This window comes from Glandiceps talaboti, chromosome 1 (assembly GCF_964340395.1).
Source record: "Glandiceps talaboti chromosome 1, keGlaTala1.1, whole genome shotgun sequence".
NCBI classification, from domain to species: domain Eukaryota; kingdom Metazoa; phylum Hemichordata; class Enteropneusta; family Spengelidae; genus Glandiceps; species Glandiceps talaboti.
Genome location: NC_135549.1, coordinates 3,282,965 through 3,559,925, shown reverse-complemented (window position 1 = coordinate 3,559,925; position 276,961 = coordinate 3,282,965). Strand labels below are relative to the sequence as shown.

Here is a 276,961-nt window from a genome sequence, read left to right as displayed (position 1 = left end):
AAGATTAATACACCCCTAAAACAAATTTGAACAACTGGAAAAGGAACAACATATACCTCCAGTGTCCAGTCACGGACGTTTCACGATTCTTTGAAAAACCTGTGAGCTTGACGAGATCCACAAATTAAAGCACATTTCCCAATAATGTAATCATGTCAACTGAACTTATTAATCAACTAAGTTGACTCTCTACTGTACAAATGGTAAAATTAAGGGAGATGCATAATCTTTTATGTCTGATCTGATCTGATCTGATCTGATCAGATCTTATCTGATCTGTAGTAAAGCTGATTTTGTTAAGCACTGTTAACATCATTAATCATTTTGACCTGAAAAACAAAAACAAAAACAAAAACAACAACAACAACAACAACAACAACAACAATTCACTCACTCACTCACTCACTCACTCACTCACTCACTCACTCACTCACTCACTCAAGCAACCGAACAAATAGGAAATATTCAAGATAAAATCGTTTAACTGACTAATGAAGTCATGCACTCTATACTTATTTATTTATTATTTTGTTTTTTGTATATTTGCGAACTGAGTTGTAACTCTTCTCTTTGAGGGGGAATAAAGAAACAACAACAACAACAACAACAACAACAACAACAACAACAACAACAACAACAACTCACTCGCTCGCTCGCTCACTCACTCACTCACTCACTCAACCAATCCAAAACACCATTCTGTGCAAATTAATATCACTTGATAGTTTATCTAATTCAAGTAGGTCTTCAACTACTCAACTATGCATATCTCTGACACGTCTGACTGAGTATGCTACTATATATGTGTATATGTGTGTTCACATTTGTACATGTATATACTCGGCAACAAACTGTCTCCGTCCAATTCCAAATATCTAATAGGAAATAAACTTAACTTTAAAATACCATTTACTAGCTCGTCTTATCTATGTAGACGAGGAGTAAATCATCCGTTACTGCTGTGTCTTTATTTACAGCTGTGCAGAAGTTACAGACTATTCTTTCCGACAAACGACGTTTTTTCCCTAACTCAATATAACACCATGGTAAACTTTGAATCAGAGACAAGCTTGAATAATGCGTATTGACAGAGAACAGAATATGAAAACTATAGACAATGATAGAACGCCAAGTTAATCTGACCCCAGCTGACTCTAACGGGTTGGTGGTATGTCACCACCAACGATTTATTGTCTACTGAACAATCGAGTAGGTGTGGACAGTTTCTGTAGGCCTTAAGTACCTTCTTCACACACCCTTGGCTGTTATTGTTTGATCTATTCAATTATTGCCATGTGACCTGCATACCAAATATGGCAACGTGACTTTGTTCTTATACCCACTGCTGGGATCTAATCCTAAAGAATTAAGGAATATCTTAATAATCTGCCAGTCTTTAGTTTGTAATCCATGCTGTCCTGGTCCTCTTTGTTATACTTGGGTATTGGTGATATACGGATTTTAACCTAGCTATTGAATGTTTATCCGAGGATAGGCTGACGTACATGTCTCAAACACAATTTGGTAGATGACTAACATCAATTTCATTGTCAATATGCGAGGACAAGATATCCGTAGTTTTTATACAGGTTTGACCCACAATCAGTATATGTATCTCGGATGATTCTACTGAAGTTCATTGTTTATGAATTGGACACTGATAACATTGCAGTGAGACGTGCGGTGGTTCAGACGATTTGATTGCGATACGTTTTATTGACAGCCTAGGAATTTGTGTTCTTTTAAAAATATTGTATGAGGAGATCATAGTGCACCTTCCTATTGAAGTTGTTAACAACGGAACGCTTCAGTTAGTATGATTATCATTATCAAGAAGCTCGATCGACGCTCCTATTGGACAATGTTTATTTTGATGTCGAGGGGTTTCGCTGATTCACAGCAACCTGAGGGTTCCCCTTAGCAACGACTAGACGATTCATATCTAGCGGCCACTCAGGGCACTTTTTAACAGACTTTCGTATCGTAGCCAGTGTCCACCCCTAAAGGTATTCTCTGTATATATTGTCTTGTAATCATTATGGCGCGAGCTCCTATGACCACACAGCAGCAGAATTTTATAGTTGAATCAATTGACAAGGAAACACACTATCGTATGCTATGGAAAACGAAATACAGCAAGGAGTACGCGAGACTGTTTTACCAAAGAGACGAGAGTGAAGAAACTCCGAGGACCCGACGAACTGTGCAACAAGCAGAGCCGAAGTCACAGGGAAAAAGTCACGGTCAATATCTAAATAGGTCAAAACTTGTTCGTAACCATGGTGACAGCGATGAAAAAGTAGAGCCAAAAGAAAAGAGAGCACCTCCACTGCGGGAAATGAGACCTGTATCAATGACAACGAAATCGTTGCTCTATAACGGTATGTATCTACTAGTTGCTATGCAATGAAAAGGACATCATGAAAACGCCACACTAACAGTTTGTAATTTAACACAGTCCAATGATTTTCAAAATACTTCATTTGATAATGTGACATGGGGTAAAATGATCTTAATAGAATGAACTCCAAAGGCAAGTTAATCAAGACTAATTAAATATATTTAGACATCATGACACAAAGCTGACCGACATAGTTCCAATTGACATTTGAATGCTGGGTGTCGATATAGCTATTTCTATGTCAAATGTTATAATTTTGGATCGAATGTCAGACAATGTGTAAACATGTGACACGCGAACCTTGGGTGTTCATGTCAAATTTGCTGTCATCGTGTTTAATATGTCAACTAAAACCGGATTATTAATGAACATTTCTGTTTCCAATAAACTGTTTTTATAGAGACTCAGGCTGTCAGTAGATTATTCAACCTGAATGTTATTACTATAGTGCGTTTCAAAACATGATTGTTGGCTGCTCATTTCCACCCCTGGGAAGAAATGTACTAACCACAATATAATGTTGAGTGGAATGGAATGCACAAGAATTGCAATGAAATAGACATGTATCTTGAACTATGCATCACTGAATAAACAGTTCAAATGTACTCCACTGAATAAAGAAACCTTTTGAAATATACAAAATACACAGCACATAATGTACTCATTAAGTAGTTACATGAAGTCGGATGTTTTAGAGTTCCAGTAGAACGTTTTGGAAAATTGGTAATTTACATCTAAAACGTATTCAAAAGCCGATGTTTTAATATGCCGCTGTCTTGATGTATACAAATGGATAATGCAGGAAGTAATTACAATTAAACACATGTCGACTTCAAAAGAAATCGTTACTACTGGAGCTAGTTTATCATTTTAATTCAATACCTTCTCTATATGGTTCTTGACTGTTTGCAAAAGAGCTTCATGAAAAATTAATATTTGCCTTATGGCAAATTCTTTTTGGCGACGTAAACAACTCGGCCTGTGAATTGAAACGAACTCAAGAAAATCATGTTGTGTGGACAAACAGTGGGTGGTAATGTTTATTTCAACGTTCGTTCTGTGATTGACTGTTTGTAGTCAATAGCATCGTAAGGTTGTGTTGACGACTCAGACGTGTCACTCACTGTATCGTCGGTTCAAAGGTCACGACTCTGTTACACCTTTTCGCGTTGTATAAGTTCGCTGTACAACTTAATAACTAGACAGTCTGAAGTCAATTAGTTGCCGTCTATTCTTTTGTTTACTTTGAGAAAACTACAATGTATTACACCTAAACTTAAATTATTGAAATGAATAAGATTAATGAAAACACAACATACACACTGTGTATGCACGAGCGAGTGTCCTATTTTTCTGACCATTCCAGGGATAGATCGATTGAAATGGACAAGATGGTGTTTAAAAATAACGCCAACTCATATGACTCTTAATAAGGAGTCTGAAATTCGCATTCGGGATTATCTATTTTGGCTTTGAGTAACGAACAAATACAGCGAAATCATAAGGTTAAATTGTGCCAACTGACACGAACCATTTGTTCATATACATGCATTATAGAATTCACAAAGGATAAACTTACGTGTACAACTTGACAAGTAAAAGATCTTTAATAAAATTTCAGTTGAGACGGAGCCGCAATTTTATAGGCATAGACAAGCTTACGGCGAATGAGAATGTTCCCTTCTGAACTCGTTAGTGTTGTTATTATAATACTCAAATGAAAACGACGGAGAAAACCCACTGACGAGAGAATAACACTGAACATTTATGAGGATTCATGTATACAAAAAAGTCCTTCTGTTTTATTTCATCTGATACCATAAAATGGAACTTAGCAACGGTGGGAAGTCAACAGGTACTTGAAAAACTGACATTTCGACCTTAAGTAGAAAGAAATATTTCTGTAGATTTCAGGTTGACCCATAGAATGCGTTGTCACATTGAAATGTACTTTACCCCCATTGTAAGTCGTATATTGCGGTCTGACCGAATGACTAACATAATATCAGTACATATTTTTTTAATGGCATTGTTTCGAAATCCCTTCCATTTATTAATACATTTTTACAGAAATAAAGAAAAAGATACTTCCATGCTGGGATATTATATTTGTTGCTATAGAAACATGTAGATATAATACCACAATGCTGTAGGTAGGAGGCTGATTACTTTGTATGCGACTGTGAAATGCTATTAAAATCGTTCTTTGTTTGCTCACAGAGAAGAGACCCACGAATGATCACCTTGTTATCATCAGGTGAAAAAATGCACGGCTTGTATCAGCCATTCCATTTCCAAAATGTAAAAATGAAGCCCACTTTGTAATATGCCAACGAACCAAACATTTATTATATTTTTCATTGAGGTATTATTATTTCGTTACATAACGGATAAGTAATTTACTCAGCTTAGCTGTGAATGTACAAAAGAAATATCGTCTTCGTCAGTATGACGTCACAATGAAAATGTAATATTGAAATATGTAGAAATGTAATATTAATATTGATATTTGACGTAATCTTCCAATTTCCATCAAAAATAATACAGCACAATAACATTATTGTAATTCATAAAAATGAAAGTTAATGAACATGTCCACCGGTTATGACAATATACTCTCGTAACTATTACTAACCAAGAAAAACACAGATATATTATGTAGTAAGACATGTCGCTATATAATTTCGTCGTCCATTCTAGAAAATGTCACAAATAATATATTATCTCAGCCATTTTATACTACTAGTAAATCAAAGTATATACCTATGTTCATCTTTCTTGTCGTCATGCCATCCTCGTATCTATTTGATGTCACGTTGTCTTGCAATGTGATTTAGGTTGTCTGAGCTCATTTCATGCACATTTGATACATTCAGTACTACCTGTACTGTCTTTAGTCAGATGCCGTTTCATCATTTTGATATGAAAACGAACCCATTCAAACCCATCTAATTGATATGACATTTATTAGAAGACGGTATAATGTATGGTCGATTTCTCTCAGACAATTCGATACGTATTAACTGCAGGTTTTGCTTGGAAAATATGAAATATAATAGTTGTATTTTCCAAATATAAAGTAAAGTCGCATAAAAGCAATTAGTGTCAGACAGTATATGTTAATAGCTGAAAATCAATTAAACGTGTAGATTTCAAAGTAATAAAATGCATCCTTTAACGTATTACTTGCATTTCATTATGTACGCCAAAATCGCGACGTCATCAGTTTCATCTTATGTAAAGGTCAGTGAACTCTTTGCTGGTAACGTAATCATGCTAGCTCTATGCCTAACGAAATAGTCGGATGTTTTCACTTAAAATATAACAAGAAATGAAAGTTAATAAAGAAATAATAACAAATGTGTCCGTCCAATTAACACGGTTCAATAACATTGTTCTAATTGACTTACAAAATGAAAGCTAAGGAACAAACATGTCGATCAATATAATATACTAATATACTGATAATACTATAGAGTCAATTGATATCGTGCAGTCATCGCTAAGCTTATATGTATATTCTATATATTTGCCTACAATGACCTGACCTGACCTGACCTATGCTGACCTGCGTGCAACACATTGCAGTAAAGATGCCATTACAATACGTAAACACAACCATTCTTCACATATGTTACTGTATTGGAATGACAATTTAATTCTGTTTAACTTGTTGAGTTTACATTTGACCAAATAAACAATGAAATATCGGGTAACGATGGATTGCTTGAAATGCATAAACAGTGTTAAGATTATATTTTTCATTTGTTTTGGGCCATAATGAAAATGAATGAGGTAACAGTTGTGATAACGACTCAGGAACTTTAACTCTTCAATTTTTTACTTTTTTTTGCAGGTTTTAGTAAAATAGGAGAGGGTAGATACTCATACTTGGAGGCTAGAAAAAAAAAGAAACCGTACGATAAATACGAATATCCAATGACCAACAGTTGGGAGTATGGGTGGAAAATTGATGATTATATGAAATACTACACACCCCCAAAACACGGCGTGACTCATGTTGTCCAGGACAGTTTCTATCGGAAAAATGGGGTACCACTGGATGAGAGTGAATATCATTAATGGACATGAAATTAACATCCGGGATACACGTCAAACAAAAACCTGGATAGTATTTTTTGGTACAACCAAACATGGACGTGAAGTTTATATCATCAAAGGATAGGCCCGGATATTCATTTCTGTATTAACAACACATGAATTGACACATGATTTCAAAACAAAGACCATGTCAGCGCATTCATTTTGGTACTTCTGAACTTGGACTTGATATTTACATTTGGTGTATTTTCCATTCCATGGACCCGGATACTCATTTTGGCATTACTAACGCACGGAATTTAACAAATTTACATCTTATACTCATTTCAAACTAAAAACCCGGGTATTCACTTTGTTACTGCTGAACATGGACATGAAATTTACATCAAGTATATTTTCAATGACATCAGTCTGTGATGCAATGGTACGGATGTTAATTTGGGCGTAAACCATGTAACTGACATCCGATGTAGTATTAAGCCTACACAAAACCACAATATTCTATTCGGAATCTCCTATGAAATGGACATGGAAGTTACATTTGGTGCACGTTTCAAAACCCCTCTATTCATTTCCTACTGTGGAAGGAGAAGACTTGTCAGTGGTGATGGGAATACGATAACGGATAAGGAACTTATTCTTCGGATTACGGTGTTCAATTTCTTCGTTTCTGAGAGACGAGTCAATGGGGTCACCTATGGTCACAGAGAAGTCAATGGGGTCATCTAGGGTCACAGAGAAGTCAATGGGGTCATCTAGGGTCACATCAGCGAAATCATGGAAGTTTCACCAAGACGTCTCAGTGGAGTTAACATGATATATCACCAGCATCCTCGTTTGTCGACATATTCGTATATCTATCAACAATTTATTTTCAGACATTTTAATTGAGAAGATACAACGTTTTTGAGTAATGACAGTGTTTTATAGCCCAGGACCCCACAACCTTTGATGTGTTCAAATAATCATATTCTTATATAAGATAGATATCAATATCACACTTTTAGACGTGTTCAAAATAATTGTAGAGATTTAATACATAAACATAATGTAAATAGATAAATGTTTCACAAATGCTTTACCGTCTTTACAATTTCCGGTTTGAGGTTTTAAGAGAAATTATTCACGTCGAGTTTCTGTATGGTTGTCATGAACAAATACATAGGCATAGATGACACCAGGTATACTGTACGATCTTGAAAGAGAATATTCTTCTGTAAATCGTCAGCCACACAGTACATTCTAATTAGCCAGTCGATGTCACTAATAGCTTCTCAGGCCTGTCGACATAACTAGAAGTCAAAGGTCAAGTCAATTTCACGCTGCGAAAATTTCCATACAGTCAATTAGACGACCTCGTCATCGTTGTAGATTACTTTCAGGTGTCTATGTTGAAGAGAATATACTTTTGAAAAAAAACGATACTTTTAGATACAAACCGGGTCATATAACTTGAAAATAAATACACAGTGTCACACAAAAACTGCAACTGAAAATTGCACACCGTCCTAATCATTTTCTCAAAGAACTCTCTCCGATGACAAACCTTGAGATATTTTGTTTAATGTCACGTTGATCAGTCAGTCATTCTATTCAGTTTACATATCCTTCGTGTCACAAGTTTGATGTTTTCTAGGTGTAAGCTCAGTACAAATGTATACTAAACGATATTTGTTTTATCGACGTTACTGCTCTATATTTTACCACGTATGATACATTTGAGTTTTTTGGGGAAATTAGGTATTCTTTTTTTTAAATGCTAATATGTAAAGTGCAATTTTTCTTCAAAAGTTATAATTGTTGTGAAAAAAACTTAATGCTCTGAATTAATTATGTTTGTTTGATTTCTGTTTAAAGAGTATACATGTCCTAAAGTATTAGTTACTAACCTATGTAGATCTTTGAAGATCTACATATCTAACCTAAGATCTAACCTATCTTTGAAGAAAATTATTACCTTTGCGTAAACCATGAGTGGTTTACTGCCCTTGCCTAAAATATACTACCATATTGTATGAAGAAATCTGCAGTCCAAACACGAGTACAAGATGGCAGGGCGCCCCCAGTGGCTAAGATTGAAATGTTGTACGTCAAAAAGTGTTGTGGGTCCTCCCCTCTGGTCGTTTTTACTGAAACGGGAATATGTGATAGCGGCGTATTTTTTCAGTTTTGAACTTTCGGGTACACTTGAGTGTTTTATACAACTCTGTCCATTTTAACATTTTATTGACTTTGTGTATTCTTCATTTAGTACCATCACATATTCGATTTATTCAATTAATGGTTAATTAGTTCAGTCGATAGTTCAATAAAAATCCATTTATATGATCAACCTGATGATTACATTTACAACAAATAAATGACCGCAATCACTATATCACCTTTGAATGGAATAAACCAAACCGTATCTACTACCAGTATATCACATTTGAATTGAATAAACCGTATCTACTATTAGTAGAATAACGTTATGATAGTTACATGTGTTCCATATTATCCGTCCATTATATTGAAACTCGCCTTAGTCAACGATTTGACCGATATACTATATCATATGTTATATCAAATAATATTTTGCAGTGTAAATAAAAGTTGATTTCTTGAATTTCCATCTTTTATAATTCTAGTTATTATACTTACATTCCTGATATAAATTCTCTTTATTTGTCTATTTCCAATTATTGTCTTTTATCACCGTCAAATCAATAAAAAAATATCACGATTTTTCTAACACACTACGTAGTTTTGTACCATTTGGTTATAGGATGTGTTGTAAAACGTTAACGCTCAGAAGGGTTTATGTTGATGTTGGAATCACACTTTAGCTCGAGCTAGAGGTCTACAGTTTCATAAATGTCACTTGTAAATTTATGTAGCCAATCATAATAACAGCAGAAAAAATGGAAATGAAAAATGAGACAGAAAGAAGGATGATAGAGTTGAAATGAGTGAATTCATGGAAGGCAAAGAGGAGGGAGGTGCAGGTGGTGGTTGGGGATCGCCGTTTTTATTTCTGTAGTGACTGCTAGCTTCTGCTGGTGGTGGTGGTGGTGATGATGATGATGATGATGATGATGATGATGTTGTTGTTGTTGTTGTTGTTGTTGATGATGTTGATGTTGTTGTTGTCGTTGTCGTCGTTGTTGTTGTTGTTGTTGTTGTGGTGGTGGTGGTGGTGGTGGTGGTGGTGGTGGTGGTGGTGATGATGATGATGATGATGATGATGATGATGATGATGATGATGATGATGAGGATGGTCCATCGAGTACGGTGATGCTGTATACTCCACAGTGACAATTAATGCTAACACAAGGTCGTATCTTTTCCGTGACAAATTCGTACAGTGCTAACAATCTTGAAACATAACCTGATACTTGAAATGTAACTGTCTCTTCTCTTTTTATGTTAACATTTGTTCATTTCAACTCGTGTAATTAACATTCTGGCAGGGTGCCACATCTTCGCTCCCAATACTTACTAATTAGTTTGTTAAGACCAGGAGTAAGCTCAATAATAAGACCTATCGACCTTTCTCAGTCGAAGTACAACTAGAAATATATGAACATCAAATTTATGCGGGGACTGTAGTGAGCCCCCTCTCGTTGAAACGTTGTATACACATGGCAATGAATTAAGTTTTGTATTGCCAGGCGACAGTCAACACTGCTATGACGAACAACTGGGATGCTATTGTGTCATACGTACCTTAGACTGTTGTCGTGCACTGCAAACCACATTTTTCAATCGTCAACTTCTTATTAAATGAAATTAAAAAGAATGTACTACATTTGTATTTTACATAACAGTCCCACAGTTCACCTTTAGTATTATGATTGAGGTGTTCTTATTCACCAGGTCATGCAGGTAGTAAAGTTTCTTTCAATTTACAATCATAACAATTACCTGACGTAATCTTTTTATTAAAAAGACTTAAGGTAATCTGGTCCGACCTTTCATCGTCTGAAATGACATCGGACCGTCTTAATGTACATACCGTAGGCCGTAGAAACGCCTCATTTGCCGGTCGTTGGGTTATTGTTTGGTCCTTGCCAAGCCACTCGATGTTAATCGACGCATAGCGGTTCAGAATTTACGTTGTTATCAAATCAAGGGCGAGGCAAGAGCTTTTGTAGTCAAACAATCCACTATCGGTGCATTGTTCCTCAACCGTTCTCCAAACAGTGATCGCTCTTTGTTCAAATACTGCATTATTGCTTACTGCCTGACACCGTAGCAACATATGACTGGTGATCACTCTTCGGTACCAACTATAACTTTGCCCCAGCTATCAACAGATTTGCCCTCTTTTTATTAATAAGCTGAGAACAGAAAATGGCGCGTGTTATGTTGGACAACGCGAGTATGAACGCCTGGTCTGAACGACTAAACAAGGAATTGAGGGACCGAATGAAATGGCAGATGAAATACAGTAAGGAATTTGCTCGGGGTTCCGTGTCCGATCCCAAAGCCGAAACTATGCGACGCTATGTGGTCAGGCAGAAGAACGCACCACCTCCAATACCAACACCACCCAAAACACGACGAAGCGATCAGGTAAAAGCTGAACTGAAAAAACAACAGGAATTAGAAACGGCCAGAAAGGAGAAGAAACTTGATATTGACGAGTTGTTAATGGATATGCGACCAGCTAGTGCTACAACACACGCAATGCTATATCAAGGTGAGTTTGGTTTACCATGTTGTGTTTACCTGTCAGCGTAGCTATCATAAGACACTGAATACTTGTGTTCTGTAAATGACTTTATTTTGTCACAATCTAAACACAACAACAAAAATTGAAAGACAGGCATGTAAAAAGAGTTTCATAAATATACAAGAGCCATGCGAAAACACTGTTTTTCAAAAGTAGTAATGCTGTCGTATATATGTATACATGCCGTATCTATGTCTTATATTGAAGCGATCGATTTTTCACACATTAATCGATCGATTTTTCACACATTAATCGATCACTTTACTCGATGGCTTTTGAGTGGTATTCTGCGATCAAAAACGAAAAACTCAAATGTCACCTTATAGTTGAGATATTAGTTGGTCTAATCTTGCAGTGTATGTTTGTATGTGTGCTCGACTAGATACTTCCATATCAACCAATCTCTAACTGTAAAGGCAAGGATACTCGACACTCTCATTAAACGGTTAACCGGTTCGTGTCCTTTTAAATGTACATCAATGTGTGTTTAAAAGGGGTGCTTTTATTGTATTGAAATGAATAACTATGAAACTAGAAAAGGTTGACCGGAGTTTAACATTTATACAGAGTGCCAACTCTTGTCAAGGCTATTGGTGATGATTTTGTCAAGAAAAAGTACGTTCTCTTACCCCCTATTACTCAGTCCAGCAACAGTTTTAATAACAATTATATGTCAAACTCACGTAAGTACGCTCGGGTCGTTGTCGTGGTAACGGGGACGCCACCTCCACAACCACCTGATTAATCGGTGGGCTTAACTGCATTTTACATTTTCTGAGTTGTCATCGTTGTTAAGAGGCAGTCATTCAATAAAAGGAAATCCGACAAACACTTTTAGGTTGCCAACTAATTATCATAGACTTCACTCTTCAGGAAACTGACATCCACTTCTGTATATTGACATTTCAAAAGAAGGTGAAACATTTAGCAAGGCCAGATGAATTTGTTTCAACCACAGCCCCTATATAGAGGAACGACTTTTGAACTAAATTTTTAAGCGGACGTAGCCACAACAGCATCCAAGATAGTCTTTCTTCTTCTAACGGTTATAAAATGATATGCGGTATGTGTGTGTTACCGGGAGCACGGAACCAAAAACATTACATTATGTTTGCTGACATCAAAATGTTGTCGACTTATTAAAATTACATACTCGTGTACACAATAGAATTGTCTACAGTATAATTTATATAAGAACTTGCTATAAAAATGAACAGTGGTTAGTTAGTTTGTTTGGAGTCAAGAAGTCAAGATAAATGACGCCGAACTGCTTCGGGGACGTTTCCATGTTGCCTTGTCTCTGCAAAGCCTTTTAAATAACCCCACTCACTAAAGAAGATTAGTCAATATAACGAATATCTCGGGGACCTGGCGTTTGGGCGAACAACATTGTCAACCCTGACAGCCAAGTACCTGGGCTGTATATTACTGGTAGAAGTCTCGGCTGCCAAAATGTCATCTTACAAAAACACTGTAGATCAATATTGTGACCTACCGTCGTTTGTTTGTTTGTTTGTTTGTTTGTTATCTAAGTCAAGTCGATGTCTTCTTATAAGATATCTTAATTCAAATAACACTAGAGGTATAATATGAGGGTATCTGTCTATCGAATTGGACTTGCCCCTAACAATATACACTGTACACGATTTTCTCTCTTTTCGTGGTAAATCTGTTAAATTTTCATTTTTATTTTTATTTTTATTTTTATTTTCACAATTCGATATCCACAACATACATCGTAAAAGGATGCCATAGTTGAGAATTGAATTATGAAATGACTTTAATTTTAATCCACAGGGTTTAGTAAAATTGGTGAAGGAAGACACAGGTATCTGGAGAAAAGACGTGACAAAGGTCCTGAGGATAAATATAAATTTCCACTGACTGGGAACTGGGAATATGGATGGAAAATAAACGATCAAGTGGATGAATACAAAGCCCCAACTTTTGGTAGATCTCATATTATACAGGAATCATTTTATCGCAGTAATGGATTGTCATTGTATTAAGAAATCAAATTGATGACGTCATTGAAACATAATATACAGAATGCATGAATACTACAGATTCTGCTAGGGTAGCGTGGCACGTGGATTCGCCTGGAAGTCTCATTTCAGATTTTCTGTTGAGTTCGCCACGATGCTCCAGGCAATCCGAAGTTTTACAGACTGCTGAATACACTTTATAAGAGACAGTGTGCATGATGTGATATTGTAGTTCTACTGTCGTATACATGCAGTATTTCCTGACATTACACTTATTTGAACTTCGGGATGGGTTGGGGACTTGGTTGGGGGGTGGGGTTTGGGGGTACTTCAAAGATCTGGATTTGCAAAATAAAAGATGTACCGTTTTGCTGCTTTAGGACAAAAGTTTACACGACCCGTGTGGATATCATATTCAAGTTGTCAATTACATAGGAATGGAGCAAGTAATTTATTGTAACATTTTGAAAACTGTACATTTTTTGTATTATTTTGAACAGTTTTGTTGTGCTATGATGTACCTTCGACCACTGTAGTAAACTTTTCTATGGTTGTCCTAGGATACACTAAGTTGTTGGGTAGAATCCCATACACTCTTTTATGCAAAATGTCGTGCCAAAAGTCAATATACTTTAAACATCTAAATTATGAAACCACTTAAAATTACTAATTACATATTGAAATTTACATTTGTGTCCAAAATTTGAACTGATTAGCTGAACGTACATAAGATTGGGAAGACGATTATACAGAACTGCAGTTTACATCATTTTATTCTTTTTTTTTTATAAAGAGAATTCATTTGAATTTCTCTGGAGAGTTTTAGATTCTTGTCTTTAAAAATATAACATTACATTGCTGAGATAAATAAATCGTATCTTGTAACTTTATACTGGTCACTTGACAATTGTAGGGTGTACTTGATACTAGCTTGTCATGACATCATCGAAGGTTTAGTATTTTCGCTGTTAGGTGACTTTGACTGAGTGATCACTGTGGATGAGACCACTCTGTGAAAATCGTCTAACAGCTAGGACATCTAACGTTAGGGACGATTTATACCGTGTGCCACGATTTGGCAAGGCTTAGAACACCAGATATTGTCTTGATGGAACTCAAGCATATTACAAAATGTAGCATTGGCACATTAACGTGGTTACGCTGTTTCAAATGAAGTTTAACAGGTTACTAGTAATAACGACTGATGAAGAGTCCCTACAGCCTGTTTCGAAAAAAGCCTTTATTAAAGAAGGATCAACAAATGATCGATCTGGAGACGTATCACCAATTGTAGTCAACCAGAATGGGGACTTTTTTTGAACAATAAATATACAGGCGGTTAATTTTTGTATAGTCCCTATCCTCCTGTAACTGTGACGTCAGAATCAGCATAGGTTGTTACTAACTTATCGGATGCACAGTTGAATAGTAAAAAGGATGGGTTCAGTGTCTATCGAGTACTCACATGTTACTAATATATTTTGATAAACCATTTCCTCTTATTAATTATTGACAGAAAGGTTAAGTATGTATTTAGATGTTGATATAAATTATTCTGAACGTGACTCTGTGTGTATTTTGCTCCTCAAAATGACAATGAGTAGATTTTCAAGCTCTGGGCTTGCAGAACAGAATTAGAATCGTGTTATATTTACACAAGGACTGATCCTTTAACGCTAATGAGTCTAAAGCTAACAGAACCCAATCCACGACAGACAAGGACACCACAATTTATGATTTTGGAAAATCCTTTTTACACATGAAGTTAAATCGCTAAACTTTGATGTGTTATCTGTAAAAATATAACTTACAACGTAGTACTAGTATTTTCGTGGAGTCGATGGTATCTAAGAATGCATGAGTATGTATATATCTGTTACAAAACCGTGTACGTTTGAGTAGGGTCGGTGACTTGATTGGAGGGGGGGGGGAGGGGTACAACATAGGGGCTAAATAAATCAACTAGTTTCACTGACATCAGATTAAATACTCAACAGGACGTGTCATCTTTACAATCAATGTTGAAATATTCCATATTTTCTCACAAGTCATATGTGTACGGGATTGTCTCTCTATATCTTATATATATATATACGGTTCGTGATACTTAGCCGTAGACAATGCTGTGAAGGGGGGTTGGTGTATCATTATGATAGTACAATTCTCTCCGTTCAAAAACAACTACACATGTTGATACACAAGTACAAATGCAACGTTTGTATAGTTGGCATATTTATTAACTATATGCATTGGGAACAATATGTCTTGCAGTCTCTTTGACTTTAAGATACTAGAGCTGTATTATAAGCTGTCTACATAATTTCCCTAGCCAATATTACCATCACCAGAGACGCACATCACCATTGGTGTTTTTCTATGCTATCTTATCATTCAGAGAAGAAACAGAAATAGTAAGCGACGTTGGCCCACGTACTGTCTATGGTCTGAAGATTATATCTACCTATCACTTCATTGATAAGGATGTTCGACCCGTGTCAGCTGTCACTGACACCAATGACTACATAGTTTGTTACACCTTACGGTTGCCATGGGCACAGAAATGACAAACACAGATCAGTTAGCATGAATGGTAAATGTAGGTCTGACAAGTAAACCGACCTTTTTTGTAAGGTGCCCGAGGCTTGTTTGATTAGTCCAACACCGGGTTGGTAGTACTGTTGTTTACACCAGTCGTCATAGCAACTTATACAAAGTCGAACACATATGGACGGGAAATTGACATGTAATATAAACCGTGACTTTTTTTTCGAACGTTCACTTTAATGAAATTATTGAAATCACAGTAAAAGTGTAAAAAGTTTGATTTAACAGTGTGGCATTTTATTTAAATACTGAACATATAGGTGCAAGAATGTGACCTGAGACAGGCCGTTATGTTAATAACACTTAGTTGTTTAGTAGTCGACACGAACTACTCCAAGCTGTGTCAATAACATAACCAAATACACAGGAGAAAAGAACTAGCACAACACAGATCTGTCAAGTCTACCGATTACACTGGGTTTATTTGAAAAGCCGTTTTATCTATATAAGTATAATTAGAACGTTTTAGCAGTAAACTTTGTACAGCTTTTTAGGGATAGGATGGAATGTATGTAAATATTGTCTGACCATGAAATGTACACAGAACACCGTGACAATACTGTACAGAACTGGTACACAGTTCACAACATTTACACAAATTGTTTTTGGTCAATTAAGTTTGAAAAAAAACGTCTTTCGATATTCTAGTAACGGAAGTACGCGTAAATCAAAATTAATTACATGGCACATCTCCTCCCCTTCCTTTTTGATATAAATTACATTTGACCTAAAAAAGTTCAGTAATCGTTTTTTATATTGTTGGAGAATGCATCGGAGTAGGTTTTACATGTAATTTCACATAACAACTAAATATAACTATGAAAGGTGCCTAGTACAGAATTCTCAAGTTATTGTGGTTCAATCACAGGGTGCTCAGGCTCATTTAGTTCTGTTTACAAATATAAACAAAACAAAATAAACATACACGTAAACAAACAAACAAACAAACAAACAAAAACAAACAAATAAATAAACAAGTAAACAAACAAACAAACAAACAAACAAAATAAACTGACAAATGAGTAGATACATACATGAGTAAACGACAACAAACCAACAAACAACCAATCATTTCGCTATCCTACTATAAATGATGATATTTGGATTTTTTGTTTTCTAGAAAATCAAAATCATTAATTTTCTTGAACAGAACTATCTTGTGTGCACATATGCAAAATGAGATGTAGAAATGTGATAAATTAATGTTTTAAAACAAAGGTTTGAGAAGTATCTTTGGATGACAGAGATTAGAATAATTTTTGAGGAGACAGCGGGGTATGCCATAAGATGTTAACAGTCCATTAAAATACATAGCTACAATTCTAATCTCAAGTTCTTTAAAATGTAATTTGCAGTTATTGTTTTCTTTCTATTAAACTCTTATTCAGTTTTTTTTTTAAATGTAGATATTATCTGTCCAGGCTTGAGAAACAATGTTGGTGGTGCATGGTGGTAGTCAAGGTATTTCGAGGTGGAAAACCCAGAGTTACCGCAGCTACAAATCATTACATACGAACACATTGAAGGCGCCCTACCCAGTAAACATTGAGTGGTTTTACCTATTATAAGTATATAGATATATAGGGGTATACCAAGTTAGAGAAAACAAGTGCATGGATAGATACTTGCCAGGAGTTGAGTCCAAGTTAGGTATTCATTAGTTTTTAACCTGTTTTTTTTTGACATTTTCCTAAGAGAGCTATTTCACAGGTGAATGGATTGCATTGTGGTCAATCCATCATGCATGAACCATTGCCAGCAGTCACAGCATAATAGTGAAATTCTATCCGTGAGTGAAAGTTGTATTACAACAAAGGATATGCCATCTACTGAGGGACAGCAAGGACACCTAGCATGTATTCACTGGTGTCTATACGACATTAAAAACATCAAGGTACAAGGTAATCTGTTGTCCAGTGTGTGCTGAAATGACTGTCTATGATTGAGTGACTCGACTGGAATAGTAAACGGTGCCATGAACATAGCCATGAGAGTACACTTGAGTTGTGCAAATGTGTACGTTTGTTTGTTTGTTTGTATGTATGTATTTGTGGTTGTCTAATACATGTAATAGTAATACAAAGTTAGTAAAACTAGACTTGCAGCCTTACAGTTGTGTTAAAAACCCCTACAAACCATCAACGCCACCATCACCACTATTTTCCTCTAGACCAACACACTAGGTCATTAACACTTACATATGACGTTGTGGGTCATTCTCTGTCTGTCTGTCTGTCTGTCTGTCTCAAGGGGTGGGGCATGAACATTCGGATTGTTTCAAAGAGTGGCCACAAAATATTTGCTCCTGTTTTGAACCAAATTAAATCTCAGGAGCAGTCGTTACTGAGAACATTTGAAAAAATCTTGCGTCTTTGCCATAATAAGTTCCAAAAACCTGTATTTCGTATTTGTGTGACTTAATCTCTCTCCCTCATAATCAATTGCAATCAGTCTGAATAATCATAATCTATTAAATAAACTTCTCTGGCAAAAATGTCTATATCTACATAACTATTTCCATTAATTCGAAATTCATTAGGGAGAATTATGATCTTAGCATTACATTTGTAATTTGAGGTTAGTTCCAACTTCCAGTCCATACACTGATAAATGCACAGATTGGCTGTTTTCTAGCACTGTTTAGAAGTCATATCACATACACTGTAGATTTGCTTTAACACAAAGTTTATTACAGAATAGTTTGACGAATTACAAAGCCATTTCAAGTAGAAACTAAAAAAATTCACCAGCAATTTGTTTGTTTGTAAATGAAAAATAAGAGAGACAATAAAACAATGGAATGGAAACTGTACAGTGTTTACGAATTTTTGTGTCAAATTCAGCCTAAGTACAGTAAATTCATACAGAAAACATTGAAAACACAAACCTGAAGATTGACTTCTTTGGTTTATTACATAGTTCTCCAATATCTTTGGTTAGTCCTACACCACAATACTGTGTATGTAGGCCGAGTTGGTGATAGCCATATCAAATAAAATTATAGTTTGCATATGAGATGGCCATATCAAATAATCTTATAGTTACACACAATATTTCAAGTAAGTTTTGTACAGATCAAAGAATATACATTGAGTATATAGCTATATAACTATATAGTGTACTATAAATAATTTGTAGATTTAGTTGAATTGTTTTTCATACAGGAATAGTTTTAACAATATTGTACTTTATACATTTCTTTTCCTTGTATTTTTTTTTTTTTTTTTTTTTTACAAAACTGTAAATCTTTATAATATTCATGATATTGGTCATACTAACTAATCATATTTAGTCTAGATTAACAATTTTAAAACCAGACAGTCATTAAAAGTATACTTACTAAAAAATGTTCATCTTGTAAGACCTACTGACAAACCAAATGGACTTTTTGAAGTCACCTTATCCTCAACAACACTACTGCACAGTATGTCTTCAACAATCAATGATGTGTCAACACACATTCACTGCATGCATTGAAATGCATTTGTATTCATTCCCTGGACTCATTCATGTCATACGTACCAAGTTCTCCATTCATGTCCTTGTCTCCGATGTCAATGACATGATTTTTGTCATATTATTGCTGTATTTATTTTATTTGAAATAAAGTTATGGTCTAACCCTGACAATAAGCATATCAATAAAGAATCAGAATTTTTTCCACCGTGAAAGTGAAATCCTAAGTAGATGCCTATCGATCCACTGGGTGACTTTTTGGATGGATGCATTTTCAGTAAACTCTGGTATCATATTTTAAATCATTTCCTTGTCATTATTACTATGATATAAATGATTGTTTTTTACCTAAACATTACGTACGTACCTGTGATTACTTACACTTTTTTTTTTACCTACACAGTGTGTATGTACCTGTGATTACTTCCATCATTTGTTTTTTACCTACACAGTGTGTATGTACCTGTGATTACTTACACTGTTGTATACACATACAATTGGTATTTGCCGCACTGCTGTGCAATACCCAAAACATTATTGCATATCTGTATGCAAATGATCATACAATCGATTCCTAGTACACAAAATCACACAATCATGTGGTAGTATTTTTTGCAAAATTTGCTGTGTTGATAAATGTATGCAATAATTACACAACTCCTTGACACACAAGTGCCAGTTTGGGTATGCAGGGTATTGGGGTCTGTCATATTAATTGTGAAATAAACATGGTATCTCAAATCTTTGTATGCAGAAAATCTGACTTATTTATCATAAAACTGATAACGAATTTTGATTGTACTGTATACTATATTACCCTGTGGTAAAATCTCATGGAAGGAAATGCTACATTCTATCAAAATGATCTTGATTGTATTGAATGGTTTGCTTGGTACCAACCAAAGAGTAGAGCGCCCTCTTTTGTCACACAGGTGTCAATTGTTAAATCAGATGTCAAAACATGTACAATCATAAACAATATTCTCTTCCATGACAAAGGTTTCACTAAAATTTCATCATTGATAAGTTTCTTTAAACAATTTGCTAGTCTTCTTTATCTCCCTGGTAAATGGAAAACTGTGTAAAAGTTACTATCTTTCCTTTCACTATTTGCTTTGAGAAAATGATAAACAAGAAATCACTTGCATAAAAGTACATGCAGGGGGGTAAAGACATTAATTGTAGTACTTATAAGATCTTCTATTATTTGTCTCCCCCCCCCCTGCCAATTACTTTACTCTCAGAAGATGGCAATCATCAATAGGATTTATGAACTAAATTAAGGTAAAACATTTCACTTGTAATATTGACAAAACACTATTTTTTAGCTCCTCTCTTTGATACTGCTTTGCTCTGTTCTTCCAATCGTTTAGACAGTGTCGCCATATCTGGGGCAGCTGCAAAACTACCCTTTCTTGTCAATTTCTTTCTCTTTGCATGTCGTTCTTTCAAAATCTTCTCTTTTTCTTTGCTTGACATATTTTTTGAAATTTTTGGTCCATCATCAAATTTGACTCTCCTCTGAGACTGTGCAGTCTCTTCATCTTCTTCTTCCACCACGTCTTCATCTAACATCTGTGAGGAAAAAGTCAACAAACAAACAAATCAAATATGGTTGTCAAATCTGACACCATTTTTGTTGCTATAGATACAACTTTTTGTGCACTCACAAGTGCATATAAGCCTTAATTCACCCATTAAACACATCAGTGTAGTTTTGTTTAGTTGTTTTTTTCTGTGCACTCACACCACCACTGTGCACAGTATATATGCATATGTCACAAACAACATGATAATACACACAAACAATACATGATATGTGTGAAATATGAGAGCACTTCTATAAAACTGGCTCCCATTACAATGTGTGCTGTTACTATTATTAGTAACATGTCCATCACCTTGTTGCCATGGTAATTAGGCTGCATTGGTTAAAGCAAGGCTTATCAAAGCTGATCCCAAACCAATTATTCAATGTGTATTAAATGCAGTACACTTCAAATGGGATAATTCAAGTCAATGCTACTAGGGGTAATGGCTGCAAATAACTTTTAGTGTATTGTTTTACTACATAATTCATCTTTATATAAAAAATCTATTTTCGATTTCTGCATTATTTTATTTTTGTATATAATCATATTTGAACATATTTTCTTAAAACCTATGTTGATAAAAACACTTTTTAATGAACACATAACCAAATTTGAGTTGAAATTTAGTATGTCACTCAATACATGATGGTGTTTCAATACTAAAGAACACCTACTATATACAGTAATGCTCAAAACAGATTCTATTGTCTACATTGATGACCACTAGAAAATAAAAGACATCTGAAAGAAACTATGTAACAGTGCATAAAGAATCCACAACACAAGACATTCACCAGTTACAAAAGAACTGACGTGCAGAGAGAAAACAAAGTAATTTATATTACTCTTAATAGAGGGCAGCATACATTTATTTATTTCAGTAGTGTATTATAAAAAGAAGGTAGGGACATTATTCCAGGATAAAGCAAATTGTACAGAATCGGCTCTTTGTTGTGTCTGTTAGTATACAGAGATTTTGAGCAAAATTGAAGAGTGGAACTGAGGCAACTACAGTAAACACACAAAGCTCAAAGTAGCATGTGTGATACTGTAAATAGTTTAGTATCTTTTAGATTTTGCATCACAGTCTAAAAAACACATGCCTTGCTCATGAGAATTACTATCAGATGTACTTTGCATTGGTTAGACCCTCAGACCCTCCATCAATGTTGGTGGAGGGTCTATGGACAAGCTGTGCAATATTTGGAATAATCCACTGCTAGCAAAAAAGCCAACTTGTACAAACTAGCAGCATGCAAAATTAATTGTGACAGAAGTTGTCCACCACACCACACTCTTTACACAACTGTGCATTATACATAAGAAAACCTTTAGGCCCCTTTTTATTGGAAAACATGAAATAAAATATTTATATTTTTATTCACAGTTAGTGAGATCCTGCTTAGGATTTTGTTTATCCATTGATTACATTTGAAACTGATGTCAACTTTGCTCATTTCTGTTATCAGCTATTGCTCTATGTTGTCATGGCAACATTCATTAATCATAAATTCTCATAATATATATTCTGACTTGTGATTACAAATATCTGTATTACTAGACTCTGGGGTTTGATAACAAAGTCTGTTGATAACATTTTGTAATTCTTGTGTCTCTGTACCTGTTTTATTTCCCGGTTGCATTGAGTGAAAGAAAAAAGTGACAACTTTATATTCCAGAGTGCAGTTCAAGGACAGTTGTAGACATTGAAACATGAGAAATACAGACAGAAATATACACACCATTCATGTTTATGTATCAATTTCTAATAGTGTAGTATTGATAGAGGAATTTTTAAATTCATAGGTGCATTTATTACACACGTGTTGATAAATTTCAACATTACCATGGTAACATATAAATCATATCATGCAGTGATTATTCTTCATACAAAATGTCATCAAGCTGTAGGACAAAAACAAAAATGCAAAGTAGATATTTAGATGAAGGCACTGATTGGTTACCACCTTTTACCACAGTAGTAGCCCATTTCTGATTGGTTACCACCTTTTACCACAGTAGTAGCCCATTTCTGATTGGTTATAGGGCGGTTTATAAGTTGTTCATGATTGGCTACCAGCTTTTGTTGACTACTTGCTATAAATTGTAAGACATTTGTTAATCTATTCCTGATTGGTTACTTGAGATTTGTTGACCTTCCTGATTGGTCAAAAGAGCTTTTGTTATTTATTACTGACTGACTGACTGACTGACTGCAGGTTTCCTGTCCATTCTGATTGGTTATGTGAATTTGTTGGTCATTCCTAATTGGCCGCTAAAAGTTTGTTAGTCATTCTGATTGGTTACAAGAGTTTTGTAAGGGCCAATGGTTGACTGGCTAAAAGAGTTCTGTATTCCTTAATTGGCTACAAGAGTTGTCCATTTCCAAAGCTTATGAACTATTTCAACTAAACTAGGGAGTTTGTTTGACTGATCATGATGTGTTATATTTGAGTGGCCTTTCCTATGTATTTATTCCAATTCAACCAATAAATATCGCTGGTAAGAGTTTTAACCTCACTCAGTATTAATTACTACATAGTCTGTGCTTGACTACTTTGATTTCCATTTTTACAGAAAAGTGTAAATATTATTCATGTACTTTTCACTCTTAACAATTTGATTAAAAGCAAATACAGTTTTCAAAGTTAGGTATACTGCATTACTTCTATTTCTAGTTCATGTAATTGATACATATGAGGATTTGGAACACTTTGTTTGACTTTGTTAAAGGTGAAACTTTTTATGTTTGTCCATGGGTTATTATTAAATTGTAAGGCTAGGCATATTATTATTTTGTTATTGCTACTGTTATAATTAGGTTGGAATGCTGATTTCAGAAGCTGGACGAACACAAAACGTAAAACACAAAATGTAAAACACAAAACTATCACTTCCATGCAAATTGGCAGGTTTGATTCTTAGACAGTCAGTAAAGCTGAGCATTTGCACAAAGCTAGGGGATAAATAAGTTACAAGTTAACATACATATACAACAGCTAGATTTTAAAATATAACAGTGACATAACTGTCAGCTATTTTTGAAGAGAGAGAGAGAGATGTCATACCACACTGGCAGGAACACAGAAAGTAGAAATACTAGAGTCATTTTTACTCAGCTACTGGAGGAAGAGTCACTTGTCTTTTCTGTAGAGAAATATAATGACATTCTACGTATAAAAAGTACACACAAAATAGAACCAGAGATAAGAATATTATAAATGACCTTACAGATTTCATTATCATTACAAGAAACCAAAATCTACAATTCTGAAAAGCAAAGGTTACATGCTTATTATCAAATGTAACTGGTCGTTGACCTTTGACCATGACACCTACAAAACCACATATTCCAAGACAAATGGTAACACCTCTATGGTGGCCCAGGGCTGCCATACATTATATGCGAATTGTTTTGATAGAAAATTAATAAAATTAAGAAAAAAGATTAAAATATTTTTAAAAAAATATAAAGATAGAATTAAAATAAAAGTAGAATGAAATAAAAATGAAAGTGAAATGAAAACAAAATCAAAATTAAAAGGAAAGTAAAAGTAAAGTGAAAGCAAAAGTAAAATAGAAAGAAAAGTAAAAATAAAAGTAAAATAAAGTAAAATTAAAACAAAAATAAAATAGAAATAAAAGTAAAAGTGAAATAAAAGTGAAATGAAAACAAAAGTAAAATAGAAATAAAATTAAAATCAAAATTAAAAAAAAAAAAAAAAAAAAAAAAATTAGAAAAATTAGTGGCAGTTCTGGTCCGCGATGGCCCACAGCTGCCATAGACCAGCATTCCTTGCGATCTAAACGGCACTACTGAAAGTGCTGTATACATATAGCGCCCCCAAGGGCGAGAGTCTGTGATTATAAGCCTGAATATGAGTATGAGACTGACCTTACGTCGCTCATCATGCATCACCGTTAGGCATTTTACTGTACATGGCGCTGTGTCGGTCAAGCTTATGGAAGGAGGATGAGTTTCTCAAAGGAGATTTGATGAAATATGTGAGACTAGGGCTCCAGCGAATGGAGATTCTTGATTTTGTGAGCAGGGACTACCCTCAGTATGCCTAGAGTGTGCGAACTTTGGATAGACGTATGCGATGGTAGAAAGAGGGGGAAGGGGACTCCGAACACCATCAATGTTAAATACGTGTATGACTGTGACATTGCGTTTACCATGTAACCAACTATGGGTTGTTAGATCAAGTTTGTTAATAAGTGGAAATATTTTTCCACGCTGGTTCAGACTTGATCATTTTTTTGGTATTAATAAATTGGTTTGAAGGTCAGTTAGCCAAATGACCAGTTTGTTAAGGTAATTGACCCTAGTATTAGCGTAAATTAGCAGGGAAGACATTGGCAATACGTCCCCGGGGTGATACCTAGTTGACCCTTCTTTTAAGACGTTTCGGACCGGCTGTTGGGGTCCTTCATCAGTCGTAGTTCTGTCTAACGAGACAGTGTTCAGTTCTCGCTTTTATTTGGCTTAAAATTCAATTTTAAAATGTCAATTCAAAGTTAGCCAGATTCAGCCTCATATTCAGTCTGATAATCACACTCTCGCCTTTGAGGGCGCTACATGTATACAGCACTTTCAGTGGCGCCGTTGAGATCGCAAGGAATGCTGGTCTATGGCAGCTCTGGGCCATTGCGGACCAGAGCTGCCACTAATTTTTTTTTTTTTTTTTTTTTTTTAATTTTTATTTTATTTTACTTTTGTTTTCATTCTACTTTTAATTTTATTTCTATTTTACTTTTGTTTTCATTTTACTTTTATTTCTATTGCACTGTTGTTTTAATTTTACTTTACTTTTATTTTTACTTTTATTTCTATTTTACTTTTGCTTTCACTTTACTTTTATTTTCCTTTTAATTTTAATGTTGTTTTCATTTCACTTTCATTTTTATTTCATTCTACTTTTGTTTTAATTCTATCTTTATTTTTTTATTTGTAAAAAAAAAATATTTTAATCTTTTTTCTTCATTTTATTAATGTTTTTATCTAAACAGTTCGCATATAATATATGGCAGCCCTGGGCCACCATACACCTCCTCCCCAACCCATTGATCATAGGTTACGAGTTTAAAGATTGGACCAATGAAGTAACATCCAAGTAGCCATTTGAGGAAATATACTAAGAGGTATACAGTGGGTACATAGACTTCTATCACGTTGTACACATAGGCCAAATTAACAGGGTACAAATTCAATGGAAACAAACATACTATCGTAACCCTTATGATCATACTACGTTTAACTTGTGTATGTTTCAGTATATTTGACCCATATGGAAAAAAACAATGAACAAAATATTGTATATCTTTTCTGGTTTTTGAGGTTCTTGTACTTTTTTCATTTTTTTTGTATCTGTATCTGTATCTGTATCTGTATCTGTATCTGTATCTGTATCTGTATCTGTATCTGTACCTGTGTCTGTACCTAGCTGTGTCTGTATCTGTATCTGTGTCTGTACCTGTGTCTGTATCTGTATCTGTACCTGTATCTGTACCTGTACCAGTGTCCGTGCCTATGCCTGTGTCAGTGTCTGTGTCTAATACTTAGCATCTCTTCCTGGTTTCTTGTGATTATCACAAAATAAATCTACCATTTTCCCGTCTGTAAACACATGTACCATTCTCATCCAAAAGACTTCTCCCATTAAAAGTTTACAACTAATAGGGCAAGTCTGGTGTTTACTATTTTAAGGAACCTTTCTACTGCAGTTAACCTCAGTTGCCTTTTTAAAATGTTTTTAATCAAATTCCAAATCTTTCTACTTACACTTTTTGTTCCTTTCTTGACTTCAAGTTCATCCTTTTTAAATTTCCGATTCATTTTTGCTGCCATCTTTGCCATTCCATCATCATCATCAGTACCACTAGCCTCCATCATTTCATTAAATGTCTTTGTGTTCTTTGCACCCTGTTCTTTCATAGTCATAGTCCGTTCATATCGTACCCTAGCAATACGTTCTTTTACCATTGTAATCTGTCTATCTCGTTCATTCTACAGGATGCAAATTGAAAAGTACATTATTTCATTTCTAATATTCCAAAACATTAAGACAAATATCTCAAATCTACATTGCTTTTATACAATTCCTGTATTAATCTTCACTTTTTGACAGGAATATTTTAAAATGTGCATGTGTGTTGTCATGACATATACACATGTTGTCGTGATGCAGCCAGAGTATATATTCCATATTTTTTGTTGAACCTGGCTAGTGCATGGTATAATATCTGATGTACTAACAGTTGTTTGTTTATTCATACCTTCTGACTTTCCACCAGCATTGTTTTCTGTCTCTCTCCCAGACCAACCAATGCTGCAGCTTCGTTATGACGACGGTTCTTTTTCTTTTCCAGTTTTTCTTGAAGCTGAGAAATAAACCATATAATTCCAGTATTAATAGTTATATATTGATGAGAAAGAACAACTAAATGACAAACCTCTGAACATTATCTTCCAAAAATTTATAATACTGAAAAATAATTAGGGCATCAATCTACACATATATAATAAATAATAGCCTTAAGAAGTACAATACCAATATTTCTAAGGAAAGTATCCAAATATAGCCAGCATACCTAGTACAAAATATTCACTGAAAACTTACCACTTGAGCTTGTTTTTGTTGTGACTGTGCAATTTTTTGCTGTGCACTGGTCTGTTCTCTCACTAAGTTAGTAAATATCTCCTTCTTCTTTTCGTCTGACACATTAATGTCTACCACAGTCTTTTCTCTTTTCAGTCTCATGCCAGGCTACAAAATAATAAAATGTAACACGTTAGTGCAATTCTGAAAAGCCTGATGAAATGTTTTCAACACTATTTTCCCAGCAGGAAAGTACGTAATATTTTATACTTTGACAGTGTTTTCTCTTTGATGTCCAGAGAAAATTCAGTTTCTTTCTTTTCCTATGTCTGTTCTTGGATCAAACTAAATGCGAGATGTTTGGTCATCAACAGTGCGCCCTCAAAGTTTGAAATGACTGATCATCAACAGTGCACCCTCAAAGTTTGAAATGACTGATCATCAACAGTGCGCCCTCAAAGTTTGAAATGACTGATCATCAACAGTGCACCCTCAAAGTTTGAAATGACTGATCATCAACAGTGCGCCCTCAAAGTTTGAAATGATATATTCATTCTTTTTACCAATTCTGGTAACCCATCTCTCCTCTTGCCCGAAGATTTGGGTGCATCCTCTGCATCTGCTGCAGCTTGTTTTGCTGCTGCTTCTTCAACCTGTTTTCTCTCTTCCTCCATCTCTTTTTTCCTCTTTTGTGACTCTTCTTCTTCTTTCTTTGCCTGTGCATCATCTCTTGCTTTCTGTGATTTCATTCTCTGTTCTCTTCTTTGAGCAAGTTTTTCTTTCATCTGTTGACAATGGAACCAAACATTTTTTTTTGAGTGTTCAACTGAACTGAACATAAGTATGATTTTAATTTATGTACTTTCAACTCAAATATATTATTAAAACATTTTTGTTTTACATTTTTATAAATAAAAGCTAACCAGGGAGGTTAAAAGTCATGAAATATCTTTATTTTTATCAAGAATTATGATTAAAACAGATTTGACAATTGGTAGATAGTTACTTGTTTGTCTTGAATCTTTTCAAACAATAAACATCCTGACTTACCAATCTATTTAATTGTAAGACCATTTGTTATTTTGGTACATATGAATAAAGTTTTACTACAGCATTAGTACTCACCACATCTCCCTGTCATTTTGGTACATATCAGTAAAGTTTTACTACAGCATTAGTACTCACCACATCTCCCTGTCATTTTGGTACATATCAGTAAAGTTTTACTACAGCATTAGTACTCACCACATCTCCCTGTTATTTTGGTACATATGAATAAAGTTTTACTACAGCATTAGTACTCACCACATCTCCCTGTCATTTTGGTACATATCAGTAAAGTTTTACTACAGCATTAGTACTCACCACATCTCCCTGTTATTTTGGTACATATGAATAAAGTTTTATTACAGCATTAGTACTCACCACATCTCCCTGTCATTTTGGTACATATGAATAAAGTTTTACTACAACATTAATACTCACCACATCTCCCTGTCATTTTGGTACATATGAATAAAGTTTTATTACAGCATTAGTACTCACCACATCTCCCTGTCATTTTGGTACATATCAATAAAGTTTTACTACAACATTAATACTCACCACATCTCCCTGTCATTTTGGTACATATGAATAAAGTTTTATTACAGCATTAGTACTCACCACATCTCCCTGTCATTTTGGTACATATCAATAAAGTTTTACTACAACATTAATACTCACCACATCTCCCTGTCATTTTGGTACATATGAATAAAGTTTTACTACAGCATTAGTACTCACCACATCTCCCTGTCATTTTGGTACATATGAATAAAGTTTTACTACAGCATTAGTACTCACCACATCTCCCTGTTATTTTGGTACATATGAATAAAGTTTTACTACAGCATTAGTACTCACCACATCTCCCTGTTATTTTGGTACATATGAATAAAGTTTTACTACAGCATTAGTACTCACCACATCTCCCTGTTATTTTGGTACATATCAATAAAGTATTACTTCAGCATTAGTACTCACCACATCTCCCTGTCTATCTCTTTCTGCATTTTGCATCTTTTCTTGTAACTGGTGAGTTCGTTCAGCAGTCTGTAGCAGTGCCATTGCCATCACTGTTTCATACTGTTTTTCATCTCGTTCTAATTTCTTCATTAATAACCTGGCTTTCATTTGTTCCTTCTGACTATCAAGTTGTTCTTTCATAGCCTGATGAAATATCAAAGAAATCAAGGCATTCATTCCTCTTCTTTTCGTCATTGTGTGGGTTTTTTTTTTTTTTTTTTTTTTTTTTTTACAGAAGATTGAGTTTATGAGAAATGAAAATGAATTATGAAAACATCCCCTGTCCATTTATGAATATACATGTTTCATATGGTGAGGGGGTGACACAGCCAGAAATAAGAAGTAATGCCAAATTGTGAAGCTTTGGGATGCCAAATTTTACAAAGTTCACTAAGTAATTACCTGTTTTTTGGCTGCATGTTGCTTTTCTAAATCAGCCAGCATGGCCTTGGCATCAATAGCATCTCCTTGCCTTCTTGCTTTTTCTAATTTAAGTGAATAAACAGTTGAAATAAAGAAGTCAGGGTAAAATTTTATCAACACCCTGTAGTAGTACAATCAGTTTTCTAGTTAGAATACTCTACAAAGCTAGAATGGGTTAGGACATTGATTTTGCAGACTAGATAACAAACCACATTAAACCATAGCAACCTCATACACTGTTCTTTGATTAGTACTCTATGCTATTTACTGCATTGTAAAAAAAAAGTTTCATAACTGAAAAATGTTAAGAAAAGCAAATGTAACAAACAAACAAACAAAAAATAACAGTTATTGTGAAATATAAGTGCATAAAACTAATTCAAAGCAACCTGTGAACAACAAACTTGTACACAAAATAACAGGCGTGACTGGAAAAACAAAAGCATTTTAGTAGCAAACATTGAGGGCAGTATCAAACTAAAAGTTTTTCTTTACAGTAACTTACGAGGCTCTGCTATCCAGGGTGCAGAAACATGCATATGTGCAGTCAAAATATACGATAGAAATAAGACAATGAGAGAGATACACAGAGAGAAAGGATTGAAATGGGTGGGGAAAAAATTGAAAAAACAAGAGGTGAGAAAACTGCATAATAATCAGTGTAATTAAAGGATTCTATCCATCAGAATAAAGTCATTACTTTTAATACAAGAAATACCTAAATCTATAAACAAGTATTATTTTGTTTAGTATAGTAGATGAAATAAGGCCTGTTTGTTTGTTACAATGTTTGACTTTTAATGGCTTTTTATTCATTAATAATACAGGTATAGAACATTTCTTATTCTGTGGGGATAAACAAAATTTCTGTCACAGGTTTTGAAGAAGGCCAAGATAATTTGAAAGAGTTCCTTGTGTTTTCAAAAGGTAAACAGTATTATTTTAAAACAACAATGACATGGAAATTTATGTGAGATTCCTATCATTTGCTGACTGCAGTCCTCAGCTGCAGACATACTAACTGAAGGAAATCATCAACACACACACACACACACACACACACACAGACACACACAGACACACACACACACACACACACACAGTCATGCACACACAAACACACAGTCATGCAGACACAAACACACAGTCATGCAGACACAAACACACATTCCCCCTCGACACATGTATCCAAACACACATCCCACAGGATACATTCATAATAGATACATTCAAAAACTTTGGGTTCAGGAGAGTTATTTCATGATTTTGCATCACAAAAAATTCCAAGAAACACCAATTGAAACTCAAGTTTATGATCCTAAGTGCTTATTACCTTTAGATAAACAGTTATGAATATGGTGTGCATCTCATAAATATGTCTGCTATGTGACATGAGGCAACAGTGGACCAATGTGAGAATAATAAAGGTGAAAGACAGTTTCATTGTGGTGTTTCTTGGCAATCCAGCGAATTTCATGTGATATGAAATCATGAAATAACCAGTACCAAGTTTCTGAAAATACATCTATTTCCTAGAGTGGCATTCTCCTTTAAAGTACATTGAAAGAATACTGACTATGCAATATATATGTACATGTTATTTGCCAAATACCGTTCCATATCTTGCTGCGAGAGGTAATTTTTCCGGTAATAACTGAGAGCCGGAGGCGAGCCGTTATACCGGAAAAATTACCTCGAGCAGCAAGATGTGGAACTGTATTTGGCAAATAACATACTTATACGTCACCTGCGACTACGAAATTCAATTTTTGAATGTCTAAAAATGCTGTTTCATTTTAAAACAAAATCACTTCCGCGTTATACTTTTGGGCGTAGTATCACGTACTTCTCTAATGACTGTAGTGCGGTTGTTTACGTCTCTGCCTTAACTTTATCATCCAATCAGAGTGCGCGTTTGCTTAGTAGTATGACGTAATGTTTACTATTTGCATATCACTCAAAGATATATTCAAACTTATAACCTTCAGCAGAAAAATGAGTGCGTCATTAAATGTACAGAAATGTTCGTGATATACTTTGTTGTTCTAGTTAAGGAAAAATTGCACCCTCTGTGGTGGTAATTTTGATATCGTTCATAAATTTAGGAATTCATGTTCACGATCGCGTGACGACCGTGCGTTCGCCGTATCTGGACTATCGCCGTTCTGCATGGAATTTTTGACATTTTCCCTCCGACACAAAACATACATTTCAAAGACTTGTTACAATGTATACAACGATGATATTTCATACAGTTGACAATAAATTTGGCATTTGGAAATGTTGGTTATAGCTGTATTTCTAGTTGTCTGCTTGGTTTGTTTACAAGGGGACGTCCAGTGATCACGTGATACAACAAGCAAAAATACGGCTGTTGGTGAAAAATACGCCTGTGTATCTGCAGGGCTCTCGACCAATCAGAATGCGAGATTGGTGACAGGTGACGTATAAGGTGCATTACACGTAAGGTATATATATGGTAAAGAGAAAGTGCTTTGAAGTGTGTTAACATTCAACGCCAACATTGACTGATTACTCAGTAAGTGTCAGCATGAACAGAGAAAAGTAGATAGACTTACTCTTTGCTGTATTTGTACAGTAATGGTATCCATGGAGATAGGATAAGATGGAAAAATGGAGATAATAAAGATGATAGGAATGAGAACCAAGACATCATTACATATGCAGACAATGAAGTAGAATTATAAAGTCAGATTAACAAATAGATGTATTGTAGAGTATGATCAATTATCACTACATGTAATACCCCAAGACTTGGGATAGATGCTTCATTGAATAAAAAAAGCAATAACTTAAGTACAACTCCTTTCCCCTCCCCACCCTCGCCCCACCCCAATGAGAAAATATTTACGTCTGTAAAGCTGTGAGAAAATTTAAAGTATTGTGTCACACTGAACCATACAAATGCTTTCAAAACATGCATTCAAAATTTCATACACAGACACAGACACAGACACAGTCACACACATACGTACACAATCACATGTGTTTATATACACACACACACACACACACACACACACACATATATATTTACATACACATGCAAACACAAATGCACATGGACACACACACATACCCATGGACGGACGGACACACACACACACACACACACACACACACACACACACACACACACACTTCTACAAACAAATACATCTGAGTACATACCCAACATGATGTACAAAGACAAACATCTTAGCTACATTAAAAGACTAGCTAGTACTAGTACATGTACATGAAAGAAATATAGCAAGAAGCAATAGATACTTGGTATTATACACATCAAAACAATATCATAAAGAGGAAGTGAAAAACAAACAGACAAACACAACAAAGCAAACATTGACTATTGAGTGAATATCAGAGTGTAAACATGGAAAAGTGGACAGACTTACTCTTTGCTGATTTGTGAAATTATGGTATCCATGGAGATAGGTAGAGATGGAAAATGGAGATAATAAAGATGATAGGAATGAGAGACACATGAAAATGTTAAAAAGAAATCATGTTAACATATAGATGTACAGTAGTTTAGGATAAATTGTTTTCAACTTTAGGTCCAAATATACAGAGTCACAGTCAGAAAGAATCACACAAAATATTTTTCATCATTTGCATAGACGATATCAGCATATTTTCATATCATAGAAATGCCTATCTGATCCTTCAGATTAATATGACAACTACATGCTTAATACATTTAAAGAGAGAAAAAATGTGAACAAGATTATTGTGATATTTTCTCTTGTTCGTCTATTCCTGCTTTGTCTTCTCAAAGTGAGGGATTCTACAGTTAGTTATATGAACCAAGGAAGTTATACCAGTTTGCTCAGATTAAGCCCCAAACCATTTTGAAGAGTGCATTCATTGGTAAGGTGTGCAATGCAATTGTCCATTCATGACAGGGCAGTGAAAAAATGCTGAACCCCAACAATGAACAACTATCATAACACAACACTTGATAACTACATGGTAACATAAAAGTGAACAGACAGGTGACATTACACATGCAAATGACATGCGCCAAACATACATCCAGTGTACACAGCATAACATTGACATGTACAGTACATGAACCATAAAAACGAAAGTAGTCTTTATCACAAACACAGAGGGCATACATCACAAAGTGCGTGAGTGTTTGAGTGCAACATGCACAGACTTACGCCGAGGCTTTTTTTCAGGCCCTAGAGAGAGAAAACAACATGTACATACATTCCAAGAGATGAGAATAGAAAGTAAGAAGTGAAATATCAAATGATGCAAAAGAATCACACTGTAGGAATACAATATGACATGTCTCAGCCAAGAGTGGTGTTGCTATAGTATGTATGGATAGGGAGCTGTATTTCATCACACACACACACACACACACACACAAAGTACATTGTCTTGAAATCTATCATTACCATCTCTTACATGATGGCGACTGAACAAGAAAGGCCAAATAAAATTCGCTAAAAGACAAATAGTGACCATTTGTGATTTCATGATATCATCTTTATGATGATTTACAATACGATAGCAGTGTCAAAGACCTCACACAAATTATCACTCTGTCTGGTATAAATGTAACAACTGGTTAACAAAATTAAAGACCAATCTATTCCTTTCTTTCTTTTTGTAGCGAAAGTTTCTCGTTTACAATCAGATTAATTCATATTCTCACTGTACAACAATTGAGGTATATTTGTATGAATATTATACATATTTCCTTTAACAGACACAATTATAAACTCTTTTTAAATATGTACATGTATGCCTAAAACAGGAGGAACAAAATAGTATAAATATACTCAGTAAAAGATTTTGTACCAACCTTTAATTACTTCCTTCTGTTTTTCAAGGTCAGTATCAAGGTTTTTGAGTTCATTTTCTAGAGTTCTGATATCTTCACTACGAATGCTTGCCATACTATCAGTACGCATAGTTCTCATTGTGTGGACATTGAACACCACGGCAGCAAGATTGTCCACCCATCCTTCGCGACGAGCTCTTCGCTGGTCTTCTTTCAAATTCTCAAACAGGGCCTCGTCCTGGAAAAGATTACAGAGTATTCAGTGAATAGGCATATCTAAATTTACCCAAGGGCCTATATATATGGTTGCCTCGCCGATATGGTTGCCCTACAAATATGGTTGTCTTATATATATGGTTGTCCTATAAATATGGTTGCCCTACAGATATTGTGGAATCTGCCACCATATACATGATAAAGGGGTTGTACAATATTCATAAACTATGCAGGGAAGAGTTACAGAGGATGGTGCTGGCATTATTTTAACCCATTTCCATACAACAGCTGTTAAAAGTTTAATAGCTCAGAGCAAAAAGTTCCATTATTAACATTGGTGAATGTAATGTTCATTATTTCTTTCTTTGATAATTATTTGTGAAAAATAATCAGAATTCAAATAATTCAATAATATTTCCAAAAAGGAACCTGTATGACCAAGAAATGATACATTTCAGTAAGGCTAATTTCATATTGAATTTATCAAAACAGATTTGAAAACTCTTTAAAATAAACTACTATATATCAGATATCTAGTGGGTGAATATAATTGGAATTTGTACAGAAAAAATGCAGGAAATATTTTGGACTGTACCTTGTCTGAGGACAGGATTGTACTCATTGCATTACTTTCCAGTTGTTGTTTTTGTTGTAAATCTGAGAGTAAAACTACCGTAACCTCTGTGACTGCCTCCTCATCTGAGAAACTACCCTGCTTGGCCAGCAAACGCCGCTTTTCTGATGGAAAAGACAGTAAGATCAATAATTAGTAACATGAATGTTGAAAAAATAGTTATTACATGAAATAAGTAGACATACTGGGAGGGAGGGAGGGAGGAAGGGAGGGAGAGAGAGATAGGGAGAAAGGGGGGCAAGGGAAGAAGTAAGTAATCAATCATTGCATTAAAGGATTGAAAATTACAGAGGGAGACAGATATTCTTCAAAATGCTCTGGGCCATATATAAGATAATGTTGCCATAAACTTAAGTTTATTAGTACATCTGAGCTAAACTGTTTGTTCTCTGTGTGGTGTCATGATGGAGGCGTGACTGGCTTGGAATCTACAGGTTGCAGGTTCGAGCCCTGTTGCTGCCTGCTGTTTGTTTCTGAGTGGCTATAAAAGTCCTTGGGCAAGATTTGAACCACGACTGTGCCTTAGTCAACCCAGCTGTATAATTGGGGACCTGGTAGGATGTAGTTTGCAATGTGAATGCTTTAATCCTATGTGCTGAAATGGTTTCAATGGATTGTAAGCTCCCCAGGGAGTTGAGGAAAACTCAAAAAAAGGGTCGTTGTTTCCTTCTGATCTGAGCCAAGGGTAATAATTGTAAAGCGCTTTGAACAAGGCATGGGAAAGCGCTATATAAAAACCCAACATTAATACCACATGAATTTACATGTACAGGTCTCCTTGAACTTCACATCCAATTTTACCAATGATACTAAAACTGATGCTAAGTTCCTCCAATGACATCTTACCTTCCAACTTAAGATGTATTGCTTCTTGAAGGATATCATACTGTAGTTCTTGATTGGCTGCTAGTTTCATTAAATGCTCACCAAGCAGAGCTGGGTCTAAATTATGGAAGTCTGCAATGTCTGCATCTTTTTGAGACTGTCTTCTCCATTTGCCTCTCACCTCTTCAAAACGTTTCAGTTGTTGTTGCAATACCTATGATGGATATAGTAAGAAGTACAAATAAACACAGATAATGTGAAGTGATTAGTACATTAGGTTCCCACTGATGACAGCACCCCATGAGGCACAGTGCAAGTGAGGCATACTCGGGGTATTTGCACAATTGTTTGCAGTGTTCTTTGCAGCCATACTTTCATGCGTAACGAGTGAAAATACAGAACACTGCAGCATTCATATAAATACCCTGAATACCCACAATAGAATGGCATGGGGTTCTGATATTATTACACATTTTTATCCAAAACAACAAATTTCTGAAAAAAGGATGCTGTGTGATTGTGTGATTTTGTGTACAACGAATGATGGCACCCTCGTTTGCATATCACTTGTAATGTTAATTCTCAGTATTGCACTGTAGTGCAAATACATCTAGTATGCACACACATACATCAGTGTAAGTAATCTCTGGTACATAATACTCATACTTTCATTATTATCATAATCTCTAACAATACAGCCAATAAAACAGCTGACTGTTTTCCCATTGTCAACCGATTATAGTGAACCTTCTTAATTGCCTTTATGTCATATCATTTTAAAAGGTTAGGTGGTTGGGATAGGAAGTGTCAAGGAGAGATAGAGGGGGCTAACAGCCAGCTACTTAAAGGCCTAAATGATATTCAAAGTCAGAAAAAATCTTTCTGATAATACAAAAGATTTCATCACCATTCATTTTTAAATAACAAACAAGGTATTTTTATCATTCACAGAATTCTCCCAGTGTAAACATATTAGATCTGAATGAATGAGGAATATGATACCACACCAGTAGTACACATATGTTAGCTATACTCAGTACTCCCTATTAAACAATATCCAACACCATACAGTATTCCATAATGTACTTTAACAGAACACCATGATGCACAATTGCCAGTCAGGTGCATTTGGGGTATAAAGTCGAGCGTTTGTGGTTTTCTCTGCACATAAAATGTGCAATATCCTGAGTATGCCATACTGGTACTGTGACATCACTGGTACATAATAAATTGTTAGTAATGATGTACAGTATCACTACAATGTTCAGTGCTGTTTGGCATATTCTGTAATCTAAAGACCACAATAGGGAACTTACAAACTCGCCATGTTGAATGTTGCATCATGGGAAATGTGATAATAAATACTAATGAATGAGTATTGTAAAGAATATTTTTACATCGTTTGTAACCACAAATAATCAATTCATAGTTACCCTGACAATTGTGGGAGGTTAATTTTATCAGTAGCGCCACATTAGGTATTACGATAACCACAGATAATCCCATAGTCCTTTGCATCTGAGCATGCTCAGTCTGGATTGCAAGTTCCCTATTGAAAGAAGTTGACTGCCAGTAAAAGTGAGAAAATAGTGACTTACCTCATCAGATACTTTGCTAACTTTCTGCTTGGCTTTCTTGTTATTTTGAGAAGCCTGTATAAGTTGTAACAGAAAGTCACTTTCTGTTTTATGTTTCCTTTCTAGTTCCCTCAACACAGCTTCTTGAACAGCTGCCACTCCTATACAAGTTACAAAAATATCAAATTCATACTTTTAATATCATGTGTTTTTGTAAAGATTTGGGATCACTGTCAACAGAGAGGGAAATCAGGTAAAATTTACACACTCTCTCTCTCTCCTGAACCTGAAGTGTGTTGAAATGGACATGATTCCAGGCTACCCATGGGAAAACCTGAAGTGTGTTGAAATGGACATGATTCCAGGCTACCCATGGGAAAACCTGAAGTGTGTTGAAATGGACATGATTCCAGGCTACCCATGGGAAAACCTGAAGTGTGTTGAAATGGACATGATTCCAGGCTACCCATGGGAAAACCTGAAGTGTGTTGAAATGGAAATGGTTCCAGGTTACCCATGGGAAAACCTGAAGTGTTATGAAAAGGACATGGTTCTAGACTACATCCATCAAATTATTCAAAATATTATTGACTGGGTACTTGTACTACAACCATTAATCATAGAGTTGTCAAATCAATATATATTATTCAGTTTCATGTTTCATTATTAAAATGTACTATCTAAAATTGAAAAGGACACATAAAAATTAATATTTCAACAATATGACATGTATGATAAAAGTATAATAGTTATATTGATAGGACACAGTCTTTTAGTCTGTATTCATCCAATCCAATATTACATGCAAGGCAACATCTCATTAAAAGTATTATCAGAAATAATGACAGACTAATAACAGTGTGCCCTTTAAGTAAACTTAGTACCTCTGGTGCACAACAAAATTTGGTGTTGCTCTATACACCATAAAGCGTGATGACTCACATAAAAACACATACTTTTTCTTTTTCCACCATTTTAACCCACAACAACATTTGAGGCCATACTGACCAAGAATATTGTAACATGCCATTTTTGGGGAGTGTTCAAAAGTGATAATTAGCATGGAAGTGTACCCCCACCCTGTATAGGTCAACTTGACATTCTTGCTATCTATCAGTATTGCCTCTTAAAGTGAATGCCATAATATCATAACAATCATAATTTTACATTTCACATTTTTTAATTTCTAATGAAAACTATACCCAAAAGTTTCTGTATCTAAAGAGAAGTAATATTAATTCATAAAATTAAACATATTGGAATTTGTTTACACTAAACATTAAACACGAGGTATTTTGCTTGATTCCTATATATTATTTAGTTTTTAATGTTTCTATCAATATCAGATGTAAACAAGATAGAACTGTTATATTTCTGAGTATGTCACACAAAATTGTAATCTTTTAAATTAAAAAAAATATCTTTTCAAGAAAATTTGACGTTCATTTTATCATGATACATATTTGTGTCCTTCAATGAAATTTGTATGAAAAGATAGCAGTGCATGTATACAGCCTGTGACCTTAGATGAACCTGTATAATGAACTATTTTGCCTCAACTGAGGGACCAAAATAGTTCAAGTAGTGAACTTAATATGTAAATATGCTATTGTAGGAAAGTAAACTATTGTACCCTGTATCTATCACTAATCACACTGGGACACTTATAAATGCTGGAATGTGGAATTCTGCATGATGTTTTATCACTTCAGGGTTGATAGAACATTATGTTGAAACCCTTAATTAATGCCAGTAGACAGGCTGTGGTACACTCTACCAAAGTATGAAATTTCGAAAATTTTAATTCTGAAACTCAACTCGGTAAAAATATGGTTTTATGAGTGTTGTAGCTGTATACACAAGATAGCATAAATCTATATCCTACATTCTTCAATGTTAATATATTATTATATACTTAATATCTGTATAACTTTTAGGTTTTTGCAGATGAAAACCTGCTTACATTCAATAATGCCTTTTACTACAAACACAGTATGGAAACCCAATATTTAGGCTTTGACCGAATTAAAACATTATAATGTCACTTATACAGATCTGAAATGATGCATGTCGATGTAATTATCTCACACATCGCATTAGTCACTGATGACAGAGGGCAATTCTAATAGAGCAGTGCACATCTCAGAATTAGCACCGTTTTGTCTGGCATTGGTATATCTGTGTATGCAACAACAAAATATTGATTTCCACATTTCTTGTAGGTTATGTAAACTAGAACCCTGGTGTGTTTAAACCCCCCCCCCAAAAAAAAAAAAAAAAAATAAAAAAAAAAAAAAAAAATAAAAAAAAAAAAAAATAAAATAAAATAAAAATATGATTTAATTATATATGATAAACTGGGAGATGTGTAAATTTTACAACATTTCCTATCTTTGTTACTACGGTTACCAAACCCTGACAAAACACCAAGGGAGAAGTCATTTCATGGAATGTTAATTCCTTGGGGATAAAGGTACTTGACCAAGATGTCATATGATGCAGTAGTGAAATACAAAACAAAGCTACTGGATTTTTTAATTTTCAGTAATTCAATTGGTATGAAACTGAGAGATGAACTTGCCATATTTTAACAATTCAACCCATGGTGTGAACCTGATAGATGAACTTGCCATAATTATAATATCATTATTGCCAGATATTAATCTAATCATTATTCACAGTAGTATCAAACTCATCAATTTGATTGATTTCTTTGTCTCATATTTCTTTACTTCATTCAAAGTCATATATTCTGTGAGGTGTCCTCTTTATACTTCATGTGCCTTTGCTTTGTGTTCATTCTTTTATTCTTAGCTACAGACTTTTAAAAAGGATTTGAATACTGGAAAAGACGGTATGAAACTAGTGGAAGAGTCAAACCATTTTCGTACTCATTGACTTACTTAGTGATATGATAAGGTACAGGCATTCTAATGAAGAACACCCCATTACTTTCTATTAGTCTCCTCATTGCAAGTATGACATTAGCCATCTAATAGTTACATGTCTAGAGCAACCCCTTCCCCCAAACACACACACACAACTTGTTTTGCCTACTAGTTACATGGCTAGAACAGTACCCCCTCCCCAACACACACATAACTTGTTTGCCTGGTAGTTACATGTCTAGATCAGTATCCCCTCCCCCAACACACACACACATAACTTGTTTTTCTCCTTATTGAACAACCCCTCACACACAACCTTCTGTTCATCTATTCATTGAACAACCCCCAACACACCTGTAAGTACCCCTCCTCAAACACACACAGATGCCAACACAGACACAGACACAGACACAGATACAGACACAGACACAGACACAGATACAGACACAGACAGACACAGATACTGACACAGACACAGACACAGACACAGACACAGACACAGACACAGACACAGACACAGACACAGACACAGACACAGACACAGACAAAGACACACCTTCTGTTCGTCTCCTCATTGCTAGCATGGCATCAGCCTTCTGGTTTTCCTCCTCCTCTCTTCTCAGTTTTTCTAACAGACCAGATTTTTCTAGTACATCTTTTGCGGCTCTCTTATTTCTGGCTGCTTCAAGTCTCTCTTTGGCTAACTGTTTCTGTCTCTCTTTATCTTGGCTTACACTACAAAAGAAAACAAGACGAAACTAATTAATTTTGTTATGAATAATTCTTGTATTATTATAGTTTTCATAAACAAGCAGGCTGAGAAATCAATATTAATCTATTGATATGTGCTGGCATAACAACTGAATAAATTGAATATGTTTTATTTCAACAATATTTTTACTTTAGTATAGGTTGCCATATTAAAATATGGCAAACTTTTATGGTTTATATAAATTGCATATGGTTAGTTTTATATGAAGGAAACGCCAACATTCATCTTCTTTTGTGTTTAATAGAATGATATAAACCAAAATGAGACAACAGCCTAAGAATACAAAGAAAACAAGTTTACTCATTTGCATAAAGGCCAATTTAGATTTGAAATTTTTTTTCCAGTTTGAGGAATGTAACAATATATTTGTATAACCTTTAAAGTCCAATAGCCTTTTCATGCCATAGTCTCCCTAGGCCAAGGACATTTCATGCCATAGACTCCCTAGGCCAAGGACTTTTCATACTATAGTCTCCCTAGGCCAAGGACTTTTCATGCTATAGTCTTCCTAGGCCAAGGACTTTTCCACTACAGAGCAGGATCTTATATCTACATTTGTACTCTACAATTAGTACCTTTAACTTGACAGAAATAATAAAAAGTACAATCAGTTCTATTTTTTCCTTATCTACCCCTAACATATATACATCGCCCAACAAATATTAATTTACCCAGATATGAGGTTAAGAGGTGAAAATTGGCCTTATGCAAATGAGTAAACTTGTCTGCATATATGCAGACATGGCATGGGAACAAGGAAGGGACTGTCTGTATATATGCAGACATGGCATGGGAACCCAGAAGGGACTGTTTGTATATATGCAGACATGGCATGGGAACCCAGAAGGGACTGTTTGTATATATGCAGACATGGAGTGTGAGCCTGGAAGGGACTAGTACTGTCTGCATATATACAGATGTGGCCTGGGAACCTGGAAGGGGTTGTCTGTATATATGGAGGCATTGTGTGGGAACCTGGAAGGGATTGTGCGCATATATTGTTGTAAGGTTAAATGGAGGTTTTAATGTCTAACCCTGTTATCCAAACAAAGGTAAATAATTTTTATATAGACTACTATCTAAATCCAGTACTGTTTCTATGGTTACTTGTTCATATAGGGGCAACATTGACGAACACTAGACCAAATATGTCTAAATATTAAAAAGGCCCATATCGGATTAGGATTGTCTGAAAGATCCAGTTGTTAGTCTGATTATGTATTAACTACTCACAGAAGTGGAAACAACGACTGGATCTTACAGGCTAGAGTCAGATTTTAAGTGCGGAAATCAGTTGTCTGGTATAGAGGTATAAAAAAGTTGGTCTTCAACAACAGAATAGTATACTATATATCTAACTATAATCCTTACGGCATACTTGAGGTATTTGCATGAATGCTTGCAGTATTCTACACTTTTACTTGCTACACTCATGAAACTACATTGTATGGGCACACAGAAGAGAACACTGAAAACATGAGTGCAAATAACCCCGAGTACCCAGGTAATCACTAGTACATATCTAATAATAGTGAGAATTACACAGCCACATTAATTACATGGTTATTCCTGGCTTTTTGATGTTGATTACATTGTTATTCCTGGCTTTATCAAATCTAAATTATTTTCAATTGAAGCATTGGTTCTGGATGTACCTGTACTTGGTCAAAACTTTGTCCAGTAATACTTTCTATCACACACAAGATTGAGAATGAAGTCTGGTTGATGCCACAAAATTAATAAGAAAAATGATGTCCCATAGTGTCTGAATGACCCTTTAGTAAAATTAGTTCAAATATGGAAATGTATTCTTGAAAATATTAAATGACATTTAATACATATAAATGGCTTTCAGTTTGTGTGTTGATCACATTGACTAACCACAGACATATTACTAAACTAAATATCAAAGTAATTTGAAAATTTAATATGCCATTAATTTTTGAAACATCATAAATCATACAATCTTTGTTAATACAAGAACAGAAAATAAGTGACTAAAATTGTTGTCATACAAGTATCATTTGACGTTATTCCCCAATATTTTCTTCGTTCACCCAAGGAAAATACAAGTGAAATAAGGAATAGGTCACGAGTATTAAAATATTACCGGAATAATATAATTATACCTTAAGCACTAATATATAAATAATTGGGGAAAGTAATGACAACTTTGTGTTTTTTTCGTACACAGCAGAAACAATGACGTAGATGAGCATTGTCTGGACATAGAAGATCGTTGTTGTGACATAGCATGACCAGAGTATATATTCCCTAATTTTTGTTGAACCTGGCTCGTTCATGGTATATCTTTCGTAGGCTAAAAGGTTCATAATGGCAAGTATACATACTTCAATTTTCAAAAAACTATCCGATGTTGACGACATGCCATCATTCGTTTGCTCTTACTTTGTTCAGTCTAGTTCCTGACAACTGTGTTCCCATTTTACACTTTGTTATCTTCACACCCTACACACTGTGTTCCCATTTTACACTATGTTATCTTCACACCCTACATACTGTGTTCCCATTTTACACTATGTTATCTTCACACCCTACATACTGTGTTCCCATTTTACACTATGTTATCTTCACACCCTACATACCGTGTTTCCATTTTACACTGTTATCTTCACACCCTACATACTGTGTTCCCATTTTACACTATGTTATCTTCACACCCTACATACTGTGTTCCCATTTTACACTATGTTATCTTCACACCCTACATACTGTGTTCCCATTTTACACTATGTTATCTTCACACCCTACATACTGTGTTTCCATTTTACACTATGTTATCTTCACAATTTATGTAGGGTGTGAAGATAACATAGTGTAAAATTAGAACACGGATGTCAGGAACTAGACTATTGTGAGACCTGAATTAACCAGAGAACATTAAGGTATTAAAAAAACTGGATGTTGAGTACATGTACAGGAATTACTGGTCAACTTTGACACTCAGTCTGCTATCGTTAGCATCGTTGTTGAGTATTGATTATTTATTGTATATTATAACAGCCAAACTTATCACAGTCTTTCTGCATTCTTGGCAGGACTGCGGAGTGGATCTGTCATTAGTAAGAAGAGGAAAACAAAAACAACCTTCCAACAGACAGGATTGCAAAAACTGAGAGACTTACATGAAGGAACATCATACAAATTCTAGCTCATACTAACAACATAGAGCTAAAACAGACACACAAAATACATCATGAAACTGCATTACCTTGTCACAAAACGCCAGCTTTCTCAGATGGTAAGGAGGCCATTCATAGACCACATATCAACATTAAAAGTACCTCAGCCATTGGTCCTACTTGAAAACATAGAATAACTATGTTTCTTTAACTTGCAGCCTATCAAATGTTCATAACGAAGGCATAGGCTGCATAGTGACAGGACCAGCTAAATGTATAGTGTGAAGTTTTATTGATTGTGTTCTTTCTTAAAAAGTAATGATTTTCTAACCAGCCTTATTGACTCAAGTCTTTTGTGTTTCTAATCATCATTATGTCATCATTCTAATTCTGACGTCACTGCATCTAAATTTGTACGCTAACTGGTCAGTAATTTCCGGTTCTTTTGTAATCCAGTTGAGCTCATCTCTCATACCCTTGGTTATTATGGCTAGTTTTGCTACTAAATTTAAACATTTCATTTATACTTTCCGTTGGAATTGTGAATTTTAGACAAATTTTGAATGCAGCTGACAGGTAAAGGAAAATATGACATTCCACCAATCTATGGTGACATCATCACAGAAGGTGGACAGTTAGATGTACATAACTGACAAGTACTTTCACACCTGAATTTACATATATTGAAGCTAACCTTTCCACACCTCTGGTTACTCAACACCTCCAGCAAATTTGGATCATTCTGTCAGATCATGGACCCCACCATAGGTGGAGAGTCTATTGTCAGATTCAGTTTGACACTGAAGAAGGACAAGTGGTTTGTTTGAAACATGTCTGTTTCTCAATCAAAAGTGGAGAAGAGAACTTGTGTATGGATATCACAGTTGGTAGTGCACCACTTGTCTATAGTGTTTGGGAAGTTCTGGATTCACTTACTCTTCTTTCTCAGTTTACTACAAATTGCATTTATATTATGTTTTAGGTTTAATATCTATGTCATAATTTATAGATATTAATATTTACATAATTTACATAATATTAAACGGTCAGTACACTTGATTACACTGACCTTTTTTTCTATAAATGTACATGCATCTCATCTCATCTCATCTCATCTCATCTCACCTCACCTCACCTCACCTCACCTCATCTCATCTCATCTCATCTCATCTCATCTCATCTCATCTCATCTCATCTATTCTATCCTTTGGGATAATGCTGTATATACATTGAAATGTGAACACAATTATAGCAGTTGGACATTTTCGTAATAACTAGTTATTGTAATAGTGGAAGTCCTGTATTAAAATGGCCCATTTAAATCAGTTTGGTGAATCCTATATATATATATGCTGAATGCTTCCATAAAACTAAGAAATTACTGTTGCCATGACCTATAGCTGTTGTCAAGCAATCCGATCTGCATGGCTACATTCGTCAAGTGTTGTAAGAGTGAATGTCCTGTGATAATGATCATATACATCAACTTGGTGACATCTAGAGAATATTATAAAACTAAACAATTATTGTTCTCATGATATTAAGCTGTACAAGTACAATATATATCTGATTTTATCAATATATGCAAAGACCCATTTCATACAATATAACCAAATGAATGGAAACTGATATCCATATAGATACAAACTGTACAGGTCTCTGGCAATCATAGGCAATTCCTAAACCATGACATCAATATCAATATTATGGTGTACAGTCATAGGAAATGTAGTAAATAAAATATACACTTTCATTATTCAAAATTGAAATGATGAACTGTTAATGGGTGCATAATGCAGTGTTTTTTTAAAGGCGGTAAGTAGGTAAAACTTACCTGAGTTCCCCAAACATTTAACAGGGGTTCCCCTCCAAAATTATATTATAATGTATGGGAACTATGCCAGTTTTACCAAATTTACCTGTCTGTTACCAGGGTTCCCCCACCTTAGCAAAAACACTGCATAATGTATGTATATACATTACAATACCTCACTTATCTTCAGAAAAACTCATACCAATGTCGTGGTATACATGTTCATATGAAATGTACATCATTTATGTAAAAATAAACTTACAAATTAATTAATTTGTTATCAATTATTAACTGTTAATTGACTGAACTGTGTGTAGACATGTATCTTATTCATTTTCAGAAATACCAGTAACATCATGTGTTAGTCTAAGAGTATCCCAAAAAATGAAATGTACAAATCGATACAAATTGATAACAGGTTTTAATATATTACAGATACCTATTGAAACTGGATCCCGCTCCAAAAAGGGCCATCCCTCAGGAGGTCAGCATTAATGCATGAGGAAATGACAGTTTTCATTTGAAAACCTGCAATGTTTGGTGTAGTCAAATGACTCTTCTAACTAACAAACTCAGACTGTGTTTTAACAGTGTGGCACTGTATTTTTTTAAAACCATACTATTACTAAGGCTAAAATCCTGATCACAGTGGTGAGAGGTGAGTGGTTTGTACCACTAGGTGAGTGTATAAACCACTAGGTCATTCACTTTGGGTTCCACATGGACATCAAAACAAGAGTATTCAACTATATGACACTGTACTATATAATTTTATACAATATATACAAACACAATGAAACCATGAACTGAAAGGGTTGAAATGTACTACATAATAGTACCTCACCTATTCAACAATATGAAATGTACATGAAATGTATCCAAGTATATTGAAATATAAAATAATATGAACTCAGTAATGGTTTGTAGTTAATATTGTAGCTTTACTTACCACCAGCAGTATTTACATCAAATTTAATTTAGTGATAATGTCATATAATCTACTAATAGATGAAAGAAGACTGATAATCCACAGTGAACAGTTGAAACAAACACTACAACTCAGGACGACATCCTGTCAACATGGCTGCCAAACACTTCCAATGTTAGGTTTATACATAATAATTACTCTAGCATAATTTCTCTGAAGCAATTATGGCGAGATGTATTATTCAAGCGGTTGTTTGTTCAGCATATACTTCATTTTATCTGTGTTGGACATGGGTCACTGGTTTTGTAAACTGACCTGTTGCTATGGCGATATTGATGAACAAAAGACACTTAATGTCTATTGATTGCAATTGTCTATATACAAAATGTAGATATTGGTATTAATTTGAGCATACTTTGTTTGAGTGCAATATTCTCATGTTGACAAATTTCACTATAAATGAAATTTGACAAAATTGTAACTATAGCCATTGAGTTTACATCTGTCACGGAGAAACTCATCCATTGAATTAACCGGAAATACACGTAGTTAACTTCTTTACACTTCTTGCACGCTTTGTATGATTGATGATTAATTGTTATTTGAAACAAAAGGTGCTATCACCTGTAAATGGGAAGGCATGATAAGATGCAACAATTCACATCTTTGTATGTCTTTTATACTTTTTGTGTTTAGAAACATGACACAACACAACTTTGTATTATGAATATCCAGGTATCATGGTCACTTCAGGTGACATTCAAGGTCAAAGTTTAATTTGTACAATTTGTCAAAGTCATTCAAATAAAGAAATACATCTAATCAGTAAATTGTAATTGGGGATTTTTGTGTGAATTTTATGAATTTCCTTCTAACAAAGGACGAGTACTCAAATAAATGAAAGAATATGTTTCTCTGAACACATAATGTTGTTGAAATTGTACTAGTCATGCTTGAAGACAATGTAAGTAATTGCAGGACTTCTAACTAGTCCTTTTGTTCACTGTACATTTGTATTGCAAAATGTATACCAATGTAGATAGCTATAAACCATGACATGGGGGAAAATTACCACTAATATCTATGGTGATCAAAATATTGTATCTCTTAGTTTTATTTAGTCATCTGACAGGTAGGATTTATCCTAGAAATAGTGTAAGGTGGTTTGTGGGGGGGGGGGTAGGCTAGGGAGCTATTGGTGTGTGGGGGTTAGGGTGGATAAGGGGTATTCATGGGTTGGTGGGCTAGCATGTATTTGTGGGTATCTGTATCTGCACGTTAGACTACTAAGTTTATTTTGTCTATCATGTTCAAAATCAAAAGAGAGACTCAGTCAATACATTAACACAGTATTGTAAACAGTCAGTGTGAATTTCATGGATTTTACTGTTCCTTTCATTACCTTTACTCTCCAGAGTCCAGACTAGGTACACATAACACAGATCTTAAGTAGGCAGCAATTTGCATGTCTACAAATATGTCTGCTTCATCAATAACTGATGTTATCATTCTGAGATGTATGTGCACAAAATGGAATAACTTATTCATGAAACCTTACAAGTAGTATAGAAAGGGGAAAATAATATTCAATTCTGAATTCAATTTCGAGAAAAAAATTACAATATTTCATTCACAAAGAAATACTTTCACTTCATTTCTCATGAGATGTTGATAAATTGTTTTTATAACATCTAAAATGCTGATTATGAATTTATTGTGGAGAGAATTTTCAGTGACATAAGGGGCATTAAATGACAGGTGACCCTTTAAGTGACACATAGTTCTACTTATGAGAGTTTTTTATTATTGAGTAGATTTGGTCACACCATTGTGAAATAATGTTGCCAAAAATAAGGCAAATAATATTGGGAAATAAGCAGAGTTTTTAAAAGTAGGAGAAAATGTAATAATTTGCAGGCATGTAAATGGCATATTTCAGATCTAACATATATATTCAAAGTCCTAAATACAGACACTCTAATGCATTAATATGATTCATGAATATTGTGTTTCAATGTCACAGTTTGCACAATTCTGATTTAATTGTTGCAATACTAAAACTTGGTGTAAATTATGGTATAATAACTAAAAAAAAAAAGAGAAAACAAAATGGTCACAACAAATGTCACATGTGTTGGTTTCTAAATTGTTACTAGCTTTCATCTTGGTCTCCACAAATGTTACTAGCTTTAATCTAGTTGATGGATCATTCAGGTCAGCATCATTATTATTGGAATAATAGGTAACATTAATTAACTTAATGGGCATGGGTTCACTCTATACAGCTACATGTTTACACATCACTTGCCATCATATATTATAAAATGCTATATCCGTATTGTCTTCAAAGTCATGGTTGAGGTTATTGGTTCTGAAGAATGTAAAAGTATTATATATAATTGCTTCCATGAATTACATGCTATGTCAAAGAACTTGACTCTATTGTTTTCAAGGCCATGGTAAAACCATTATTAAGGACATATGTACCAAAGGGTTTATATTAATTCTAAACACCTCCCCTTAGTAACTATAGAAATGGTATAACCTTTTTGTTTCTAACACTATGGTTGAACCATAGTTTATGAGATAGGTACCGAAGGGTATCTATTACAATTTGTTTACACCTCCCCCTTGGTAACTATAGAAATGGTATAACCCCCATAGTATTCAATGCCGGGTTTGAACCATAGTTTATGAGATAGGTACCAAGGGGTATATATTTGACAATTTGTCTACATGTTCCCCTACTATAATTATAGATTGGTGTAATCATATTATTTTGATTGCAATGGTGGTACTGTTGGTGGTATGAATTCTAGAGGTAATAGGCACCAAAGCCTTTATATCTGATTCTAGAATGCATAGGTAAAGAAGTATTTACATTGGATACCTGAAGTTTGGCATCATTCACTCTAGAGTGATATATTCCTATTGTGTTCAATGTCTGGAAAATGTGGTGAGAAAAGTGAACATTACAGATTCGATGACACCCCACCCTCCCCATCATACATTTTACAGTGGTGCATTTTGATTGTTTTCCATGCAATGGGTGAACCATTTTAGAGGATATAGGGGAGGAAGGATTCAAATATGATGACACCTCCTCCACTTATTGTAGAGTATGTATTCCTTTTGTTTTTATTCTGCAGTCGAATTATATAATAATACTATGTGTACCGTAGAATAGTAAATTCCTATTGTTTTCTGTGTAATGAACGAACTATTCCCTGAGACATAGGTAAGAACACATGATCAAAGGATGATTCACCCCATCACTTGTTACAGAGTAGTAAATTCCTATTGTTTTTTGAGCAAGGATCAAACTATTCTATGAGACATAGGTGAGTAAGGGTGATGACAGGATAATTCACCCATAACTTATTACAAAGTGGTATATTCTTATTGTTTTCAATGCAATGGTTGAACTATTCTATGAGACACAGGTAAGAAATATTGAATGTAATGTGATACACCTGTAACTTATTATAGTGTGGTATATTCTTATTGTTTTCAATGCAATGGTTGGACTATTCTCTGAGACACAGGTAAGAAATATTGAATGTAAGGTGATACACCTGTAACTTATTATAGCGTGGTATATTCTTATTGTTTTCAATGCAATGGTTGGACTATTCTCTGAGACACAGGTAAGAAATATTGAATGTAAGGTGATACACCTGTAAGTTATTATAGTGTGGTAAATTCTTATTGTTTTCAATGCAATGGTTGGACTATTCTCTGAGACACAGGTAAGAAATATTGAATGTAAGGTGATACACCTGTAACTTATTATAGCGTGGTATATTCTTATTGTTTTCAATGCAATGGTTGGACTATTCTCTGAGACACAGGTAAGAAATATTGAATGTAAGGTGATACACCTGTAAGTTATTATAGTGTGGTAAATTCTTATTGTTTTCAATGCAATGGTTGGACTATTCTCTGAGACACAGGTAAGAAATATTGAATGTAAGGTGATACACCTGTAACTTATTATAGCGTGGTATATTCTTATTGTTTTCATTGCACTGGTTGAACTATTCTATGGGACACAGGTAAGAAATATTGAATGTGAGGTGATACACCTGTAACTTATTATAGTGTGGTATATTCTTATTGTTTTCATTGCAATGGTTGAACTATTCTATGAGACATAGGTAAGACATATTGAATGTGAGGTGATACACCTGTAACTTTATAGTGTGGTATATTCTTATTGTTTTCATTGCAATGGTTGAACTATTCTATGGGACATAGGTAAGACATATTGAATGTAATGTGATACACCTGTAACTTATTATAGCGTGGTATATTCTTATTGTTTTCAATGCAATGGTTGAACTATTCTATGAGACATAGGTAAGAAATATTGAATGTAAGGTGATACACCTGTAACTTATTATAGTGTGGTATATTCTTATTGTTTTCATTGCAATTACTGGACTATTCTATGAGACATAGGTAAGAAAGGTAAGAACACAGAATAATTCACCACCACTTCCTACAAAGTAGAATATTCTATTGCCTTCCATGCTATGGTTGACCTATTCTAGATGAGAATGGTTAATGAATTAAATGGGATGACTTGTTTGTTATTATGACATTTGGTATTTGACTGAGATGAACACAATGATTAAAATATAAATAGCAACCATATCTATATCAATGACTATTTTGGAAAATGAATTGCATGAATTATTTAGACCATTTGAAGACATAGTCCAAAATAAGTATGATATATTGCTGTGGACTGTATCAAAGCCAATCTTTCAGAAAATTACAACTTACAAGTACAAATGTATATAATGTTTATTACATTCACAAAGTCAAGATCAAGGCCATTTTAAAACTGCATTCATAACAACATACCACTTGTCTGATAGGTAGTATGTTGGTGTTATATTAACTTCACTGATACTATAAAACATAACATATTCTGTCCCAAAATAAATTTCCAAAATCATACATAGAAGATGCAAATATGCATAGAATTTTCTAAAATATCAATATTCACAATATATCAGTATGGCACAGGCCGTTAGAATATGTATGTAATGAGCCCACAGGGTATGTGAAGCTTATATGAAACATCCAGACTATATGAGCATGGTGTCTGACACAGCTAAAAATAGGTATTAAATTTAACACTTGACCATGGAGGAGACATTATTAATTAAAGTGAAAGTTAATAGTTTTGTTTCAAGACAATGATACTTTGCTCTTGTATAATAGCAGTAGTAGTGTGTGCAGAGTTACAGACAGATGGAGCAAAGTTATGTCATCACTTTGTTCTTTTGCCACTTGAAGGATGAAGTGTACATATAGTCACTAGTCTGGGAAGTGAGACTTAATAGTATGATTCAGATCAAATTGCCAGAGGGCAATGCATCTGCAAGTGTACAGGACTAAATCACAGGAGGGCAATGTTTCAACATTTTTACAACTAACACTAGAGGGGACATACCACTGAATGGCAATCTTTCAAAGTGTTCAAAACTAACACTAGAGGGGACATACCACTAACAGCAATGTTTCACAGTGTTCAAAACTAACACTAGAGGGGACATACCACGGAATTGAGGGCAATGTTTCAAAGTGTTCGAAACTAACACTGGAGGGGACATACTAGGTACATACCACTGAACTGAGGGCAATGTTTCAAAGTTTTCAAAACTAACACTAGAGGGGACATACTTACCACTGAATTAAGGGCAATGTTTCAAAGTGTTCGAAACTAACACTGGAGGGGATATACTAGGTACATACCACTGAACTGAGGGCAATGTTTCAAAGTTTTCAAAACTAACACTATATAAATGATGTCTGCATGGATTTTCATTTGTGCACTAATAAACGAAGAAGATAAAAGTGAAGAGTACGGTACATACCTTGCCCGTCTAGTGGCTTCATTTTCCTGGGCAATACCAAAGATCATAGCAGCACTGTCAAATCTCTCCTCTTCTTTTAGTTGTCTCTGCTCTTTCCTAAGTTTAGCCAAGGCAAATTGTCTTTCCCTTTCTGTCATGTACCTCTCATCCTGCCCTCTCAATGCTGCTAGCAAAGCTTCCTTCTCGTCTTCAAAATGGTTGTTCAGATCTAGTAGAATGTTCTATATTTCCAACAATGTAAATCATTTTCAGTTATACACTTACAAATCAACCAACTATTAATAACTTTGTTTTGTCTTACAGCAATTTTACTCATTAACCTCCTTCATTTTTTGTACAGAAATTATTTCAATGAAAAAGGGGAGAAAGAAGAAATTATAAAAATATTCATCTGAGGCTCAACAATGCTTCTAGTACTTATTGTAAAGAAAATTAAATAATCATCAACCACCTTCACCTCACATAATTTGACACAAAACCTTTCCAAATCACTTACCCTTCTCTTTTTCTTTTCCTCTTCTTCTATCTGTTTGTCTTCTTCATCTTGTATTTCATCCAGAGTTTCATCATCAGTAGGTAATCCAGCTTCTCCTCTCTCTGCTTTCAGTTGTTTTCTTCTTTCCAATCTCTCTTGAAGTTTTTCTTTCTGCTTGGTTTTTGTGTCTCCCAGAAGACGAGCAAGCTCTGACAAAAGAAAGTATTGCAAGACATAAATGCAGATATGTAATGTGGCTATAAAAACAAAATGATCTTTTTAAAATACTTTCCTTCCTTTACTTTCCTTACTTAACCTGAATGATAGTACTGATTCTAGTCATTCATTGAAATCTTGTATTCATTCTAAAGCTTATAATTGTATCATGGCTTACTCTCAGATTTGCCATCTTTGTGTCAGGTTTAAAAGAAATGGTGTGAGTGTGCATCAAAGGCTGTACAAATGCAAGCATACACAGATGAATGAATGAATTCCACTCACATAGTTTAAACAAATTGTTCAACTGAAATGATATTTTAAAAACAAATTGATTTATTGGTCTAACAGAAAGAAACAATCTCAAAGACTTCACTAAATGCCAAATTACTTTGAATGTGTATCAACACTCACTCTTTGGTTTCTAGTTTATCATCCTGCTACAATACAAATATCATTTTTGGGCAAGTGTTGTCTAATTACAAACAGACTCTTTTCCTAAATTAGTAAACACAGCTAGTCTAAAATCTACATCTACACAAACTTTATGATCTTTTCTTTTCAGAAGGTGACAAATTTACTTCATAATCTTTGTGACAAATCAAGGCATTCTATAAGTATGATATGACAAATTACTAACCTGTGTCATGTTGTCAAATTTGTCATTTTTTATTTGAAGATGGCATTGATTTATTTAGAAATCTTCCCAACAAATTAAGACGGAGTACGTTCAAAGCTAATTTCAAGAGCCATCTTCGTAGCCAGTATTATTTGATGTATACCATTTTGTTCTTTCTTTTAAGATTTGTGAGTAATTGTTTCCGAATTTAGTTAAATACTTCTCCGGATTTGTGTGATATGTATGTTTTTGTTTTGTTTTGTTATGCTTTGTTGTTGTTTTTTTCTGAGGACAAAACTCGATTAGTTGTTTTGTCAACTATTTTTGCCCTCATTAAAATAAAGTATTAAAATACAAAATTAAATAAAAAGTATTAAAATACATTCCATGAGGATATTACAAATGACAAACCTGTTTCATTTTGTAAGCTTTCTCCAAGCAAAGCTGACACTTCATCAAATTTTCCTTCTCTTCTTAATCTTTTCTCTTCCAGTTTCATTTTCATCAACTTGGCTTGTCTTTCTTTCTCAGTCAGCTTAGCCCACTCTGATTCTCCCAATTGTTTCAATAGTGCCTGTTGATGAAGTACATTAATCAAACAGTGGACAGAATTCAAACAACAGTGCTCTGCATATTTCTGTTTAATAGATCAAAGTTTAACCATTAAGTGAGAAAAAAATATATGTCTGGCAAAGTTATAGAAAAATGTTGCATTCAACAAAACTTAAGAATGATCATGTCTACTCATAATGATAAATTGACACAAATGTGAGAATCTGAGAATGAATCATGTGGCCTTTAAAGCTATAAACATATGGGATGTTCTTTTAGGACAAAATCCCCTCTTCCTAAACGAATGTGTGACATCACACGTTTATATATGATGTAATCCATGATGCAAAATGTAGCGGTCACACTACTATGATTGATGCAATGTAAAAACATGATGGTAAACATGAATTTCCAACCTTATGAACCTGTTTACTGAGATGATGGTAAACACATTAAATACTACCGAGAAACCCAGCACTGTATGTCACATTAGAAGTAAATTTTATCAACTTATCAACATTTCGGAAGTAAATACAGATTGCTGAAGCTGTTATCATTGAAGGCATGAAAGATTTTGAAATTTGGTTAGGAGTGCGAAAATGAAGTTCATCAATCAAAATGACACCAGACCTCTTCCCCCCTAAATGAACAAAGTTCGCTTATTGAGCTTGTGTGACATTGTGCGATCGTCCCTAACATAATGTAATAAGAAGATTTCACTCTCTTCTGTTACAGAAGGGATATTAAAGATTAAATTACTTCTTTTACCTCAGCCAGCAACTTATCTCTGAGTGCATCATATTTCTCTTCCAAGGCTTTCACCATTTTATCCTCTGTGGTCATTTTCTGAGTTACATCAAAGAGCACTCCTGCCACATTATCATACCATTTCTGAGTTCTTGCCATGTTCTGTACTATTTTCAGCTGCTTCAAAGTTGCTGCAGTCTGAGTAGGAGAACAAATATATTTAAAGCTGGGAAATGTGTGGATGTTTGTGAGGAAATAAACACAAACTTGTATCTGACTAATAAAGTATTCTTGATAAACTAAATGCATTCAGCCTGCTGTTAACCAGATTAACACATGGAGTTATACTTTTGATGATGAGAGATCCAAGATCCATAAATAAAGTAGAGCTGGAGCCGTCATAAATGTATTAAAGATGTTTAACAGATTGTGTTTATTACGCGGATGATTCATCGACAAAAATTGACAATATACCCAAATATCTACCTCCTTTATACACTCACATAACTCAATTCTTTGTTTACAAACTGATGTTGCCACAGCATCTGCCCATTCTCTTGTCCTCTCATGCAATGTTTATATAAACATCTGATAAGCTTCGTTCAGGTACAAATTATTGTTTACAAGATGAGATATGGTTCGTTGGATCCCAGCAATCACAGTATGACTGGTATAGAACATTTTGCCAAAGAATTTGCAGTACCCACCTTAGTGTTTAGGTCTGCCATCAGATATTGACTTTCTTGGTCTTGTTGTTGTTGTAAATCAGCCAGCAATGCTACCTGGACATCATTTTCTGTTGGAGCGTCACCCTCTGACTTCTTAGATAGTTCAGCCAATCGGGCTACCACTGCCAATGCTGATGCTTCCTATTGGGTAAACAATATTATGATGTCATGAATATGCTAATTACCATGTGATTGACAGTTGTCAGATATTGAGGGTACCATGCGCTATACAGCTAATTTATCTTTTGCTGGGGTGGCACATTTAGAAAATACTAGGTATAGATGGTAAAGGTGTGAAGCACAGAATAGAGATTGTCCACTCGTAACAAGTCTTCATAGAAGACCCAAAACAAATGTACATGGAGGTATTATTGAGTTATTTTATAGTTTAAACTGAAAGAATACGATCAGTAACTACTTTAATTCACCAAGTACGTGATATATCCTTTGCTATATGCACAAAATAGATTGACTTGGCTTTGCCATTTGGAGGCTAACAAAATCAAGAGACAAAGTTGTTAAAATGTAATTGTTTTGATTTTAAAAGTAACAATACCTGAAAGATCTCCATCTGTTCCTGAGGATCTGAAGCCATTTCTCTCCACTGTTTTCTCCATTCCTTCAACTCATCTCGTCTGTCTTTAAGTTTATCTTCATCTAATTGTCTAGCTGCCTCCTTGCCTTCACTGGTCTCTTGGTCTTGTAGTAACTGAAGAGGAATAACAGGACACAAGATTGACAAACATGCCTCTATGATGATGGTCATTGTAATCAATGTATTTAAAGTTTTGTTCAAAATTGACATCAGGGATGAAAAACAGTGTGTGTCTTTGCTTCTAAGTTCTTTTAATACTTCAAAGACATGATTTTGTCAGTAGCTGTCAGAATGGGTTGTCTTCTTTCCCTGATATCATTATTGTGAAGGTTCAATCTCAGCATAGAAGCATACATGTAATACAGACAGCACATTTTACATGGAGGAGCGATTCTTTATTACGACTGCCAACAGCTGTCTAACAATCTGAACAAAAATTTATCAACTTTTCTCTTGTAATACATCTTAATAATTATAATTTGTTACACAGATTCAACAGACTACATATATGTTGTTAGGTTTGATTTCCAAACAGATGACAGTAGTAGCAATCTATGGCTCATTCAGCTGTCTATATCAGTACACATAAAGAAAACGCTTCATCTATAAGTTACCTGTACAAGTAGTTCTCTTTCAGCTTGGTGTTTCTTCTCCATTTCTTTCAAGACAGCATCTTGTAAAGCCACAACGTTATCCCCATCTTCTGGCATAGCAACGACTTCCTTCTCTACTGTCTCTCTATTCTCTTTAGCACCCTGTCTTCTTTTCTTTCTTTCCTCCAATCTCTGTTTTGCTAACTCCTCCTGTCTGGCTCTCTCTCGTGCCTCACTGTATCAGTACAAAGATACAAAACTGTAATTACTGTAGTGTTTTTGCTAAGAATTGGTGCCATACTTCATTCTGTTTCACGGTTATCATCTTAAGCTACATATCCATCTTCACACTTGATTAACATCATAGCTATTTATTGATGCCTGTTACCATCTTTTTCTCACACTAGGACAACAAAGTTGTACTTGTAGTAAGGATGTCTATTACTGATAGTGTTACATCATATCAATGCTGTACAGCACTATCATACCTCTAGCTCCAAGCAGGGCTTGTACACATAATATTATACCTGAAAAGATGAGCTAACTGATCTATGTCACCATCTGTAAACTCTCTCTTTCTGTCTCTGTCACCCCTTTCTCTCATTGTCTGTCTGTTTCTCTCTTTCCATCTCAATGGGTTTCTTTCTCGCTCACACCACAGACAAGTAGCTTACTTGTCTGTGCTCACACACACACACAAAAAATTGCTTACACATCATCATGATGTTCAGCTAGTCTAAGTAACATAGCTGCTGTGTCAAAGTTATCCTCCTGTCTGGCATTTCTCTGTTCTCTCTTTAATCTCATTAACTCAGCTTGTCTTAGTCTCTCATTCATCAGTCTTTCATCTTGACCTCTAAGACTTGCCAACAGAGCTTCTTTTTCCTGTTCAAAAACAGACATTAGACATCAAGATATAGTTATTAGTGATACTAATCTCATTCACTAAAGCAGAAGAGAGTAAATAACATGACTGATAAAGGTACAAACATGTGGAATAATTTGTGCTTTGGACTAGATAAACTGAGCTTCATGGCTAAAGCAAGGTAATAATATTATCCATTGAATCCAACACCACTTTCTGATTTTTGTGTACTGAGATCTGATAGTCTATAAAATCATCCTTTGAAGGTAGTCTAACCCTGCAGTGTTATATTTAATATCTTTAAGAAAATAAAGCTATTAAACAAAGTATTAACAATGTTTTTGCCAAATATCTAATAATTTGTGTTTTTGATAACATTTGGGAACCCCCGTAGCAGAGAAGGGTAAATCTTGTAAAACTTGTATATATCTTCCATGCCATGTAAAAGAGTTTTGGTGAAGAACCCAGGTAAAATACCTTGGGACAATGGGTAGAATGTACCTAGTTTACAAGGCCTTAACAAAAACAATGGACAGCTAACAAAATATGTGTGTACCTCATCATATCTTCTGTCCAGTTCTTCAAGAATGTTTTTGGGTTTGGGTTTATTCTTGAGTTCCTCTTCTTCTTCTAAAGCTTCTTTCTTTTCAAGTTCATCCACTTCTTCTTCAGACATTCCTGAAATTATTATGATTTATAAGTACAAATTCAATTTTAGTAAACATTAATTTCACTATATACTTTTACTTACCACACACTGACACTATTTTGTAACATGAATAGACGTTAATGTGTAGCTATAATGCAACTTCAACATATCAAATGATGATGGCCATCTTTAACATTAAAAGGGCCAATCAAAATCATTCTTGCAAATAAACAAACAATGTAACCCAGCATCTGATTGGTGGAGAATACCTTGAACTTTGACATGATGTTTCATACCTTCAGCCAATCTTTGCTTCCTTCTTTCCAATCTTTCTTTCAGTTTCTTCTCATAATCAGCTTTGTTCTCTCCCATCAAACTTTCCAATGCATTCTGGGTCTTGATGACATCACCAAGCAGCTTAGCTGCCTCGTCATACTTTCCTTCTTTTCTTAGTCGCCTTTCTTCCATTTTCAGTTTCATGATTTTAGCTTGCCTTTCTTTCTCTGAAAGTCTTTTCCATTCTGCTTCTCCCATCTGTACAAACGAATTAAAGAAATAATGGAAGTGATGACTGATCTTACATGAGACTATTCACTGTGACAAGGTTGAACTCATCTGAATATAGACAGTCTCAGAATAGAAAGATTCAAAAATTTATTACAAAGTATAATTCAATGTTATCATTTTTATCCACTTTGAGTTTGTTTAAGTTTATGTTAACTACTACACGGCGATGCTTTCTCTCAGAACATCATTCAGTTATATACTGAGGATATCTATTTGATTATTTTGAGTCCAATGCATAATGCCAATTTCTCTATTGACCATTAGACTTAATTTCAAGCTTTCTGTGGTCAGAAAAGTCTGCACTACAGTATGAATACCCAGATACTTATTTGACCACTTCATTTTGATGACAGGAAACATTCTGACATCATTTCAGTTACACTTAATGCTCAACTAGCTCTAACTTTTTGTACATTTTTGTTAAAACTTGCTAAATGAAAAATACACCAAAATTCACTGGAAATCCTTCAAGTTAGCCATATTGGTCATTGATCATGGACATATATACTGAATTGACATCCATGTATCAGCAGTAAAATGAAATGATATTTATAACCATGAAAATATCTGTCAACACATCGTAAATTTGTGAGATGCAGATGGGGTTTCATCACTATACAATCATATATAACAGCACAAATTATTTAAAACATTTCCCTTAACAACTAATGATAGTATGTATTTGGTTTTATGGATTTCCCTACTGAGGCAAAATATTTTGATGTGTCTCATTTCATAGCAGAGGGTTTCCCAGTAATAAATATTCCTACCTCATGCAGCAATGCCTCAGCTATAAGTTTATCTTTCAGAGCATCATATTTGCCTTCCAAAGCTTCAACCAGTTCATTCTCTCCTGTTTTCTTGCTTTCATCTCTCCTCAGAAGTACCACAGCAACATTCTCGTTCTTGTTTTGTTTTCTTTCTTTGATTTGTTCCTCCTGCCATTTTACCAGCTCTTTCAGCTCCTTTGTATAATTAAGAGAAAAGAGCAACTGATGGGGTTAGCAATATTCATTGTAAATATTAAAGTGACCAACATTTATAAATCAATTGGAATCCTGAGTTATACCTACAATAGCTTTTTATTTTCTCATTGTTCTAGTTTACTTTTCATTTCTGCCTTTACAATATTTGTCATCAAATATGCCTTGTTATGATAATGCCTGTACATCATAAGTATGTAGAAGTGTAAGTCTGTAGGATTTTATGCTGTACTTTTCAATTTTACATGCTTTAACAGTATAGCTCATTAACAAATCATAAGCATTATCACTGTGACTTTGTTCTATCTGTTCATGTCAAATTGAATACCTATATTTGGAATACTAGTACCTTATTTGGAATGTTTTGTATTGAATACTTTTCCTTATTTGGAATATCACAGTCTATTACCTTGTTGGTAAACTTTGTACTGAATACCTTCTTTGGAATATCTTGTATTGAGTACTTTTCCTTATTTGGAATATCTTATATATTACCTTATTTGGTATACTTTGTATACTGAATACCTGCTTATTTGGAATATCTTGTACTCAATACTTTTCCTTATTTGGAATGTTTCAATAGTGTACCTTACCTTATTTGGTAGTTGTTCAATCACTTCTTCACTTTCTTTGTCCTGTTGTTCTTGTAGGTCAGCCATGATGCTAATGACTACTTCATCTTTACTGACATCTCCACCTTTCTGTCTTTCTAACTTCTTCTGTCTGCTGCTCATCTTTATAATGGCAGCCTGTTGAAGGATCTCCATGCGACCTACCACATCATCTGTAAATAAATAGAAAGCTATTCAAGAAACATTCTTTCCAAATTATGTCAAAGCTGTCTAAAGTAAGCCTTTGATAAGTTGGACATTTTTTTTTTATTTCTAGCTGAAGTAACATATTTCAAACTTTTTTTATTTGATTTTTATAGATTGATTGTGTATAAAGATATACACATCTCAGTATATCTGCATTATAAATCATTTATTTGATAAAAAATAAAATGTGATAGCTCAAACATAAACAGAATTAGCAAATGATATTGTTTACTCCAAATGTACTGTGAAAGATTGGAATGCATCATCTTACTTGAATCAAGCTGCTGTTTCTGTATAGCCAATTCTTCCAATTTTTGTTGTCGTTGTTCCTCTGTCATTATTGTGCCATAATCATGTAGTTCTTGATGGCCATCATGTTGTAGTAGTTGTAGTAATGTTTCTCTCTCTTTTGCATGTTTGTTTTCTAGTGCCTTCAACACAGCATCCTGTAATGAAATCAAAATGTGAAAATCTAGACTTACACTGCTCTAATTCCAATCTGTAACATACATGGGTTGCCATTATACATTTTCACTGTAACACAAACAAATCTTGACTTTTGGACCAAAATAAACTTACAAATTTGAAGTAATTTGAGAAAATGTGAAACTTTTGATCAAAAAATTTATCTGGAAAATACTGTACTAGTACTTTAAGTGCTGACTTGGTTCAGATAAACATATCAATACAATGTAACAGGAACTAACATCATTGTAACCCTTGAAATCATACAAAAGTATACCGCATTGTAACCCTTGAAATCATACAAAAGTAAACATCATTGTAACCCTTGAAATCATACAAAAGTATACATCATTGTAACCCTTGAAATCATACAAAAGTACATGTATACCTCATTGATCAAAAAGCCTAATATATAAATCCTCACCTGCATGTCAGCCCTATTTCCATTGTTTACTATATCATCACTTGGCTCCTCTGACTTTTTTCCACTCTCACGATTCTTGCGCAATGCTTCAAGACGTTTCTTGGCAAGTTCTTCCTGTCTAGTTCTGTCATTCTTCAACCTAAAATTGTGACAGGTCAAACAACATATTAAATCTTTGGTATCACAATGATCATCTCTGTTAATGCTGGAAGTGATCTGATCAATCACTGCTGTAGGAGGTTAACATTTGCTTATTACTAATTGTATTATCAATATGAAATGAAGCAGGACCATTTTACAGAACTATGTGTAAACGTTTCCCTCATACTGTACTACATGCAAACAAAAGGTTGCACCTGATAATATGGGGTAGACACTTGAATGGTATCTCTATGTAATACAGTTTTTGAGCTATGCAGTAAATTGTGATTTTTATCTGCAAATATGGCCACTATTCTATAAAATTTGACAATATCGCCAAAATAAAGTTACACACATATGTCCCTTGTAATATGTCACCTTTTTTAAATCAGGTTTGAAAGAAATCAGCAGTTGCATGTCAAAGATTTGGATATGTGTATGGATAGGCAGATCATGGAAACCCACCACCTCCATCCCCACTCCTTCAGACACCACCCAAAGGGGCTTACAAAAGCATATGCACTAAAACTTAGAGATGTAGTAGATTCATTCTCACCTTTCTTCGGCTGCTGCTTGGTGGCGCTCTGCAAGCCCTAGGACTAGAGCTGCACTTTCAAAGTTGTCTTCCATCTGAGCTTTCCGCTTCTCTCTCTTCAGCCTTGCCAGCTCTGCTTGTCTTTGTTTCTCATTCAGCAGAGTTTCTTCAGAATCTCTCAGTTTTGCCATCAGAGCATCTCTTTCATCTTCAAATCTCTTATGCAAGTCTAACAGTGGGTTCTTAGATGGATCATCCTGCTCATCCTCATCTTCAGGGATGCCATCTTCATCTCCTTCTTCTCCTCCTGTGTTCAAAAGTAGCGAGATAAAAACAAGGCATACCAAATTTTAAATTGAGAAGATATAGCACATAATGCAAATTGTGGTGCAAATGTATTAATTTTTGGCTGCACTTTGATTTTTATGCACTCTTTTGCTAGATTCTAAATCTACCAAAATATATCCAGTTAAAAAAATATAATCCAACTGCTTTCATAATTGCTTTTGAAATTCAAAACCCTGGGAATATAACTGAAAGGCTACTTTCAAACTCTGTTATACCATTAAAATAACATTAGAAATGTTTAACTTTTACGGAAGCTGTTTAGCAAGGCCCATACATCACTTCCAACTATTAACGTTCAGATTGATGTCAGCTACAAACTGAATAGTGAAAGTGAATGAAACCAACACAGTTTATCTTATGACAAGTTTTCATTATAAAGCGTACTGAATTCACACGGTATCCTAGGCTTTCCATTTTACCTCTACTCTACCCTTCAGGGTTATGGGTATATAGACAGTGGAGTATGGTGAACTTATTAGAAACGATGGTAACAAAAGATGCTGAAAGTCAAATGCCAGATTAGCGTGTTTACTCATGTTTTAAGAACACACAGACTACTATGCCATTGAAACTGGATCAGCTCCCTTTAATAACAGGAATACATATGTCTTAAATTTATATAAATTATATTTTGATGCAAATCTATTTTTGAATTTAAACATATAAACTATACTAGAACCTACAACAGAACATGTCAGCACTAAACTAACCTCCTTGTCGTCTTCTGGCTAGTCTTTCCTTCAGTTTCTGTTCATACTTAGCTTTGTCTTCTCCCATCAGTTTACGGAGGTTGGCATCAATCTTGAAATTCTCACCCAGCAATCTCTCTAACTCATCATACTTTCCTGTAATGAATTGATGACAAAAGAAAACAGAATTGATGAATCCAAAAAAATTATTTCTGAATGTCTCGATGCATTTTCATTCCTTTTCTGTGTTGTTATGTTTAATGTGACATTAATATAAAGTCACTTCCTTTGATATATGTCAAATAACAAGATACATTTACACACTTGGTGAAAGTAGGTTTATATCAAAATTTTAAAAGATTTTAATTGAAAGAACATATGGCAATCCATTAGTCCAAAGCAAATCCAAGTATAACTTTGCATTGCAGTAAATTCTGTATTCTCTCGCTTGTTAAATTCACAAAGTGAAGTAATTATTTTGATGAGAAATTTGACTTTAAAACAGCATCATTGCTACATCCTGAATGTAATGGGTGATATAAATCTCAAAGTATTGACTATGTATCAAACTAACTCTATTAGAGTATCACTGAAATTTACATGCAAAAGACTATCTTACAACTATTTGTACTGTAAGTCAGAAAACAAAAGTTACAGTAGTATGATAGAAATAAATCTCATACATGTTATTGTCTTCTCATAAAATCTCACTGTACCTATAGTCTATCTAGTGATGTAAGTTTTGAATGACAAATGTAAGATTAATGATATATCAATACACCTACTCCATCTCATTACAATAAATTAAAACAAAACAAATTAAACTCTACCTTCTCTCCTGAGTCTTCTTTCTTCTAATTTCAACTTCATCAACCTTCTTTGTCTCTCCTCTTCACTCAGTCTCTGCCATTCTGCATCACTCATTTGTTTCTTCAAAGCTTCAAGTAGTAACTGATCTCTTAGAGCATCATATTTATCTTCAAGAGCCTACAATTATAGAAATGGTGACAACATTTGTTAAAATAAATCAATGACAGCATCAAACTTCTCTTCTAAATGTAATGTTGTTGTATCATATACAACTGTCAAATGTTATACAAACTCCTGAAATAACATTGTAAATCCCTACCTAGAAAAACCCATAAAAACTGTCAAACCATGATCACATACAGGACCTAAGAAGTTCTCTTTGGTGGTATCTCCATGTAAAGCAGTCATAGTCCCCCCCCCCCCCCCCCCTTCCCTGGTTGTATCTGCAAACTGCAACTACCATGATTAGAGACTGGCATTACCTTGAGGAGTTGATCTTCTTCTGCGGCACCTTCATATCTTGTGAAGACTTCAACAACATTGTCACTTGCCTCTGTCTTTCTACTTCGTATCTCTTCATGTCTCATACCTGATAACTCATCCTCATCCTGTGTGTAGGATTTGAAATTATCAATAGTGTCACAAATATACAAGTCAAGGTTCTTTTTGGAGATGTGTGTGCTCATGTGGTCGACACATAATACATATATCATAATTATGGTATACTTAGTTAATACTTGGAAAAGACTTTCTAATATGAGGGGTCAGATTTGACAACCACTATGCTATTTTTACGGCACCCATTACCCACCAATCAACCACTGTATACTGTCCATCTTGAATTGTAAAATTGATATCTCTTATAATGGGTAATAAACTCAACTAAAATATCAACCCTCTCAAATGACAACAAACATTAACCTAGTTAATCAATAATAACCAACTCATTGATTTATGACATAAAAAACATCACAATAATGATAAAAAGTACAAGTACAGGTAGTACAGAAATAGATAACAGAACAACATAGCAAAGTAAACTCAACAAGACAGCCATACTCCGGAGTTATATATGCTGAATTAATTTGACATCACAAGATACCTTTGTATTTGTTATTGAAATACTACTGTACATAAACTTGGTTTATTTCAGAATGAGAAGTAGTACTACAAGATTTCTTACTTTGTCTTCCAGACTTTCAAATATTGCTTCTCCTTCTCTATCTTGTTCATCCTGTAGTTCAGCCAATAAAGTCACTACCACCTCCTCATGACCGACTACTTTACCCTGTGCTTTCTCTTGAAGTACCAATAGACGTACAATACTTTTGATAGCACCACTCTCTTCCAAGATGTCCAAGTTTTGTTCCTTGTCATCTAGAAATAACAAGACAATAGTTAATACACCTTCTAATTCATACACTATTATCATTTACAACATATCATTTTCATACAGACTTCTATGATTGGCTTAGACCGTGCCACATGGAAAGTAGTGACCCATAGTGACCTCAATCATTGCATTCTATTTCCCCTAGGGCACTATATATAGTATGGGAGTGATATCAGTTATTTGTTTTGACAATGGAAAGAAAATGTGCCTGAGAATGTGATGTCTTTATATAAAAGTTTAAAACACTTATTGTCTAGCCTTATTTGGGCACTAGTAGACTTCATATTACGTACACGCCATGCTGTTATATAGCAACTTATTCCCTCAGCTTTCAGCCTTGGGGAAATAGTTACTGCATAACAGCCCTCAGGGTAATAGATGTCTACTAGTACACCCATAGCCTGGCAATGAGTGCATAACATTATTATTTTAGTAATGAAAATTTCTATTCAGAGTCAAAAACATTTCTTTGAAGTGATCCTTCTCTGTGAGCAGAAATGTTCATTACTAAGTATGAACCTGTACCCAGACTCCATGAACATTTATTTTTGCATATACATTATGTTAAAGTAGAAACCATTCTCTTTAAAGAATTTCTTATTACCTTTGTTATCAAAGTCAAGTCCCTGTCTTTTATGTTTGAGTTCTGTAAGTCGTTTCTGTCTGTCTTCAGAAGCCATCAATTTTGCAGCTTCTCTCATATCTTCACTGCCTTGGTCTGTCAGAATACTCATCATCAAATCTCGCTCAGTTTTATGTTTCTTATCAAGTTCCTTCATGACTGAATCTTTCCAAGCTTCTACATCACCTACAAGAAAGAACAAAGAATACAAAATATAGCAGAAAGAATTATGAATCTACTCACTCTGCAATAAATGTATACAAAAATGGCTATAGGTGTCCAACCAGGTTTCACATTAAAGTGTTTAATCAGGGACTTTAAAGACATCACAGTAATGACAAAACACTGTGACAATGACTAGCATGACAGTTCAAATGTGCCTGTTTGAAATACAGGTGTTTAACCTGTCTAATGTTAAACATGGATTTTTACTTTGGAGTCATGGCAGTCTAGTTAGCTGGGGTGCCTGGCTTGTGATCTGTACACTGCTTGTTCAATCTTCAATCTATTTCCAATGGTTATTGTCCACGGCTGAAAACATGCTTGCACACCTGTATTCAAATGAATGTACAAGCATGCAATGCACAGAAATTTATATGAACACACTGTGCTACTCAGAGAGTTATGAAATGTACTGTTTTGGATAAACATATGTACTAATAACAGATCCCCATGATGCATAGGTGTCTGTGTGGGTACTCATGGTATCTGCACCTATGCTTGTTGTGCTTTCAAGCATTGGAGTATGGCTACACAGGACATCATAAGCACTTGTGCAAATCCATTATGGGGTTCTGTAATAGTACTGGTGATATCAGTGGCATTTACCTTTCTGTGGAAGTACACGATCATCAAACTCGGCTTCATCATACAGACCCTGTTTTTTCCTGTGTTCACGATTATTGAATCTCTCCTTGGCTAGTCTTAGCTGTCGAGATTTGTCCTTTATGACCCTGGTATCAAAAATATAGACAGAAATTATTTACAAGAGCAAAGGAGGGTATGACTGTGTGGAAAACAGAAAACAAGGTATTCATCCTCTCTATGTTTTGATATACCAGTGACTACTTGACTCTCATCTAATAGAGCTAACTAAAGGTGCTAATAGTTCTCTTGTATTATTTTCATTGAACATCCCATCATTCCTATCATGTTATTCGCCAACATTTGTTCTTTGTTCAGCTGAGGATAACAGGAGTGGCATAATGGGGTCTTAATGCTATGAGTTAAAGACAAGTAGTGCAATGTTACTGACATTGTGTAATATTATTTTTTTCATATCATTCAAGGGATGGATGGGTCCAGGATAACGCAGTATGCATAGATCTGGAATCCTCAAGAAGCCACATCAAGGAATACTATGTTTTACTTTCACCTGTTTCTCTTACCTCATAGTCATATTAATGGACACTCTTTCAGCTAGACCAACCACAACAGCTGTATCAACAAACTTGTATTCCTTCTCAGCTCGTCTCTTCTCCCTCCACAGTCTTCTAACTAGCTGTAATCTCTGTTGTTCATTAAGGAACATTCCTCCCTCTCCTCTCAACATACACATTATTACATCCATGTCTTCATCAAATCTATGTTGAAGGTCAGCTAATAAATTGCCCATCTTCTTGACTGATGGAGGTTCTGAAAGATCTACGAAATGATTCACAAAGTTTTATCAGAATCTTATATCATAAAATTCCTTACTGGACCTGACATGTAGATTCTTAGCATATTAAAGTTGTGTGTTTACATTACAATAAGTATACATCATTTGTAAGGCCCTAAGTGATATTCAACTCAACACACACATACTATCATGTAGAGTGTTGCTATATCACCACCTAGGCCAGGTAATAAGCCCCCCCTCCCCTTACATTCGATGTAATCTGTGGAACCATCAATTCCAACTGAAGAAGGGATTTCCCAAACAATGTTTTTTCACTGATGTGCACATATCAAATATACAATATTACATCTACCTTTTACAAAAAGTGTCCAGAAAATATTAAATGGCATTTCTGAGAAGTAAATATCTACAGTTTGCTATGACGATGAACAGTCTTGCCAACTGCCCACTTCATTGTCATGACAATGTAAACCCTATAGTGTGGCCTTCTAAGAGTTAAAACATTTATGACATTTTGATATTATAACATATTGCTTTTCAATGGTTCTTTTGAAACACTTTGAAAACTTGTCTACTTACAGTGTACATTTTTTCACAATGTGTCTGTCAGACTTAAGTGATCAGATATGGCTGTAAATTCAGTTCCAATGCATGAAGTATAGAGACCTGACATCAAAGACAAACTAAAACTACTAAACAAAACCTACCAGTGTTTATGTCTTTGTTGTTTTGCTGTCTGGCTTGCATCTCTTGGTATTTTTTGTCATATTCCACTTTTATTCTTCCCATCAAATCTTCCACGTCAAATGAATTCTGTGTGTTGAAGGCACAGCAGAATTATAATCAATTGGGAGTTATTGAATATATAGTGAGGGAATGAGCAAGGGAAGGAGTAGGTAAATGAATGAGTAAGGGAGAACACAAAATGAAATGACACTATCTGGCCATATCTGGCATGAAGTTACACAATAGCAGCCGATACAATGTCATAAACAATGGAGTAATGGAGTTCAAACTACTATGGTGCCTTTTAAGTACCACAAACAAATAAAGTACAAACTACATGATGAACAGTACAGTTTAATTCATACACAGGCAGGGGAAAGGACATCCTGCTGAGGATGCAACATATATCCCTGGTAAACACTATTATTATAATAGTACCTTTATAAAGTCTCCAAGTAACTGTCCAAGATCATCCAGCTTTCCTTCTTGCCTCAGACGTCTCTCTTCTAATTTCTTCTTTCTCAGTATATTGTGTTTCTCATCAGCCATCATGTTATTCCATGCACCTTCACCATGATGTCTTCGCAATGTTTCTGTCAGTAATTGATCCCTGTCAGGAGGGGTATAGCAAACGTTATGTAAGATCAACTATCATGAGGCAGGAATGAAATAGAATGATGAAACTGTCCTAAGACTGTAAGTTAATTCAGCATTATGGTTTGATAAGTCTTAAGTATATACACAAGAATTTCAATGCAGAACTTCAAGTTATTTGAAAAGTTTTTGAATATCAAAGTTTAGTGTTGGTATGACTTTAAGAGACTACACTACATAAAATAGTATTGCAAAGACATCAAATCAAGGTGTTTCTAGCCTGGACAGGAAGCACATATTATAAGTTGCTGACATGACAACATAAATCGTATTATATGTATTTGTATTCTGCTGTTACGTTATAATGTGTATGGACTGTGATATGCTAGAAAATAGACAGCTTTTGACCTTGAGGATTAGGACAGAGTCTCTAAATCTGTTCTTTACTAATTTTCCCTTTTCCTATTTATCCCCCTCACAAAAACATTTTCCATTCAAAAGATTACATGAACAGTCATGAAAATACCTTTCTGTCTTTTACTATTGACAGAGGTTAAATGTTGTCACTTTGCATCAACTCTGAAACTTGATACCGTACTCACAAAGAACATCATTTCAATAAAGTCCAAATACTTGAATTCAGCTGTAGACTAGACGTACCTTATAATGTCATATTTACTTTCCAATGCCTGTATCAATTGTTGTTCTTCCTTTGTCAATTCAAATGTTCCTAATACAACAGCTGATATGCTATCAAACCATTCCTCTATGTAGCCCTGTTCTTCTGCTCTCTTAACGTCAATCAGCTCTTTGACACTCTAGTATAAAGATGGGGGGGGGGGGGGGAGTACATAGTATTACTAGATATTCAGACTTTACATACGACAAGTACAGTGGCTCTCACGGACATGACGTAGTCATTCCTTTTGATCCTAAGAGATCAAATGTGCTTCAGCAAGTTCACAAACATACACAAATCATAAATAAAAACAAAAGAAAAGTATTTCAAATTACAGCTATCTGGGCTTCAAATCTTTTGAAAATAACTGTTCAGTATAAAAAATAGTTTATGAACTTCAAAACATATTTGGTTGGTCTATTGAGTGGTTTTCCAGAATGAATAGCTGAGTATGTTGATTCCATCATGACACATACACAACTAGCAAGTTTCCATTTCTCACCTTATTCTGCAGACTTGAGATAAGTATATTCATTTCTCTGTCTTGTTTCTGTTGGACATCAGCTAATACATTAGCAGACACCATAATGTCAACAAGATTTTGTCCATATGGCACTTCTTCACGTCTGTTGATAACAAAATATCAAAGAACTATAACATGTATTTCAGTTAAATCACAGAGTTGTTTAGTTGTGGCCTACAGGACATCAACTATGACATACATGTAGTTTTTTATCTTTCTGATCGTAAAGTACAGATGTAAAAGAAAAAAGATATGTACATAATTTCTTGACAAACATTACTTTTTTAGTAATACAGAAAGTGTGTGAATTACTTTCTGCCTCGATATGTTGAGCTAATCCTGATTATGAGTTAGACTGTAGGTGAGTTCAGTAATGCTGAAAAAAAATTGAATGTGTGTCAAAAGTTGGGCACATACCATCAATTTCTTAATAGAAGTACATTTACACAGGTTGCAACTGATCAAGGTTGCACTACAAATAATAAAAGTTTGACAGGATTAATGTGAGTATTTGGAAATATGAATATGTCATTTTTTTATACAGTGCTTCCAGGATGATTTATCGGCATCATCTATAAATGACAAAGGCACACTATTTTTTTTTTTCACAAATCCCAGCATATACACTACCTATTTTCATGGTAAAGTCCAACACCCTCTTGTAAAATTCTCCTATGAAGACTACGTTTAGACATAAGATATTGTGAGGTTGACTGCCTCCAATTTGTTCTCTGTGCTCTTAATTCCTTCAACCTCTTATCTCGCTGTTCCCGGCTAAGACGCTTGCCAGTTGACTTTGCAGCTGCACTCTCCTTTCCTTGCAGCAGGTTGATTAAAATCTGGAGGAAGATAAATTGAACAGAAAGTAAAATATAAAGAGTTAGTGACATCACAAGTTTATAAAATATACTCTGTAATAATGTTCCAGCTAAAAATTTGAGTAGATCTAATTTTGGTATCATATATTTTAATTCCGAAAGATCAAAGAAAATGTGTTACTTTTCCACCTACACGATGGAAATCTTTATAATTTGCCTTTTGTAATGTATAGAGCCAACTGTGGTTCAAGAGACAACTAAATGCAAACTTTGATGAAATGTACACTGTAGTATGTGAGTCTATATAACATGCACACATTTTCATCTTCTCTCATACTGGGTCTAAAACTTTGCAAAGAGAGCCAGAGAGTGACATTTGGCTGAAAATGCCCAAAATCTAGTCGATCTGTGACAAAATAATGTTAGTAATGTGGGTTTTTGTATAGCTCTTTCCCACTCTGTGCTCAAAGCACTTGGCCCTTTATACTTCCTCAACTCCCTGGGGAGCATAAAATCCATTGCAGCATTTATAAGTGCATAGGATTAAAGCATTCGCATTGCAACCTCTATCCTACCAGGTCCCCAATTATACAGCTGGGTTGACTGATGCACATGGTTCAAATCTTGCCCAAGGACTTTAGCCATTCAAAAACAAACAGCAACGATGGGGCTCAAACCTGCAACTGTAGATTCCAAGCTGGCCACACTAACCATTTGACCATCATGACTCCATACATCTAGTCATTTGATACAGTATTGCAGTAAAATTTTCAAATAAAGTAACAAACCTCTCTTTCATGTGCATGTTTCTTGGCAGCTATTTTCACAATGTCTTCTTGTAAATCTACTACTCCTTTCTTCCTGTTGTCATGTAAACTCTCCTCCTGAAACTTCTGTTTTGTAGTTTGCAAATTTTGCAATCTACTAAGGGCAAGATTTTCTTGTCTCTGGCGATCAATGTCAAATCTGTAAAATAATAATTACAAACCCATTTAGCAAACAATAAACCTAAATGCTGGACTACAATCATTTATATTGGTTCAATGCGGATAAATTAAACTCCAATGTTTGAATCCCGTAGTCTTGGAGTACTGCTATTTTATCAGTGAAACCATAGGAATTAAAGAGGACCAAGTCTATCTCTAAGTCTGACAGAGAACTGTTTTTATGAACACCTAAATCTTAATCCTAACCTGACATTGGCCTTTATAACAGTGAGAAATTATTTATCAAAACAACTTGATTTCACCAAAGTAACCCTTGTTCTTTACATACATGTACAATGTCTGTCAATAGTCAATAATAGGATGCTAGCTACTATTAAAGGTGAATAGAAAATATTCGGGATGGTATAAAAGACAGTTAATTTTCTAAAAATTATGAGTCCAAGTCAAGCTATTTGTGGATGTTGTTGAACTCAACCAGGTCTCGTCATATATGCATGGGCAGGATGAAGAATTCTACCTGTTGACATATGTGTGGATCTTGTAGAATTCTACCTGCTGATGTATGTGTGGATCTTGTAGAATTCAACCTGTTGATGTAAATGTGGGGATCCTATAGAATTCTACCTGTTGATGTATGTGTGGACTGTGTAGAAATCTATCACACTAGAAGCACCATAGATTTGATACTTACTTGACACTCTTGTAAAGCTGTGGTCTTTCAGCTAGACCAGCTGCTGTGGCTGCAAATTCAAAGATATTTTCTCTTTGTGCATATCTCTGTTGCTGTATGATGTGTGCATATTCTGTAACCATATCAGCTTTTGTAAGAGTCTTTTTATTGTCTCCCCTCAACTTGGACAGAAGACTCTCCTTCTCCATTAGATGTCGACTATGCAGATCAATCAGCAGTTGATCACTTGTGGTGGTACCTGCAAACAAAAATTACCATTTTTTAAATGAGCTTTCAAAAATAGTACTGTACCCTTGACATAGAAATACACTTACATAAAGCTGCTATACATGTAGACGAATGCACCATGACAAATGAATGCACGGCAGTTAAAACCATATGAAAAAAATATTCACATTGGATATTCAACATGTGATCACTGCATCTATTGCATGTTGTCATTTTTGAATAGGCCATCTTCCTTTAATACAAGTTATCAATAGTTTGTGTTAACCCAAAATTTCATTTTCTAAACTTAAAATTTGGCAATTAAGAGACCTTTGAAGGAGTTTGATGATCTGCTACACTGACATATTGTTGTGCAGACTTTTCTATTAGCTGTATGCAAACCCTACCTCAACAAAACTCACCTTTAAGTAATTCCAGATAACCTTCTCTAAACATTTCATTAATTTCATCATCAGTTTTACCATCTGATAATAACTGACTCCTTTTATTTTCATCTTCAATTTGTCGGTTTTCATGTAAGTGAGCCAGATCTCCCATTGCAGCAACCAAACGCTGCTCATACACTTGTCCTGCTTCTGGTAACTCGTTGACTTTCTCAATTTTGTTGCTTTTGCGGTATCTCTTTTCTTTCATCTGTAGCTGTAACAGGATTTCTTGTTGCTCACTCTCTGACATGGTTGACCAAACAGTTTCACCTGAGAGTGAGAAAAACAGTGAAATTTAATATTGCCATCAATATCAAAATAGTGTAAGTTCCATCCATCAAAAAAGTTTTATACTTCCAAAGTTATCTGATCTAATTTCATTTGTCCTGAACGATACTACACATCGACACTACTACATCCTCATATATCATTGATCAAACATATTTCATCCATTGTAATGATGTTACCCTGATACTGTGATAGCCATCAACATAGTGTAAGGAATGCTACAACACTATCATCACCATGGACATTCATTTTCTATAAAGATCTCCATGCATATTTCTGCATAATTAAATCATTCAATTTCTGACTGAAGAAATCAATAACAAATAAGTAAATGATCATAAAATTGTATATATTCTTTCCATACTTACCAATACTCTTTCTGATTACTTCCCAAAACAGTTTTTCTCTCAGGATATCATATTTGATATCAAGGGCATACAAAAGGTCATTGACCCCTACCCTGTCACGTGCTTTGTTCAGTTCATCATAGTAATCTTTGCCATCATCATACAGCAGTGCTTCAACACCTCTTTGTTCCCACCTGAATTTAATATACACAACATTTATTTCTGTTTTAGGATGGATCAAAGCAGATTACATTGTTGAATAGTTTCATTTAGCTTCTCAAAGTTAGCACTGTAAAACAAAACATATCAAATGTGTGCTTTTTTGGGTCAATTTTGTTCAACTCCACTAGCTTACATCACAGTGAAAAATTACATATATTTCATATTTTGAAAAGGGCTATATTTGAATTTGAAACTATTAAATTCAACACTGTACATTTATGTGTAATTTAGATATTGTTCACAATGATCTTTTGATATCTTTCCTATTCAAAGCAGTGGCTTTTATCAAGATTTCTATTTTGAACTGTACTTTCTATAGAAATAACAATACCAATAAACTATATTTATGAAAGTTTTAGTTTGGATATCACTCTCTGGTTTGAACTATGTAAATTGTACATGTAAGCTTGTTTTGGCATAACTAAACATGAGTCTCTGTGTGAAATAGTATAGTAACAAACGAGTCTTCATTGTCTTGTTAACTTCCTAGAAAGGGGGGTACATAGAAAACCACAAGTTGGGAAAAACAGGATTAACAAACCTGTTAAGTTTCCTTTTGGCTCCTCTTTTAAATCTATCTTCATATTCTTCCAATTCTCTTTCCTCTTCAGCAGTTGTTCTGTCATCTCCCTGAATTATAGAATTGAAAATTTAAATACTGAAAGTTGGTGAAATATAAATGATGGAATTCTAATGATATACAACATGTAACAAACCTCAGGAAAATGTTTTTGTCCCATCTATGTTTTCTACAACTCCTGCTTTTTTCCCAAATTATCTAGAACTCCTGTTGTTTCCACTTTTCAAGAACTACAAATAATTATGAATGAAATTTATAGAAATCAGTTCTTGAATTCCAAAATGATGGTTTTAAATACATGTTAACATTTTGTGAAGATATCTACCTCTGAAATTATTTCGTGCATTTGTAGCTTTTTAAATTGAAACCTGCATTTCTTGTGTAATTCACTTTAATCTTTATCTAGATTAGTGTTAAATAATTTAAATTTTTTTGAAACTCCAGTACTCATTTCATAAAAACAGTCTCAGTAAAGTAACTGTACAAATTTACCTGCAAGGTTTTGAAATGTTTAAAATGCTTCAAGTCATGATTGATCTTCTCTGTCTCAAGTTTTTCACTTTCTTCTGTAAATTCAGTTTCATTGCTTGGCTGTTCCTCCGGAATAGCACACAGCCACATTCTCACTTCGTGAAATGATATTGCATCATTGGAAAAATTTCTTGACTCCATAAACTTCTGCCAAGCATGCATGGAAAATTTATCCTCATGGGTGGCTTTGAAGAGAAACAGAGCATCCTTCACAGAAATTGTATCAGTTCCAGTTTTATCCAATGCCTTGAAATCCCACCACAATTTTTGTTCTAAACTTTTGCGTCGGTCCATTTCAAGTAGAACAGGAAGGAAGTGTTCCCTGCTGCATCGGCCAGCAGAGTTGCTACCACACACCTGTTCCACTGCTGCATCGACTTGGTCATTGTTGATGGGTGAAAAGTGAATTGCTTGATGGAAATCTGAAAGTTGTTGGGTGGTGATGTAACCCTGGTATTTTGGATCAAGGATGCAATAAATGGCATCAAGTTCTTCTTCTCTCAAAGGGAAGCTACCATCTCCCTCTGTCAAAACCATGGCTGGACGGATTCAGGTGGCTGGACGGATTCAGCTACAAAGTTGTGCCTATATTTTAAACAAGAAAAAATTTTTTAGGAATCATGGTATTCTTAAAAATTTTTTTTAGAACATACAGGTACATAAGGTCCTTTTTTCCTTATCAGTGTCCTTGACCCGGATCAGACCCAAACTAAAAAGGCAATGTATCCTCACAAATAACATCAATTCTCCATATTACCCAAATTTACAATAATTATCAGAGGATTTTTTGACAATCAAGTTTCAAGACTGGCAACCACTTTTGCACTCTCAGGTTGATGTAGAGAAGGAACGCCTCTCTTACAACAAAGCTTTTGACAATGTAACTTCAGATAATATAGTAATGAAAATTTCTAATTATAAAGTCAAAACATTTCTTGGAAGTGAATTCCAAATATTCACTGATGTCAGCATCGTCAGGGGTGTACTACGGTAGCCTTTCTATTTTTTATTTAATAGCTATACTGAAAAAGTATTTTTGCTTCATGCCTTTAAAGTCAAAGATGAATAATAACCACTTGTAAATTTATTGAATAATGTTTGAGTACAAACACATTTTTACTTTGATTTACTTACAATAGGCACTATAAGGAATTTTTTATGCCAGTGAATGAAATGTACTGTATTTATACTAGGGACAATGACCCATATTGTGCCAAAGATAAACTATCATTTTAATATGGCCGATTATTTATAACAACTTTAGACTAGCCGGGTATCTGAGTCATTTATTAAAAATACAAAACATGTACCTGTTGATTCTTTCCCTCGAAGTGAGATTTTTTGTGAGAACAACCTATATGTATATTGATTTATCGCATTGCATTTTGATCTGTCGCCGTTTTACTTCACTCACTAACAACTATTGTCAGAAGAAGAGTTGACGTCACCAATCTTATTCAATCGTATTGCTGTATTTGTAAACATGAAGAATGCAGTTTCCAATCAGTGCCGTAATTAGAGTATAAAAGTTTTCGAGGCTAAAATCTTACTCTTCTTGGTCACACAAGGCAAGTTTATGTTGGTTTGTGACTGTGGGTTATAAAGATGCACGAAGCTTACCTAATATTGCTGTATTATTGTGGTACCATGCTGCTTACTCGCAAAGATTCGTATGAAAAGACAACGTACTTCACCTAGCTCCCGAGTAGCTTCCTTATGACGTCACGGGTAACTATGGACCTCCTTATTACCTTAAGAAAAACAGTACGGCACCTTTCTCAGACTATTACACGCTATTATTAAACGTTTGAAAACGTTTGATATCTTTTGGTGGAATTTCTGAGGATATCGGATATTCTATTAAGCAGATTATTTAAAGATATGTGAAACAAAAAATGACGTAGGGAAAGCAGAGGACAGATAGATTAATAATATTTTGGAGAATTCGAAATTATGTCTTATGCTAGGGAGAGTGTTTGAGGCATTATGGGTAAAATATGGCGGCGCCCGGCGAAATCAAAATCTCAGAATGGAAACAAAATATCCAGAAATATTTACCGAAGCCATGCCGAACGAAGGTTTTGGAAATACTGAGCAATGTGTTAGCAGTCCAGGAAGAAATCAAGCCCAGTTTTCTATTTGACTATGCCATGGTTGATGCGGAACGTATGCAGATGTTTTTGAGTTGTTCGAAGGCGACAGACACGCTGAGAAGCCTTTCTCTGCATGGCGATGTGTTTATTTACAATCCTAAAACTTTACGGAACCATCTGAATAATGTCGCCAAAAATAGTAGCTGTTTTCTAGTTGATGTATCGGGAAGTCTGTGCCAACCAAAGATTGCTTCCCAAGACTGTCACCAGGTAGTTTTACGACATGTAAACGAAGTGTTGACAGCCCTTGATGAACAGAGCGATATTCAAATTGCTTTGAGTAAAGAGGGCGCACATCAAAATGTAGCCTACACATTACAACCAACTGAAGGTTGGAACATTCCTTCAATATTTGGTATTTTACTTGGATACCCTGTTGTGTACTGGTATGGTGTTGACGATGACACACCATCAAATTGCCTAAGCATGGTTCCCTTGTCAGTTCACAAAATATTTATTAGACCGGACAACAATGAAGGCAAAGAAATCATTTCATTCAGTGTACCAGCTGATTTAGAGGAATCATTCCATGACTCTATCAATGTCTGGTATTCAGATATCAAATGTAAAGTGACATCAAGTGCAATATTCAACAATTTCGAGTGTGGCAAGTTGAATGTTTGTTTGCCTTCTGTAATACTTTGATATTTACAAGAAGTAGACCGTACAACATATTTGTTTAATTTTTGAACAACTCTATGATGAAAGACTGGTCAGTGTAATAATGAAAATAACACAAACAGAGGCATACATACACTGTTGTCATTATGCTCAAACATGTAGTCATGGCACATGATTCAGTGTGGTTTTTGAACACATTATGTTTTATCTGTGCCACATTGCTCATGGATGCAATTGTTTGGTGACACATAAAATAATACCAATAAAGATATTAATAAAAATATATTATTGTCAAAATTTCAGTGATGTCAAGCACAGGCATATATGGGAAGACATTCAAGTGTATTTTCATGATCTCATATAGTGCAACACTTGGATAATCATTATCTATGGTAATATTATTTTGAGTCAGGATCATAAAGCATATCAGTATTCAGAAGTAGGTGAAAATACTGTATAAAAAACAGCAGAATGACAAGTAGGTGTGATGTGATATTTGAATAAAGCATTACCCAAATTTGTAGAAAGGTAAGCACATACAATTTGACAATGGGGAAATGCCTTCTCAGCAAAAGATTGTTGCTTTTAATTCCAAGCTCGGACAGATTGTATTAACCTGTCAGGTTCTGTATGTGACATGTTATTGGCTGAATCACCAGCGAACATAAAGGAGAACAAAATCTTGAAGAGAAGTGGCATGGCCTGAATGGTGTAAAATGTGATCTAGCAGGTTTTGTAAGGGATACAAATTTAAGAATTTTTTCCCAGAAATTTTATGAAAGAACAGCTTGTAAAGGAATGTACATTGTCCAAATTTGAGTCAGAAGACTGGAACCTGAGCCAAAGATCCTCTGGCAGATTTTATTTATATTTATCTAGATACAGACCCTTTGACCTGATGTTCTCTGAAAATTAGTAACATTTAGGATTTCAGATGGGTTGCAGGTCCTATAGGAATCCTTTTCAGAAATGTAATACAGAATAAGATGTTGAATACCTCACATTCAGTTATCAAGACCCAGTCCTATTGTGGTCATGACACTCTTTGTGTTGTCAGACGTGAATAAAGATACATGGCACTGATTTCTAGGAGAGGATTTGTAGTGTAGTGTACATGTAAACATGATGCCGTGTGCCTGGACTTGATAATAATGAAGAACATCAACACAACATTTAAAATATTATTGTTTTATTTTTGATCAAGCTAACACCAACATTGGGGTGATGTGAAAGTTTCCACTTAATGGAAAGCATACTTTTTGAAGTATGAACAAATTCCAGTTGCTTGCATCCAGTAAAATTCACTAATACATGTATGTACCTACCAATGATTACTTGCATCGATGCATGCATATGCACTTGGTATTGCACTATACTGGATACATTGCACACATAATCACATGAATGCTCAGTTCTAGTATTATACACTTTGCTATTTTTAGATAACTACATGTACTGGCAACGGAACCCTATGACATGTGAGTGCTGGAGTGGGTATTTGCACTTGTGCTTGTGTTTTGTGCTGTACTTGTGAAAAGTACATTGTACAACAGAGAACAACATCAACACTTATGCATATACCCTGATAATCAGTGATTTATGTGTCACTCAAGTTTCACAGGGTTCTGTGATTTTGATTCACTTATCCAAGTGCATCTATTGAAACATATTGAAAATATATAAATATGTTTTAAATTTTTAAGGATTTGTGTAAAAATAATTGATATGAAATAACAAATCCAAAAACATAAACTGACTGGAATTTATTGTATTGTACATTCAGTGTAGCCTGCAAGATTACACCATGCTGTATAGCCCACATCAGTCGTCTCTTCATTTGAGAGGGGTAGGTTGACAGGTGAGGGCACCCCAACAAAGGTGCAAAGGTGTATGTGAATCAAGCGATTTACAAGTAATTTGATCAATGTGTTTTCATCATTTATTCTACAAAGAAAATAAATAATGTGTCAAACAAACAAAAATACAAAATACTGCTAGGTCCACTTTTTGTGCCGATTGGGAAGGTTCTACAAACTTTGCTCAGTATTTAACAGTCAGAAATCATCTTGTAAAAGAAGAACAAGACGTGAACATTTTTCCTAACAAGTACATAAATAGTAAAAAATTGTCACTGAAGTCAAAACTCAAGACTTCTGAATTCTGAATGGACTATGAAATAGAGAAACATAAGAAAGGAGCTATGTTGAATATAAAATAATGCACTTTTTGTACCAAATGTGTTGTTAGAAAAAGGAACAATGTACTGAAATGAATGATGGATACTAAAAGACTGACAGATTACATGTAGTTGCCTACACAATATTTCTCTAATCAATTCATTCTCCAATGATTTGTGGGGATTTGCACATTTGATATTTTTGGCAATTTAAAGTACCCACAGGACAATTTTCATATCTTTCATATCGGATTTTATATCTTACAATCATTACAATCATCACAACCAGTATTTATTCTTAAATTTTGATTTTTGTATCACACAAAATGAAATATTTGATCACAGTAAACATTATACATGTATACAAATGAAAATTTCTACTCACAAATAAAAAAAAATCATTCTTGCATCATACATGTAATTCTTTATGAAATATTAAAATCAAAATTTTGAGAAGGCAATAAGTAAGATAGTGGTAGTACAGTCATTATACTAGAAAAATGTTCAAAGTAAATCAAAATGTGTGAGAAACAAAAAGCAGTCCTATATGTATCCATATAGAACATAATAGTAAACTTTCTGGTTCAAATTTGGGTCCAGCTGTCAAGATGTAGAGTTGATAAAGCAAACTATTGAGTTGAAGCAAACCAGTTTATCTATGATCTACACACACTTGGGAAAAAATTCACCTAAGACAATGTAGCCGTTGGTAAAGGTGAGTTAGTATATGATCTTTAGAACAGTAGTGAAATGGGTGAATGGTTCAAATTCATGTTACTACATTAGGTAGTAGGGGAAAGGTCTAATTCTGACTCATATTCTATAGTAAATACTACATCATTGATGTAACGAAAATGCACCTAGACACCCCCCCCCCCCCCCAACACACACGATATTGATTTGGGCTTCATTTTGGAGTTATTGGCTTTACAAAAATAATTCCCATTCTCTGTTTACATTTGTAGACTCTGCACCATGTTGAATTACGGTTATGTTTAAATAAAAACCTTTTTTTTTAAATCAACAGGTTGAAACTTCACTACATAATGTCTTTTTAAAAGTAAAATGGAAAAGAAAAGAAAAGTGAAATCACTGTTCATCTTTATGAAAAAGTATCATGGCCCCAAACCTAACAGTTTGAGAATGTAATTGCCTACAGTTGAACAAATGTTAACATTTTAATGTGTAGTCATACACTAATTCAAAATAAAATAATTTGATATCAGATATAAGTAACTGTATGAACACCCGCTTGATTTTGGTTTCACTCCAAGTCATGCAAAACAACTGGCTTCAAATTATGACATTCTACAAGTGGTGATGTTTTTATTGAGAAACTATCAAGGTTCCTTGGGTCAAAGTGGATTTTGAGAACGACACAAAAAAACAGCACCTCTCAGAAGAGTAAAACCTTGAATCAACAGGTATCGAAATGTGAATCACCAACGTATAGATGTCTGGGAACAAACCACTTTATTGCAAATTTAGAAGATTCTCAAAGTTCATTGCGTTGATATTTTGGTTTGAGTTCTTCAATTCTCTTGATAAAATCTGTTTTTTCCAAACATCCTTTGCAATCTTCATCCCAGTCATTCAAGATCTTCTTTAGTTCTTTCACTCTCAACTTCTTCAGATCTACTGTGTTTAGATCGATTTGTTTTTCTGTGGAAAGCAAAGTGAGAAAATAGTTCTTGTAAAAATTAATGATACACTTGAGAAGACACTTAATAAAATAAGGCCAAAAAGAATTTCTGGTCAGGACAACACAGAATTTTTTTTTAATTCTCAACAAACCTGTCACTCAGTCTACTATTTATGACAGTTACTGTTCTTATTATTCAATACTTTAGAGTATGTGTGTATGTGGGGCAGATGTCATTTGCTTGTTCATGATTGGTTCTGCAATTGTCTTCACTGAAGTAGGGAGAATTATTTTTGTGTATCCCCACGGATCTGCAGACTGCAAGGGGTGGACAACAACAACAACAACAACAACAAAAAGACAGATGTGAGGGTATTTAAGTGATGTGCAAGCTGACCAGAAACAATTCTTTTTTTTTTGCCTAAACCATCATATTTTTGTTGGGCCTTTAAAGTATTTTGCTGGCAAGAATGTAGAACCATGTACAATAGCTATATACTGGTATCCAAGTTAGGGAGTTGTGGCTACATAGAAGTTGGTTATGGAGGTTCAAAATCAGACTCCCTAACCATAAACATATTTTTCTCTTCAACCACTAATGGCCACTGTTCTACACATGGCCCAATTTGTTTTTCTAAGTAGATGCCAATCAATGAACACACCACACAAAAAATCATGAGACCCAAAGAAAGCAAAATTATAAAGAAAATTACTAGTGAATTATAACACATTCACAAAATAGCTGTTTATATGGTCGCTAGACCTTTCTTCTTTCCCCGGAGCACAAGTCAGAATAGCATCAAGTCTGTGCAAAAAGGTGCATGTGTGATGTGCTCAATCACTATACAGTATCTGTGTTAGGTTAATACTGAATTGCTAAAATCTTCCATTTAATAAAAAATGACTTACCATATTTCAATTCACAAATTTGACTATCTTGCTTCTTGAGTTTTTCACAAATCTTTTCAGCAGGTAGATGGTTTTTCAAAGGTTTACTGATTTCACCTAGAATACTTGTTGCAGCATCACTTGTTCCTCCAACATAGTAACACTGTGGGTTGAAAATGTACACAACATGAATGTGTAAGTACTTTCAACTACACATTTATTTTATCGGATTCTCAGTTGCTTTTTAGAAGATGACAAAGATGAAGATACACTCATACAACTTATCATACAATGCACAAGCCAAATTATTGCCTTCGAACAAAAAATATGGATTATATATCCTGGTTATTCTATGTCATGACAACCTGTGTCTATGTCATGGTTCTGTGATGACCAAAATACGAGTCAAACATTCCAAATCACCTCTATTTTTCTTAATTCTAAGTCGAAAAATACACATGATCTATGGCTTTGACACTAATTGTCTGGCAACTCATAGTGGCAAGGCCCCTTAGGTCACTTATATTTCCTTGGGCTAAATGAATAAAAATATTGGGAAATAATATCTAACTTAAAATAACTACACTGACTTACATTGTTCTAAAGAGTGTCCCTGTTGGAACTTTTTACCCAACAAAATTTTTACCAAACAAAAAATAGCTGACTGTGATTAGGAAAGGCCCAAGCTAGGCCTGAACAATTTCTTTTTTCAAATAGGAAGAAATGGTATGGTTCAGACTTCTGGATATAAGTTTCAGCTGGCAAATGATTTTCAATTTGAACATATTTTGGCAAGACAGCAAGGGTGGGGGTGTCTATTTAATGATTAGCTTACACGGATTTACTACCAATACTACAAATAGTAGGGATAACTCATTCATTGGACATATGGTATAGAAATAATTTACTAGCACCATATGGCAATATTATTAAAATCTAAAAAATGCATGATTAGAACATCAAAAATAATTAACAACACCGGATTTCATCGGTGAAATCAATATACCCTATTAGTATCCAGAAAATAATCATAATCTACTTTTAAAACACCATGCCAACATGTGACTCAAAATGTTGAAAACAAGACACAGGCTAAGATTGTTGTATTATGGACTGTACATAGTTCCGACGAAGGTATTTCAAATTGATTTTAACATTTCAAGTAAACTATGTGTGATATGGTAATACATCAACCTTACTTAGATAACACTCATACATATATGTATTTACTTTTCTATCCATTTCTCCTCAATTTCCTCTTGTATCAGTCAGTCAACTAGTTAGAACCATTTCACACTTCATTATTCAGACATTTAAGCAAATTCCTTTGTACATTCTACATTATAATACTTTTGGATTTAAAAGGCCAAACATTACATAAATAATGTCAACATTTGACTCTTTCATTTCATTTCATTTCATTTCATTTCATTTCATTTCATTTCATTTCATTTCATTTCATTTCATTTCATTTCATTTCATTTCATTTCATTTCATGTCATTATACTAATTATCAATGAACAGTTAGGTTGCCTTGAAAGTTGAAAGAAACAACAAATACAAACTGACACACACAAACAAGTTACTCTGGTGGAAATGGCATTCTCACAAACCAGATAGAGCTTATGATACCCCTTTTTGACAGTGTGTCTTGAACAGTGCCATAAAGAGGCTTCGGTTTACGAGGATTGGAAAAGATTGATAAAAACAAACTCTGACACCCCCCCCCCCCCCCCCCCCAACAGAATCCTGGTTTAGATTCAACATGTCACTTATATATGACTAACCAAGTGGTACATAGCCTGGTCTGATATCAGGTCTACTTGATTTTAATATTCTTTTACCCTTTTTATTAATTTCATGGTCTTATTTATTGGTATCTACCAGAGTAAATATTAACTACTAGTGACTAGGATTATATTTCCAGTTAACGTAGTTATACATAGAAAGACAAACAAAGTACACAAAGCTGGTACTTACAAATCTATTTTCCTTGGTCTTCGCAGTTTTACAAAATTTTCTAAATTCAGCTTCAGTCTTGTCTTGACTTTTTCTAACATCATCTGTTATCTTTTTGTCAAATTCTTTGATCACTTTTATACAAACTGTGGAGGAAATAAAAACAAACATATTGACATCAACACACAAATATTAACTTAAAGCAAGAATATCAGTTAATGTAATTTTTGAAAGAAAACACCAGATGGGTACTATTATGTTAGTCAGTGTTTTTTCTAAGGGTAGGTGTATTTGTAAAATCTACCTGGGTTATAGACTGTAAGATATGTTGTGTCACTCCACCCTCACTAACCTGCTATGTCTATCTATGAAAGGGGTAAACCGATGTATGTGTGTGTGTGTGGGGGGGGGGGGAGCTCTATCACGACGTACCTTACAGACTATGTATCTGGGTTACCCAATCATTTACCGGGGTCCACTTACAAAATCATGATACACTCTACATGGGTAACTATGCCAATTTTACCTGACTTTCTGTTATTTGGGGTTTTATATTTCAATATGTTAAGGCATTGTTTAACTTTTGCTTTTTTATGATCTGACCAGGCTCTCGTTATAATTTGTAAATTCAAGTATCATTTGGTATCTATGCATATCATTTGAATACTGTGAACCCAGCTGTTGGTGTACATCATGCATTTATTTTGTAATTATGGCAAGATTCAATTCTTCTTTGACAGAACATATGGAAAATATTGCCATTCTCATTCACATTGTCATTTTGAAAGTTCACTGATGTAGGCTACTTCAATCAAATAGAAATTGAATAGTTTGATACCAACACTGAATGGCTATACACCTAGTTCCATCTGTTTGGGTGATAATTCTTCAGCCATTCAGCACAGTGAAGTGCTTGTGTATGGGTTGACAGATGTTGAAATTCTCTCTTAAATAGGTGAAGTGAGACAACTATATTGCAAACATTAATATTTTCACCACTTATTGTGACAATTAATATTCATGAAAAGTTAAAATTTGATAATTTGGTATGTGTTTTGTAATATAATACTTTCAATTGGTATTTCATGATTGCCAAATCTATAATGAATGTATAACTTGTTTTTATGAATAATAAAATTATGACAGATATGGTTATTCATTCTTTAATATCTTGTACTGTGTAAATATACACCATGGCAACAGAAGGAACATTAATACACAGGTGATCAGAATAATTTATAATGCAGTAAAATAATAAACTGCTGAAAATAAGGAATCTAAAAAAAACAAAAATAAAAAACCCTGAAAAATGAATAGTGCAGCAGTAAAAAAGGAATGGATAATTGATGGGTTCTGTCAACAGTACTGATGTCAGTTTTGTATTTCCAGGGCTAGACAGGAGCAATAATATGAGGCCAAAGTTGAAAACATTTAAACGTCAATACAAAAGACATAAATGACGTAAAAACATGATATACGTTGGTGCACTATTGACAGCCATACGTAACATTTCCTCGTGGAGCTAGCCGCTGTATTGTAGTATGACTCTGTAGTACTAGTAACACCAACAAACCGGAAGTCAGATACCGGTAAATGGTTTCATCGTGCGATCGACGTTCGTAAGCGAAACGACACTTTAAAGACTAAATTAATGTTAAACTTAGATGGTATAAAATGACAACGGTTTTTCTAAATATCGGTATATTTAGGAATATTCACATACCTTCACAGTCCCCTTCCTTCAATTTAGCTTCTGTCGGTAGAAATACAACACAAATGAGCAAGACTGCGATTGAACTAAGAAAAGTCCTTATATTCATTTTGAACAAATCTCTTTACGTCTTAAATGAAAAATGATTTGCTCGCAATGATCGAATAATATGAAACTGTCCAGGTCCGGCTTTTTTTGATGTTATGGTCCGCAGTGTGTTCTGGTGGTGAGAGTAATTTTATGTCAACGTGTACTTCGAATCAATGAAGTTTTGCTAGTGTCTGAATGTACAGCTGGCCAAAGATGATTGGATAAGCATCAATCACATGACACGAGTAGGTAGGCGAATGGTGGCGCTGTAGTTTACACGTTTCATGAAGGCATTTCGCAAGTGGAAGTCCCGGTGTAAGTTGTCATCTACAAAACGAACAATATACAAACAATTTTCTTTTACTAGCTAAGGTATGAAGATGAGTACATTTCAGTGACATAGGAGAAAATAACATATCTCTCTCTCCCACTCTCTCTTTCTTTCTTTCTCTCTCTCTCTCTCTCTCACTCACTCACTCACTCACTCACTCACTCACTCACTCACTCACTCACTCACTCACTCACTCACTCACTCACTCACTCACTCACTCACTCACTCACTCACTCACTCACTCACTCACTGTCTGTCTGTCTGTCTGTCTGTCTGTCTGTCTGTCTGTCTGTCTGTCTGTCTGTCTGTCTGTCTGTCTGTCTGTCTGTCTGTCTGTCTCAGTTAATAGTTATAGCCAGTTCATGTCATATACTAAGGGACCGGTCAGTTTCTCCAGCCTTGGGCGGGGGGGGGGAGGAGGTGGATTCTTAAATTGGGTCGACAAAAAGTCACTGATCCCCCCCCCCATCTGTAAAACCAAAAACAGGCTGACCCCCCCCCCCCATCACTTAATTCTTAAACATGATGACCCCCATATGTAATATTCACATGACAGGTATTTTTGATCGTGACTCAGTGTGGACTGCTGGACTGTCTTGCATCTACTTTATAAAATCCCGGGTTAGCACTATCATAATTATAATTATTGACTACACAGGGTAAATATATTCCAAAAGGAGTTTAATAGTATCTTGACAGTGAAAGGTGGGGGGAAAGCTTGAAAAGGGAATATGTACATCTCTTATAGGGGTCCTAGGGGTCTCCCCTAAGAAGCCCAGGGGGTTTTTAACTCTGAAAAGTCGATTTTGAGACTATTCAGACATTTTCAGAAAATAATTTCCAAAAAAGTGTGTCCTCCCCCTACCAATCCACCGCCCCCCCCCAAAGAAACTGACCGGTCCCTAACTTCGCAACTGTTGTGTACTTTCCACTGTTTTGTGGAACTAAAGCTTCATTCGAGCTTCTTTGACAGCGTTAAACGCCCAGGTATTTATTTCACTGTTATGGACTTGAGAGGTACATTTTCAAACTTCTCTTACATGTAAAAACAGTAATTGTACATGCCACTAAAAACGATCTTCTAAGTCAGTGCCGTTACTTTAGACTAGAATTCCTCGGACATGCACTCGGTAACTTTCCTTTTATAATAATGTACGCGAGAATAAATGAAAAACAATTCATAACATGACATGGCAACCCATTACAATACGATACACGAGAACACATGCATTCACAACATGACGTCACAACCAATACAATAAGATACATGAGAACACATGAATTCAAAACATGACGTCACAACCAATACAATAAGATACACGAGAACACATGAATTCACAACATGACGTCACAACCATTACAATAAGATACACGAGAACACATGAATTCAAAACATGACGTCACAACCAATACAATACGATACACGAGAACACATGCATTCACAACATGACGTCACAACCAATACAATAAGATACACGAGAACACATGAATTCACAACATGACGTCACAACCAATACAATAAGATACATGAGAACACATGAATTCAAAACATGACGTCACAACCAATACAATAAGATACACGAGAACACATGAATTCAAAACATGACGTCACAACTCATTACAAGTCGAAGACTCTGGATTTTGCAATTCTTTTAATTTGATTAAGGTAATAATTTAAAAAAAAAACTCAACGACTGTGTTCTTTTCGGTGTGAAATGATAATCTCAGGGCGAAACAGTTGGTGACCCATGACACGTACGTAGTATATGCAAATCTTCAAATTGGGAGATGACGTTATTTACTGGGAAAAATTTTAAAAAGTTGGACATTTTCCTTCAAAAACAAAAAGTGAATAACAAACTCAAAACATTTGAAGATTATGAGATTTATAACCATGAAATATTGAAATATATAACTGAAATATATGCGTCACAACGCGCATGCGCGTTTTCGAATCCATTATTGAGCCATTATTGAATATTGTTGTTTCTAAAGTTCCACAAACTATTCTGGTTGCGTAACAATCCCATCTGAATGTTCAGTACGATACCCGACAGCAGCAGTTGGAAGACGTCGACGTCAAATCAACATGATAAAATATAGATATACTGGCAGTGACTTTATAAAGTTGAGGTAAGACAACTTAAACTTGACGTATCGAATTTTCGATATCAAATAATTTAAAAAGTGAATTATTGAACATACCTCATCATATCGAGATAGCGAAGAGTAATATGGTCGATTTTTTAAACGTCATGAACTTGCAGCGTTGCGTCATATACAAATGTATATGATCAAACTACAGGTGAGTTCGTGTGCGTGTGTGGGGGTGGGGGTGGGGGTGATCATAAGATTTAAAAATCGTAAAATAAAGTTTTAAGTGTTTACATCAACAATGGTTTAATTTTGTTAATTTATCGTAAACTTCATATTTCTATTTTTCAAGTCTTTTTAATTTCTCTTTGCAATTCTACAGAAAAATGAAGGCAGATTGTTGTTCAGTTGGTATTCTAAAAGAAGTGTCAAAACAGAGAGGAGACCGAAGTAATAAATGTGGGAAAATGAAGGGTATCTTGAAGAAGTGTGGAAGATGTGGTGAAGCTATGGATACAAAGAAAATGACCATACACATATCATTCGGTCCAGATACAAAACCTTTCGACTCATTTCGGCAAGGGGAAACAGACGTGCCGGAATATCGTAAATGTTGTAATCGACAACACAACAAGGAACGCGCCACTGTTCGTCTTCGGGGGGAAAGTTGTAGACAAACGCCGGTTGTACAGTTTACCCCCAACGCAAGTAGTGTTCCAAAATGTCCATCAATTCCTGGACACGCTTTACCTTCTCGTCGCCCGCCTCTCATTGTTAAAAAATCGGTGTCATATGCAGATACAATGAGAAGAAGTAAACCTTTGTGCCAGATTCGAAGACTTCCGCCGCCATCGACGCCGACACCATCACCATCACCATCACTATCACCATCACCACCACCACCACCACCACCGCCACCGCCACCGCCACCGCCACCAAAACTTCCACAGCCACAGCCAAAGCTTTCATCTAAATCCAAAACCGTCCTTGAAACATCTTTTTTGGCTTTAAATCATCATCACCAGTTACCTGGTATCTCAAGAAGGATAGGACCATTACTAGAGCCAACCCTTACAACAACACAGCCACCACCACCACCACCACCACAACCACAACAACAACAACCACCACATTTTCTTAGTGGTTTACCTGAGGAATTCAGCCAGTTTGGCTCCTTAGTACGACCGCCTTGGCGTCTGCGAGAACGTCATCTCCAACAGCTTACACAAAGTGTAGGGTTTACGTCGAAGAAGGAACAGACACGACTGCCTCGTCCTCCGAGATTTAAGTACTATCATAAGGGTAAATGAGAGAACGACATACCACAGAAACTTGGTTAATATCTTGCGACACAAACGCTTGTAAACACGAGGCCGAGAACAACCAAAGTGATGATCAAGTATATAAAAAAATATGACAGAGATGTCAAGGAGAGAGAAAAGAAAACATAAGCTTAGGTTAACCAAGAGTGGTAGATGAAACCCCGCCATCGACATGCTGTTTAACGTCTGATCTAGACAGAACCGTGCGATAAATATGTCGTTCAGGAGAAAGAGGTAAATTTACAGCAGTTGAAATCATTCGGTTGCCGCTACCTCGAGCTCAGAGCACTAAAGAAAATGTCGTCTTCTCTACAATTCGGACTTACTCGCACACATCTTTCAAAGGCTGACGAAAATAATCAAAAAGATGAAAGAAGTACATCGGCTGTGATGGAAAACTGTAAAAAACCAGTAATTCACCATCCCATTACACAGATCACGCCTGGCCAGGTTCTATACTCAATACACGTATTTGACAAGTACAAATGTATTTGATCTTTCAGTATAGCATTTACCAAACACCCATCTTCGAGAATCCGAAAATATGCAATATCTTGAAATTAAGGTAAGTTGTGACGTAAGCATCAACGATATAAACGATATTCATTAAATTGGCAAGTGAAGAAGACCCGAACAAGAACAGAACATTTTTGATATTATTTGTGGTAACCAACTGTCACGCGATTGAGTGTTAACCCCCCCCCCCCCAAGATTCGAACGAGTTTCGTGTACCGGTACCAATACTGTATCTTCATTCCAAACACCGATTATGTTTCAGCAGCGGAAAAACCATACACCAACAAAAAGTGAACACAAATTTAGATCACAGTATATTAATTTCGACAAATCCGTAGACATACGATATTCTTGTTAAATATTCTGATACATTTTGTATCTGAAACAGCAAATGTAATGAACTCGTTACTGCGACTAATGTGATTACATTTGTTTACAGACTATCCTGGAGAACGATTATCGACCAGTGTTTTTCCTGAGATGGATATGGTGTTAAAGACTTCTACACGGAGAAAGTACTAGTCACTTGATACAACTCTACACTGGCAACAATGATATGTACTCACCAATCACAACGTAACCCATTCAGTCTTCGCTACCAGCTACATACTCTTCTGCTTGTCAGCATTCTAGTCAGGGTTGTATATGTTTTACACGGGGTTAGCTACCAAATCCGTGCGAGTTTGAAAACATATAATTTTTGTACGGCTTAAACATGTTTATTTTACTTTAATTAGATAAACATTTGAAATTTATTGTTGAGAACGTTTTTGGTTTACAATGTTACAGTGCTCAGTCTCTTGACTGTTGATATCAAGTAGTGGTACGAGGGCAGAGTCTTGAGACGTTGCGTTTTTATCATAGTATTAGTAGCTTTAGTATAAGATAAAACAGCAGATAAAGTATTTCAATTTTTGTTTCAACAAATGTGTTTGACGTTTATATTAATGTACTGACTGACTGAGTGACCGACCGAGGGAGGGAGGGAGGGGGAGGGGAGGGGGAGGGAGGGGAGGGAGAGGGGGAGGGGGGGACTGAGTGAGTGAGTGAGTGAGTGAGTGAGTGAGTGAGTGAGTGAGTGAGTGAGTGAGTGAGTGAGTGACTGACTGACTGACTGACTGAGCGAGCGAGCGAGCGAGCGAGCGAGCGACTGACTGACTGACTGACTGACTGACTGTGTGAGTGAGTGAGTGAGTGAGTGAGTGAGTGAGTGAGTGGGTGTCGTTTCTCTCCCGAGACTTTCATGTGAATACATATAATACTAATAGTGATGACTTGATTGATACTGAAGTAGTTCATTAGCGATGTGAGTTCGCCCTCAAGAGATTATATCCCAATCATTGTGCAGAGTCACGCCAGGTCAGTGACGTCACGCATATCCTCCTCACTTCAATAATTTAAAGGAGGTCATGACATTAGCCCTTCTATGTGTAGGTGCCTTGCTTGGATGATATTGTTTTTGTTCTTCCATCTGTTTCAATAACATCATTGTGAAACTCGTACCCACTCAAATTTGTCTTACTTATTTGCATGTCTGGTCCATGGACTTTGATTAGTATCAAGGGAACTGTTCCCATGGCTTTCAAAGTTTGTGTATATATTCTTCTTCTCTGGTGGAATAAATTTCAATTCGTCACAGTGGATTTCCTGTGATAAGGATGAAATTTAATTCCACTTGTTTTTGATGGTAATTATGCATTGAGAACTCTATTTGTTTTTTGACCCGACATAGATGCCATCGACCTGAAAGAAGGGACAAAGATGACTGAAAATAATAGTTTATCGTAAACAAAATAGCTGGATAGTGTCCGATAGCACTATTGAGGATTCCATGGTTTGGCTTATTAAATTTGTTTAGTCTGCTATAAAAATAAATCAAATGATACGATGAAGTACAGTCACAGGGTCCAGCGAGCATGTAATTGATTGATCGATCGATTGATTGATTGATTGATTAATTTATTATTAGGTTGAATGATTGATCGATTGAATGTTTAATTTTTGTGGTGAAATAAAACATATGTTGTGTGTGATATTGATCAATTGACTCATTGAGTGTTGTGGTGATATAAACTTTTTCTTTATTGACTAAATAAAGACATCTTGTCCATTCTTCTCCATTGATTAGTATTTGTCAAATGCAATTGCAGGGTTTGTGCAAAATGTGACCTCCCTCCCAATTCCATATTTAAAAAAGAGGTCCTCCCCAATCTCTTTCTCTAAAACATGATACTCTCCTACCAGACATGAAAAGGGACGTGTCACATGCACAGAATCTATTGGTAAAGGAATCTATCCCACCGCTGCCATCATATTGATTATATCAAAGGCATTGGCTGGTTTTCCCTACTACTACAACAGTGAATTTGTGCTAAGGCTCTACATTGAGTCCTGTATTTGCATCTAATAGGCCTTTCCAAAATTTGCCATGGTGGCGCTCTACTTTCTGTCTGTGTGTACCTTGGGGTATACATGGTATAGGTTACTCAGTTAACCATAGAGCAATGCTGCTTTCTTCAATATCTCACCAATACGAAACACATCCCTGATTTACACTTGTACAGAATACTAAGGGACAAAGCGGTAATGATACCCCCAATTTGAGCGAGGGCGCTGTATTCTCAATTTCCTGTTTGCAATCTGGAATGGCCCATTGGCAGAAATACAAAATTGTATTACCCGCACTTCCAATTAGACCATAGATGAAGACACTAACTTTGTCTGGATTGAGGTCAACATCCTTTCTCTACCACATTATCACCAATGTCTTACCACACTGTGCCCTTCACTCCTGTGAGACCCACTCCTCTCGAGCTCCTAACACCACAACTAACAAATTGATTCATTGCATGGTTGTCAACACCGATTTGACTGATAAGTTCTGATGTTGTGTTGCAACGGTGACGCCGGTGGGATTTGCAGCATGCAGTCAGTGACAGTGGTGGGGTGCCAAATCGCCGTATAATGCAAAGTTAGATAATACAATCAGTCAAAGTAAAATGTGACGCTCTCCTATTTTTGTTTTGTTTTGTTTTGTAAAATCTGACCCCCCCTCATTCCCTCACCTGTAATTAATTACTGAAGACGCCCTCCTTACCCACTTGCAACTCATTTAACTGTATCTTTTATCATGATTATCAATATAATTTTATGATAAAATGGATTGAATGCCACGTCTCTTTGGTCACGATATAAGCTTTAACAGTCGTTGCAGATAGATTCCAATGTTCGAAACATAACAATAACAATATAAAGAGTATACATAATGCTGTTAAATGAGAGATATGTCGTACTTGTATATGATCATGATGATGAAAGAACATAATTATACGTATCCAAAAGGATATGTAGAAACGTAAAATTCTAAACTTGGTGCCAAACCTGACAACACAAGTACTGGAACATTTGTTTGGTGGCCCAGGAATGTAATTTGTACCTGATGCAGGGTCGATACTGTAAGTATTCAGTCCTAGTTTAAAATTGTATAAATTTATACATATATCTAAATTACAGTAGATCTTTCTGTCATCTCTAATTTATCGTATTTAGCATCCGATTGCATCATTTTGGTGTGCAATCCACTGTCATTTGAATCATCATCCTTTGCCCAGTCTTGGACTTCTCCAGATCCGAATATGATAAAGAAGATAGCACCAAAGGTATAAATGCCAGCAGCGATGTAGAAAACGATTTGCCATTCCTCTTGGGTTTGCTACAAAGAATAACAAAAAGAAATATGTGTACCAGTTAAGGCGTTCATAAATATAGTAAATGTAGTACCAAATATTTTTGTTGGTGGAAACAGACAAAACGTCTGGCAAACTGTTTGCTTTTCGATGGGCATGTGTACTACAATTGTAACAATGGTTTAGAATTTATGATAAAAAAACAGATAATTGAATTTGTCGCTTTCCACTACGCAAAATTTAAAATAAAAAAATAAAAAAATAAATAAATAAAGCATTCCAGAAGTGCTTTATTTTTTCGTGTGATTTTCCTACAAGCTAAATGGTGCTTCCTTAACCGCTTCTAAGGATGGTCGGACACATTTCAAAAGTACATTATTCGATTCACAACTCTCACGCTAAACGAATATTTGAGGTGTCAATAAAATACTAGAAGTTTACAATTTAATGAATATTCGAATTTAATTATCATTTCTGGCTTATAATGTTTCCTTATATGGTAGTTCATAAATAGCCAATATTGTCCCAGACCTCACTAAGTTTATGACTTATTTCTCAAAGTCAAATTTAAAGCTCTCAAAAGATACAAAAAGACAAAATGTACCATAATTATACTTACGTTAGTCGTAATGCTACCAATGACATAGGGCGCAAGAATACCAGAAAGGGTAGCTGTCGTGTTTGTTATCCCCAACAGTACGCCGGCATACTTTGGCGCTATATCTACATGGTTGACAAGGAAACCACCGCCATATTGAAAACCAGAGAATGAAACACCAATGGTGAGTAGTGCTACAGCTGCTCCAGACTGGGTACAGTCCATGTGTCCAGTAGCAACGAGGAAAATACCTGGTATTATGGAACCTTCGAGTATAAAGTGAGAAAAGAGTTATGAATATAAGAACTGTCATGTATTTAGGATTATGTATTGGCTTGTTCCACATTTTATTTTCAAAATGTCAAAATAAGTAAAGTGATATAACAGTGGTTAATTAGATATCCAGCATTCACTATTTTATCTCGCGAGGTGTGTACTTAATCTGGGTTAACATACGAGTACTATTAATACATTGTAATTGTCACTGACAATATCAATCGCGAGATCTGCACCCCCAAAAATAAAGTATTGCAACCTTTTTACATATTATACAGGATAAACAAGTTATACCCATCGTATTCATCAGTTTCCTTGTGGCTGCTGTTCCCAGTATTTTCCTGGATCGCAGAAAATCGGCGAGGAACCCTCCAATATTGATGAACAACCAAAACCCGATGTACGGTAAGGCTGAATACAGACCATTCTGTCAAGATAAACGTAACAAAATTAAAGAGACATCACAGTGAGCTTATGCATGAACAAAACCTAAACGCTACATCCCCCCTCCCCCCCCCAAAAAAAGTAATCGGCTGCCGGTATATAAGACATGGTGCTATCAATAGTTTGCGTTGGTGTCAACTTTATTAAATTAATGTTTCTCTTTGTTCTTTCATAGAACCGACCACAAACTGAGCATCGATACTCTATACAGTGTGTATCACACGTGTATGGCATACCTTTTTTATGTCAAATCTGAGCACTTCTCGCATATAGGTTGGTAGGAATGTCAGCAAAGAGTACGTTCCCCAGTTGCAGCACATGTGAGTTATCAATATGGCCCAAAAAGGTAAAGACTTGAATATACTAAGCCATGGGACAATGTGACCCTATTGAATAGTAAGAAATCGTCATGTGTGTAATTTGATTTTCGAATATGATATCAACCATTATAACAATGTGGTAATATATATCACACATTACAAATAATATTTACCAATACAAACGAGTTTTACGTGGACAGAGGATGTCGAGTGAACGGCGAAAGTGACTTTGAGGTTAAGGGTCAAGATTACTAAATGGTGATGTGGAAAATTATGGTACAGCTATGATGGCGTTCTGCCAATAGTCTGGAGACTTAATAACATCATATGTATTTATGTGATTATAACCTTGCTTCATGTCTTTATTTGTAAATGCACCAAATTGTCATTAAGATTTGAATATAAATGTCATACACCTAGGACAAGAGTGAACAACTTCTGATCTACTAATATTTTGGGTTCTTGATATTTTGCTTCAAAAACCTTGGATAACAATTATTGATTTGCAGGATTTTCGGTTGTAAAGTGTAAGTTTTGAAAGCGATTATCAAAACTTGAAGATTATGATGTCAAATACATCACACTTGCTAAGAAAATAAAAACCAAAAATAGATCAGAAGGTGTTAAAATTTGTCACCTTTTCGTCTCTGTGAGATGCCCTTTCTTCAGCCAATGCATTTTGAATGTACTCTCTCTCTTCAGTGGATATTCGTTTATGTTTTGCTGGAGTGTCGGCGACCAGAAACATCCAGAGTATGAACCAGACAAATGTTGCTGCGCCTATAGCAAATACATAATGCAGAAGTGTTGTCTGACGTGTACGTGCGTTGGGTCGTTAAATGTGATAATACCAGTTATTTATGTGTAGGTTCGTTCTAAATATTTACACGAAAGGGAATTTCTTCACTTTATCCATTTACATGTATTCATTCATCCATCCATTCATCCATCCATCCATCCATCCATCCATCCATCCATCCATTCATTCATTCATTCATTCATTCATTCATTCATTCATTCATTCATTCATTCATTCATTCATTCATTCATTCACTCAGTACAGAGAGCATGCGCACTGTACTCTCAATGAAACATGTTGCATCCATCCATCCATCCATGCATACATACATACAGTGTCATGTACCTACTCTTACCAATGTTTTAGAGTTATATTGTGTATATGTTATTCATCAGATACACAACTTCGAAAATAGTTATAATTAGTAACTTTCAAAAATGCGTGAATTTTACTCTGAATGAATTATAGAACATACCTAGTACGTAGAATATTGATGGCCATCCCCCAGCAAAGCCGTACGCACAGAGAAGTCCTGACAATGGCAGGGTGATCACATTTCCGATTTGAGTTCCTATTCAAATTTACAAGTGACAAAAATAAATTCAGCTGAGAGTTGGGTTATTCTCAGTAATATGCATCGTCGCAAACCACGGCCTGTTTTACGGCAACGTTCTTAACAAGCCTCAAAATGCAGTGGTAGAAATTGAACTCTGGCTTGTGAGAATGAGTAATATGGTGGTATCTATTATCAGTTGGTGTAAAAATGTACTGTCTATTTGCTGTTATCCAAAAGTTGAGGTGCCGAACAGACATAGGAATAGAAAGAAACGACAGTGAGCTTATGCACAACCAATCTGATTAAAATCCGATGTAGATGTCGGCTAATCGTTCATTGCTATTTTACCTTCGTTATTTTGCCTGAATTGACCTTCTTGGTACATGTTTACATTTTTTTAGCCTGATCGCGTAGAGGAGGCGATCAGACTAACAATTTTTAATCAGATTGATGCACAACTAGCATGCTATATATACAGGCCTACTTACAAGCTGGTCGTAATCGTTATAGCATTACCTTTGAAGGAGTGCAATAACGTGAAAGAAGAAAAATCGTACGAGGTCAACATTTGAATGGCCATACCCTAAGAGCATCACTTAGTCCCCCGGAGTTTGATACATGGCTAAATTATTGAACCGAGCAATGGAACACGTGTTGAATTCCCAGTTACCTTAGCAGGGTACTTGTAAAGGTTATATCCTAGAATAGTTTGGGTTCAAGGCAATAAAATGGTTTACACTGACCTGCCCATGCAATAGCTGATAGTTTACTTCTTTCCAATGGGGGCAACCAGACAGCTACAATGGCATGCATTGCTGGGAAAATGGTACCCTGTACAAATGATAGCACAATAACATAGTCTAACATGATAAGGTGAGACTTAATTTTATGATAATGACGTTTAGATTAATACAGAAGCGAACAGAAATATCTTGTTTGTTTTCAAATTCCGAAATGTTTAATAAACATTATGTTGTTTGCTCTGAAAACACAGAATGTGTGAAACACAAATTTTACTGACTTTATGCACAGCATAGTTATTTGCACTTTATTGAGCGAGGTTACTGTATATTGGGGTTGCATGACATTGGGTATAGTGTCAAAAGATGCACTATCGTAGTTTTGTCGCGCTGGACATTAGTGTAGACACATGTTAAGTGCAGGTTACATTGTATCTAGTATCAAAAACAATTGAGTTGAAAATACCGTATGGTGGAGATAGATTGGCGCATCAAAGTATAGATGTTGAAAGTACATATATGAATGTTGTACAACACTTAATCCAATACAATTTTTAAAATTTGTATATTTTGATTTTTTCCGATTACCCTGTGATTACATAGTGTTTGTGTATCCACTTTAATTTCCCTTTCGCCATTTCTTCACGAACAAGCTAAGGTCCCACTCATTTCCATAGAGCTTCGCTTATGGTGATTAGGCTCATTAATTTGTAATTCTTATCATTACACCAAAGACAATTTACCACTGCTTGCTGATTTTTATAAATAAAAAAAGAGCCCTTTATGCTTGTTTCGTCGGGAGTTGATGTCACGAGAGTATACAAGATATATCGTGTAATGACGTCACCATGAGTTTTCACAGAATGTAACATGGAAAACGTGAATATATAAATGTGCTACCCTGTGCTCATAAAATCCTACAGATACTGCAGATTTCATTTTGTTTCCTGATACCTTACCTCTCCTAAACCTTCAACGAATCTCAACCCGAATAGCAATCCCCAATGAAGACCAGCAGCTAATGGGGTGAATAACGTACAAATTGTGGTGACGAACATGCTCCAACCAAAAACTCGTTTGCCTCCATGTCTTTCAGCAATCCATCCACCAGGGATTTGAGTTAAGATGTAGCCGTAGAAGAAAGATGAAAGCAGGAGTCCCTGGGTTGGTTTGCTCCACACAAAAGTACCTTCCTGTTTAGGGGAAAATATACATAATTAGAATTTGATATTATGGTAACCAATGACTCCTGAGGCACAATGATGAGAATGACTTTGATAGAATGACGTGATGACGATGACGATGTTGTTGTTGTTGTTGTTGTTGTTGTTGTTGTTGTCGTCGTCGTCGTTGTTGTTGATGTTATTGATGATGATGATGATAATGATGATGCTTCTGATGATGATGCTTCTGATGATGATGATGCTTCTGATAATGCTTCTGATGATGATGCTTCTGATGATGAAGATGATGATGATGCTTCTGATGAAGATGATGATGATGATGATGATGATGAGTATAGTGGTTTCGACAACAAGTAAAAGTATGATCGCTTATATAATTACAAACTTACCACGTCATAGTTGTCATTGGTAGAATTAAAATCGATATCTTCTAAGTCGCATATGTCATCAACAACGTTGGTGTCATTTCCAGTAACATTGTTCATGTCCTCAGATTCACTGAGCGCTTTGACCGCAGTGTTGTTAACCATGCATACCATGGCAACACTTAGGTTAATACGCAAGGCATACAGAGACAGAAATCCAAAGAAGCCCAAGATAGACAGTCCAAAACGGGCAGAGGTCCAAAAAGGAACTGTAAATAAAGAATAAAGACGGACGTCATCCACATTGATTATTCCTATTTTTTATTGCTCGTACATTTCCGCTATCACCCTCGAACAGACTGTCTGTCTGTCTGTCTGTCTGTCTGTCTGGCTGTCTGTCTGTCTGTCTGTCTGTCTGTCTGTCAGAGATTGTCTTTCCATGCGTCTGCTACAGAATATCGACAATTGATGACAAAATGATGTTTGACTATGTATCTAGTAGGTGAAAAGATGAAGCACTGATGCGGTATCACCTCAGTGAGTATATCTTCCCATCAATGCACCATGCCAGCCAGGGTTACTGATAGGATGTCCCGCCCTATGGTCAGACTGACTCTGTAAATGCTCTCAACTATTCTCCATCTGAAAACAGATTCTCAATGAGAAAGCCACCTCTTGACATGCATGCGCTACGTGCTCAAACTGACTGTATGTTTTACTTTGAATTGAGCAAACATCCGGTGCTAGACAACGGTTGCCGAGTTCAACAGATGACCCAGAAACAAACCGATAAACATACTAAAACATATTGCCTTAAAGATTTGATTGTTTGACATAATCACTGACTTTCAGATCAATTTGTAGAGCAAAACTCGGATGATCCACAGTATGCTATGTTTTATCCCAGTCCGTCAAAATACATGTCAGCCTTTAGTGAACAAAACAGTATCTATACCTTCGTTTACATGTCTACTTATACTGTACAGTATGTAAAGCAAATAGATTACTTATTCATATAATGAATCAGATGCAATAGAAGATTTTCAAAGAGCTGTATCTTCACCGCCAGACACACAAAACCACCCTGAAGGCAAACGAAAAATCATCTGAGCGTCAGACAACCCATTAAACTTTGAAAGAATTACACGAAAACACAAAGTTCTGATTCTACAGCCATTGTATGTACCCTGGATATGTCTAGAGATTTGGGCAACCCTAGCTGGAAGAAAGGAATAACTACTCATATAGGTTAAAGTAGCTCACCGGGTGTCAAAATTTAATGCGTTTCTCATGACCACACTAACCCAATTTGTTAAAACTCTGACATAAAAGAACTCCCCTTACCGTCCCTTCAAGGTTTCTCTCTGAAACAGTTATTTCTTGTATTTTAGACAAAACACTGAGGTTCCCCCCCCCCTCTCTCTCTCTCTCTCCCTCCCCCCCTCTCTCTCTCTCTCTCTCTCTCTCTCTCTCTCTCTCTCTCTCTCTCTCTCTCTCTCTCTCTCTCTCTCTCTCTCTCTCTCTCTCTCTCTCTCTCTCTCTCTCTCTCTCTCTCCCTGCGTGCCTGCGTACCGTACCGTACGTACGTACGTACGTACGTATGTGTGTGTGTACCGTGACTCGATGATTTGTAATTTAAAAATTAAAGAAAATTAAACGATCATATACACACCTTTTGTCTCCATGATGGTCTTTGTACTATATCAATTCTTTAACTGTGACCAAAGGGCAGCAAACAGTCATTCAGTACTTTTACCGGTCTGGCATGAAATGTATTCGCCACAGTAACAGCAAGAGTTAAGGGACCGGACAGAATTTACGGCAGAGGGGGGGCCTGGGGAGAAATTGGGGGGGCCATGAAAAAAATGGGAGGCTTGAAGGGGGGCCATGAAAATTCTCATGGTTTGAAAGGGGGGGGCCGCGAAATATTTTGTCATTGAAAAAAATTAATATGTTAGAAAATTTAGCATTGCATGAGATAGCACTTGATATCGCCTTTAATATTGAATGTCTACACTTTCATTTATGTATTAAAATGGAAGTGTGTACGTTTGTATTTAGTGAAGCATAAAAACACTACTCAAGATTAATTTGATACACCCTTAATTACTCTTATATACTCCAAGTTGTTCACACACACACACACACATATGTATACATGCATACATACATACATACATACATACATACATACATACATACATACATACATACATACATACATACATACATACATTTTAGCACTGTGGAAACAGGTTCAGTGTGTAATTACCATCAAGGATACATTACAGGTCCTAATATATATATATGGTAATATTCTAGCATAGGACCTGTAATTTATGTGTTTAAAAAGTGACCTTTTGGTGAAAAATGTAAATACAAAAACGTCTGGCCAGATTAATTTAGATAGGTGTTTTATTTCTTTCCTTGACACTATTCTTGAGTTTCACTCTCAGACTCACTAGAGTCTGAAGATATGAGGCAAGACTTGTCTTTCTTTCTTTCTATCTAAAACCAGTGAAATTAAACTATTTCCCTCCTCAGCATCATCAAATGCATCTATCTGTACTAAAGATTGTAAAGCATTTAGATGTCTGCGTGGTGTTAAGTGTTTTTTCATCAGTGACATGAAGTCACAAATGTCTTACATTTACAGTTGTATTGGTAATGCATTTTGTGTAGGAAAGTGAAAGCTGCATAAAATCCTTAGTTTGCTAGCACTTCATGACATCACAAATGTCTGACATTAGATAGTTATTGTGTTATGAGTATAAATAGATATTTGAATACACTATGTAGGTGATGTGATGTTCTTAGATACTCCCCACAAATGTCCCCACTACAGTTTTTCACAAATCACGCATGTGAATGTGTGTTTAACTCTGTGTCTGTGTTTCTGTGTATGTATCAGTGAATGACAGTTAAAACCACCACATCAAATGCCTTGGTATTTAGTGATGACTACTTATGGTGTCTAGTTGGGAAATACACAAGATTATACCACATGTGTATGATTACATGTATGGTCAAAATGTTTTATTTTGTTTTTGTTTTCTAAAAAACTTCCTCTACAACTACTAAGTTGTTTGGGCTGAAATAGTAACATAATAGTAGTACCAAAAGAAATATTACAGTTGTGCTACAGTAACAAAAAAAATTGTACTCTTTTTAGTTATTGTAGGGGGCAGGATATTGTGCACTTTTTTCTTTTCTTTTTTTTTTTTTTTTTGGGGGGGGGGCCATGAAATTTTTATACTTTTGAAAGGGGGGGCTGTGAAATTTTGGTCACAGTGGATGGGGGGGCCAGGAAAAAAAACAAGTCAGAGATAATTTCTCCCCAGGCCCCCCCCCCTGCCGTAAATTCTGTCCGGTCCCTAAGTAGCAATATTTGTATATTATTTTCATTGTTTTCTGTCTGAGGGCGCTGCTACGGATCAGGGGAGAGAGAGAGAGAGAGAGAGAGAGAGAGAGAGAGAGAGAGAGAGAGAGAGAGAGAGAGAGAGAGAGAGAGAGAGAGAGAGAGAGAGAGAGAGAGAGAGAGAGAGAGAGAGAGAGAGAGAGAGAGAATAGTATAAAGGGGACAGTGTGGTAAGATATTAAGGGGTGATATTGTGGATTAGAGATATTGACTTCAGTCCTGACAATGCTGGGAGTGTGCCCCTCTAGTCTTTATAAATTTGTAGTTGTGGCCTTCGACTCGGCCAAAGAAATCCCAACAATACCTTAATGAAGACACATCCACGTGTGATAGTATTGGAAACTTGCAACATGGTGGTAACGGTCGTTACCATTGATTAATTGTCCTTTTCCATGTATGACTGTATTGAAACTACGTTTTGCGAAATATTTCAATGGGGAGAATCATGGTTTACAGAAAGGGAATTGAGGGAGGGCCACTTTTTAGCACGACGGAATCGGGGAGGGCCACAGTGTACTGACACCCCTCAAAATTTGTATAAAACCTTTGCGACCTATCCCCTCTCTACCCATTCATGGAAAATAACGCCCCGTTGACCTCCACATCCGTTTTGTTTATCTATAATCTGTTCCTGATCAGTTCTTTTTCCATGTCAGTAAAAATTATAGTTGATATATAGTCAAAAAATTGGAACCAGGTGTAGATTGACTTTTACCAGTATCTTTACCTTTTAACAGTTTGCTTTCTTAGACAAATACATGAACTGTGATGTCGGCAATTTCTGGAGAAGCCAAGCTTTGTCGGTATGTGCATATCTTGATTTCAGAATTATTTCAAGCATTTTTTCGTGTAAGATGGTGGTGGTGGTGGTGGTGGTGCTTTAACTGGAATATCCGATCCACCAAGGGGCATGAGGCAACAGTACAATTCTGGTGAAATCCGAAAATGATATAGTAAAGGCTCAAGTCAGATGAATATACATGTCACACACGAGTCACATTTACATCATACTAGTACTTGCTTGTTTTTCATAATATATTTTATCATATATTTCATAAGCTTATTGCATGCTTACACATATTCGGGATTATGGATAACTGTATAAAACCAGAAATACAATGTGAAAAAAATATAAATAAACTGCATCATGATGTACATGTACACTTTCTGGTCATTAAAAACTTAAAAAGAAAGTAAAACTGTAGCTATTTTATATATAGCTTATTATGGTGATACGGACAGTATGCGTCAAGCCAAATCGAAGAATTATTCCAAAACGCATTTTACTAATGTTTCTATTCCTTTATTGGAATTATATATTTAGTGTTGTGTCAGAAAACACTCAACAGATTGTATTTCTCCATGCCGCATGCCGTTTGGTCTAACAGCCATGATATAGGAATCTATTTCTCCATGCCATTGATCTAACAGCCGTGATATAGGAATCTATTTCTCCATGCCATTGATCTAACAGCCGTGATATAGGAATCTCCTTATACCTGTGTACCTGGCCATTCTACAGATATTTATCATATTTCACGGTACCATGGCAGAACGTATGATATCTTTAGGAATTACTTGTATTGTCTTCATGTTGTTTTTTGTCTTTATTCCACTGTTGATACACACACGAATTGCTGCCTCGTGCCCTTGATCCACGGTATGGAATAATTTCTTAAAATCAATTCTGAACATATAATTTGTATGGCTTCATCGTGATTATATATATAGCATATATAGTTTCGCATTCTGATGGGCTACTCACGTGACTGCAGTGCCAGCTATATGTTTGTGCAGCACACAGTCCCCACTTTTGCGGCTCCAAGACGTAAATTGATGTACAACTTTTTTAAACGTATCGAAAACAGTCAAAATAGTTTAATTGCAGCAGTGCTAAACTCCGATACAATCCTCTATTCGGGGATTCATAAACTGTATAGAGATTTGTTGTATTTTTAAGTGCTTTTATTTGTTCATGTGTGTATTTGTCAGGTTGTCTTTTTAAAGTCTTACTTGTTTTAAATTGCCGGTTTTTATCTATGGGATGTTTATGAGCGTGTTTGCGTTCTTTTCTTTCCCGAAATAAAGTTTAATAATAATAATAATAATAATAATAATAATAATAATAATAATAATAATAATAATAATAATAATAATAATAATAATAATAATAATAATAATAATTAATGTTTGGATAACATGGATTCTATTTCCATCGGTACTAAAGTGCTGTATTTCGTAGTATTTGTTTACGCGAAATGAAGTCGGTCGTCTTGATTGGTTTCTAGCAATCTATATTAGGAAGTTTTATGGTTTGCCATAGCAACCACTGATTATTGCGCTACAAAAAACACAGTTCCTTGCGGCATTGAGGTAGAAAGATGTCGCCTGCTACCGTCATGTTTGCAGTCACATCTGACCGACCGCAGAGGTGTTAAAGTTCAAATCTCGCACGTTGGGTAATCAACTCTATGCCGGTAAATCGGGTCAGACTGTAGGAGGAGTCGCTCACTCTCAGAAGAACCAAATTGAAAACAAATGACAATATGAATGCGGTGTTGAGCAAATATCAATTTATTTTGGACTGTACACTTTTATAACCATGGATGTCTCCCCTAAAACACTTCATTTGTAAGATAAATGTATATCCTTTCTCGGACATTTGTAATGTGTTAAACGTTCTTGACAAAACGTCACGGTTTGAAAAATGTGACCTCCATAAGTTCACAAAATATCGACGGGTCCCGTTGGTAACCCAAACTCCTGTTACAGTATGAAAAATATTGACCTCACCATCAAAAACACTTGTCCGTCCCTACCTGTGATTTAATAATTCTAGTAATTTACTAATAATGAATACTTTTGTAACTCACAATTCTAATATGTAAACGCCTATGTGTTGAAATGTGTGCCTGTAACCATGGTAACGAGTTACTTGCTTACATATGTTACCCGTCTACTAGACAAGCCATGATAATCTGTAATTACACCATATCCATTATCTGTCATTTTATTACTTTAAAAAAAATCAGTTAATTTATATTCATTTATAAACTTTTTTGATTTACATATTTTTATCACTTTTTGCTACTAAATAGTTTCGGATGCCTCGTCTTATTTGAGCAATTAGGTTTTAAGCACATCTTGCCCATCAAAATATAGATTTTCTTTCAAAATTTCATTATTACGAACGCAATGACCACAAAAGTATTAGTGAACTATTAAAATATATATCCCATTTAATTTCACAGAAGTGTACGGACTACACTATGAATACTAGTACGAGTATAGTCAACCAGTAGATAGTTTGTCCTCGTACACAACACTTGCTTTGCAGCAAATCACAAGTATATTTTTGCCATAAAATTAGTGGCTGTGTAAGTTAATGAAAGTACTTGCCTCAGGTTTCCAGTAAAATAAAAAAATTATAGAGAATGTGTATTAAAATATGAAACAAAAAAACGTTAATATACTTTTGCTACTGTATATTTCTTTCGAAAGAGGTTCTTTCATCCGGGCATTTCACACGGTCATAAGATAAAATGGCGACCACTGTGGATACAAATGACGAGCATGTTACATTTGAGGCGAATAATGCAGTAGAACCTCAAATTCCTGCAGACGTGTTCCAACCAAGTGAAGTTTCCAATGATAATTTATCGTTGAGTCCGGATACGGGCAAAAGAAAGCGAATTCAACATGATTACAAGCGACTTTCCAGCTCAGGGTACCTTGACGAAGTGTATGCTGACAGGCGACGGAGGTTCTCCAGTACAGCTAGCGAATCCGAATTATCTCCGACACCTCCAAAATCTAAGGCAAGGCGAACGATTCTGAGGGACCCCGACAAGGCAGAACATGACGAAGGCAAGTTGAACTATGAGTTGAAAGTTACACACCCTTTGTTTTCTTGTACGCATGGTATCGAAATACACCGGGAAACTTACGGGTTACGAAGTCACGTTTTTACATCCGATAATATTAACTTTCCGAATAGCCTATTGTTAGTACCGTGAAGTGACGGGGAACATGTCAATGTGCACGTACACATGTGTCATAAAAAATGCCCACACCTCATGTTCTAAACTTCCCATGTTTTAGCAATTGATGCTGGAAATACCTCGTCTTTGTTTGTGTAAATATCTAATCACAATCCATACGACATTACATCAGTGTTCGTAAAAGGTTGTTTTGTGTCATTGTGCATGGTTTATGAACAAACATGATATTGAATGTAGGTCAACATTTTATGAGCATTTTAGTATCATATATGTTGAAGCAATAACTCTGCTTATGAATAACCAGATTGTGATATTTTTAAATGTCAAACGTTGAAAATTTGTATGAATTGAAGGAAACTTTTAATTAACAAGTACATGTACATTGTATCATGTAATTTCCATTTTAACTATTAATTTTGTAAGAACACTATTTACTATTAGTAATTACTATTTTGTCCCCTTCAAAGTAGTGAGGGGATGATGAGACTTGCAGTGTCGTACTTCAGTATTACATTTAATAATCATTTTGAAAGACAACAGAATTTACTGGAAAAAAGACAACAGATTTAATGTTTTTATTAGTGAATATAGACAAACAAAACAAGAATACCTGCTCAGGCAGAATATCTGTAAAATTTAGTAACTCAAGTTGTAATCATAGTTCCTTCTGTATATTTACTATGCATTTGTTACTTTTCAGGTGATGCATGCATGCATGAAAATGATGGCATGTTGAACAACAATGGTTTAGATTTGCACATACCCAAGTTGATCATTAAAAAATGCAAACTGCCAAAAGATAAAGTGAAAAAGCAAAGAGGAAGAAAGAAGAATTTTCACGCCCAAGACAAAGAAACACAGACTGTTAGTAGTGCTGCAATCACAATTGTTGAAACCAAGAGGCACAGTCAGGTTAACAGAAGCACTGACCTTGACCACTGTATGGAATCAGGGAACTTGAAATCAGAATCAAAATTTGGACATTTTATGCACATCGAGCAGGACCCAAATGGTGGTGCATGTGTATTGCATGCATATTCTGATGAAATAGCACATTTACAGGAAGAAGAGTTGGAAGAATTTGCTGATGACTTTATAAGGTTGTCATTTTCTGAACTGACACCTGGTGTTGCTAGGTTTGTGATGTGTATTGTACATGGATCAGCTGCATACCTGCCAGACCTTGTGGAGCATTTTGCCTACCACTATCCTCACAATAAAATCAAAACTGAAGTGATAGGCAGGAAATCAGACATTATCACTACAACAATGGAACACTTCCAAAAAGAGGTCCACAGGACTTACAGCAATGGCACTTTCCGATCAGGACCCATGTTGCAAATAAGTCTAGTAGGGACAGTCAGTGAAGAAGTTGGGGACTATTTTCCTGAGTTTTTGGACAGTTTAGAACAGAATCCATTCCTCAAGAGGACAGTACCATGGAGTTGTTTATCTGTTATGCAAATGCCGAGGAATAGGAGTAATGATGGCCCCATCATGTGGGTCAGACCAGGGGAACAAGTGATACCAACAGCAGATCTACCAAAGTCACCATACAAACAAAAACGAAGGTATAGTTACAGTACAGTGTAGTAGCTGCAAACCAAACATGCCTGATTGTGTACATCTAGCTATTCCTACTACCTGTTACATGTTACTTCTCAATTCTGGGGCTATTTTGGTTTTGTAGTATGGTAATCGTAGTATGATTTGTTTTAGCATGAGAATGTGTGTATAATATGGTATATCCATATGAAAGAATATATGTTGTACAAATGCACAATGCAAGTACATGCTGCAGATATACAATGTACTAAAATTGTTTTCTACTGTACTTTTGGTGAATTTGAAGCCTGTTTATGTCAATTTTATCAGTTGTGTGTACCCGAAAAATGTTCAGTACAACTTTTCATTAGGAATTAGAAAATGATAAAAAAAGGATGTCAAAACAGTAAAGTTGTGAAGGAATGTTATGTGATCAGAAAAGTGATTGGCTAGATTAGGGAAATGAGTGGTGGTACATGTATATACATTCCAATTCCTTAGATGCAAATCAGTCTATGTTCATTGACAAGCTATATTTTGTACATGTAATGTAATGTTTGTTTTTGTTACAATGTACATTTGTACATTAACTGTTGTTTCAAAGCAGCACAAAATACACTCTGTATTAGATGTACTTGGTGAGTGTATTTTAGAAATTTCTGCAAGAGACATTCATATCACCTGTTAGCGTGTTTATATCAAAATAAAAGTACATGTATGTAATGCCGGAGGTCTCCCCTGAAGATGTACATTTAAGACCACAAAAATATGAAATTTTGTTAATTTTCAATATGTCCTCTTTTTTTTGAAAGTAAATTTACGATAACATCTGAAACTATGGAAATCTGCAGGGTTTTTGTGGTTATCATGAGCATTGTGTAAAAATATATACCCAAAACAAATATGTAGGATTGTTGAAAAAATGAGTTTCCTGTAGAAATTTACATAAAACTGTAAAGTGTGAAAGGTGACTGGCAAGAGTCATCATTTAGTCAGGATTGTCTGTAGACTGGTATCTACATTTGTATTGAGCTAAGAGAATTCCAATTCCACAAAGTGATGACTTTGTAACTGTAATAACAAAACAACTGATATTTTATCACAACATTTTGTCAGTCAGTATACACTCTAAAGAAAGGCAAACATTTTTGTTGTGGTCAAAATGATACCAACCAGGTTTTCTGGTGAATCACCACTCGGTAACAGATAGGGAAAACATTCAATTTGATGGGTCGTAATCACAGTGTGGTATATTTCCGAATATGATGAGATACATGTGTGAATTTACATACAAATGTAATTCAGAGGATGGCTCATGTCTCATACTATAGTTTAGAATCGATGTTAAGTCAAATCTGAGAGTGTGGGGGTCTTGGTATCTTCATAAATGTCCTTCTTTGTATTGAAATTGACTGTCCCTACATGTACAAATGTATGTCCAGTTGCAAATATTTAAAGTTTGGTATAGAAATTGATTCATTGTCCAGTCAGTTGTATTTCATTTCTCATTGAAGGAGGAGTGATAAAAAGTTGTGAAATTAACAAAACAAATGAGTATTATGTGGAGACAATTTTACTGTCTCATAACTTTTTCAGATCAAAATTCAATTCACTGCTGTAAGAATGTTTTGTTTGGTTTAGGTCTTAGAGACACTACTTGTACAGTACAATGTGTTATCCCCAGTCTGACTTATGTAAAATGTGATGTAGAACTTGGAGAGGTTCAAATTTACAGTATTTGACATTGATAATTAAAGGACAGTTTCGATCTCCTACCTCACTAGTCAGTACGATGATATATACATTATATACAATAGACCCAGGAGCAAATAGATGTAACGTTTTTCTTTTTGAAGATGTCTTTTATACATACTTGTATATATACATGTACTTCTATGTACATGGGTGTATGCATGTTTGAGATCAATAAGGCCTCCACAGGGTATCAAGATCTTTTAAGAAAAAGTAGTTGTTAGAGGTGATAAGTAGTTATTTATACACAAGATTACCTTATCTGTTGTATGTTGTATGTTGTAAATGTTCATCACAATTGAAGATTTAACATTTGTGGTTGTTGTCATTTCAGAACTGGTGTGAATGAACTCAGAAACTTGCAATATTTACCCAGAGCATCTGAGCCAAGAGAAATTCTAGCAGAGGACAGAACAAGATGCCATGCTGATCATGTTGGGCAGGGTTTTGATCGACAGACAACAGCAGCTGTGGGTGTCCTCAAAGCAGTACATTCTGGTCAAGAGTAAGTATACCTTAATTATTAGTTATTGAATGAAAAAAAAAATTGTGAAATGTAAACAAATGAAATAAGGGTAAAATGCAGTCGTGGATGTATAGTTGCAGTGAATGTCTTCATTATTTTGCTGTCTTGTGGACTTTCAAAAAAAGAGTCACATTCTAAGGTCTGAATTTTACATTGCAGGTACAGCTGTGACAGAGTTGTCAAAGATGTGATATGCTTTGATGCTGCCAATTTTCATTACATAACGGAAGAACTGCAGCTTGATCTGCATGAGCCACCAGTGTCACAGGTAGGCACATACACTTCTCAATGTCTAAGTGTATGGATTTTTTTTTTTTTTACTGTCAAACAATATTTGTGGGTACCTGTGCATAGATATTTATATGTTTCTTCTTTGATACTGAGATCATCTTATTAGTCTTATCTTAATGAAGATTACAAAATGTACATGGGATAATTCATTTGTTTTGGACCAATGTTTTCTATAGCTCTGCCAAACAACAGGTATGGCACCCAAATCCATTAAATCCAATGTGGGCTTTGATGTTTAAAACCAATGATCACCATGTTAGCATACTTGTGAGTGTGTAATGAAGCTGTGTGGTATGACATGAAAGGAATAAACATGATTGCTTTGTGATAGTAATCATGACAAGCTGCTGTTAGAACTGAGAAAAGGTACAAAGTCTACCACTTGGCTTGCAAAATTTGCCAGGGAAAAGAGTTATTATGGTGTATCTCCTGCAACCAGTGATAAACTGATATGTTTAGGTTCAAATGTAGTTTTGACTTAGAATGCCTGTTTTAAAGACAGTACATGTATAGGATAAATGGATACTGATACCAGGATAGCAATACTAGTTTGAAGCTTCATGTTAAGTATTTTGTGACCATAGTTATCATAGTAATATATCATGTATTTCGTGGACATTTGTTTTGTTTCAGTGCGTGCAATGGTTGGAAACTGCCAAACTGAACCAACTCAGGAGAGAAGGTGCCCGCTATGCCAAGATCAAACTTCGAGACAATGACATCTATTTCATCCCAAGGAACATAGTCCACCAGTTCCAAACCACCTCAGCATGTACCAGCATTGCTTGGCACATTCGTCTCAAACAATACTACCCAGAACTTCAAGAAGATTCATCAGGGGATGTCCATGATGAGACATCGGAGGAAGATGCCATGACCACAGACAGTGAAACAGTTATAGTACAACCATCATCACTGAGGTCTGAAGAACAACAGGCAAGTGATGTTACAGAGGCCAAACCAGTGTCCATAGAACCGCCTGTGGATTACAGCACACCAGAGGAAAGAGTTCCCACAGAAAGTACAAATGGTGAGTTAACCATGCATGTGAAACAGGAAGCAGTCAGCGACGAAGTAAACCATGAAACAGAAGCACCACCCAAATCAGTAGATTTGTAAGAAAAGTTGATGAATACCATTTTAAAATTATCCTTCCTAGATAGATGATAATCATAACAATTCTAAACAAGATTAGGAGCAGATGATTTGACTTATTTATAATTATATTATCTAAATCCTTGATATTTATATGCACAGTGTGATTTTTGGAAGGAAATTTTCTAACATCTATTCACTGCTTGAGTACATTACAGGGAAGTGATGTTCCCAGAGGTACGTTTATACACCAGAAATCAATCAATGTTAAGATAATTCTTATTTTAACCAGAGTGTATTAAGTCCTATCTTTGAAATAGTGTTGTTGTACTCGTAGAAGTGGCACAGTTTGTAACTGAACACCTTATTAGTCTGATACACCATAACTGAACTAGTCTTATTGAGCCCATGTAACTGGCACAGTTGGTAAGTACAGACCATTTTGGCATAGATACTCTCAAAGAAATGCATATGTATGTGAAGTGTCAAAAACATTAGTGTCCATACATGTCTTGAAGGGGATGATATCTTTTTGACAGTACTTTAGACATGGCATACTTGTGTTGTGATGAGAACAGATCTTGGCAGTCCTATCTCCTTCATTTACATTGTCGCAGTCAACCACCACGTTAAGGTACCTGAGCAGATGTGAAGGTGTTATGGGACCAAAATATTCTAGTCTAAATTTGCCTTAATGCATACAAACATGCACATGTATGTTATTAAATGAAATTGATGTCTTGTGGGAATACCAAATTAGAAATCTAGAAAGGATTCAAACAATATTTAAGATAAATGAAAAAGTGTTTTGAACAGGGAGTGGGGCGGGATAGGCTTCTAAAATTCGACTGTCCATCAACTTACAGACTGTGCACTGTAATTATAATGCCAACTTTGCATTTCTTTGAATTTATACCACAACTACATATTTATGAACATGTGTATTGTAAATGTACATTGTTATGTGACTATTCCTGGTCTTTAAGCTTTTTACAAATTTATGTGATTAGCTTTATTTCAGAAACAACATGTTGGTTATACAATGTAAATGCTAGATGATGTCTGTCACGGTGTGAATGGGGCATAGTTCACTATACTTGTGTACTGAGTGAGATGTAATGTTTGAACACATATTATGTCAGATCAAATCTGTCGGTGTTTACCATAGTCAGGGCATGTTATTGTGTTGTCAGGGTATGGCTTAGTTTGTATGGAGTCTTTCAAGTCAGTCTAACATTTGAAGTAACTGTGAGGCATATTATTCTACAGCGAAAACAAGTTAACATGTTGAACTGTTAAAGGAGCGAAAGGCAAACGAGGCTTTATGATGAAAAGAAATGTTGGTATGAGGTATGCCGTGTAAAGATAGTGAATGTATAATATAATATATTTTATCATCTATACTACTATGGGTGAAAATATGTGTAGTGAAATGACTGTTGTGTATTATATTATATTATATTATATTCAAATTTATTAAATTGGTTTGTTAAACTAATTAATCCATGCCTTCTTTAGATTGTGTCAGAAATTTTTTATGTTTCTGACACTAAAATGGTTGTTGCATTCTTTTATTTAGTAAGAATATCATATTTCATATGTTTATAGTTTAAATGTGGTCACAAAATACTTCACTGCTGCAGTAATACAACGTTGTCATCCTGTCATGCATGAACATGTGTGTAGTATGACTCACTGTATAAAATAAAATAATAATGTAATTTGAAGTATTTGCTACTCAAACATCTAGAGGTTTCTTTCTATATTTCACATTCATGATGTTGAAAAAAAAAATTGATTTCAATTTAATTGATGCCAAGAGTATTTATTATACATGTACATTTATAATGAAACCAATTAAGGGAAATTGCTGTCAGACTTATAAGCTTACCTTTCCCATCGTGTAACTTTATGAAACTGAAATTGCTGTGAGATTTACCCTTTCCCATCGTGTGACTTTATGAAACCAAGTACATGTAAGGGAAATTGCTGTGTGACTTGCCCTTTCTCATCATGTAACTTTATGTAAATAGAAACCTACTGTTATTTATGTGTGTAATTACTTATTATTCAGTGCTTCTATGCAGTAAAATATAGCTTCTAGAAATAAACAGATTTCCTGGACCACCAAATAATAAGCGCTATTGCAATAACAATTGAACTATTAAAATCTCTTGTAATAATTCAAGTAAAATTACTTTGTTAGCTGTCTGGAACAACTGTAAGATACATGTACGTTGAATTGTTCTTCCCTCATAGTTCTGTTGTGTGAGTGCTGGCTGATACAACATGTTGATGGTGTCGTATCCTACAGACTACTCTGTGGAGAAATTGATTATTTTCTAGTCATGATTAAGTGGCTTTGTATTTTACCGTCTCTTGGCACATAGAATATAATTCTTACACTGACATTGCCTGACATGGTCCAATGGATAAATGAACAATTGTTTGTCACAGAGATGATGTTCATTATATCATGGACAGCAAAAAAGGGAGGCAGGACTATTGTTTTAAAATCTTCAGACTGTTCTTGAAATTTCAACTGAGTAATTTCTTTGTACAAATTACCGTTTTAGCAGCTGACAAGTACTGCCACAGGATAACATAAAGGGTAAAAGTGTTTGTTTGATTCAAGCCATTGCCATATTGATCTGATACAGGTACCCTACAGTAATGGACACCCTTCACATTCTCCCCCCTTCCAACATTTGAACAGATTCACACACAGATAACTAACACATTTGTTATCTGTGATTCACAAGATCTGTTGTGTGAATCTCAGCTATTGTGATTATTCAGTTTCTGGAATGACAAGAAGTGTTCTCCACAGCAGTGTAATGTTATGTTGAGAAAGGGGCTTGACAGCAAGCATCACTTACAGTCTTGTATATATGGTGGATGTACAATGTGTGTGGAGTCAGACCAAGATATTAATAATGGCATGATGACCTAAATCACTACCCCATTTTAAATTTGTAATATAGTAGAAAGTCTGTGTAGATCAAAGTAATAAAGTCTATGTAGATCAAAGTAATACATGGACATGAATAAGTTTTTGATAGAAGTCAAAATTTTATTAACTTAACTTCAAAATTCAATCATAACTTGTACATGTATAATTGTTACGTGTTCATCTAAGTTTACACACCTTCAAAAGTACTAGTACATGGGTTAAATACCAGACAGGTTCAGGGAGAGCCTGCCACTATATGAATTGATGAAAGTTATAAGAGCTGAAAATTAACTTAACAGAAGTCAGTCATAACCATCATGTTTGTATGTGTTTACCCAAATCTAAACATCAGTAAAAGTACATTTCTATATCAGAGACTGACACTTTACAAATTGATGAAAGCTTACGCTGACTGCCAGTCACTGGGTAATGTAACTATTGTGTGATACTACTATTCTCTTCCATGGTGCCTACCTTGGAGTAACACATCAGTGCAAAGTTTCCTTTTCCAAAAATTGTATAACTTGTTTAAATTCAGAAATGTTTTCAAAGTCATCTTATGTTTTTTATATCTGTATAGACTATCAAATATGTACTGGTGGAAAAAACTGATTTTAGTACAGAATGAAGGAAAATCCAGATAGAAAAAGAAGAAAGAACAGAATACATATTAGTAAAGTTGTTTAAATACATCCCCACATCAGTTATATTACTTGTACAAAATATACAACGAGTGAAAAAAACGCTTGTGGTAAGCAGGACTGAGACAAGTTTCATGCAAAGACAAAATTAATGTACTGTAATATTGGTATATTGTATCTTTGGGCCGATGGCCTCTGAATACGGAATAAATAGACCACTTATACACAATTAATGTCAGTAATTTATCAAAGCATAAACACCACAGGAGCCGGGATCCTATAACTCTGTTACTGATAAAAGGGTACATGTTAATAAAGTCGAGTACGATATTACATGATAACTTCCGCAGATATAAACAAACTGATAAATCATTGCCTGAACCTACATCAGAGGCACCCCCCTGTTGTTTTTGTATTGGTTGTATGTTGGTTTTATCTAATTGTTTTCATTGCATGAAGTTTTGCCTTAGCTCACTTCATTCAAGCAAGCACACTGGTGTTTTTTTTGGGTTGTATATGGTTGATAATCCTGAAACATCTGGATAATGTGGTTCATTTCTCATAATGCAGTATTCAATATTACTAGAAGGATACATTTATAACATTTCAACGTCATTAATCTATATGTGTGTGTGTGCATATATGCATACATTTAATACACGCATGCATGCAAATATGCACACACACACACACACACACACACACACACACACACACACACACACACAGAGTGTATGTAATGATATATATGTTATATTCAAAACCCTGATTTGAGATTCATATTAATCAAAAAACATTTCGTCATAACCAAGTCAGGAATGAGATGAAATACTGGTCTGTGACATTCACTTCCATCTGTAGTGAAAGAAAACTGCAATATTTTAATGAGACCATTTTTCTTGAATATACGTATGTAGAACACACACCATATATTCATAATCATATTGTATTGGTCTACAAATTCACTGTATTGTTTTCACATTGTCGTAAATGTATGTATGTTTGTCATCTTTTTATTGTCTTCCGCAACCAACCTTAGAAGGAAAAGAGGATTTACTACACTGTTTTTCATTTTTGTGACAAACAAGATGTCTAGATTTAAACACACATGGTCTTTAATTATGGTTAGTCAAGTACTTGTATGTACAGTCTGTGTTTTGTGCAAACTTTGATGTACATCAGCACACTGCTATCTTGAGCTGATTGAGCTCTGTACTTCATTTTAATACAACCACATGTGAGGATAAAAGAAGTAGATCTGTATTAGACCACCATTTTCCACATGAAGTGTACATGTTTAATACTGTCACGGTAAACTTTATAATTTTGTACATGCATGATTTTTGTCAGCTGTTGAACATTTTGATTGTTATTATAAGCTCACATATTTGAATTGTGTCACTGTGTACTAAAAGGTGTCGGTGAGGTGTAAATATACCTGGTCAGCATGTAAAGGAAAACTTGTGCATTTGGGATATAATAGATACCCACAGGGACTTCAAGTTCTCCATTCCTAATATATTGTTTGTTTTAAATAAAGTAAAAACTCATTACTTATTTGATTTCAGTGTTCTTACCATTGGAAATATATATAACAAAAAGATTCTACATGTATTGCTATATAATTATGCACCGTTGATCTTTTCATGATCAGACAGATGAATACATTACTTTGAACAACATTGAGATTTCATCAAAGAGAATCCTAGACGGTTGTAACTTGTATTGCGAGTTAGCCATGGATCCAGCCAGCAGATGTTGTTTTTTTTCTGTATGACACGTTTACCTTTGCATTTAAAATGAAAGTTATACGAAAATCTTGAAGCCCATAATTTAAGTACTGAAGTAGAAATAGTTGAATGTAAATTTCAAATGTTTGTGTTTGTGTGTTAAAGATGTAGATATATTTTTAGATTTTACTATATTTAGATCTATTTAAGTGTGGCTAATTCTTAGCAAGGATACTCGCATTAAGAGTTCCTAACATTTGTGGATCCCCATTTAAGAATTGCAGTTCTTTTCATCAATTTAAGCTTCATAGGAACAAACTAAACATTCCTTCACACTTTTGATTTGTGAATTATTTGAGGCAGGATTCGTAGATAGTATCTTGATGTACTGAAGACCAATCTTACCGCATTGCCAAATCTGATAGTTGAGAATGAAACATTTCACTTTAATTTCCAATACAGTGCTCTGAGCTTTTAGGGTAGTAGTAGCTACACCACCATAGTTCAGTGGTCAGAGTTTTTCATGAATTCTCTGTAAAGCCAAAATACTTGTTTGTAACAACATGGTTTTCATACAAAACTTCGAAAAGGAGAGTTTGATCATCCCAAATGTCAATCATCATTTCAGTGTGCTTATAAAAGTATTTGCCAGGAAATCCAATCTCTTTAATGCAAGTGATCGGATATGGCTGAAAGACTGGATTATGGCTAGATTTCAAATTTAATAAAGACTTTATCAGTCATGTTTTGAAAAAAGAAAAGCATATAACTGATGATTTTTGCAAGTGTCTAAAATATTCATACTTTCTGCCAAAGATTACGTTACTTTACTGTTTAAGTCTTCATTCCAGTATATGTATATATTACATGAGGTGATATACCAAAGTGCCCTGTTAGTCATATAAAAGCAAACTTACAATAAGCACTACCCTAAACTATGGTCTATATTTGATATGCATTTCAGTTTGATGCTGAAAATATTGTCTTCTTTAGATTGCGACTGTGGAGTCATAACTTATTTTTACTCTGAAGAAAATAAAATTCTCTGAGAATAATACTTTGAATATTTTGAATGTGTCGTTTGTTAACATGGTATGTATAGGCATTGTGAGGTGTGTGTATGCGCGTGTGCGTCACTCCTAGATAGGTACTCTACCAACATAGTTTGGACTGTGATTAACATCCCAGCCCTACCACATTATCCCCTTTCAATTTTGCCTGAGGTAATATAAGACTGTTTCTCAAAGTGTCCTGTTAAATCCACTGAATCCACACTCTAACTATTAACCATCACTCCTGTGAGACCCACTGACCGCTCCTCACACCATAACTAACTATTGATTCACTGCATGGTTGTCAATAGTGACTTGACTGATGTGTTCTGATACAATGGTGGCAGTGGTTGGATCTGGCATTGTGGTATATATGTCATCGGTGGCAGCAGTGGGATTTCAAAATGACAAAATAATACTAAGTTTTAATAATAGATGATCAAATGAGTCAAAGTATAATGTGACCCTTCTCTAATTCCGTTTTCTAAAATGTGGCCATCCAACGAAAACCGTTTGGTAAAATGTGGTACCCCTAATTCCCCCGGCCCCCACCACAGATCAGTCAACACCTGGAACAAACTTCCATTGATACTACATGACCCATCCACACATTTGAAAAAAGATTTGACACTCATTGGGCTATCAGGGGACATGCTAGAAATGGCCCCAACATTCGCTTTATTACTATTATTATCATTATTATTATTATTACTGAAGATTCCAATTATCCAATATGTATCTTAGTGCACACTCTGATATCCAAAGTCATACTCATAGATAACCAACATCTCCTCCCCAATCTTTGAAGATATGCGTCAAGTTTACCAAACCATTGCTAAATTTACTGCTATTGTGCATAATGACAGAAACATTGTTCATGATTGATAGACATATGATCATATCCGTTTCGTATTCCCTCTATCTCTGCCACTGGGTTGATATTGGCATTGGTATACTGGTAAACCCCCGGGTAAACCATTTTTACGAAAGTAACTTAGTTCCATTCTGACAGTTACGCCCTCCTGGGACCTTTGACGTCAGATCTGAATATCTGGATTGTACTGATGTCGTCTCTTCCCAATGAGTGTCAAAATCTTTTTTTTTTCAAATGTGTGGATGGTTCACGTGGTATCACTGCTCGGTGGAAGTTTGTTCCAGGTGTTGACTGATCTAATGATGAAGAAGTATTTTCTGATTTCCACTTTGGAATGTTCTTTGAAGGTTTTGTATTGATGTCCCCTCGTGTCATTGGCGTTGAAACCTATTAAGTCTGTGACCTGTGTGTCGTAATTTTCCGAAGACTATCTTGTAAATTTCTAGCACGTCCCTCCATAGGCTACGGCATGTCAGTGTTGTTTCTGTAGTCTCCCTGGATATGACGGTTCGTTAAAACCTGGTATAAAATGGGGTGACTCGACCTTGAACTCCCGTTATAGCTACTATGACGTCATTGTGATGGTGTGGTGACCAAACTTTTTGGTTTGCATATACTGTTATATTGGTGTATTCATAAGACATCATAACTTACTCCAACATTTATTACCTGTAATAATTGGAAGAACGAGATCAATAGTGATTAGTGATATATGACGGATTCATAACTTTCATTCTACTCAAACATTGTCAATGATTACTGCCCCCAACGACATTGATGGGGTCGTACTTTGTTTTTCATCGGCCGCCTCTCTCTCGTTTGGTGGTTATCCATGTTACTGATCATTTCGAAATGTGTGCATCAACTGGAATGGCGATTCCTTTATAAATACATGGCCACCAAGTTTGAGAAATACTTTCCACTGTCACTGGAAATGCACCACCTTAGGGTGTGAAGTTATCATACTAATGTAAGGACATATTGGCAATGTTCATAACAAAATATAAGTGAGCTCATGAAAGTAGGTCCTCAAGTAGCAAAAATAAGTAAACAAATGGGTAAATGATTTCAAGTAATTAACCTGTGAAATAAGAATTACTGTAAATCGTGTTTGTCCAAATCACCCATCCCCTCTGAAATCAAACGTTTTTACCCATAAATTAAAGCATTATATTGACCACAGGGACAAGCAATTAGACCCACGAGACTTGATTATAATCACAGTTCGACATCACACTATCGATATCCATGTTTACTATTAAAACTAAGCATGTCGTAAACGTTAAACCTTACATTTCAGAAGCATTTGATTTAGCCCTGAAGGATGAACATCAAAGTGCCAGAACTGACAATGTTGACCCATTTATTACTATAAGTGCACCTATCGTTGGAGTATTTCTAAGTGTGATCTGTTAAATTTGAAGAGAATCAATGATCGCTCGTCAAATTCTAGGTTTACAGATTGCTAACGAAATAACGGTGAATATTTAATTATACATCCAGCTTTATAGATACATACCTGGAATGAAAGATTTCTCAGGCTTATCAAAATGAAAACTTCCCCACTAGATAAAAGATCTGTATTTCAATGTTATGGCATTATTCTAGCTTACATTCCTCTAACGACCTTGGTGAGTTTTTGCATTCATTTTTAATTTCGTTCTTTTACTTTGTATCTTAGAGATTGCTTGTCGACTTGAAATGTATAGACTATGCCTACAACTTCTATGTATGCGTGTCATATACTGTCAGGCCCGGCAAACATAGCACCTGCGGGCTCCGTGTGGGTAATTGTCCCCGATTTTTCGAGTCATTACTCCAGGAGTCCCCCCCCCCATATGGTTACTTGCAGTCTTGCACTCGTGTGCTCACGACGTAACTAAAATGTTCAATCGCCACTTTTTTGTTATAATGTACTAATGTACTTTCACTTGAACCATTGCAAATCTTCTTAAACTTTGGAGAACCTATAAGATATAAGTTGAATAATTTAAAGAAGTATCGTTAACACATATGTCCTCTCGTCAATTACTCCCCCCCCCCCCCCGCCGAGAAGTTACATTGTAATTTTTGGGCATGTCCACCTTGGAATCCACAACAGTATTGAAGAATAGAGTAAAATGACTTTGATGGGAAATATAAAGAAAGACAGAACGGTAAATCATCCATGATGTCCTGCCTTCCATTTCACAGAATCATAGGAAATGAATGAAATTATTGATTAATTCTCCTTGGTTCCAACCAAGTACCATTCGTTCCCTTTACCACCTGAATTGACTTTGTAAATAGTTTGCAAATGGCTTTAGGTTTGTTTGGTATACTACTCGAAGACTGCCTTAAAACGATGTCTACGAAATGTATATCCAAAATTCTATTTATTGACGTTTTATGGTGTACATTTGATACAGTAGAAGTAGGCACGACTAATACTCAACGCTTCACGCTATCTTCTTCTTGACATCATACACATGCCGCAAATGTTGGAACGTCTCAAACGTATCATTAGCTCGTGTTTAGGGTTAACTTGTATTGCTATATAAATCTAACCTCTAGGAGAAAGTTATCAAAGCATACCAATGCGTCTCTTGTCAAACTGAAGGAGATCACAAGCCAGAACATATGCTGAAAGGTGATCATATGGAGGAACCTCATAGACATTACGTCATTGAGTAATAAATAGGTCAATTCAGAAATACACAAATGGATCATACTGCACTGACAGTGTGTACAGTGTCCGTTTTCACCAATGATTGACAGGAATGCTGTAGCACCCTTAAGTATGTTCATGCATGATGGAGAGAGAGAGAGAGAGAGAGAGAGAGAGAGAGAGAGAGAGAGAGAGAGAGAGAGAGAGAGAGAGAGAGAGAGAGAGAGAGAGAGAGACAGAGAGAGACAGAGAGAGACAGAGAGAGAGAGAGAAAGGGGGGGGGGAGGGAGAGAGAATTTACAGAGAGGATGAACGAGAGATTTAAGTAAACAGTAAAAGCATACTCCCAATGTACATGTACCTTCCAAGAGCATTGGTAGCTTGTCTAATTATTGGAAAACGAGTAGCATCACAGGTAAGCCTTACTTTGTTTTTCCAACAAATAAACAAGTCAACAGCAAAACATAACATCAACAAACAAACAAACAAACACACACACACACACACACACACCCTAAATAATACAGTATACCATATGTAAAACATACAGGTATCAACGTCTCCGTTTCTATGCAATGTTTATTCAAAGAAATTCTGCCTATCCCAAATTGAATGTATATACTGACATGCGTTAACATGATGTAATGTGATGCAATACCAAGAAACAGAGATACTTACATACCTGTAAGATTTTTCAATCGAAATCTGCGTTTTCTGTAGTACAACGACGGCCCCCCCACATATTTCAAAATATAGCAAAAATGACACAATGTACTGTTTCACCATGATGTCACCATCACTCACGGAGGAAGTGATAACATGCAATATACCACTAGTGACATGTAAAGTTATTCGAGATCACGATTGAAACACCTCTAGGTTTCCATTTCTACAGTTTGGGCAACATTCTCCACAAAGGGATTGTGTTCCACCCCCAGAAAAATGGATTTGGTTCTTGTATATATGATAGTGAATCTAAGCACCCTCCCGAAACAAAAACAACAGCAACAAAAAACAAACAAAACACAAACACAAACACAAACACAAACACAAACACAAACACAAACACAAACACAAACACAAAAACAATAAATATCAAAACATTGCACCCCTGGTGGTATTTGAGTCCTTGCGGCTTACTTCTTAACACGTACGTACAAACCCCCCATCTCTAATACACGTACCAGCACGTACTAAACATTAACAACAGCGCATGTCAGCATCCTTGCCCTTTTATTCGTATTAATCGAACTAAAGTGAATTGTTAATAACATATTTTGTGTGTGGATTTCATTTCCTGGTGATGTGTACATTAGGACAATTAGGGTCGTTAGTTGAATTGAGGTGGAAAGATTGGTGTTGAAATGACGACATTCAAATGAGATATTACTGTGAACTAGCAGGGGTGCAAACCTGGTGTAATCACCTGATATACCAAACTGAGAATGACATTTACGTTGACGGATCATCCCTAGTAATATTGTATTGTATTTTGGAATCATCATAAACCCTACTTTTGACATTTCAATGTATCCTTCTAAGAAGACGCCTTTACAGAGAAGACATCAGCAAAGATATGAAGAGGATTTGGTACATAGGTGATGTGTGGAGTCATGATGGACGAATGGTTAGAGTGACCGGCTTGGAATCTGCATGCAGGTTCAAGCCCCATCGCTGCCGCTTGTTTCTGAGTGGCTAAAGTCCTCGGGCATTAGATAATTTCATACTACCCCCCCCCCCTAAACACACCTACCCACCCACCCATCCACCATCTAACCTACCTACCTACCTACCTACCTACCTACCTACCTACCTACATGCATGCTTACCTACCTACCCACCCACCCAAATACCTACCTACCTACCTATCTACATACATACATACATACATACATACATACATACATGCATACATACATCACAGGAAATGAATGGAATTGTTGATTAATTCTCCTTGGTTCCAACCAAGGGTCATTCGTTCCCTTTACCACCTGAATTGTCTCCAAAGACTTTGTAAATAGTTTGCAAATGGCTTTAGATTTGCTTGGTGTACTACTCGAAGACTGCCTTAAAACGATGTCTACGAAATGTATATCCAAAATTCTATTTATTGACGTTTTATGGTGTACATTTGATACAGTACGTAGAAGTAGGCATGACTAATACTCAACGCTTCACGCTATCTTCTTCTTGACATCATACACATGCCGCAAATGTTGGAACGTCTCAAACGTATCATTAGCTCGTGTTTAGGGTTAACTTGTATTGCTATATAAATCTAACCTCTAGGAGAAAGTTATCAAAGCATACCAATGCGTCTCTTGTCAAACTGAAGGAGATCACAAGCCAGAACATATGCTGAAAGGTGATCATATGGAGGAACCTCATAGACATTACGTCATTGAGTAATAAATAGGTCAATTCAGAAATACACAAATGGATCATACTGCACTGACAGTGTGTACAGTGTCCGTTTTCACCAATGAATGACAGGAATGCTGTAGCACGCTTAAGTATGTTCATGATGGAGAGAGAGAGAGAGAGAGAGAGAGAGAGAGAGAGAGAGAGAGAGAGAGAGAGAGAGAGAGAGAGAGAGAGAGAGAGAGAGAGAGAGAGAGAGAGAGAGAGAGAATTAACAGAGAGGATGAACGAGAGATTTAAGTAAACAGTAAAAGCATACTCCCAATATACCTTCCAAGAGCAATGGTAGCTTGTCTAATTATTGGAAAACTCGTAGCATCACAGGTAAGCCTTACTTTGTTTTTCCAACAAATAAACAAGTCAACAGCAAAACATAACATCAACAAACAAACACACACACACACACACACACACCCTAAATAATACAGTATACCATATGTAAAACATACAGGTATCAACGTCTCCGTTTCTATGCAATGTTTATTCAAAGAAATTCTGCCTATCCCAAATTGAATGTATATACTGACATGCGTTAACATGATGTAATGTGATGCAATACCAAGAAACAGAGATACTTACATACCTGTAAGATTTTTCAATCGAAATCGGCGTTTTCTGTAGTACAACGACCCCCCCACATATTTCAAAATATAGCAAAAATGACAATGTACTGTTTCACCATGATGTCGCCATCACTCACGGAGGAAGTGATAACATGCAATATACCACTAGTGACATGTAAAGTTATTCGAGATCACGATTGAAACACCTCTAGGTTTCCATTTCTACAGTTTGGGCAACATTCTCCACAAAGGGATTGTGTTCCACCCCCAGAAAAATGGATTTGGTTCTTGTATATATGATAGTGAATCTAAGCACCCTCCCGAAACAAAAAACAACAGCAACAAAAAACAAACAAAACACAAACACAAACACAAACACAAACACAAACACAAACACAAACACAAACACAAAAACAAAAACAATAAATATCAAAACATTGCACCCCTGGTGGTATTTGAGTCCTTGCGGCTTACTTCTTAACACGTACAAACCCCCCATCTCTAATGCACGTACCAGCACGTACTAAACATTAACAACAGCGCATGACAGCATCCTTACCCTTTTATTCGTATTAATCGAACTAAAGTGAATTGTTAATAACATATTTTGTGTGTGGATTTCATTTCCTGGTGATGTGTACATTAGGACAAGGACAATTAGGGTCGTTAGTTGAATTGAGGTGGAAAGATTGGTATTGAAATGACGACATTCAAATGAGATATTACTGTGAACTAGCAGGGGTGCAAACCTGGTGTAATCACCTGATATACCAAACTGAGAATGACATTTATGTTGACGGATCATCCCTAGTAATATTGTATTGTATTTTGGAATCATCATAAACCCTACTTTTGACATTTCAATGTATCCTTCTAAGAAGACGCCTTTACAGAGAAGACATCAGCAAAGATATGAAGAGGATTTGGTACATAGGTGATGTGTGGAGTCATGATGGACGAATGGTTAGAGTGACCGGCTTGGAATCTGCAGGCAGGTTCAAGCCCCATCGCTGCCGCTTGTTTCTGAGTGGCTAAAGTCCTCGGGCATTATATAATTTCATACTATCCCTCCCTCCCTAAACACACCTACCCACCCATCCACCATCTAACCTACCTAGCTACCCACCTTCATACATACATACATACATGCATGCTTACCTACCTACCTACCTACCTACATACATACGTACGTACAAGACCCGACCTAATTCAGCCAAGAGTAATGAAAACCTATATGAATCCAAGTTAGGCCTTAATACCATCTAATCAGATTAATTCTGAAGGAGGGAGAGAAGGTTTATTAATAAAACGATTATCTTTGTAAGATCAATGATATTTCTTACGTGGGAAAGAGACGGATTACCGTAAATCAAATCAATCTGGTATCACTCTAAACCATAATTCAACGATATTTGTTACGTTGTGTGCACGCAGCATCTAGTGCATAGTAAATTACATTACTCGTATATTGTAGTCAACGTGACAACGGAATGAAATTTACCATGAAAGTCAATCGTCTAGGTGTCATCACGTGATGTTGGCAAAGTGTGTTCCGCAGATATCGCAAAGAGGCCAGGCAGTTTTTACAATGATGAATTGATGTAATTGTATAATTTGACAGTAATTACATTAGGACAAGATAAATATCTTAACTGAAAAATCGTTATCATTTTTACATAAAATCCCTTTTAGCACGTTGTAATTTATGCATTCACCTACAACAATGCTTGTTTCTTTTTTTCTTGCCGTTACTTAAGTGGAAAGCACGTGTTGAAAACCTCCATGTTGAATGTCCCCAACATTCTGGTACATGCGCTTACTCTATTATTACAGCACTCTCTGGGTGGTACAGATTGGTACATGTAACAGGGCGCGAAAACACTTTGGTTAATTATTTTGAAAGGTACTATAATATATACTTGCAAGGAACTTAATATAGTTAAGATACCGACACAGGTCTGTCCATGTGTATTAGGAATTAGGTTAATGAACTAATAATAGAAATTGAATGAATTCGTTTAAAACTGAACCAATCTGAATAGAGACGAGGTCTGAGCCAGAAGTATACATCAAAGTAGGCAAGACTGAAGAAAGTCATGTAGACGTTGTTTAATATAATAAATAAATTCTATGATTCTAGTGCTCGACCTTGTTAACACTAGAAATCTTAAATTCATCTTAACGATCTCAAGCATAGATGTTGTCCCTTCCAAGATCTATGTTTCAAGCAACTGCCTTCGAATACGTTTCGTCTTCGATCCATATATGGATCAAATGGAGGTCGATTATACAACATCCCCATTTTGCCCACCAGGGGTAATCACTGTCGTATACGACGAGTTTTCTTTAACTACATTCATTGATGACTTCTCTAGGCTAAATACGATTTAGAGATGAGCTGTCCTATTCTTTGGAGCCAATCTACTGAGCATGATCAGTGTCATTTGCCATTCACAATGCAGGTTTGCTGTTCCTAGTTAAATATATTATTACTAGCTTTGTGTAGTATATGTCTGTGATGTACACACGCCGTATATTGACATTCTGAAGAAAATGGTAAATCTATATTTACCCCCCTCCCCGCCAAAAGTACCCTTCCTAGTTACCATCATTACCATGTCTCTATGTGAAGGTGATGATGGAGGGGGTTATACGTATTTGGCAGTACCTTGCACTTTGTTATCTTTATCTGTTTGTAATACGTGTATCGAGATTGCGAGAGCCTTGGTGGACATTCCACCCACACGGAAAGAAAGGTCTTAATACTGCTTGAAATTGTACCTTCGTTGATAACTCGTGATTAGTGGATTGATGTCACTATAGTTTTCTACTGGACATTTGATTGGTTTACACTATGTCTATGCAGATATCACTATACTGTAGTCGTCAACAATTAACTGTTGTATATATTTATCCCACAGGTGAACTTAGCTCACTTGTAAACGATATATATATATATATATATATATATATATATATATATATATATATATATATATATATATATATATATATATATATATATATATAATTGTTTTGCTTTATTTCAAATGCTAAGGCCTCAGCCCATCGCACAAAGAATTTTACATTGCAGTAGAGAAGGAAAAGAACAGGGAAGTGAATATCATTCTAGTAATAATTAACTGAAAAACAAGGCAGGGGAGAACATATACAGTACATCTATGTTTGCTGAACAAAACTAAGTCCAAGTGTTAAAGCTTTATGAACAAAAACTGATAGTTTTTACTGAACTACTTCATTCTTACATGCCAGTAAGGAAATACATTAAACTTTCTTGGTGTGAACTCTAAATCTTTGAGGGAAAAAATCTAGTTAATGGTCGTTACATAAAGGGCAAAGCAGTATAAAATAACACTCGTCCTCAACAACTGTAAAACCTTGTCTAGTATTCAACAGGAATAGGTGGACTACAATGACGTCCGATTTCAATGGCTGAATTGTGACGAACAACGGAGCTTAGCACGACCAAATTTAAATTTTAAGTTTTTAAAACACGAAATTCACATTCAAGCATTGACTTAAAATTTACATAACTGCGCATGCACCGAGTCATGACGTGAGGCTGACCATTCTTGTGTGTAATAATCTTGTAGTCTTTCACAATAGAAATTTAAACAGGTTTTTGAGTTCTCCACCTGATGTTCAATCCAAACAATCCCGAAACTATATCTGAATAGTAATTCTCTTATATTTGTTGCCCATGTGATCCTACCAGCAGAGTCTAGATATTTTAACATTTCGTAACACGCCTTTGGGTATCGAGAATTGCTCATTTGTACAAATTTCAGCCAATATATATAAGGAGCGTTGTGACCGTATTGAACAGAAAGACAGTCAACAGACTAGTAGAAGGAAGCACGATAATTCAACAGGCAACAGCAACAAGAACCACACTCACACCTTGATATGTCTCCAGTATACTAATTACTGTGATGCATGCCAAAATGTTACGCAAAACGCTCTTAGTCAAGTAAAATCCAGTAACTATCGAACATTTACATCAGATCAGAACATTGATTGGGTCAAAGAAAGGGCAAATAAGGAGATAAGGTCAGCACAGGAAGATGATAATAACACCTTAAGGTGTTACAGAAGATGATACTGATGAAAGAAACATCTTTATGTATGCAGACCAAGTTGACTAGAAGTGTCAGTGGAAAGTGGTACTTTTGTTGGCTCTAACTGGATAGACTAAAATTGTTAATGGACTGTTGTGTCGTCAGTGGGAATCAGCAACTGGAGATCATCTATCCTGGCAACGGTATTTTTGGGCAAGATATCGACATGATATTGTACGATGGTGTAAATCACGTAGCCTATGTGCTAGGAGGTGGGGATGTAGAGCTGCTATGGAAACCAATAATGTCGGTGAACCCATGGAAAGAATGTACTTGGACATTTACCAGTGACTGATGATGGTAACAAGTACATCATGATTGGTACTGACTACTTTTCTAAGTTGACTGACGGTTATGCCATATTATATAGCTGACCAAGAGGCTGTCATAGTTGCTGCCAAGCTTGGTTGAGCGGGTGGAAGGCGTGTGATATAAAACTTCGTACAGCTATCTGAGACACTTTAAACATATGACCGCGAAAAAGGGTTTGTTTGATGATGGTAGTATACAGCTCGACGAAAACTCCCCAAACTATTGTACATTATTTGTGTACAGTGCTAACCGTCTTATATGTGACTTGTTGACAAAGTTTTAACATGACAAATCATGATGACCACTTGAAGAGTTTGTGTGATAGCTGCGTTGATATATAAGTGACATTTATTGTTACAATATGTGCATGTCGGATATAAATGATTTTATTTCGTGGATACAGTTGATGGAATGAGGTGATCGTATATCAGGTCAAAATACGTGGTGCAATATTCCACATATTACCTCAATGAATGCCAAATATGATGAGACATTACAGCTGTGAGGGCTTTGGTGTACACTGTTATCAATATAGTGTCTGTATATACTAGTATATGGAAACTCATTAACGAAAGTGTTCATGACATTTACGTTCTTTGCATGACTGCATATATCGGCTGAACTATTTACATTTTATCCAATACTTCATCACAACGTGACATGTAGAATACTTTTTTTTTCATTCTAAAACTTACAAAAAGAACGTCCATGTCGCGTGTGCTTTGGAAAATGACAGACTGATGGATATATTGGATTAGTAGTCAACAGTATACATTACACTCATTCACTTAAACCCTTCTCAACAAGTAGATCCATGTAAATCACTACGACAATTGCAATCTCAACGATTATGTTACATGTTATGAGTCTTTGTCATTACGATCTCTCGCTGTTAACGTGATAGTTTCACTTACCAAACAATCGGGAGCGCGCATCATACATAAACTAGGGACTCCTGCTAATGCGGAAGAGGTAATGACACTGTACAAAAGCTAATGCAGTACATATGCATTGAAATCCGAAACATTAAACAGCCATTATTACATATGGTATGAAAATATGTATTCTCTTGAGGATGTTGTCATTTCATGTCTATATGTCTATATCTAGAAGTCATTTCTTTTATCATTTCTCATTTCATTCATTCAGTTTTATTATATTTATATAAAGGAATACCGTTAGTTTCTCTCGAGAAAACAAAACTTTTACACTTACAAGTCTTAGTACAAACTACTTATCAATGCTGATGCGAGTTGTTCACAATTTACAAATTCTGCAGTTGTCAAAACACAATCCAAGTGACCAAGTCACTCACGCATTGGTTCAGTTGGATACTGCTGAGTTTAGGCATGCTAAGGCCAGTTCAAATGTCAGAACCGATTTGAACTTTGTAATCATAGGCTTACCACCTCAAGGCCAACACAAGATGTTAACAATTCCGGAGTGAGAAAGGGTGAGCATAGAATCAGGAATGTGGGTACAGTTTGACGATGGAGTTGTACAGTATATGGGCTTTAACATTGATTTGTTACGTATCAACGAATGTTCAAGCAATGCCTTCACAATGCAATGCCTGACTGTTGATGAACATTTCCCCTCCACTTGAGAGGACTGAGTTATTCTCCATCCGCTTATAACCAAAACTGCCTTCGGACTAAACTTGTATTTTTCTCCATTCAAACGATCCCAAAATATACCTTCCATCCGTAAAATTGCTGGTTCGGTCACATCACCTGTGCAATACATTGCTGTTGGAGTTATGTTCATGGTAGTGGCATGAAATTAAATACCCGAAGCATCAGGATAAGAATTATGACTTCTTTTCACTATCCCTTTTTTATTTGGACAATTCTATCGTTATCACCTGGTCCGTTGATGCATAAGGAAATGGTCCAAACACTTCTAGTTCATGCTTCCCTCCATACTCATCGATAACGAATATTTGAATGCAGGTGTACAACTGAATCCTAACGGTCGCGGTAGAACCATTCACCTTTCCATTAGCGATTTCCTTTTTTCAACACAGTCTAGTCATATTCACATATCTAAATTTAACGGCATAGCTCTTTGTGGATAACAATTTATTGTGTTGCCTAGACATGTAAAAGTCGCTAATATTGGAAAGTCTATTTCATTATTAAACTAAAGGTACTAAAACGTTTATCTCCTAAGTTATTTATCGTTGTAGAAATACCCACGACACCGGCTTATCTGAAAATGGTTAATCTTCTCATCAATTTCATTTATGGCATTCTCATTCTCACTGATTAAAATCTGATGACGACAGAAGAGACGGCCATAAAATCCTCTCGTCAAGTTAGCGGGTTAAACGAATTGCATTGCAAAATCGAAACTCAGTCTGATAGGACATTTTCTCGTTTGTAATTTACAGCAGAGAAACGTTCTACTAAGATTACGTGTAAGTAAGATTATTTCTTTCAATATAGGGACTCACAAACTCTACACACAAGATAGATGTTATTATTGCTTGAGTTGTAAGAATGGCAATAATATAATAAGTTCGAGATCTATCTAATACTTTCGTATAGGGAGAGAAATGGGCCCCATTATTTCGTAACCTTAATAGGCACATACACGGGTTTCATGATCGATCGTGATTCCATCATGATATACACTAGGAAGGACAGCAATCTCGGATACATAGTTTTTGAAAGTAATAGTCGAGTTCCAATATGCACAGAGTGATTGCGCACATGGATCAGTTATACTCGGTTGGCCAGATGGATGATCAATTGGTATTTATTTTGTATTTTTAATTTACAAGACAATCTTATTGTATCAACATGCACAAATCTGTGTTTGTATTTCAATAAATTGCAAAAACCTAACATTTCTGTAAAATGTTTGCTACTGTACGTATAATAACAAAACTTTAAACATTCATCCAAGTAGAAAAACAGTAGAGTTGTCTTATTGTACACATCAAAAGATGCGTCAGTTCCAGGCGACAAAACAAACACTCCAGTCGAAACCACACCAACTTGTGTCTGCATCAACTCTCATTGACGGAACCATTGGTGTCTTCTGTTTTAGAGTAAATTGTTGCAGAAAACAACCAAATGCTAAGCTCTTATGATCACAATTGAGGTGTTCGAAACATACTGAATCCTGGTCATAAGAGCTTAGCATTTGGGGATTTTCTGCAACAATTTACTCTAAAACAGCACACATCAAAGGGCCGTCAACACGGATTGACAGTTCGAGTAGTCTACACGACGGGTGTTTTCGTTGACCAACACCCCGTACAATTCTGACTCTCCGACGCCCCAGCGATGGCAGTCGCTCGATCATGGATGGGTGGGTACCCCGGCTTGTTAGCGAAATTTCATATGTACCCCTTTTCCAGTTAATATTTCAATGAAAAAGAACCCTCCTTTTTTGTATACTGAATCTGGAAGAAAATCACTTCAAAAACCCCTTTTTTCCGAAATCCGGGAGGTTTTACCTTCAACTAGCTCTGGATTTCTACACTACGGGGTTTTGACACGTCGTGTCGAAACCCCGTAGCGTATAAATCCAGAGCTATACCTTCAACGACACCTAATCCATACACTGCACACGGTCCTGGGGGGGGGAGAGAGAGAGAGAGAGAGAGAGAGAGAGAGAGAGAGAGAGAGAGAGAGAGAGAGAGAGAGAGAGAGAGAGAGAGAGAGAGAGAGAGAGAGAGAGAGAGAGAGAGAGAAGAAATGGGGCATCGTACCCATATTCTCCGGAGGGTGATCTGAAACAGTACGCCCTTTTTATGATTCCACGGACCTAGATGGCCGACGAGATGCGAAACATCCATTGGACCCCGACTAAGAAAACAGGTCGTAAATTGTGATATTGCGATTCTGAAGAGTCACTTTTACGGTAGGCATGCTCGCAGACGGTGTACGCGTTTCCGAAGGGACGACTTACTCCGTATGCAAGCAGGACTACTATCACGGCAGAGTACCATCTAATTTGGATGAAGAATCATTGAAGTTTGAGCGTATCATACACCACATCTTAAAATTTGATGTAGACACTGGACGTACGTACTATGGCGTAGAATGTCTGCCAATATTCGAAAATGCAATACTGTAATGACTATATGCAATACTGCAATGATTATTCAGGTTGGAGTGCAGGCACTGTATTGGATGTAGAAAACATACCGTACAAATATAGCACGGAAATTATCACTTAAAGTAATATATTATGCTTGTGTTATGTCTCTATGAATGAATGTCGTGACTATTCTGGACAGCAAATGTTATAAGGAGCGATGGCGTTTACGATTAGTGTCAACAAAGATATAGACTACATAGCTTGATTAATTTCTATTGTTAAATCGGACGAGTGGTCCCCCAGATGATTGATAGGCCCCTGCTTAAGAGCAGATTTTACGGATTGGCATGTAAAATGACCTAAAAAGCCAAGGATAAATAGGTTATCCTTGGCTTTAGGATACATCACACTAGTTAGCATTTTAGGTGACATTATTAGCCTCTACACTGTCGTAAGTATTAGGCCTGAGGCAACCCGAGTTCAAATAGGAACCCATAATGTCAACAGGCATACGTAAACAGATAAACTTTTCATCGGGTTGTGATAAGCATTGGGGTCAAAATGGTAAGATGACTCTATAATTGGTACATTATTTTCTGCGACAACATCAATCACACCAACAGTAGCATTATTGGCTATATGAAGAGAGTGGTCATGCATGCTAAAGTATGTAATGCAAACATAAGCAGTGGGTTGCAATGATGACAATCGTAGTTCCAAATTCTTAAAAGTCCCTGCTGCCAAAGTGCTGATGTTTTTTTCCTTAATATACATTGAAAAGTTATTACTTAAAGTGTGTTCTCTATTATCCGCTTGGCTATTTTTCCTAATTTTGGCCCCAATTTCATCATATTCATTGCTCAGTATTCCGACTGATTTAAAGAAAAAAAAGAAAATTGCTGTCGTGAGTGATCGCTGTGATATTAGCAATTGCTTCACTCAGCATTTATAGTGGCCAAAGGTATATTAAATACGGCTCCCTTCTAGCAATTCCTTCAGCGGGATGACTCAATGTAATGGAACCGGAAATGAGATAGCTTTTAAGCACAACTGAACTGATAAGGTTCAGTAGTGCTATAGGCATCGCAAAGTGTCTGTCTGTGTGTGTATGTGTGTGTGTGTAAACAACTTAAAGTCAAAAACTACTGGACTGATTGCCATGATATTTTACGGGTATATTACCTTGGGGTGTCTAGTTGGGAAATTGTTCAGATCAAAATCAAGATCAAAATGTGTGATTTGGGTCAAGAAATGTAAGTTTTAGTAAAAAAACTTAAACTAAAAACTACAGGGCAGATTGGTCTGAAATTTGACAGGAACGCTCTTATAGATGTGTTGACTGGGAATTGTTTATGACATGTCAGATGGTCCCATCAGGGATGTGCAAATTAGAAATAAAAGTGTGCCATTTTGGTCAAAAATATGTAATTCCAAAAGTACTTGGCTTATTTGGCTGACATTTCACAGGGATGTTTCTGGGGATGTACAGATCAAGTGATACAGATTACTGATGATCCCATTAGCGATATACAAATTAATGATTGTTTGGTGAAATGGCTGTTAGGAATATTTAGGCTGATAGGAGGGTACAGAAATTAAACGATTTAAGGTTTTATGGGGTACTCAACATCATGTAACAAGTGTATATGAATATATGTAAACACCGTTAGCAACAAGACCACGCCAATAGGAACAGGTAAACAATGACGTATAATGCCAAAATAACACTGATGGAGGGATGAATGAACATGGCAAAATTGTATGTAGATATGCCTAACAACAAGACCACACCCATAGCAACATCAATTGATGATGTATATTGCAGATATAACACCTTGGATGGGGAGGCATGTGAATAAATATTCAAAAAATGTATGTAAATATGTCTAGCAACAAGAGCAAGTTATTATTACGGAAAATTAAAGTGCATTGTCAACAGTTGTGCTACAACGCCATTGGCGCTTTTATTTACAACGGAAGTAATTTCTTTTACCATTGGAGTAGTTTTTATTTCATGTGAGTACTTATTTCACCATGGGAGTTTTATAGTTTTATCATGGGAGCATTTTTTTTCATCATGGGAGTAGTTTTTATTTCATGGGAGTATTTGTTTTTACCATGGGAGTAGTTTTTTACCATGGGAGTACTTTTTTTAAGTAAAACTAAAAACGAAAACCGACTTCCATTGTAAAAAATACTCCCATGAAATAAAAACAACTCCCATGGTAAAAACTAAAAAAACTACTCCCATGTTAAAAAAACTACTCTCATGAAATGAAAATTAATCCCATGGTAATAAAATGTATGTGTGCCACAGAATAATACAAAGTATCATCCACTTGCCTTGTAGTTAAACACTCTGTACACTGCTTTCAATAGTTGAGTTAAGTTATTCTGCAATGTATGTGTATACATGTAAACCATATCTTTATTTGGCAGCCGGATATAATGCCTTTACAGCCATCCAATTCTCAGGCTACTAGAGTATTTTAATGAAAATTCAGCACATATGTCTGTGCTTATAAGTTATACTGAACGACAACACGATCGTGAACGCCAATGATCTGGTTAATGTTGATAATAACTGGCATATTGTAGCAACTGCACATGAATGAGGGAGGGTGTGGGAGGGGATATCCCTAGGTAGGAGCTTTTTCATATTTCACTTCCGTAGGTGCTTATTTAGAGTTACTGTAACATAAATAGCAAATTTACTCAAAACATTTTTTCATGCTTTCTTCTTTTCCTCATATTTGTAGCGACCCGCCTTGTGTATGATGAATGTTCGACTGACTCTCCAGTTCCTCCAATGCCCCAGGCTGTTTAATACTGACGGCTCCCTTATCCCTTTTAATTACCGATAGATAGATAATGTCAAGGACATATGGCATATTAGTTGTTTACTGCCTGGGGAGGTTTGGAAGAATTCTTAACACGGATGCAAATACCTTGTATTCATTCACTTTATATCAACACATCTATTCCTCTTCCGGGCAATTTCAAAAATATTTCATACACGTGTTTTTAGAAATACATTCTGTATTTCATAATGCCCCCGGCTGAATTCCTTGATTTTGCCATCGGTCTTCGTAAAATGGTAGTGTCAATGTGACTTTATGGCGCCATCTAACATTTCATTCTATATATTAATTTTTGAACGGAAAATATTACTTGTATTACGACGACTGTGAAGTATCAGATAAGAGTCTTGTTTATATGTATATAATTTATGTTCCTGTCCTCAGTCTTGCTGCTTTTCTGACGCGGCTCTTCGTTGAAATCTTTGAAGTGGTTCGCGCGCTCGTAAAATGTCGTGACTTTCAATCATATCACTTTAGAACGAAGTAAATTCAGTTACATAATTGAAAACCCATATTTTGATAAAACATCTTCATTGACGCAAAAACCCATGCATTTAATTTCTGATCCGACAGTGAATACAAACTACTCGGCGACGAGGTCTACAGTGAAAAAAGAAATGTTAAGGGATCACTGTGTTAGCCCTCTGGGTGTAGGTAACAGAAAAATAGGAGAAACGGTGGACTAAGACGTTCTATCCATGTTTACTCAGCTCGTCTATTTGTGCCGTTGGTGTTCTATGTTCATTTTACTTCGATTGTGAAACATTAACAGTACATTTTCTGACGACTTCGATTTCCTGCTCAACAGAAACATGAAACAATATCTGCAATTATGTGTTAATGCCATATATGCATTTAATACGTATTAAGCAATGTCAATTGCGTGAAATATCATGGCACCAATGTCGTAGTTTAGCTCTGTGAAGTCCACGACTTTACATAGCGTTCATATCATGTACCATTGATATTTCATGCATCGTAACACGAACGTTTGAAGAAAATTCGTTACTATGTGTTCAGGATATTCCTCTACAAGTAAAATGTGTTCATGAAAGGTTTCCGATCCAGTGCACCTACACATGTGAAGGTTTCAAAAAAATTCTGACATTTAAAATAAATCAAAGAATCAAACACATATTCCCATAGTCTTCATATCATTGTGTTTGTGTTTGTGTTTGTGTTTGTGTTTGTGTTTGTGTTTGTGTCTGTGTCTGTGTTTGTGTTTGTGTTTGTGTTTGTGTTTGTGTTTGTGTTTGTGTTTGTGTTTGTGTTGTGTTTTGTGTGTGTGTGTGTGTGTTTGTGTTTGTGTTTGTGTTTGTGTTCCACTTTAGTGCATACACGTACATGATATGAATATGACGGACGACGATTGCTGCCCGGAGCCTACAATTTGACATTTGGAAGTTGCCTTCAGTCATGATTTGTTAAAGAAATACCCTAGCCACTTCCTCGCCTGACGTACATGAATCTAAAATTCTACTAATATGTATATGTTATAATTACTTTTTTATAGTTCACAATGAACAAGCAAAGTCCAAAAACAATCACTGAATCTTATTCATCGGCTTCGTTGATAAGTACTTCCAAAAACTCTTCTCAACGTCTAGTACACAGTGAATTTGAATGTTAGCAAGTACTTCTAAAATGTCTCTCTACTACTAGTACACAGTGAATGTGAATGTTAGCAAGTACCTTCTACTACTAGTACACAGTGAATGTTAGCAAGCACTTCCAAGACGACTCCCTACTACTAGTACACAGTGAATGTTAGCAAGCACTACTAGTATAAATTGAATTTGAATGTTATCTATCTATCTATCTATCTATCTATCTATCTATCTATCTATCTATCTATCTATCTATCTATCTATCTATCTATCTAAATTGACTTTGAATTTATCTATCTATCTATCTATCTATCTATCTATCGACCCACCTTGTGTCAAAATGGCTATCTCAGAGACATACTCACTCACAATACATGTTATCCTGTGTGTATCCTGTGCAAATGTCAACAGGGAAAACATATTGATATACAGTCAAATGTCAGGTATTGTTTTGCTTTGATAAGTTCATGCTTTCAAATAAATTGGACGGCCTCCTGAACGTAACACATCCGATATATTACAATCTAGATGACTGACATTGCTTCAGGCGACTTTGGTAATTACATTTAGATTGAATATGAAACCATATCCCTAGAAAAAGAAAGTAATTGTTACTGACTCTGTTGACATTTGATATTGATATACAAAGCTATTTAAGCAAAATATATACTTTGTAAATAACAGAATCTATACTGGAAACGGACTGGAAAGTATCGATGACTTGAAAGTCAGAATAAATGCCACATGTCAGTCTCAACATGATCATATCAAGACAAAAATCCAAAACAATCCATGTACTTTTATGTTGATATCGATTGCCAAAACATTTTACTAGCACGCAATGTCTTAAATACACAATGTAGAGGATTGATTACCGTCTTCAAAGCAACAATGTTGGAAAGGTATTGAACAATAAAATCGCCAATGGCGTTGTAGCACAACGTTGACAGTACACTTTAATTCATAACGTGCTCTTGTTGTTAGATATATTTGCATACATTTTTAAAATATTAATTCACATGCCTATCCAACCATGGTGTTATATCTGCAATATACACCGTCATTTAATGTTGCTATGAGTGTGGTCTTGTTGCTAATAACATTTACATATCTTAAAATAATGTTTATTCAATTGCCTAACCATCCCTGTTATAATTGTAAGAAACGTATCATTGACTGTTGCTAAGGGCGTGGTCATGGTTTCAAAGACTATCACTTTTAGTATCAAAACCAAATTTCAGTTCCAGTAGTTTGAGAGGTAAAGTTCAATATCAAAATCACTTGCATCAAGGACAGACACTCGGACAGACAGACAGACAGATAGACAGGCATTTTACCTAATGTTACAGTCACTAGAATGTAATACAATGCAGCAATAGCATTTACATGAATCACGTGCACTGCATTTACTGTATTACATAATATTAAACCCCTTCACTTGTAATAATAATAAAAACAATAATAATTAATATATATTAATAATTTTAAAAATAATAGTAGTAACAATAATGATAATATAACAAGTGTATGTTAATGGCACCAGAATTAATCTCTCCTTGAGGTGTCTTGGAAACGTAACGTTATTCGCCTCGCGCGCACAGTATAAGTTGCCATCTTTCTCGCCTCTGAGGAATTCTGGTTAATTTATTAATAATCCTTTACCAATGGATGATATCGTGACTGCAACTATATCCCCAACTATATTCAGTATCATTATCGTTTGAATTTGGCATGTGTCATGCACTGGGACCCGGAAGTACGTACATCGCGTTGTCATTGGAGAATTTGAAGCAGACGATAAAAATCAAAATTTTGTCGGATGATATGTATCCCAGTACAAACAATATACAGTATGGAGTCACCGATCATATCAACTTGTACTCAAATGTATGTGTACACTTACTTTGAAGATTTTGTGATAAAAAACTGAACCTAGTTGTGTAGATCGAATTCTCAAGGACTGCTGATATTTTAGGTATTTGCAATTTATTCAAGCAATTTTAGAGTTTTAGAATTGGTTAAGTTTGATACAGATAATTTCAAAAAACATGAAACTTTGTTACAACAGATATCACCAACTAGTACATGCCAACAGCAATGATGTTGTTTCCTAAATTTTAATTTTTAAAAGTGTTTTATGTCTAAATTTTCAAAAATCCACATAATGTGGATATTTTGGTTACCATGGCAACTGATGTTCATTAAATCACCACTTTTCTTTTAACTCAGCATGACAAATTACTCTTAGTAGTGTCGTCAATGTGCAAGTAAAACGATATCTATCAGATTTATAATGTTATTTGTGAGATGTATGTGTATATAACGAAAACATAATTTTCACTTCTACCATACATTTCCACGGAAACAGCTATCCAGTTTTATACAATTTATGTTACACCAGGTCGCACTTACTCATACACGCCAAAAAGGACATTTTTTCACTAAATTTGATTTTTTTTCAAGGTTTTATGTCAAATTTTAGAAAAATGATTAACATATTATGGTGATTTTTGGTTACCATGGCAACAGATGTTCATAAAAATGACCCCCTTTTTTGAACTCAGCATAACAAACTACCCCAGGTAGGGTGGTTAATTTTCAAATAAACTTTATTATTATTATTAAAATTATTATTATAATATTATATAATTATTATCATTACTTTAATATCCAAATGCAAAACGAACGCAAAACAATACAAAGGAAAAGAATACACTACAGAACACAAGAAGTACAAAAGGAGAGGGCAGTGAGGGTTAATAAACTTAATTAAATAAATTAATAGATTAATTAGGATTGAAAATAATTACAATTTAACAATAGTTTGCATAGAAAGATGCATGTGATGAAAAGACAAACCAAAAATCCAAATTAAATACTTTACTAAAACTATTTTTTTACTCAGATGAAATTCCAGTTGAATGATCTATAGTAATGTAAGAATTTCAAAGTTAATGATTGCCATTTTTGCTCTTGGGCTTCACTGCGAGCAAATTTATTTGCTTTATCTCTAACACTTTTGAGATAACTAATACATTATTCAAAATTAGCATCTGGGCGCCTATCAATTAAACGAGTTTTATACAAAAAGAAATTTCACAAAGTGAAGTTGATTAATGAAATTAAAGTTCTTGGCGCAAATCACCTCTGACACAGACGAATGGATATCAGGAACAAACTTAAGGGGTTAAATAAACTTGTCCCAAAAGGTTTTAGCTGCACGACACTCCCGGAGGGGGTGATATATGTCTTTATTTCCAGGGCATTTGATTCCCCATGTATTTAATTTCAGGTTTATGGCGAGAATGTTATATGCGAGATTTTAAACTGAAAATTCCTGATTTTTTCCAGCGTGGTTACCTTAAATGAAAGATTCCATATAGTTTTCCAGTCAAACTGTGAACAATCAAAGGAGGAATCCCATTTCCCCAATACAGTTGGGGCTTGAAAAACAGAGTGTAATAACAAATCATATTCTTCCTTTGTAGTAACCTTATCAAGCCGTTTTTCCCCAACATTCGGAACAAAGACACTTTGCGATACCTATAGCACTACTGAACCTTATCTGTTCCGTAGTGCTAAAACTGAGAATGTTTTATATATAACACATACGAAATATCATATGTATGATATTAGAAGGCTGAATTATTGAAAAAGATTGTCAATATTTTATAAGCTGCATGTAATATTTTGTAGCTCGAGGTCTTTGGCAGCTGAATAAATGTGAAAGAATATGACCCAAGTATCTATTTCTCAGCGAACGAATATTATACCCGTTTTGTTTATTAAAGGGGACCGCCATTCTCGTAAATAATGTAACGCAACACTGCATATTCATGAGTATGGAACACGTGCACATTGCATGGGTTACCTTGCATTGGGTTGCAGTACATTTGAATATTTTCTATTATTAACTTGATTCGGCATTTGTTCTATACTCATGAATATGCAGTGTCCAACCACTCCATATTTAAGAGGCTAGTCCCACGAGACAACGCGCGACCGCTAATACGGGTTGCCACTAAACAATGGCAGCCAATAAATTTCGTTTCATGTTTCTAGGCCATCGCGCGAAATGTAAATGATGTAAAACCATAAAATGACTCTCTAGAACGTAGAAAGTTTACAAAAAATGTCTTTATTTCCTGGAGTGGCATTCCCCTTTAACGACAGCCCGGTACATGCGGAGATTGTTGTACGCTTATATTGGCTATCTGGTTTCTGCATATGGGATTCTCTCACTTTTGCAATACTAGTATATAAACGAAAAACAAACATATGTCGATACGTCGCCAGTATAGTGTATATTGATCAAGTGCTGTTTTAATGTATGTCAAAAGAGATATCGAAATCCTCACATGTGCAACAAGCAAACTGCCCCATTCAAAAACTACTGTTACATATTTTACGGTAGGAAGAAGCAACGTTTGATTAGGATAGAGGAAATTTTGCTTTAAGTGGTGACAGTAATAGATTGAATAGGTATATGCTAAAAAAGGAAACAGTAATGACTTATGTTATTGAGTTCTCTTTCTCCACTAGATAGTGAACATTTAGAAAAATGGTTAACATTAATTAGAGCAAACGGGCTGACTGTCGCCTTCATCTCTGTCAACTCTCGTTACTTTTCAGTATACTTAACTGCGAAATTAGAATATTGTAACACTGACAGTAAAAAGATAGACTGTGTATATTTTGTTTAAATGCCCACTTCGGATAAGGATTGAAATTTACGATTAAAAAATCCATATAGTTGTCCAAGGAAAGCAATAGAAAAAGTTGGTCGGGAATAAAAGGCTATATTAAATCAGTATGTCTTTACTGAAAAGATAACACTATATGATGACCAGGTATTGAAACATAGAAAAAAGATTTTTATTTGGGTTTATTTATTTATTTATTTATTTATTTATTTATTTATTTATTTATTTATTCATTCATTCATTCATTCATTCAAATTACAAAAGGAACGAATCCGTACGAAAAGAAATAAATAGCACTTTTCCCCATTAACTGTGTAGTGCTTGAAAGTCGGTCAAACGTCTAGCATAATGCTTGTAAGCTAACGCTAGCGAGTTACATTGTTTTCTTTATTGATAATCGTTCAACCCATCTCTTATTCGATCTACTCCTTTCAACAGTTAGATGTGGTACGATAATATTTAAAACCTCTACTGTGGTACATAAACCCAAAGGCTATATAGTGTGATGGCATGTTTATATTCCAATAATTCTTGAGGTCATGAAACGATGCTGGACACTGCATAATGCATCGCACACACCAACAATTTTAAGGCGAACGCAAACTTATCACTTGATGTACAATGTAATAATGGAAAAGAAATGCTTTACTTTCACACATATTCTTATCTAGTACATAGCAAATAAAGTATACAATTTCTTTACCTGACATCGGGATTACAGCAAATCCTACATTACATGCAGTGCTCCTTATGCAATCACTTGGACTGATAATCAAATACACTGTTCAACGTATGTATTTTCCTTCAGTTTCGTGGAGAAGAAAAACAGCAAATTATATTTCATCTCTTCCAAAATCATTTAGAAAGATTGACATGGGAGTTTTACCTTTACCATATGCATTTAATACACAAAACACACAGGTCAATCACATATATCAACCCTGTCCCTTTATTTACTCACATTACCTTCAAAAGGCAGGATAAACCTCTTAGAGGATGAAATATGTTACAATGTAGCTATACCCTTACAGATGGCGTTCATTACAACATTGTTCAGTCACAATGCGTCCGCAATTACAGTAATTCCCATGAAGCCGATGATTAGGCTCCTCCGTTGTTAAATTCTCACATCATTTATTTATGTTCACGATCATTTAACTCAATTGAGTTCGCGTACTATATTCTAGAAACGATCTTGATTGCGATAGACTTAAAATCGGCAGTTGAAACACGTTTTTGTTCAGAACATTTGATTTTCATGTTATCAACCGCGATGTTAAGCTTCATAGTCCGAATATGTGTGTCTGCGGACAGAGGATGTGCAGTGTAAGTGCTTTATCTTGGGATGACATCTTGGCGTCGTTACGTTATCAGTTGGTGATGATATCGGTAACATGATGCCTATTTATATTGGTGGTCATACACCAATGAACCGCACGTTAGTACATGTGTCATGAGGAAAAACGGGCATCACTTTGTCATCATGAGATTATTGACATGGACCATAGAAAACACATCAATCCGTTTTGCTACAGAGCTACGAATATTAGGTCTTATTTTTACCCTAGAGTACATGTCTGATTTGGTTCATACTGTCCATTTGGATGACTTACTTAGTTCACAATGTCCACTGGAAGAATTCCGTGTGAATAAATATTACACAATGAAATCATTGTATGGAAATCGAGCATTCGTAAAAGTTACACAGATTACCAATAACTATTCCCACGCCATAGCTGTGTTTTGAGATGATTACTTTGGGTTGCCAGTATAAGACATGATCCGCTTAAGAACTTGTGCTCGACTCAGTTATGTACCTTCTGCCATCAGAATACTTAAACAGAGAATGTAAGAAGCGTGAGCCTGTTTTTATGTACCGTTCTGCTGAGTTTCAACGTCTTTGTATTTTTGTTTAATACTGTTTTTGTATTTTACTGTGAATGTGTATGTTTTTCTGTATTGATGCAAGATATCTCCGTAAGAGATAATCAAATAGTACTAATAATGAAGGTACGGCTAGATCTGACTAGATTTTGGGCCATGCACGTGACTGTGAATTAGCCTTAATATATTTTTGTCAAAGATTTGTGATGTTTTTCGATAAGCTGTCACTTAAATGAAGTGAAACTTCTTATTCCCCAGTGGCAGTGCTTAAGTTAATCGACATACGACAAATATGGATTAACATTTGTGCATACTATTATGTCAATTAACTTAGTTTTGATAATTGTCATGTGTATTTGCATGTTTCAAGAAGGATCTGCTTTAATGGTAGGAATCCTATTAACCAGGTTGAACAATATGTGGCGAAATGTTAGTGTAAGAACATGCATACTAAATAGATTTATTAGCAGAGATATCCCATTTTACGAGTTACTAGTATATGTGTTTAAGCTCAGCTGCTGTTTCACGCTGTTGCAACTGTTCCATGGTGTTGCAACAACAAGAAAAAGAGGATTTTGTTGCACATTTGAATTTGCTTGAAAATATACGTTTATGGTAATAATTTTGCTTACTTGGATAAATGTTTGGCGGAAAAATACATGTTCAATGTTAGGAAATGAGTATACATATGTTCCATTTTATAAAAAAAAATGTTTTTGAAAGTTTGTCTCAAGACATTTTACGCTTGTTTTACGTGGTGACATTTGCGAGAAGCATGCTATTTAAAAAAAGTAATATTTGTATTAAAGTTACCATGAAACGCCATGCATATGTTAGCCTAATTAACATATGTTAGTGTGTATCTCAGAAGGATTTGCCAATTAAAATTGCAATTTGACATCCCCATTGCATTATTCTTTGGTTAAACCTTGTGCATATAAATTAAGCTAATTAGCATTTTCGATAATGTTTACGTGTTTCTCAAGGGGATTCACTTTAATGGTAGAAAACTTGATTATAAGGATACGTAGAGGTAGCAAACAAGTGTTTAAATCATGGCACATATATGAATACATGGGTACTTACAAGAAATACATTTTTGAATTCATTTTAAGAAGTATTTTACGATACCTGGGACATTTTCAGTTTCAATCTTGTTTAAAAAGTAGCGATGTAACATTTGTGCTGCTGCCATGATTTACTTCAGTCAATATCTTATATCGAATCATTTCGCATATGCTATTTAACAAACAATGAAATTTTTATGATTTCATTAAATTTTCAAGAGGTTTTTAATCCTCTTTTTCAACTTATCACAATATATGTAATTGAATACTTCAGATTATTAAACGATTATTATTATTACATTTACTTGCTCATTCTTTGCCATATAAATGCAATACTTTATAATTTATAATAACGGACAATGTGAAGAACAAAATCAATGTTCATTTTTGCTTTGTACTGAACAGGAGGTAGTGTGTCCATTTATTTTCATAATGTACAAAAACAGGCCTCGGGAAACACAAAACTAAAGTTTGATTGTTGCTTCATATCCGGACGGGGTCGACTGTCTGTTTGCACCATCTATAATAATGCATCAAAACGGGCCATTTGAAGGACGTGTGTCCATTTATTTTCACAATGTACAAAAACAGGCCTCGGGAAACACAAAACTAAAGTTTGATTGTTGCTTCATATCCGGACCTGGTCGACTGTCTGTTTGCACCATCTATAATAATGCATCAAAACGAGCCATTGAGGGACGTGTGTCCATTTATTTTCATAATGTACAAAAACAGGCCTCGGGAAACACAAAATTAAAGTTTGATTGTTGCTTCATATCCGGACGGGGTCGACTGTCTGTTTGCACCATCTATAATAATGTATCAAAACAGGCCATTTGAAGGACACAATTACTGTTGATATATAGTTATAGTTGCTTCGCACTGAACCGCAGATCGGCTTGCGTTTGCATAATTTATGTGAATAAAGTATAACAGCCACTTGATGGATATAATTAAAATTGACTTTGTTTCCTCTTGTACATGGCATCGAAGACGATACGCTTGCACGATAATCTCCTAACACATATACGTAAGTGGAGATTTATTTGTGTAGAATGGCTGAGAAATTCAATCGATTAAAATATTTAGGCCTACAAAAAACGTATGTCATTGCACTCTTAGATTTTACGTGTACATGAATTGTTAATGAAGAAGTATACTTAAGTGGTGAAATGATCTTGTAGAAATCAGGTTTTATAGTTATAAAATCACCTCACGGCATTTTAACGTAATGCATTTTTCATTTCAAGAAAAGGATTTAACTGAATGTGATGCAAATTTAATGCCTACAAGTCAAAGAATGTGTTCTGTACCATCCATCCTTACTAAGACACATAATATATATAGATGCCTGCATTATTCTAGATCTAATCCTGACAATGGTGTTGTAGGTAACCGAAGACTGTATTACTATCATGATATTCATATCGGCTTGACATTCATCATATCTTATAAATGTCAGATGACATTATAGTTCTCCTTGTAGGAATTCTAGTTTGGCATTGTGTATTTTCCCCAGAAAGATCATTGCTCGCATTGTAATTTTACCCAACGCCCTCGGAATATTTAAGTTTCCGCCGAGTTTCTAACGGTACCGGTAGATCGCACAGCACAGTATCAATGGTACGAACTAGTACCACTACCAAAATATTGCCGCAGTGTAAGTTTTACCATTGTCTGTTTAAAAAAAGAAAACATTTAGATATCTTTTCATGTAGAATGTATGTGTTGTATTGCTTTCCTAAGCAGTACGATATCCCTTGCCAGTATTCATCTGACATGGTTTAATATTAAGAATGTGTTTTAAGTAGTACTGCCCCTTAACCAAAATTAAATGGGAGAGACTATAAAATAATTCTCTCATTAATACTTCAAACGGAAAGCGCCAAACATAACAAGGTTATGAAGTCATCTCAAAGGCAAACACATCGTCGATCTTCCATGCATGGCTTTACTGAACGTTTTCATCAAAACTGGTAATTCATTGCCTTTATCATGCCAATATAAAGCTGTATGAATGGTATGTGCTATATATAAAACGTAATGTACTCTTGAAATGATTGGAACAAAAAACCACCAAACACATTGATATCATCAATTTAAGAAAGTGATATCTTTCGGTTTCAGTACAGTATTACAACCATTGCAACAGTTGTCGAGAAATGTTGCTGATCGGAACGTTGCTTTATGAATTAATGTAGTAGACATACAAACTGGCTTTGTAGGTGCCGAAAAGTCTTTTCGTTATCAGGACCTTAAAAAATAATTGTTTGGTTCCGGTTACCCGACCTCACCCAGCTTTTCACTGTCGATCCTAAACTTTTTTTTTACTTATTCGAGAAAAACCCCCGCAAAAATTGTGAAGTCTCAAAGGAAATAGTGGATGCGGAAACTGACATCAAGTTAAAAAGACAAAATAAAACTGTTCTTCCAATCTGTAATGGCTGTACATCTAATACGAAGAAATGAACAACACAAAGACCATTTAGAAAACAATGGAAACATGGAATAGACACTCACACATAAAAACATAATAAAATAAAATAACAAATCTACGCACCCCACCTATTGTAAAATTGAGTGTAATCGGACCCACACGATTTTTTTTATTAGGCCTCACACTGACACACATTAACACAACATAACATCGGGTACCGCTTACGTAGGTTCGCGCCATTTTCTTATTTAAGTTTGTATATGTCTGTGAAAGTTCATCATACTATCATACACCTTATGTGTAACCCTCCCAGACATAAACAGTCTGATAAAAAGCATCGCGCCGATGTACATCTGAGTCACCAGTTACTATTTTTGCATCAATTTATGTCAGTTTTCATTGACCACCATCGGTAATGTGACGTTCTGATCAGCAGGACATTTGTTTCAGCGAGTTGACCAAAATTACCTTGCCCTAAGCTAGGTCAGGGAGAATTATCAACATCGTTTCTTTCATTTCACTATGTATATTATTGAAGCTAACCTTTTCAGACCTCCAGTTTACTCAACACCTCCAGCAAATTTGGATCATTCTGTCAGCTTCAGTTTAGACATTGCAGAAGGACAGTTGATTTGTTTAAAACATGTCTAGCTTTAGAGAACTTGTATATGAATTCTTAGACTATGTTCATCACAAGTACACTACATTCATTGAAAAATCGGTAATTTATACAAACATCTAAAAATTGTCATGATTGTATCTAGTTCTGAATACCTGAAGTGTAATATGTGTGAATTTAATCTGAAAATAATTCCATATTTGGCTTTATAATAATAATAATAATAATAATAATAATAATAATAATAATAATAATTATGATATGCATAACAAAATAATTAGACTGCTGTCAGCTACGTCACAAGTACAACTGTGCTCTCTCTCTCTCTCTCTCTCTCTCTCTCTCTCTCTCTCTCTCTCTCTCTCTCTCTCTCTCTCTCTATATATATATATATTACACATATTGATATTCACTTTTCACAAAACCAAATTAACACCAGAGAGTGTATAAATGATTCGATAGCGATATTCTCGTATAGAAAATTATATCAATTCACAAACGTAAACGTTGTCATAAACTAACAAGTGACAGCAATTATGTGAGTATCTCTCAGCGATCATGCCCAGCAAAGTAGAAAACTGAATAGCCAAGGACAAGGCAATAACAGAAGTTGGTATGACTGTTTCATTCTATAACAAACGTCAAATTTGTCAAAAATTAATGATGTTTTTTACCAATACAGCTGTTTCTTTAAAAAGTGTCTAGTATATTATTATTTAGGTTACTCTTTGAACTGAATTCTTCACTAAATTTTAAAAGAAAGCTTAATTACATGTGCACCAATTACATTGTATTGACGCAGTCTTTAAGGGGATGGGGTGATTATCTGTCGAAGCTGGAATGAAAGTGTACAATTCTTTTACAGTTGTCAAGATATTTAAGATACTTATTCTCACTAAAACGTTCAACCTCTATATTTCAACAGCAATTTGTGCTGTAATTTTCGTTGCCTTTGCATTATCTATCTATCATAGTCACTGACAGTGTTAAAGACACAGTCTCAGAATAGACTAGTGTCGCTCTTCATACCTATTTGCTACACTACCTGAATCCATTCATCATTCAGGATCACAAGTGATGTCGAACCATCCAAATGATAGAATTTCCATGCCAACCATGTCCATTAACACTTCGCCGCCGATGCTTAAATTTAGTGAAATTGATGTGAACATAAACTTTAGGCACAGTTGAATACATTATTCCAACAAACACAACTCAGTTATCTTCTAAAAATATCACGATTGAAAATTATAAACATAAAAGGACACACTATCCATAGAGCATTGACGTAAAACAAGAATCGTGACATTTTATTGAAATCCATGCACAATCCGAAAGGTTTGACACAACTTAAATATAATCTTAAAATATGTTGATTTCACCAAGTTCAGTCACCTTCGACTACTGACTTCATCATCGTGACTGCTATTTTAACCTGGCGGTTTTCATGCAAGAGTATACTGAAAAGTATTCATGGGTTGTACCTAACAAGAGCTAGTGTGGATGCTTATGAAGTGATTTCTGTCAAGGATAAGTCAAGGACGAACGCAGAGTAAGCGAATGAAAGGCCACGATTTAATCAGATCAAGGTATTACCACTAGTCTCCTCCTGATGTCATCAGATGCTCTTTGTACTTGAACTAGGATTTCATGAAAAATGTAATGAAAATAACAAAAACTTGTCCACACACTGACTTCCGCTGTACAAGCTCGCTTGAGAAAAAACTCCATCCTGTGGTTCTATTTTGATCCTATTTTGAAAATTGACTGCAGTCATAGACCCTCCACCTTGAGGGTCTATGCTGCAGTACAAACCCTCAAGCATAAGTAAAATGCCATTACATGTACCGAGAAGGTACAGTCTATATACACGGTCGGTGACTTGTTTTTGCAGAAATAACCGGTTCTTCTGAACAACAACCATGCCAGTAGTCTTCGCACTATAAGAAACGTCTTATTAATAAATTATCCCAGGTTTGCTTTTCTTTTACATGTAACACCTCCGGACGTTTGCTTTCCGTCCAGTTACGATAATATACCAAATTAATTTAAAAAAAGAAAAACAGCAACATCTTTTCAATTCTAAAGAAAATCCTAAGGCAAGAGTTAAGTCTTCCCCTAAGAACTTGTTTAAAATGTAACGTCCTTTTTTACTTTCTCCTACGTGGTTGTCCAGCAATCACTGGGCAAACAAGTGGATCTACTGAGCGTATGTGTGCCGACGCACTCGTAGATTTAAATGTACAGAGATGGGCTTGAATATACACAAACGCAGATCTCACGTGTACAGTAAATCTACGTAGTATATATTACCACAGATAGAACATCCCAGTACGCATAGTGCACGTTGTCAGTATATTAACGCCGACAGGAAGTGTGTCGGTGCGTACACTCTCGCCGGTAGAATGTAGATCTTCGTCAGACTAACGTACACTGAGTATATACGTACTACGTATATATCGATCATTCTGCAGAAACGGAAATGATAGTTTGAAATTAAAGGAACCACGTTTTAACAATGCCAATATACCCGAAAGAAATTTAATGCAAAGTTGTTTATTCATTTTCAAAAGCAATGAAAAAATAGATTTCCATGTTAAGGGATTACATTGATCGACGTATTCTATTTTGTTTTTTATTAGAGGTGCCAATGTTATAGTATCTCACAGTCGTTCGGAATCCGGCAAAACTGAACTGCGTACAAGAAATAGTTCATTGGAATATGGAGCAGCAGAGTCTGATTATCTCTAGAGACGGGAGCTAATGGAAAATCTGTCAATAAGTCTATTGTAGTGAGGTAAACCGTTGATAACGTGTTTGAAAACAGCCTGTAAATGCATATATAGCAACAGTCAAGTCATGCTTCACCAAGTTTTACAAAGTCAACACTCAGGATATCCACCCTTCTCTCTTTGGCATTCATGTCTATTTGTTGAATTGAGATTGGTCATCAGGAAGTATTTCTTCACCCAGTGGACTGTATCTCACTGGAATGACTTACCTGAGTATGTTATTCAAGCCAAGGCTATGTATTCGACTTCGAAATTAGAGTTGATCAGCATATGAACAATAAAAGAGGGATTATCTTACTCCTCTCCTGTCTTACCATGAAGTCAAATCATAGTAAGTCAATTACAAGGGCAAGAGCCAGGGGAAATCGGGCTCGGGCTGTTGGGTAAAATATTACCCTCCCCCGATTCATTTGTGCTAAAAGGGACCCTCCGTCAATTTCCTTTCTCTAAAACACGACCCTCCTCCTGTTAAAATATTTGGAACTTTGATAGGTATTCATTATATCCAACTATAACCACAGTAGTGAATTTGTGAATTAGCACTGCAGTAATCAATACCTGTGCTTGGATCTCATTGCCAGAGCTGAGGGCCAGAAAATTAACTCCCAAACACTAGATGGGCAAACTCCCGATATTGTCTGGGGCGAGGTCAACATCTCCACAATATTATCCCTAATATCTTACCCAGCACTTCCTGTTTTGCTCCTGTCAGACCCACTCTGACAATTAATTCACTTGGTTGTCAGCAGCGATTTGCCTTACATGGTCTGATATTACGGGACCTAACCATAACCCCACCCCATCCCTAGCCGATGTGGCAGCCAACAGTGAGATGCCACCTCCGATGCTAAACTAGACAATATAACGGATCAAAGTAAAATCTGACCATCCCTTTAGCCCATTTTCTAAAATATGGCCCTCCCCCGATAACCGATTTGTAAAGAGAGACGCCCTAATTCCCGGACCCTCCCACTTGTACTTAGGCTCCCTAAGTCGAACATTAAGAACTTCTGAGTTCGAGATCGGTCGATGCATAGACTTTCAGTAAAAACTGCTGACCGTCAGTCAGTAACATTCACAGTCCACTGTTAACACCGTAGGCTAAAGCCATGGAATCATTAATGCTATAACGACAACACTATAGGCATGCACACCTGGTGATTTAGTGAATAATATATTGATCATCATTAATGCTTTCTGAAAGAATCTCAGCACTAATCACAGCAAGAAGCTATCAGATCAACATGGAATAGTCCTTTACTTGGTGAGACGCATGCTGATTAACCTAAGCAGTAAAGGACAAACGCGCTTGGTGGGCTTACTTACTACATATTCCTTGTAAAGAACGCCGAGTTGCACAGTTCAACACAGGTGTACTTACAGATGAACTATGCGAAGATTTAAGTAAATACACACTAGATCAAACGATTCGTCAGAAATGTCGACCTTAATTATAATTAAGGGCAGGCGGAATTACTTTCGCATCCTTTGATGTCGTGTTTGAAAGCAATTGTCTTTTGCTGAACTGAGCCATGAAATAACGTGCAATAGCACTCTTGTCTTGAAGCCAAATCCTAGAACACTCCGATCAACTGCCAAATGTTTATTGTACGAACCCAAGAACAAACTGTTGTCGTATGGCGGGCGTGCATTCTCACGTGCTGCACCCCATCTATGGAATGCACTGCCACTGGAAATACGACAAAAGCCAACAGCTAACGCCTTCAAAAAGAACCTAAAGACATATCTGTTCTCCAGAGCATTCTAACTGTACAGCGCCTCTGAACTCTACATCGTAGTGGAAACTGGCGCTTTATAAATTCACTGATTGATTGATTGATTGATCGATCGATGTGAACAAACTTGACAGATCTAAGCACGATTATTACTTCTTTTGTAATTGGCTGTCAAGTTTTGCATGAATAACAGATATCTATGTTTACTAATCCATAATACCATACACATATATCGCCACTGCTCCATGTCAGTTTGTCTTGTCCTATTTTCAGCAGCTTTCAAGTGTGTAATATGTCGTCCTACTAAAACTAACTTTCTAATGAAAGATGGCAACTGAACCGCGAATGCTTTCTGAAAGAATCTCAGCAGTAATCACAACAAAGAGCTATCAGATCAACATGGAATAGTGCTTTACTTGGTGAGACATTTCTTTCTTTTCAAAACTATTTTGATAACCATTAAAGGAAATGTAATATACGTATCTTCCGTTCCTGTTATTAGTGATTTATTTATTCAAGAAGTGTCATTTTACGGCTTGACTTGTTATTTCTATTTCATTGCATGCCGAGTATCGTGCTCCTCTCCTAGACATGTACGTGTTGTGGCTGCCTATTCGCGTTAACTTCATGGCCGTCGAATGTCACCGATTTGCGACGATTTTCCATGCGAATGCGGTTCCTACAACGCCGAACGAAGTAATTAGTGGACGACACAGTTATTACTAGAAAACTAATCATAGAATGAAAATGTTGAAACATCTCTCTTTAAAGGTATGTTATAGTTTTGGCACATTAATCGCATTAAAACGCCTATCATGATAGGATGTATTGTATAGGATATCATGATAGGATGTATTGCAAAATATATCATAGTGCAATTTTGGTAATTAGGATAGAAGTGCACCCCCTGTGTCACACAACTTGACATTCTTGTTAACATTGTCATATTGAAGTTGCTCATTACTATATATTATAATCACATTATATATATATGTATCGTCTAACTTTATAGTTATTTGCTAGATATATTGCATTATACACCTCTCTGTTGTCTTTCATATGTTCTCAACCATGCTCTTTGTATTGATTATTATACTCTATATAACAGTTGGCCTCAGTTCCGACCTGTACTTATGTAATAAATGATTGACTTTTGCCGCCAAACATCTGGTTATAGATTTTATTACCTCCCGTAAGGGTACGGTAATTAGGCTATATCTTAAGACTGCATACTTGAATTTCAATATAATTTAGTACATACATTAAGCATAACAAAGCGGATATGTCCTATAAAATATTTGATATAGCTTACAGTCAGTTGTAATGGAAAATTTGCATAATTAATGATTTTAGGTAACTAGGTTGTATCTTAACAATGCAAGCTTAAAATTTTGTATAATATGGTACATATATCAACCATAATAATACGCACCTGTTCTATGAAGTTTGTTCCTACAACTTTTACCTTTAATGAGTATTTTGAATAATGAACGATATTCAGTAATTAAGTAGTATCATGCACTCTTCAAATTCCGTATAGTTTGGCACATACATTAACCTAAGAAGCAGGCTTGTCCAAAAACAAAGCCTGTTACCATATTTTTTTTAGTTTAATGAGTTATTTGCATAATTAGTTATTCCCTTACGAGAGGCATTCAGTTTAAATCTGGTTAGTATGGTCATTGTGTTGTCGGTGATTGGTTACTTTAAGTTGCTATATCATGATTGTTTGCTAACCAGCCAAATCGCGAGTGTGACGTCAAGCATGTTGTAATATTGATTAATTATCTTGGAGCTATATTGTGGCAGAAAACGTTAAAGCTGAATTACACCACTTGTGTGTGTCAATATATCATCGGCTGCGTTTACCTACCAGGGTTATGTCAGCTTAGTTTTTCATTATCGGCTATTGAAGCGAAATCTCATGAAATATATATTTATGCCTAGATTACTGACATTGAAATTCATTCTTTCATAAGTATTAGGAGGATAAGAAACTCCATGTGAAAGAAGCAATAATTCTTTGTCATCTCACGCTGTCAAATTCCAGATGCAGTGATGTTTTATCTTTCCACGTGTATTAAAAATACAACCATTAATTATCTACTTCTAGAGAATATTTACGATGGCTATTAATCATGCTGATTAATCTGATAATAAAACCACAGTAATGAGAACAATATCCACAGGGCAACATGCACTGAAATAGAAACTAAATGGTATCCATACTATGATAATGAAAAACATCTACTGAAGTATTAGGAGTCAAGGAAAATACATTTTATAACAAGTAATAAGGAAGGGCAACCTGTACATTACTGGAAAGTGTCATGCCACTTTCTTGCCCTGCATCTACTCTAATTCTGTTGTTGTTTTGTTGTAAGGAGATACATCAACCCGTTATGCTAAGAGGTTATCCGTTTTAGTTTGTTGCGTGGGTTTGTACATGCCTTTCCTCGTGTTACTGAAATAACTGCTCATACTACCACATCAAGACTAGCCAAACTATTTGTATAACAAGAAAAGGTACTGCATCAATCGACAGTTGAAACAGTGCTTTAAGAATAAGTGGTACTCAAAATCTCTACTTAGAGGCTACAGTTAGACTGCAAAATTAAAAACTATTTCGTTCTATCAACTACCTCATTTCTAAGCATGATGTACAGTTCTCAGGTTGATTATTTTTATCAGAATATATGCATATATTCATTATCATATTTAAGATGGCCATGTGGATGAGGATTGGGTATTTATTTTGGATTTTAAATACAAATAATAAAACAATTATATCGTGATTTCGTATTTGGAAAATCAATGTGAAACAACATATGCCAAGTCTCAATACATTGTAAAAGATTAACAAAATGTGCAAAATCTTTGTTATTGTACGCACAATAACAAATGTTGTTATTTTGCAATGTACTGAGTTAGTTGGAGTAGTAAAACCAAGATTTTCCCTATCTGTTTTCCACAACGCTAGAGGTTCTTATTTTTATTAATATACTTTTGTTCAGTCCATCTAGCAGTACTATACTGAACTTCTTTGATCTGTAAGTTTGACATTAGTTTTATCGGCATTCACATTTTATCAATAGTGTTTACGAAGTTACTTCCATGTACTCTACATTTACATAGTTAATGATTTACAGTTATTAGGCTATATATGAAGAATGCAAGCTTCAAGTTCTAAATAATTTGATGCATGTATTCATGATACCAGGGGTAAGGGTGCACATGTCTCATTGATTTAACACTTAGTTTTAAAAAGTGATTTGCATAATTAATAATTTAAAGAAGTTACCCTATATCTTAAGAATGCACTCTGCAAACGCAATATAAGTTGTTACATAAATTGTCGATAACAAAGTACATGTGCCATATACATTTAAAGTTTGATAATGTAGCTTTTCATGAAAGATTTTCAATAATCTAAATCTAAGAATGCACGTTTCAAATGTAATATAATTTACTATATAAATCAACATAACAAAGTGTATAGCTGCTAAAAAGCTTTGTGATGTAACTTTTAATGACTTATTTGCATAATTAATTATTTTCAGTTATTAGGCTATATCTTAAAAATGTATACTCTAAATTCAATATAATTTGGTAAATACCTCAAGTTTAATAACCGCATATGTTCTGAAAAGCTTGGTGATGTAACTTTTAGTTGTAATGACTCAATAAGTGTTGGAATGCAGCAGAACATATACAAGTAGTCATGTTTGAAGTATGTACCAAATTTCATGGAATTTGAAGAGTGTATTTTAAATTATTGAAAAATCGTTAATTACGCAAATGAAAATCCAAAGCCTGTGCCCTTACGGAAGGGCTGGTTAGTCCTTCTTTCCATCTTCTTTTCGTCTAGTAATTACCTTTTACAAGTTTAATTTTTACAGTTCCGTCTTTATATTTTTACAGATGTTTTACATTTTATTTATTATCCACTGGTTTTTATTAGATTCCCGACGCAGGACCGAAACGTAGAAACAAAATTGAAATTTAATCTCACTGTGAGCTAGTTCTTGTCATTTTTAACCGAACTTATAAAATACATGTGGGCTGTGTTTCATAACTACCATTGTGGTTTCAGCATTATGTTCTTAGCTTGTCTTGAAAACATCAACGCCATGTCAACTTAATTCAAGAAATAAGCTAAAAAGATCTGACTGGAAAAGTTGAAAACACTCGCATAAATTGTGAATCAGTGAATTTATTTTTGAAACAGATCAAATTTAGAATTAACACGTTTCTAAGCATGATAATTCTTAAATTGATAACAGGAATAAATATCAAATAACAATGTATGATAATTGATTGTCGTATTACTATAAGGTAAGTGTGCTTTCATCTTCTTTTGCATAAATTAATCGTAACTTTTTTTATATCTTTATGTGCGAAACTTAAGAAGCTCGGCATGATCAACTTACTTGATAAAAAATTGTACTATCAAAAGGCGCGAAAAACGTAAAAAGTAGCGCCAATGGAGTTGTAGCAGAAATGTATTTGGTTTTTGCTATGGGCGTGGTCTTGCTGCTAGGTATATTACACTTTTTGTCATAAAACCGTTAGCATTTGGGTGTTTGAGACACACACAATTCTTGTTTGAGACACACACAATCCTTGTTTGAGACACACTGAATCCTGGTCATAAGAGCTTAGCATTTGATGTTTTATGCTACAATTTACTCTAAAACAGAACACATCAAAAGATGCGTTAGTCGGAGGTGACTTCTTCAAAGCATCCTGCTTTATACACTGTTACAATTTCGTGTGGTGTCTAAGACACACCAACTTCTGGTCTGTCGAACAGAGTAAATTGTTGACATTAAGTCGCAAATGCTAAGCATTTATGACCATCAAAAGATGCCGCTTTCAACGTTGAATAGAGCGCTATCACTTGAGCAGTCAGTAGACGTCTACTACGCGATGTCCAGTGTTTTCGGTGACCATCCCGCTTTCCACTGATGTTTCTCGTGTCTCCTTTTTAATCCCTCTCTCAATGTGTCTTTTCGTAGAGTACGTGCGTCCAGTGTCTACATCAAATTTTAAAAAGTGGTGTATGATACGCTCAAACTTCAATGATTCTTCATCCAAATTAGATGGTACGTATACTCTGCCGTGATAGTAGTCCTGCTTGCATACAGAGTAAGTCGTCCCTTGAGCGAAATGCGTACACCGTCTGTGAGCATGCCTACCGTGAAAGTGACTTTTCAAAATCGCAATATCACAGTTTACGACCTGTTTTCTTGGTCGCGGTCCAATGGATGTTTCGCATCTCGTCGGCCATCTAGGTCCGTGGAATTATAAAAAGGGGGGTACTTTTTCAGATTACCCTCCGAGAATATGGGTACGATGTCCCATTTCTACTAGTACTCTCTCTCTCTTTCTCTCTCTCTCTGAAGGAACTTCCCCGACAAAGGCCCGGGCCGGGGAGAAAGGTCACGTAATCCAGGACCGTGTGGAGTGTATGGATTAGGTGTCGTTGAAGGTATAGCTCTGGATTTATATGCTACGGGGTTTCGTAGTGTAGAAATCCAGAGCTAGTTGAAGCATATGTTTGGTGGAGGGTCTATGGTTGAAGGTAAAACCTCCCGGATTTAGGAAAAAGGGGGTTTTTGAAGTGATTTTCTCCCAGATTCAGTATATAGAAAAGGTGGGGGGGGGGGGTTCTTTTTCATTGAAATATTAACTGGAAAAGGGGTACATATGAAATTTCGCTAACAAGCCGGGGTACCCACCCATCCATGATCGAGCGATTACCACTGCTGGGGCGTCGGAGAGTCAGAATTGTACGGGGTGTTGGTCACCGAAAACACCCGTCGTGTAGACTACCCGAACTGTCCATCCATGTTGACGGCCCTTTGATGTGTGCTCTTTTAGAATAAATTGTTGCAGAAAATCACCAAATGCTAAGCTCTTATGACCAGGATTCAGTGTGTTTCGAACACATCAATTCTAGTCATAAAGCTTAGCATTTAGTTGTTTTCTGCAACAATTTACTCTAAACCAGAAGACATCAAGGGTTCCGTTAATGAGAGTTGATGCAGACACAATTTGGTGTGGTTTCGATTGGAGTGTTTGTTTTGTCGCTTGGAACTGACGCATCTTTTGATGTGTCCAGTTTAAGAGTAAATTGTTGCACAAACCGGCAAATGCTAAGGTCTTATGACTAGGATTGTGTGTGTTTCGAACAAAGATATGCGTGTTTCAAACAAGAATTGTGTGTGTCTCAAACACCGAAATGCTAAGGTTTTATGACAAAAAGTGTAAGATACATTTTTTGATTCTTTATTCACTTACCTCCCTGTCTCTGTTTTTATCCTTGTAATATGCCACTTCATTGTAGCTTAGGGCGTGGCCATAGTTGCTAGGGCCAATTTTGTCAAACTGTTTTGAACAAAAACTACAGATAACACCTCCAGAACATTCCTACAAAGTTTCAGCCCCATTCACCATGTCCCTTTCAAGATATAAGTTTTTGACCAAATTGAGATTTTTAGACGTAATTTGCATATTGCTGATGGGATGATCATATTTTCGACTACATCTTCATGTGCACATCCCTATAGGCAACCCCGTTAAATTTCATCCCAATCTGCTCAGTAATTTTGGAATTATAGTTTTTTGACCAAAAAGACACATTTTTTGCCATGAACATCCCCAAGAACATTCCCACTAAATTTCAGACCAATCTGCCCAGTAGTTTTTTACTTTTTACTTTTTACTTTTTGAGTTCAAGTTTTTTTTGACCAAAAATCACCTTTTTTGACCCAAAACGCACATCCCTGATGCAATCATTTTCATTTGAACAATTTCCCATCTGCACGAAGTAATGTCCCCACCAAGTATCAAGACAATCAGTCCCTCGGTGTTTACCTTTGCTCTGCACTCTGCATTGGCTGGACAAACACAAGAAAAAAGAGGATCAGGGTATTTAAGTGATGCAAACTCACCAGAAAACAATTTTTTTTCTTGGCCTTAAAATAGGTTTAAAATGGGTGCAGAGTTCACAAACAGGTGAAATATTTATCATCTCTTCAATTTCATCAAATATGGACATATCATTTTCAAATTTCACATGCTAATGCGCAGATGAAAAAAGAAAAATTGTATCATTTTAGATTTTCAATAGAAGTTTAGGAAGTATTATATTGACCTCAAACCGTCTCCTTTTACCGTGTTCTTTTCCGATTTCTCCTGATAACAAACTACCGCTGTTTGTTGCAAGGCTTGTACATAATCATTTATCTAGCTCAGTATCTCAGGATATAAATACACTCTCACATATTTATCAAGTGTAATAATCTATAATTTATACCCAAATGTATGTGGTCAAAATATGGAAAATAGACCAAGCCTTGCCTAGCCTACGAAGAAAGTTTTGTGACAATGTATCAATAATGGGGACCTATACATTGACCTCTATATAATTAGTGTACAGTGAGGGCATGCCACTCAACAAAATCTTGATAATTTTCCCATAGTGATTAAAGGAATGTAAAATGGTCTACTTGCAACGAGTAGACAAAGCGACTTGTAAACTTGTTGTGGGACAGAAGGAAGTTCAACACGCACATGCCGATGGTTGTGTTAGTGCAGCAGAAACTTATAGGTATACACTTTACCCAGTGATGAAGTAGGGCAATTATACCGTATCACTTCACTGTATTAAAGTTGTTAAAATGTTACGATGCTTAGCCTGAAGTATGTAAACTTTCTGATGTGTAATTATAGCAATGTTATGTGGGTTTGAATTTTGTTTATTTTATTTGCCATGGAAACGGGTGTGCATATCCTAGGTATGTAGGGGATCGAGAAAGCCAAGTGAAGTCGAGGATGGCAAGCTTTCCTCTGCTGAGAATAGGAGGCGGGTATTTGAACAACATTTTTGACAACTAACTTTCATTGGGACTTGGAAAATCACTGATATAGAGCTATATTTCTTGCGTAAATCATGAAATTGCAAGACTATACCCTTACGGAAGGCATTCACTTTAAATCTGGTTTATACCTATCATTCATCCTTTAAGTTGTTTACACACACACACACACACGCACGCACGCGCGCGCACGCACACACACACACACACACACCCATCCATCCATCCGCACACGTATAGAGATACATTCACAATGCCTATAGCACTACTGAACTTCAGTTCATTTGAGCTAAAAAAGTGTTTTTAATGATTTTTTTTACATAGGGTATGTCATTGGTGTTGGTTAATTATGTGGATAAATAATGTCATTTGACATAATTCTTTATACGTTGCTATGGAAGGGATTTTCCAGTGGGATATTCACATTGATGTTTTCATGTATTCAAATACATGTTGCAAATAATCAGTACTAACCTCCAGGGAGCTATTGAACTAGGGTATAATCGTATTTTTAAAGATATTTGGTCATGTATTTGCTGAATAGCTCAGTAAACGTTTCTGCTCAGGGTTTGGTAAGCATGTTTCCCGATCATAAATTAATATCTACCGTTTCTTTATTAGGTCATCATTTAAAAACTGGTTCACTACCAATACTTGAAAGTGGGGCCTTAACGATGAAAGAATTTCCAACCGCCAGAGGAGATGACCATAATACATCAACAGAAATAGATGTTAATATGCAAGTTCACCAAAGGTAAAAAACCTTGTAATTCCACCTCTTTGACAAATGTGTCACAGTGACTCACAATTTCCCTTCACACTGGGTGTTGCCAATCCGATGGCATCATAATATTGAATATATTGGTTAGCAACCAGAATAAGTCAAACTCATAAAACATCTAAATCCTTAAAGCATTTTGTGTCAAAATTACGTAAAATGGCATATACAGTACATATATTCATGGATTTAGTGAGCGGTAAATCCAGCGACATCCTGATTAATGTCTTGTATAGTTGCTTTGTAATTTATATGTTACCTCTGTCAGGATTATGTATTCACCCTGAGGAGTACAGGGCTCAGTGTTAACGTAAGTATGTGCTCTAATGAGTTTCGTTTTGTTTTGAGTTTATTGTGCTCGTATGTTTTATATAAAACTGTAACATAAATCCCCACACTATTATTTGCTGTTATTGTTGCTGTCAGACTGTTTTCTTTAACACTTTCCCCTGGGTTTGATGATTGAAAACCAGTCTTTAGGTTTAACATGATCCCCGGATATATCATATTCCACTTTGGAAAAATAGCAAATGCCCTTCGTTGAAGATCAGTGAAGATTCTGCATAATGCCCCTTTAAATTTAGTTAGCCCATCAAGAAGTGATATACCAGATTGTTTACTCTGCCTGTCTTTCTGCCTAGCAGCTTTAAAATATTATACCGCTGACATTTGAAGATTAAACTGAAAGGTTAACCAAAGAAGAATTCCTAAGCCCAGATTAAAATGTGTTGCAACTCCAAAACATAGTCAAAAATAGGATTGACACACTTTCGCATAATAACTAACTGTATATAGACGGTTTATCTGAAATAGATCATATAGATTGACATCGGATTATTAAGATTATATACGGCATTTGTTACAAAATGACGATTAAATTCTAAACGTCATTTGTGTAGGTTCATTTTAACTTTACACCTGGTCCAGTATCCTTCAACCTTTATCACTGCATTCATATTCTTATCAAACTTACGAAAGTTACTGCCTATCGACTTTACTTTGCACTTAACATTTATACCACTGTAAGAAAATCACATTTTGCCACGTGCTTTGTATTCATTGTCTGGGTCAAGAAACAGGAAGGATGTCTTGTAGTTTGTAAATTACAATGTGACTGTAATATAAGATTCCATATCATTAAATGCTTAGATGATGATATCTAAAGGATGACTGGTCACAAGGCGTGTTAACTTTCCTGCGGCTAAGGAATGTAAATATTAATGCCGACTGCAACGAGATTACATTTGTACTAGTCCTGACAGGAGTAAACACACTATTTGTTGCTTCTGCCAAAAACAATTTCATCAGTCGTAAAATATAAAGTGCATCTTTGTCAATCGAAGTGTATTGGTCCAGGGAGGACGATAGCATTTGCTCAATCGATATCGTGAAGCAAATTACGTTGACATAGCTGCGTTCGTGTCTTCGCATCAGCAGCATTGATGTGAAATTCTTTGACACACAATTCTCTTATTCCCTTGTTACATCGATTTCGCCGGATGTTAATGGCTATTTATTCTACAGGAAACACAATATCCGTTGCTTCATTGAATTTTACAATAGATCAACCCGACGAATGTGTTTGCCTTGTCTAATGCTAGACTTTAAAGTTTCATTCATAAAGTTTCATTGAAGGGAAATAGCACGATGTCGGTACGAGTTCATTACATTGTCATATCATCATACATATCAATCTTCAAATTATCGTAGAGTAATTATTATAATTTTGAAGTCGACCAATTGCAAAGCGGAAATCGAACCACTTGATTACCGAATATGGTATTTCACACGCGTTGGTTAACAGAAGCATTCTCTGTCGTGATGAAACACTAAAGAAACAGTACGTAATTAATAAATCGTTAAGTAAACATATGTGCATTAAAGTATCTTCCTTTGCAAATCAGGTATTGTAATTTTAAACTTTTGTGATCGAATTCTGTTTAACCCTCATAAAGAGAGGTTATGGAATGTGTGTGTGTGTGTGTGTGTCCGTCCATCCGTTTATACACAATATCTCAAAAACAAACCACTTGCTGACAGTAATGATATTTGGTTACAGTAACCACAACAACTCATTAGGGAAAAATATGGTCAAGGAGGTTTTTAACTCTGAAAAAGTCAATTTTGAGCACCAACATGTAAAAAGCAACTACATGGGGTTGAAATATTTTGAAATATAGTTTTATAGCATCTTGACAGTAAGAGGGGAAGAGCTTGAGACTGGGATATGTCAACCTCATGTGGGGATCCGAGGGGGTCTCCCCCTAGAAGCCCTGGAGGTTTTTTACTCTGAAAAGTCAATTTTGAGACTATTCAAACCCTTTCAAGCAATAACTTAATCTACGCCTTATAAGACAGCACCATCAAGTATCAGAAACTATTCTTTATAACTTACATAGGGTTGAAGTATGTTCTTAAAAAGTTAAATGGCATCATCATATACGTGTAGTAAAGGTCAGCACATCTAATGGTAGTATCATTGGTAGGGAAGATTTTAAGGCATGTACCACATTTCAGACAAGGCTATATGCCATAGTAGAAAATGATTCTTTTCGTCCATCACAACTCAAAACACAATGACCACAAAATCCACAATTTTCAAAACGGCATGACCCCCCCCCCCACTGCCAATTTCAAAAACAGGGAGACCCTCCTTACAAAGACACCCCCAGGCCGAAGAAACTCTCAAAAGAGGCGTCAGTTCCAGGCGACAAAACAAACACTCCATCGGATCCAGTCGAAACCACACCAACTTGTGTCTGCATCAACTCTCATTGACAGAACCCTTGATGTCTTCTGTTTTAGAGTAAATTGTTGCAGAAAACAACCAAATGCTAAGGTCTTATGACCAGAATTGAGGTGTTCGAAACACACTGAAACCTTAGCATTTGGGGATTTTCTGCAACAATTTACTCTTAAACAGCACACATCAAAGGGCCGTCAACACGGATTGACAGTTCGGGGAGTCTACACGACGGGTGTTTTCGGTGACCAATACCCCGTACAATTCTGACTCTCCGACGCCCCAGTGGTTGCAGTCACTCGATCATGGATGGGTGGGTACCCCAGCTTGTTAGCGAAATTTCATATGTACCCCTTTTCCAGTTAATATTTCAATGAAAAAGAACTTCTCTTTTTTGTATACTGAATCTGGGAGAAAATCACTTCTAAAAACCCCTTTTTTCCGAAATCCGGGAGGTTTTACCGTGAACTAGCTCTGAATTTCTACGCTACGGGGTTTCGACACGTCGTGTCGAAACCCCGTAGCATATAAATCCAGAGCTATACCTTCAACGACACCTAATCCATACACTGCACACTGTCCTGGATTACGTGACCCGGTTTCTCCCCGGCCCGGGCCTTCGTCGGGGAAATTCCTTCAGAGAGAGAGGGAGAGAAAAAAAGAGAGAGACTAGAAATGGGGCATCGTACCCATATTCTCGGAGGGTGATCACCCCCTTTTTATGATTCCACGGACCTAGATGGCCGACAAGATGCGAAACATCCATTGGACCGCGACTAAGAAAACAGGTCGTAAATTGTGATATTGCGATTGTGAAGAGTCACTTTTACGGTAGGCATGGTGTACGTGTTTCGCTCAAGGGACGACTTACTTGGTATGCAAGCAGGACTACTATCACGGCAGAGTACCATCTAATTTGGATGAAGAATCATTGAAGTTTGAGCGTATCATACACCACTTTTTAAAATTTGATGTAGACACTGGACGTACGTACTCTACGAAAAGACACAGCGAGAGAGGGGTTAAAAGGGAGACACCAGAAACATCAGTGGAAAGCGGGATGGTCACCGAAAACAGTGGACATCGCGTAGTAGACGTCTACTGACTGCTTGAGCGCTCTCTTCAACGTTGAAAGCGCGAAAAAGCGGCATCTTTTGATGGTCATAAATGCTTAGCATTTGGCACTTAATGTCAACAATTTACTCTGTTCGACAGACCAGAAGTTAGTGTGTCTTAGACACCACACGAAATTGTAACAGTGTGTAAAGCAGGATGCTTTGAAGAAGTCACCTCCGACTAACGCATCTTTTGATGTGTTCTGTTTTAGAGTAAATTGTAGCATAAAACGTCATGTCAAATGCTAAGCTCTTTTGACCAGGATTGTCTGTGTCTCAAACAAGGATTGCCTGTGTCTCAAACAAGAATTGTACGTGTGTGTCTCACACACCCAAATGTTAAGGTTTTATGACAAAAAGTGTAATAAGGCATTGTGTGAGAGACAATTTAGAGGAATGGTGCCTTTTGGTCCTATTTTCAATAAAATGTATCCGTTTGAGCATATATTTGCTATGCCGGTTCATTTTTGCTATGCTGATTACTCACAGTGTTATGGCGAAGTGGCTAGCTAGCCTCACAAATAGCAAAGTCGTCGGAAAATGTTGTCGGATTACTATCTCTGTTGAAAACTATGTACTCACTTTTTTTTAATTATTTCATTTCTATTGATTGGGTTCATTACCATCCACACAGCAGCAGTTTTGTCATCTTTCAAAAAACTACCCGTGCTTACACAGTGTGTCATGGTGCCGTACATTGTCAACGACTATTTTTGTCTTGTAAAATAAAATAAAATTTGAACATGCTGAAGAGAATTATGGCTAGGATTGTCTTACATTGGAAATTTTTGTTTTATTTATTTATTTTGTTTTAATTTTTGGCGTGGGAGCATGACGTATGCACTCTACTGTGCTATGTCCATATGAACGTGTTTTCGCCGTGATGCATGTAATTTTCCAGGTAGACACAACAATGGCAACATCATTGTTACGTCTTTTTACATTGATTGCGTCAGTGGTACATGTTATTGTATCAAAATAAAAGCAATCAACTCTCGGTAGTCTGCTTGAAAGGAAGACAAACAATCCAGACTATGCATGCATTACAAAATATTTGCAATGCCCCTTTCTGTTTAAGTCAACTTTGTGTAAATTTTAGTAACTTTGTGCAAATTAATGATTATTCCTAGTCATTCGGCAAAGACATGTAAACAATAGGCTAGTGAGTTGGTTGCTTTCATTGTCTATCTCACTTGAGCATATGATGTGTGTACCGCATACCACTGCACTGCATACGCACATAAAAGTAGTGCACGTGACATGCGTGATTCGCGTGATAGCTATATATTGCTACATTGTATTACATTCTAGTGATGTCAGTCGACTTGCACGCACACAGTATAACAGTCGCCATCTTTATAACACTGCACTGGTCAGCAAGCCTCACGCCTTCACGACTGAGAAATTCTGGATAATAATATCGATATTCCTGTAACAATCAATGATACTGTGATCCCCAACTATATTCAGTGTCCTTATCATTTGAATTTGGCACATGTCACTGGGACCCGGAAATATGTATGTAAGCATATACGCACATTGTGTTGTCAGTTAAGTTGGAGAATTTTAAAGCAGACGATATTTTATTGTATAAAATCCAAGTACAAACAATAATATACAGTATGGAGTCAATGATCATGTCAACTTGTACTCAAATGTATGTGTACACTTACTTTGAAGATTTTGTGATAAAAGACTGAACCTAGCTGTGTAGATGGAATTCTCAAGGACTGTTGGTATTTTAGGTATTTACAATTTATTCAGGCGATTTTAGAGTTTTAGAATTGCTTAAGTTTGATACAGATAATTTCAAAAATCATGAAACTTTGTTACACCTGATATCATCAACTAGTACATGCCAATAGCAATGATGTTTTTTTTCCTAAATTTGAATTTTTAAAATTGTTTGTATAATTTTTCAAAAATTCACATAATATGGGTATTTTGGTTACTATGGCAACTGATGTTCATTAAATGACCATGTTTTGTGAACTCAGTATGACAAACTACCCTTGGTAGTGGGGTAAATGTGCAAATAAAAAGATATTTATCAGATTTATAATGTTATTTGTGAGATGTATGTGTATATAATGAAAACATAATTTTCACATCTACCATATGTTTCCGCCTGGAAACAGCTATCCAATTTTCTACAATTTATGTTACACCAGGTAGCACTAACTCATACATGTCTAATACAAGGATATTTTTTCACTGTATTATCTTTTTTTTCAATGTTTTATGTCAAATTTTGGAAAAACAATTAACATATTATGGAGATTTGGGTTACCATGGCAACATATGTTCATAAAATGATCCCCTTTTTTGAACTTAGCATAACAAACTACCCCAGGTAGGGTGGTTAATATTCAAATAAACATGATTATTATAAAAAATTATGATTTCTATATAATATTTATTTAATTATTGGAGGGCGAGCCATTATACGGGCAAAATGACAAAATGTGGAACAGTATTTGGCAAACAACATACTTATACGTTACTTGCGACTGTTTACATATTGTCGTTGTTTACATATCATCAGCCTTAACATTATCATCCAATCAGAGCGCGTTTGCTCTGTCGTATGACGTAATGTTTACTATTTGCATATCAATCCGTGACATTCAAAAATAACCTTCAGCTGAACAATGTCAATGAGTTCGTCATTGTTTTGCCTACTGTACTATTCTATTAAATGTACAGAAATGTTCGTGATATGCTTTGTTGTTCTAGTTAAGCAAAATTGCACCCTTTGTGGCGGTAATTTTGATATCGTTAATAAATTTAGGAATTTATGTTTACGATCGCGTGACGACTGCGCGTTCACCGTCAATGGACTTTCGCCATTCTGTGTGGAAATTTTTGACGATTTCCTCAGCTCTGACAACATAGACCCGCCACCAAGGAGGGTCTATGGTGATACGAAACGTACTGTTCCAAAGGATTGTTACAATCCCAGACCACTAGAAATAGTTACAATGTATACAACGATGATATTTTGTATGGTTAACAATAAATGTGGCATCGGAAATTTGGTTATAGCTGAATTTCTAGTTGTCTACTAGGGAACGTGCAGTGATCATGTCACACAACAAGCAAAAATACGGCTGTTGGTGAAAAATACACCTGCATATCTGTAAGGCTCTCGACCTATCTGAATGCAAGATTGGTGACAGGTGACATATAATTTACTTGTTAATGTCGTCTTATTTAACAAAAAGTTACTTTTCAAGGAAGACCAGCTTCAGTATTCATATTTGCTGCTCAAACGCGTCTTTTCCTAGAAATAGATAACAACAATCTAGTAAAATAATGTATTTTGTACACACTTACAAATGACATTGGTAATCTAATAAATTATACCGCATGAATGCTCAGCTGTGTAAAATACATTTACGATCATCAAAGATGAGGAAGCTATACATCATGCCTAATAAAAAGAGTGATATCCTTGTAAAAACGTAGGGGTTTATGATGTAATAATGTCAGAACTGAGTCAGAAATTGGAGGAGTCAAATTATCTCAATTTTGTTCACTTTTCATATCTTCTAATCAACCTAATCAAATATTTCTCATTTCAGAGAATTACATAAGCTTATAAAAGTACGTCAGAAAGCTAGATTTAATGTGTAAAAGGTCAAATGGGTAGGTCTTGCTGATAGCAATGAATGTAACCATAACTGATTTATACATTGCACTCTAAGTATTCCGGGAAAATTGCAAATACCAGCTTAGCTTAGGTAGTAAGGTTATATAATTTGAAAGAGCCGTCTCTTACATATACACTGAATAACAGTAATTTTGAGAAAAATAGGATATAAAACCTTACAAGTATATCATCAGAGACTGAAGGCTGTATATTTCACTGAGCAGGGTTATAACTTATATATTAGGGAGTTTGTGTGTCTGTCTCTCATCACCACCACCACCACCACCATCACCATCATCATCATCATCATGATTATCGTCGTCATCATCATCATCATCATCATCATCGTCATCGTCATCATCATCATCATCATCATCATCATCATCATCATCATCATCATCTCAAAGGCTAAGACTGATTAGGTTTTTGTAAACACCCATGAATATTCATGCTTAACATGAAATATATAAAACGTTTCGATGCGTACAAGTAATGTTACTAGGTTTTGAATATTTGTTTATTATATGCCGTGGAAATGAGTGTATCCAGAGTGTGTATTAGGGGATCGTGAAGGCCGAGTGAAGTCGAGAATGGCAAGCTTTCCTGTACTGAGAATAGCTAGAAGGGATTTGGACAACTTTTTCGACAACTAACTTTTACTGGGATTTCAAAAGATGCAGAGCTAAATTTCTTGCATAATTCATGATATTGTTAGTTGCCTTATTTTGACATCACGCCAGGTCACATCTTTTAAATCGTGTTCATTCTTAAAGTTGCAATATGTGAGTAATGCATGGTTGTCAACCTTTCTTTAAAATCACATTCCATGTCTTTTTAGACCGTAAGTTGAATCTAAACAGTAGTCTGCAAATAAATAAATAAATAATAAATAAATAAATCAATCAATCAATCAATCAATCAATCAATCAATCAATCAATCAATCAATCAATCAATCAATCAATCAATCAATCAATCAATCAATCAATCAATCAATCAATCAATCAATCAATCAATCAATAGATAAAAATAAATAAATAAACCAAAATAAAATACCGACCTATTTACCGAAGTCATGCTTTCGAAAACAAACATTTTTGGATTTTTTCGCCTTATTGAACAATTTCGAATTTGACCTTGAAGATTAAAGTGTACATGCAAAGGTACATACTTTTTTTCGTAATTATGTTTATTTTGCCATAAAAATAAAGGAAATCGGGTTTGTAATAGTACAATATAATTCTAACACGAGAAATTGCGCGAAAAATGAGGCACTCTTGGCTCAGCCACAGAGCACCTTCAGGTAAGTACCTCTCATTTGCATATGGATAGGACAGGATTTGGAACTTTATGACGTCACTTCGGGAACACAAACGCATTCGTCAGTGTATCTTTACATGCAAAGCCATTATGGTCGAACCAGAAGGTCAACTTCAAAACCCGTTTTCGCCAGAACCCGACGTTGAATATTGATCAGATTCCTCAAGCGTAGAGCAATACACTCCAGCATTAACATCTGATGGCGTGATTTAGCCAAATTCATTTTCCCGGAATACTTAGAGTGCAATGTATAATATCAAAGCTTAGTGTTTGTCTTGAAAAATAACTTTCTATAGGCACGGACACTTGTTTGGTGACTCTAGGTACAAAACTTCCAAAGTAATAGAGCAATTCGTATTTGAACTTGAAGATGGAGGGCGAGGTCAAAGTATAAAAGAGCCTCTGATAAGATGTGTGTAGACACTGCCTATTTGACTTCTTGACTTATGGTTGTAAGACACATTTCTGCTATTGGCTTTGAAGAGGAAGGTCAGGGTCAAAGGACTAGGACTCATTATCAGCTCATCAGTAATAATGAGGTTAGACACTTGAATGGCGTCTTTGTATATTAAAGCTTTGGAGGTAAGAGGCAAAATGTGCATTTTTATTTCACACATTAATGCCATTTTCGGAGATCATGGTCACAAAAGTAATGTGCATATATACACCGTATGGTAATGGTGTGTGACATTTGTGCCAGGTTTGGTTGAAATTTAGTAATGGGTATCAGATATATGGCTGGTAATGGCCGGACGCGTGGACCATGGACATGGGCACTTTTATTCCTTGAAGTGATTTATAGAAGATACAATTTATGAACAATCACCCCCATAACGTCAAGAAAGAAAGTGGAGATTCAGAGGTATGCTGTAGCCGTGTCAGTGTTGACCTCGTGGATTGTGATAGATGTATGTAATATTTTAAAGATAGCCAGCTTGATAACAGTATTCAGTACAGTTACTTGATGAAGTATTCAATCTGCTAAGGGGCACCCTAAGCCATCTACCTGCATGACTCAACAGTTTGATTTAAAGTACTGTCCATGTGATTAAGGCTATTTCAGTACTACTTGCCATGCATTCACGAGTACACACACTCGATATACGCTTAAACAGTTTTGCCTTACGCTGTGTTAAATCTTTGGCGCTAACCCTTTCTGGCAATATCTCCGTTGGGAATAATAATCATTGAAGTGTAGCATCGTGCGCTAACATCACAAACTCGAAGCATTCACGCATTTCCTATATTTTTCTAAATACAGCAAAATATTCATAAATAAAAAATAATGCCAATTGGAATTGTTCTCTATGTAAGCCCTGCATCTTTATCCTGAAGAATGATTTTTAAGATAAGAATCATGATGTAGGAGATGATTTTCGTGAGAGAACGTTTTTTTTTGGCCTAGCGATCTCATTAACCAAATTCTTTATATTTTTAATCACTAGTCAATTTGATATATTAATAATTGTAAACTTTCAGGACTCTATTGTACAGAATCGATGCTTTTTAAACAAAACCAAATTAAAATCTAGACCGGTATTTACCACATAGTAACAGTTTACACGTAGGGAGTCTTCAGTAATCACAAGGGGGAAGGGCTAGGAATCAAGCCCGGTCTGTGACATAAAATGTGCCCCTCTCCTAGTACGTTATGCTAAACAGTGACCCTCCCTTATTCCCTTTCTCTAAAATATGACCCTCACCCTGTTCAAATATTTCAATGAAATACATCTTTTACATGTAACATCACCTATGGCGTAGTAGTCAGGATTTCCTGGGTTCAAATCCCACTAGAGACAGGGATTTCTTCTGTAGTAAGATCCCACCTCTGATAGTTTTTAAAGGTATTTGTTGGTGTTTGTATCAAATTAATGCATGTGTTTGGATGTAATTGGTCGAGCTGAAGACCAGTCCTCTACTCACACCACAACTAACAGTTAATTCACTGCATTTCTCTCTGATATATTACAATTACAATGGATTATTACTTTGCAATGATGGCAGTGGTGAGATATAGTAGTAGTAGGCTCTGGAACTGATGGCAGTGGTGGTATCATGTCAAAATAATTTAGCAAAATAATGCACAGTTAGATAAGAAGTGAGTAAAATTATTTTAAAAAAACCCATTCTCTAAAATATGGCCCTCCCCGAGGACCAATTTGTAAAAAGTGATCACCCTAATACCTCTGCCCCCCCCAGTAATTACTGAATGCTCCCTTGCTCAAAACAACATAAAAATGAACAAGTTAGAGTGGGATGTAGGAAATAATAGTAATCATCTACAATTCTGCTGGAGTAGGCAGGAATATTATCAATATTGGAAATGAAGTAAATGATACCGTATACTTGAAAGGGTATTTGCCTATGAATGGTGCAACACCTACGTAACATGCAGTATGACTTCTAAACGTAAAATGTTTATCATCAATTTTCAATCTATGTCAATCAGCCACAATCGTTAGAAATATCAAATGGTTATTGTGTAGCATACATGTACCCTATTGCTAAAGCTGATGTCGCATTGCACACATATTTGGATAATGTTTTACAAGTTTATTTCGCATTTAGAGGCCATAGGCCCATAACACATATACAGAAACAAATCAAAAAGTATAAAGATTGCATAAGTACATAAAATTATACGAGATTAAATCAGAATACATCTTGTAAGTGGAAATGTTTTGTCTCAGTCTAATTGCAAGTTGTCTTAGGTGATGGGGGTTTCGCTCGCCATTAAATGAATCTGGTTGAATTTATCCAAAGACGGATGTATGAAATGTTAAGGGAAGGTATTGCTGTCTAACGGTTTGTTTTGAGATAGAATTGAATTGCTAGCGCACCAACCCCTTTGCGACTTCCCCAAAACCAATACGAAAAGTAAAGATTTGATTCCTTGTTACCTAAGTGATTTTGCCATTGTCTGACAAGTCTGACATGGTTCTAAAACGTATTTGATCTTGTTGCAATACTGTTTTTACATTCTAATATCAGAATTAAAATGACAAAATTACCCACTTCTGAATTTCCTGTGGATTGTAAATTAGAAATATTTGCATAATTGAAAACATCCTCTTGTATAAAGGCATTTTCCTACAACAATTTAAACCAGACCAAATTTAGATTTGAGCACAACAGCTTTACGGCAGTCAGGTTTAACGACTTTGTTGGAGGAAATATATAACACTATACTCTTCTATTAAATTAAATTTGATATACATATGGTTGATTTAAACATTCAATGAGTAGATTTTAAATAAAATAATTTTAAATATAAAATAATTTTTAAATATAAATAATTCATCTATAATATGTCATTTCAACTACGCAATTCAATATCCCCTTTCAGGAAAGATGCACAAGGACTTTGTTCATACATATATACACATGCAAACCTCTATAAATAGCAGATACAGTGGAGATGTGTGAGAAGGTATCTCTCCTCGGGATAGACAATCATTTTAAATAAAATAATTTTAAATATAAAATAATTTTTAAATATAAATAATTCGGCAAATGCTTTATGACAAACAAATAAAGCTGCTGTTATTGTGAAGAAGAAATGAATATCCCGTACCTATTTTTCTCAACTAAACCTCGCCACTTCAAGTCCTCTTTGTTAAGAGCAATTGATACAATAGCAAGTCATGGTTTCCACTGCGACTCTCTTCCAGATGCAAATTAAAAGCATCCCTATCCCTTATACTACTTGATACTAATCTTCGTTATTACCTTCGTTATTACCATCACCATAGAAACATACTTAGAACGTGTTCTTATGAAGGTAAGGAAAATGTATTGTTCTTAAAGTTCATTTGATAATAGCTCGCGCAGCGGCTAAAAGACTAGTACGCATGCGCGTCGTATATACTACGCGAAAAAAATTGGTGGTTCTCCCACGGATGCATTGCGGCGCGCAGTGACTACGCATGCGCCTTCCATATACTACGTGCTAACGTGCATCCTCCACGCGCTACTGTATCGTCATAATTATAGCATAGGCGACAAAACATCGCCATGCATTGCAATATTGTAGGCCTGTTGGCACGATTATCGTAACATTGTAACGAGTATCGAGGCATCGCTGTACCACTAGGAGAAATTGTTTAATACACTATTTGGTTTGACGCACGGCAGTACGTGATACGGACAACTGATGACACAGCGCAGTTGAATTTCCGGGGTGTGGAAGTGTGGTTTTGACATTTATATTGTCGATAATTGATTTTTTTACATGTTCTAAAAAGAATAACTGCTTTCCTATGTTTGTTGGTACAGTAACATTATTTCCTAAATCATCGAGTTGAATTCAGAAATCGTGATGTTCGGCAACATGTCAATAAAACATTTGTCCAAAGACCAACGTTCGTGGAGGGTCTATGATAAGTTGGCTGATTCAAAATGAACAATATTAATCTAATGGCTATGGTGGTTTTTGAAACCAACAACTGCATAGAGTGTTGACTTTCTTTACTTCTTGTCTATGTCAGAGAATTAGATGTCATTCAATAAAATAAATTTTGATGGTCAACACCCCTGGAAAATGACCCAAATCAAGTGTACGAACCCTGGCCCAGGCAGCCGGTCACAAATGAATCTACCCTGCGCAAGCTTATGGGCTTTGCCTAGTTATGATATTGTTAAAGACACAGCTGATTGACATTAATATTTCTCGTCCACCATATATATATATATATATATATATATATATATATATATATATATATATATATATATATATATATATATATATATATATATATTTGACAAAACTATTACGCTCTGCCACTGCGGTATAGAGCACTGTCTTAGCAGATTGATACTCACCGAGTTATATATATATATATATATATATATATATATATATATATATATATATATATATATATATATATATATATATATATATATATATTAGTGTATCCTGATCACTATTCCTACAGGAAAATATGTATGTATAACATCTTCTTATTGCTACTATGTCTATATAAGCATGAGTTTTGAATCATAGATAGACGCTGTAGAGAGGTTTAACATATTGGACATGTGATATTAATCGTTGGCAAATGACTGGTATTGGTGTAGGTTAATTATGTTCATAAAAGACTCGTAACATGTAATTTTGTACCAGAAAACGAAGACGCAAATAGTTTCAAAAGTAGCAAGAAATTGTGTGTTTATTCATTACAGCTGTTTTTCGTAGACCGAGTCAAAGCTATTAAATGAACTATCAAGATCAGTGAGCCTGGCAATAAGGTTTAAGGTTGAGATAGACACCAAAATGATAACACACAAACATCACTTACACAATGTGGGCTCTTTATCAAGTTTAGTTAATGATATAAACAGTAACAGCATGCACACTACTACACAAGGTATAATCTATTGAAGTTCAAACAAAATCCATGGTAACCAGCCAGTGAAAGATGGTAGAATCTGACAGTTTACAGCCGATTTGACAAAATGAAGAAAAATAATCATTGAAAAAAACATATATACAGGATAACTGCTTCAGTATATTGACTACATTTTTAGGTAATATCGGGAGAGTGTGTGTCTAAACTTTAACAGATTCTACCAACTTTCACTGGCTGCTGACCATGGATTTTGTTTGAACTTCTACCTATTATACCTTGTATTGTAGTATGCATGCTGTTATTGTTTATATCATTGACTAAATACAGAGCCCACATAGTGTAAGTGATGTTTGTGTGTTATCTTTATGGTGTCTATCTCAATATGAAACCTAGTGATCAGGCTCACTGATCTTGATAGTTCATTCAATGGTTTTGACTCGGTCTACGGAAAACAACTGTAAACCATTGGTGTACCGCGTACCGTTTGAGTTGAAACGTTGTGAGTGAGTGATGGCGACGTTTAAAGGAGAAACAGATTGTTAGTGCGGCGTAAATAATTCATGGTGGGTTATCCGTTATCGGAAAGGGCCAGGTGTTAATTGGTGCAATCTGTGATGGATTTATATAATACACTATGTATAATAAATCAATCGGTCGATTAAGCAGGGAATGAGAATCACATTAAACATAATTATGAGAAGGTTGTATCTTACGGGAAATTTTTTTAACGCCTTCCCTTTAACAAGAGGTCACCAACAGCAAGTAGCGCTTCCAGTTTAATCATTATATATTTAAGTTATATTTTGAGCAAAAAAAGAACAACTGTTTGAAGAAGAACTCGTATGACTGGCTGATACAAAAATAAGATATATTTTAAGTACATCTGAAAATAGTTTCGGAGTATCACGAATTACGAAATTCCATTTTAGGAGGAAATAATATTTATTATACTTATTTATTTGTTAGTGACATTTAAACACATTTGATAATAGACAGTGTTGAAATGCTGAAAACTCAATACAATGTCTTCCGCAAATAACGACCATTTGACTATACGTTTTAAAGTGGCCATTATGATATGGGTGACATATGGGTATTTATTTTGGATTTTTTAATTCTTAACACTACTATGTTTTCCTACATGAAGAAACGATGTGAAACGACAACGACCAAATTTGCAAATGTTTGCAAATATCTTTGTTTGCATGTGTTTTCGTTTTGACATTCTCTTTACTATATTATGTCTTTCTTACTTCGGTATTGTTTCGTTTTCGAATATTTATGTAGAAAATGTAAAATTTGTTTTTTATTTGTACCTCATGTACATTATTGTAATTAGTATATTTCTCTTACGATTACCAGGACCACGGGCTAGATTAGTTTCCAGAGAAGTATTTTCATGGTCCTCTCCAGAATTGTTTGTTGTTATATTTTTGTATTGTTATTATCTTATGTTTCTGGTTAAACAAAATTCAGTTCAATTCAAATTAAACTCTATAAATTACAAAAGCTAAAACGTATATAGCAAGTCTTTTATTGTAATAGTATGTAGAATAACAAATAGTTTAAACATTTTTTGATGTTTTGCAATTTATTGAGTTACAATACAGGATTTAATATATGTTGTTGTAGGGTAGAGTAGGGTTGCTTTATGACTTAAACATTAAAAATAAATACTCACTTGTCATCCACATGACCACCTTGTGTTTATGTTTCTCCGACATTGAGGAATTGACAGGAAGTGAGTCTGGAAAATAAAATCGGAAACCTTCATTCCCCCCAACCATCAAAGGTACTATTGACAGAGTGTCAACATTTGACACTATTTAGAATTATTGGAATCCCATGTCGTAAACAGGAGTGTTAAAGTTCACGATAAAACAGAGTGTTACAGTAATAGTTAACTGCACATATCTTTTCGATTTGCTGATTATATTTCTGTAACGGATACAGGATGCTGTCAAGTTAAATCGCTAATACGTGGCGAAACAGAGGAAATTAATGTCAGCCATCCAATCAACCTGTTTCCCTTCTCTTCCACATGTTGATTCATTCTCCTCTCAAAATCAGATGTCACTATTTCTTCGAAAGAGACCGGATATTACGACTAGAAAAGAAAAACAGGCACATCTTCTAATTTTCTTGGCATTGCGCGCCGTGCATGGACAAAATGTTATATTGATAAAAAAGATGATCGACCATTGTTAATAAAAGGAAATTCGGACGGGTATCGTGGTTATAGAAGTATCAGCCAAATAGTCTGAACCAAGAGATTAGTAGAGCTCAGGTGTGATTCTAAAAGAGGTTTTGAAAATAAGGTATTAAAAGTAAGAGACAATGACAACGGATGTAAGGCAAATTTCCAAGGATACAATATTACAACTGGACACATTTTGGCGATTGATGCGGATAATCATGATCACTTTTAATCCACCTTCCCTACAATGAATGTCAATTTACCCGCATGTACTTATCACACACACACACACACACACACACACACCCACACACCCAACCACCGATGACCGAAACAAAAATCATAAAAATTCAAAATATGAATTACTAATTTTGAAATTTCTTCGATGAAAACGTATTGTGGCATAGCGATGACGTTGATGTCAATATATGATGTAATATAAAAACATATGCCTCATCGCGAAACATTGAGCGATTAGCCATTGTGAAGTAGTTTTACTAATATCGCAAGCCTTTAAGAAAATTAATATATAGTCACAAATCATTGAATGAAAGTAATGTCTGTCTGTCTGTCTGTCTGTCTGTCTGTCTGTCTGTCTGTCTGCCTGTGTCAGTGTCGGTTTGTTTGGGGGAAGGGGCTGGGTAGCATGTGTACTTTTGACTTTTGGTTATTTGACTCAGAGTACAAAATTTATATTATTTTTATGGTCATTTACATTCGTTTTAATATTTGACATTTTTAAGGCTTTTATAACAAGTCTCAGTCTATAATTTTAATGACCATTCACTATTCTTTTAACATTTGACATTTTAAGGGTGTTAACGGTATACTTGTTTTTGTTGCATTCACCTTATTTATGTTTTTGTATTTTATGTGCAGCGCTTTTGAATATTTTAAATAGAAAAGGCGCTTTAGAAAAAAAATAAACTTAAACTTAAACTTACTTTCCCATATAAATAGCAAACCGACCATAAAATTTAGTCAGGCTTTGACTACTGTACATACAAATAAAACACGTTATACTTAAACATAAATAAAGCACATAGTTTAGTACTGTCTACACATTATGACACTGTACTGTATTATCTGTTGACATTGTAATTTGACTTGTTATGGGTATTTTATGGTAATGCACTTTAACTGATAACACTTGGTCAATAAACCAGATCATTTAGCACGTCACTGTTTTAAAAGGTACATATACCTTGAAAGACAATGTTAATGTACATGTTCTCCTGTACAATGCATATTCCAATTTGGTCTGCCCGCGCTGCTGTTACCAATCGGTTGGCAGCGTTATAATAAAAGTAAAGATTTAATTGTCTAGAACTCATAATTCATATTTATAAAAGCACTCGCAGAGAGATTTTATAGGCTATATCACCACTGGCATGTAAAGTCACACAGGGGTTGCATGTCATGCCATAACCTGAGGAATATTGACAATGAAATGAAATGATTCTGAATTTATGAAGTAACATTCCTGAGCCTTATGGAATATCTAGCTCCATAAACGCAGTCAGCTGTCTTCAAAGCAAATGTGTTTTACAATCGAAGGATATATCGTAGATGTACCTATTCTCACGTCTCCTCTTAAGCGATTAATGCTGAAAATGGCATCTTTTCCCGTTGCTATGGTCACGTTATTTTGTCGTATCCGATGCAATGTTATACACAATCATGTTGACTAATCGCGAGGTCTGTTTCCTCGACGGACTGCGTCACCCCAACAGACACTGTTTCCCGAGGACGGCGTCTTCTCGTGTACCTTGTACCGAAGCGTAAGCTAAATACGATCGAGTCTCACAGACTTCCCTTTTAACAAATCACTGCTTTATAGTGACACTGACAGGAGGTTAGGCACCACTTTGGAAGTGGATTGTCTGTCTTTCAGAGTGATTTTCCCAATGATATTTTCTCTTATTCCCTTTTCTAATCAATTGCAAATTGTGAATTTTTTATCAGATTGGTCGTTACTAATCTTTATATCACCAGTGATTACGCTAACTGTAACCTTTCAAGGATCCGTATCAGAGCTTACGTATCATGACTTAAGTGTATAATCATCTGTGTTTATATATATTTTCATCATATGGAATATTACTTTTTACGTTCAGCACTCGGATTTCTGATGTACATGCACACGATGATACATTTGGTGGCTCTCATAAACGTTTTACGATCGATTCACTAGATGATCTAGCGACGGTTACTGTATAGGTGTAATAAAACACCATTTAACCATGGGGTACGTAGTGTTTCGATTGCCGCAAGTAATTGGTATCCGTTTATCTGCTTATCCGTGAAATAAGTGAATCGCGAGCTCGAGCTATGATCTAATCTCGAACAATGAGATAAATGACGAAAATAAACAGACAAGCAATTAAACATCAGTAATTAAGTACACCAAACAATAATTAGGATTATCATAACAAATGCTAACAAACAAATAAAGATGACAGTGAACCCCATAATACACTAAAAAGTAAAAACAAACTATAATCAAACAAATAAAAGTGACGAATTCTTTGACTCGTTTTGGAATCGTCTTCTTTCTATTCCATAATGCGAAAAACAAGTATGAAAATATGCTAGCTAGGGAGTGTGGTTATACAGCAATGTTGTACTCAGGGGCAGCAGCTGGTAAACGTATTATTGAAACGTGGTACTAAAAAGCCAAGTTCATATATATTAACTATACTCTTTTCAAGATACTTAGTAGATGTTTTCAAATAGGGTTCAACTTCTTATCATTGCGGTCATCAACCTCTTAAGTATCAAACATGTATAATTTCGTCGGCCTTTGAAGTATATGGCTGTTATTGTCGTCATTCATGATGCAATTGCCTGTGGCCAAAGTCACGGTAAAAGACTTGGTGACGACTGAACTTCATAACACTAAAGCTGAATAATAACGGCATAGAAAGGTGTTCCGTTTCAAAAGATCAAAAAGATTTACATGAAAAGTAGCCAGCAGATTAGATATTGTGTACGTGTAAAAAGAACCATGTGAATAATTATATGAAAATAAAACGACAGATGGTGCCACTCAGCTTATTAAAGAAAACTTCCCACAACGGGCACAAACACTTGAATACGCTTCCTATATTTTTGCAAAAATACGAGTGGAAATGCGACCAGGGTAGTGTAGAAGTAGGGGAAGTACGTAGAACATAAAGGTACCTTGTGAACTGTGTAATTCCTTGTGCTTTCTTGTCAATTTGTGACGTTCTTAGGAGAGCTAGAAAATGACAGGGTGTTGTTATGACTGTGAATTGCGTAATTATGTTGAATCAATGTAAAAACAAAAGATGTTACATCAGTTGTGACTATTCTATACAACGATCATGTATGTATGTATGTATGTATGTATGTATGTATGTATGTATGTATGTATGTATGTATGTATGTATGTATGTATGCATGTGTCTGTGTATGTATGTATGTATGTATGTATGTATGTATAGTATGTATGTATGTATGTATGTATGTATGTATGTATGTATGTATGTATGTGTGTATATGTATGTATGTATGTATGTATGTATGTATGTATGTATGTATGTATGTATGTATGTATGTATGTGTGTGTGTGTATGTATGTATGTATGTATGTATGTATGTATGTATGTATGTATGTATACTAGTTATTACATGTTTCATTAAATAAAATGAAAATCCACGTGAACAATAAATGGATGTTTTGAAGAAGTCACCTCCGACTAACGCATCTTTTGATGTGTTCTGTTTTAGAGTAAATTGTAGCATAAAACATCAAATGTTAAGCTCTTATGACCAGGATTCAGTGTGTCTCAAACAAGGATTGTGTGTGTCTCAAACAAGAATTATGTGTGTCTCAAACACCCAAATGCTAAGGTTTTATAACAAAAAGTGTAAAAGACTCTAATCAGGGTTATAAGAAGAAGACTTAGTATTTCCATCACTTTAATAATTTGTATTGTACAATATGAAATCTGTAAAACCTCGAAATATTCACGACTTAAAGAATGCCTAGGGAACACCAACCGATGATATAGCAAAGGTTAAAGCCGTGACCCAATGTCTTCAATGTCCTCAATATTTGACATAGGCTCGAACATGCCGTTTATTTACAATAACACATGGCACTTAAAACTATATAGTTACAGTTGATGCATATCCTTGTATACGGATGGTTCTGGGAAATTCCATTTGACTTTTCAGAACATTTGAAGTACAATCTGGTTTTACTTTTAATTTACACGCAAAGGCGTAGAAGTCGAAATCTCAGTCTCACAATATGGTTTGAGCGTAATCACGATCTGACTGATCTTGCAGTACGTTATATATCATGTGATATCTGTTTTTATCTCTTATGTTTTGCCTCGGGTCCTTTTTGTGATGGATATTTTATTTATGAGCTCATCAGTAACTTTTTGTGATCATACATCTGACATATACAACTCTAGAATTATTACCACAGGATTCAGATGATTTTGATAAATTGAAAGTCTGTTATGTACTTATGCCTCCCTAGCATAGTTATTTGCGCGAACTATGAGTCATGTAAAATGCCAACGTAAAGTATTAAAATATTTTTAGAACTAAATGTGGCATAAAGAACAGGAACATGAGATTCACTTGCGAACTATTAAAAAAAATGTGTCAATAAATTTAATCAAATTAAACTTTTCACGAACTTAGATTGTGAAAATATAGAATAAAAATACTTTTAGTTTGTAGTGAGAAAATGCTTCTGTGTTTGTAGAAATATCCAAACGTTGTAGTATGATTTAGAATCATAGCACATTTTATAAATAACTAGTCTGTATTTAATGGAATGAGTGAGTAGCTACTTAGAGATACTTTTGATTCATATTTTCTTGAAGACCACACGTGAAGACTTCTTTGGGTACGAGTGACCCATAAGCCAACTACTTGGCTGGGGTTTCACAATAATTACTGCTTGTATTTTGCAAAGAATTTTGCTTTACTGTATGTACGTATGTACTTATGTACTTATGTATGTGAAACTGTGTCACTATAATAAAATAATATCTATCTGGCTATCTGTAGGATTTCTACATTTATAGATTTGTGTCCGTGTGGTATATGAAATAATAACTACATTTGACTTCACAATTATTCTTGTTATGGGTACGTACCATAACGAAACAATTAAAACAGGACGCTATAACGTTTCTACAGCGTGTGATACTGCAGTATTTGGCCATGTTTGAAGAAGAGGAGACAAGTTGAAAATATTATTTATTGTTCAAGGGTATGTGAAGGGCAGCCGTAGCCGTGCTAGACAAAAAGAAGTTGCACAAATGGACTTAAAGATTTGACAGGCATGTCCCTGAATGTAACCTACGACTTTGCTCAAAATAGTGAGCTGTGGAACGCTTATCTTCAAATGAGTCACAAAGTCAGAGTCCGACATGACTGCGACAACGATACGTCACCAGTATTATGGCCATCAGAATATTTGTTTATTTCCGAAGAGTTTACGAATTAGTATCGCCACTAAGATAGAGTGAGTATGCATGGCTTTATTCACATCTTCTACAAGAGAATCCGATACTTACATTACTTGGTAGATATCTGAAGGTTGTCAAGAGCGAGACTCGTTCAGCATATTCAATGTAATGACATTATGAGCAATTTCAGCAACTACAAGTCAGAACGGTCAATAGTTTCACGATCAGCTCTGTTAAAACATAAACAGTAAGATCGCCGTTTATATCGTTAATATTTTAATATATCAATATAACACACATTCGTATAACTTTACATTATAATTAAACATGAATGATATTAAATATTTTACCTTCCACTCTATTATATCAAGGTGTATATATAACTAACCATACATATTGATGAAATGAATGCATTCAATGGTTATGTGTATTTGACATCCTCTATCTGCAAGATTTACGCTTGGGGGTTTAACATATTACATAAACTTCAGTAGATTTTTGACGTTAATACGAGTTGTAAGTGCTATTTCCACGCCACATACTCTAATGCTGAAGTGAAAGCGCTACATTTATAGCGGTAATTCTACAATGAAAGGTCATTTATTATATTTTTCGCGGACTATCAGTAATGGATTATCTCAACTATTGTGTATCCCCAGGTTATCAAATTGAGTTGACGCAAATATTTAAAGACATTCTGATTTTCACCGCTCGACTAATTCATATACTACTGACATGTAGGGTCAGGGGTTCTGGCAGTCATTTAATGACAACTGAGCATGTTACTGTATGTAAATGTAAGGATGATGACCGGGTAAATTACTGTAAGTAAGTGTAGGGATGATGACCGGGTATGTTACTGTAAGTAAATGTAGTGATGATGACCGGCTATGTTATAGTAAGTAAATGTAGTGATGACTGAGTATGTTATAGTAAGTAAATATAGTGATAACTGAGTATGTTATAGTAAGTAAATATAGTGATATCTGAGTATGTTATAGTAAGTAAATGTAGTGATGACTGAGTATGTTATAGTAAGTAAATATAGTGATATCTGAGTATGTTATAGTAAGTAAATGTAGTGATGACTGAGTATGTTATAGTAAGTAAATATAGTGATAACTGAGTATGTTATAGTAAGTAAATATAGTGATAACTGAGTATGTTATAGTAAGTAAATATAGTGACAACTGAGTATGTTATAGTAAGTAAATATAGTGATAACTGAGTATGTTATAGTAAGTAAATATAGTGATAACTGAGTATGTTATAGTAAGGAAATATAGTGATAACTGAGTATGTTATAGTAAGTAAATATAGTGATAACTGAGTGTGTTATAGTAAGTAAATATAGTGATAACTTGGTATGTTATGGTAAGTAAATATAGTGATAACTGAGTATGTTATAGTAAGTAAATATAGTGATAACTGAGTATGTTATAGTAAGTAAATATAGTGATAACTTGGTATGTTATAGTAAGTAAATATAATGATAACTGAGTATGTTATAGTAAGTAAATATAGTGATAACTTGGTATGTTATAGTAAGTAAATATAATGATAACTGAGTATGTTATAGTAAGGAAGTGTCGTGATAACTGAGTATGTTATAGTAAGTAAATGTAGTGATAACTGAGTATGTTATAGTAAGTAAATATTGTGATAACTTGGTATGTTATAGTAAGTAAGTGTCGTGATAACTGAGTATGTTATAGTAAGTAAATGTAGATGACATCTGAGTATGTAAGTAACTGTATAAAGGCACTTCATCTCATATCAAGCCAAAATAACTCAGGACCATGTCCATTTAAGTTAGCAATAAATGATGTCGATGCTTTGTGCAATTTTATATTATCTAGACCATTCCAGTACAAAGCGGTAATAAATCTTGCTCCTATATGTGCCCGTCATTTTATTTTCATTCAAATAAGAGCTTGAATAACATGAGAATGAATGGTCGATGTCTTCTTTTTGGTGCAGTTTTACTGGGATTGCGACCTCTAATAAAGTTGCGTATATACTACCAGTAAATCTTGTCAATTAGCCAAACACAAACCTTATACGTGTACAACAACCTTTGACAATGTCAGAAATCTCGTAAATGCCAAGAAATTACTAATATGAATAGGCACGGGATTATTTGCGACAGTTAAATCCTCACCTTAAATGTTTGTGAATTGAAATGTCACATCGCTAGACTGAGAAACACCGTCGTATTCATAATAAAGAAACATCACATAGCTTTTCATCATTAGCTTACACCAAACAATTCTTAATAACGTAAAATCTTATGCCGGAATACACGACGAACACACGTCTATCAGGATATGGACACATATATAGCAATCAATTTGGTGAAATTCGATACGGAGACGTCAGTACTGGGGATTTACGTGTTACAAAAATGACATCATCTCTTACAATTTGCAAAAATTGAGTGCTACAATTAGTCGATAAGTTTTCAATCCCTTGTGGTATTACCTCCGAATGAATGAATGGATTATCTAATAAATCTTCTCAAATGTCAGAGGATTCACGAAAAGAATATTGACTGATATTATCTGAGATTACTTTATGAACAAAGAAAGGCGAATTTCAACGATTTAGTTTGGTTGAGGGAGGAAGGGAGTTCAATCAAACTGATTTGATGTGCTTTTAAAAACCTCTGATCTATTTTTTTTAGCTTCGCTGTCAGCGAAAACTGAGAGCGTAGCTTTAGGTATAGGTGGGTATAGAGGTATAGTGTATACTATAGGTGAATCATTGGTCAACTTTTTATATTTTCATCATCTTCTCCGAAAGTGACAGTCAGAATACTTCGATATTTGGTGTGCATGTTCCCTGGGGGAGGCTATTCAGATTTGTTCATATTGCTTTGATATCTGGTGTGTTGATGCGCAGAGGGTAGCTTACTCAGATTTGTTAATTTCAAGTCAGCATATCTTCTTTTCTATTTTTTATGATTTTTTTTTGTAATTTAACAAAAAAATTAATATGTTAACGAACATTGTGACCGACGCCATATTGGAAATCAGTCCACGAGACTTTAAGTAAACTGCCACTTTTCAAAAGACACTATTGACGTCAAACAAGCAATGTAATATGTGCCATAGTCATAATTCTACGCATTGTGCGCCCAAATGACAAGTGTTTGTTCGAAACAGGGTTGTAAACTTCAAATCCAAATTCTACACCCCTACTACATAATCAGCCAGTCCGCAATACCCTCATTTGCATACAATCTATCCTCCAGATAGCGACCATTACACTTTGAATGGCTGCTCACGGGCCTTATTTTTGGGTATTTTCAACTCGCCGTAACTTTCACTAGAGTCCACCATTTTAGATACAGTAAATGCCTAAACCTCAAATGACATCTCTTCTTTCGTGCCAGCAAAATAAATGTTGGCATTACATTTAGGAATACCGATTTTCCGACGAATTCGGGACGCATACTTGAGGCCCTGAAATTTCGACCCAGGTTTTTCGCTCATAGTTTCCTCAATACGGACCGGAAAGTTTACAAATTTCACAAAAAGGTGGATTTTTATGTGTTTTAAATAACTATGGCAAGTAAATTTAGTAGGATCATTGTGTAATGGTCCGTTCAAGACTTTTTGGTAGAAAACGACTGATTTGACCCAGAAGTTGAAGCTGGCCTCGTTTGACAGGGCGATTTTCCACAGCAAGCAGCTAGGAGTTCTTGGTACTCACTAAAATCACACTTCAGACCCACTATAAAAGTTTGATGTTTTCAGATAACATGTAACTTGTGATTATTTCTATATTGTCGTGCAATTTGGAGTGACAGTGAACTAGAATGAAGACAACTCGCGTAAGCAAGGCAAGGCATGCCTAGGCCATAGGCGTGCGGCGAAGAGCAATACGTACAATGAATCGACCAAACTTTGTTTATTGGCCGACAGTTTACATGTAAACACAGATAACTAGTGTTAGTTATCTGTGATGTAAACGACATGAACATGTCTTGCCATTTCCAAAATGCAAATATTTGGCAAGTAAAAATAATCAAAATAATTACAACTTTAATTTGGCTTCAGACTTTGCATTATGTTTTGCGCATCTTTCCCCCGAAATGTCAAGTACAAGGTTTAAATACAATGGAATGATGAAAAAAAATGGCCGAGTCTGCTGACAGGCGCCGGTCACAAGACACTCCGTAAATTTAAATATTAGATGATGTTATGTCTACTACAAGTTGAATGTTGTTGACAATTAAGCTTATGGACAGTGTTTTTGGTAAATTTATTAGAAAATTGAAATTCGATTTGCCTCAAAATTATTTTAGATCCCTAGTTTATTTCATTCATTATTAAAATTTTCCAGGGTTGAAGCTGTAAAACACTGGAATTATTTATAGCCAACCTCAAAAATCCTTTGTGTGTGTGTGTGTGCATTTCCCAGTCATTATTTTTCTGAGATTTTGTGTAATTTTCATAACGGTAAATTTTTTTATAAAATGGTGACCATGGTATAAAAGAACAATATTTTACCAACTTTCTGTGTAAAATGTGTTTGAGACATCATATGAAACCACTAACCACTTTATTACATCGCTACCAAAATAAAAACTAAAAATAACAGTGGAGCTATTCTGACCGATAGGTCGCTTGTTTTTTTATTTTTTTATTTTTTTACACTTTTTTTGATAGTTTTGCTAGTAAAAATGTAAAATTTCAAAACCCTTGGATAACAATTATTGTTTTTACAGTATTTCACTTGCAAAGTTTAAGTTTTGAACAAGAAAACCAAACCTTGAAGATTATGAATCAGATGTAGAATTCATCACATTTGCTAAGAAAATAAAAACTCAAAATAAACCAGAAGGTGTTTGTTTCCTATGTACAACTCACGACAATCACGACCAAGATACTTTTATGTAACGTATGGCATCTAAATGCTGAACCTTGATAAATCTGGTAATTATTTCCATATTGAGTTTTGACTCGAGGGCAATGGTGAACTTTTGTTCTGAAAAGACATTTGTATTTCCATTGACATTTCAACAAAGGTTGGTGAAATCCGTCGTAGCATTGACCTCTTTATACAACTGCTGATAAACATCACGTACAAAAATTATAAGGCAACTATTATAAGAGTTGAATTGAATATTTCTGTGTGTCTGTTTGTCTGTCTGTCTGTGGACATGATATCTAAAAAAACACTTCATCAATAGTAATGAAACTTGCTATATATATTCCTTATGGTAACAACAAGAACTGAATTTGGTAAACATCCTATGAATAATAATGAATATTTGAATAATTAACAATTTTCAGTAATTATACTATATCTACAGAATGCAATGCAAGCTTCAAATTCTACATAATTTAAAATATACATTTGTGATCCCAGAACGCATCTGCCCTGTAAATATTTATGAAGTAGCTTTTAGTTTGAATTAGTTATTTGCATATATGTTTTCGGTAATTAGTCCGCCACGTTTCAAATGTCCAGAAATCTTGGTACAGTGTGACCTATGCTAATTTGAATATTGACCCAACGATTTATAAATGTTGCACGTGCACGCTAGGCATTCAATACCACAAAAATTGGATCGCATCTGTGGGCAATCTTGTCAGGGAATTCGCCAAGACAAATTCAACGACCTCTTCACTACTTCATTCTCAATCAAAATTGATTTTTAGTACTTCTTGCTGTTCAAAACTAATCCAACGATCACAGTTTGTCAAAGGCTATTCGCTGGGCGAATAACAACAATTTCGGCATTATTCGCCCAGAGGCTGGGCGTATGGTATGAGAGATTGAACGCAATAAACTGTAAGTGCCATAAACTGGCCAAGCCACTAGGCAAATAGCCTGAATGTTACAGATTTTAGAGTTCCCTCCAATACATTTTATTAACGCAGTAACTAATGGATATACAATTTTGGTAGGGCAGATTTTTCCTTTTTGACAAGGCATGAACAACAATATTCTAAATGTTTGGCCCTTACAGGAGGCAGATTGACACCGTAGGCAGCCGGCTGTGAAATAATTGTTACATATATGAGATGTGACCCTTTAAAAATCTATCATGTTTTAAAATCATTTTACTTCTCTTATAATTATTTTCGGCATGGCCATAAGGCAGTTTGGTTACTATCCAATATCATCTCTTGCTTTGATTACTTTTCACATCGTAATATTCGTTCCTGTAATACAGAAAGCAAAAACTTTGAACGAGAACATCAAGGTGTTTCGATACATATCACAGAAATAATGTAGGATATCCAAAATCATCTCTATTGATTGCAAGAAAAGACATTATAGGAAAAATGAGTAACCTCAAAAGAAGATCAGTGATGATTGTTATAACAAGCCTACCGAAATATTCTTCTCCACTTTCAATTATAACAAAGGCAGACGTGGTTTTGAAAAAGCGAAATCCATGCTAGTTTGTGTCTCTTACAAGTAGCTTGTCAAACGAACATCTGCCGTTGAGTCTTGAAATTCAACATTTGATGTTGAAATAATCTACTCCCACGACAACACTCTGTGGGTCTTCATGAACGAGATCTTATTTGTTGTCACTGTCGTCATTGGAATGCTGACTTACGGATAACATTCTGAAAACACATCCATCTATTAAGCTATCTGTAAAAAAAAACCTCAAGGTAAAATGACAGGAAAGGTTGCATGTGATTACATGCGGCCAGGAACTTACATTAAGTCGGTATTAACGTTTCCCATTTATACAAGATTATCTCACGTAGAGAAATTACGGTGACGTGGATCCATACATTAAACACATTAAAATAAAGATACAATAAATGCAAAACAAAATGTACACACTGTTTATGTCTTTAAAATGAAATGTGATCTTTGACCTCTGTAGATCAGATAAAATAAAAAAAACAAAGCAATGATATCTTTAAAATACAACCACTTAGTTTGGTTTAAAAGTCTTATTGAAGTGGGCACAAAACTTGATTTGGTTCTGACTGTTCTGAATTTTGGGATACGAAATCATCTCTCTGATGGCAGAAGTTCAAAGTGCTGGGACATAATGTGGCCTTTGTCATTTACCATTCTCCTAGCTTTTTTTGTACACAAGATGTAAACAATTCATTCAAATCAGTCTGCTTTTCGCCCACTACTTTACTACACACATTTACAATCTTGTTCAAGATATTCTTGTAGGTAGTCCCGATACTACTCAACCAGCACAAAAAAGAAATGTTAAAACTGGCTCAATAAAACTCCGATATAATGTCTGCAATACCTTGGCATTTACATTTAGGGCCCTCAATTGTTGTAGACAGTAAACTCTAGATTGACATTTCTTGTGAATGAAATCTGTGTTGGCCTTGAAATTTAACTTATTATCCAAGATTGTACCTAAATATCTATATTCAGTCAATGAAAAGGTCGGGCACTGACCTAGGGTCCTTCCTGAAGTCGATAACCATCTCTTTAGTTTTCTTAACATTCAAATCTAAGTAGTTCAGAGTCATCAGAATATTTGATGAGTGGAGTTGTATGGGTACCTAAACAATCATGCAGAACAATTTATGCAGTAATATATATATATTTAACTACAAATATAACAACCATTTTAATGTTTGGGGGAAAAATAGTATTGACAGACAAGATTGTATTTGTACAATCTTGACATAGGAGAAGTGGAGGATGAATTTCTTCAATCTTATGAAGAGCTAAACAGGACTAATAGTGCTGACGACGAAAACTCATTGCAGAAAACTAGCACTATTTCTCTTTCATGCACTTTGTTTTAGGAAAGAGGCAGGCAATTTGTAGCAGAAACCTATAACTCATGAATGCAGTAATGTAATAATTATATTTTTGACTGAAGGCCATGGACTGCAATAAATGACCTATGTACATGTATATTAATATTTTTTCTGCTATTGATAAGTATGACAGTCTGTGAGAATTCCAGCTGCTGGCAAACACGTTCCATTAAGTGAATACTATAACCTAATATATATCTACACATTTATTGCGTCATTCAAAGTAATGAGTTCATAGCTATTATTCCATACATCTTGGTTGCCCTTAGAAATAGCTGTTCTGTTCGTGTCGCGTTATGCTAATCAAAGGCGTCACAATGGACGGGAATATGATGCCACAGACATTCAATAACCACCATTATTTTTCATTATTACATATAATCATTACAGGAAGCATTATAATAGCTTTCTTTACCAAACAAAAGACCGTATGTGTTACTATTAGTTGCTTTTCAAAATTAGACATAACATTCTTTTCTTTCAACTGCTTCAAAAGGTACACAATATTTGTACTAATTTGATATTTAAGAAGAATAGTTTCGTTTGTCATGTTCGATTCTCACAGAAGTAGGCTCAGACCTCGGCTGCTTACATTAGGGCGGCCCTTTTTATTTTTCTGTTTCTCATCTCCCGACCGACCCTAATTTGCAGCTCCGACATCAGAATTTTTTTATATTTCCGACCGACCCCTGAGCACAGCAAAATTGTAAGGTTCCTCATGGCGTCTTAGACCAGTTCTGCCGAGGCCGCGACCTTGCGACATTGGCCCCCTAAAATTACAAATGACGCAATAATTTTCCCACCTTACATCGCTTTGGCGCATTCATTTTACGGCAGACATCAACATTATCTATTAAAGTCCACGGCCGGACCGGGCCAGGCGCGCAGTGACGTCTATCCCACAAGAATTATACTGACTGCGTAAGGGAAGGTTTTGTTGACATCATATAAGATACAGTGACAACGCGCAGTTCTATTGTTAAAATAAAAAATGCAACAAAAAGATCAACTTTGATAAACTTAATCTACAAATTGAAACCTTAGAGGGAGTAGATGAGACGTCGAAATGGACGTCTCTCGTCACATGTTTTGTCTACCGTCACTGTCGTGACCTCTACTCTGACATACTCTCTGACGTGTGCGAAACACTGAACTTGCTACCGGAACATGTATCTGCCACTGCTCAGAAGCCTTAGTAAACCAAATTTATGGGACACGTTGTGATTTTCATTTGTTGATGGGTTGAATTAATGGAAACAAAATGAGTACATGTGTATTTTGATTCCGAAAAAGCTGTGTTAGGGGATCGTGCTGCATGCTGTTGACAGTGACACATGTGAATGTTGGGCACTGAATCAATGCGTAATCACTGGCATGGCAGACGGCCGATGTATGTGCGCCCGGTCAGACATGAAGATAGAACTTGTTGCGCAAATCAGAAAAGAATTACTGGGGTATTTACAAAGCCTCCCAACTTTGAAGTTGTTGAAAGTTTCAGTTAAAGATTCAAGTTTTGAGTTTCAAGGACACCTAATGTCAGCTTTCCTATCAAGTTTACGGTATGTAACTAGCTATGCAGTGTCATTTGATATCGGCAATACCAAATCATGATACACAGCCAGTAACGGTTACACTTATTGTCATAAAACCTTAACATTTGGGTGTTTGAGACACACACAATTCTTGTTTGAAACACACACAATCCTTGTTCGAAACACACACAATCCTTGTTCGAAACACACACAATCCTGGTCAAAAGAGCTTAGCATTTACCGTTTTGTGCAACAATTTACTCTAAAACGTGTCATTTGTTTCCGTTGTCGTGGTTCATCACTACCCAGGCAACCGTATGTACAAGCCGTATAGACAACGTCGTTAACACTCACCTACAGAACAATGGCTCGTAGTCAGTTTGCAAGTGTCGCCTTGAAAATAAAATATAACCTCGCAAACTACAACAGGAAATACCCTTATACAGTAGAATTGTAAATCAAAGTCATGTATAATTCTGTATTAAACCTCAACGTTAACCAACTTTAACCCTTTAACCTGCACACGTAGAGTCATCTTTATATTTATTGCCCTCGATTCATTTTGACGTTCTTATATATATATATATATATATATATATATATATATATATATATATATATATATATATATATATATATATATATATATATATATATATATACATACATACATACATACACACATACATACATACTTACATACACACACACACACACATATATATATATATCTGTGTGTGTGTGTGTGGGGTTGGGGGTTGGGAAGAGTCATACTTAAAACATTGCTTGCTCCGTATATTACAATAATGGAGAAGGTCCATTTCATTATGGCACGGCCGACTATTATTTTTCTCCTCACAAACGCCCTTTATGCAAATATTCCTTATGTCAACATTCCCATCTGCATCTCAATATAGGCAGATGAGTAGGCCTTGTCTTGAGTATGTTTTGATATTTTATTTTTTCTTCAACTTTCACGATCTTGTTTATCATCTCCAAAAAAGAAGCAATTCGGTGAATCTGATAAAGACAAAATATGTTTTCCCTTCGTGTGTTTAGTGATAATCAAGGTCATTTCCAGTCCATTTATATGTAATCTATCATCTGCTCAAAAGTTCTTAAAAATAAAAGAAAGCAGATATAAAACAACAACAACAACAACAACAACAACAACAACAACAACAACAACAACTTTACTGATAAAAACAAATACGAATACAAACAAAGCTTCAAGGCTCTCCCTGTTTCAAAGCATACAACAAACTCTTGTCCGTAAGGTATTCATTTCAAACGAGTACTGGAGAATGTAATATATTTTAGTCATATTGCAATAAAGTTTTAAGTATCCGTGACTCTACATACAAAAAATATAGAGGGAAAACACATATATATTGTATCATTATTGCGCACATCTATACATGGACGTGTTTTCACTGTATATGTCAACTGATATAATATTTCATTCGGTAATATCGATAGTATATATGCTGAAAAAAGTCAAACATTAAAACCTAGCATCACTCCTATTCTGAAAGTAGTTCAATTTGACGTTATACTCACTGAATCAATGTTTGCTTTGTCCGTCACTATTTGTCAAAGTAAGATGGTATATACCATATTCTCAATATGGATTATTTTGGTCTGCCTGTCAAAATGAGATATAAATATATTTCGGGTTTTGCTCACATTCTCCTTGATCTAAATCTTGAATCCAACTTTCCACCGTGTTTCAAATTTGTGTATAGATAAGCCAGCGCTAGTAACCAAGCGTTGTATTACGTCGCCAAGCTCAATCTGTCACCATGTCGACAGAAAGACCTTCATTCACACAGGTGTTTTGTTTAACACTCTTAACGTCTTAGGAGTTTCATTGCCGAAGGCTTGGAATTAAATTGAAGAAACTAATCACCAACATATAGCAGCAATGTCAGATTATGCGTGGGATTACTTCTAAGTGCACTATGTATACCTATTTTATAGAATTTAGCACTTCTAAGTGCACTATGTATACCTATTATATAGAATTTAGCACTTCTAAGTGCACTATATGTATATCTATTTTATAGGAGTTTAACACTTCTAAGTGCACTATGTATACCTATTTTTTAGAATTTATCACTTCTAAGTGCACCATGCATACCTATTATATAGGAGTTTAACACTTCTAAGTGCACTATGTATACCTATTTTATAGAATTTAGCACTTCTAAGTGCACTATGTATACCTATTTTATAGAATTTAGCACTTCTAAGTGCACTATGTATACCTATTTTATAGAATTTAGCACTTCTAAGTGCACCATGCATACCTATTATATAGGAGTTTAACACTTCTAAGTGCACTATGTATACCTATTTTTTAGAATTTAGCACTTCTAAGTGCACCATGCATACCTATTATATAGGAGTTTAACACTTCTAAGTGCACTATGTATACCTATTTTTTATAGAATTTAGCACTTCTAAATGTACTATGTATACCTATTTTATAGAATTTAGCACTTCTAAGTGCACTATGTATACCTATTTTATAGAATTTAGCACTTCTAAGTGCACCATGCATACCTATTATATAGGAATTTAACACTTCTAAGTGCACTATGTATACCTATTTTATAGGAGTTTAGCTAAACTGAACATATTATTTATTTCCAAAGTCACTCTTGGAATGAGATACTGTTTGATAAATGTTCCTGTGTATTTCCTTGTCTATTCATTACTGTGATGCCCTTATCCGAAGAATGTCTCTTCATTATGTAAATCGTTGCAATCATTAACCCAAAATCTTGATGTTTTTGTCATTCAATCCAGGGCCGTAGCCTGACCAAATTGCCGGGGAGGGAGGGGCAGAACTTTGTCTTGGTGCAATCATGCATTTAAAATTTGGAAAGGTGGCTAATTTACATAAATTTGCATGCAAATCGAACCAGACATGATACACTTTTTGTCATAAAACCTTAGCATTTGGGTGTTTGAGACACACACAATTCTTGTTTGAAACACACACAATCCTTGTTCGAAACACACACAATCCTGGTCATAAGAGCTTAGCATTTGCCGTTTTGTGCAACAATTTACTCTAAAACTGGACACATCAAAAGATGCGTCAGTTCCAGGCGACAAAACAAACACTCCAGTCGAAACCACACCAACTTGTGTCTGCATCGACTCTCATTGACGGAACCCTTGATGATTTCTATTTTAGAGTAAATTGTTGCAGAAAACAACCAAATGCTAAGCTCTTATGACCAGAATTGAGGTGTTCGAAACACACTGAATCCTGGTCATAAGAGCTTAGCATTTGGTGATTTTCTGCAACAATTTACTCTAAAACAGCACACATCAAAGGGCCATCAACACGGATTGACAGTTTGGGTGGTCTACATGACGTGTGTCTTCGGTGACAAACACCCCATACAATTCTGACTCTCCGACACCCCAGCAGTGGCAGTCGCTCGATCATGGATGGGTGGGTACCCCGTCTTGTTAGCGAAATTTCATATGTACCCCTTTTCCAGTTAATATTTCAATGAAAAAGAACACCCCCCTTTTTTATATAGTGAATCTGGGAGAAAATCACTTCAAAAACCCCCTTTTTTCCGAAATCCGGGAGGTTTTACCTTCAACTACTCTGGATTTCTACGCTACGTCGTGTCGAACCCCGTAGCGTAGAAATCCAGAGCTATACCTTCAACGACACCTAATCCATACACTGCACACGGTCCTCGATTACATGACCTTTCTCCCTGGGCCTTCGTTGGGGAAGAGAGAGAAAAGAAATGGGGGCATCGTACCCATATTCTCGGAGGGTGATCTGAAAAAGTACCCCCTTTTTACGATTCCACTGACCTAGATGGTCGACGAGATGCAAAACATCCACTGGACCGCGACCAAGAAAACAGGTCGTAAATTGCGATATTGCGATTCTTTAGAGTCACTTTCACAGTAGTCATGCTCGCAGGCGGTGTACGCATTTCGCTCAAGGGATGACTTACTCCGTATGCAAGCAGGACTACTATCACGGAGTACCATCTAATTTGGATGAAGAATCATTGAAGTTTGAGCGTATCATACACCATATTTTATTCTATAAAGATTACATGATCTATTTGTCTTGTCAAAAGTAAGGTGCGGTGGATATTTGAAACTTTGTGTGACGAGGCCGCAATGGTATAAAACAAAACACAACACAAAACGCTATGCTGTCTCCATTCCCAATGCCGGCATGTAGATAGTATAAAATTACATGAAAGAGTGTGGGAATGTTAAATTTGACAATGTAATGAATAGTTCTTTCTGTCATTAAATTTCAATACAAATTATCCCTGGTAAGTAACCTAACTCAATGCCCAATTAATCAATATATTGCAACTCTAATAACATATTGAATTTCTCTCATCAGCATCCCTAAAGAACTGCTCACTAATATCTCAACCACATACAGCAACGTCAAGGTTTGTCGCAATCTCGCCAAGCACACCATTCTTTACAAGTAGTTTGTAAACCATGACTTACTTGTCTTGAGACAGTCAATGAATACAAGAGACAATGCAAGTAATACAAGCAAGAAAATTAAAGCTTTTGGAAGATACCTTGAATTTTAGTCAAAGAGAAGGGATGGTTTTTTATTCAGATATATGGTACTTCTATTTCAGTAGTTCAGTAGGCTTTCATTATCACTCGTCACCCTCTTGGAGGGGTAGGAGGTCATTAGTATTTCTGAATTGATAATGACATGCAGGAAGAAGTAAAGGATATAGGTAGATGTGTGGGCGCCGAGTCATCCGATCAATGTGACCAGGATCGAGAGTGAACGCGGATGCTTATGTGAAATAAGATGAAATAAGAGATGGGGATGCAGTAGAATATCATTAAGCCATCACCACAAAAGGAGCCGTGGTATTAGTAGGCGCTCACACGCCTCGTTGCAAATCGTTTACAAAATAGAAATTGGGATGCCGAGGTATAATGACCTCGTCAAGTCATCACCACTAATATCACCGTGGTCTTTTGGCGCCACAAAGCGAGCCTCACTCGCCTCGTTGTATATCCTTTCCTTAACCAATCAGCATAATAGCTATCCTATAATCCGAATAATCTGACATTTCTTTCAAGTCAATGGATAGAACTCAACATTACCAGCTGATGTCATTTTGCAGTAGGAACTAAGAAGTTCAGTATGAAAGAAATTTGACTCAATGCTAATACACGGTAATACAGGGAGAGAGAGAGAGAGAGAGAGAGAGAGAGAGAGAGAGAGGGGGGGGGGGCAGGCAATAAACAGATGAACATAAGCTACACAACCAGTAATAGACAGAAATAAACTTACCTGCAGCTCGTACTTGGAGCATTATGGCGTATAACCAACGTTAATTTCGTGGGATTATATATACTTATATAAATAAAATTGATACATATAATCACGAATCAAGAGTTCATACTTCGAATAGAAGCTGTCCAGCATCATGATAATATATACACCAGATGCAGCAAGATGAATAATATATCACGGGAGGAATATAAAGTGAGTCTCAGACCCAGAATTAGATTCATATTAGAGGACAATATGATATGAGGCTAGTCTCACACTAAGCTTCAGATTCAGTCTCATATAGTCCCATATACGGATAATCACAATGACACCCAACGAATGCCGACAAAGGTGAAATGATACTTTGGGACTTCAGGCAATGTCCAACTTCACACCCACCATAAAATATTACCTCTACAGACATTTAAAGTAAGATTAAAATTATTTTAAACCACATGAATAGAGTGTGCCTACCCAACAGACATACCAGCTGAACTTTGACCCATCTCAAATGTCAATTGATGACAAGCTTTTATCTCTGAATTTCAGGTAATTTTTTCCGTACAAGCTTATAGACCACTGGCTTTGGTGAAGCTTGGTGTGAAAAAAGGGGGGGACAAATTAGCAAACAACAGAGGATACAGTAATTTCCCTTGGAGGTAGAAGATACCTCCATACATAGAGGTCTATTCAAATTGCATGGTTCGCTATAGCCAAAATAACGAGTCCAACATCTTCTATTCAAAAGTAATTGAATGCTGATTGGTGTAATATGTCACAATATGAATAATCAATCATTATGGACTACAAAATAAGCTCCGCCCAGGCTTTTCAAGACTCGATTCAAAATAGTAGAGTTACACTTTTTGTCATAAAACTTTAGCATTTGGGTGTTTGAGACACACACAATCCTTGTTTGAGACACATTGAGTCCTGGTCATAAGAGCTTAGCATTTGACGTTTTATGCTACAATTTACTCTAAAACAGAACACATCACAAGATGCGTTAGTCGGAGGTGACTTCTTCAAAGCAGCCTGCTTTACACACTGTTACAATTTCGTGTGGTGTCTAAGACACATTAACTTCTGTTGTGTCCAACACAGTAAATTGTTGACATTAAGTTCCAAATGCTAAGCATTTATGAACATCAGAAGATGCCGCTTTCCACGTTGAAGAGAGCGCTCGAGCAGTCAGTAGACGTCTACGCGATGTCCAGTGTTTTCGGTGACCATCCCGCTTTCCACTGATGTTTTCTCGTGTCTCCTTTTTAACCCCTCTCTCGATGTGTCTTCGTAGAGTACATACGTCCAGTGTCTACATCAAAATTTAAAAAGTGGGGTGTGATACGCTCACACTTCAATGATTCTTCATCCAAATTAGATGGTACTCTGCCGTGATAGTTGTCCTGCTTGCATACAGAGTAAGTCATCCCTTGAGCGAAACGCGTACACCGTCTGCGAGCATGACTACCGTGAAAGTGACTCTTCAGAATCGCAATATCACAATTTATGACCTGTTTTCTTGGTCGCGGTCCAGTGGATGTTTTGCATCTCGTCGGCCATCTAGGTCCGTGGAATCGTAAAATGGGGATACTTTTTCAGATCACCCTCCGAGAATATGGGTACGATGCCTCATTTCTTCTCTCTCTCTCTCTCTCTCTCTCTCTCTCTCTCTCTCTCTCTCTCTCTCTCTCTCTCTCTCTCTCTCTCGATCGATCGATCGAAATCCAGAGCTAGTTGAAGGTAAAACCTCCCGGATTTTGGAAAGAAGGGGGTTTTTGAAGTGATTTTCTCCCAGATTCATTATATAAAAAAAAAAGGGGGGGGGGGGTTCTTTTTCATTGAAATATTAACTGGAAAAGGGGTACATATGAAATTTCGCTAACAAGCCGGGGTACCCACCCATCCATGATCGAGCAACTGCCACCGCTGGGGTGTCGGAGAATTGTACGGGGTGTTGGTCACCGAAAACAACAGTCGTGTAGACTACCCGAACTGTCGATCCCTGTTGACGGCCCTTTGATGTGCTGTTTTAGAGTAAATTGTTGCAGAAAATCACCAAATGCTAAGCTGTTATGACCAGGATTCAGTGTGTTTCGAACACCTCAATTCTGGTCATAAGAGCTGAGCATTCGGTTGTTTTCTGCAAAAATTTACTCTAAAACAGAAGACATCAAGGGTTCCGTCAATGAGAGTTGATGCAGACACAAGTTGGTGTGGTTTCGACTGGAGTGTTTGTTTTGTCACCTGGAACTGACGCATCTTTTGATGTGTCCTGTTTTTGAGTAAATTGTTGCACAAAACGGAAAATGCTGACCAGGATCGAACAAGGATTGTGTGTGTCTCAAACACCGAAATGCTAAGGTTTTATGACAAAAAGGGTATTTAGAGTCTGAGAGTCTAATTCATAACACGAGCGTTATTTTTTATCATTTTTTCAAGTGGCTAGACTGATTACAAAACCCAACAGGACGTATTGATAACAAACGAGTTGTATTTACAATGTAGTATTCCGAACACGTGAATGAGATAACCCTTGCGTTTCTGAAGCACTTTATGAATTTCACATCTTATTAGCTTCTGAAAAGGAATATCTATATTAAAGGCCACTGTTTGACACACGAAAACTAGTAAATTGTGTAATCAAATAAATTAGTATAAATGAACAGAAGTTGCTTCTTATGAAATAAATATTGAGAAATATATGCCAATTTCAATTTGTAACGTATACAATAAAATATTTAGAGGATGACCGAATGACGTATTATTGTCTAACACAACACAAAAGTAAATAAAATCACTATCCAACCTTTTTACAGTTTTCTAGTCGACGTACATGTACTTATACACTTCTAGTAAAATGATAAACTGAAGTCAGGTGCAAACATGACATATGATGTATTACTTCCGTGTCCACACACTTCAACAAATCTCTTTTAAAATGATTAATATAAGGGAGCTTTACATGTTTAGAGCTTTGGACGATAAAAAATGTCTTTAAAGGCCGAGTGAGGGTCACAGCAGCTAGATAATGGACGACGGTTTCAGTCTTCTCATTGACCTTTGAACTGATCGTCATAAATATGCTAATCAGTTTAATGGCGGTCTTCCATATGTGACTTTAAGAAGATAGAGAGCAAAATAAAACATTGTCATGGTATCATCGTTAAGGAAACAATATTACTATGAGTCAAAGATGGATGCTTTCCTAGGTAGCAATTTTGAAATCACATTGGCATTTGATTAATTACAATATGCCACAACAACCTATGCCGTTACTAGGCAAGAGTTGATTAATAAGTGTAAGAAAATACTCCGTAAATAGTTTTCTGGTTTGCGTGTAAAGTTTGTCTCTCAGCTGCCTATTGAAAGTCTAACACCCTAAGGTACTGACAACTTTAAAATACAACGTACTGATTCAGAAGTACTATGACTTTATTGTCAATCACTTATACATCTCTATTCTGTATAGCGGTCAAATGGAAATGTTTCTTCCCGAAGATCAGTAATGAACGTTTATGTTCGAACATACGAAAATAAACCAGGGAATGACTCAGTCCGGGGGAGCAAATCGAATAGGGAACTTGCAAACCCACCATGTTGAATGTTGCATCATGGGAAATGTAATAATAAATACTAATCAATTAGTATTGTAAACAATATTGTTACATTGTTTATAACCACCAATAATCAATTCATATTTACCCTGACCAGTGTGGGAGGTTTATTTCATCGGTAGCTCCAGATAAGTTATTACAATAACCACAGATAATCCCATATTCCTTTGAGTCTGAGCATGCTCAGTCTGGATTGCAAGTTCCCTATTCACTCTGTTGTCAATTCTCTGATCGTTGGCTGACGCGTTGAATTTTCGAAGTGAAATATGAACATTAAAATATGTAAATCAGTTATTAAACTAAAATGCTTTTTTTTACATTTTTGATTTAAATTGAATTTAGGGATATTTTAATTTTATTAAATATTCGTATACAAGCTATACATACGTGTTATTGTATTACTATGATCAGAAAACTAACCAATGGCTTCCTGTTAAATGGATCAATAAATGAGTAAAATATGTTCTAGAAAATCAATTTTCTTTGCATATAAATATGCAACACTAGAACGGACATTCTGTATTGAGTTGTTTTCCTCTGGAATGAAGTTTGGGGGAGATGTTTGGATACAAACAAAAGCATATGTTGTGTAGTGCAAAGCATTGTTCAATGATATCAACAATTCAAAGTCAATAGGTAGGTTATAAGAAATTAGTTTTTGCGATAATTTTGAACTACAACATCACCGCATAACATGAGACGATATGTAAAAGGTCTTTTTGTTAGCAATATTCAATATTATACAATATTATAAAATATATATCCTATAACATTATATTATATTATATTATATTATATTACACTATATTATATTATACTATATTATATTACGATGTATATTATATTACATTATATTATACTATACTATACTATATTATATTATATGTTATATTATATTATATTATATTATATTATATTATATTATATTATATTATATTATTCAGAAATTGGCTACCACAAAGTGTCTGCAATATGCAAGAACTATCTTGAGTATGATAACTAATCCTCAAGGTTAATAGCAAAAGTCAAGGTCTTCAATGAAATTAAAACTTGCACCTCATTGTTCAGACGTGGCGCTTCGGCGAACTCCCTGATTTTGACGTCGAACTTTGACACTAATTCAACCAATGTCTATTTATTTTCCCCATGTTCACCATGTTAAATGCCAAAAAAAATCGAATTATTTTTTAGGCAACTTACATTTTTACAGGCAATATAACTTTGTATTGAATGGAAGCCATATTTGTGATAATAAATCACGATTTACACCATACCTCAAAAACTATTATACATAGAGATTCAATTCGAGTGTCTACCTCCATATTATCATGACAGGTGTAACATTTTTAAAGACCTTAGCGTTTGACACTGACCTTGAACTTCAGGTTCAAATATCAAAATCAAGCTATTTCTTGTATGTTGCATAATTGCAGACTCATTTTACTGGATTGCTGCCATATTTATTATAAAATCAAGTGTTGCAAAGTGTCTTTCGCTTCACCATACGATCAAATAGAATATCTCTATATTTGATCTTGACCTTGATCTTTTCGATGAAAAAGTAAAAATAGAATAAACCCATTTCATACTTTAGTCACACAGAATTAAAATGAAGGGGAGGACTTGCTTCAACAAAGGCAAGTCCTTTGTCCATTAGTTGAATATGCTGGAGTTAGATATATGTAGAGCAAATTGGTGCATTTCAGTGTATACTTGGCAGAGTCGATAAGGTTACCAAGGTGACAAAGTCAGTAAACAAAGTCAGTAAGTAGTTTTGATTTTTTTGTCCAACGCTAGTGTTTTTTCTAAGCTCGCCATAGAAGCTTAGGTGGTCAGGTGCAGGTGTCGACTTTCGTAAAACGTTAAATCTTGCAGTCAAATTATCTGAACGTACACGTCAAATGCCATAAGCGTATAAGAATATTGTATATCCATGCAACGGGTAATTGTTGGTGAACTGGATAAATTTGATCCATAGATCGATTGAAAGTGTGTATAACTGTTGCATTGTTGGCCTGTCGGTACATGAACAAGATTTATTGTGCTTTGCAAACGGATCAACATGTTGCATTTATATTTTGTAGCTATTACCAGACACTCTGTAATCGGCTTTTCAATTGAGTAAAACGTGTCAATATTTTCTATATAAAATCGTTGGTCCTATTGTTATATAAACCCGTTGCTCACATTAACTGTTTGCAAAGTAATTTTGAGTTCAGCGAGCTCTTTCATGATATTGATGTCCGAAAACTGTTAAAGTATTATTCAAACACAAATAAAAGCACAGGTTGAATTTAACATCTGGTCGACTTCTACATCCTATTTTTAATAAGATCGATGACAGTAGGAAATAATCATTATGTATTAATGCCTGACTGGACTTTGGATTGCAGGAATGAGCTAGGATCGGTTTGGGGCCAAGACAGGGATTTCTATGTATAGGTTTTGCAATTGTTTTGCAATTAATAGAATTTCACTTTCTGAAAATGTGTCTTAATTTACGGTCGTTGCAAAACGCAGCTCAGGTCAGGTACAAGTCGAGTCAGGTATCGCCAGAATGTTATTTTTCGATTCACATTCGGATCCAACGAGTCATTCAAGTCAATCACTCGCTAAATTACTTTCCACTTTAATACTACACTCGCTTGTACAATATTCACAGTTTTTTTTTTATATGTTATACCTTAAATCCAGGAATGATGCAAACTCATCTTGGTATGTATGTCATGATGACAAATGCTAATGTCTCAAACGAAGTTGGCGCGCGTTCTTGCTTTGGCGCGTTTTAAACATTCCAGATATGTCTACGATACATCATGTACGTGACGTTGTCTCCAGGATCATGTTGAAATTAATATTCATTCCACATCAAAAGCATTCATCCAAGTCAAGTGCACAACAAGTTACATAGTATTTTAAATACCCCCTCCAAAAAAATATACATGAAAAAATGGAAATCATAAGTGTAATGTGTCAGCATGGGGTTCTAGATCGTTGGGTGAGTAAGGCGGGAGTCAGAATTTAAGGCGGAGAGAAATTAAGGGGGGGGGCATGAAAAAAATTGAGTGTTCAAGAGGAGCATGACCATTCTGATGGTCTGAAAGGGGACCCAGAATATTTTGCTCATGATTTGAACCTCATGAGCGGTCGTTTATCGAGCAAATTAAAAAATTCTCGTGGCTTTGCCGCAATACCTTCTAAAACCTATTATTCAGTGATGAGTTAGATGACAGACATGCGAATATATTTGTGTATGCATGCCTTCCTCTGTCTGTTTCTCTCTCGTCTGTCTGTCTGTCTGTCTGTCTGTCTGTCTGTATGTATGTATGTCTGTCTGTCTGTCTCCCTGTCTCTCCCTCTGTCTCTCCCTGTCTGTCTGTCTGTCTGTCTGTCTGTCTGTCTGTCTCTCTAACTGACTGACTGTCTGTCTGTCTGTCTGTCTGTCTGTCTGTCTCCTCTGTGAAGACATTTTTGTACATTCAAACCAACCTTGTAGTTTGCCGAATTGTACACTTCATTTACCTACCATACATTTAAGTATGTGGCAGGCAATAGGCAAGCGAATGTGTGTGTCTGCCAAAATATATCTGTATAAGTTAGTGTGGGTTATGTAGCCATACATATGTACAATAATGTTTTGACGAGGGTAAAATTGGGGTATTGAAGACAATATTCAAGTACTCTGGCTTTCGATAATGTGTATGGTCTTAAATTCTATGCCATTAAATGGCCTCATTCATGTCCTTATTGTTTTTAAAGTGCTCACTGTGGGAGGGTTGTCCCCCATACCCTCTCCACTCGCTATCATCGAAGATGTTGTTTCTGCCCAGAATCGAGTTGAAAACCCTGCTGGCTAAGTATCTCCAAGTATAGGTTGCAGCCCAATGTGAGACCTTTTTCGCAAAACCCACATGTATTTGTAAAGAAACCTCTCATTGTTATTATATGTATGGACGGTGAAGCTGATTTACACTGTTAGTTTAATACAGTGTACCATACTTACATCTCTGAGTGAAGCCGGGGGGGGGGGACACGGTATAATTTCACATTAAAATATATGTAGGGGGGGGGGGGCGCTACGAAAATTGAGAGGGAGGGCTGTGCTTCGAAGTTTTTTGACCTAAATAAGGGACCGATCAGTTTCTTCGGCCGGGGAGGGCAGTGGATTGGTGGGGGTGGGGGGGGGGAGGTGGGGTGTCACCCTGTTTTTGAAATTGGCAGTAGGGGGGGGGTCATGCTGTTTTGAAAATTGTGGATGACCCCCCTCATTGTGTTTTGGATTGTGATGGAAGAAAAAAAATCATTTTCTACAATTGCATATAGTCTGAAACGTGGTACATGTAAATATTTGTTCTTGTGCCTGTTTCGTACATATTACTTCACGTAGAGTTCAAACATAACTATAACTACCACACAGAACATATCATGTAAATGCTTGGCTGTTTCACAACCAATGCTTCACTTATATTGCACTTTGGGGCAAAAGTGAACTACAAAGGTTTCGTAAAGGTAATCTTCATAATAGATAGTATATAAAAGAAGTTAATCTAAATTGTTCTACTCTTCAGTATGAACTTGTCAGAAGGGATTAATACACTTTCTATTTCTGACACTACATGTTATTGACTTTACAAATCGACCACTTCTCATCAGATTCTGTGGCCGTTTTGTCGGCCCGGTGGAAGAATCCGCCGGACCCCCCCCCACCTGGAGTAACTAATCAGTCCCTAATATCTCCCTAGCCCCCCCCCCCCCATGTAAACTCTGACCCCAGCCTAAGCTGTTACATGTATGTATGGTGCGGCTCTGTTAGTCTTGCGTATTCCATTTATTTTTACAATGATTAAACTGAAGGGCTGTTCTTTGGTTGTTTACGTCTTGAATTGGTTGATACATATAATTACTTTCGAGCTCTAAACTACCCAAGGTGCCACGCCTATGTGAATCAATTTGCTGAGTATACGACAAATTTATAGATTTCAACTAAGGTACTATTCCACAATAATTGATGTATTAACTCTGTCTTTTCTGTTGACGAAAGAGTTGGCAACGACTTACTTTTAATAAGCTTTTTTTTTAGCACTAAGACGTTGGAGAGAGCTCTCCAAACGTCTATGGTTTTACTTCACTCAGAGACAATCTATAGTGAACACAGGTTTGGTACGAGAGTTGACAGAAAACTAGACTGTTGACATTCCGTAAACATAACATAGTAGACTTTGTCAGCCATAACGAATTCAATATGATCATGATGGTATCAGATTTTATATTATACATGTACATTACGCTGGGGGAAACATCTCTTGCCAATACTATGATGTCATTGTTTTCAAACAAACAGAACAAACAGTGACAGTTGACTAATGTAAATTTTAGTTTCAATAAGAGACTTGCTGTTAGTTACAAAAAAAAAAGAAATACAAGCGACTTATCGGTCAGAATAGCTCCGCTGTGTTTTTTCCTTCTTTTTTTGGAAATATATGTAGAAGTGGTTCTGCTGTTCAGCTCTTCCACTATACAGTTTTGTTTTAGCAAAGTAACTAATATAAAGTGGTTAATGGTTTCATATGATGACTCACACACACTATAGAACACATTTCACTCAGAAAGTTGGTAAATTATTGTACTGTTATACAATAATCATCACTTTACAAACAATTTCTTTTTACCCCTAATTTGAACTTCATCAACTGTACGTCACAATATCAACCTACAGGCCACATGGAATAACAGACTGTCTATGATTGAATACGTGATCATTATCACGCCATACGTCGATCAGAAATCCTGTCATTTTTGACATTTTGATTCAAATTCAACGACTAAAACTAGCATTCCTACACTGTTAGAACTCAACCTACCAAACGTCGTTCGCGATTTCTTAGAAAAACAACAGTTTTCGAGGGTATTCACTTTACGATGTCATCAACCTACACAGGCCAGCATAGCTACAATAATTGTAGCGTTTGTTGTGATTATGAGAGGTTTTTCTTTTGTTTTTGTGTTTTTTCCGTTCCGATATTTAATTGGAAGCAAACGCTACCGATTAAGATCTGAATCGCAAATTTGGGTTGATTTTTCTGGTAAATTGCCTACCAAACAATCGGACATTTCCTAACTCCACCATTAATTACGAAGCCTTCAAGATCCAAGAAATGATTTTTGATAGGAAAATGCAAGTGTGGTGATTGAATCCTACTGCCATAATGATATTTAAAAAATCGGAAATCTGATAACATATTGTTTACCTAGGTCGTGTAGTGTGTTTTACGAAAACGTAAAGTATCAAATTGATGTTACGAATGATAGGTGATGAATGACGAGTAAGAACGTATTCGTAATCCAATTCCCACTTTATTACCGCATCACATTAATTTCAAATTCCCATGTATTTCATATATAAAATAACTTTCTTTGTAGATGAATGACAGTGAGGAAGGAGACTCAAACTATATAGACATTGAGAAAAATATTGTTTGCTGTGAGTAGGTTCCGTTTGCCGATAACCAAATCCATGTAAACCAAACTAACTGCCATATACAACATTCCCAAGCAAGCAATAACATGAGTTACGTTGCACTCATCAGACAAGATTTCGTATGCTGTTACCGAAACATATTTTCTTTTAGGAGACAGCGTGATATGGTGTTCAATGGGTAGGGGGCTGGATAGTTAGATGGAACGTAATAATATCATCTACACTTTCAAGCTCGAGGAGACTGATACAGACTGAGTTCGCTAGAAAAATAATTCGGGGAGGAAAGTGGGCTATATGGCGAAAATGATAAAGATCGCAACGTGGCAGCTTGGTACCTTTGTATTATGAATACAACTGATAGACTGCCCTGTAATCTTTATTGTGAGTACAAATGCTGAAACACAAACCGATAGTGGATTTATATTTAATTTGTAAAGCGTTGTGCAAACGGCAACATGTTGCAAACGTTTCTGGTTTCATTATTCTGTTAGACTTGAGAAGCACTTCAATCTCAGTGGTTGAAACAAACCGTTGTTCGTTGGATTGCCACCAATTGATTTACGACTTGTCTTTTTTTTCCATAGCGACGACTTTAATAACAAAAGTAATCAAATGCTAGATCTGACATCTCATTTTATACGTAGGAATAAAAACGTGGGCACATATAACTTCATCTACCTACACTTCTTTTCTAAAAATGGTGTTCTTTTTATAACTCATCTGAAAAGCAAAGTCGTGTTGACTAATTGAAAAGCAAATTGTGAATGCTATTAGGCCAAATAAAAACGACGAGCCTGGTCATAAAGCCGCTGACCCTCAGCATTTGTGAAATATTCAAACAAAAGGTAAAATGGTGAGAGTTGGCTTCTATTTCCGTGAAAATGTTCATGCCAAAGTATTTATGGTCAATCCATTTTTAAAAATCCCATGCCAGAGAAATCGAGTCTTTCAAAAATGTAAGTTGAATTTATACAATACAGTCTGCAAACTGTATGACTACTTTACATACAATTGTCTTCCTTCTACACGTCACTAAACTATCACAGAATATTGTGACCAACGAGTAACTCGTTTTTGGGTCTAAGCAATTTCTCAACAACAACAACAACAACAACAACAACAACAACAACAACAACAACAACAACAACAACATCGACGACGACGACGACAACAACAACAACAACAACAACAACAACAACAACAACAACAACAACAACAATGAAACTCCGACCTACCTACCCTATTTTCTGAAGTCACGTTATCGGAAATAAACATCTTTTATTTTGCTTTAGATATTATGGGTAAACAAGAAATAGACTTTTCAAGCGTACTTTTAGATTATTTGGTATAAGTTTAATGTATAACTTTACATACGATGTCATGAACAGAATCACGAAACGACTGCGTCATTGAATATCCAGCTCTCTCTACCTAAGCTTATAGATGGACAACTCCTGAAAAGTTGCAATATAACAAATCACAGCCATCCCCAATACGAAAGCGTAACCGGCAGCAGGCACAGTGTCTGAAACACACGTGTCAAAGCAGTGATGTGATCGCAATAGATAAACTACCTCTGAGCGTTGTTTTACATGTACAACGGACTTGCCTAATCTAGAGGTAAGGAGCAACGAAAATCAATGATATTGTACAAGATGAGAAGTGTGGGTAACGTGACAGAAACCGACCAGTGCCGTATGTACCAGTACCTGGTTGGATATCTAAATTTACAGTACATTTCGAGTTTACACACACACACACACACATGTTGTCACTCACCCAGCCAGCAATACACGTATACATTTTGAAACGATCGATCCGAAATGTATTGTTAATGCTACTTTTACAGAATATAAAACCACCACAGCACTCACAACGGACAAAAGCAATAGTTTAATAAAACATAATATGGTATTTATTGAAGAGGAAAAACAATCATTATTCCGAATTGAGCTATCAACATTTCAGTAGAAATCTGACTCGATATTGAAAACGCACTTGAAGCTATGTTTCTTTGATATGCACTGGAGGAACACTTCTAATTGTTGACGTGTTAACTAAAGTACGTAAAACTCTCAAGGTGTTAATAAAGATAAAATCGTTAATTCCACTGATTGTCAGTTTTTTTAAATTGAGTGGTTGTGAACACTGACTTTGGCAATCAACGAAAAAAAAATTAATTGTTCTCAAGGGTAATCGTGGCAGTGATAACAAGGCGCGGATGATGCGAGATAATCTGTTCCGGTCCCTCGCCGTTACGATGATTATTACTGAAGGCAGCAAACAGCACGACGAAAAGCAAAGTGTTGTATTGCAGAGATCACGGAATAATGGTAAAATTGTGAAGTTAAGCAATCGAGAAGTACGTACCCTGCAAGTGATTCACTGTCAGACTATTTTCTAGCTTTAACCGATTGTTCGAAAAATGAATTCTTCGTCAATAAAATGTTTTAGTCTTCCTAGCAATTGTATATTTGTGGTAACTCACTGCCGTGGAATAATGCAGAACGCTGCTTTAAATGCTGCACGATACTTGGAACTCAAGATATTGTAGATGATGGGATTAACAGACGAATTCATTTCTAGCGAAAAGGCGGCAATGTTATTGAGAAGTCTGTATGTGCATGATGAAATCCGAAAGAATAAGTCCATAAAAGCCAACACGGAAGGCACAGCACAGAGGAAATACACGGCAGTTGTAGCAATACAAAGTCTAACGATCTGCTTTTCTCGGCTCCTAAGGGCTTGTGCTGAACTTCCCTGCCTAGCTGCCTTTCTGACTTTGCAAACAACCTGGGAATACAGAACAACGGTAGTAATCATGGAGAATACGAGGAAGATGATTAATATCACGGGACCAATGTAAACATACGTCTGAAGACTAATTGCATGGTAACCAAGGCAAAGAAGAGCGATTTCAAGCGACAACAGTGAACCCAGTACCCAAATTGCGAGTAGGATCTTCAGCACAACTTTCGGTCTGTGCAATAGTCCTCGCTTGTAGAACACAGGCTTGCAGACTGCTAGGTACCGATCAAACGCTAGAAATGTGACCGTCAACAGCGATACATACTGCAGAAGTCTTGAAATGATGAATAGCGCACAAAATAATTTCTCATTTGTCATTAAAGGGCACGGGTAACCGTAGAGGTAACATCCCCACGTAAAGCAATGACTCATTAGATGTAACAGATCGGCAACTGCTAGATTGACGAGATAGGCATTCGTTACTGTTCGCATCGACCGTACACGTCCGACCACGATCATAAAAGCCACGTTGACGGGAATACCAAAACTTAGTATTGTTAAACCTATTCTTGCCTGTGACTTCAGACTTGTCATACAAGGGTCGACGTCATCCGTGTTGTTGTATGGATAATAAGAATAGTTATCCGTGAGCAACGTACTTACGTTCTCGTACTGTGTCATTTCGTGTTCACAACGGATAGAACCTACATAGGTCGGAACTGATCGACTGATGCTATCACTGTCACTATGAAGAGTCGAACACTAGTAATAAGGCAAACACTCACACGTATGGTTGTTGGAACTGAGAACAGTACTGGTATGAACCTGGGATATCAGAACTATAAACGAGCGAGTTGCCATGGCGACAGTAAGCGCGTAGTCTCTTTGGTTGTCTGCTTGCACCAATAGCATCTCTGATGCAAGTAATTAGATTCATTTACATTATATGTTTCCTGTGGATAGTATGAGGGATAGTCTGTCAATGGGATTGAAAGTCACACATCCACTGTTATGCAACTTTAGGGGGCCATCTTAGAGTAAACGATCCCTTGGTGTGGATGAAACGTTTGTTTAAATTCGTTAAGTACAACACAACATTGAAGTGTCACCCACGTGATATTTCCGTGATTACAAATTTATTGAGTCCTGGAACTAGTCATCACTTGAAAAAAAGGTTATGTGCATGCGATCGCATGGCTGAAAGATAATTCAGTTGCGTACATCTTATAGGGGCCATATATGGATATGGATTTTTAATTCATAAAACAATTCATCATGGCTTCCTACTTGAAAGAATCAATGTGAAACAACATTGACGAAGTCTGTGTTTGTCAATAAATTGTTAACAGCTAGAAAATGTGTAAATTGTTTGGTATTGTACGTACAATAATTTTACACATTTATTTATGTTTTGCAATTTATTGAGTTACAAACAAGGACTTGTCATACATTGATTCACATTGATTTTACAAATAGGAGGCCATAACATTGTTTTATAAATTGGAAATTAAAAACAAATTCCCCAATTCTCGTCCATATAGCCACTTTAACTTTACAGTACTTTGGTATTGAACGTATTAAAGGTAACTTGAGAAAACACGTGGAACAAAATTAAACCTGTTATGACACTGATGGAGTATTGGGATCCTCGTGTATATTAAATGTAGTGAATAATAACTTTAGAAACGGTAACCCAAATAGTTCGCGTTGGCAGTATCAATCGAAGTACGCGATATGTTGAAATAAAATGTTATTTAAAAAGAGCTAGGCTTCATTTGATAGAGTATCATATTTCAGAGTGGTTCGTTATATATCTCTGAAAGCAGGGTTGAAATTTCTATACTAAAAATATTCGAGGGCAAATGTCAGTATCAAACACGAGTCTCTTTCATTATTCTCGTTCTAAAGATGACATTGATGAGTTCCATGAGTTCTACAGGGACTAAATTATAAGAATCACCTACTCGATTACGGTGATCTTTTGTTTAATATCAAAACTCAATTATAACTCAATGGCTGTTGACAGAAGTTTTACCAGTGTTGCTAAAGCTCACGTTATTGACACACGTAATGCATGCATCAATTGATTTTGATGACATTAAAGACACAATGCCAGGAACAATAACTTGTTTTCTAAAACGTAGTAATTTACATAAATGAACCAAGGTTGCAAAAGGCAATGTACGGGGTTTCTTGACAATCTCCTGGCGATTTATTAGAAAGAGACATGCAAATATTATAAATTAAAATAATAGATATCGTTAGGCTTAACCAAATAATACAATAACAGAAACAATAGATATTTACGTTAGAGACACATGTGTACAGAACGATGATAACATAACGACTAACTCGGATGTCAGATTCCGTTTATACCAAAGTCGCTGTAATTACTAATAGATATAATCAGGTCCGAACACATACATTTCGTTGAATATTGTGAGTTTATACTGATTAGACAGGTCGAAGACCAACATTAAGAACATCACATTCATTATAATTAACTAAACGCATATTTCCAAGTGTTTTATTTGAGCAATGTATTATACTTTGCCACGCATACCTAATGCGTGTCCAGAATTACAATATGTTGTGTATACCTAATGAGATTTCCAGAATTTGAATATCCCTTGCTTATCTAATGAGCGTAGGATAAATTTTGACAACATATATTACAGCGTGTCGGGACGAACAAATCATTGTCTGAAAACCTAGTTCTATTATTATATATTATTGACTTGATACTGGGTTATATCCCTGAGGTGCAAGGATATGATCAGTAGTAGAGGAGTGCTGATCGAATCCTTGCACCGATAATATTTTTATCACATGTCACCTGTGAATTCATTTTCATGCACGGAATTTCATGAACTTTATAAATGATGAATAGAACTGAATTCTGTACTTGAACTGATTTTACATTTACATTTAATAGCATCGGATTACTATATTTGAACGCATATTGTTGCGTGGTAGACTCGTTTGTATAATGTTCAAAACAAAGTCGCGTGTCAGTCATTTTGGTCGGCGTCATTGTGTTCAGAACGCCGGGTTCTCATATTACACATGTTACGTGTTACACATGTTACACGTTATATGTCAAGTGACGTATTCGCCATGGGATCGGTTATTTTGAAAAGCTTGCCGTTCTTCAAAAAATCACACAAACAGCGTGAACTGTCGTAGAGTCCGACAACCCCAGCAGCGATGACATTACAAAGTTTATACGAACTGACATTGTTGCAAAGTAGTATTCCGACGCCATTTTAGTAGCGTGAGTGATTTAACGGCAGAATTATTTCCATTTATAAACGTATTTTCCTCACAAGTTAATGTTGATTTCGCTTTGTTTCTGCATGTCAAAATAGTTCCAAGTTGATTTCAATCAATTTGAAAAAAGAGTCGCCACCACTTTCTCTATTGAAAACAATGCATAACGGGGTGGTCCAATATACGTGATATATAATAATATCAGAGTAGGGCATGTCGAATTCGCAAGACCTTTGGCTATGATATATATGAAACAGACGAACATGAGGTTTAACTAAATATTTTCAATCCATAATTGTAATCCAAAATCCTACTCAAATACATTGGTACGTGGATGATTCATGTGTATGTAAATAAAAACACCGACAATTTACAAAATGAAAAAACAAACCTACCCCTCATTTGAATAGACACTGCTGTTAATAAGTATATATATGAACCGGCAGGTACATTGTGACGACAGTATAGTCTACATATGCTTGTGACTGCCGTAGAAAATGTTTAAAATACGAAAGGACTCATTTACAGCTGGGTGCGTCATTATAAATGAGCAAGCTGTCAACACATGTTTTTTCTTTGCATATGTAGAGATGTAGAGCATACTGTTCTACGCTATTGCTCAATGAATTGAAATATTTATTGCTAGATACATTCACTTCATTTTTTACTCGAGGGTATTTCTAAAAGGAGTCTTTAAAAATGTATTCAAACTACCACAATGTTTTTTTTCAATCAAAAGTCATTTTTATTACAAACCCTTGAATGCCATTGTTATGACAACCAATGTAGATAACACAAAGACAACAGTGAACAATGTTTCGAAAAAAGGAATGTGATAGTCTAATATATGTTGCACTTGGGATATAATACATACAAACATACATACATACATACATACATACATACATACATACACATATATATTTACACATACATACATACTCAGTATATGTAAAATGTATATGCTGGAGTAAGCAGTGCTCAATATGTATGTAGAGCGGTGTAAATAACACAGTATCAAGTACGATACACGGGGGCCGTTATCTGGGAAAACGCGCTATTTCAACAGATGAAAAAAAATATTTATTCACTGCCATGATTCAATAAATTAGTAAATTGTTGCGTTTACGTTGATGTAGTATTAGAGTGATTGTATGATGTATGTGTGTGTGTGTGTGTGTATGTATGTATGTATGTATGTATGTATGTATGTATGTATGTATGTATGTATGTGTATGTGTGTGTGTGTATGTATGTATGTATGTATGTATGTATGTATGTATGTATGTATGTATGTATGTATGTATGTATGTGTGTGTGTGTGTATGCATGCATGCATGCATGCATGCATGTATGTATGTATGTATGTATGTATGTATGTATGTATGTATGTGTGTGTGTAAGTGTGTATGTATGTATGTATGTATGTATGTATGTATGTATGTATGTATGTATGTATGTATGCACGGACGGACGGACATGTGTGTGCGTGTGACCGCGCATATGCGTGCCTTTTAAAAACTGGTTGAACGCCTAAACTAGTTAGTTGAAGTGTTGAATGGTAGGATGTTTTACATTATTTCTTTTTCACAGCTTTCCATTTCTCATTCAATAACACGGTTCCTTTTTCTATGTTATTGAAGACTGAATCATCAATAATAAATTAAAGGTTAGAAAATATTAGAATTTAAAAAAAAGAAGAAGTAGAATTTAGAGTCATGGCAATTAAAGGAAGTGGTATTAACTATCTAATGTATTAGTTTGGTTTCGAAATATTTGAATGTAGCAGCAGCAACGTGTTGTAGTGGAACAGTATAAATCAATAGTTATTACAATTTGTATACACACATGCAAACGATAATGAAAAGGTAACAGTAAGTTGACGATTACCTTGAGAGTGGTGTGGTATTGTACATTACATTTATCATTACAAGCGATTGTAAAATTACTATGTCTTTATAGCCTTTTAAACATTCTAAAACCATCGTATAACCTACTCGGATATACAAAATACCCTGCAACAGGAAATACAAGAGCGGAAGGATTAAAGTCAATTGATACATGTAAAATGTATTGACGTGTTGAGGTATTACCTCGCCTCGATTCAGTTCAATCAGATTATTCATCTTTCTCTGAGGCTGACAATTGAGTCAATGAAAAGATGTCAAACATAACTTACATACCGGAAACACCATAATCAGATTTCGTTTTGTTATAGAAAGATCAGAGAACGACGTTTATTATATATCAAATAATCAAAACAGTTAGGAAGAGCTATTTAATATATATCACATGGCCGCGATCTCATCACAAATAAAGATAAAAAGTGAAAATTGATTATTCCGACGAGCTAGCACCACGTTTACGAGTTGTTGTGATTCAATAAAAATAACAATGATGTATTTCAAAATATTTGCCAACTGAAGTCATAACCTAAACGAAAGATTTCATAATGTAAAAAGATAATGACAAGAGAGAAAAACGTTTTAGAAGCATGACCTGTTATATATAGAAATTGTGAGGTGATGTAGAATTGGCGTCAATTTATTACCAACTCACTTTGATATACAGAACACATCAAACTGTTTTAGAGTAAATTGTTGCAAAAAAACGGCAAATGCTAAGCTCTTATGACCGGGATTCAGTGTGTTTCAAACAAGGATTTTGTGTGTCTCAAACACCCAAATGCTAAGCTTTTATGACAAAGAGTGTAATTTTGTCAATTACATAATTTATTAACCAATATCTGCTTGCCCACGATATTTCGTTTAGTTTAACGTCTTCGTAATTGTAACCATACGTTTTATTATATAAAAAAACTACAGATATTCAAGAGTTAGTGTTTACTGAACATCGTTTCACAGCAATTGTTATAGTAATGTATAAATATGTGAGGCCTGGTAAGAATTTTTTTATATTCCCAATTATAGCATGGTAATGAAATATCTGTAATCTAGGTCGGGGTCTTCGGATATGGTAAGCACAAGACATGTACTATTACGGGTCTCATGGGAAATTGTCCTTCTCATATCACTTCAGACAGCATGATCTATTTCAAATTCTTCATTTCATAAGTCCCAGAGCGTTTACACGAACAGAAAGATATCAATCACGTGGCCACCTGACATTTTGACGCATTTACGATTGTAAGGAATATCTTATGGTTTAATGCAACAGAAGTCCTGATAAGCCAGATGCAACGCCTTGCGCAAGGGCAAAACCATTGATTTTGTTCCTACACACATTGTTGGAATGCAAAATTCTGAGCTATAGCCATTATACATGATGTACCCCTCAACTGGAAAAAATAATTATAGGAAACTATATGAAATGTGAAACTTGCATACTTACGATATTGCCATATTTATCGAAAATTCATTAATTATGCAAATGAATCATTAAGATTAAAAGCTACATCAACAAGCTCAAAAGGACACATACACTTCTTTACCATCAATGCATGTACTAAATTATCTGAAAGCTCGCATTCTAAAGATATAACCTAACCAAAAAAAATATTTATGCAAATTACACATCACAATTAAAAACAACATTAAACATGTGTGATTTTGTATAGTTGATGCATGTAGCAAATTGTATAAAATTTGATAATTATGCAAATTTCTCATTAAAACTAAAAGCTACATCATCAAGCTTTGTGTACATGTGTACTTGTTATGTTTGATGTATGATTATTATTATTACCTAAATATATGAAATTTAAAGCTTGCATTCTAAAATATGGTCTAATTATCGAAAATCATTAATTATGGAAATTACTCATTAAAACTAAATACTACATCGTTATATGACATGCGCTTTGTTATGGTTAACACATGTGCCAAATTATATTGAATTGAAGTGTGCATTCTTCAGTTACAACCTAATTACACTCTTTGTCTTAAAAACTTAGCATTTGGGTGTTTTAGACACACACAATCCTTGTTTGAGACACACACAATCCTTGTTTGAGACACACACAATCCCTGTCATAAAAGCTTGGCATTTGGGTGTTTGATCGAGACACACACAATCCTTGTTTGAGAGACAAACACAATCCTTGTCATAAAAATAATATCCCCCATGAGAACATCGGTATCAAATCCCGTAAGACACAACACACAACACTGCTTCCTTACGCTTTTGTAACTATTAATTCGTGTAGCTAACATATACACACAAAGCAGAATGCGAACAAAGGATACTGGACAACCCGAAAGTGTTGCATTTTCAAGTTCTTCAGAACATATTTTTTAATCCTACGCTGTTTATTAAGGTACCGAAAAGTTTCCGTATAGTTACATTAGTTCCTTTGTCCTCGATTCATTATAGGCATGCCAAGTAAACTTAGGTAGAATGTCGTCGCACTAAATATTTTGTATTTCGGAAAACTCTCCAATACACTATACACAATACACTATATCTTACCGAAATGATACCTATCTGAATGCAAAGAGAACGGTTTTCACAACGCATGGCGTACCCTGTGCCATATTCTCCCCAAGTGTGCCATAATTACACATTGTCACAGTGGACAATGCTAGCCCTAAAGTAGTCATGATCGGGTATGAATATCAAAAGCCGTGTAAGTAATGATCTGACTGCAGACAATTCACTGAATTATTCGAAACGCTGCCTGAAAGCATTTTAGAGTTGGGCAGTTCTAGTAACGATATTCAAGTCTGGAAAATATTTTGTAGTCAACCACAGTGCTCCTAGTTTGTTATCAGTCATATGGTATCCGCTGATGAAATGGTCTATCTAATTTTACCGTCTCTGAAAATGATATAGTTTTGATTATTTTGCAGATATTGCTTATACCATACAAACGCTTATACGCACTACATGATCTCAAACTTAAAAGCTGTGGATAACATCGATAATGAATTTGTCATTGTCGGGAAACCTTTTGCATGATTATTATTTTCAAAGGAGCCTGTTTCATTTCGCTACGGGTGACGGACAGTCTCGGCTCCTAAATTAAACCCATGAAAATGGCCAACAGTTAGGGGTCGCATGAATTCTGACTTTTTCGATCCATATATCTTTGACCATCTTTGAAGGAAATAGGGTTCAGTTACTTGATGTTAGACAGGGTATGCGGCTTAGCTTGTCGACATTGACCACCATTAATAGATAAAACCTTCTGTTATAACATAACAGTTGTCCCGTTCTGTGCGTAAACATATAGTACATCGTGGGCCTTATGTAAACTATTCATTTAGTCTTATTCTAGTTCAATACTGTATGGCGCAATGGTTTGTAAAAAGTGTAATGGCTGACGAAGTGAACTTGCAATAAAGCTTTGTTATTGAGGATTTTGACAAGAAAAAACAAATAAAAAAGCTAAATAAGAGTACCTGTGGTAAGGGAGCCTTCAATAATTATAGGTGGGAGGGGCGGAAATTGGGATGGGCCAGCGGTACTTTTGGGAGGGAATTTAAGAAAATGATTAATTTTATTTGTATTATTTTGTGATTTTGGCATCCTACGAACAGAATTGACCCAAAACTGCCCGATCTCATCTGAACGGCATAACATGACACTATTTTATGCTAATTAAAATTGGTTCAAATATGAAACCCATATACCTCAACAGCTGCCTCTACTCTCTTCCTAAAAGGTGGGAAGGAAGACTGCCATGTACAGTTCCACGAGAAGCCAGTTTAAGAGTAAACACAAATCTTCATCTGGCATCACCAAAATTTACTAACATTGCTACATTTTATTGTCTGGCCAGACAAATATCTAACCTACATTGCTGCCAGACGACAAAATAAAGCAATGTTATAGCTGCTAGCAAGATGATTGTTTGGTCAGACGACAGGTTTTGTTTCAAGTCATCTGGATTTCACTGTAGTTTTTACACGAGGGCGTAGCATAGGATATCCCTTCCTCGATTAGTGAAAGTAACATGAATCACTAAATACAACCTGTTCTATATAGGTGTGATTTATTAATCAAAATGTCAACCAAGTCAATGAAATGAAAACCACATGTCGTCACTACAAGTTAAAAAGTTGTTTATTAAATAACAATAACACAGCATGTATATTGTATATACTGTATATCAACCCTGAACAAACTAATGGTCTATAATACATGTAAGTAGCGGGTAAAGTGGGTACATTTACTTGCTGGACTGGAAAAGTTTATTGATATATGATACTGTTTAACCGGTAAAACCTTGTTTGTGTCTACGTGTCTGAAGAAAATCCGTGCACGCATTTCATAAATGTTTTCAGCGCGGGAGGGGGGGGGGGCACCTTAATATATACAAATGTATATGCATTACATTACATTACATTACATTACATTACATTACATTTAATGCTTTATGGAGAGGGGCGTCTCTAAAAATGTCTTGTGTAAGTGAGCGTGCTACTCACATTTCTTCAGGGAGGGAGGGGAACACTCACTGACAGGCAAAATACAAAACAAATATGTGTTTCCGATAACACGCCTGTATGCTTTCCCTAGTGATGTCTGTGCATATTTCATAAAAGTATCACAGAAGAGGTATTCTGACCGACATTTTGTTCGTTTTGGGGCGAAGCAATATTTGTCACAGATAAAAACAGTTAAAAGCGTTTAGGAAATGAAATAATACAGAATAAAATAAAATCTCGACCTACCTACCCTATTTTCTGAGGCTATGTTATGGGAAACACACAATTATTTTTTCCCGCCTTAGTTCTCATTTTTATTTTTCACGGCAATTACTCTCACCAACCTGGTCGTAAGTAACAATGGCTTCTTATTATGCCAACTATTTCACATCCGAAGCCTATAAAGTTCTGTCTAGGTTTGTGTCAGTGCTATATATCCTCAAGAAGTTGTCTCATTAATATATCGTTATCTTTTCTTATTCGTTCGTGCCCGTATTTATCACTTTAATTGAAGGCTGTCTGGTCAGACAGGCACCAATGCATGTACGTAAATCGACAGACCGGTTGTCTTCTTGAGTCGTGTCATAGATGCAAGCCTATTAGTCACATGATAAAGCGGCAGCTTCGTTCTTAGATGCATATCTACTCAATACCTAGGCCTGTTGGTTATAGAGAATGAAACATTCTTAGCTTTGAAATTGTGTTCTCTACAGAGAATACGGAATTGTAACGTGGGTCACATAATATGACAGTAATTATAGCACTAATCAAATCAATATTATTGTATGAAATAACCCAGGCAAATTATAAATTTCGCCAGTCCATTATCTCCTTCCAATCTATCGCAAAATTGCGGCCGATATTCTGACGTCGAATCTCTAAGGACTCTAAGTTCAGTTGTAATCGTGATTCCGTATAGGTACTAAAAGGATAAATGATTCTGAAAGCTCTCCTTTGAATGCTTTCTCTCTGAGGTCTTTGTTTCTCAGTTAAGCTACCTTGCCAAACGATACAAGCATATTCTAACGTTGAACGAACTAAGAACACATAAATACGTATCAGATCGTCTGCGGTCGCGCCAAATCTACTCAATACTCGTAATATATGTAACCTCTGTGAAGCTTTCTGACCTTCAGGGACAGAGGATGGGGCTGATCGAACTGCTTCGCAAAACAAAACACCATCTCCTTGCACTTCTTGGGATTCAATTTCATGTTGTTTTTTACTGACCAAGCACTAACGTCATCCAACTCAGTCTGCATACAAGAGACAACAGGTGTGTCTGACTGTACACATTCTGATAAGGTGGTGTCATCCATGAATATGAAATGAGAACACTGAGTATATTCTTGTATATCATTGATCATGATTGTGAATACAATTGGCCCTAGCTTAGTGCCCCGAGGAACACCTGCCCGAATTTTCCTGCCAATTTGATTGTCAGTTTTTACTTGTTGACAGCACTGGAAAAACAAGTGTTCAACACATTTCACTATATCACTATTTATGCTAAGTTGTAACAATTTTGATATTAAAATATTATGGTCGATTTTGTCGAACGCCATACTGAAATCTAGAAAGCATGCTCTGACCGTACTACCTTGTCCTTCAAGCTGTTCTATCCAGTTTTGCACCATATCTATTAAGGCGAATGTTGATGAAGACTTTGTGGCGCAAGCATATTGTTTCCTGTCAATTTTCCCTTTAATTTCATGTTTCAATCCATTTTTCAACTAGACTTTCCATCCCCTTTGCAACACTACTTGTCTGTGATATTGGACAAAAATCGTCAAGAGATCTAGGATTACTGGTTTTCCGGGAGGATCTACGGTAGCCTTTTTTTAACTGCGATGGTACAAAACCTTCCTGAAAGGAGTCATTATAGATGTCAACTAAAGGTTGTGCAAATTCCTCAGCAAACTCCTTGAGACGTCTATTTGTGATTATATTAGACAGATGGTAGACTTCGTAAAATTTTCCATTGTTCATGTTGTAGGACAGTCTGTCTGTCTGTCTGTCTGTCTGTCTCTCTGTCTGTCTCTCTCTCTCTCTCTCTCTCTCTCTCTCTCTCTCTCTCTCTCTCTCTCTCTCTCTCTCTCTCTCTCTCTCTCTCTCTCTCTCTCTCCCCACCCTGTCTATGAACTGTATGCATTCTTCCTGTAAGGAAGGAGATACTATAGGGGCAGAAATGTCCGTGTGTATGTATGTATGTATGTGTGTGTGTGCCATCGTGTTCGCCAAAACGACTGGGTCAATTGATATGAAATTTGGTGCAAATCTTCCTTATGGGAAAAGGAAGTGGGATTAGGTTTTGGTGAACATCCAATAATAATTTGCATAATTAATGAGTTTCGGTAATTAGGCTATATCTTAAGACTGCGTACTTCAATTTCAATACCATTCAGTACATACATTAACCATATCAAATTTTATGTGGCCTATACAATTTGTTGATGTACCTGACAGTGTTAATGAATAATTTGCATAATTAATGAGTTTCGGTAATTAGGCTATAACTTAAGAATACATTCTTCAATTTCAATACAATTCAGTACTTACGTTAACCTTAATAAATCCCATATGTCCTGTAAAGTTTATTGATGTACCTCACAGTGTTAAAGAATAATTTGCATAATTAATGAGTTTCGGTAATTAGGCTATGTCTTAAGACTGCATACTTAAATTTCAGTACCATTCGTACATACTTTAACCATAACAAATCGTATGTATCCTATAATGTTTACTGATGTACCTTACACTGTTAATTTCCTTAATTAATGAGTTTTGGTAGTTAGGCAATATCTTTAGACTGCATACTTCAATTTCCATACAATTTAGTACATACGTTAAATGTAACAGAATGCATATGTACTATACAAGCCATCGATTTCACCTAAAGATTTAGGGAACACTTTGCATAATTAATTATTGTCAGTACTTAGGCTTTGTCAAAAAACGTTCATTGCCACATTTTTTTGAATATCATTTTAATGGGTATTTTGCATAATTGGTGATTCCCTTACAGGAGGCATTCAATTTAAATCTCGTAGATTTTCGATTAGAAATTTAGGAAGTATGATATTAACGTCGAACTTTGTAATTTTACCTTGTTGTTTTGCAATTTCTCCCAATATCAAGCTACTGATGTTTGGTGTGAGCCATGTGATCGTGTAATTAACGCAGTATCTCGGGAAATATATACTTTCATTGAACACATTCATCAGGTGTAATAAAGTATGATTTATAACAATATTATGAAATCTATAAGCCTGCGAAAATAAATTGTTGGTCTTCAACACTGTTGTTCATGATCTAGCCTACGTGTATTACTTCGCCAAATTGTAGTAACACTGGTGACCTTTACATTGACCTCTATATATTCAATGCACAGTTAGGGCGCAATGTGTGGTTTGAACAGGGAGTTTGAATTATATTTATGATAGCAAGACGATACCCTTACGGAAGGGCATTCAGTTTAAATCTGGTTCCCTTTGAAAACATCGCTGAGTGGGAGCCTGTGTACCTAGTCAAAAGTCTGTAGTAATTGCGTGAGTGTAACTGCAACACTGTTTCACTAAAGTGATAATCAAACAAGGTTATACAACATTCTATTTTCTAAACCAGAAACAGTAACTGTTGTTGTTATCTCGGTCAATGAAGGCGGTCTTCTGAATAAAGCACATTGCCTAGACTGTACTTTGCACAAAACTATGACATCGGTTATATTTAGTTCAAATGAAAATTCATTTTTTTGTGTTGGTAATCGAACATGTTTCTGAATATTGGGTCAATCTTTTGACAAAGACTGAAGTGTGCAATCGAAAATGTTAGGTACATTTTTTCAAGTTTGTGCCTGAAACAAAAGTTCAATATTCATTACTTTGGATATTTACTTATATGTATTTTTAATGGATACATTTGTATTATCTCGACAATGTGTGAGCCTTTGGCCTAACATCTGTCGATTTTTCATATTATTGAGTGTAAATTACAAATATTAATGAAATTTATTCAATACTTGTGATTCATGAAACATCTAATTTATCGACTTGGCATGACGTGGGCAGATTGATGACTACCTCAAACTGCTACCTCACTGTTAAGAGTCACGTAATAACCACTCTTAACGAAATATATCAGTTGAGATTGTGTTGATTTTAATCTAGTATATAAAATATGGTATCCTTCGAAGGAAGCATGTTGTGAAGAGGAAATAACGAAGGATAAAATAAATTTTAGGATGATTACTCTGCGTAAAAAGGATATTAGGGTATGCTTTTAATCAGCTGTCATTTTTGTTTATTATCAGTAGTGGTGTTCATTAACCAGGTGTGTGGAGTTTCACACAAATGCAAAGTTAGTCATGCAATAATAGATGGGAGTGTGCTATAACGATTTAATCTACCACCCGTAGGTTCGTTCATCATGATATCGCATATCCACCAATATATACAGTGATTTTGAGGTAGAATCTTCTATCACAAGTTTTGAAAATTGAAGATTGCCCTTCGGGTTGTTCTGTGAGATTCTTTTGGTTTAGTTTGTGGAAATGTCCAGGGCTCGGTTACTATATGTTCTTTCACTACTTACCGATATTTGATTTCTTTGCAGAAAACCAGTTGTTAGGTATTGACGAGAGTTCTCACACATGAAACAGAAATGTTTTCTCTATTAAACATTGACCTTCAGCTACATTGCAACATTCTGTCGTTCAGAATATATCTTCAGCACTCCACTGTTCGAGGTATGTTGGACATTGAATGGAGTTCGCCTTTAGCAAGAGTGTGGATACATACACATCATGAATGTACGTTTTGTGTAATATTGCTGATAGCAGTGTTACAGACTCTGCGTGACTATAACTGTCATCTCAGCCAATCCCCTGTTTCGTCTCTATGTGGAGAATGAGTTCATAAAACCCCAGCTCAATTTAAGTATTGCCATGTGATATAAGCAACGAATCTAATATTACCTGCATCAAAATGCATGTCCCTTTTCCCACTTAAAAACAGTCATATCTTTCTTTCAGTATTCTATGAAGTATGTTTTCAATTACACGATATATTTGTTTTGACATATTGCTCAGCCACAACTAATAAGCTTACTTATACTAAAATGGTCATATAGGTAATCCGGCATGCATGACTCATAGAGTATACATGACAATTTTCTATGCCTCCATATTATAACAGTAATATCCTGCGGCAGAAAACACGATTCGATTCCGGTATCAATTTTTACAATTTTAAATTAAAGTAAAGTAACTTCACACATAGTATGCGGGAAATGGATTCCACATTTTGGCAATAAGCAAGCATAGAAATCGTACATTGACAGCAACTCTAGTCAGCTCTCTACTTCTTTTCGTGATTTCGGCGTGTATGCATAAAAGGATTTCCGGTAGGCTTTGTTTGTATTCACTAATTTAGTAGGTTAAAGGTAACAGTCTTAGTTTATCTGGCAGAATTCATTATTTTGACTTTATTGTCCAATTAAAAGACATGGCAACCGCAAGCTTCAAATTCATATAAGTTGGTACATGCATTGATGCCGATAAAGGCTTGCGGAAGGCCAGTGTACATCTGCTTGTCGTACCGTGTATTGCTCACGTTCATTGATGGAAGATTTAAGTTTGAAGCTGGAAAGGCAGTGAGTGTACTGAACACGATTGCTGGCTATACAGTATCACATGGCGGGGGCGGGGAGGGTATTCATCGGGATATGATATGGATGGATTTAATGATGCAACTCATAAAACGTTACTTTATGAGTCGTAAAACCTGACACAATCCCCAGAATGTCATGAAACTTAGATATTCGTTTATCACTGTCATAAAATATATTCGGGAAATCATTTTAAAGCTACAGTAGCAAATTATTTTTTTGTTCGGTACAATATCTTTCTTGTAATATCGATAGGAAGCCGGATTTTTTATGTCCTACAGATTTGACGATCCTTTGTCTCTATATCATTTCGAAGCCCTGGGCCTGGTTTCATCATCAGTTGCTCACTATTTCCCTTTCTATTAAAAAAGGGAAAGTTGCTCCATAAACATTGATAGAAGAATACTGTATGTGAAAATTAGACAAATTTGCCTTTGTCGAATCAGAATATTGTTTGGTACTTGTACAAAATCAGCTCGAATCTTTAGTGGGTTCTTTGTTTTTCTATTTTATCTTTTCTGGTTGGTTGGTTACATTTATTTAATTGTATTGGATATTCCTCCTTCAATGTAGGAGCAACTCTTCAAGAGGTAAAAGATACGCAGATAACAGAATAAAATACATACATGTCATTTAGAGATCGAGTGAGGAGGCATGAAAATATACACAGTGGTCAGCTGTAACCATGGCATTTCTCATTCTTATCAGCATTGTCGATCAAGACAAATCGAGAGCTCAATGGTTGTGCGTGATAACCTTTGTAAATCATGACAGGAGGAACTAACAATAGCACAGTGGCAGTATTATGACAAAGGGCCGAGAACAAAGGATTACATAACTCTAACATGTTCAATGTAAAATCGATAACTCAGCACAAACATGTTTGGAAATATGGCTATATTTAACTAGTTATTGAATGGATCATGTCGAAAATCTAATCAGTTATTACGTAAGGGAGGTGTTTATCAAATTTCATTTGAACTGAGCCTACCGAATTTGAGGAAACGATGACACAGACAGACACAGACAGACAGACAGACAGACAGACAGACAGACAGACAGACAGACAGACACACACACACACATTACTCAGTCCTAAATTACCGCTTCACTTTTGCATATTTTCTGGGTGCGAGTAACACAATGTGTTTCTTCATCTAATCTAGAAAACGTGATACTCGTGTGTCACAAGAATGATACATTTTGGTTAAGACTTTAATTTCGTATGGCATCATTTGAGCCTTTGTTCTTTTATTCATTTCAAGTTCAAGTTATTTACAGTTCTTGGTTGAAAAAGAAAATCGTGCGACTGAAAGAGAAAATTTGTAAAATGCTATTCGCTCGAGTCCAGTAATTACTTCGTTTACGTTCTAATGATCCTGTGATGTGATAATGAGTAGACGTGAGTATTTTTCAAGCAGATGTAAGTAATACCATTTTCACTTTCATTTAACGGCAAGAAAATTGATTTGGCCTTCATGAATACATTGTACACCTTTTGAAAACTTGCTTGGTAATTATACAGAATTGGACCCATTAATGATAGTAGCATGGAAGGGATTGCTATCGATGATATGACACAATAAGTAGCTGACATGACGTAATAAAAGACAAGAAGTCGACGTTTTATTGCAGTAAAGCCTGAGTTTATTAAGGTATTTTTATAACTCCGGTGGTCAGAATTATTAATGATGAGCAGGAAAATGTTCGCCTTTCATATCATAATCCGTTCTCATCCAATTAGTTTGACCAGATTTAACTGAATGCCCCGGAAAGCGGCAAAGAACATTCAAACGGAAGTAAACTGAATGCCTACTTTTGATTTGTTCAAACACAAATTATCAGAATACGACATTCTGAACTACTGTACATGTAATGCATGATTAGTAATTGCTACAACCCTTGTCTTCTATTAAACGTTTCATCCAATCACAAACTTGAAAACTGTTACACGACATTTTGGACTATGTACTTCAGCAACAGATGGATCCACTATTCAGAACATGTGACATTACGGACGTGTAAGCTCAGTAATAAGGGGTCATACGTGACTGGAAGCTTGTCTCGTCCTCCGTTTCTGTTCAGCGATGGTTGGTATGCCCGGGTGTAAATGGCTTCCTTCACTCCTCGCTCAAAATACTAGGTTTCTCTATCAAGTATGTTCACTTTATCAATGTCAAAGAATGTATATGTTCATGCTGCGAATATTCCGCAGTACTGGAGCTTGGACGTCTACGTTCTAAGAATCTTGTTTAAGTGATCTTTCAGTCTCCCCAATGTAAGATTCTCTACAACTTGTACAAGGTCATGTATTAGTCTGACCCTGGCATGCGATTTGATAGATGACTCCGCCCACATTGTTCTTGTCAGTCTTGTCTTTGGGGCACACCAATAAATTGCCTTAGGGTTCTTGTTGGCTTGATGCATGTATTGATGCTGTATGAAACAAAACATTTGTTAACTCTTCTGAAGTGTCCTTGATGTAAGATTGCCTTGCTGGGTTGTTTTGTTATCTCGGTTGATTGCTTTGGATATTATGACTCATCCACTGTGGCTGTATTTATAGCCAACTTTGGGTACCCACATCTATGTATCGCCTGGGTGGCATGCGTCTCCTCTTCATGTCTTTCTGTGTCGGCAGTGATAACCGGATGCTCTATGATGAAGCGTCTGGATCAAACCTAGTCTATGCTGTAGTGGAAGGTTGGATTCAAAGTTAAGGTACTGGTCCGTTTGTGAGTGGGTTTTAGGTAGATGTTGGTTTTTAATGAGTCACCTTCCTGTATGACCGTGAGTGTATCAAGGAATGACGAAGATAGGTCCAGTTCTTATTCCGTAGTCAACTTGATATCAGGGTCACGATTGTTCAGATGGTCGGTGCACTCCTGAGCATAAACATTCTTGAGCTTAAAGTTAGTGTGTGTGTCCCCCCCCCAGTTTTCATGTATAGAATGATTACAAAATATAGGTGAAACAGAAGAATATGTTATTGACCATCACATTCTAGCATGCACTTACCACAGATTCTGGCAGAGTTGACATATTGTTTTTTTCTTTCGTGTCGTGTTGGTATTTTGGGTTTGAAATGTAAAGATTTTGCTTTGAGTGCTGAAGAATATCTGAGTAAAAGGAGCCTGGTATAGAACTGAACAAAATGATATAGTTAGTGGCTTAGGGGATTCTCTATAATCTTATCTTTACTATCACCGCGATTGAAGGTAAAACATGAGAGCAGTCAGATATATTGTGCTAAACCAGAGGAGGCTGGAAGGGTCTCACGTGACACCCATGTGACCGTTTCGCGATGGAGCATACGCTGATGACCTCGGTGAGTACCTCATTCTTTTATCCGTTTTATTCCCATTTGCGTCATTAGTCTTTCGTTCAGACGATCACTATTTTTTAAAATGACCATTACAAGTGTCATGCAACATGGAAATCGTGTTTTCAGTATGTTTAGTGTATCTAAAACGAACACAAACTTTGGTACTCGACAAGTCAATGTTATCGATATCTACATTTTCGGGGTTTTCACCTCGGTCGTTTTAACACAAAATTATGTTTCTATGTATGCTTTTGTCACTTTTCTATTAATTATCGTCATGAATTTCATGGTTCTGCAGGGATCTTCCCAATACCCCACTTTATAATGTGTGTAAATTGTCACTACTTTTTGTTGAATTTCGATGTTTTCAAGATGGCGACCCATTGTGCGTGCATATAACACGCAAAGTGGCTTGGCCGTTGACGGCTGTCCTGCACTTGCTGGCCGGACGTGTTTATTGACACTCTCGTGTCGTGCATTGATCGTTACACGTAACACCAATCCAATTGTCAGCATTTCTTCTTGTATCCTTAAAATTTTGTCCTTTTCAATCTTATCAAGACATTTTTCTGTTTATTTTCAGATTCGTCGCTATCGCTAGTCGATTTGCTGTGCCAAATCTGGACTTTCTTCTGTTCTTCATGTTACATTTTGTCTCGTATTAAACCATCTCTGTGTTGCCTTCTATAAATGTGTCTTGCTTGTGAGAAAAAGACCTGAATGTAATTTAACGTAAACCCCTTTCCTACCCTCTGATGATAGCTAAAGAAATAGCTTACATCTTGCAAACAAATTGTTAAAAAATTGATGTACAACATCGTCATGTATTACAAATTTGTATGATAAACAATTGAGACCTCCAAGGCCTATTTTATGTCAAAGCTTTACATATGATCAGAAAGCACTCGTATTACGGATCCACATAGTGAATATTTTCCTCTTCACATGGCTTTCATGCCAGTCACTCAAAATATCAAATCTCGTCATTCCAGCTCAAAATTACATATATTACATCTACCTTGCTAGTTATATAATATTTCGCAATGCTTATATGATCAAAAATACTCATCATATGTTACCACAATGGACGCTTTCAGTGTTTCACGGTTATTGCGTAGCCTGAGCACATTTTGCTACATGTATGTTGCCAGACGAGCAAAACCATGTCAGATTAAAATATGCGAAACTGAGAGATTCGCACAATGTGTGGCAATATATAACATTATAATACAAAGGCCGAAGTCTTGTTGTAGTTGTATTTATTTATTTATTTATTTATTTATTTATTTATTTATTTATTTATTTATTTTTTGAGCAAATGTTTGTATTTTGGAAGGTAGACATCTAACGTTTTAGTCAGCTAGCTAGACTGAATAAAGTTGAGGAGCTGTACTCGGGACACTGCACTCAAAAATACGACCTGCTTACCCGAGTTGGTGTCACTATTACACACGATTGCGAAATCATATACCCTTTCGTGTAGGGTCAATGGTGAAATTGGGTGTGCACACGAGTAATTTAAATTACAGTAGCTAGTAGTTGAGCAAGTTGTGAGAAACTCGCCTGTTTGCATTGTCATGTCACGTCACTTGTCAATGGAGGTCACCTTCGATTCCGGGGCGGATCACCTACTTTCTACCGAAAATCTTGAGTAGACCTTGTCTATTTCTAACTGTAGCCATTTAAAAAGTACACAAGAATCCATCTATTTTGCAAAAGTTTGTAAATTTTGGGCGAAAAACCGGACCGAAATTTACGACCTCGGCGGGGTCAAGTATTCTTCACGAAAAATCACAGTATTCCTATCAATAATTCCAAAAACGATTCTACTAGTACGGAGGGAGAAATATCAGTCGAAATGTTCGCTTTCATAGTATCCAATATGATGAATTATTGTGAAAGTTACGGCGAGTTGATGCCCCAAACTACGCGTACGGCTGGTGACCACTGAGCCAGCCACCATTGTAAACGTACGTTCACAAGCGTACACAATGGAGGTTCACTGCGTAATGAGCTTTCGCAGTTATTTTTACCCATCATGCTCTGCACCCCTTCCAGCCTCCTCTGGTGCTAAACTTGGTTTTGATATCAGTACATATTGTTATATTCTTTCATTTGTGAACCAGCATCACCATTGCATTTGAAGTGTTTCGGTAACGAAATAATCATACATTTGAAAACAAATTAAAGCATTTCAATATTTTGATAAGTATGAAAAAGGCCGAGGTCAGTATTTTTTGTTGCACAGCCGAATTCTCTTAATTGTTTATGGAATACATTACATTGTTGGCTATTCCATGCCACAAGAGTGAAAGTGATGACAAAGGATACACCATCATTTGACGATTGAGTGACATTTGTTGCAACGTTAGGCAAATTGCAAACGAATTATCTCCGGGCTTTACCATTGAATCAGTTCAAACGGTATGGTAGAGTCAGTATTCGTTTTAAATAGTAAACGTGGAAACATATCTTCTCGACGCAAACTAAATTGAATTCCAATGTTTCCAGAAACGATAGAGCGCACGTAGCCTTGTTATTTCAGGATTATCATATTTCGCTCATTTTTGATCATGTGAAGGCTGTACGATACAGGTAAGATAGGCGTCATCAAACTATGCGTTAAAATGGACTTGATTTACCTTCACACACACACACACACAGCCTCTTTCGCTTTTATCATGTTAGCGAACGAGCAGACTTCATGAGGAGGATGTGTGTGTATGTGTGTATGTATGTATGTATGTATGTATGTATGGATGTATGGATGGATGCATGCATGCATGTCTGTCTGTCTGTTTGTCTGTCTGTCTGTCTGTCTGTTCAAACATATACACAGCTACGTTTCATTTGTCTCGTCTTATATTGCTGTAGCAGAGGCCAGAAAAGTGGTCTAGATTTTGAGATACCGCAACCGGAAAATAACCAAATGAATATTTTTATCAAACTATTTGTCCTTGGAATAGGGAAATCCATGATGACAGGGCCTAAAATTATTACAAATTAAGTTAGAAAACATTTTGTAACATGAACACAGAACTAAAGCGAACACCTTTTCAGGCGAAAATACAGTGTATCGTGTTAAGGTTGCATTTAACTCTCTCTCTCTCTCTCTCTCTCTCTCTCTCTCTCTCTCTCTCTCTCTCTCTCTCTATATATATATATTATATTGTGTGTGATAGGTATCAGCTGGCACACAAACCATTCTTCACCCAAACATTCCATTTTCCTTCCGATTGAAGTCGCCTTGTTGCGCTCATGATTTTCATTTTCATAAATGCAACTTTGTAACAAAATAACAATCAAATTGCCCCAAGACTTATCATTATTGATTCTTACACATATCGTAAATACTTGATACACGAAACGAAATGGAACGCAGTGTGAACATTATATAATGGCTGATAATGGCGCACATTACTGTTAGTAGCGCTCTAGGCAACCTGTAGTTCCTCTCCTTCTGATTGCAATGTTTTTTTTTTTGAAAATGTGATGCAACCAACATATGTCAAAAGACATTGGTATAACCCCTCTCTCTCTCTCTCTCTCTCTCTCTCTCTCTCTCTCTCTCTCTCTCTCTCTCTCTCTCTCTCTCTCTCTCTCTCTCTCTCTCTCTCTCTCTCTCTCTCTCTCTCGTGTGTGCATTGTAATGAACTAATGTGTTGTTTTTCAATGTTTTTCAACCTTGTGTGGCTTATTGTTGCTGAAACTTGTACTATGGTATCAGCTGACAATCTAATTATACAGGCGCTAGAGGTTGATTGGAGGGAAAATATTCGATGCATCAGAGGCACGTATATTTGGCTTATACATCAAATACAATCCATTTATAGAACGAGAACATTGGAAATCCTCTCTAACATCTTCTATTTGTCTATAGAGAAGTGAAACTTTATTACTAGTAGGTAGTAGAAAAATTGCTAAGCTACTAATAAGTGATAGACTTCTATGGCGCCAAACTATATTAGCCGTATCTCAGATGTTATCACAGCACAACCCCTGGGGCGATGTGTTATATGTTTTAGTCCGTAAGTGTGTTCCATATGTCTAAAGGTATACGGCGTTCCTTGTGTTGTGAACGTTGTGAAACATTTCTTATGGAAACGCGTTTATTCATATGTACAGCAGCTACAGGAGACATGTTTAGAAACAAATTCACAAACGACTTACAGCATATACCCATACAGTAGCGTTGATAAAATGGTGATGTACAAAATTATAATACCCTCATTTTAGATTATCGAAATATTATACGTTAGCAAGTTATCTAATAGCGTATTTGATAGTAGTCTCGCTGCCTGACTCGTGACTATCGTCCCTAAGCTTTGTATGCCGAGCGGCACAGCCGCGAGACTTCTCGAGGCTAAGCCGCTCGGCATACATAAAAAGATTAGGGACGATAGTCACGAGTCTGGCAGCAAGACTTATTTAGTAGTAGAAGAGATTCAGAACGCGAGCGGGCTAGAAGTAACGTTTGCAACAACATCTGTAAAACAATAATACAAACCAACGACACAAAATGTTTGTAACACTATTCTATCTCATCATGATGTGCCATTTTTCAATTGTTCTTGAGGACAATGTATGTTTCTAACATTGAACGATTGCAATGCTTTAGATTCTCGATTTTATCATATACTTTTGAAACAGAATGTTGAATTTACTAAATGTCTCCATCTTGTCTATTGATTAGAAATGCTTACCACAGAGAAAGCCTCCTTTACAATATTTAGCTCAAAGCTTGTAAAGGTTATCATATAAATGTCAAGTAAAATTTATCGATAGCATATTTTGGCCACATACTTCTTCTGCTATGGGAGAGCCATTTATTTCCCCTGGTAACAACAATGCATTTATACCAAACTGTACAGCTCGTCTTTAAAATGCTGTGGAAAGAAATATTGAAATAAAATGGAGAATGGGGGTTGCATCAAAAAACGTTAAACGTTGTACGGTGTTTGATGTTTTATCTTCTGCCTTCCTAGGGTTGCTTTGATTAGCTGTACGTTATATTAACCACATCAATATTTGTCTGTAATCTTATACTAAAAGAAGCACACTAAAGTGACACACACATACACAATTTTTACATGAGAACTATACTCAATTTTTAAAATGAGAACAATAGTCATACAAGTACATTTAAAAATTAACATATTTAGCATTGAGAAAGTAATCTTATACCTATAGACATGGAACGTTTTTTTTTTTTAATTTGCCAATAAATCCTGATAATCAGCTCTAATTAGTCACACCGTATGTATATGTTTGCCTAGTGTCGGTTTTCATAACTGTAATTATAATATCTTTTGAGAAATAACTGAAAGACTGATGGCTTTATGAAATTTCTTATTCAGTCTGATCACTGTAAAAGAGATTTGTCATGTTTTTCGTCCATTGTTGACATACACGATGGCAGACAGGGTCTTTCTCAACGCTTAAGTCACTCAGTATCGGACCACAAGACAATATAGTCTGGTCTGCGTGAGTTGTATTATGTCAAAAATGACGTAAAAGATATGTGCAATTTTCGTCATTGCTATTAATGATTAGTTCCTACTCATACGTAAAGAGAACGTAGTTATTACAAATTGCTGTAGAGCAGCTTAACACCTCGACTATCAGCATCCTAAAATATTTTACCATCTACAACTTGTAAGTTGTCAAGTATTTATGTTTCCAATATTAACAGAATCTGCATTTGGATTGTAATCAACGTAAAATGAAAACAAAATCAATAAAAATAACCCGGTGTTTGTAAGGAACACAAGTCAGGTGTTCCATATGACATGTCACCTTTGTGTCAGGTATGTAGGAAATTGGATATTGATATCAGAGAAATAACGTATTACGCATGGACGGACAAACAGGCAGATGGCTGAAACCCAATGTAATAGCCTCCTTTAGGGACTAAAAATAGAGGAGTTGACATTGGAACCAAAACAATTGCCACATGATTTAATGGATTCAAAGGTTTAATAGTTACACATACAAGGAGGTATTATAGCAAAACAGTATACATTTCTCATTTTCAATTATCAAATATGTTTGATAAGAGCCATGACAACCAACGAATGTCAACGAAATCTTTGATAAGTAACATCTATCCATTTAGTGAAAGTGATAAAGCTAAAGGGGTCATTACTTATTGTTAAAAATCAATTACTTATCTAAGTTTTTGTTGATGTGTCTCGGCTGAATGTGGCTCTTATCAAACATGTGTTTAAAGGGAGGGTATTGGAGGGACCCCTCCCCTTATTAAGACAAAAATGCAGTTTTTATACTCCAACCAAGGTCTCTCTGCACCATTCTTCACCGTTATGATGCAATGTCAGCACATAAGTATATGTACTGTTGAATAAATGATAAACAGTGGTTCTATATCAACCTCCCTCTCCAAAGCCTCACCGGTATGCCTGGCAGCAACAAAACGCCATGTGTCTTTAGGATTTCTGTAGTCATAAAAAACTAACTTGCTGTGAGTGTCAGAGACCCGTAAATTTAAATCGCAGCATGGATATCACGAAATTGTCTACATCTCGTAAATCACCTCAATCTACAGATCGACAATTTGATTGTCTGATAGTCCTGGCTAGACTACTGAGTTTTTATGTCGTTCGAAGATGTCATTTCCATACATCTCATAACGGCGTTTTTAGCCCCCTCCCTCCCCCTCCCAAGGGGTGCTATTACAATGGGCTCCGTCCATGCGTCCCTCCGTCCGTAATACGTCATTTCTCAGACATGCAATATCCGATTTCTTCAAACCTGACACAAAGGTGACATATTATGTGGGACATCTGCACTTCAACTTGTTTTTTGATATATGCAAACATTTACTGCATAACTCAAAGACTGTAATCCAGACACTCAATTCAAGTGTCTACCCTCAAATTATCAAATGCAAGCTAGCTTTGGCGACCTTGACCTTTGACTTTCAGGGTCAATTATCAAATCAAGCCAATTCCTGCCTATAACAGACACACTATAGTATTTAAACATTGCCATTAAAAAAATTATGTATACAAGTAATATTGATGAAAGGAACTATATACAAGCATTATTTGTGGTGCTCATATCACTTTTACTGAAAGGAAGCCATATTTGTAGTTAAAAACCATTATTTACTGCATAAATCAAAAACTAATATAGAGATTCCATTCAAGTGTCTAGCCATATTATCAGACGTGAGCTATCTTTGGCGACATTGACCTTTGACCTTAACCTCCAAGGCTAATTCTCAAATTCAAGCCAATTCCTGCCTATCAAAGACCCATTATAGTGTTTACATATTGCCAATTTCTTTAAAAATCATGTTTACAAGTAATGTTGAGGAAAACAAGTATACAAAAGCACTATTTTGGTGTTCGTGTAATTTTTACTGAATGGCAGCCGTATTTGTAGTAAACAATCACTATATTTAATACTGCATAACTAAACAACTTCAATCATAGACTCTATTCATGGACCATCAACATTATTCTATTACTTACATATTGCAAACACTTTGTAGCAATTATCTGTGGCTAATAACTTTTAGATCATTTCTATAGATAATGCAGAACCAGATAAACATACACATGCATTACTTTTGGTGCTCATGCCACGTTTTACTCAATGGCAGCCACATTTGTAGTGAACAATCATGGTTTAGCAATTAACTCAAAATTGTTAATATATGGAGACTACATTAAAGTGTCTACTGCCAGGTTTAAACTTTCTTTCTTTTCAGATATTGACCTTTGGCATAGACATGTATCTTCGGGTTCACTTACTGAAATTCAGCAATTCTTTGCATTATCACAGACACTTTGTAGTATTTATTTGTTGCCACCAATTTCTTTTACATTATGTCTTATTCAGTCTTATTTGATGGTAGTATATGTCTTCTATGAAGTTTTGTTGTTTTATAAGTTGCAGAGATTGGCATAGAATGCTATATCCGGACTATGATTCAAGTGTTACTAATAGCCAGTGATCTTATACATGTAAAAGCCGACAAGAGTCTGTCTTCTGGGTTTACTGATATATGTTAAATGTAAAGCAAAGTGGAGTGACCATACCTTCATTATTACCTTAAGGATTACATTGCATTAGTTGTAAAGAATATTCATTTGGTATTACGTCAAACTAATTATCCAGACAATGATGCTAGGAGTTATCGAATAATACGATAATAATCATAATAATCATAATTGTTCGGGGTAATTGTAAAACTCGTGAGGACTCTGTAAAACTCGTGAGGACTGTGAATGTTAAGTGGAAGTTTTTAAATAATCCTCTGATAAAATAAGACGTCTGCCCCAAAAGGTGTAATCTTGTTAAATCTATTAAACTGCAGTGCGGGGCTTTACAATAACTATTAGTTATCACTACAAATTGTTTACACAAGTCATTTCAGATCTACATTTCAGTGACATTCTAAACTGATGACTACCAGAGGTTATTGAATTCTGACCGTACTGTGAATAGGAGTGTCCACTTCATAATTTTTCTAAAATAAAATGTTAACACCTTTTGTGTATAATCGTAACTTAGTAGGTGGGCAGTACTTAGTACTTAATTACCTCCGGACCAAGACTCAAATATCAACAACAACGCGTGCTATTAAAATCTTCATGTGTTTGACAAGGATCTTCTTGACACTTTGACTTGTTCTATTAAGTACTCTTTTAAGGTAGTTGACTTGTGAAACGGAACAAATCGATGTGGTTATATGAGTTGTAAATGCAATAGTTGGCCTATAACTGGATTTCCGTAGGAGTAGTGTTCAGGCCAATGACCTACACTTGCTCTTTGAAAACAAGTGGTTTCAAAACAACAAACTTCTCATGCGAGTGAGAACCTTTCCATTGATAAATGTCACCTTTACCTTCAAAACATGCTAAGGTGTCATCTCAATATTAAATCTCATCTCAACTGAATAAAGTGTTTTTTCTACGTGAACGGTCATTTTAATTTTCCCTATTGGGATGAATAAAGTGTTTTTGATTCGGATAATACGCACTCGCGCGAGCGAGCATGCACGCACTTACATGCACACGTAGGTAGGCGGGCAGGCATGTTCCGTTTGTATGCTTGTAATAGATCGATACAACTAATACATTACCACAAGTCTATTGTGTACAAAAATGACTGAAACTACTTTTTTGAACGAGTTACCTACATTACAGATACAAAAAATGTACTAGGAAAGGAATAACTTCTGTACCTTTAGCAATCGACATACCATATTGAATTCAATAACACACAATCAAGTGTTGTTTTCATCTTACAAGTGTGAATGCTACGGCACCTAGTTTCACCTTGAATTAAATATAACTAGCCATCACATACTGTGAACCACTGTGGGTGGAGCAATGAAGAGACTGAATTAAGATAGCTATGACAATTTCAATGGCTCTGTTTTATTCAAAAGTTTGTTTTGCTCGTCTCATGCCTTTCGTAATAGTTCAAACATACATTGCAGTGTTCAGGTCACACAAGCTAAACAAATTACATCAACAATAATCTGAAAAGTATAACAATTATTAATCTAAATCCAAAATTACCAAACGTGGCCACTCGTTGTGCGGAGTTGAAAGGGTAGAACCGCATTGACTTCGAAATATATGATTTGGAAAATACACATTCGTTTTACGGTTAAAGTCAGTTCTTATGATATTTGTGCTACATATTTGTTTACTACAATCATACTACTTGCCAACTAATGATATGAAATAGTCGTCATGACATGCCTTTTGTGATTGTACTCGCAGAAGCCACAAAGGAATATCTGATGAAAATCAACTGCGACAATCCAAAGTTAAGACCTGAACGAGCATTTTTATCAACGGTGAACCACTTCATGTTCTCATTATTCAAATACGGTACTGATGTCGAAAGTATGTTGATCATATGGCCTAGCTGACTTTTAGGAAATGCGTTATTTTTGCCCTTTGCTTAAAACGAGTTGAGATTCTTTACAAATTTAATGCATTCAATAGAGTTTTGCTAAACTCTATTCCCGGTAAAGATCGGGAAGAAGTAATCAATATGTATGTGAAATCATTGAAACCGTGTCCTGTTTGCATCGAAAACCCGTTACCCTTTTTAAGCCTAGCGCCTTCTTGAGTTTAATCTGAGAGAATTAAAAAAACGGATTACCTTTAGTGGTAAATATAGAAGATATTGTGCTTGCCTCCTTCAAACGAGAATGGGGCGACCTGAAATATTAGCCACATTTTTAAAATAAATATCCCACAAAAAATTAGTATATTACAGTTCTTTTCAAATGGTCACATTTTGAATACTACCAACTGCTGCAACATAATATGTTCACATCTTACAATCATACCAGTTGCTGAGTACGATGCGGTTATAGAAAATCCCACCGAAAAAATAAAATACCAATGTTCTAAAGTGTATTATATATATATTGCTGGATACATCAGAGAGACGCCAACCAATACATTCTTATCAAATGATGTCAATACTGGGCGTACTCGCGTTACTGTTTAAATATAACGTCTACCATAGTCATATAACAGTCATTTACACTTCTTCAAATGACTATATACACAGACAAGTCTGCTGCATACCATTAATCACATGAACTTCTTCACATAACAACCTAAACATTGATCACTGCATACACCGCAAAAAATGTTTCTCTTTTAATAAGAGTCCGCTCGTACAAATAATGTTTGGGGGTAATGGCCAGACCTGATTAGTTTGTGAGCGAGATTTGTTCATGTTAATTAGGGGAATTTGTATATCAATGAAATCAACTAATTAAGCAATATCTTAAGACTTCATACTTCAAGTTCAATATAATTTAGTACATTCACACCATACATTTGTCCTATAAAATTTGTTGATGTACCTTACAGTGTTAATGAATAATTTGCATAATTAATTATTTTAGGTAACTAGGCTGTATCTTAAAAATGCAAGCTTCAAATTTCGTATAATATGGTACATGATATATCAACCACAATAATACGCACCTGTCCTAAGACGTTTGTTGCTACAACTTTTACCTTTAATGAGTATTTTGAATAATGAACGATATTCAGTAATTAAGCAGTATCATGCAATCTTCAAATTTGGCACATACATTAACCTAAGAAAGCACGCTTGTCCAAAAACAAGCCTGTTACCATAGTTTTTAAAAAAAAGTTTAATGAGTTATTTGCATAATTACTGATTCCCTTACGGGAGGCAATCAGTTTAAATCTGGTTATTCCTTCTGCTTTAACCATGCTTTAATCGAAGTTTCTGTACTTTCTTCATGTTTAGAGTTATGCATATGTCCCATATGATATGTCACCTTTGTACCAGGTTTGAAAGAAATCGATACTGCATGGCTATGAAATGACGTATTACTGACGCACGGACGGAGCCATTGTAATAGTTTCCCTTTCGAGGGACTAATAAACTTGGTGTCCTACTTCCCGTCTATTCTTTCCCATACCGGTATCTCGGTATTTTCTTTCTGACCGGTATGGCTTACGTTTCGCTGAAAAGTTTGGTGTATGAGATTTATTTAGTTAGAGTCATGATTGGCTTAGGCGGTCATTTGCGCATGTCAGTCACACTGGTTACGCCTACCTTTGGCACGAGTATACTTATGTAATTTTGTCTGTTTCATTATTAACACGAGAAATATACACATCAACATTGTGACGAAAATATATCAAACATCAGCAAGGCTAATACAGAAATGAAACTCAACAATTGAAATTAATGTCAAACCCTTTTCTCTCTTTAAGCCAACGAAATTTAATACTGATTTCTTGCGAAACTGTGACACTGTCCACCAGTCTTGACTTTATCTTACTTCTCAATTAAAAGAAAATAGAAAGAAACATTTTACTCGGTGTCTGGTTGAATCCGCCTCCGGGGTTAGGCAGGGAGGAGCCAGACCTCGAATGTTCGAATGTTTATCCTTTTATATGGTCTCTGAGGAAAACGTCTAGCCTATATAATTTGTTCTGAAGTACCTCCAATCCCTTCCCACGTCTCTGAATCTTAACTTAGAATACAACAGGCCCAGTGATGAAACTCATTTTCTTTTGTGAGTTGGTGAATAGAAAATGAATTTACATTGAGCTAAGTAAAAGCAATGAACATTTCTCCTCCAAACAGCTGTGAAAGTCTTTACGTACGAAAATAAATACTATTTAAATGTGTAGCCTTAAATAGCGAAATAGTAGCTAACAGTTGATCAACATCACCAAGAACGTGACATAATATGCAAATCCGGCCCAGAGTTGTTATTTCAGACTAAAACTGTCAATTGTTATTGAAAATTAGGCAAAGTTCAAAAGGCTCCTACCCCATGTAAATCAGAGCCGTAGCCTGACCAAATTGCCGGGGGGGGGGGGGGGGCAGAAGTTTGCTTTGGTGCAATCATGCATTTAAAATTTAGAAAGGTGGCTAATTTACATATATTTGCATAAATAAAAACGCTGGTCAACGGGCAACCTAACCCATCAGATTGGGTAGGTAGGTCGATTTCGTTTTTTCACAATGCTTGACAAGGATAAAACAAACCATATATAATGATAGCAAACTATTTCAGGTCGAGTTTAGATAGAACTTATTCAGTCATCTTGATACTCTCTCATGCAATTTGTCTGCATAGCTACAGTTAGGAAATGTACACAATGTATGGTTAAACAAATGTTGTAGCTTCTCTCACCTTCTCTTCTCAAAAAATGTTAAGCCCCGCCAAATGAAACTCAGGCATTATTTTAGCCACCCCTTCTGTCACCTACACTACAGTGAAGATATAAAGTTATATGGTACAATGATGCATTAAAATAATAGTGATAGCCAACTACAATAATACTCCGAACGGGGTTACTTTACACAGGATGTGGATTTTACATGCATAAGGAGATGTCTCTAATTAGCTCTAACCTATACAGGGAGGTAATTAGTCAGCCACCTTCCATCTTGTTTTGGGAGAAAGATAATAATCACCTTGATTGCTACTGATTGGAAGGAGACAACTCCAAAGGTGACAATAAGACAGTGTAGGAGGCCATTTAGATTCATAAAATATCAAACCATAGACATAATTTAAAGTCTTGCAATGTTTGAATATGGTAATAAAATACCAGAATTGAAACAATTATGCTATGCATTACATATTAGCTGGTAGTGTATTTTGTTGTGGCAAAGCTGAAAGATATTTTACGGATGTGCACTTGGTAAATGACTCCTGAAGTTTAATTTGGTTCCAAAAAATTCCGAATAAAGAGCAAAACATTTCAAGATTTTCGGACTTTTGATGACCCAATGACTGCTCAACGAATTTCCCATGGTCATAAACTTTTGTTCAATTCTTTCTAGTGTACATTGGATATGCAACAGTGTAATTTAACCTCAATTCATGCGTGTATGCTTCATCAGAGCCACGTAAACCACTGTATAAGATATTATATAATTTGGAATATACTTAAATGCATATTGCTACATGTACTATTCAGAAAATATAAAGAAATATCCTTAAATTTAAAACAAAGTGTGCATTTTATTGACATGCGAAGCCCGCATAAGGATATATTACCCATCACCAAAAATATATATATGGGTAGGTTCAAAAGCTTTTTCATTTTTTCTGGCCTATTAATGTCGTATCTTTCAAAGTAGTTGCCGAAAGATGTCACATTCAAAGTAAAAAAACAAAACTTTTAAATACAAAAAATTGGATGGTGCTTTCTCAAATAAGTAACACTATAAAATAATCCTTTTCTTTACCCTACTCCCAACACTGATATGGCCTTCCTTTATGTTGGAACCCAAGGTGAACTCAGTGAATTCCCCTTGTCATTATCATTATAATGGAAATAATTGAAGTTTGGATTTTGATGTCGAAGGTACAGCTCTGTTTATAAATTCAGGTCCATTCTTTCCATAGCAAATTGTCGCTCCAAAATGAATTGTGGAATACCGCTAGTGTCTCTACAATCAGATAATTATATCAAACAACATTTTAACCAAAGACAACGTCGAACACAATTATTGAAAGAGTTTACGAGGTTATGTCGAGAAACGATAGCTCTATGCACACTAAGTGTATATTGATTCACGAAATGTGTTCGTGCTTCCTTAAATCTGGAAATCTATCGATCGAAACTGTACCAGCCAAAGTTTCATGATTATCAAAATGAAATTGAATACACTTATTTTTACTTCCCATAAGGGAAGGTAGAGTTATATTTTTGTCTGTCTGTCTGTCTGTCTGTCTGTCTGTCTGTCTGTCTGTCTGTCTGTCTGTCTGTCTGTCTGTCTGCATGTACGTGTATGTATGTATGTATAACAATTTCTCAAAGCTATACTATGGATTAACAGTGAATTCATTTAAATTAAAATTTAACACCCACAAGTACTCATTTGTCAACAAACACGTACCTCCAACTCAGTACCAACCTATCCAAATATCTGGAGACTAAAGGAAAGCTGTACACAATAAAGCATTAAGTGGGCTATCATCTCCAAGGCGACAACTTACATTAATGAGACAAAGCGATGTTAATCTATGTGTGACATAACAGTTGTGTATTATCAAGGCTGATAGAAACAAGATGCTCAATAAGAGATCGGAGCTCATATTGAAATGCAGATATGAATATAACTACGTGTATTAGGATACAAAACTCATAAGAAGTGGATTAATCCAACCGTCTTGTTATGTAATGTGCCAGCCAAAATGTAAGCGAATGCACAGACCTTATCAAAACGATCTACCGATCTGATGACCGCAGAAGTGAGAAACTCTGAGTTATGGTTAAAGACCTCCCAATTTCTGGTATTAAGTATATTATGCTCTTCTAATATTACACTGAGCACTGTTCTCTCCAGAAAGACCTTCATTGTTATTATATATATGCGTAAGTTTTCTCCTCAAGGCCCCCCCCGTAGTAAAATTCTGCTTATTCCCTAATCGAAATACTATATTTGAAGCTAGTTACGCTACCAAATTACAAGCGTTTGTAGGCTCTTTGTTCCAATATCCTATATGTTTTAAACCTTTTTGAATTATTCTCAGAGTATTTTACATTGTGTTTAAACAAATTTAGTTGATCGATAACACGTGGTGTATATAACACGGGGCGTTTAAAACTATATTCCTTTTTGATCAGGGATACATTCAGCATAATGTTATTTGCTTTCAGCGACGCCCCACTTCAGTTTTTCATCGCTTAATCCGCTTAGAACGTTAGCCAACAATCCGACCAACATCTCCAGTGCATGAATGTTCAAACTACTTCAAAGGAAAATACAAAAGCTTTATAACTAATTTAGTATAATGTCCAAAACGTCAGTATATTACTCAAAGAAAGCAACTGGCAAATTTTTTTCAGTTATCCTAATAAAAAAAAATGAACCTTGCAAGTGGTGCGCAACTTGCCCATCGACCTCCTACGTAATTATACAGTCGTTAAGGTGATCTGTAAATTAGGAAGACGAGAACTTCCGTATTTGTGTATCTTGCTATTCATTAGACATGAAAGAAGATCATAATAACATATCTAGTGACGCGTGTAATTTTGTTTAATTTTGTTCTGATAATGGCTTCTGTAGGCGCATATCTCCAAGGCATCACCAGTGTCATTTTTTTCCTTAGACACGTAAACAATATATCTGTTTCACTATTGTGCACAGTAGATGCTTGACCTCTCTCCTAGTCAACGTATGTTCCAGTTCATTAAGATACGGTATTCAAAATTTCTGTTCAGATTTCAAGACAGCCATGGGGGACAAAATCTGAACTTTGCATAGTGCACATGTCAAACCAAGCTAAATTATCCATCGTCTGTGTACTCGGTTGAAATAACAGTGAATGACTTTGACGTACATGAATCTCCATAAGGAGTGGAGTGCAAAGAGCTCCGTGTGAAATCACATACATACATACATACATACATACATACATACATGCGTGCATACGTGTCAATTAATAATTTTAAGGCTTGCGTTGATAACCAACCTCAGAACATTAAGGAGTCATTAATTAAAAGCTTCGTTGGTTTCCTACTCCATGCAAAATTCGAGGTAAATTCACTGTATTTCTTCTTAGACTTCAAACAGACAAGGCCTTGACACAATCTTCACATCTCATAACTATCATAGAATAATGTCACTTCATTCTACTGTAGGCAAGTGGGGAAGACAACTTGATTACATTATAGTGTTCACCAGCAGTATTTAAGTCTTCTAAACTCCTCGCGTGAACAAAGATTGTTGTAGTTTATCAACCATGTTCTCACAGAGATAGAAATGAACTTGAACTTGTATGTATCTATGTATACTGTTTGACCAATCAGGCTATAATTATAAGCATACAGCACTGCCTTTCCCGGCGGAATAGGAATTGTCTACTTGGATAGCTAGCACCAGTTTTGGTAGATAGCTCGATTATTTTACGATTGGGTATGGGTATATATTCTATTTAAAAAATCAGATAGACCAATTGTCTAGTTATTATCTGTAATGCTTATTCTTTTGGTCGAAGTCTATGTATGTATTATTTTAATTTTTTCAATAGCATTGCTTTGTTTATATGTTATTTTACAAAATGTTTCGTTTTTGTATGTTTCAAAGCAGACATTTCAGTTTCTCCCTGTGACAGTAATAAAATATACTGTATTGTATTGTAATGTACTGTATTGTATTGTATTGTATTGCATTGTATTGCATTACATAGTATTGTATTGTATTGTATTGTATTGTATTGTATTGCATTGTATTGCATTGTATTGTACCTGCCTCAATTTCTTTCCCTATTTAATCGTATGCAAGTAATAATTGTAAAATAAAAGGGCCAAAATGGTGATATATTTTTCCGCAAATAGTCAAAAAGGATGATTGCAATGGTAGTTGACAAACTCAATGTCCTCACCAATTATTTGCTAATCAATGAAGAATTAGGGGTAATAAAAGTAGCACGTTGTATTCGTGTGTGTTATAAAATGGCGCAATCTCAACTTAAATTTCTGTTCGGTAAGAACTTGTGTTACCGGTGACAAAGCTAAACCTCAACCTGAGATAGAAGAGACTACTGTCTAGCTGGGTTTTTTAAAAATTCAAAACAAAAAATTAAATTGTAGGGTTATTGGCCATCATCTTTCTCACAATGACGACATTTCGCACTCCCATCAATTTACGTCATTAACACTTCACAAACATCACATGTAAGTCTAACGATTGATTTCCCAGTAGGTATAACATAAAATAAACAATGAGCTCGAGATCGAAAGAAAATTGGTTGGAATTCTAACAGATAGGTCACAAATGGGCAACCATTAAGGGAATTTCAAATTGAATAAAAGGAATATTTACTGCAACGTTCACTTTGAATATTATAGGCAATAACGTTATACTGAAACACTCACGAATAGAAGTGATGGATTACAGATGTGATATACATGTTGTAGATTCAAATGTGCAAGGGATTTGAACACTTTTTAGTAAAGAGACTGGTTCTAAATATATGGACATTTTGTACCTTAATAGACACGATTCACTCGTTTCCCCTCTCGGAAAAGGTATGCAAGATAAAGTAACGGGAAACCGTTAATGTACTTTAAGGATCAGCGTACTGTTGGTGATTTTCAAAGAAAATGTACTTATCAACATCAGTTAGAAAGTTTCACCATAGACACTGTGGTTTTTCCACTGAATATGGTGTATTTCGTTTCATATCTACCGTCCTTCTTGTTCTAGTACAATAGAATTATAGTAGCCGAGAGATACTAATGACAAGTCACTCCACTCAAATACTTTACTTCTGACTAAATGGAGAAAAGTATCGTTGATAATTCATGATATGGTTGGACTTTGAAAAGTAACCCTGAAGGTAACGTAAAGGGCAAATGTTAATGTCTGAAAAGTAAGTTTAAACCTGGTAATATTGGGGTAGACATGTATGTACTGAAGCTATTGAGTTGTGCGGTTAATCGTGATCGTTCACTACAAATATAACCGCCATTAAGGAAAAATATATAAGAGCACCAAATGTAATGCAGGTGTATATTTATCTTGTTGTATATCATCTGTAGGCATAACTTCAATAAGAAATTGACCCCATACAAGGTATTGGTCAAAGGTCACTCTTACAAAACGCTTTCATGTGACTATGTGGAGTTAGACACATGAATGGAGTCTCAGTGTATTAATGTTATGTACTACATGTAATATATTGATTGTTTTTACTACAACTATGGCTGCCATTCAGTAAGAGTGATTTGAGCACATCTGTTAACATGAGTTAAAAGAAATTGGTAATATATAAATACTACTATGATTTTGTAATAGGCAAGACATACCTTGATTTTCATAATTGGCCCTTAGATTCATTGTCAAAGTCTCAAAGAAAGCTTGCAATGATAATATGGAGTAGACACTTGAATGGAGTCTCTATATAGTACAGCTTTTGAGTTATGCAGTATTGATTTTAACTACAAATAATGCCGATATCGCAAAACAAAGTAAGGTGTATATGTCCCAAATTACATGTCACCTTTGTGCCAGGTTTGAAAGAAATTGGATGTTGCATGTCTGAGCATTACGGACGGCGAGACGTATTGACGGACTCACTAAATGGAACCCCCTTTAAGGATATGCTTGCGATAAGTATCTTAAAAAGAACGACAATATCTTACTGCATATCCGTAACGTGTCACATCTTGTGCTGTAAATAAATAGTGCATGGCACTTTCTACGCTTCTTATTTTATACGTTTCCAGTTAGGGGTGCACAATATGCTAGGTGTACATTCTCATAGTAGTGAGCATGCAGAACAAAAGAATAGACATATCGACCAACTAACCTCGGTATGTTGGCAAGACAAACCTGATTGTGGAAACCTTTATTTCGTACTGTTGTTTAAAAAGTAGGTTTCAACTATAAGACAATACTGTTTCAACTATCGAAAGAACGTATCAACGGCAGACACTATTTCATAAAGGGAAGGTTGCCCTATATGTATCTAAGTACTTTACAAACTAACATACGCTGTGTATTATCTGGTATCTGTCATCAGTACATTCCATTTCGGAGTCATTATGTAAGGACGCTTACACTTAGCAAAGCTTTGCTGTTTGACTTGATTTATCGGGAGTGTTCAGCTCTAGATAAGTATCAAGTATCATCGACAGCAACATCTCCATGACAGACTTATTTGTGTACAAAGAGCAGTCAGGTATAACATGCGTCTAACACAAGTTATCAACAGTATTGATTTTTATCAAATAGCCCTGTTAAAAACCAGTAATTATCACATAGAGGAGAAACTCTAAGGTCTACTCATTTGAGGGTTTACAATTTTATCAATCCATGAATCTTAGAGGCTTTCAGACCGACTGTAATGACCTGTTAAAAGACATTATTGTTAGATTTGATATGATAGTATGCGGATACGTCGGAACACATTACTTAGCAAACTAAGAGTTCCCAACTTGAAGTATAACAGACTGTGTGGTGTTTGTATTATGTACTAATGTTTCAGTAAGGGAACCTATAAACTTGATAGCAAAGCCAAAGAAGATATTGCTTACAATATGTTACAATGAATATGTTGAATCGCGTAAACTATGTGGCAAAGTATGTTGTCGGTATGTCTATAACAGCTTATTTGGATTTTCATAGTTCATATTCTAGTTTTACCTCCTGCTTTACCATTCCTCAGATGAATGAACGTTTATATTCGTGACTGTATAACACATATATCAATATGAATTTCACATAAATTCGTCCCTTTGAACCACAACACTGTTGATTTACGTACGTTAGATATTGATATGACGTTTATCAAATTGCAACAGTGTTCTGGTCTACGCAAGGCAAAACACGTTTTGTAAGGTGTCATGGAACATTATGCCATCGTACAATGTCTATACCATAACTCCAAATATTGTGTCTAGAGACAAACTCTATCAAGTTACCATTAAATCTTGTTAAAAGGCTTCGTGTTAAGGTTATCCTCGCCCATTACTTTCGCGACCCTGAGTTGCATTCATACTTCTTAAGTTTCAATAGTATTTTTCATAACTTCATTCTTACAACTTGATAAAACATACGGAGTGTGTTCATTTAATACCCAGCTTGCCTGCTTACTTCATACTTTCCTCCTTCAATTCGTAAGCAGACATAGGAAACTGACGACAAAGACACCGCTGAGATACCAGTAATGAAAGAAATCTTACAAGTAGATACATTGGGATTGCAGATGTCTAAAGAGCCGAGACAGATTTATTGATAATTATCAACTGTCGTGTTTAAATAAATCCATATTGCGTATTAGACAAGTAGCGTGTGGATTCTTAAAAGCGCGAACATGAGAGACTGGGGTAGATATTCTTCCAGAATTAACTCTGGCATTATGAGCTGAATTTGAACAATTTTAAGCCGAACGAGTTTAAACACCAAATTCTGTCAAGTTTCATTAAATGCAATGCATACACGGCTTTTATAAACGATTAGCCATTACTGTTGCTTGCGAGATATATGGGGACGGTGTAGCAATGCTAAGTATGTAAAGTTGTTTGCAATTCTACAGACTGCATTTAGAAAGCATAATATACTGAATCGTCAAGTATCCAATTAATGAAAGTTCTTTTAAGGCATTATAAATAGAGTATACCGCACAGAGAAGATAAAGCGTGGATTGAAGACCCAAACAAACCACTCTACAAAAACTTCAAATATACACATGCTGGTGAGCTCTTTTCCTTTGTCACTACATAGAACTATAATTTTTATTTTCATCTGTATAAGGGCCAGGACATTATCTGTGTTTCAGACGTTGTAGATTCCGTTTCACGTACTTAAGTAAGATTACCGATTACAGTTAATATATATATATATATATATATATATATATATATATATATATATATATATATATATATATATATATTAACATAAGACAAGTATTAAGTTCAATTCAAAATAAGTATCATAGCTCCAAATAGATGGCGTACCTATTTGTTTGTGACAGTAGGTTTTTAACAACACACCTAATTAGAATGAGAAGAGTGTATATATCATGAACTTCAAAAGCTCCTGATCATTCTTGACAACCCATCAGGTATTGTAGTTAAAGGATAAACTGCATATGAGACGATGTATGGAGTATGACTAGAATAAAGACTTTATTAAAGCCCATAGCTAGGTCATTGAAATGAAACAAAGGACACGAATGACATCTCTAGACATACGATAGCGACATGTATCAACAGTGTCATGTCTTAATCCAAACACAGTAGTTATTAATTCATGACATCGTTCTTTCTCCTCCAAGCGTAAAAATAAAAATAAAAACATGATATTCTACTCTATTAAAAGTAAATTTACCGATCAAAACACAGATAAAATTCTGTCATATTTAGAACATGTGATCATTTCTGTCAAAAATGTATGTACCATAGTCGACAATAATATGTGGTTGCATACGTAGTCAAGAAAATTTCACATCATAGGACACATTACAGAAGAACGACTTCAATTTACAATATTGGCAAAATTCGAGGCCAGAAAATGATTACCACTCCCCGCTCCCAGCCCACACGAAGAAAGCGCTTGGTGGCTAAAAGTAGAATGTTCGTCGATAGAAATAAAATAAACCAGTGAAAGCGGCTTTCTATGTCGAACTGCAACAGTATCGACATTTTTAACGAAACTAATCCAACTAATTTAAGTGACCACGAGACCTCCGCATAAAGTTGTCAAACATGAAAAGCTAAAGTCAGATAGAAAATGTCTTGTCTAACATTACAAGTCATTGGATACACAAAATAGCATAATACAACAATTAAATCATGTATAGTTACATAGTTCAGGGTTCACGTAATAGTTCACTTTTCGTATAAAATAGTTCACGCTCTGTTGTTTGATTTCGTTGATACTTTCCTTAAGTTTTGTCTTCTCTTCTTGTGGTTCTTGCTTGGATAAGTTACATATTTGATTCATTTTTTCCAGTCTTCTGCCTTCCATTGTTGTTTCCTTCATTTTCAGTGCATAGTGTATTGTTCGCACTTCATTTAATTTGATAAGTGTACGCTGTAACTGTATATGTATTTATATTTATTTATTTATTAACTTAGGACCATGGACTAGATTTGTCCCTAGCGGACTATATCCATGGTCCTCACCAGGAATATTTTGCTCTTGTTTTTGTTTTATTTTAGTATTAGTGTAATTATTAGCTGGAAGTAATATTGTCAGAACTTTTAACTTATTGACTCATTTGCTTTTCCTGCTCCTCTTTTTTTTCTGTTATGTACCATTTGTTAAATTTCTGGTGAAATAAATATACATTAGTGTAGTCGGGTTTCCGAAGTCAACTTCGTCGTTAGTCGTCTACAGCTTGGCATGTTGTTTGCTTCTCACAGTTCCAATCTTGTATTTTGAAGATTTTCATGGTTACAAATCCTCTATGGACATGGCATCCTCGTCGGTTCTATTTCTAGACTGGGGAAGTTCTTTTCGCTTGACATCTTGAGTAATTTCTCCGCAGGCACTCACTTGACTCCCACATCAGTAGAATTGTGAAGATCTTCTTCTCTTGGGAAATCAGTCTTTTTACGGGTAACTCGCTTTACTTCGGGGAAACTCGCTTAGTAGGAAAGAGTCTGGCCGCAGTAATTACAAATCCATGACAAAAATTTTGAAGTGTTGCCATTCCAGCCTGAGCAGTGCGTCCCACTAAAGGACTAAACATACTAAATAAACTACTATGGTCACTGAAAACATCAGTCTCGCACACTGTCTATGCTGCTCTGTCTATCCCCCTGTTGACGCAACCTTTGATGTCTTCTATTTAGAGTAAATTTTTGCATAAAACTGTCAAATGCTAAGTTCTTATGACCAGGATTCAGTTTGTCTTGCTATAGAGCTTAGTATCTGGGGGTTTTCTGCAACATATACTCTAAAACAGAACTTAGGGGTAGTTGACAGGAGATTTACGTGAAACTACCCCACCAGTCATTGTAATTCAATCTTTCCCAAGAATGGATTACCCTGGATATTGTACATCTTCAAATGTATTAAATCAGCTAGTGTCCAAGTTTTCAGTGCGGTTGTACGAATCACATGTTATGAATTTGATAGAAAATGTATAGACATGTTATGACTTTGATAGAAAATGTATAGACTGTACTGTTTTTGCCAGTTTCTTAAGAAGAGATTACCTGACAGTAAGACGATTTTCCCACAAGACATCTGACTTGTATACTTAATAACTTTTGGTGCACCACTTTTCTTGCCACCAATCAATGAATCAATCAGTCAGTCAGTCAGTCAGTCAGTCAGTCAATCAAAAAAATCATTCACTCATGTAGACTTGATGTTTTGTATAAGTTATATTTCTCTTGGTGCTTTACATAAACAAGAAATAGGTAATATGCAAATTTAAGTATTGTTTTCTAGAAACTGTCTAATTTTGAAAGATTTAAATCTAATTGATCCCGAAATCTGCGTAACTTGAATGTGTTGTAAATTTAGTGATTTTTTTCAAAACATTTTATTTGCGAATAAAAAAATGACATTAACGAATATATGGTTGACACTGGCACAATTTCATATGAATCATTTAATCCTCTAATACAAAATGGCACACACTGCAGAACTTTCCCTGAAGTTTTATAACAAAATATCTGAGGATTAAGAATTTAGTGATTGTGATTTATTTACACGTCATTTTGTACCCCTTATCTTTCAATTAACTACTTTATCTCATTGTGTACCCTTATCTCTCTGTTCCATGTTTACAGGAAAACGAAGGCCAAACAAATAAACAGTTAACACTTGGAAGTGAATTATATCTTCGTGTTAATAGGTATCGATCTTTGAGCAATTCTGTTTGAGAGCTAGACCACTTCAGATAATGACAAAGGGTATGGGGTTTTTAAGATTATGAAGGAGACGCCAAATAGAAAATGTATGGTATTCAATTTGAACTTTTGTTCCAAACACAACTAGAAAATTTACCTGAAATTTTCGACTGTACACTTCAGTCTTTGTCAACAGATTGACCCACTATTCAGCACACGTGACCTTACAGGACACGTGAGCCTAATAAGGGGTCAAAGGTGCCTGGAAGTTTGTATCGTCCCCCGTCTCTGTTTAGTGATGGTTTGAGTGCTCGGATGTAAATAGCTTCTTTCACTCCCCGTTCAAAATATCTGGTTTCAGTGTCCAGTATCTTCACTTCATTTATGTTAACCGAGTGACCGGGTGATTCAATGTGGATGTGTTGGGAGACCTCTGATGTGCTGGAACTAGGTCTTCTGTGTTCCAAAAATCTGGTCTTGAGTGATCTCTCAGTTTCCCCTATATATGAATCTTTGCATTGGCCTGTGTTGGTCTGGCCCTGGCAAGGAATTTGGTACACTACTCCACATACATGTTCCTTTTTAGTCTTGTCCTTTGGAGACACCAATAATTGCCGCAAGGTTTTAGTGGGCTTGATGCAGGTGTTTATACCGTAAGCAGTAAAGATTCTTTTTAGTGCCTCTGAAGTGTCCTTGATGTAAGGTAGGACCACTAAACCCTTACTTGGTTGTTCCTTCTTACGGATGGTCTTTGACTTTTGAGGCTGGATGACTGTGGCTTTATCTACTGCCCACTTTGGGTATCCACACCTATACAGTGCCTGGTTGATGTGAGTCTTTTCTTCTTCACGATCTGAGTTGTAGGTAATCACCGTATCTGCTCTGTGATGAAGCGTCCGGATCACACCTAGTTTGTGCTGTAAAGGGTGGTTAGAGTAAAAATTGAGGTACTGGTCTGTATGGGTGGGTTTGCGGTAGATTTTAGTTTTTAAAGAGCCATCATCCTGAATAACTGTGGTCGTATCTAGGAAAGCCAGAGACCTATCCTGTTCTTCCTCGGTGGTAAACTTGATGTCTGGGTCAAGACTGTTAAGATGGTCAGTGAATTCCTGAGAGTGACACTTTTTAAGTTTTGTGTGCGTGTCGTCCACGTATCTGTACCACCATAATGGAGGATGGGGGGCTGTTTCTATGGCGCGGAGTTCTAATTGCTCCATGTACAGATTGCATACTATGGGGGAAACAGGTGACCCCATAGCTGCACCATGAATTTGTTGGAAGAACACACAATCATAAACAAAATAAGTGCACTTCAGACAAACACTGAGTAGCTTAACCACTTGGCTGGGTGATAAACTGGTTCGCTGGTTAAGGGTGGTGTCCTCCTGTAGTCTATGTAATATCACATCCAATGCTTTGTCAATAGGTACTGAGGTGAACAAAGCAGTTACATCATAAGAACGTAACTCCTCATCAGGTTCAACCCTTTCCTTCTTGATAGCATCTGCAAATTGTTGGGAGTTGACGACGTGATGTTTAGACTTGCCAACCAGTGGAGATAGAATACCAGCCAGAAATTTAGCACAGTTGTACGTTATGGATCCTACACTGCTGACAATGGGACGAAGAGGAATATTCAGTTTATGAACTTTAGGTAGCCCATAAAACTTTGGAGGAGTCTCTGAAGTAGGGTACAGCTGTCTGTATTGGACTCTGTTTAACCCACCTTCTTCTTCCAGTTGTTGTAATACTGACACCAGCTCCTTCTTATACTTGGTGGTAGGGTCCCTCTTGCCCAATTTAAGATAAGTTCCGCTGTCACTCAGTAGGTCTTGACACTTCTGTTTATAGTCCGATGTATTCAGAACTACTACCATACGTCCCTTATCTGCAGGTAAAATCTGGATGTCATTGTCCTGCTTCAGATCTTTCAAAGCTAGTTGTTCTTCCTTCGATAAATTCGATTCTATTTTCTTGGGACGCATTAAGATGTTAACCACTTTGCTGCGTAACTCGTTCGAATCCCTCTCATTCAAATTACGACATGCTACTTCAGTCTGGGTCAATCTGTTGAATAGTGGGTCAATCTGTTGACAAAGACTGAAGTGTACAGTCGAAAATTTCAGGTAAATTTTCTAGTTGTGTTTGGAACAAAAGTTCAAATTGAATACTATGGTTTACCAACACAGATGAATTTCCATTTGAAGAAAATGTATGGTTATATCAAAACATTAGATCATCAAGTATTGTAATAAAAAGGGTGGAGGAGATCCGAAACCGTTTGTCAACGTGGCCAATTGTCCAGCCTCTTGCCTGCTAAGTGAGTTTCCCTGAAGCTAGCGAGTTCGCCGTAAAAACCGTAAGGCTTAATTTCCCCAGAGAAGAACTTCGTCACGATTCTACTATGTTGGAGTCAAGCGATAGCCTGCAGAGAAATTACTCAAGATGTCAAGGGAAAAGAACTTCCCCAGTCTAGAAAAATAACCAACGAAGATGCCACGTCGATGGGGACTTATAACCATGAAAGTCTTCAAAATACCATGTTTGGAACCGTAAGAAGCAAACAACATGCAAGAGTACATAAAAGATTAGCATTTGGGAGAGACAGAGACAAAGAGAGACAGAAACAGGGAGAGACTAGAGAGAGATATACAGACAGACAGACAGACAGACAGGGAGGCATACACAAATACATTCGCATGGCTGTCACCCAACTCATCCGGAATATAGTTTTTTTAGAAAGTATTTCTTAGTTTGGTTTGTTCGCCTCTGAATCCTTTACAACGTTATTGCTATACAGGTTCGTGATACACAGTTGTGTAATATACCCTTTAGGCATTACAAGATTGAATGTAAGATATACTAGGAAGTAAGATAAACTCGACATGAACATACATTCCTATCTGAAATTATCCCTAACATGAGATAGAATTTGTCATGTTAGTGAGTCATGAAAATCATTTGCGTATTCGGTCGTCACCAGATTCCTTCAGGTACCTTGGTAGGTTACGCAGTTTTTGTGTTTCGTTTTTGTTTTGAATAAAGGCCGGGGTTCGATCCCAGATTCCCGCATTAATGTTATCTAATCAGGTGAGTCATACGTATTACTCAATCATTATAACTATAACTCAGCCAGAAACTGTTTCACGCGTTGATTTTAACTTTGAGTGATAAGCTTGTTTTCCGATGCGACACAGGAAGTGACGTTTCTTGGTATGTCTGTAAATGACGTGAAAGCACCAACTGATTCATTTCATTCATTTCATTTGATTTGAGAGAGGAAGGGGATTTCTACTACGTATACGCAGTTATGTTTCACAAACAAATGCTTATATGGGTGCATGAGCTCAAGAATTTAATAATTTACACCATTATGTATTGGGATACATCAAGGAAGAAAATACGATACAAGGGATCAGTGTGGATTTAGTCTATTAGTCTATTATATTTTATGCATTCATACATACATACATACATACATACATACATACATACATACATACATACATACATACATACATACTGACAGACAGACAGACAGACAGACAGACATACATACATACATACATACATACATACATACATACATACATACATACTGACAGACAGACAGACATACATACATACATACATACATACATACATACATACATACATACATACAGACAGACAGACAGACAGACAGACAGACAGACAGACAGACAGACATACATACATACATACATACATACATACATACATACATACATACATACATACATGGAAATGAACCTATGACTATATGTAGAACCATTTCGTAAAGTAGATGAATGTAGCATTTTCTACAGTGCAACACCTGAATACATTGGTAAGAAAACATAGTAGAACACATTATATATATATATATATATATATATATATATATATATATATATATATATATATATATATATATATATATATATATATAGTTTATTGCAATAGGTCTACTGATCAATGAGCATACATTGCAAAAACAATTCAAAAACACATACGTTACCTAATTAAATAAATACATAAATGGAGAAGGTAGCAATATTAAAGCAATATTACATAAACAATTCATTTCTGATTTTAAATGCTTTGTATATAAAGAGGCCGTTGCCTAACAACACGCTCGTTGTCACAGGAAATTAAATCAATGAATTTGAAAAACGTTGGCTGCCTCCAGTAATACTGTTGAATGTACTTATGTCTAGTAGCCTCGTATTTAGGACATACTAAAAACAAAATAAAATTCATCTTCGATAACAGAACAACTAGAACACTGCCTTAGTTCCAGTGCCTTTCTAGGCCTGGTCCATCTACCTGACTCAATTTCAAGGTTATGAGAAGACACTCTTAATCTAGTCAGGGCTTGTCTGAAGCGATGTACTGTAATAATGTTAAGATAGGGTTTAAAACAACTATCAAAGTGCTTGTAAAGTCTTGCTCTTGTTGAGTTACCTAGTCTACTGTTCCAATTCTGTGCATAGTTATCGGACAAACGCTGCTTGACGAGTGCAAGGAACCTACCCCCGTCACCCACACCCTGCTGAAACCAGGCATACATTACCCCTAGCTCAGCAAAAATTCTTAACGGACAATGCCCAGCTGTGACGTCTGGGGTATTGCTGCAAATCAGAAATCAAAACATTGTATACTCTGTTAATGTATTTCTTTGAAGTTTGTATAATCTTTAACCAAAACTTTACAATTCTATACAAACGTACAATGCGACAAGGCAATCTACCAAGCTCTCCATAAATAAAATCATTCTGAGTGCTCTGTTGAACACCAAGTAGTTTTTTACAAAATAAAAGGTGAACTCTTTCAATAGCATCAGCATGAGCAAAACCCCACACCTCAGCACAATAATTCAAAATTGGTGAAACTAAAGTATCAAATAAATATAATACATGACTGGGAGTAAGATTTTCAAATTTTTGCAGGTAAGTATTTAATTAAAATATTGCTTTCTGTGCTTGACCAGCTAAGGTCAACTGAGCTTCAGCAAAAGATCCCCCAGGTGTGAAAACAATCCCAAGATACGTAAATTTATTTATTTACAATAGAAAGTATTTCTTGGCCATACTTAAAACACAAGTTTCTCTCCAAAGAGCCATCCTTTCTGAAAATCATAATCTTGGACTTTGAGATATTTACTTTCAGACGCCACTTTTGACAAAATTATGCAAAATATTAAGCCCTTTCTGAAGACCCGCTTTTGTTTCAGAAAAAATGGCAATATCATCGGCATAAAGTAACATAACCATTTTGAAATAACCAACATCGATCAAGGCCCTCTCCACCTTTAAGAACAAATTCATCTTCGATATCATTAACAAAAATGGAGAAAAGGAACGGCGACAGACATTCACCTTGCCTAACTCCAGTAAAGACTGTAAACTCCTCACTCACTTCATTATGAAATTTAACACGGGATTTAGCTTCCTTATACATAGACATGATGATATTTAAGATTTTTTCCCGCACTCCGGATTTAATGAGTTTGTACCACAAATTATCTCTAACCACATAGTCAAATGCCTTAGTAAAATCAATAAAACCACACCAACGTCTTTTACCACAATTAAGAAGGTGTGTAATCAGCCCATGAAGAACAAAATTGTTGTCAATGGTACCCATCCCCTGACAAACCCTGCTTGTGCATCAATGTACACAGAGTATGTTTCTGCCCACTCAGTCAATCTAATGTTTAATATTCTAGTAAACAGTTTACCTAATGTACTTAACAACGTGATTCCACGATAGTTACCAACATCGTGAACATATATATATATATATATATATATATATATATATATATATATATATATATATATATATATATATATATATATATATATATATATATATATATATATAATTAATACCAATACAAGTTACATTACGGTTCATTACAAAGTTCTTTACATTTAGACGTGGGCTTCGCAAGGAGAAATCTCACACTAAGCTGCACAGGATGATACTTAGCGTTCAATCATGAATTTGTCCCTCTCCCATGAAAACTTTTTAGAAAATATAGGAGGCCATTTAGAGACATAAATACCTAACTAGACATAATTTAAAGTTATAGAAATACTTGGCCAAGAACGCGTATTCAGCCTCCATCATATGCATATACATATATATACTTCAGTAAGTGTGCGAAATATTTGAATAGTATCACCCCTTCACTTCTCAGTTTTTGAGTAACATTCTAGTAGGTTTGCATTTTTGAATGACCACATCCCTCAGATTCCTCCCACCCCAACCCACCGCCGGCCGTAAATAACGATGTCTCCCTTAAATATTCGAATATATTCAATAGGAAGTTTCATTACTTGAAGCTTTTCTTTGCAAATGTCAAACATTTAGATATATGATTATTTCTTTAATGGCAGAATGATATTCCATTTTCAACATTTAGTTCAGGTAATAACTAGGACATTAAGCACTTTCACATGAAAGACGATGTTAAGTTAATTCTTTCAACCCACTCTGGCTGTTTCAAAGCTGGTGAAGATTTTTTACACAGAATGATACACATCTATCTATCTTTCATCAAAATGATATTTTCTTCTCTGAAACTAATTCATCGACCAGATTGCTTTGATATTTGATGTGCATGTGGCTTTGGGGAGTCATTCATATTTGTTCATGCCAAGTTTATAAGAAGCATTTTCTACTTTTAGCAGATACTTGGGGTAATCATGGTCAAAAATGATATTTTCGGCTTCTTCTCTGAAACCCTCGGTCAGATTGTTTTAATATTTGGCATGCATATATGTGCCTTGGGAAGTCTCTTCACATTTTGTTATACAAAGTTGATGGGAGCAATTTTCTATTTTTAGGCAGATTTTAAAGGGTATTTATTATTAAAATTGGTATTTTTGACTTCTCCAAAATGGATGGTTCGATTACTTTGATATTTGGTGTGCATGTGTCTCGGTTAGAGTGTATCCAGATTTGTTCATGCCAATTTCATACGAGTCACTTTCTATTTTAGCAGATTTGTGGGTTATTTTTGGTCACAAATGATAAGTTCGACTTCTTCTCTGAAAATGGTGTTTGGCGTACCTTGATATTTGTTGTGCATAACTGTGTCTTGGGGATTATACATATATACAGATTTGTTCAGTTTCTCTGAAATCGGAAGTCGGATTGCTTTGATAATGTATTTGATGTGCATTTTCCCAGGGATGGGGGAAATCTACTCAGCTTTGTTAATGTCAAGTTGATATATTTGTATCACATATTGTTTTTGGAATGATGAACGACAACCAAAGTAGTGGACAATAAACAAGCGACCTATCGGTCAGAATAGCTCCGCTGTTTTTTTTTAAATTTAATTTTTTATTTTGGTGACATGTAGAAGTGGTTCAGTTCTTCAGCTCTTCACTATGCAGTTTTGTTTTAGCGATGTAATAAAGTGGTTAGTGGTTTCATATGATGTCTCACTATAAAACACATTTTACACAGAAGTTGGTAATGTATGAAAAATTGCACAAAATCTCAGAAAAAAATGACTGGGAAATGCACACAAGAAAAAGAAAAAAAGAGGATTTTGAGGTTGGCTATAAATAATTCAAGTGTCTTACAGCTTTAACCCTGGAAAATTTTAATGATGAATGAAATAAACTAGGGATCTAAAATAATTTTGAGGCATTTTGAATTTCAATTTTCTAACAAATTTACCAAGTCAACAACATTCAACTTGTACTAGTTGTAGTAGATATATATAGGAAAGAAATGTATTAATCGCCATCTTAGTTTCCATACGGCGACAATCCCAAGTACCCGGAAGAGAGTCATTCTCAGCCATACGTTACAGTGGTAACACTCATTCATGTTCGATTACCTTTCACAAAGAAAACACAACGAAATGGTTGAAGTGATCTTTTTTTTATTTCTTTTCATCACAACAACAAAATCTGCGTGAACAAAAGTGTTGTAAACTAAACCAGAAAGAATTATCGAACTGGCTAAACTTCCCGATGAACTGGAGTAAGGTCCAAGTCCAAGTAAGCCTCGATAGTACTATTAGTACGTGAGAAAACCGTCTCAAACCAGCGATACAACTTTCAAAATATAACTTGACATGTCTTCATTTGTTAGAGTTATACAATTCAAGACGGGTTTTCACTCGAAAACAACAATTCTGTGAATAATGACACTCTGAATGCAGCGATTTCTCGGACGATGTTACCACTGTAACGTATGGCTGACAACGACTTGCTTCCGGGCTAGTCCCTCGTGCATCCGGGTACTTGGGATTGTCGCCGTACGGAAACTAAGATGGCGATTAATACATACATGTACATTGTCTGATATTTTAATTTACGGAGTTTCTTGTGACCGGCGCCTGTCAGCAGACTCGGCCAATTTTTTTCTCATCATCCCATTGTATTTAAACCTTGTACTTGACATTTTGCAATATTTATAATTCTCAACAAAATACCTCAACATGCCTCACTTCGCTCGTACTCAAAGCAGACCCGGTATGATCACTGACATGACCAGAGAGAACCTTTTCGGATTTACATGTAAAACTGGGAAAGATACGCAAAACATAATGCAAAATCTAAAGTCAAATTAAAGTTGTAATTATTTCAATTATTCTTACTTGCCAAATATTTGCATTTTGGAAATGGCAAAACACGTTCATGTCCTTTAACTTTACATGTGAACTGTCGGCCAATAAACAAAGTTTGGTCGATTCACAGGCGGCAGTGAGACTGCTCTTGCATAACTTCAACCTCATGCTTAGGCATGCCTTCCTTACACAAGTTGTCTTCATTCTGGTTCACTGTCACTCCAAATTGCACGACAATATAGAATTAATCACAAGTTACATGTTATCTGAAAACATCACACTTTTATAGTGGGTCTGAAGTGTGATTTTAGTGAGTATCAAGAACGTCCTGTGTTGTTACTTGCTGTGGAAAATCGCCCGGTCAAATGAGGTCAGCTTCAGCTTCTGGTCAAATCAGTCGTTTTCTACCGAAAATTCTTGAACGGGGGCGTTACACAATGATCCTACTAAACTTACTTGCCATAGTTATTTAAAACACATAAAAATCCACCTTTTTGTGAAATTTGTAAAACTTTCCGGTCCGTATTAAGGAAACTACTAGGGTAGTATGAGCGAAAAACCGGGTCGAGGTTTCAGGGCCTCAAGTATGTGTCCCGAATTGGTCGGAAAATTGGTATTCCTAAATGTAATTCCAAAATTTATGTTGCTGGTACGAAAGAAGAGATGTCAGTTTAGGTTTAGGCGTTTACAGTATCTGAAATGGTGGACTCTAGTGAAAGTTATGGCGAGTTGAAAATACCAAAAAATAAGGCCCGTGAGCAGCCATTCAAAGTGTAATACTAATAGTCGCAAACTGAAGGATAGAGTATGCAAATGAGGATGTTGCGGACTGGCTGATTATGTAGAAGGGGTGCAGAATTTGGATTTGATGTTTACAACCCTGTTTCGAACAAACGCTTGTCATTTGGGCGCCCAATGCGTAGAATTATGACTATAGCACATATTACATTGCTTGTTTGACGTCAATAGTGTCTTTTGAAAAGTGGCAGTTTACTTAAAGTCTCGCTGACTGATTTCCAATATGGCGTCGGTCATAATGCTCATTAACATATTCATTTTTTTTCCAATTACAAAAAAAAATCATACAAAAATAAAAATGAAGACATGCTGACTTGAAATTAACAAATCTAAGTAAGCTACCCTCTGTGCATCAACACACCAGATATCAAAGCAATCTGATAAGTAGTATTTGAGGAGATGATGAAAATGTCATTTTTTGAAAAAAATCATAAAAAATTGAAAATGGCACAGATCAACTTGGCATGAACAAATCTGAATAGCCTCCCCCAAGGGAACATGCACACCAAATATCGAAGAATTCTGACTGTCACTTTCGGAGAAGATGATGAAAATATAAAAAATTGACGGACACCAATGATTTCACCTATACTCTATACCTTAATACAACCTATACCAGTCCTAAAGCTACGCTTTCAGCTTTCGCTGACAGCGGAGCTAATAAACAAGAGTAACGAAATATAAGCTGATGGAGATGGGAGATATCATTTGTAGGGAAATTTTTGACAGGGTAATAGGTGATATTGACCTGAGAACCACAGACACTTCACCACCCACTCTGATTGTTCTTAATTATAGCATGCCATAGTTGAACTGTTTCTAGACAAACCTCAAATAATATAACATCTGGGGTTCACCTTGTCATGTACCACTTATTTAACAAAAAAGTTAAAACAAAACAAGACAGAGCAGAGCTCAGCTCAGCTCAGCGCAACGCAACGCAACTCAGCTCAGCTCAACTCAACTCAACTCAACTCAACTCAACTCAGCTCAGCTCAGCTCAGCTCAGCTCAGCTCAACTCAACTCAACTCAACTCAGCTCAGCTCAGCTCAGCCCAGCTCAACTCAACTCAACTCAACGCAACTCAGCTCAGCTCAGCTCAACGCAACGCAACACAACGCAACGCAACGCAACTCGGCTCAGCTCAGCTCAGCTCAGCTCAACTCAACGCAACTCAACGCAACGCAACGCAACGCAACTCAGCTCAACGCAAGGCAGCTCAGCTCAGCTCAGCTCAGCTCAGCTCAACGCAACGCAACGCAACGCAGCTCTGCTCAGCTCAGCTCGGCTCAACGCATCGCAACGCAACACAGCTCAGCTCAGCTCAGCTCAGCTCAACTCAACACAACGCAACGCAGCTCAGCTCAGCTCAGCTCAACTCAACTCAAATCGACTCGACTCAACTCAACTCAACTTAACTTATGCAAGAACCAAAAAACGTCGCAGCTATTTCGCTAATGTGCTTGTGTATACCATTGTCAGAGTTTATGCAAGTATGTGGATGTCATTGAATTGGATGTTTGACGGTTTTCCATATTTGTTTATGACTAAACATTGACTTTTTAATTTGCAAATCAGTAAGGCCAAATAAAAAAAGTTGTTACTCGACCCCACCTAGTTTTTCACGCCGACCCTAAACTTGTTTTTACGTGTTCGAGAAAATAATAATAAAGTCGCGAAAATCGTGAACTGTCGCAAGAAATAGTGGGTGCGGAAACTGAAAACTATTCTACCAATCTGTAATGGCTGTACATCTGATAAAACGAACTAAACAACACAGAGGCCGTTTGGAAAACAATGGACAACCTGAACTAGACTCACGTAAAAAATATAATAAAATAAAAAACCTACTTACCCCACCTATTTTAAAATTGAATGTAATCGGAACCACACATTTTTTTTCCTTCTAACTTCACTGTTGACCAGCAATTTTGTTGTTCTGAAACACATTCAAATAAAATTCCTTGTTAAACAACATTCATGCAGTAAGCTTGTTCAGTTCTGACATGGATTTTGAATAAGGGTGAATCTGTTAAAACGGCTGGTTCAGAATATTACCAACGACATGTGTATGATAGAGTGAACTGCCCCTTCCCTAACATTAATTACATTAGACATGGCAATTCACAGACTGGCGTATGTTGAATAAAAAACTGTCTTTGATTGAAAGGAAAAAACAGTACCGAGGGAATCGATATGACCAGATATCAAACAGCGAGAGGGTATTGAACATTGTATCTAAAATAGCGTGCGTCCGTGTGTCCATTCGTAATACGCCACTTCTCTCTCACATGCTATATTCGATTTTAATTAAACCTGCCACAAAGATGACAAATAATATGAGACAAATGCACGTCACTTTGTTTCGTGACACGTGCAAATGTCACGGAATTGCACCCATAGTAAAAAAAAATCAGTGTATTACTGCATAACTAAAAAAAACATCAATACATAGTAACTCCATTAAAGTGTCCACCCCATATTATCAGGTGCAAGAAAGTGACCTTAGACCTCGACCTTGAGATTCAAGGCGGAATATCAAAATTAAGTCATTTCGTGCACATATCAGATACTCTGTATGGCAAATTATGTGTGGCAAATTTCTTTTAAATCATGTTTAAAGGTAATACAGAACAAGATTGAAACATGTAGAACATTAGAACATGTTATAAATTTGGTGCTCATATAGCTTTCTACTGAGTGGCGGTAATATTTGTTGTGAACAAACATGATTTACTGCATAATTCAAGAACTAGTATGAGAGGGGATTGTGTCTTCTACGAAAACTTGTAGTGTCTACAATGTCATATACTAAGCCAATAGTGTGTTTTCTAGTATATCTAAACATTATAAATGACAAATTATATGTTTAATAAATCAAACGTCATAAAAATAAATACATCTGCTATAAAACATAGGTTTAAATAAATATTAGAATCTCCACTTTTAGCAGGGTGCAATACGACTTACACTGTGTTGTTTGCCACCAATGTCAAACGCCTGAATGATTTATTTTTATTCTTTTTACCAAATTGACAAGTTTAACATCACTCAGCGTATGTACGTATACATAGATATGAATAAAACTGGTGATCAACGAGTAGAAAAATCAAAATCTACATCGAAGTTGTTAACACATGATGTATTGATTGATAACCTTTTCATTTTTATGTAAGGCATATTTCGTAGTCACGCGAGTTTAATACCCATGATCATTAGCTTTTAAGATTTTATAAGTCATCGCCACATTTATTGAATCTATTCTATAGGTATGTTTTAAATCACCATCTGTTCATGTACTGAGTATGTTTGAATGGGACTAGGTTGTATGAATAGTTAAGTGGTCGTCATTCTGTAAAAGATTAATGTTCTTGATACATTTTGCCTTAAGTCACTAGTCGATCATGCAATTCAAGTTTTTTCCTCTTTGTATTATCCGAGATAAACGATTTCAATCCGGTTGATGTGTTCACGTGATACAATTTTAAACTACCACTCTTATAGTCTACGAATGGATTATAAAGAAACGTGTTTTTTCTAGTTGCATTGTAAATAACACAATTAATAATAAAGTTGCCTAACGTTAGGAGGATTAGTCGGACTAGCAAACACTCATTCTTGTCAAACGTTTGTGATTGATTTCAAAGGCTCGTGGTATAAAGAGATACTTACAAGTGTTTCATTTTGTATTGTAGAAGGCATTAAAATTGCACGTGTATGACAGTATGTAGAGGAAACAAAAAACATCAAGCACGTCACAGCTCGATGACGATATTGCTGGCATGTCGACCATGTCTCTACTCTGTCTACAAGTGCATCCATCCATCATCATTATCACAGAATGTATTGTATAGAATTTGTGTTTAAACAATACATTTATAAAATTAATCCACTCGATAATAGAGGACTTTTGTTCCTAAGAAGTAGATGATTAGTCTAGATAAACACTGCAGCTGTACATAAATACATGATTATTACTCGGATTACATGTAATTATAGTGCCCTATTATATCAAGGTTGTTGATATCATTGACCATTTTATTACAGAAAATAATATATCACATTTTTATAGAGGGATACAACATGCTTGTGTCACACACGTGTTGAATTTGATGTTGTACTGCTAAATTTTCTAAAACATGTTTGTGTGATAGCACACATTTCATTATACATACATGTCATGCAACAACACTTTTAACTTTACATGACAAAGTTATGAATTCCTTGGTATATTTCTCTTGACAACCAAACGCTAAAATTTAGCTGATGTTTCTGATATATGGTTGACAAGCTTCGAAATATCATTAATTTTAAAAGGTCGGTGTATTTATCAATAAAGCATTTTATATTTATGTTTTTCGGTAAGATGTGACTTATGCATCAACAAAATAAAGAATTTCTTAACTTCATATATCGTCGTCTTAAGCAAGAGCAGTATATATGAAACAAACTTATAAAAATCACTCGTGTAAAATAAAAATGTTTGTAATACTACAGTAGCGTTAGAATTTCCTTGCACATACCATACACCGTAAAGCGCCGATGTGACAATGGTTGTGTGATAACATCGATCATTTACAATCGTGTAGACTAGTAGTAATAAAGAAGATTTTTGTCACGACCATGGCTGAGGTTGAGTGGATTTGATTTCAACATGTTGTTTGTACGGAAACAGATCTTGGTGTTACTTACGTCATGTAGTCTAAAAATGTCACATACATGATTCTTAACATTGTAGTCAATTTTTAGACAATTATGTGAACATATGCATGCATGTGCATACTGGACATGACGTAGTGATTACTTCTGTTTACACATCTGTATTTATAAATAACTTCCTTTCGTATAATAACTAACTTTGTACGCTTTAGTTTTGAGTAAAGTTGTTTTCATCATTAATATTCCCAAGTAATACCCGTTTCTCGTCGATATGACCACTTTAAACTGGCCTGATAAAAGTTGTAACTGTTGACTACATTAACGCAGCTAAAGTAGTACATGCAATGTTTTATATGAACAACCCGTACAATTAATCAATGGGATGGAAAAGTAGGCCACGTCTCTTTTTTATAGAATTTCCAATTACTAAATTGATGTCTCAAATTATATCACAAGCCTTGTGTCAACAGCGAACAACGATACATGCCAAAGGTGAACTGTAATAAGAGAACCTTATCAGTGGACAAACAATCTTCAATGATTATTTATCAAATGAAGGTCCATTAACGATACGATCGATGAGAGTTCGTTCACGAATTATAAGCTTATAATGTACAGTTGCTTCCTTTTAATTACTTGTTCGTTTTTCCTTTCCCAATTATGACATGTGACATTATGACATGTAACATACATGTACATACCAAGAGTATAAAGTGTAACTATGAAGATTTTTAAACATTTAAATCATTTTTATATTTCGCCCTCACCTTTACATTTTACATATGATTTATTGATTGATGGGTGGATGGATGGATGGGTGGGTAGGTGGGTGGTTAGGTGGGGGGGGGGGTTATTGGGTGGATGTGAAGGTTGATTAGTTGGTAGGTAGGTAGGTAGGTAGGTAGCTATAGGTCGGTTGGTTGGTTGGGTAATTCTACTCATTGAAATTGATATTTTTATCTGGTACTTCTTTTCAGTCCAATCTCTTTCAGATTATATGCTTTGAACATACATCACTGGAATCATACAAGGAACATTAAGCTATGCACTTCTCTTGAGTATGTTATCAATAGCAAATCAGATCATAAACAAACAACACCAGGTGAGTCAGTTTCGACAAACCCTTGAGTCTAACAATAAATTGTCGTTGATCACCAGTTTTATTCATATCTATGTATACGTACATGCGCTGAGTGATGTTAAACTTGTCAATTTGGAACAAAGAATAAAAAGAAATCATTCAGGCGTTTGACATTGGTGGCAAACAACACAGTGTAAATTGAGTCAATTAATTATGCAAGTCGTGTGACAGCCTGCTTAAAATGGAGGTTCTAATATTTATTTAAACCTATGTTTTATAGCAGATGTGTTTAATTTTTATGACGTTTGATTTATTAAACATATAATTTATCATTTATTGATGTTTAGAAATACTAGAAAACACACTATTGGCTTAGTATATGGCATTGTAGACACTACAAGTTTTCGTAGAAGACACAATCCCCTCTCATACTAGTTCTTGAATTATGTAAATAATAAATAAATCATGTTTGTTCACAACAAATATTACCGCCATTCAGTAGAAAGCTATATGAGCACCAAATATATAACATTTGCCACACATAATTGCTACAGAGTATCCCAACGTTAACCTACCATCTTGTCTGCTAGATCGTTTCAAAATAGTGTGTATTTTCAGCAAAGCATATTTCGTTTGTTTTCATTTTATACTTTCAGTCAATATACACATACAAATACGTGGAATACCTAGTATATTTTGACAAGGACAAAGGCCATTTCAAAGTCATATAAACCTACCTCATAATTTCTAGTAATATACTCCACTGATGTGCTTGTGTCCTCAGCCTGGTTTCGTCCATTTTAATATAAAAGTCTTGTTATACACATCGAGGGAATGGATTTGATTGGGCTGTAAATCTTGCCCATGAACCGCAAAGTGAGAGGTAACAAATTACCAGTAAAAATACAGTACGAAGACCATGATACGGCAAAAAATAGAATTCAAATGGGATAGCAAACCTTGGCGTAGAAATAACGAGTTCGCATTATTTTCATGAAAGATATAAACGCATTTTAACATGTTACCTCAGCTGTGTGAATTGTACTTCAGGCATATTACAGACATATTACAGTGAGAGGAACATTTTACTGCAAGGCTGTTCTTGATGCGGTAACCATATACCGTCTTTGAACAACTATGGAAAGGTCAACATCATGTAGGACAGCATATATGCGAATTACAAAACCTAGCTTCATGACCAATGGTAAGATGTTTATTATAATACTTCATGAACAGATCAGCAATGTTCTCACTTTCAAGTATATAATTATTAACATTGCTGGGGAAATTTTGTACTGATGAATTACTAAAAACACATAAATATTTGTCAGATATCAGATCAAGATAAACCGACGGTCTTGTTGTTCGGCTACAGTATGACGACGTCTTTGAATATGTTGGCGACGGATTATTCAAAAATAGTCCCGTTATTAATAATTTAACTTGGTTACCTTGGGTCAGTACCAGGTCAATTTTGTCGCAGTTTGGTCTCTACGAATTGTTTACCTCCCAGTTGGAAAATACATCATCACTTATTCAAAAGACAAAGTGTCATGGTTGCCACAGCAATATCTCAAGAGATGTACGTCAGAAGATATGAGTACCTTTCTGACGTTATTGGGTGTTGTATGGAAGCGTTATGCAGACATCGTGCGTCATTGTCTTCTTATCTTAAATTGAGATCTGTTATTAATGATAATGCTGCGGTACAAGCTAGCGATATAGATAAGATTACTGTATGCATAATATAGTAGTATATATTCTGTTAAACCCAGGTTTTCAATACTGCAAATAACTGTAACCAGTGAGATGCAAAGATACGGAGACGATAACATATTGTGAAATACATTCCTATAAGAAACAACCAACTCTTTATCAAGATATTAACCAAGTCACTGATGATATAAAATGGGAGTACGTACAAGATTCGAACATATACAGCCAGAATTATGTTTGAAATATGTACCAAATTATGTTGAATTTAATGTATGCATTTTGAAGATATAGCTTAATTACTGAAAATCATTTATTATGCTACATCACAAAGCTTTGTACGTTGTTATGGTTGATGTATGTAGTAAATTATGTTGCATTTGAAAGGTGCGTTCTTTAGTTTAATTACTAAACATCATTAGTTATGCAAATGAGTCATTAAAACTAAAAGCAACATTATCAAACTATACATCGCACATGACTTGCTTATCACCAATGTATGTACCAAATTATAATACGTTTGCAGAGTGCATTCTTAAGATATAACAGAATTACTGAAAACAATTAATTATGCAAATGAGTCATTAAAACTAAGCGTTACATCAATGAGCTTTATGAGACATGCGCACCTGGCATCAAGAATGTATGTACCACATTATATAGAAGCTTGCACCCTTCATATATAGCCTAATTACTAGGCAAATGACTCATTAAAACTAACAGCTACATCAACAAAGTTTTAAGGACATATGCCATTTGTGTGGTTTGAGGTCTATGTCAAAGTATACTTAATTTGAAGCACACATTCTTAAGATATAGTCTAATTACTACATTAATTATGAAAATGAGTCATTAAAACTACAAGCTATATTATCAAACTTTATATAACACATGCACTTACGAACCAAATTATATCGAAAACCCATAATTATGTAAATGTGTCATTAATATTCATGGATGTTTACCAAAACAAAAACGATGACACAGACAGACAGACAGACAGACAGACAGACTTTTCATCCCAAAATTATAACCCTCCCTTACAAGTAAAAAGCTTAAGGTCGCATATCTGGCGTTGAGTTTCATATTTGTATTGATATTTTCAATACCTATATCAAGTCACATTTAAGTAATGTTCAAAATGCGATTTCGGCATATCATGAAATAGCTGTCATTTATTTTTGAACTTTGAATTAAAAGCTGTACATTCACACACTCGAAAAGTATAGAGGACAGAGATATGAAATGGAAATTTAATTTCTTTAAAAAAAAACCACTTTTAGACGGGGAAATGGTAGCTAGAAGAAGGGTAAAGTCAATTACTAGCAATAGGAACATGTTTTCGATCTCATGTGCAATCCGTGTATGTAATATTGAAGAATTGGGGATTATTGAGGATTATTGACAGTTTCCCTGTCGTGACCTCTTGTGTAGCTTCCCTCCCCAACAGAATGAATTGTACTTGTTTGATCAAGCTCATTCTGTTCTGTCTCAGATGTATTTCCACTTACTGAGATCATCACAAAATTGTCATCGGGGAATAATGTCTTCTACGAAGACGAAGACTTGTTCTTCATGTAGTACGGCGATAAAAAATGACCCATCACATCATGGTCAGAGGAAACGAACGTCCAGAGATTGATAATTAATACCCACCCCACCTACCTCCCTCAAACGTCTACTCGAAATTTTAACTACCGTGACTATTTTAATGTGTGAAAGTAGAAAATGTAAGCCATTCATAACTACATGTAAGACTCAAGGACAATCTTTTTCCGGGTCATGACCCAGGACATATTACTTTTCAAGAGCATACCTAGCTTAGTAGACATTGGTATTACGGTTTCCAAACTATACTGGCAAAAGTAGTTGTCAGTTGACGTGCATTCACTTCCAAGTGTGCTGGGGTGCTTTGTGCAGACTTTAACGTACCCTTCAATTCAAATGCACCCTATGAAATGTCTACTGTCCAGATTGAATTGCCAAAAATGAAATGACCTTCAGACAAACTGACTTATCAATTGACGGCACAGACTTATCAATTGATGTCATTGACTTATCAGTTGACGCAAGTGACTTATCAATTGGGGGCACTGATTTAACAATTGGTGTCATTGTCTTATCAATTGACGAGTTCGACTTATCAATTGACCCCGTTGACTTATCAACTGACTTATCAATTGACGAGTTCGACTTATCAATTGACGCCATTAACTGATAATTTGACGCCATTCGCTTGTGAATAGATGTCATTGACTTACAACTGGCGAGTTCGGCTTTTGACGTGAATTACGCTCCATATTAGTCTCAGGAGGGTAGTTTGCATACTGGTTCACACCTATACCAATCCATTCTAATTAAAATTATGTGTAGTGAACTTGGCGCTATTTATTTATCTACCTCTATTTCCTACTGTTATTGTCTTTCGATTGTTCTTTTTTTGTTCTGTGAACGTCTTGTACATAGATCTGACTCAATACCATAACATGGTGCTCAGTCACAATAAATAGGAAACCGAGGCAAATGAAGAAATCGCGCCAAGTTATGTACATCAGATTTTCATCAGATTGTACCAATATCAGTCATATTATAGTATAAAAGTCTGAATATCATCATTTTACAGTAGTCTGAATATCGTGATTTTACAGTAGTCTGAATATCATCATTTTACAGTAGTCTGAATATCGTGATTTTACAGTAGTCTGAATATCGTGATTTTAGAGTAGTCTGAATATCGTGATTTTACAGTAGTCTGAATATCATTATTTTTACAGGAGTCTGAATATCATTTTTACAGAAGTCTGAATATCATCATTTTTACAGTAGCACAGACGTGACACTGCCGTCAGCGGTAATAGAAAATACAGAATGTGATACGTGTGAATATGTAACCTTGTTACGAAAGCACACATCCTTGCGCACTATAACGTAAATGTAGAACCTGAAGCACTCCGATAAAATATTCATGGTCATTAAAACCTGCATCAATGCATCTGCGAGTCACGATTCAGGCATTCCAAAGAAATCTATTTTTTGTCATGGTTGTAGTCGAACATGAATGTATCAAATTTAGGATGAAAAGGTTAAAACATAATCTCACTTTTCCCAAAACCCCAAGGCTTTCTCACTGGCGAGAATCGCATACATACATATATACAAACATACATACATACTTACATAGACAGAGACAGACAGACATACATACATATATACATATATACATATATACATATAACAATAAAGATAACAATGTTGGTTTTTATATAGCGCTTTCCCACACCGTGCTCAAAGCGCTTTACAATTATTACCCCTGGCTAGGATCAGAATGGCACACGGGGAGCATACAATCCATTGCAGCGCATAGGATTAAAGCCTTCACATTGCAACCTACATCCTACCAGGTCCCCAATTATACAGCTGGGTTGACTGAGGCACAGTCGTGGTTCAAATCTTGCCCAAGGACTTTAGCCACTCAGAAACAAACAGCAGGCAGCGACGGGGCTCGAACCTGCAACCTGTAGATTCCAAGCCGGTCACGCTAGCCATTCACCCATCATGACTCCACATATACATACATACATACATACATACATACATACATACATACATACATACATACATACAGACATACACAGACAGACAGACATAGACAGACAGACATACATACATACATACATACATACATACATACATACATACATACATACATACATACGTACGTACGTACGTACATACATACATACATACATACAAACACAGCATTTCGGAAATAGTGCTGACGTCACGCTTAATTTATACACGCAATAAATGGCATTTTCGCAATTCATACAGTCATTCACATTCAGGTTTTAATCACTTGTAAAATCATGAATTACAGTCAAAGGTATTTACAGAGTAGCAATTAATATAACTGATATAACTGGAGTTTGTGACTGAACCTATTGAAAATGTCAATTGTATGATAATAAAGCCTTTACAGGTGTGCTTGTCAATCTATTCAAAGTAGGTATCATTAAAATCAACCATAAAGTAACATTATTTGGAATACCATTAAAATACATTTTATAGATCGCGATAAATAGAACAGAAACAAGGAAAATTACAATAGCGGATGGAATGTTTGTTTCGATTGGCTAGAATGAAAATAAAACACTTTTTAATTTTTCTTCAATCAAATACCTAAGGGTGAATTGAAGAAAAAAACTAGTATACAAGCTGTGTCCAAGACGGTATCGAGCAGCCCTTTTTGTAATAAATCACATCTTATATAGTTATAATGATAATAAATTAAATAGTATTTTCTTTTAATCAGCGGAAGAATAGTTTAAACAATCCTCCAATGAAAGAATGTGTATTATTGACAGGAATAAGGAGCTTTTCGATTCATTAACATAAAAATATAGATTTTACATATAAGAAATTTTAAACAAAACTCAATGCGTTGCTTGTTTGTTCTAAATAACTACTATTTCACCTTCAAGTGAAATGTTCATTCTCCTTCACAGAGCCCGTGTTCATCTAGCAATTTTTCCAAAAAATTAATTAGTTTTTGAACAGAAACTATAAATCAAGCTTTAAAAAACAAGTATTAACAATCGAATCATCAAGTATATAAATGTTATTGTTAATGTTTAACCTTTCATAGCAACCTTGCAGGTAATTGGCGTTTCAAGTAATATGTCTGAGACTTACAATACTGACTCCATTATATCATCATACAAAATACCCCAAACGTGCGATATAATAACACGTAATCTGGTCGCAAAACCAGTACAGTAACCTTGCACCAAATCCATGAATTATGACACTTCTAAGATAGGACTTGTTTTATGAGCTACCAGAAATTCAGTTTTTGCGATTAAGTAAAACGTGTTATTCCGTAACTCCTAAATACCAAATCATAATTTATATTTGTCGTACTACGTAATCAAAGCACCCACAGAGTCGACAACATGCATAACATAATCAAAGCGCGAAGGAGATGTATAATTAGCCTTGCACAGTGCAGTAAGAAGGTTTTATTT

General features: G+C 35.6%; 8 protein-coding genes across 12 annotated transcripts; 4 read left to right on the top strand and 4 right to left on the bottom strand.

Annotated features, from left to right (window-relative positions):
• The first annotated feature begins 1,951 nt into the window (after positions 1-1,951).
• Positions 1,952-9,117, top strand: LOC144438057 (uncharacterized). Its single transcript, XM_078127093.1, has 2 exons — positions 1,952-2,381; positions 6,258-9,117. The coding sequence occupies exons 1-2, from the start codon at positions 2,039-2,041 to the stop codon at positions 6,482-6,484; spliced, it is 570 nt and encodes a 189-aa protein (XP_077983219.1). The 5' UTR covers positions 1,952-2,038; the 3' UTR covers positions 6,485-9,117.
• A 1,498-nt stretch (positions 9,118-10,615) lies between these two features.
• Positions 10,616-13,452, top strand: LOC144438067 (protein SPMIP1-like). The gene is made up of 2 exons (XM_078127101.1): positions 10,616-11,144; positions 12,975-13,452. The coding sequence occupies exons 1-2, from the start codon at positions 10,796-10,798 to the stop codon at positions 13,184-13,186; spliced, it is 561 nt and encodes a 186-aa protein (XP_077983227.1). The 5' UTR covers positions 10,616-10,795; the 3' UTR covers positions 13,187-13,452.
• A 5,022-nt stretch (positions 13,453-18,474) lies between these two features.
• On the bottom strand, positions 18,475-78,162 carry LOC144437842 (uncharacterized). 4 transcript variants are annotated; one of them, XM_078126888.1, is made up of 47 exons: positions 78,087-78,162; positions 76,428-77,051; positions 75,897-75,985; positions 75,155-75,327; positions 74,475-74,768; positions 73,846-74,083; positions 72,996-73,173; positions 72,020-72,228; positions 71,369-71,492; positions 70,848-71,005; positions 70,032-70,203; positions 69,575-69,680; positions 68,635-68,890; positions 68,075-68,199; positions 67,229-67,432; positions 66,415-66,608; positions 65,714-65,839; positions 65,252-65,408; positions 64,443-64,577; positions 63,406-63,691; positions 62,709-62,847; positions 62,091-62,265; positions 61,595-61,785; positions 60,789-60,983; positions 59,748-59,985; positions 59,359-59,480; positions 58,650-58,822; positions 57,959-58,172; positions 57,306-57,458; positions 56,729-56,890; positions 56,043-56,219; positions 55,134-55,296; positions 53,909-54,096; positions 53,413-53,633; positions 41,425-41,603; positions 38,002-38,141; positions 36,425-36,617; positions 35,540-35,682; positions 34,750-34,966; positions 29,886-29,968; positions 29,442-29,627; positions 27,980-28,201; positions 27,438-27,584; positions 27,094-27,198; positions 26,600-26,824; positions 23,883-23,961; positions 20,659-20,797 (listed from the first exon to the last, which is right to left on the bottom strand). In XM_078126888.1, exons 2-46 carry the CDS (start codon positions 77,001-77,003, stop codon positions 23,926-23,928), a joined length of 8,187 nt encoding a protein of 2,728 aa, XP_077983014.1. In that variant the 5' UTR covers positions 77,004-77,051; positions 78,087-78,162; the 3' UTR covers positions 20,659-20,797; positions 23,883-23,925. The 4 variants fall into 4 exon arrangements, with proteins under 4 accessions (XP_077982999.1, XP_077983007.1, XP_077983014.1 ...); XM_078126873.1 differs by lacking the exon at positions 23,883-23,961 and having other exon boundaries at positions 18,475-20,797; XM_078126881.1 differs by lacking the exon at positions 23,883-23,961 and having other exon boundaries at positions 18,475-20,797; positions 63,406-63,688.
• Positions 78,163-78,463: 301 nt separating this feature from the next.
• On the top strand, positions 78,464-79,264 carry LOC144443320 (UPF0739 protein C1orf74 homolog). Its single transcript, XM_078132775.1, has one exon. It carries the CDS (start codon positions 78,464-78,466, stop codon positions 79,262-79,264), a length of 801 nt encoding a protein of 266 aa, XP_077988901.1.
• A 1,892-nt stretch (positions 79,265-81,156) lies between these two features.
• On the bottom strand, positions 81,157-87,904 carry LOC144438089 (mesencephalic astrocyte-derived neurotrophic factor homolog). Its single transcript, XM_078127121.1, has 4 exons — positions 87,629-87,904; positions 85,927-86,051; positions 83,968-84,109; positions 81,157-83,078 (listed from the first exon to the last, which is right to left on the bottom strand). The coding sequence occupies exons 1-4, from the start codon at positions 87,723-87,725 to the stop codon at positions 82,912-82,914; spliced, it is 531 nt and encodes a 176-aa protein (XP_077983247.1). The 5' UTR covers positions 87,726-87,904; the 3' UTR covers positions 81,157-82,911.
• A 6,179-nt stretch (positions 87,905-94,083) lies between these two features.
• Positions 94,084-102,709, bottom strand: LOC144437961 (sialin-like). Of its 2 annotated transcripts, none has more exons than XM_078126998.1 (10): positions 102,610-102,709; positions 100,962-101,206; positions 100,348-100,581; positions 99,392-99,479; positions 98,568-98,663; positions 97,931-98,073; positions 97,210-97,359; positions 96,824-96,956; positions 96,275-96,519; positions 94,084-95,681 (listed from the first exon to the last, which is right to left on the bottom strand). In XM_078126998.1, the coding sequence occupies exons 1-10, from the start codon at positions 102,620-102,622 to the stop codon at positions 95,472-95,474; spliced, it is 1,557 nt and encodes a 518-aa protein (XP_077983124.1). In that variant the 5' UTR covers positions 102,623-102,709; the 3' UTR covers positions 94,084-95,471. The 2 variants fall into 2 exon arrangements, with proteins under 2 accessions (XP_077983124.1, XP_077983131.1); XM_078127005.1 differs by lacking the exon at positions 102,610-102,709 and adding an exon at positions 101,471-101,526.
• Positions 102,710-107,897: 5,188 nt separating this feature from the next.
• Positions 107,898-113,637, top strand: LOC144443313 (lysine-specific demethylase 9-like). Its single transcript, XM_078132762.1, has 5 exons — positions 107,898-108,222; positions 109,057-109,927; positions 111,988-112,158; positions 112,339-112,447; positions 113,104-113,637. The coding sequence occupies exons 1-5, from the start codon at positions 107,898-107,900 to the stop codon at positions 113,587-113,589; spliced, it is 1,962 nt and encodes a 653-aa protein (XP_077988888.1). The 3' UTR covers positions 113,590-113,637.
• Positions 113,638-122,657: 9,020 nt separating this feature from the next.
• LOC144443307 (uncharacterized) lies at positions 122,658-271,023 on the bottom strand. Its single transcript, XM_078132749.1, has 3 exons — positions 270,962-271,023; positions 255,352-257,156; positions 122,658-122,782 (listed from the first exon to the last, which is right to left on the bottom strand). The coding sequence occupies exons 1-3, from the start codon at positions 271,021-271,023 to the stop codon at positions 122,658-122,660; spliced, it is 1,992 nt and encodes a 663-aa protein (XP_077988875.1).
• Between the last annotated feature and the right edge of the window lie 5,938 nt (positions 271,024-276,961).

Excerpts from the sequence above, each read along its gene's own strand:
- LOC144437961 (XM_078126998.1), bottom strand. Across the intron at positions 98,664-99,391 it reads ATCAGCTATTGCATGGGCAG|GAACTCAAATCGGAAATGTG; the intron begins GTCAGTGTAAAC and ends AAATTTGAATAG. Across the intron at positions 96,957-97,209 it reads TCAGATTTGACATAAAAAAG|AATGGTCTGTATTCAGCCTT; the intron begins GTATGCCATACA and ends TTATCTTGACAG.
- LOC144437842 (XM_078126873.1), bottom strand. The coding sequence starts at position 77,003 with ATGGTTTTGACAGAGGGAGATGGTAGCTTCCCTTTGAGAGAAGAAGAA. Across the intron at positions 34,967-35,539 it reads CAATCCTGTCCTCAGACAAG|GACGAGGCCCTGTTTGAGAA; the intron begins GTACAGTCCAAA and ends AATCTTTTCCAG. Across the intron at positions 20,798-26,599 it reads TCAAGAAAGGAACAAAAAGT|ATGTTAGATGAAGACGTGGT; the intron begins GTAAGTAGAAAG and ends TTTTCCTCACAG.
- LOC144443313 (XM_078132762.1), top strand. The coding sequence starts at position 107,898 with ATGGCGACCACTGTGGATACAAATGACGAGCATGTTACATTTGAGGCG. Across the intron at positions 108,223-109,056 it reads CAAGGCAGAACATGACGAAG|GTGATGCATGCATGCATGAA; the intron begins GCAAGTTGAACT and ends GTTACTTTTCAG. Across the intron at positions 112,448-113,103 it reads ATGAGCCACCAGTGTCACAG|TGCGTGCAATGGTTGGAAAC; the intron begins GTAGGCACATAC and ends GTTTTGTTTCAG.
- LOC144443307 (XM_078132749.1), bottom strand. The coding sequence starts at position 271,023 with ATGGACGAAACCAGGCTGAGGACACAAGCACATCAGTGGAGTATATTA. Across the intron at positions 257,157-270,961 it reads ATATTACTAGAAATTATGAG|ATTGACCCAGACTGAAGTAG; the intron begins GTAGGTTTATAT and ends ACTATTCAACAG. Across the intron at positions 122,783-255,351 it reads GGGACGATACAAACTTCCAG|GTTCTCCAAAGTTTAAGAAG; the intron begins GCACCTTTGACC and ends TATATCTTATAG.
- LOC144438067 (XM_078127101.1), top strand. The coding sequence starts at position 10,796 with ATGGCGCGTGTTATGTTGGACAACGCGAGTATGAACGCCTGGTCTGAA. Across the intron at positions 11,145-12,974 it reads ACACGCAATGCTATATCAAG|GGTTTAGTAAAATTGGTGAA; the intron begins GTGAGTTTGGTT and ends TTTAATCCACAG.
- LOC144443320 (XM_078132775.1), top strand. The coding sequence starts at position 78,464 with ATGGCGGCGCCCGGCGAAATCAAAATCTCAGAATGGAAACAAAATATC.
- LOC144438057 (XM_078127093.1), top strand. The coding sequence starts at position 2,039 with ATGGCGCGAGCTCCTATGACCACACAGCAGCAGAATTTTATAGTTGAA. Across the intron at positions 2,382-6,257 it reads GAAATCGTTGCTCTATAACG|GTTTTAGTAAAATAGGAGAG; the intron begins GTATGTATCTAC and ends TTTTTTTTGCAG.
- LOC144438089 (XM_078127121.1), bottom strand. The coding sequence starts at position 87,725 with ATGAATATAAGGACTTTTCTTAGTTCAATCGCAGTCTTGCTCATTTGT. Across the intron at positions 84,110-85,926 it reads AGACCAAGGAAAATAGATTT|TGTTACTATGTTGGAGGAAC; the intron begins GTAAGTACCAGC and ends TTCAACCCACAG. Across the intron at positions 83,079-83,967 it reads AATTTGTGAATTGAAATATG|AAAAACAAATCGATCTAAAC; the intron begins GTAAGTCATTTT and ends TGCTTTCCACAG.